The 243,793-nt window shown below is 47.8% G+C and overlaps 1 protein-coding gene across 1 annotated transcript; it reads right to left on the reverse strand.

The window, feature by feature from the left end:
• Positions 1 to 41,407: 41,407 nt before the first annotated feature.
• On the reverse strand, positions 41,408 to 233,875 carry LOC138525695 (uncharacterized). The gene is made up of 6 exons (XM_069635787.1): positions 233,692 to 233,875; positions 180,067 to 180,192; positions 70,533 to 70,691; positions 64,982 to 65,083; positions 55,136 to 55,240; positions 41,408 to 51,357 (listed from the first exon to the last, which is right to left on the reverse strand). The coding sequence occupies exons 1-6, from the start codon at positions 233,750 to 233,752 to the stop codon at positions 51,281 to 51,283; spliced, it is 630 nt and encodes a 209-aa protein (XP_069491888.1). The 5' UTR covers positions 233,753 to 233,875; the 3' UTR covers positions 41,408 to 51,280.
• Positions 233,876 to 243,793: the final 9,918 nt, after the last annotated feature.

Genomic DNA, 243,793 nt, shown 5'->3' on the forward strand with positions numbered 1-243,793 from the left:
TCCTCTCCCTAACTCCTCCTCTCGCTACTCACCCACCCCCCTCCTCCCCCACCGCACACACCACATCTCTACACCCTACCCCCACCCCCTCTCTGTACCCCCTTCCTCGCTACTACCCCTCCATTTGCTACCCCCACCCACCCACCTCTCTTCTCTCTGTAACCCCCACCCACCCCCTCTCCCTACCCACTCCTCTCCCGACCCACTCCTCTCCGTTTCCCACCTCCTCTCCCTACCCCCTCCTCTCCCTATCCCCACCCAAATATCCCCTCTTCTCCCTACCGAAACCTCCTGGTCTCCCTAACCCCCATCCCCTCCTCTCTTACCCCTGGTCTCTCCCTACCCCCTCTCCCTACCCCCTGCCCCTCCCTACCCCCTCCTCTTCCACCCCCTCTCCCTACCTACCCCCCGCCCACCCCCCTCTCCCTACCCCACCAACCTCTGTTGCTTGACCCAGACCCCCTACCCCTCCTCTCCCTACCCCCTCCACTCCCTACCCCCTTTCCATACCCCTATTCTTCCTATTACTCCTTCTCTCCCTACCCCCCTCCTCTCACTTCTGGCTCCTCTCCCTGTCCCCACCCGCCCCTCTCCTTACCCCCACCCACCCTCCTCTCCCTACCCCCACCCACCCTCCTCTCCCTACCCCCAAACCCACCCTTCCCCTCCCTAACCCTCACCCACCCTTTCCTCTCTCTACCCCCTACACTCCCTACCCCACCTACCCCCTCCTCTCCCTACCCCCAGCTCGCCCTACCCACCAACTTCCCTCTCCCTAACCCCACCCCCCAAATCCCATATCCCAACCCCCTCCTCCCCATCTCCCTTTCCCTACCCCAACCCCCCACACACTCCCTCCTCTCCCTACCCCTCTACCCCTACCCCTCCTCTTCCTACGCCCACCCTCTCCCAAACCCCTCCTCTCCCTAGCCCCACCTCACTTTACCCCTCCACTCCCTATCCAACCTCTCACTACATCCTCACTACATCCTCCTCTCCCTACCCACTTCCTCTCCCTATGCACCCACCCCCATCCCCTACCCCTACCCCCACCTCTTCCTCTCCCTAGCCCCACTCACCCACTCCCTTCTCCCAACAAATCCCACCCTACCCCCACCCCCTGACACAATCTCCCTCCCCCCTCCCTCCACCCCCCACTTCCAGACCCCCCTCTCCCTGATCCCCCTCTCCCTACACCTACCCCCACCCCACTCTCCCTACCCCTTCTCTCACTATGTGCCACCTACCCCCACCTCTCCCTACCCCGCTCTACCTACCCCCCACCCACCTTCTTACTCTGCCTCCACCCACTCACCCACCCCCTTCTCCCTACCAATCTCACCATCCTCCCACCCCCTCTCCATACCCCTCAACACCCTCTCCCTCTCAATCCACCCTGACCCCTACCGCCCACTCCCAGACCCCCCTCTCCCTGACCCCTCTCCCTACAGCGACCCCCACCCCACTCTCCCTACTCCCTTCTCTCTCTACCCCCACTCACACACCCTCCTCTCCCTAACCACCACCCACCCCCTCCTCTCCCTAACCCCACCTACCCCTTCTCCCTGCCCCCGCCTCTCCCTACCCCCACCCCCACTAACCCCAACTCCCCCACCCCCTTTCCGAACCCCCAACCCCCACACCCCTTCTCCCTACCCCAAACCCCCCACGCCCCTTCTCCCTACCCCAGAACGCCCTCCCTAACCCCCACCCACCCCCTCCTCTCCCTACATCCTCCTCTCCCCAACCCAGATCCCGCCCCCCTCCCCACCCCCTCCCCACCCCTACCTACCCCACCTCCCCTACCCCTACCTACCCCCCTCCTCACCCTACTCTCTTCCTCTCCCTAATAACCCACCCCCTCCTGACCATACACCCACCGACCCCCCTCTCCCTACCTGCGCCCCCACACTCCTCCCTACACCCACCTCTCTATACCCCCTCCTCTTCCTATTACCCCCTCCCCCGTGCCCCTCTTCTCCCTTCCCCCACTTCTCCCTACCCCCACCCCCATACCCCCTCCCTAACCCCACCCACCTCCTCTCCCCACTCACCAATCCCCCTACTCTCCTTACCAGCCACTCCCTAGCCCCCCTTCTCCCTACATCCAACCTAACTCCCTCTCCGTACCCCCTCCTCTTGCTACTACCCCTCCTTTTGCTACCACCAACCACCCACCCACTCTCCTCTCTCTAACCCCTTTATCTTCCTAACCCCCACTCCCCCTCTCCCTACCACCTCCTCTCCCTACCTTCCCCTCTCCCTATGCCCCACCTATCCCCACCTCTCCCTACCCCACTCTACCTATGCCCCCACCTACCCCCTCCTCCCTACCCCCTCTCCCTACCCACCTACCTGCCCCACCCCCTCTCCCTACCCCCTCCTCACCCTAGCCCCCTCCTCTCCCTATCCCCCTCCTCTACCTACCCCCTCCTACACCCCTCATCACCCTACCCCCTCACCCACCCTCCCCTTCCTTATCTCCCTAACCGCCACCCCAACCCCTCCTCTACCTAACCCCACCTACCCCTTCCTCTCCCTACCCCTTGCTGCTCCCTACTCCCTCTCCCTACCCCCTCATCTCCCTAACCCCTCTCCCTAGTCCTACACCCACCCCCTCTTGCTATCCCCACCAAGCGCCCTCTCGATAGCCCCCACGCCACCACCCCCTTTCCCTTCCCACACCAACACTCCATCGCCTGACCGCCACCCACCACCCCCATCTCCTTACCCCACTCCTCTCCCTACCCCCTCCTCTTCTTACGCCATTCACCCCCTACCCCCTCCTCTCCCTACTCACAGAACCCCTCGCCTACTCACGATCACCCACCACCCCTCCTCACCCGACCCTCCAACCGCCCCCTCCTCTCCCTACACCACCCACCCCCCTACTCTCCCTGCCCCACGCAACTTACTCCTCCCTATCCCACCTACCAACCTCCTCTTCCTACCCATCTTTCCCTACCACCCACCCTCTCCCTACCCCCACAATCCCCCATCTATCCCTACCCCCTAGGCTTACCCCCCACCGACCGCCTCTCCATACTCTGACCCCCCAAACCCCCTCCTCTGCCTACCCCCACCCATCCAGCCCCTCCTCTCCCTTCCCCCACCCATGCACCCTCCTCTCCCTAACCCCCACCCATGCACCCTCCTCTCCTTAATCCCCACCCACTCACCCCCTCTTCTCCCTAACCCCTACCCCCTCCTCTCCCTACTGCACCCCTCTCCCTACCCCCCACCTACCCCCTCCTCTCCCTACCCCTCCTCACCATACTCCCTCTCCCTACCCACACCCACCCACCCCCTCTCCCTACCCCCTATCACCCACCCACACCCCTCCTCTCCCTACCCTCTCCTCTCCCTACTGCACCCCTCTCCCTACCCCCCACCTACCCCCTCCTCTCCCTACCCCTCCTCACCATACCCCCTCTCCCTACCCACACCCACCCACCCCCTCTCCCTACCCCCTATCACCCACCCACACCCCTCCTCTCCCTACCCCCTCCTCTCCCTTCCCCGCTCCTCTCCCTACCCCCGACCTCTCCCTATCCCCACCTACCCCCTTCTCTCCCTACCCCACCTCTCCCTGTCCCCTCCTCTCCCTAATCTCCTCTCCCTACACCCCACACTCCTCTCCAACCCCCATCTTCTCCTCTCCCTACCTGCACCCCCAATCCTCCTCTCCCAGCCCCATTCACACACCCACACTTTCCCACCCCATACCCCCCCTCCCTACCCCTCCTCTCCCTGCACCCCACCATCCCCCCTCCTCTCCCTACCCCCCTTCTCCCTACCCCTATGCCTACCCCCCACCGACCCCCTCTCCTTACTCTGACCTCCCAAACCCTCTCCTCTCCCTACCCCCACCCATCCACCCCCTCCTCTCCCTTCCCCCACCCATGCACCCTCCTCTCCATAACCCCCACCCATGCACCCTCCTCTCCTTAATCCCCACCCACTCACCCCCTCTTCTCCTTAACCCCCAACCGCCTATCCCTACTGCCCTCCTCTCCCTACCCCCACCAAACCCCTCTTCTCCCTACCTCCATGCACCCCCTCCTCTCCATACTGCTCCTTTCCCCCTACCCCCCACCCTCCCCCTCCTCTCCCTACCCCTCCTCACCCTACTCCCTCTCCCTATCCACACCCACGCACCCCCTCTCCCTACCCCCTATCACCCACCCACACCCCTCCTCTCCCTACCACCTCCTCTCCCTTCCCCCTCCTCTCCCTACCCCCGTCCTCTCCCTATCCCCACCTACCCCCTTCTCTCCCTACCCCACCTCTCCCTGCCCCCTCCTCTCCCTAACCTCCTCTCCCTACACCCCACACTCCTCTCTGTACCCCCACCCTCTCCTCTCCCTACCTGCACCCCAAACCTCCTCACCCAGCCGCATTCACCCACCCACACTTTCCCACCCCATCCCCCTCTCCCTACCCCCTCCCCCCATCCCCTCCTCTCCCTACACCCCACCCACCCCCTCCTCTCACTATCCCCCTCCTAAGTCTACAGCCAACCTGCAACCCCACATCCTACCCCCCAACTCCCCCACCTCGCTCTCCCTACCCCCACCCCAACCACTTCTCCCTACCCCTCTCTCCCTATCCCCTCCTCATACTACCAACCTCCTCTACCTACCCCCACCTCTGCCTACCCCCTCCTCTCCCTACCCTCCTCTACCTATTCACCTACCCCCTCTTCCTGCTACCACCACCTCCTCTCCCTACCCCCAAACCCCCTCTCCCCACCTGCTCTCCCTATGCCCCTCTTCTCCCTACCCCCTCCTATCCTTACCCCCTCCTCTCCCTTCCCCGCTCCTCTACCTACCCCCTTCTCTCCCTACCCCACCTCTCTCTGTCCCCTCCTCCCCCTAACCTCCTCTCCCTACACCCCACACTCCTCTCCATACACCCACCCTCTCCCCTCCCTACCTGCACACCCCAACCCCCTCTCCCGGCCCCATTCATCCACCCACGCTTTCCCACCCATACCCCCCTCCCTACCCCCTCCTCTCACTACACCCCACCATCCCCCTCCTCTCCCTACCCTCTCTTCTCCCTACCCCCATGCCTACCCCCCACTAAATCCCTCTCCATACTCTGACCCACCAAACCCTCTCCTCTCCCTACCCCCACCCATCCACCCTCCTCTCCCTAACCCCCACCCATGGACCCTCCTCTCCTTAATCCCCACCCACTCACCCCCTCTTCTCCCTAACTCCCACCCCCTCCTCTCCCTACTGCCCTTCTCTCGCTACCCCCCACCGACCCCCTCTTCTCCCTACCCCCCACGCACCTCCTCCTCTCCCTACTGCTCACCTCTCCCAACCCCCCACCTAACCCCTCCTCACCCTACTCCCTATCCCTACTGTATGGGAGTGAGGGGTTCCCAGGCCCCGTCACATCGTACGCTCCTCAGTACAAGGCTTGGACCACGTGCCTCCGGTAGTGGGATTGCCCCTTGCCCTTATGTAAAGTTAACCACGGTTGACTGCTGCATAGATGGGACTACTGAGTGTCAGGCTGAGAGGTCCTGTATCCGCGGAAGCTGCTGAACCCCCGACAATCCCCCTGAGATGTATTTCCCAGAACTAGTTTTCAATACAGCTCTGTAAACTACACCCCAAAGGGAAAGGGGGAACGGGACAACAAAACAACACCAGGCAGACTGCGTCAAGGCTAATCAGTGCTGAACCTGCAGAGGATAAAGAATAACATATACACTTCCTTAATTCAGTTACTTAACCTTATGAATGGGAAGACATTAATCCGTAACTAATAATTGAGAATCCTACCTGGTTCTTCTCTTGAAATTTCTTAGAGAAGCGGATAAGAAGCTGAAAATCTCTCTTACTTGCGATACTTGAAATTCCCAGCAACTTCTTACATTAGGCAAAACTGGAAGTCTTAGTTCTTTGTTTGTCTTTTTTCCAACATGCACTGGTAGTTCAATTAGATGGACTTTAAAATGTTCTTTCTTGTCATTTCAAAACTTTTCAAACTATTTATAATTATCTTGAGTCTTTGAATCCTTGAAGAAAGAGGAAACACGTGCTAAATGCACACGCAGGTTATTTCCATTTAAATTATCGATGAACTTCACATAGAAATCTTCCTGGTTGAAGAACACGCGCAAACGGATGAAGACGCGCAATCAAAATAATCCACACGCGCAAAAAATCCACACGCGCAATAATCCACACGCGCAATAGTCCACACGCGCAATAATGTTCTCCTGCGAGACACGCGAAATAAAAACACCCGCGCTATTAAGTTCAAACGCGACGAAGTGATTTTCACGCGCAAAATCACTCGCGATGGAAAAAACACACGCGCACTCACATGGCACGCGACAAACAGATTCTCGCGCTTTGTACACCCGCGCTAAAAATCACACGCGCTTTGTATTTCACACGCGCTTTGTATTTCACACGCGCTTTGTATTTCACACGCGCTTTGTATTTCACACGCGCTTTGTAGTTCTCACGCAGCGTATAGTTTCTCGCGCTAAGGATCACCCGCGCTATAAAATCGCACGCGCTCTTTAGTTCACACACAGCGTATAGCTTTTCGCGCAAAGGATCACCCGCGCAATAAAACACACGCGCGTTTAAAATTGCACGAGACCAACATCTACTCGCGCTCGGAATACACACGCTAGAAAGCACGCGCTCACTTGAATTCGCACGCGACAGTCAAAATCTTGCGCTAAGGAACACTGCACTGGAAACACAAGTGCACTCTGGTAGTTCAATAGTTTTAGTAGAAACACTACTTTTAACGAATTTTCAAGGAGAATGTTATTAAGATGAACAGATTTACAGTAAAAATAAAGTCACTTATCTCCTGAGCGAATTCACAAAGATTTCCTGCTTTTCCTATCTTCAAAAACGAATTCCAGCCAGCTGAAAACTTCTCCTGAAACCCCCAAGAAAGTAGCCGCTCAACTGCTGAGATCTGAAGGATAAAATCCACCAGGCCTAATACTAAAGCAGGAGCAGCCACTGAACACGTCCTCTCAGATGGGGTTTTGATGATGAAAGGCACTGAGTGACAGTTTAGAATGTTCATTGTTGTTCAGCATTGTCTTCTAGCCAATCAGAGCTGTCACTGTGAGGCTCCATCTTGCCTTGGGTCAGAACCAGGATTCTGAATCAACAAGTTAAGGCCTAACCAACTATAATGGAAAACTTCCCACCCACACAAAGCTAATCTGAAAAGGATAAATAATAAAAAGGAAACTTGAATAAGAGAAGGAAACCTGACAGTACCCCCCTCCTAATGCCCAGTCTCTGGGCCTATCTTGTGTGGGTTTTTAGCATGAAACTTAGCCACTAAACGGGGGGCATGTACATCAACTGAATCTTCCCAAGATCGTTCCTCCGGTCCATATCCCTCCCAATCAATCAAATACTGCAACCTTCCCCTCACTTTCCTAGAATCCAAAATTTGTTTAACCACAAATTCCTCAGATGAATCCTCCAAAATCACAGGGGAAGGTGGTGTTCTGAATCTAGTTCCTGAACAAACTGGTTTTAAAAGACTAACATGAAAAGTAGGATGTACCTTCAACTGCTTGGGTAATTTCAATCGTACTGCCACAGGGTTGATGATTTTCTCTACCTCAAAAGGGCCCACAAATCTTGGACTGAACTTATTCTTCCCCTTAATTTTCAGGTATCGGGTAGAAAGCCAAACTAAGTCTCCCACCTTATATTCAGGTCCAGTTTTTCTTCTCAAATCGGCATATCTCTTATATTTCAACTTATTTTCTCCCAGAACCTTTTTTGCTCTATCCAAGTTATTTTTCATTATCAACAAACGATCTTCCACTCTAGGATTCCCTGAATCTTCCTCCAACACCTCAAAACTCAGAAAACGAGGATGAAACCCACGACCCAACAAAAAAGGGGACATAGAAGTAGCATCTTTTCCACAATTGTTGTAAGAGAATTCTGCCAACCACACCAAATCCACACCAAATCCACCCATTCCTCTCTAGCTTGTAAATAACACCTTAAAAACTTCTCCAATTCTTGATTTACTCTCTCCACTTGTCCATTACTTTCCGGATGATACCCAGAAGTCAAACTAACTTTTCTCCCTACCCCCACTCCAAGTTTCTTACAGAAGGCCCTCCAGAATTTTGAAATAAATTGAGATCCCCTGTCAGAGATAACTTGACTTGGGAGTCCATGTAGTCTAACTACACCTTGCAAAAAGCTATGAGCCAGTTTTTCCGCGGTAACCTCTCCCTCTATTGGTAAAAAATGTGCTTCTTTAGTAAGAAGATCGACCACAACAAGAATGGTAGTACAACCCTTATCTTGAGGGAGATCAATTATGAAATCCATAGAAATTGTGTGCCAAGGACGAGGAGGAACAGGTAACGGCTCCAATAAACCATGCGGCTTCCCAACTTGACTTTTCGCTTGTGCACAGACTACACAAGTTTTAACAAAATTCAAGGTGTCTTGGCGAATTTTTTTCCACCAAAAATTCCTTCGAACCAGTTCCAGAGTTTTTCTGAACCCAGGATGTCCTGCTAAAATGGATTCATGACAATTTCTCAAAACCCTTTCTCTCAACTCATCAGTAGGTACATAAAGCTTGTTATCAAAAAAAGGAAGATTGTCTTTCAACTTTCTAGCTGGATCCAGTCTCACCCACTCCTCCATCTTCTGCAAGGACATATTTTGACGAACTTCATTCAAAAAATCAATTTCTTTAATGGCTCCAGCTAACAAAAAACGTTCTGGAGCAATTATAGGTTCTGGTTCTATAATCTCTTTGTCTTCACTTCCAGGAAATTGGCGAGATAACGCATCAGCTTTTTTGTTTTGACTTCCGGGTTTAAAAGTCACAATGAAATCATAATCTGCAAAGAACAAAGACCAACGAAGTTGTCGTGGAGACAAAGTTCTTGCAGATTTTAAAAACAATACATTTCGATGATCAGTAAGGACCGTTACTGTATGTCTTGCTCCTTTAAGAAAATGTCTCCATTCTTCAAAAGCGGACTTTATTGCTAACAGTTCCCGATCAGCAATTGTGTAGTTCACTTCAGCAGCAGAAAACTTTCTAGAAAAGAATGCAACTGGATGTATTTGACCAGTAGTTTCATTCCTTTGAGAAAGCACCGCCCCCAACGCTAAATTTGAAGCGTCCGCCTCCACAAAAAAAGGTTTAGAAAGATCTGGATGAATTAGAATTGGACTAGAAGTAAATCTTTGTTTTAACTCTTGAAAAGCCTTTTCTGCTTCAAGGTCCCAGTCAAATTTCACTCCTTTTTTCAAAAGCCTCGTTATAGGAGCAACCAGCCGAGAAAAACCTTCTATAAATCTCCTATAAAAATTGGCAAATCCTAAGAAACGTTGTATTTCCTTAACCTTAGTAGGAGGGGGCCATTCAAGAACGGCTTGCACTTTTTTAGGATTCATTTCTAAACCCTTAGGTGAAATTATAAAACCTAAAAACTCCACAGAATCGGTATGGAATTGACTTTTTTCCAATTTGGCAAACAAATGATTTTCTCGCAACTTTTGTAACACCAAGCGCACATGTTTCTGATGTTGATCTAGGTCAGAAGAGAAAATCAAAATATCATCGATATAAACGACAACAAAAATATCCAAGTATTCTCTAAAAACCTCATCAATGAAAAATTGGAAAGCCGCTGGAGCATTACATAGACCGAATGGCATAACTTGATATTCAAACAGCCCAAATCTGGTCTTAAACGCTGTCTTCCATTCGTCCCCTTCCTGCACACGTACAAGATGGTAAGCTCCTCTCAGATCTAATTTTGAGAAAATATTTGCTCCTTGTATTTGATTAAGCATTTCTGAGATGAGAGGAAGAGGATACCGGTTCTTAATAGTGACTTTGTTAACTGCTCGATAATCTATGCAAGTTCTAAGCGAGCCATCCGGTTTTGGTACAAAAAATAAAGGAGAGGCCGCAGGTGACTTAGAATGACGAATAAATCCTTTGGCCAAATTTTCTGACAAATATTCTTTTAAATAATCATTCTCTTTCTCAGTAAGAGCATATACCCTACTACTAGGCAAAATTGTTCCTGGCTCCAGTTCAATTTTACAATCAAAGGATCTATGGGGTGGTAATTCTCCTGCCACTTTCTCATCAAATACGTCCCAGAAATCTTTGTAACACTGGGGAAGTTGACCCACTACAGCTCCCACATCATGACCTCCAATTCCAGTCTCAGCCAGAAAACTAGACACGGAATTACTTTGTTTTACCTCTTCCTCTAAGAGACTTCCTGAAAAGCAATTCTCTTTACAAAAATCGGATTGCATGTCAATTGTCCTAGCACTCCAATCAATTAGGGGATTATGGAGAGTAAGCCAAGGCATGCCCAAGATAATCTTCAACAAAGGGGCATCAATTAACTCAAACGAAATTATCTCTTTGTGACCTCCTGATAACTCCAAAGTTAAAGAACCAGTTCTATGAGTAATAGGACCAGAAGATAAACATGTACCATCAACAGCCCTAGCCTGCTCTACAACCTCCTTCAGAATAATTGGAATTCCCAACGATTTGGCCAGACCCCAATCCATGAAATTCCCAGTCGCACCCGAGTCAATCATTACAGGACCATTTCCCTTACACTCCAAATCAAAAAATAAGGATACATTTATGGTTATATGAGGAACCGCTGTCTGCACCGTATTAGCGATCTGTTGTACCGTGACTGCTGAGGAAGAAGTCTTCTTGGGAGTGTAAGGACAGTTTCCTAAAAAGTGCCCACCTCTTCCACAGTATAAACACAGATTATTATCTCTCCTCCTAGTCTTTTCCTCCACTGTTAACGGGCCTCTGATTCTTGGAGATGAATTATTCCCTTTGGGTTTACTCTCTATTTTAGGTCTATCTACTCTAAGTATAGACTTTACATCACTCTGACCATGACGTCTCTCTGCCTTCCTTTCACTCAAACGGAAGTCCAATTGAATAACCAAATCAATCAGACCTTCACAAGTAGGAGGGCGTTCAACTACTCCAGACAAAGCATCCTTTAACGCATCTCTAAGGCCCCGATAAAACAACGAGGCCTGTTTAACCTCGGGCCACTTGCTTTCTAACACAAGGGACTTAAATTGTGTTATATAAGCAATCAAGTCTCTATTACCTTGTTTTAATTCTAAAAGTTCACCATCTACTTCCAGAGATAACTGTCTTCTATCAAACATTTTTCGGAATATCTCTAAAAAACTGGTATAATTTTCTAAAACCGCACTCTTTTGACTCACCAACAACCCAGCCCAAGCAGATGCCTCCCCAGAAAGATATGACAACATAAATGTTATCTTAGAAGCATCCGATGGAAATAATTCTGGTCTACTCATAAAATGTAATTCACATTGTGTTAAGAACACCCTAAATCTCTTGGAATCCCCATGATAACGTTCTGGGGGCGCCAAAGGAACTGGCATAATTATACTCCTTACCCCTTCTGCCACTGAAGGCGCCCGTTGTATGTGTGGTAACTGATCTTCTCTTTCTAACTCAGGTGGAGAACCTGCACCCCCTGAAACCTCATCCTCTCTCCTTTCTCCCCTCTGTTGAATTTGTGTAACTTTAACGCTTAAGTCATCTACCTTTTGACAAAAGTAAGGCATTTTCTTCCCGAGAAATTTTCAACTCCTCCCGTAACTCCCTAATCAAAGATCCTAACATCTCCATGGATTCGTCGGGGTTCATGACAGCTCGGGCGGACTAAATTATTGGCCTTTCATTCTGTCAGGCTGAGAGGTCCTGTATCCGCGGAAGCTGCTGAACCCCCGACAATCCCCCTGAGATGTATTTCCCAGAACTAGTTTTCAATACAGCTCTGTAAACTACACCCCAAAGGGAAAGGGGGAATGGGACAACAAAACAACACCAGGCAGACTGCGTCAAGGCTAATCAGTGCTGAACCTGCAGAGGATAAAGAATAACATATACACTTCCTTAATTCACTTACTTAACCTTATGAATGGGAAGACATTAATCCTTAACTAATAATTGAGAATCCTACCTGGTTCTTCTCTTGAAATTTCTTAGAGAAGCGGATAAGAAGCTGAAAATCTCTCTTACTTGCGATACTTGAAATTCCCAGCAACTTCTTACATTAGGCAAAACTGGAAGTCTTAGTTCTTTGTTTGTCTTTTTTCCAACATGCACTGGTAGTTCAATTAGATGGTCTTTAAAATGTCATTTCAAAACTTTTCAAACTATTTATAATTATCTTGAGTCTTTGAATCCTTGAAGAAAGAGGAAACACGTGCTAAATGCACACGCAGGTTATTTCCATTTAAATTATCGATGAACTTCACATAGAAATCTTCCTGGTTGAAGAACACGCGCAAACGGATGAAGACGCGCGATCAAAATAATCCACACGCGCAAAAAATCCACACGCGCAATAATCCACACGCGCAATAGTCCACACGCGCAATAATGTTTTCCTGCGAGACACGCGAAATAAAAACACCCGCGCTATTAAGTTCAAACGCGACGAAGTGATTTTCACGCGCAAAATCACTCGCGATGGAAAAAACACACGCGCACTCACATGGCACGCGACGAACAGATTCTCGCGCTTTGTACACCCGCGCTAAAAATCACACGCGCTTTGTATTTCACACGCGCTTTGTATTTCACAGGCGCTTTGTATTTCACACGCGCTTTGTAGTTCTCACGCAGCGTATAGTTTCTCGCGCTAAGGATCACCCGCGCTATAAAATCGCACGTGCTCTTTAGTTCACACACAGCGTATAGCTTTTCGCGCAAAGGATTACCCGCGCAATAAAACACACGCGCGTTTAAAATTGCACGAGACCAACATCTACTCGCGCTCGGAATACACACGCTAGAAAGCACGCGCTCACTTGAATTCGCACGCGACAGTCAAAATCTCGCGCTAAGGAACACCGCACTGGAAACACAAGCGCACTCCGGTAGTTCAATAGTTTTAGTAGAAACACTACTTTTAACGAATTTTCAAGGAGAATGTTATTAAGATGAACAGATTTACAGTAAAAATAAAGTCACTTATCTCCTGAGCCAATTCACAAAGATTTCCTGCTTTTCCTATCTTCAAAAACGAATTCCTGCCAGCTGAAAACTTCTCCTGAAACCCCCAAGAAAGTAGCCGCTCAACTGCTGAGATCTGAAGGATAAAATCCACCAGGCCTAATACTAAAGCAGGAGCAGCCACTGAACACGTCCTCTCAGATGGGGTTTTGATGATGAAAGGCAATGAGTGACAGTTTAGAATGTTCATTGTTGTTCAGCATTGTCTTCTAGCCAATCAGAGCTGTCACTGTGAGGCTCCATCTTGCCTTGGGTCAGAACCAGGATTCTGAATCAACAAGTTAAGGCCTAACCAACTATAATGGAAAACTTCCCACCCACACAAAGCTAATCTGAAAAGGATAAATAATAAAAAGGAAACTTGAATAAGAGAAGGAAACCTGACACTGAGCAGGACACGGGGCATCCATCTTTTGTGACCCCTTTCGACTCCATCTTGGGTAAACAGGCCGCACTGCGATAGTACAGCAATGCTCAGCTCCCCTTCCACTGCAGCAGCCAAGGACAGAGACACACACACACAAGGCGCGCAGGCAGCTGGCTGGCCCCCACCCTTGCACTCCCCCTGCGAAGGAAAGCTCTGCACTTCCATTCTCACGCAGAAGCCGGAGAAAGTTGCAACAACCAATATGAAACAGTTTTCTTCCTCTGAGATCACTGCTCGCCGGAGAACCAGCATGTGAACCAGAATGAGCTAAGCACTTTCTGCTCGATTCATTCCCATAAACGTGCCAGCCACCCATCCCATTTTAGAACAATTTATTGCCATCTTGACCCTGCGTTCCCTGTAAGGTATTTCTTTCAAGTGCCAGCCTGTGCTGCGAAACCCACCCAACACACTCCTTACTAACCTTAAGCATTTTTACTACTACATATATATATATGTTTTTACTTGTACTAATGGGTTTGAAACCTACGAGAGATGCGAAACACAGCCTGATTCTTTTACATGCACAATAAGGGTCAAGGTCTTCAATTACAAGCCTCGAATGACCCAATTGTACTGACAATAATCATTGTGTGTGACTTATGTAGAAATGTGAAAAGTAGCATAAAATGTTTTAGATCATTTGTTATTTAATGTGTAACATATTAGCTTAGGTAGTGATCACAGTGACCGGACTCTGACCTGCGTGGAGCACAAGATATTTGACGTCCGTCATCTCGTCAGCCACTCAGCCAACCAGAAGGAAGAGATGCCACCCACACCTACAGCACCACACCGCCTGGCCAATCGGGTCCATTTAGCATTTTTTGTTAGAGTTACTTTAATTGATATAAATACAAGTGTGATGTAATGAGAGGGGGGAGGTTTTGGGTTATTTCCTAGCTGGAGAAATAAACCATCCTTTGAACTCTTGCAGCCTCGTCTCGGTGCCTTCTTCCCCGAAAGGGGTTGGTTATTTTATTTTCTCTCACACGTAGTTAGCCCGGGAAAGGCACCTACATTTTTGGTGACCCCCGCAACGTGATTTAGAGAGGTGCCTTGAGGCCTGCACTGCCCGGCAGCGAGATCCAGGGCACCCCCAGCAAAACCATTGCCTCCGCGGTTGACCAGACTGTGCACACCAAGAAGAAAGGGTCAAGGGTTCCCGGTTGACGAATACCCGATCGAAAAAGCTGCTCGCCAAGGCAGGCCACGGCTTGGTTGGGGGACGGACCTGAGCGAGGTCCGGCCGTGAGCGGCGACCCTCGGAGTACCTGACTGAACACGTGGGGTCCCGGTTGCAAAGACCCCAAAGGAAGGTAAGGGGAAATACGGGAAGAAGGGAACGAGCAACAAAGGGAAGGTAGTTAAGAATAGTGTCTGCGTGAGTGACGATGAGGCTTTTCTGATCTATCCTTTATATGGCCATTAGGTGTTGTAAGAAGTGAGAAGAAGACAAGTGGTATCCTCGCCCGTACAGGGTAGAAGGTGGCGCCGCATAGCATTTGTCCCGACCAAGTGCAGAATAGAGATAAAGAGAAAAATAGTAGGGGTCTCAAGTAGACTCGGAGTAGTTTTTAGAATATTCTTTTTCTGTGGAAGTAAGAAATCTTGAGACACAATAAAGGTGAAAGAGGTGGGGAGTGAATGCGAAATAGTAGGTAGAATAGGGAAGAAGAAAAGCCAGGGACAGTAACGGGAATAGGGAAAGAACAAACGCGCGCAGGCAGTGCATGTGTATGTTGCATGATTATATGTTTGTCGGTCTGCTTTTGTGTATATGTCTTGTTGAACACGCTGAAGTATTTCAGTACAAGTAATTTGGGATTGATATAAGATAAAGCAAAGAAATACATTGTGAGAGGTGACCAGGTAACACCTCTCAGAACGCTAATGCGACATATGGTAATTGTGAGCATTGATAAAAAACGTATTATTTCCACATATTGTAACTGACATACCAAGTGAGAGGTGGGAAGAGATTCAAGGGTACCAGAATACACAAGAAAGGAAAAGAAACATTGCCATGGGGGGAGTAACACCACTGGCACATATTTGCCAGCACCTTCCACTTTATAGCGACAGGATACAGAAGTATCACGATCAGTGGATCACTGAGATAAAAGGAGACGGGGTTACACCAATTTGGCCAGAAGGAGGGTCATTTGACAAAAGAGTGTTGGACTTAGTATCAACACATTTGCTAGCACGATACAAAGGGAAACAGTTAGAGAACTGAAGAGAAGTATTAGATTTATGGCGAATGTTCGAAGAAGTTACCCCCACGGCAGAGGTAGGTACAAGCCGAATGATAGAAAAGCAGAAAAACCCTGAAGAAGTAGGCGGGACACCAAAGGGGAATGCTCAACAACTACAACCGAAAACGAAGTAACAAAAATCTATCCCTTAATGACTAGGCCAGCGGTAGGGTTTAGTGAACCCCTGTATATACCACCCACCGCCACTGCTCAGGGCGGGGCAACAGCCCCTGAACCTCCACCATATGACAAAGGAGGCCTGTACGGCCCCACGAGTGCGCCTTCTGTGGACATAGCACATTTAACAGGTGATTTGAACCGCCAGTTAGCACACGCACAAATGGAAATAACACGGTTAAGAGCTTTATGTGACAAAGGGCAAATGGTGCCAGGGGGAGGGGAGGTACCCCCGCTGTCACTGGCAGATCTCACACCCCCGATAGGGGCAGCAAGCAATGCAACCCCAGCAGCCTCGGTATCAGGACAATCTATAGCATCACAAGGGACGTCATCGCAGCAGAGACAAGAACAAGAGTGGCAGTCAGGACAGTTCCTGTTCCAATTGAATAACAAACCAGTGAGAATTATACGCCCAGATACACCAGAGAGTCAACAAAGTGGAGATCAGGGTGAAAGACAAGGAAGTGAACCCAAGGAAAACTGGGAGGATAATAACGAGCTAGAGTCAGAGATAGAAGAAGTATGGGATGATTTAGATGAATACGAAGAGGCAGCTGCCGCAGAAGGTTCCCCACTGCCAAACTGCCGTTACCAAGACACACTATCACCACCATTATGGCAAGGTAGATTAAGACAACGAAAAGGGAGGACAGGAAACATACTGGTAAGTAAAACGAAAAAAGGGAGAACGAGCAAAACAGGAAAGAAACAAAAACTACAAATGCCACTGATACATAAAGGAGCAGGTAGGCCAAATTATATCCCGTGGGCCCAAATGGACAAAAACAACCTGTAAGTGGATACATGTATTTGAGAAGAACACAGCAGGCGTGCTGTTAGCTATAGGTGATGTAAAAGGTTTATTAGTATCAGCAATCGGGGACCAAGCAGACACAATCTGGGAAAGAGCAGGATTCCCGGGAGTAACAATGAGCTGTGATCGACACGATGGATCACTATTCAACAATGTTCGAGCACAAGTGTGGGATGCATTGCGGCGTGCATTTCCCGACGTTCCAGATTTACATGCAGTGATGCAGAGCACGATGGAGGAGAACGAGGATCCTGCGCAATTCATTTTGCAAGTGCAAGACTTATGGAGAAGCAAAACTGGTACGGCATGGAATCAATCAACAGCTTTATTCTATTTTATCATTGAAAAGGGGTTGCCGAAAGAAGTGCAGAAGGCCTTGGACAAAATAGCTGGGATCGAAGCCAAAGGGTGGCCTGAAATACAGAGCATAATTGTACACCACTGGAGGAGGATCAAAGAGAAGGAAAAGGAGGTCACGCAAAAGAGGCTGGCCGACGAAGCAAAATTAGTACAGACGAAATTAGTGAAGGTTGCCGCCATAGCTGCCAGTGTAACCGCAGACAGAGGAAACGAAGGAGAGGAAAACGCGGGAGGAAGGCCCGTTGGGATAGCAGCGCAGTGGGTTGGAGAGGACCAAGGACAGTGGAACGGACAGGAACAGCCATGCCAAGGATCACAGTGGCAGCACAGGCAGGCCCAAGGAAGAGGTGGGTACCGCGGGCAGAGGCGAGGATACGGAGGAATGGGAAACAGAGGGAATGGTGGGCAAGGACCAATAGGAGGACAACAGGGGTCGTGTTGGAATTGTGGAAGATGGGGACATTATTCACGAGATTGTAGAATGCGACAATTAGGGTATTTTCAGCAACAACAGCAGCAGCCCATGAACAATGAACAGGGATGGGGCTGCCCACACCCAGGTAGCCCTTGTGGAGCTCCAATTGGGAGGGGGGGACAACAAGATCAGTACTGCTATGACCCACAAATGCAACAAAGACAGCCAGCCCCACAGCAACAGCAGCAGCCACAACAGCAAAACGCACTACAGCCCATGGCGAGACCAAACCCAGTAGGGAACATAAACAATAACACTTTTGCAGCGGCCGCAAACGGTGCTCCTGCCCCATTCAGTGGCCTAACGATTGTAGGTGACAACGTTTTTTCAGTGCCAGGTCAGCAAAGATACCAAGACTCGGACAGCCCACAGGGAGCACTTGCGTGTCCAGTCCTATCCACCACACAAAGTGCAAATGAGGAACCACTAGTGGTGGCAGAGATAGGAAACAAGCAGTTTATCTTTATGGTAGACTCTGGAGCAGAAAAATCATGTCTTACAGAAGGGCGGTTTCAGCTCTCGGGAAGAAATTTGGAGACGCAGGGGTTCTCTGGGGCTATTTTAAAAGTTCCTTATACAAAAGATCTTGATGTAACAGTAGGGGGAAAAACAGTGCGCGCACCCTTATTGTATTATGAAGACGCGCCAATCAATTTGATGGGACGAGACTTGCTCAGTAAGTTAAACATGACAATAGCCTTTACTGAAAGAGGAATAGTGTGCTCGACGACAGGGGTATGCCCCGTACGAGCACTCTTGATAATAAGCACGATTACAAAGGAAGTTGCAGTAAGAGGGATCCCCATTGATATGGACATGTTCGTCTATGGAATACAGGTATTAGCCCGAGTAGTGCCTGAAATAACACAAAAAGAGTGGAGAATATCATCAGACTTCATATTCTGCCCAATCACACCAACAGATGTAGTGCCAGGCACAATTATATCTATAGACATTGAGGCAGTTCAAGTTTCCAACAAACGCATTGTGTTCATAGGCCTGGACGTGCAGGGACGCGAGTGGAGAAGTGTGCTATGCATAGAGCCAAACATAATGCTAAAAGATGTAACTGATGAAGAATTGTTTACTGATTACGAAGGGGATGGAGAAATAATAATGGAAATAAGCATACCATGTGACATTATGATCCAATACAGAGAAATACACAACCCACTCATGGCTAACATAAAGGCCCCACTGACAATATTTGAGGAAGACATGGCCAGGGTAGCACCTGAAATTTGGACTACAGGGCCACACGATGTGGGATTGTTGCATGAGGTGACTCCCATAAAGATAAAACTGAAACCAGGTGCCCTCCCACCCAGAGTGAAACAATACCCAATATCCAAAGAAGTAGAGGAAGGTATTAGAGAAACAGTGAATGCACTCCTAAGCCAAGGTATCTTAGTGCCATCAACTTCCCCATGCAACACAGCGATTTTTCCGATTAAAAAAGAGAAAGGAGGGGCGTGGAGAATGGTCCAGGACCTCCGTCCACTCGATGACATCATCCAAAAAGAGTTCCCATTAGTGCCTAACCCGGCATCAATATTGTGCAGTAAACCAAAAGAGGCAACTTGCTTCACGGTCATTGATCTGAAAAATGCCTTTTTCTCTGTGCCACTCGCACCAGAGTCACAGTACCTTACAGCTTTTACATTAGGAAACAGCAGATATGAACATCGTAGACTCCCACAGGGGTATTGCGAAAGCCCAAGCATTTTTAACAGAGTACTACGAGAAGACATTGTCAACATAGATGTAGGGAGCACCATTATACAGTACGTAGATGATTTACTCATCTGCAGAAAAACAGAAGAAGAGTGTAGAGAAGACTCTAACACTGCTTTTAACGTATTGGCTGCCAAGGGATACAAGGTGGACAAAGGAAAGTTACAATACTGCCTTGCAGACGTTGTATACCTTGGCCAGCAAATATCTAAAGACGGAAAAAGAATACTACCAGAATAAGCAGTGGCCATTCGACACATTATTTTACCAAAAACAGTGAAGGACATGAAGAAATTTCTTGACATATGTAACTATTGCTGAGCATGGATCCTCGATTATGCAGCATACACACAGCCAATGCTACACGCACTGAAAGAAGCACAAAAGAACAGAGCCCCAATAAAATGGACACAGGAGACAATTGCCCAATTCTCTCGATTAAAAGACCTTATTTCAGACGCCCCAGTCCTTGCAAATCCAGATTATGAAAGGGAATTTTTCCTGTTTTCACACAGCAATGGAACATTGATGACAGCAGTATTGACACAAAAGACATCGATAGGCCACAAACAATTAGCGTACTACAGTGGAATATTAGACCCAGTAATGCAGGGACATTTCGCTTGCGAACAGGCCCTCGCTGCAGCAGCCTTCGCCATTGAGAAAAGTGCCACGATCGTAATGGGATGTTCAGTGACGCTATATGTGGAACACTCATTATTTGCTATCTTGGAAAGATCAAAATCTACTCTCACAACACAAAGAGCCTCTGCTTATGAAATAATAATATCAAGTCCAGATGTATATGTGGTCAGATGCAAGACAGTGAACCCAGCCACATTCCTTACAGAGCCATGCACAACTGAGGATTTACAGGAACACGATTGTAGCACGTATGAGGGAGAGGGCGATGACATTCCCAAAGCAAGACAAAATGCCCTTACAGAAGGAGAAATTTATTTCATAGACGGGTCAGCATCCATAAACTCAGAGACAGGAGAGAAACATGCGGGGATGGCAGTAGCGCGCATGGAAGAAGACACATACGAAGTGATTGTTCAAAAGCGCCTTCCCTCACACTACTCTGCACAAGCAGCCGAACTGACCGCACTAATCAGCGCGTTACACACAGCCAAAGATTGTGCCGTGACAATATATTCAGACTCAGCTTACGTCACCACCACAGTTCACTCAGGGCTATCACGCTGGCGAAGGAGAGGGTTCAGAAGAGCAGACGGGTCCCCCATAGAACATGCCACGTTGCTAAATGAACTAATAGAAGCTTTAGCAGAGCCATCGGTAGTAGCGGTGGTTAAATACCAAGCTCATACCAATAACACAGATGCCGTCTCATTGGGGAACGCGGCAGCCGACGCAGCAGCAAAGGAAGCCTCGTACTTCAATAAGACACCAACATCAGAGTACATTGTAAAAATAACCACAGCAGAACAACCAGCAGAAGCACACAGTAACACGCCCATAGCACAATTGATAGAACTCCAGAGAAGGGCCCCACCGGAAGAGCAGGAGTTGTGGGGCAAACGAGGATGTAAACAATCAGCCACAGATCTCATTTGGAGACAGGAAACGACAGGCAAGGTAGTGATGCCTGTAGAATTATTAGAAGTAGCATTCCAACAACTGCCTTTCCCAGCTCACGTTGCAAAACAAGACATCGCCTCAGATATTCAGGAGGATTGGTTTGTTCCTAATCTGCACGAATACTTGTCTAAATTTGTGATTGAATGTACTACATGCCAAACTTACAATTCAGGGATGACATTACGAACTCTGCGTGACAATTTGCCACGCCCTACAGGTCCATTTAGAGAACTACATATCGACTACGCCGATATGGGAGAAAGATGTAATGGAGCAAGATACTTGATTGTGGTGATATGCCCATTTTCGCGGTGGGTAGAAGTGAGCCCCTGTCCCCATCCTGATGCAAAATGTGCTGCCAAGTTCCTTGTGCGAGAAGTATTCTCGCGGTGGGGAATCTGTGACGTGATCCATTCAGACAACGGCACACACTTTGTGAATGACCTCTTCAAGTAAGTAACCTCCCTTCTGGGGGTGAAACATAAACTATGTTCGATTTATCATCCAATGGCGAATGGGGTTGTGGAAAGGATCAACGGGCTGCTCAAAAGCAATTTATCGAAATTATGCAGCACAGTGAAAAAAAAATTGGTATATTGTCTGCCCCTAGCACTGTTCCAACTCAGAAATCAACCATGCAAGGATCACCATTAAAGCCCGCACGTAATCGTGACGGGGAGAAGAATGCGCACGCCACTCTCCCCTGTTAGGAGGGCGTCTGATGCGCACATGGCTGCCACAGTACTGGGAGAAGAGTTTAAGGAATACCTAGCGCAGCTAACGCGCGCAGTACACAGCATAGCAAAACAAATTGTTCTACCATTTACTGAAGATGTAGCAACAGACACCTCCATGCCGACAGCAGAAAGCCCGGAGGGGCCTTTAATGCCAGCGGAATATATCTATGTTAGAAATTTTGTAAGAAGGTGGAATTCACAAAGATTTCATGGTCCATACACAATGGTGTACAGCACACCAACTGCAGTTAAAGTGAAGGGGTTGAAATACTGGGTGCACCTCTCAGATGTGAGAAGGGCGCACATTGTCGCACTTCCCCAAAATGAAACCGACTGTGTGGATGCCATCGCTAACACGGTCTGACATGATGAAAACTGCAACTTAAAAAGGGAAAGTATAGTGGAAAAGCAAAATGGTTTTACATATTTTGTCTTTCTCTCTCTCTCTCTCTCTCTTTCTTTTCTTCTCATATAAATCGTGTTGTTTCTTTTCTATTTTTCTTCATTATTTTTATGATAAATGAAAAGAAATTGTTAAATGCCTAATTGAGCAAAAAGATGAAAAAGAATGAACAATTGCAAATATGTTTCTTTTCATGATGACTTAACGAATTTGTCTCTCCCACATAGGTTCAACATGAGGCAATGTGACGAAACGGCGGAGCAGGCTGAGATGTTAGATAGAAAAAGGGATGCCACTAGGGCCAGTAGATTAAGCAATGTAGAATGCATTATAAAATATGCTGCCATTCTATTTGCAATAATGATGTTTTATTTTATTTGGTATAATGTTGTTTTATTTGTGGCAAATGAAATGAACAAAGGGGGGAACAGGGCTAATATGATGAAACCAGGGTCTAAACTAATATGGACTGAAGCAACGACTATTTTGAAGGACACTTATAACATTGAATCAAATAGTACAAATACAACGTCACCCTTTGAACAATTGCATGTAAACAAAACAGCCATTCCATTGTTGAGTAATACTATGGCCAAAGAAATAGAGCTTGGATGGAATGTAAATGACGATTACTATTGGTTGACTAACTCTAGAAATACAAGCATACACAAACACACGGCACCAGAAACCACTACTGAACACACACATGTCACCATGAACAACATAGATGATGCATGGTCCAGAATATTCCCACTGCAAAATCAACGAGTTGGTACCCAATTAAAAAACAAAAGGAGGAGAAAAAGGGGGGTGGGAAAAAACAGATACGATATTTATCATAACCTGGGGTTAGATGAAATAGAGGACCCCTGATACCTTGACCAATCAAATAAATGGTATTCAGACATGAGCGCCGCAGCAAAGCAAGCAAGCAATGAAAGTTGCTACGTGTGCTCACTTATTCCTCATGCAAATGGATCCACAAAAATGTTAATCCCACAGGAAGTACCCTTGTCTGAGGCCCAATGTTTGATTCATCTGATGCTGTGTAGAATAAAAAAGACATTTCAAGCACACACAGTCACTATGGAAAAATTGGAAAACGAACAAACTTGCACCAGCAGACGACAAGGAGAAATCTGCCTCCAAGAGCCATTTTTCATCATAAAAGGGACAAGGGTTGCAGACGACAAGTGGCATGATGAAATGATTAAATGCAAAGCTGAGGGGCTTCGAGGGCTTCCAGACGAAACATACGAGTGGGCAAAAGAAACATGCATCCCCATCTGGTCACAGCACATCACCAAGCTGACATGGGTCACACCCCTGGAGAGACCCATAAAGATTCAAAGGGAAATACCGCACAAACTTTGCTTCCATGGAGAAGGGAAGGTGAATATGGGAACCACACAGCAGTACAATAAGACTTTAATAATGCCAGATATGAAAAAAGGCACTGCTGCATTAATGGACACATACTGGATCTGTGGCAAAGGAGCCTACCTGCATCTCCCAGCATCCTGGAGGGGCACTTGTGCCCTAGCCACACTTCACTCAGCATTAATGGTGATACCAGAGAGCCACGTCCAGTTTACAGCAAGACCTTCGGCTGACACATCGACAGCAGGCCAATCGACTGACACATCGGCAGCAGGGCAATCGGCTGAACCATCGACAGCGCCTGATGAGACAATCACGGAGCCCCCAGCATACAAACTATTGTCAGAAGAAATATTGAAAACCAAGTTGTCACGCAGCAAAAGATCCAATTATATTTTGTTTAAATCGTCAGAACTCCTTGCTGAAATCCCGCAGCAGTACAGGCTTTTCTTATCTGCAGAGACATTTTTTGCATCATTTCTAGCACCAGGAGTTCAAGCAAGGACAAATGCGAAATGCCTGCAGATAACACGCTGGGAGCTCATCCAGCTGGCTAACGACACTGAAGAAGGATTCAACATCATAAAAATAGAGCTCCGTGCACTGCGCCTGATGACGATGCAAAACAGATATGTCTTAGATCTTATCACGGCGATGGACGGTGGTGTTTGCAAAAGAATTTGGGGGGCGGGTTGCACGTTCGTACCAACTTCAGATGCTGATAACGGGACACTGTCACATGTGATAACAGCAGTGCATAATTTAGGAGAAAGAATGAGAGCAGAAGGTGGAGCAGATAACGACACGTGGTTCGACAATCTGTTCAGCTGGATACCATCATGGGTGAACATAGCAGCGAAGATACTCATTCCCATTATTGTCTTTCTTCTCCTAATATTCTGTGTGTGCCAACTGGGACTAGGATGCTGTGAAAATAATATGCCTAATTCAGCAATGATGATGGTAACAGTGGGCCGACAGACAACGGTGGCTACCATGATAGATGCCCAAGTACAAACTGGAGAATACACCACACCGCAGTATAGGATGACTGCCATCTATAGGCAGTATGGGGACGTGGTCGATAGTCTACATCACACTACCATTAAAGAACCAAAGAACTTGCTGTGGTATAACGAGGTTTGGATAGATTTAGATGGGGATGGTGGGATATACTTAATGGTCACCCCAGAAGAATACGCAAGAAGAGGTAACAGCTTAAGAAGTGTGTGTAAAGCATGGATGCCAATAAAGGGTACACCTTCTTGGGATGAGTCTGTGGCTGAAGCTGAGCGCTACCGAAGGGAGAACGGAAAGAATGAGATAAGTAGTTTGTTACTTCCCCCAGGCCCCCTCACGTCGTACACTCCTCAGTACAAGGCTTGGACCACGTGCCTCCGGTAGTGGGATTGCCCCTTGCCCTTATGTAAAGTTAACCACGATTGACTGCTGCATAGATGGGACTACTGAGCAGGACACGGGGCATCCATCTTTTGTGCCCCCTTTCGACTCCATCTTGGGTAAACAGGCCTCACTGCGATAGTACAGGAATGCTCTGCTCCCCTTCTGTCGCAGCAGCCAAGGACAGAGACACACACAAGGCGCGCAGGCAGTTGGCTGGTCCCCACCCTTGCACTCCCCCTGCGAAGGAAAGCTCTGCACTTCCATTCTCACGCAGAAGCCGGAGAAAGTTGCAACAACCAATATGAAACTGTTTTCTTCCTCTGAGATCACTGCTCGCCTGAGAACCAGCATGTGAACCAGAATGAGTTAAGCACTTTCTGCTCGATTCATTCTCATAAACGTGCCAGCCACCCATCCCCATTTTAGAAAAATGTATTGCCATCTTGATCCTGCGTTCCCTGTAAGGTATTTCTTTCAAGTGCCAGACCCTCGCCTGTGCTGCGAAACCCACCCAACACACTCCTTACTAACCTTAAGCATTTTTACTACTAATATATATATGTTTTTACTTGTACTAATGGGTTTGAAACCTAGGAGAGATGCGGAGCACAGTCTGATTCTTTTACATGCACAATAAGGGTCAAGATCTTCAATTACAAGCCACGAATGACCCAATTGTACTGACAACAATCATTGTGTGTGACTTATGTAGAAATGTGAAAAGTAGCATAAAATGTTTTAGATAATTTGTTATTTAATGTGTAACATATTAGCTTAGGTAGTGACCACAGTGACCGGACCCTGACCTGCGTGGAGCACCACATATTTGACGTCCATCATCTCGTCAGCCACTCAGCAGGAAGAGATGCCACCCACACCTACAGCACCACACCGCCTGGCCAATCGGGTCCATTTAGCATTTTGTGTTAGAGTTACTTTAATTGATATAAATACAAGCGTGATGTAATGAGAGGGGGGAGTTTTGGGGTTATTTCCTAGCTGGAGAAATAAACCATCCTTTGAACTCTTGCAGCCGGGTCTCGGTGCCTTCTTCCCCGAAAAGGGTTGGTTATTTTATTTCCTCTCACACGTAGTAAGCCGGGGAAAGGCACCTACACTACCCACACCCACCCACCCCCTCTCCCTACCCCCTATCACCCACCCACACCCCTCCTCTCCCTACCCCTCCTCTCCCTTCCCCCCTCCTCTCCCTACCCCGTCCTCTCCCTATCCCCACCTCTCCCTGTCCCCTCCTCTCCCTAACCTCCTCTCCCTACACCCCACACTCGGTTACGCTCTCCTGACTCCCACGGAGGCGCTGGCCTGGTTCGCGCTGCTGTGACCTCTTCTAAGGTGATGTGCAGGGTTCGAAAGACAGACTGGACCGGGCCCCCAAATCTGGCTTGTCTGGCTCACAGAAGTATCCTTCTGTAGGCGAAAGTAGGGGATTAACTGTCTGCGGGGTAATGCAATCGGCCTCCCACTTTCCCCTCTCACCCTCCTTGAAACCCTTCTGTGATTTCTCGTAGCGTCTCACCTTAGGGTCTGGAAGGTCGAGCTCTCCATCCTGCTTCTGATGCAGGCGCGCGTTGGTATCCAGTTACTTCACTGGATTTTCGGATTGGTGAGAACAAAACTTGCTTGACGTCCAGGTAGGTTTTTTGATAAGAGGTTCCCCTTGTGTCCATGCATTAATGTACTAATGCTAGTGTCTTTTTCCCCATAGGGGCCGGGGTACGGAATGCCGGGGAACAGGCACCGACCCGAGATGAGAGGTGAAATCCTTGTAGAAATCAGGTAAGTCTTTAATGAGCGTTTTTTGGTAATGTCTTTTCATTCGCTCATTAACGCTGATGTCTTTTTTTTTTCCCCTTAGGTGCCGGGGTCCGGAAATGCCAGGATGCGGCGCGGACCCGAAATGAAGAGGGAATGAATCAACAGGTAAGTCTTAACATGGAGATTTAGCGCTCCTTATTCCCTTCTCTCTCTCACCTTTTGTTCTGGTCTTTTTCTCCCTAGGCGCTGGGGCGTGACTGCGAATCCGGATGATCGCTGCTGAACATGGAGGCGCCCTGTAAAGGTAAGTGGAATGCGGCGCTGCAGCGATCGACGCGATGAGCTTTTAAAATAAAGTCTTCCTTTTCAGGATTGTCGGATAGATGTCTCCGGGATGTGGATTTAGCAGGTAAGGACTTTTCCTTCTTCTGTTCTCTTCTTCTCTTCCTTTGCAGGTGATCCAGGATGCTGGCAGGCGTGGCAGAAGTCAGGATGCAGGAGCAGACACGGTGAGCGTCCAGCTGCTAGATGCAGAACAACGCGAAGCACGTGTGGCTGTTCGGGTGGGGTTTAAATAGCCTTGGAAGAAGTTCCAGGTATGTATCCTTCCTCCAATCAGGTATGTATCCTTCCCCGACCATGCCCAGATGGTAAATTAGTCCCACAGGTAAAGTAGTTCCTTTCAGGCCTCAAGGAGGCCGGGATCCTGCAGCATGGTCTGCATCAGGTAAGTGCACCCAAGCATTCCCATAATGAGCCTGGCGCCTATGGCGCCAGGACTGATGTCTTTTATGAGCCTGGCACCATAGGCGCCAGGACACTGTCCAAAGGGCCCCTATATGGGGTTGCTGGGTCTTTCCTTGGGGACTGGATGTCCGCTTCCGGGGACGCCGGGCTTGAACCGGCTCCCCGGGAGCGGGCATCATGACAGCACTCCCCCCCAAGGCCCCTCCCAAGGTTGTTCCCTCCGGGGGTTTTGGTTTGTCTGGGAAGAATCGGTGGAATTTCCTGACTAATCGAGGTGCATGCACATGGTCGCTGGGTTCCCACGACCTCTCCTGAGGTCCGTACCCCTTCCAATCAATTAGGTAGAACAGTTTTGACCTAAACATTTGTGAGTCTAAAATGTTATTCACTTCGAATTCGGGCTCCCCATCTATTAGAATAGGTCCTGGAGGTTTGAGTAGTCGGGTTCCGGGTACCACTGGTTTCAGAAGTGACACATGAAAAACAGGGTGAATTTGCATACTAGCTGGTAAATCAAGTTTAACAGCCACTGGGTTAATTATTGCCGTAATAGAATAAAGTCCCAGATATTTTGGGTTAAAAGTTCGAGGCCCTTTGAGTGGTAAATGTCTGGTAGCTAACCACACTTGATCCCCAATCTGATACGGAGGTGCTTCACTCCGATGTAGATAAGCATTCTCCTTGTATTTTCTCTTGGCTTGTTGTAAATGCGTAGTTGCCTCTTTGAAGGCTTGGGTAATTGTAGAATGCAGATGTTCTACTGCAGGCATTCCGAGGTTCTGAGGTGAGTCAAGGTTTGAGGTTCGAAGCTGATGCCCAAACAAAGTATAAAAAGGACTGTGGCCAGTTCCAGAGTGTACCGAATTATTATATGCGTATTCGGCTATCCAAAGAATGTCTTTCCAGTTGCTTGCGGATTGCTGTAACATACACCGTAAGTACTGTTCAAGGGTCTGATTTGTCCTCTCGGTCTGACCATCGGTCTGAGGGTGGTGACTGGTCGATAATCTTACGTCGATCTGCGCCATTTGACAACATCTGCGCCAGAAGTGGGAAATGAATTTGCTTCCCCGGTCAGAGATTAGTATAGATGGGAATCCATGTAGCCGAACAATATTTTTGAGGAATTCTTTGGCTAGGACAGAAGCTGAAGGTAAACCTTTCAAAGGAATAAAGTGGGCCATTTTGGAAAACAAATCCACAATTACCAGAATAGTATTGTACCCCGAACAAGGAGGCAGGTCCGTAATAAAATCCATTGATAGGGTGTGCCAGGGTGCTGGTGGTATGTCTAGAGGTTGAAGGAGACCGGCTGGTCTTTTCTTTTGACTTTTATTTTGGGCGCAAACACCACAGGACATCACAAAAGATTTAACATCTTTTCGCCAAGAGGGCCACCAAAATTGTCGTTTCACCTTTTCCTCTGTCTTGGCAATACCGGGGTGTCCCTCTATTAATGTATCATGATAACCGGAAATAACTAGTTTGTATAATTCCTTATGTGGCAGGAATAAGCGTCCTTGGAAATAAGGTAAACCATTATCTATGGTAAAGTCTGATCCCTTTTGTATCCATTCCTGTAAGGTTGTAGGGTCCAGGAGTTGTTTCAATCTGGCTTGAATGTCTTCAAGCGTCTGTAACAAAGTCATGCCTAGAATCCTCTGTTCGGGAATTATTGGTAATGGTTCTGAGTTTGTATCAGATTCTCCCATTCCAATTCGGGATAAGGCGTCTGCTTTGCCATTCTTGCAGCCAGGTCGATAGGTAATCACGAAATCAAATTCAGCGAAAAACAAAGCCCATCGGAGCTGCCGTGATGACTGAGCCTTAGCGGTTTTCAAATAATGTAAATTCCGGTGATCAGTGATCACTGTGATGGTATGTCGAGCGCCAAGCAGATAATGCCGCCAGGCTTTAAAAGCAGACTTAATGGCTAACAGTTCTTTGTCCGTGATTGCATAATTAACCTCGGGTGCCGAGAATTTTCTGGACCAAAATGCTACAGGATGCAGTTGGTTGGTTTCGGGATCTCTTTGGGACAGGACAGCTCCCATGGCTAGGCTGGATGCGTCAGTCTCGACGACATAAGGGAGATCTGGACGTGGGTGTTTCAATATAGGTGCGGAGGTAAACTTAGCTTTTAAATCCTGAAAGGCCTCCTCGGCTTCTTCAGACCATTCAAAACGTTTATTTTTCCTCAAGAGTGCAGTAATGGGTTGTACCACGCGTGAAAATTCTGGGATAAACCTGCGATAGAAATTGGCAAAGCCGAGCATGCTTTGAACCCCTTTTACAGAGCTAGGTGATGGCCATTTGAGGATGGCATCCATTTTTCTTGAGTCCATTCAGACTCCTTTGGGTGTCAGGATGAAACCTAGAAACTCGACTTCTGTGGTATGGAAAACACATTTCTCCAATTTAGCAAATAGTTTGTGTTGGCGCAGTTCTTCAAGTACTGCCCTGACGTGTTTTCTGTGATCAGATTCCAAAGAGGAGTACACCAGAATGTCATCGATATATACGACAACACAAACATCGATGAGTTCCCGAAGGACATCATTCATGAAGTATTGGAAGGCAGCCGGCGCATTACACAATCCGAAAGGCATCACCTGGTACTCGAATCATCCATATTTAGTATGGAAGGCAGTTTTCCATTCGTTGCCTTCTTTAACTCGTACCAGATGATACTCGTACCAGATGATAAGCCCCCCGGAGATCTAACTTGGTGTATATGCAAGCGTCCTTCACCTGGTCAAGGAGTCAGGGATCAGAGGCAGAGGATAACGGTTTTTAACCGTTATCTGGTTCAATGCGCGGTAATCGATACAAGTTCTAAGGTCACCTTCTTTTTTGGGCACGAAGAACAAAGCCGAGGATGCCGGGGACTTTGACGGGCGAATAGAACCATTAGCTAGGTATTGATCCAAATATTGTCTCAAATGCAGATTCTCAGGTTCGGTAAGGGCATAAATCCTGCTACAAGGGTGTTGTGCACCGGGCACCAGGTCGATTTGGCAATCGTACGATCTGTGAGGAGGTAACGTGTTGGCCTGTTCCTTTTGGAAGACGTCCTGAAAGTCTTGGTATTCCGGAGGTAGTTGCATGGAGGCAGAGGTTACAGATGCTAGATTAATCTTCAGGTTTTCTGGGTAGCAGATTTGTGTACAATCCGGGAAGTTTATTCTCTTAGCTCGCCAATCAATTCGAGGATTATGTGTCTCTAACCAAGGGATTCCAAGAATAACCTGAAACTGTGGAGCCTTGATTACATCAAACACAACACCCTCCCGATGGCCGTCGGGACCAATAAGAGTCACCTCAGTAGTGGAATGTGTTACCGGTCCAGAGGCAATTTCAGTTCCATCGGACTGTGGTGATGACATCTTTGCTGGTTTTAGGACGGAGAGGGAGGTTAATCCTAGAGACCAATTCACGATCCACATAGTTTCCAAATAGCCCCACTATCGATGTATGCCTTTATTGCATGCAACCGCTTAGGCTGTTCTGGATCTACGAGAACCATTGGCACAATGAAATGCAAGGTCTGAGAGTTAGTTTTCAAGCTCGGCAAGCGGACCCCTACACTTGTCGGGCGGAGTCGTTTCCCGAAACAGAGTCTTCATGGTTTTTATCAGCGGCTCCTACCGCCTTTCGGGGCGGTTTTGCCGGGCAATCTCGTAGAAAGTGTCCAGAATTCCCACAATAAAGACATAATTTTAACTGCCGCCTCCTTTCACGTTCCTTTTGAGTTAAGGGTCCTTTAACTCCTCCAATTTGCATAGGCTCAGAGACATCAACTCCCTTTGGATTAGCATGGGTCTTGACCAACACCCGGGTCTCAAACCTGGTTCTTGGGGCGGATTTACAACTTAGGCCAAGACATCTTTAAGTTCTCCGCGAAGGCCTCGATAAAACAACGTGACTCTTTTATCCTCTGGCCATCCCGTTTCCACAATTAGTCTATTAAATGTTGCAATATAGGATAGGAGGTCCTGATTGCCCTGTCGCAGGGATAGAAGTTCGTCATCCAGAGCCTGCCCCTGAGAGTGTCGAGCAAATAATCTTTCCATGCTTGCTTGAAACCTTTGAAAATCACGGAGAATCGGGTCATCTTGAGTAACCAGTGGAACTGACCAATCGGCAGCGCAGCCGCTATGATATGACAATACAAAGGCTACCTTGGTCTGATCATTAGGGAAGGCCCCAGGTCTGCATAGGAAGTGCAAACGACACTGATTCATGAATACGGCGAATCGTTTGGGGTCCCTAGCAAAGCGTTCGTGGGGGGACCAGCGGCATGTTTCCAGGTAGATTAATCTGCACAGGGTTACTGGAAACCACAGGAGCAGGGTTCCCTCCGGAACCGGGTAGAGGAGTTTGCCCAGCTTGACCTTGCAAAAGCTGTCTGGCCAGGTCATCAGTTCTTTCCTTTGATATTATTAATTCCCTCCTGAGGGCATTAGTCTCTTGACGAGCGGCATGTACTTCGGCCCTTAATTCCCCCAGTAATTGGGCCATCTGATCAGTCTCAGAACTTTCCATAGCACCTGAGTGGGAATTTGTAGGAAGGCTTTGCGTTCTGTTATGCTCACCTGACTCCCACAGAGGCGCTGGCCTGGTTCTAGCTGCTGTGACCTCTTCTAAGGTGATGCGCAGGGTTCGGAAGACGGACTGGACCGGGCCCCCAAATCTGGCTTGTCTGGCTCGCAGAAGTATCCTTCTGTAGGCGAAAGTAGGGGATTAACTGTCTGCGGGGTAATGCAATCGGCCTCCCACTTTCCCCTCTCACCCTCCTTGAAACCCTTCTGTGATTTCTCGTAGCGTCTCACCTTAGGGTCTGGAAGGACGAGCTCTCCATCCTGCTTCTGATGCAGGGGTGCGTTGGTATCCAGTTACTTCACTGGATTTTCGGATTGGTGAGAACCAAACTTGCTTGGCGTCCAGGTAAGTTTTTTGATAAGAGGTTCGCCTTGTGTCCATGCATTAATGTACTAATGCTAGTGTCTTTTTCCCCATGGGGCCGGGGAACGGAATGCCGGGGAACAGGCACCGACCCGAGATGAGAGGTGAAATCCTTGTAGAAATCAGGTAAGTCTTTAATGAGCGTTTTTTGGTAATGTCTTTTCATTCGCTCATTAACGCTGATGTCTTTTTTTTTCCCCTTAGGGGCCGGGGTCCGGAAATGCCAGGATGCGGCGCGGACCCGAAATGAAGAGGGAATGAATCAACAGGTAAATCTTAACATGGAGATTTAGCTTTCCTTATTCCCTTCTCTCTCTCATCTTTTGTTCTGGTCTTTTTCTCCCTAGGCGCTGGGGCGTGACTGCGAATCCGGATGATCGCTGCTGAACATGGAGGCGCCCAGTAAAGGTGAGTGGAATGCGGCGCTGCAGCGAATGACGCAATGAGCTTTTAAAATAAAGTCTTCCTTTTCAGGATTGTCGGCGAGATGTCTCCGGGATGCGGATTTAGCAGGTAAGGACTTTTCCTTCTCCAGTTCTCTTCTTCTCTTCCTTTGCAGGTGATCCAGAATGCTGGCAGGCGTGGCAGAAGTCAGGATGCAGGAGCAGCAGGATTGTCGGCGAGATGTCTCCGGGATGCGGATTTAGCAGGTAAGGACTTTTCCTTCTTCAGTTCTCTTCTTCTCTTCCTTTGCAGGTGATCCAGAATGCTGGCAGGCGTGGCAGAAGTCAGGATGCAGGAACAGACACGGTGAGCGTCCAGCTGCTAGATGCAGAACAACGCGAAGCACGTATGGCTGTTCGGGTGGGGTTTAAATAGCCTTGGAAGAAGTTCCAGGTATGTATCCTTCCTCCAATCAGGTATGTATCCTTCCCTGACCACGCCCGGATGGTAAATTAGTCCCACAGGTAAAGTAGTTCCTTTCAGGCCTCAAGGAGGCCGGGATCCTGCAGCATGGTCTGCATCAGGTAAGTGCACCCAAGCATTCCCATAATGAGCCTGGCGCCTATGGCGCCAGGACTGATGTCTTTTATGAGCCTGGCGCCATAGGCACCAGGACACTGTCCAAAGGGCCCCTATATGGGGTTGCTGGGTCCAGGCTTGAACCGGCTCCCCGGGAGCGGGCATCATGACATACTCCCTCTCCGTACCCCCACCCTCTCCTCTCCCTACCTGCATCCCCCAACCCCCTCTCTCAGCCCCATTCACTCACCCACACTTTCCCACCCCATACCCCCTCTCCCTACACCCTCCCTCCCTACCCCCTCCTCTCCCTACACCTCACCCACTCCCTCCTCTCACTATCCCCCTCCTATGTCTACCCCCAACCTGCAACCCCACATCCTACCCCCCAATTTCCCCACCTCTCTCTCCCTACCCCCACCCCAACCACTTCTCCCTACCCCTCCTCTCCCTATCCCCTCCTCATCCTACCAACCTTCTCTACCTACCCCCACCTCTCCCTACCCCCTCCTCTTCCTACCCTCCTCTACCTATTCACCTACCCCCTCTTCCTGCTACCACCCCCTCCTCTCCCTACCCCCACACCCCCTCTCCCCACCAGCTCTCCCTATGCCCCTCTTCGCCCTACCCCTTCCTATCGTCACCCCTCCTCTTCCTACCCCCACCTCTCCTTACCCCCTCCTCTCCCTACACCATCCTCTCTCTACCTCCTCCTCTACCTATGCCCTCCCAACCCCCTACCTCCCCCTACCCCACTCACCCCCCTCTTCTCTCTACCCCCTTTCCCTACCCATCTCCCTATCCCACCCCCTCTCTCTACCCCCATCCTCTCCTTAGTCCCCTCCTCCGCTTTCCCCCCTCTTCTCCCTAACCCTCCTCTCCCTATCCCCACCCGCACACCCACTCCTTTCCCTACCCCCCTCCTCTCCCTGGCCCCACCTACTCCTTCCTCTCCCTACCCCCTCTCCCTACCCCTGCCTCTCCCCCTACTCCCTCTCCCTACCTCCTGTCCCTACCCCCTCTCTCTATCCCCCACACCTCCACCCCTCTTTCCCTACACACTCCCACCCCCCTTCCCTACCCACACACCCCCCTTCACTGGATCCCCATCCTCCTCTCAACACCCCCTCCTCTCCTACCCCCCAACCACCCACCCCCTCTCTGTACACCCACCCACCACCTCTCCCTACCAATCTCTCCCTACCACCTACTCTCTCCCTACCCCACCCACCCTACCCCTCCTCTCCCCAACCCCCCACACACATCCCTCCTCTCCCTACGAACCACTCCCCCTCCTCCCCTACCCCCTACTCCCTGACCCCCTCTCCCTACCCCACCCCTCTGACACTCCTCTCCCTACCCCCTCCTCTACCCACCCCTCCTCCCTATTCACCTACCCCCTCTTCCTCCTACCACCACTTACCCACCTCCTCTCCCTATACCTCTCCTATTTCTACCTCCAACCCGCAAACCCTCATTCTACCCTACAACTCCCCCACCTCCCTCTCCCTAGCCCCACCCAACCTCTTCTCCCTACCTCCTCCTCACCTCGTCATCTCGTCTTCATCCTACCAACCTCCTCTACCTACCCCACCTCTCCCTATCCCCTCCTCTCCCTATTCACCTACCCCCTCTTCCGCCTACCACCGCCTCCTCTCCCTACCCCCCACACTCCCAGACCATCTCTCCCTACCCCAGCCCCCACCCGCTCTCCCTATGCCCCTCTTCTCGCTACCCCCTCCTCCCCCTAACCCCCTCCTCGCCTTATCCCCTCCTCTCCCTATCCCCACCCATACACCCCCTCCTCTCCCTACTCCCACCCACACACCCACTCCTTTCCCTACCCCTCCTCTCCCTAGCCCCACCTACCCCTTCCTCACCCTACCCCTGCCCCTACCCCGCCTCTCCCTACCCCCTCTTCCTAACCCCATCTCTCCCTACTCCCTCTCTCTACCTCCTCTCCCTACCCCCTCTCCCTACCCCCTCTCCCTATCCCCCACACCTCCATCCCCCTTTCCCTACCCACACCCACCCCCTTCACCTGACCCCCACCTCCTCTCCCTACCACCTCTGCTTCCTACCCCACCTCCTCTCCCTACTAACCACCCCCTCCTCTCCTACCCCCAACCACCCACCCCCTCCTCTCCCTACCCTGCTCTCCCTACTGCCCACCTTCTCCCTAACCCCCACCCACCCCTCTCCTCTCACAACCTCCCACCCCCCTCTCCATACACCCTAAGCCTACACCCCTCCCAATACCCACGTCCTCTCCCTACTCACTTAACCCATCCACCACGTACATCCACTCCCCCTCCTCCCCTACTCCCTGACCCCCCTCTCCCTGCTCCACCCCCACACCCTCTCCCTACCCCAACCCCTCCCACATGCCACTCCCTACCCCCTCCTATCCCTACTACCCCTCTTCTCCCTACCCCCACCCACCCTCCCTCTCCCACTACCCATCTCTCCATACCCCCAACCAACCCCCCCTCCTATCCCTATTCACACACACTCCTCCTCCCCCTACCCCCACCCCCACCCATCTTCTCCCTACAAGCCTCACCCCCTCCTCTCCCTACCCTTCACACACCAACACCTCCTCTCCCTAACCCCAACCCTCCTCTCCCTACCCCTCCTCTCCCTACACCATCCTCTTCCCTCCCCGGTCCTCTCCCTACTCACTTACCTCCTCCTCTCCCTACCCCCTGCCCACCCACACCCCCACAACTCCTCTCCCTACCCCCAACATCCCACCCCCACCTCATCTCCATACCCCCTCTTCTCCCTGCCCCTCCTCTCCCTTCCCCCTCCTCTCCATATACCCTCATCTCCCTACCCCCACCCACACAACCCCTCCCCTCCCTACCCCAACCCCCACACCCCCTCCTCTCCCTACCCCCTCCTCTCCCTTCCCCCACCTACCCCTTCCTCTCCCTAACCCCTCCTATCCCTACTACCCCTCTTCTCCCTACCCCCTCCCACCCTCCCTCTCACACTACCCATCTCTCCGTACCCCCACCCAACCCCCCTCCTATCCCTACTCACCCACGCTCCTCCTCCCACTACCCCCACCCCCACCCATCTTCTCCCTACAAGCCTCACCTCCTCCTCTCCCTACCCTCCACACACCAACACCTCCTCTCCCTAACCCCAACCCTCCTCTCCCTACCCCTCCTCTCCCTACACCATCCTCTTCCCACCCCGGTCCTCTCCCTACTCACCTACCTCCTCCTCTCCCTACCCCCTGCCCACCCACACCCCCACAACCCCTCTCCCTACCCCCAACATCCCACCCCCACCTCATCTCCATACCCCTCTTCTCCCTAGCCCTCCTCTCCCTATACCCTCATCTCCCTACCCCCACCCACACAACCCCTCCCCTCCCTAACCCCACCCACACACCCCCTCATCTTCCTACCCCCTCCTCTCCCTTCCCCCACCTACCCCTTCCTCTCCCTACCCCCTCTCCCTACCACCTCTCCCTACCCCTCTCCCTACCCTGGCTCTCTCTACCCCCTCTCCCTACCCCCTCACCCTACCCCCCCAACCCCATCTCTCCCTACCCCCACACCCACCCCCATTTCCCTACCCCCACACCTACTCCCTACTCACTTTCCCTACCCACACCCACCTCCCTTTCCCTACCACACCCACCACCCTCTGCCTGACCCCCACCCCCTCTCCCTACACCCTCCTCTCCCTACCTCCCACTCTCTCCCTAACCCACCCACCCTCCTCTCCCTAACCCCCACCCACCCCTCCTCTCCCTACCGCCCTCCTCACCCTACCCCACTCACCTGACTCCTCTATAAAAAAACACCCACCCAACCCCCTCTCCCTACCCATCTCTCCCTACTGCTCACTCTCTCCCTACCCTCACCTACCCTCCCCCTCCTCTCCCTAAAGCCCAACCCACCCCCTCCTCTGCCTACTTCCCACCCCCTCTCCCTGCACCTTACCCCACACCCCTCTACCTACCCACCTCCTCTCCCTACTCACCTACCCCCTCCACCCTCTACATCCACTCCCCCTCCTCTTCTACCCCTACTCCCTGAGCCCCCTCTACCCACCCCTATGCACACACCCTCTCCCTACCCTCCTCCTCTCCCTACTACCCCTCTTCTCCCTACCCCCACTCACCCTCCCCCTCCAACTACCATCTCTCCTTACCCCCACCCAACCCCCCTCGTCTCCCTACTCACCCACATACGTCCTCCCCTACCCCCACCCCTCCTCACCCTAAAAGCCCCACCCCTCCTCTCCTTACCCTCCACCCACCACCCTCCTCTCTCTGCACCCCCACCCAACCCCTCTCCCTACCTAGCCCTCCCTGCCCCCACCCTCTCCCTACTCTCCATAGGCATCATCTTTTTCTGTGTGTCACACAGCACCTTCAGTGCAGTGGCACAGGGATGTCTTTCAGACTTCCCATGGTTTAAATACCTTCTCTGGGACTGACTACTGTCTCCCAGAGCCTGTAAAGTTAAATTGACTTTACTAGTCTCTTTAAATTTACAGACCCAGCACATACTATCTTCCTATAGAGTGCTGGAGGGGTTGCCCAGCATCCCCTGAATTAAAACACTCATGTAACAGTCAAATGTTACCCTTTTCTGCTTGGTGGCAGTGGTTTAGATCAAACTACCATGATTTTTACCGCTAACAACGGTAGCTAAAAATCAGGTCAGCCATGTTTTTCAATCAAGACCTATCTGTAAAAACAGACACCGGTCATCTTTTTTCGTCATTTCTTTTAGGAAAGGTCCTTCTTGTGTTTGTCTCTGTGGGCCAAACCAGGTTTGGTCTCTTTGTTTGTTGGCCTTTGGCGGGCTTCAGTGCTGAAGCCCTCCTCTGGCACCTGAGTGTCTGGGATGGACAGGATGTGAGGGAGGTGCCTGAAACTCCCTGTGGTTAGTCTCCTAGGAGACCTAAATGCACTCTGGCGTGATTGGCCGGCTGGCTGTCCAGCAAGGACAGCCACCCTGCTGTGTGAGTGACAGCCAGGCTGGAATGAATGGGGGAAAACTGTTAAAAAGCAGGTCTCTGGGACTTGGAGAGCAGAGTCGACCACCGGAACGAAAGAACCGAAGACGAGCTGAAGGAAGAGGACTGCTGCAACTCCTGGATGACCGGTGAATCCCTGCTACAACTCTGAATTGCCTGAAACTCCATCGACAGAGAAGCCCTTCAAGGTTAACTTCTTCCCTTGAGTTTGGCGGGAACAGCCAACTCGTAAGCCACCTGGACACCGTCCCCTCCTGGTCGAATTTTCTGCAGAGTGCTATGGAAAACCGGATAGCCAGTGGGAAGGATACCAGTTTGTGGTCTTTAAGGCACTCACACCTTAAACCAATGTTTGCAAAGCTTGTGGCCTCATCCCTGGGCAGTGAAGGAACCTCCCGACGTCCTCCTTCTTGTCCCCACGACTGAAGCTCAGGAACAGCGAGATCTGCTCGAACTGCTAGGAACAACTGCCTCAGCTACAGCTCTTCTTCACTTTAAAGGTACTGTGCAAATGTCGTCTTGAAATCTTTTCGGCCACGGAAAAAGTTTGTGAAACCTTCCCGACTTCGAAGGCTTGTCCTTCCCTAAACATTCGTCAAACTCTTCGCATAGCCAAATTCTTCTAAAATCTGGGGCAAAGACTACCAAAACTGCGCTATCCTATACAAAGAGTCTGAACCATTGACTTTGGCCCAGGCCTATGAACTGAATTGCTGGTTGTAGTTTACTGAAACTTTTGCCCTGCCTATGAAAGTATTTGGGCTGTCTATTCTTATAACCTTGTTTTTTTTTACCCCTTTTTAAAGTATCTGAAGGGCCATTTTGCTCCCACTTCAGGGGAGCTGAACTTGTTCTGTAACTTAGTGGTTGTGTATTTGTAGTGTATTAGTATACGATATTGAGCTGCTCTTGCTAGAGTAATGTTTAATAACTGAGTAAATGTATATTCTTTTACCAAGAAACCTTGAGTAAGGGTTTGAATCACTGTAATTGTTGGTCCTTTTCTTTGTTTGAATCACTCTAATTGTTGGTCCTTTTGTTTGTTTGAATCACTGTAATTGCTAGTCATTTGTGTAACTTCTTCTACTGCTCACTTTACTCTTGAGATAAGTCTCGCTGCTCAGCCACTGCTCCCACATAACTGTGTAGTACAGGCTTGTACCAAAGGTGGATTTATACTGACACTTGTAGTCTTAATTGCAGGTAGTGGTCCCAAAGGGTACTGCATGTGATTCTGCCTAACACCCACCAACCTCTCTCTAACCCCCTCCTCTCCCTTCCCCCTCTCCCTACCCCCTCATCTCCCTACCACCATCCTCTCCCTACCCCGAGCTCTCCCTACCCATCTTGAGCCTACTGCCCACCCACCCACCCTCTTTTCTCCCCACTACCCCCTACCCACCCAACCCATCTACTAAAGAATGAAAAGTGGACATCATTCAGAATCACCCTCGCATATTAAACTCAGCATCGTCCAGAGGCCCCTATATCATCGGTCGCTTAGTGGCACATAGCACATCTGTCAGGCAGTGCTGGCAGATCATTGGCACATTGAGCAGCACCCAGACATACTAGTATTCCTGTGTGATAAACATGCTTTTGCTCTGCATGCATGACCTCTACTAGGCAGACACATATTCCTGCTAAAGGGAAATGCTACTCATGGGCCCGGTGCTAGAACTGCATGTAGGCCAAATTGAACATCTATTGACAAACACAGAAACACCAACACATTCAAGGTATTCAGAGCACAGCGAATCACCCAACCTGTTAAGATTATTAATGTGGTATTTATCCAGAAGCAACGGAGTGCTGCACAGAGGTATACAGCAGTACAGATGCTTAACGCAGCGCCTTTCAGAGGTAACAACAGAACAGATATACAGCGGGTGGGAGCATACATTGGGGTGCAGAGGAAGGGTACAGCTGTACAGGGTGGTGCGGAGGAGACGGGAGGACGCTGTCTAGTGAGTCTGGTGCGCGGGGTGTGACATGATGGCCTAGGTGTCGAGGAGGAGAGACTCCTTGAAGGGGTGGGTCTTGAGTTCTTTTCTTAATTGTAGGAGCGTGGGGGCGAGTCTGGTGCCGACAGGGAGGCGGTTCCATAGTCTTGGGGCATAGGCAGAGACAGTTGGTTTTCTGATCCTTTCCTTTTTGCAGCAGCAGATTTCAAGTCTGCACGTGTCCTGGCTTCTGGTGGTGGCCTGTCCGCTGGAGATGCTGAGTTTCTATGCGAGGTAGCTGGGTGACTTGGGGGCGACTGCCTTATAGATGATGCAGTAAGACTTGAAGGTGATTTGTGTGTGCAGTGGGAGCCAGTGAAGGACGATGAGGGCCAGGGTGATGTGGTCATATTTGCGTAGACTCTTGATGAGACGTTCAGCCGCGTGCAGGACACTTCTCAGGGGCACAAGGGAGGCCTTCAGGGAGGGCATTGCCCCAATCCAGGTGGGATAGAGCCAGTGTTTGAACAGTGGATCGAAAGCTGTCCCGCGGGAGGAAGGGCTTGACTTTCCACAGGAGAAAGAGCTGATACTAAGCTGTCTGTGTTTTCTTAGTTATGTGTGTTTTGAAGGAGAGGTGTTTGTGGAATCAGAGGGACTTGGCATAGGCGGTGATCTCAGGTGTGAAGCCCTCACGGTTCATGGTTGATAGCTTGGTCTGTATGTCTGAGTGTTGGGTGTTGTTGGTGAGGAGTATGAATTCAGTCTTGATGGGGTTCAGTTTCAAATATGCACTGAACATCCAAGACTGGATCAGCAAGAGGCAGGTTTTGAGTCTGTGGGTGTATTTGATTGGGGCGATATTTAGGTATAGCTGTGTGTCATTGGCGTATTGGTGCATGTGGATTTTGTGTGTGGCTAGGAGGGGAAAAGGTTTGCATTTAAGCGTTGCTTGCAGCCAGGGCTAAGTGCTTGAAGTTGTTATGGCGACTGCCCTTCAATAGCAAGAAAATAAATCCTTCAAAATAATCACTTACTGCAGACCCCTGTGCATTAGTCTATTAGAAGGCTGCCACACCATTCCATTATAACCCATGTAGATGGTGTATGTTTGTTATGTGAGGCAAATGAAAACCTTTAATAAAAAATTTAATAATTTGTATTAAGATTTTGAAGCATAATAATTTGGTAATTATACAGGTTAGTTTCACCACAGAATTAAACAGATATAATGTATTAGATCAAGTATATGAATACATGAATAACAAACTATAACAATGAATTAACGGTACACCGTCGTTTCATCGACAGGCATATTTACGACTGCCTTTTTTGCGTGGACACTATTATGAAAAAGTAATTCAAAGTTTGGGGGACGGGAAAGGGCAGATAAAGGGTTGGGGGGTCGGGAATATTTAAAAATAGGTGGGGGAGGTTTGGGAGTGGTAAGCCTCCAAAAACAAATATTTTGAGGACATTTTTTGTAATCGTGTCCACGAAATGACATGGAAAGGAATTAACATCCACACATGCTTGACCTTTGATCAACTCTCAGAATTGTAATATTTTGGACGTCATTAGTTGCCATTTTACAGAACTTTGATAAATAAATGGCAGACTAATGTATGCCTTGCATGACTGAATTGACCCCAGGCCTACAGAGTGGCAGATCTAGCCTCAAATCTTTCCACTTCGGAAGAGTTGAAAGCCGCCTCCTTTCCACCCAGATACACACACCGTACTCCACCTCCGAACTCCCGCTCATCGCCTCAATATTCACAGCACCGGAAAAGGGTTCAAGTGGATTACAATCTAAAAAACCTTTCAAGAGAATCGCAAACCAACCTGAATTTCACTAGGAAATCCAGAGGTGTCTAAACCACATTTTGAAACATTTTCTGCATTTCATATTTGTTCCCTGATTCGGGCATATAAACCCTATCTAATGTATCCTGTGACCCCTGACCTGATACAATGTAACCTACTCATATAAACCATCATTCTGATCCTCTCCCTACCTAGGCTCTGAAACAGTAGGAACTCATTGTCAGTGCAGAGGTTACTGTAACGTGATATTATAAATACCACTTGTGAATGGGAAGCACTACATGGGATGCATGTATCTACTCGTCTCCCTGCAGTAAATACCCAACTAACAATTGGGGGGCTTTTAAAATATCACATGTTTGACTGGTAGCATCATACTTCATATTTCCAAACTGATTTCAACATTGAACATGAAGAGTGAAAATCCTGTCATCACATTTCTATGTGGCTATTGCTGGGTAGAGTGTGTGGGGGGGGGGGCATTAGCCAATCTAGTGGACGTATGACCTTTTAGCAAGTTTCCCCATCTGATCAACCTCATGGGTACTTGTTGCAGTATCTCTCAGCCCAGTGGTCGCCTGACTATTGAGAGTAATGCTGTGAAAAGGCATTTTAGAATTATGAGGAATCGCCTCCTCATCAGGACCCTGTATCCAAACATCTGGAGAGGCCGAGGACATGTCTGGAGGAGCTGCAGAGACTCAGTACTGTGACTTATAGCCTGTGTCTCCAGTATTTTCCTAGTGAACTCTGGTGTTGTTGGTCTCCTACCACTCCCAGCATGCACCTAGGATGTGTGGAGTTTCTAGCATGTTACGGCCTGTTTAAAGCAGGTGCTACACTAGCCCTTTGGCACTCCCCCACCAATAAATTTACCAGCCCCACTAAGGGGGTTCTGGTTTCTTACTCTCTTCATGTCGGTCAGAATGTCCTTAAGCCTTGGGATTCAATCTATGGTACAGATGGAACAGCCAGCCTTTTGGGGTCCATTTGGTGCAGGTCAGCTACTAAGGTGAGACTCAACTTTGATGTACAAACATCCAAACTGTATTCAGCGTTGGTATTTTAACTGTGCCTACAAATGAAACCCGTGATCGGATAGAGAATACCTTTAGAGAATGTAATGTATCACATGATTGGCTGGAATGCCTCCTACTAAATGATGGTTCAGAAGAAGGATTTTACACTGAAATATGAACAAAAACAAAGAAAGCAAAATCACCAGTCACTGTTCAGAAATAGCTATTGGCTAGAAAGGGAACTTTAATTAAACCCTGATGTATGTTCTTTGAAAATGATAAAACAGGCCAACCTAAGACCAAACAGAACAAATATTGTTATTTTTGCATGGCTTTTTGCACGGCTCTTAACTAGCCAGCAAAAAACCTTAAACATGTTTTGGGGTTGTTACAGTCAGGTTGTGAAGTGTGAATTCTTCTGTACACTCTGAGTACCATTTGCTATCCAGTGACACATCAGGATGTAAAACCCCTCTGAAAACTAGCCAGTAAAACAGATAAGCTTACAAAAATAAAAGAAAATTTAGGCTGTGTATTAAATTTACGGTTTCCCCAGGGCTAAGGATCTCAAATCGGTTTTGCTTTAAGGTGATTTTATTCAAAGGCAATTCCTATTAACACCTCCCAGACGTCATGACGAATATAAGGATCATATTATCTCTTCTTGTGAGGGACAGAAAACCAGATGCTATTTAGCTGCACTTCCTTCCCAGGCCCTGGGAAACTTACAATGTAAATATTCTGAAAGCTAAAAGGGGAGTTTTATTACTAACCAATGAATGCATCTTATCTTCAAACAAACAGCCTTGTGGCTTTTGTTTGGAATAATGCATTGGAATTTGGGGCTTGTGAATGAACGTAAATGAAAGTAAAAGACATATATTAAAACCTGAGTGCTTTAAAGGGGACGAGTTTAAGAGATACAATTCTGTATAACTCCTCAAATATATTTGGTAGAGAAAACCAAAAATAGGATAGTGATCTACAGGAAAGGGTCTTTAAAATATGCTACTTTGATAGTGATACCCCAATATTTAAAAAAATAATCAAATCTATTCTCTTCATACTATATTCTGATCCTTACATAGCCCTGGTCGGACACTGAGATGAGAAATAAGAAATACATATTTTAGTATGGAAATATATTTTTACATAACTTTACTTCTATTTTTCCTTACTGTATTTAAGACACATTTCAGGATGCAGCTTGCTTTAAAAAGTCTAATGATGTTACTTTTAAGGAGGTGAAAGTTTCTTAAAATGCTATTTTAATACTGTTATTTTTTTTTAGCTAAATTGGTCTCATAGAAAATGAATAGAATTTATTTTTTATTACTAATAACTTACAATGCAGGGTATTATTCCCTTTAAAAATCTCACTTCTATGATGAGAAGGCAGAGATTTGAAAACATCAAGAAGCAGAAAGGGGGAGCCCCCAGGAAGAATACTTTGGATCCCATATGGAGACAGGTGGATTTCTAGTAGAGGTTTCAAGAGTCGAATTCCACACTGGGACGGAAGCAGAAGGGAGTCCAGTGCTTAGGAGCAGTACTCGATTTCTTACAGCAGGAGTTGGTCCCTAGGAGAAACTGGCCAGTCGAAGAGGAACTATGATCACAGCAGTCCGCGATGGAAGGTTTGTCACCAGAAACGCATCATGGTTCAAGAAAGTTCCCCCGACAGTGTGGAGCGAGGAGCTGGACCAAACGAGCGACAGAGAGAGAGTAGAGGTAGAAACAACGGCGGCAGAATCAAGCCAAGAAGGAGGACAGCAACAGACACCCCCACCCAGCCGAAGGGGAAGCTGCAGCAGACAGTCCAGCGCGGCAGCCAGAAAGGGCGCAGCCGGCCTGCACCCCCTGACCATGTGGCTCGGCAGCACTGCCGGTACCACCTGAGGATGGTGCCGAAATCAGCAGGAAAACTAAGTGACTATGGCGGCCATCAGGAGTTGGGCGTAGCAGTAAAAATGCAGCAGTAACGGTATTACCGCTGCATTCCCGCGCCGCCCAATCCTGATTTTGGGCAGAAAGTGGGAGGTTTGCTGGAGGTAAAAATCTCCCCTTTCTGCCCATTTGCAGCGCTATTACCGCAGTGCAAATCGTGCGGCAATAGTGCGAGCATGGCCCATAGAGCCCGCTGGACTCAAAAAAATGGAGACTTACAGCCTTACTGCAACTCGGGATCCAGTGCTAATAGCGCTGGACCGAGTTGCGGTAACGCTATTTGCGTTGGAAGTATCCCAGTGGATTTACTACTGGGATACCGCCAAGCTTGTGATAGAGCCCTATGTGCGCTAACTTGCAACTGTTGGTGTGAATAACAGAATTGGAAATAAGTTTGTATTTGTGTTATCAATGGGAAAGAATAGTGATGTTATGTTTCCCGTCACTGCATCACAGCAGTGCGTGCACACTAAACGCTGCGACGTCATCCCGGATGAGGAGGGCAGTCGCGGGCTAATACAGAGCATGTGTGGCTGTGTTTCCCTAGTGCAGCGCAAACCCCAGTCCTGCCAGCTCCTGCCCGCCCCACCCCCGACAGCCAGCATGAGTTGGAACGCCGGAGCCCCCGTGGTTATAGCACACAACACCCACCATCTCCTATTTGCCAGAACCCTGTGGCATACATTCTATGGGAACACTGCAAACAACTGTAAACGAATAAATATACATATTTTTGAACACCTAACATCTATGGAATTTCAATTATTTAATGAAATAGTTGTTATACCAGGCAAAAAACAATCAGATAAACCATATTGAAAATAAAAGCAGTGTAAACTTGAAGTGTGTTACCAAAAGCAGTCAATTTTCAGAGTGCTAGAAATAGCTGACAATGAGCTAATGGAGTAAGTGCATGCATGGCCCCAATTAGAATAAAAGAAAAATCATTTCATATTTCAGTTATTTACATCGTCCGAGACAAATATTAGGTGGATGCATTAGGAATCCTGAGGAAGGAGTTCAGATCCTTCTTGCAGCATCAGGGATGATGGACTGTTCACATGGAGCTATTTGAGCAGTCATCAAGGATGTACTGAAGGGCATCTTCAATAGAGACTCAAGAAGCTAGACATACCGCTTCACTTGCAGATGGCTTGGACATCTTCGATAGACCTATGTCTAGACTCAGAAAGCTAGACATACCGCTTCGCTTGCCGATGGCTCGCGCATCTGCAATAGACCCATGTCCCGACTCAGGAAGCTAGACATACCGCTTCGCTTGCCGATGGCTCGCGCATCTGCAATAGACCCATGTCCCGACTCAGGAAGCTAGACATACGGCTTTGCTTGCCGATGGCTTGCGCATCTTCGATAGACCTATGTCCAGACTCAGGAAGCTAGACATACTGCTTCTCTTGCCGATGGCTCACGCATCTTTGATAGACCTATGTCCAGACTCAGGAAGCTAGACATACCGCTTCTCTTGCCGATGGCTCACGCATCTTCGATAGACCCATGTTCAGACTCAGGAAGCTAGACATACCGCTGTGCTTGCCGATGGCTCGCACATCCACGATAGACCTATGTACAGACTCAGGACGCTAGACACACCGCTTTGCTTGCCGATGGCTCGCGCATCTTCGATAGACTCGACGGCTGGTATAATGCTGATGGGCGCTTTCGCATCTGTCGACCAGAAGAAGGCAGTCTACCAACATCCCACTCCCCAACCTCTGATTGGTTGACAGATTTGTACTTTCTAACTTAAAGCATCCAGTTTCATTCGTGTAGAAACTGTCCAAATTAGATGACCATAGAGCACATTTCATTGGGTTATTTAAGAAGATTAAATGTTTCGAGACTTTAATTTCAAAAGATTCCCTTTTTTTAAAAAAACATGTTATTAAGGTTTTGAAAATTAGACAAAAAATTAATTGAAGGTAATGGGCATCTTCCTAGAAGAACTATGGACATGTTCTAGCACTTGACACCTGATGTCTGCACTTACCCTTGCACTTACCACCAGCTGGCCGCACTTTTATTTATTATTTATTGTATTTATTTATTTTACTGTTATCCTATGTACTGCACTGCCCCCTTCCCTCTCTCCCCGCACTTCTCCTCTTTCCCCCCATCCCTGCACGTGCGCAATCTCAATGTCACCTTGCGTAGTAGGATCGTTGTCTCTGTCTTCCCGCTGTTCCCTTTCCCTTGCTTTGTCGCGCCTTGGAACATTTGTGTATAGGTGCGTTATAAATGCCATATCATATAATGTGCAGACAAATCAAACGCACTAGAAAAGTATGAACGATTATCCTTCAATAGGGACAATTACATAAAGAAGAAATTAAAAACAACAAGACAGATAGGGTCAGACGAAGATAGTACGAGATGAGGCAGGATATCATGGAATGGTTAAGATGTATGCATAACACAGAGTCGACAGTGGTCTAGTTTAAGCATCTCCCTCTATAATGCCATAACTAATGTCATCAAATCAATGCATTATAAAAGTGCAAAGTGAAATAAAATTCCTTCAGATTAACTACATTGAAAAGATCCAGCAATCACACACACCACACTAGATTTATAGATATATTTTAAGGAGCCTCAGTATTTGGAAAATGCTCACGGAGGCATGCATGACTGTAGTTGAGGAGGCTGCAGTTCAATGCATGCATGCATGCAGCAGATGGGTGCAGCCAATGATGGTTATGGTCCTGCTCACTCCCTCCTGGTGTGCAGTCTTTGCACTCTCTTAAGATCTCCACATATTGTGAGACCCGTCCTACAGCACATGAGTGAGGCCTTACTCTAATACAGAAGTTAGTACAGCCCGTTTCTACTTTCCTGCACTAATCAACGTGTCATGTGACTTGGCCGGCTGCATCATTAACCCTTGCTGGGACTTCAAAGACTACCCATGGGAGGTAGAAGGTGCACTAGTGGAGTTTCATGTGAAATTTAATTATCTACTAATTTTCTGAGGATGCATCCATGATCCAAGTGATCTATGGACAGACGCAGCCAATTCCATGAGAAATCCATGATCCTAATGATCTATGGATAGAAGCAGCCGATTCCATGAGAAATCCATGATCCTAATCTATGGACAGACGCAGCCAACTCCATGAGAAATCCATGATCCTAATGATCTATGGACAGAAGCAGCCAATTCCATGAGAAATCCACGATCCTAATGATCTATGGACAGAAGCAGCCAATTCCATGAGAAATCCATGATCCTAATGATCGATGGACAGAAGCAGCCAATTCCATGATAAATCCATGATCCAAGTGATCTATGGACAGAAGCAGCCAATTCCATGACAAATCCATGATCTTAATGATCTATTGACAGAAGCAACCAATTCCATGACAAATCCATGATCTTAATGATCTATTGACAGAAGCAACCAATTCCATGACAAATCCATGATCCTAATGATCGATGGACAGAAGCAGCCAATTCCATGACAAATCCATGATCCTAATGATCTATGGACAGAAGCAGCCAATTCCATGACAAATCCATGATCTTAATGATCTATTGACAGAAGCAACCAATTCCATGACAAATCCATGATCCTAATGATCGATGGACAGAAGCAGCCAATTCCATGACAAATCAATGATGTTAATGATCTATTGACAGAAGCAACCAATTCCATGACAAATCCATGATCCTAATGATCGATGGACAGACGCAGCCAATTCCATGACAAATCAATGATGTTAATGATCTATTGACAGAAGCAACCAATTCCATGAGAAATCCATGATCTTAATGATCTATGGACAGAAGCAGCCAATTCCATGAGAAATCCATGATCTTAATGATCTATGGACAGACGCAGCCAATTCCATGAGAAATCCACGATCTTAATGATCTATGGACAGAAACAGCCAATTCCAAGAGAAATGTGCGATCATTTTTCTGAAATCTGGTGCCCGTGTTCATCTGCTTTCTTGAACTTGTCAAATAATTTGTCACGCTAGCTTTGCATCCTACTTCAAAATATCTTGAAATCTTTGTATGATCTTAAAATCCTTCTGAAAAGTATGCATCTCTTCTGTTTTCAGTAATCCTAATGTGTACTAGCCTTTGGGTTATCTTGTTTTTTAATATGGCTGGGCCCATAGAGCTGCATTGACAGCACTGCTCAGTCATTCATTTACTTGCACACACTCTTTGAATCTTTCAATGTCTGATCTTGCTCATTGTGCTACCTTGAAAATGTCCTATCATGTAGCAAATGGTATTTCCTTTTTATTATTTGAAAACTCTTCTTTGTTTTAAATTTAAATTCATCCTTATGGATCATTATAGTCTCTTAACATTGCGATTTGGTACGGTTGGGTGAATAATGTGCACAATGTAAATGGTAGTGGTTATTGGGCCTCTGCATCTCTTCATGTACAACTTGTGAGCGCTCATTGGGGTTATATAGAAATCTCTCTTTGCATAATCATAACATTCTTATACAAACACAATAAGAGTAAAAAAACTCCCAATGCAAATACAAATGGAAATCCTATTTTCAGCAGAAAGGAATCAGTGGGGAAAGAAATCACTCCAGTAGAACATTTGAATAGTGGAATTTGACAAAATCACCTAGAACCTGGTTCACCAAGATTTCACTGGAGAAAATCAGGAGAGTCTATGATCCCCTCAGATTTACCATCTCTATATTACACCTCATTCACAAAGCCGAAAACTGAAGAAAATCTGGAGCTGCCTGGGGCATCTCTGAGACGACGTTGAGCAAAGATCTGTGACTCCTATTTCCAAATGAGCTTCTCAAAAATCACCCAGGCAGGTGCAGATTGGCTACAGATTTGCTCCAGTTCAAAGTTTCTGAAAGCGGTTTAAGGTAGTTGGTGCAAATATAAGATCTTCAAAGGTTTCTCTTGACTTGCTCTGGTGCAAATCTTTGCCATTGAGGCCCATAGATTCCATCTGCTGTGAATTACACTGAAGTAATTTAAAAACATGCAGATATTTTTACATTTCCTACTTAAAATCAGTGTTACCATGCTCACTGCGTGACCCTGCAAATTAATCAAGGTCTGTTCAGGCAACACTGCACACAGCGCCCAACTCTTGGAAAGGATCTCTGAATGTGGAGAATTGTGTGCCATGTACAAAGGATGCAGACATGTATGTTTGTGCATGCACAACTTGAGCAAATGTTCATGCATGCCATTTGGCCGAGATAATGACTGAATTTAAACCACCACCAAGTAGCACTGCCACCACTTAGAATAAGCCTTCTTGGCACATGGGATCGCCTTTTGCAATTAAGATCTACCAAAGTTGCGTCACGTCATAATTTCTGGATGTAAAAAGAGCTCCTTTTACACTGCCATGCACTCAAATGTGTACAACTGCTGGTTGTATAGTGGTGTTTGATAGTGGTGTTTTAGGGGTGGTTGGGTGTTGTTGGCATGGTATTCGGGTACAGGATATTTGACCAGCTCCAAAATATACGTTGATAGTGTCAGCCATTTCATTGTGATTGATGCTGCAATCATTGGCGGCGGCGGCGGCACTACGACTCTGGTACAGGAATATAGAGTAATACGTGAGATCATAGTGCTGGTTTTGTCTCCAGATTGAGCCCACTTTGGGGGCACTTGCACCACACTCCCATCTATGGTCGTCTCCAAAATGTTCATGTTCCTTCAAGTGTCTCTGCTCACGGATCCAGTTCTTCCCAAGTTATCCTGTCCAATGCGGTGATTTGCAGCTCTGGTTGTGTTGCATGCATTGGCCAGCAAGCAGGTGTGAGGTACAAGAGTCTGGTGGCCGGGGGATCTGAAATCTGCGGCTCCCCAGATGTTTTGAGTTATGACTCCCAAGATCCCTCACCATTGTCTGGGCTGGTGGGAGTTATAGTCCTAAACATCTGGAGAGCCAAAGGTTGTAAACCTACTGTGTAGGGTGAAGGCCTGGGCTGGAAGGAATGAGTTACCATAATGATATCAGAACCTAACCAGAAGCAGGTGAGGGAACTCTGGTACCGAAACATCAGTGGTGTGTGTGAGAAAGAGAAGGACAGCGAGAGCTGGTGTTGCATGACTAATAGGCCATGGGGAACTCTAGTATCAAGTGATGTGTGTGTGTGTGTTGTGTGTGTGAGCCCAGGTGACGAACGTGTGTGATGGGAGAGATATGGCCCCTTTTCCCAGGGTGCAGATGAGGAGCACTTCAGTTCCCTTGGATTCCTTCGCTCTCATTCTCCATCGTCTTGTCGGCTGGGCTCTCACACCTGTTGAGATCTGAACCTGGGGAGAGAAATGTGAAAAGGAAACATGAACAGGGTCGCTTCTCATCCCATTGACTCTTGCCACCATGCCGTAAGGACTCCCACAGGCTTAGATCACAATCACAAAGGGTTCTACCAATCACATACCTCCCTGATGGAGGTCATGTGGAATATGCCTTGTGCCCACATACAATAAACATGTTACATACTGTTGGGCAGTGGCTTTCCCAATGCTCTCACAATGGGAAACATAATAGGGAGCAATTGGATCTAGTTAAATGAAAGACTTGGTAGGATCATATCTCTTTTGGGCAATGTACCTTTTGGGCAATGTACAAAATCCTAGGATCCAAGTGGAACTTGCAAATTGAGAAGAACTGCAGGCCTTCGGTATGCTTTAGTAGTATTGGAAGGTGGATGCAATAGACTTCTGCAAGCTATTGTCAGCGGGAGTGTGGTGGTGTTTCCAAAGTGCTATGCAGGTAATAGTATGCCATAGTCATGCAGTCGGCAGTGCTGGGCCTCTTGTGGCATTGACTCACCACCCGTGTCCTTGTACGGAACGTGCACTACAGACTTCGGATGCCATAGGCCTAAAACCCCCTTAGGAACTATTGTATAAAGCTTTGCAATGCATACCAGGATCGTGAAAGCTATACTATGCTGCAGATAGCGCATTCGTTTGCAGTTCGGTAGAGCATTTTGTGTGCTACCATTACCAGTAAACAGTGCCAATGGGCGTCCAACAGCCAGAAAACTTGCAACAGTGGAGTGGACTGCACCAGAGAATTGCTCAGATACAGAGCTCATTACACGGAGGGCACCACCCAGCTTATGCAGAGGACTAGAGAATCCCGATATGGGAACAGGCGGCCCAACCACGCTCCTTCATCTTTCGATGACCATAGCAGCCCAGCACCCTTCTTCCCCCTTACCCAATCCCCCTAGCATCTATCATGGAGACACTTCAAAACCCCCATAGTGGTGGCCACAAACTGGATGCAGAACCTGGTGACCAAGGGAAGGACTGCTCTTGGATTACTCACAGTGGATTAGAATCTGTCCTACCACAAGAGAAGTGAACCACGTTTGTGCAACACGCAGGCGATCTACTGGTTGGAAGACTCTAAATATGATCCAGACCATTTTATGTCTATTTGTTTACAGACCAGTGGAGGAAAAGAACCCTGTTCAATTGACAAATGGCTTTTATATTGGTCATTGTACATTTGGTTGACGCTATCATCAATCATGGTCGACCTCCCTTTTTTTGTTTTGTTTCTGTTACGGGGGGGGTTCCCCCCCATGCCCGCCATCCCTCCCACACTCACCCTACCTAACTTGAGCAGTCCCCACCCCTTGGCAGCCCTAAACCCCAACATATAAATATATATATTTTCATATGTAGGTATACAAAAAAGGTGTCAACCAAATGTAGAACGACCAACAAGAAGTTGTTGTAACCATGGCGTGCCGACAGAAGAACATCTCTAACCATACCCATCTGTGCTTCTTTCTCAATTCCACTGCGTGGCTAAATCGGAAAGCCGTCGTAAACCAAAGTCTGCTCAGTAAAACAGGGACTTCTGCATCTGAAGCCAAATCCATTGGCTGACGTCAAAGAGGTACTGAGCCACAGGAAGTAAAAGCAGCTTCTATGTTAAGACCACAACTACAAATGGAAAGACCACAGTATCTGGCTGGCGTGAGATCATTGCAAACTCTATCAGTCGTCTTGCCGTGCCCCACTGAAGAGAAGGGCTCCAATTAAGGTTTTACTAAGCCATATACAAGTTGTATGTGAACATCAAAACCCAAAGCTGTTGTGCTAAAATGGCATTTAAATTGTTCTTTAAACTTCACATATAAATGTCCATAAGTCATGAACTTCCATTTTTTATGTTTGTCGTGTACACGACCCTTGCAATGGGTGATAACTCGTGTTTCTGGTTCTTCAGTGTTTATGTTTTGTCAATTACAGTGATGATTTTCCAGTGTTTTCACAACGTTTTAAAATCAGTGTTTACACATTTTTTGTGAAAAATAATGCAGCGCAGCAGTGTTTTTCCAGTGTAAATGAAAAATATACTTTCATTAACATACATACCTTTTGGAGTACAATTATCATGGACTATACAACAATAAACCAGTCTGACAAGCATACATCCTTGTAGAACTATGTTAAGCAAAAAGAGAATAATTGTAGTTGTGTTCCCCCCATCTTGAACAGAAGCCTGAATGTATCAGAATGCAAAGCAACGTGAGGCCAAATAATGACTTTTGAGTTTTATAAATGTACTTTGAAGACTTGGGTGCAACAAAATAGGTTGGCGAGGTCACCTGGTTTAGTCCTATCTTTCCACAGGTATTCAGGAGGCTTGAACCGGCCACCTCTCCTAAAGCTCCTGGCTATACCAGACATGCGCAAGAGATGATTAGTATCCTAACTGAACTCAGAATCACCCGAATCTTCGGGTTTTTGGATTTACCACACATTTTTAATAAGTGTAATTGTTAGATTTGGCCGTGTTTGTCACATTTGAGTATGATGAAACTTTCAGCAAACGGTTGAAAAGCTCAGAGCGTTTTTCTATAGCAGAAGTTGAAATTAATTGGGGCCCTTTTTATATGCAATCAAAAATGAAACTTTTCCAGAGGGTAATATTTTCAGCTTTTTATGTTTTCAACTGGCACAAAAAGTAATGTATCTGTTTACAGTTGCGCAGTCGCGCAGAACCAGATTGTAAATGAAATTGCTATTCCAATTATATAGTCAAATAAACAATGTATAATTGTTCCTGTTTTAAAGAGCGGCTTCTGTTATCACATGCACTCAAGTGTTCTGAACAAATACTGCGAATGAGTGTAATTATAGAGACCTGTAATTCATGCCTTCTTGATGAAAAACATGTTTGTTTATTTATTTTTTTAAGCTATTATAACGCACCACATGCCCAAGGGCCTCAGGGCACACACAGAACAACCAGACGCAACACATAGACGTACAAATAAGACAGAAGGGTCAGCAAAGAGGAACTTATCTTGGAGCAGCAACAACGAAAGAGCTAGACAATAAGTATATCCCAGCTCTGCACGTGTTTCGGCCTCGCTGGTCTTTTTCAAGGCCAAGGGGGAATTTGCAGTGGTGCATTGGTAAGTATTTTGAGTAGAAGTCATGAAGTGCCTTCCTTAGGCGTTCTGCGGTGCGAGCTGAATTCCGCTCGACATTTTCTATTGGTATTGGTTTGCTATGCACGTTTCTATTTGGGTTAGCTGATAGGCATGTTTCGGGTACCACATGATGATCACGGTTATCTCTCGCAGATATTGCTTGATTTATATGTAAACATGTCATGGGATGAATGGATGCGCATGCATTTCTGGCACGTGGCTGACTCGGGCTGACTCTGTCCCAGTCCAAAAGGCCTTGGGAGAGAATTCAGAGGCGTAGCCAGGATTGTCTAACAAGTGGGGCCTGAAGCTAATGTAGTTTTGCACATCACAGTGACATTAACATCTGTAAATGCCCACACAGTGCTGCTGAGTGGGTATTTACAGGTTTTGGGTGGCCCTTGCCCACTCAGGCCCTACCCTGTCTACGCCTCTAGTAGAGATAAAGGCCCATCCCTGCTCTCATTGTTGTAAAATTGACAACCTCAATGCTACCCATGTACTTGCTGCCAGAAAGATCTATTGCTGCAGCATGCAAGCTGGACCCCATGGAACCCCTTAAGGCTAATTGTAAGTGGGGTATACCACAAACGTTGCCTTTAAGATATTCTGAGGGAGTCTGTTACCTGAAGTAGAGTTGTCCCGCCATTCCTTGCTCGTGCCGGTTCCAGCACCTTCCGCCGCCACGCTCTCCATGTCTGGAGGAGTCGTAAACTTGACGCCATCTTGCTCTGGGGAGAGAAGAGAATACACAGGGATGAGGCGCATATGACCAAGCCGTGGCCTGTTTTACTATTCACTGAAGATTAGAGGCATTGCTAGCACATACGTAGCTCAGAGTGTGGTGCCTAGGCTACAGGCCGCGCTCGGTGCGTGGTCTACCAGGGAGAAAACCACCCTTCTCGTGCATTACATGCCACCAGCAGCATAGAAGAAACTCCGGGACACAGGAGGTGGGACTATTGGTTGCACGTTTATGTCCTGTGACCACACACAACGGAAAGCAGCCATCCGCAGTGGCGGTAGCAGAAGTAGTGCGGGCTCCAGGCAGCAGCAGCACGCGCACACAGAAGAGGCCAATGCTGCTTCTGACACAAAGCAGGTTTCACCTCTCTTATTAAATACCTACTTTTAGGTCGATTTTCATTTTTATGCAAAATCCCCATCACATTTCAGTCCCCAGCACTTGTTACTGAACTGTTCGATTTTTGATGTGTTCCCCTAAGTGAGTGGGAACCTTTTCCCGCACTCATTCTTTTAACCTATCTTTAAGATACTTTTACATTTCATTTTATACCTTTTTCTTGGAGTAATACTTTCCACCAGCTTTGTGGCATATGTCTTTGACTTGTGCAGCACACAGCACTCTCTGTGCAGTGTTGCTGGGAGCCCTTTGGGGTCTCTCTTTATTTTCTGTTATGGGGGAGCATGCCCCACCTTATGTAGAGTGCTGAGGGGTTACACTGTAGCCCCCTTCTCACCACTCCTGTAACATCTGGTTACAGTGACAAGCTAATCTGAATAGCTGGAGGCAGTAGTTTTATCCTACCTACTTTTATGCAATGTGTACTGCCAGGCTATACTTGCAGCCTCGGTAGTGCACAGAAGGTCATCATTTACTCTGAATGGCTGGTGGCAGTAGTTTTATCCTACCTACTTTTGTGTAATGTGTACTACCAGGCTATACTCACAGCCTCGGTAGTGCACAGAAGGGTCATCATTTACCCACAAGGGTGACAGTGTTCTTTTTTCGCCAATTCAAGATGGCATGTCCTTTCTTGGTCCTTCTTCTGCCGTGCATGATGGGAGAGGTCTCGTTCTTCACTGGTGCTTTGCAAAGGGCACCACAATCACAGAACCATGAGGAATCCTTTGCCTGGAGCCTCTTCGCTCGACTGCTGCTGCAAGTTCCATTCCAGAGTCCCTTTTTTCGTTTGCCTGCTCAAGAATCCGGTGACCAGGTATGCTGCTGCATCACTGGGGCATTCTGCTGCATCCTTTTCTTCACGTTTACAGTACTGTGAGACTCTTGGTGGAACTTACCGAATCTATGTGATCACTGTGCCGCCTGTAATTCCGCCAACGAAAATGTCGACTACAATTACGGAACAGCGCAGGGCTCAGATAGATCCCTTCTGCCCGCCGACCCCGGCCCGCAATCCCAAAAACCACCCCCCCCACATGGTCCTTTTTTTCTTTTTTAACTTATCCCCCACTTACCAAAATGGTAAGCGGGGGACACCCCCACAACTCTGACCCCTGTTACTGCATCCAAAAAGAGTGGGGAACACCTCTGCCACCCCGCTCTGCTTGGGCACAGTAATGGGGGTCGGGATTTTTGTACCACACTCAGGTGCAGTTTTAGCAAGGTCGCCACAATCGTGGTGACATTTTGGTATGAATCCTAATTTACCTAGAGCTGCTTTGCTGCTCCTGTGTCGCTAGAGTGCTGATTCGTGTGTTTGGGAGTTTGCCAATACACGTTCGCCCAGGCCTAATGCCTGTGTGCCCTCCGAGAGCCTTCTTCAAAGTTCCAGAACCCTTTAGACTACCAAGACTTTGCTTACCAGCTACTGAAGACTTCCTCTAGAACTTTTGGACTTTCTACAGCTTGTGTCTTGCTTCTTTTCCTGTCCAATCTGACTCTGAGACACTCATAACTAGATTGGGATGGACTACTACAGCCTAAGGCCTCTGTGAAATTAATGCAAAGTATTTACCTGCTTTATGTTGGTTTTGTTTCATTCATTCTTACCTGGAACAGTCATTACAAAAGTAATTCACTTACCTTTTGAATTGCACACTGCCATTCTCAATGTACACAAAAGTGTTTTGTTTACTGTGAATATTGCATTGGTTCTTGTATGTGCTTATTGTCTGTTATAGTACTTACCTTCCTGAAGAATCACTTTTACCTAGTGTATATATAAAATAAACCATCATTTTGAGATAACATTTAGTGTTTTAGTGTTTCTTTGGTCTATGTGTATACTGTAAATTCTTTGTACTGCCTACAGCCGTTCCTTCCTATTAAGCCCGGCTGCTCAGCCATTACTACCAACAAAACCTGTGGTTCCGGCCTATACTAAGAGTTAGAGCCCTGTGTCCCAAGTGTGAGTCTTCTAAATGGGGAACTTTTGTAAAACTCCCTAACACCTACTTATTTACTTGCCTTTAATCGGGACTTCTCCCTCGCTTTTCAAAAAGAGACACATTTTAATAAAGCAGTTCTTTTTAAGTGATTTCCCCAAAGTACACTATTTAAATTAAATCACTCTTCTTCTATCATGTATTTCCCCTCCTAGCTTTTTTCATTGTTCCGAACAATACACCTCCGATTTGATTTGCGACTGCAGTGTCCACTCCCTGAACCGCACAGAGTGCCGCCGTGCTGCGGTTCGAAACCCACCCACTCTGAGTAGCAGCTTCTGCCAACGCTCCCTTTGGCCCTGCAAAGGTTGCTCACCAGAAGGTAGAAGACCCTGTTATCTAGTTGCCGCAAATCACACTAACAGACTCGCAGTTTATGAATGGCAGCACCCTGTCATGAGATTTGGTGTCAGTTTTAGTGGGCTTAGCCTGATGTTCATAAACCTTCGATACGGTGTCCTTCTTGTCCTCAGGTAGGCTTCAGGACACAACCGCCTAATAAGGGGTTATGCATTCTAAGGGCTCCTTAGATTTCTTCAGCATGCATCTTCTCGAAACGACCCTCGACTTGTTTCTTCTGGAGTGTCGAATTTACTGTGTGAACGGTGTCATTAAATGGGCCGAAAGCAATTTGCTTATTAACTACACAACTTACCTATGGAGTGCACATTTATTCTATTTCATCAGTAGCAGATTCCTTACTACCATTCCTGGAAAAGATTTGTCTGGGTCAGTCGGTTTCTTCACACACTAGCTCACAGAGGGCAATAGAGAGGCTCAGCTTCACCTCACTGAGGAGGCTCACCAAGGCCGAAACATGTGTCTGGGGTTGCTGATGGTAAAGGCCGAAACATGTGTCTGGGGTTGCTGATGGTAAAGGCCGAAACACGTGCCTGGGTTTGCTGATGGTAAAGGCCAAAACACGTGTCTGGGGTTGCTGATGGTAAAGGCCGAAACACGTGTCTGGGGTTGCTGATGGTAAAGGCCAAAACACGTGTCTGGGGTTGCTGATGGTAAAGGCCGAAACCCGTGCCTGGGGTTGCTGATGGTAAAGGCCAAAACACGTGTCTGGGGTTGCTGATGGTAAAGGCCGAAACACGTGCCTGGGGTTGCTGATGGTAAAGACCAAAACACGTGCCTGGGGTTGCTGATGGTAAAGGCCAAAACACGTGTCTGGGGTTGCTGATGGTAAAGGCCGAAACACGTGCCTGGGGTTGCTGATGGTACTCTTGTTCTGAGGAGAATTTCCTGGCATTTCCGTGCTGGACTGCCCAGATGGGTGGGGCCAGACTGATATGCAAATGGATATGTCTGATCTGTAAAGAGTGCAATGAGATAAAATGTGGTTATAGACCCTCATGAGATGAAGAAATTCCATAGAACAGGGTATTTGACCCATGTTCATTCTCGTGGAGGGGCTCCCACACTCCTTTGTAACTTTGTAAAACTTGTTTTTTCACCCTAATAACCCAGGGTAATCCAGACGTGGGCCCCTTGCTCACTGTGTCTTAGAGAGGCTCAGATTCACCTCACTGATGAGGCCCGACTAAACCGAAGCACGTGTCTGGGGTTGCTGATGGTACTCTTGTTCACAGAGGAGATTTACCTAGCATTTTGTTGCTGGACTGCCCAGTTGGCTGGGAGAATTTCTGATGTGCAAATGTGTATTTCTCCTCTGTGAAGGCTGCAGTGAGATAAAACATGGTTGTAGACCCTCATCAGTGGAGGAAATTCCATAGAACAGCTTATCAGAACCATCTTTGTCCTTAAGAGGGGCTCCCTCACTCCTTTGTAATTTTGTAAAAATGGAGGTTTCACCCTAAGTAACCCAGGGTAATCCAGACGTGGACCCCTTGCTCACTGTGCCTTAGAGAGTCTCGGCCTAACCTCACTGATGAGGCCCAACAAGTCTGAAACACGTGTCTGGGGTTGCTGTTGGTACTCTTGCTCAGAGGAGAATTGCCTAGCATTTCGGTGATGGACTTCCCTTGTACTGCGGGTATTATCCAAAAATAACAAATAAAAAAGGTTCCATGGACTATAATTTCTAAATATGCCCATAAGAAAAACACACAATTCTGAAAATGTGGATCACCCAGCCACTTTTTATATCACCTGAGCCCCGCCAGGCTTTTGGGAGCTATTCAAGCTAGCGCTACCAGGACCTACCCGGCCTGCTCATCCACGCCTTGACAAAGACCCGAGGTCGAAACACGTGTTGGCTTTTCTTGACATGCAAATGTATCCGAGTTTGTCTGCCAAGCCTGGGCAGCCACTATGCCCCCTTGAACAACCATTAAAACCAACCAGCTTTAACATCTAACTGTGTCCCGCAGAGTTGGCGCGCTTACTTGAGTATAACCTTAACACATGGCAACTGCCATATCCAGCGCCACTGGTTCCAACCCCAACGTTTTCAACTTTCGAAAACAAATAAAGTTGCTTTAAAAAAATAAATGGGATGCGCGAACTCTTGCGGGAGTAAAAAGGGAAGTCGGAGAAAAGGAAAACACTTCCTAGACAGACGCAAACTAGGAGGCTACATAGGAAAGGAATACATTTCGAAAAAACATTTCACGTGTTGAATAATGGTACTTATTATGAAAGCGCAGTTTCCGTATTTAAGCTTACTGCGATTCTTTATTTTGGCGAACGCGTAATAATCACGTAGATCCGTACTGGCACCAGACTGATATGCAAATGGATATACCTCTTCTCTGTGAAGGGTGCAGTGAGCTAAGGCGTGGTTGGAGACCCTCCAAAGTGGAAGACAATCCATCGAACAGGGTATTTGACCCATGTCCACTCAGTGGAGGCGCTCCCACACTCGTGTTTAAAACACAGAGGCCAGTACCATCAATCCAGAAATTGGAGATCTTTAAAATTCCCAATCTTCAAAATCCCCTGGGACTCAAAGAAGGTAGATTAGCAAAGCAAGCAAGCATGGCAGTAGGTCATCCGGCTTCCATTCCCCATTACTCTTCAGCAAGCCTACCATCATCTAAAGGACCTTCCTCGCGTCCTGAAACACTTGTGTATGGGCGCGATATAAATAAAATATCATATATCATATCATTCCCCATTCCTCTTCAGCAAGCCTTCCATCATCTAAAGGACCTTCCTCGCGTCCTGAAACACTTGTGTATGGGCGCGATATAAATAAAATATCATATATCATATCATTCCCCATTCCTCTTCAGCAAGCCTTCCATCATCTAAAGGACCTTCCTCGCGTCCTGAAACACTTGTGTATGGGCGCAATATAAATAAAATATCATATATCATATCATTCCCCATTCCTCTTCAGCAAGCCTTCCATCGTCTAAAGGAGCTTCCTCGCGTCTTGAAACACTTGTGTATGGGTGCGATATAAATAAAATATCATATATCATATCATTCCCCATTCCTCTTCAGCAAGCCTTCCATCATCTAAAGGAGCTTCCTCGCGTCTTGAAACACTTGTGTATGGGCGCGATATAAATAAAATATCATATATCATATCATTCCCCATTCCTCTTCAGCAAGCCTTCCATCATCTAAAGGACCTTCCTCGCGTCCTGAAACACTTGTGTATGGGCGCGATATAAATAAAATATCATATATCATATCATTCCCCATTCCTCTTCAGCAAGCCTTCCATCATCTAAAGGACCTTCCTCGCGTCCTGAAACACTTGTGTATGGGCGCAATATAAATAAAATATCATATATCATATCATTCCCCATTCCTCTTCAGCAAGCCTTCCATCGTCTAAAGGAGCTTCCTCGCGTCTTGAAACACTTGTGTATGGGTGCGATATAAATAAAATATCATATATCATATCATTCCCCATTCCTCTTCAGCAAGCCTTCCATCATCTAAAGGAGCTTCCTCGCGTCTTGAAACACTTGTGTATGGGTGCGATATAAATAAAATATCATATATCATATCATTCCCCATTCCTCTTCAGCAAGCCTTCCATCATCTAAAGGACCTTCCTCGCGTCCTGAAACACTTGTGTATGGGTGCGATATAAATAAAATATCATATATCATATCATTCCCCATTCCTCGTCAGCAAGCCTTCCATCATCTAAAGGACTTGCTCACAGCTCTTAAGAAGTCCTTTCGTGGGTGAGGAGTGTTCATGAAGGCATCCTCTTTTTCCATCTACCATCAATTTTCACTCTGAAGACCGTGTGCACATGTGATTTATTTTCGCACCAATTCAGAAGACGCAGATGCAGAAGTGTCTTGTCTCGGAAGGATAGCTCAGGGGCAATGTGCTCACCTTGGAAGCAAGACAACGCGGAGCAGCACAGGTTCCGCGCTTAGAAACCTCTGGGTGTTAAGCGCGTTATAAATAACCAATTACAATGTCAGTGTTTTTTTTATTTCCTTGCATTCTGTTCTGGCACCTGCTTCGGTAACGGACCCATTGTGTATTTCCCTTAAGCATAATGATGGAGACAGGCTACACACATTTTCTGGGGAAAATAGGCCGATACAGTGCATTTAGCATGGAGTTGCCCGGGTGGAAGCGGGGGTACCAGAATGGCCCTGCCAACGTGCAACCTGCATCCATTGCAAGGGGTGCCGGGGGTGATGTAACCCATGCGGTCATTTGCAGAGCATGTAAAAAAATCTAAATTGCATGCCGTCGGCCACCAACGTTAGGGGTCTCCTGCACGCAATGTCAAACATTCATAAGGCGGAGGGGAGAAGGAAAGATAGGCCATCTCGCTTTTACTCCTGCTGTTTTCTCTCCGGAGGGTGAAATGTCAATGCCGCCTGCAAATTACACTTTGCAGGCTGAGTTTACTAATGGATTCCTCTTGAATCCACCTGGGTTTGAGCAGGTGCATAATCGTGGAAGATTCCATGGAAATCCATTTGTTTTACACCTGCATGAACATGTCATGCAGGTGTAAAACTAAGCGCATTGTCAAGAAGGAGAATGAATGCATAATGGAGATGTTAACTCCGCTCGATACCCGCCCCTCCTCAATCTTCTCACTGCTTCAAAATGGGGCAGAGCATTAATTGGAGGTATATAAGCGTTACAGCTCGCTTTCACACCTCCATTTAAAACACTGCCACATTTAAAATGAGGCTCATAGGAACTTATGTTGCTCCAGTTCATAATTTGATGGCGGGGTCCTGGTACGTTTGCACTCAGGCGTGCAAGGCAGCAGGCAGCCGCAGAGGGCAGGGGAGCAGGATTAGGACAGCATACTGGTGAGGGCATGCCTGGGCAGGTGCAAGCCCCCGGCCCACATGGGCAGATCCCAACTCATCACAACAGGGCATCCAGAAATGGAACAGAGGAGCCAGCAGGGATGGTGGCATGGGCAGATAAAGGGGGAAACACACGTGTACACTGCCATGTTGCCCTTCACTTTTACACTCCGCCGTGCAAAGTGAGTAAACGCTGCCTGCCATGCTCACGTGCCAGGCAGCATTTACTTTTAATGGTACATGCTGCCTGCCATGCATAAGGCAGGCGGACCCCATAGGGATCTCCAGCATTTGCGGCAGAAGGATGGTGGCGGAAATGCACGTTGCGTTCCGCCCTCCTCTCCGCCATACAAATGAGTGAAAATGGGACGTGACATAAGAAACATGTGTAAAAACCTTACAAAGGCTTTTTGACGCATGTTTCTTACGTTACTTCCCCAGGAACATTAGCTACATAGAGTTTAGGAAGGGACTCTGCAGCTCACAGAAAGGTAGAGGGTGAAGGAATTTGTTGAAAAATGTATGGCCGATCTCTGTACAAGGATTATTTTATTTTCACACTGTAAATTCATGGAGAATTTGTGATTCCAGGAGTTTTGCCTTCGTTCCTTTGTCGTTTCACTGGACCAGGCTCTGAGACAAGTTTGTCATTTCTGAGTTGTTACATGTGATAGAGGCTTAGTGGTGAGCAGGGTCGGACTGGGACAAGAAATAGGCCTGGTCACCCAAAAAAAAAGTGGCCCACCCCTCGCCTCAAAAAAAGTGGACCACCCCTCACCCCATGACCTTTGACCTCTGATGGCATCACCGGAAGTAATGTCATTTGACCCCACCCCAAAGTGACATCCCGGGAAGCGTTGAAACATGACCTTTCACACTTTGACAAAACAGGAAGTGGCATCAAATAGCAGTGTTCTTAAGTACAATAAATTACTGTGAATCCAAGCAGACATCCAAGGCCAAATATGTTATTGTATAGCACTTACGCTTAGAACAAATATGCATACAATATCACCCAACCTGTATTGGTACTCATTTAGCAACCTAAGAAGGATGAAAGGCTTTTTGAAAAAAAAAAAGTTTTGGGAAAAAATATATATTTTTTCAATTTTATTTCTTCCAAACCAGCCCAGGCATGGCCAGAAATCGGCCCCCACTCCCCAGGGACGATTTCGGCCTGGCCACGGGCCGAAAGGCCGCGGGGCCAATCCGACCCTCGTGGTGAGGCAGCCTTCCTTCCACATACAGACCTATTGAGGTAACAATGGCAAACGCAGTGGCCCATACTGGACACTAATAGCCTGCCAGTCCTTCAGAGAGGGCCATTGATCAAAGTGAGCGGGAGCGGTATTCCACTACTTTTATTTTTTACTGTTAACAGCTCTGCTAGTTTTTGCAACCATTTTCACCATTCCAGAACTGTTCTTTGTGAACTTTAAGCACACTTCTCCATTTTACCACCCGATATCCGTTACAGCTAAACTGAAATCCGTTTCAACTCAATTGGCTGTCAACCAGCATGACTGCAACCCTTGGAAAATGTGTTGCACCTTGCTCGCTTCCATCCTACTCTGTCCAGTCACAGTAGCACTACTTCTTTGGTACACTTATCAACCTTATCATCATTAGCACCCGGCAGGAGCCTAGTGCATGGGCAAGGAGGAGCTATGCGCCGAGATACCTCTGGGTTATGCGTGCTATATAAATGTTAAAATAAATAAATAAAATATGCTGTGAAATCAAAGAAAGGTAGAGAATATGGAACTGTTGGGCAGGAGAAGTGGCCAGTGTGCAAGGCAGCGGGCAGCCGCGGAGCGCAGGGGAGCAGGATTAGGGGTGTATGCTGGCGAGAGTATGCCTGGGCAGATGCAAGCTCCCAACTCATCACCAGAGGGCATCCAGAGATGGACCCGAGGAGCTAGTGGGGATGGTGGTGTGGGCAGAGAAAGGGGGTCAAACAGAGTGCCGTGGAGTAGGGAACACTGGCTTTTAATGCTGGGTTTTCCATGCAGTCTCCATTTCTATATTCACTGACAGCATAGACTTGGGTAGCAATGTACTGTGTATTGATCCCACACTATGAGCTGAATGCAAGGAGCTACTCACCTGGTGCCACATTCATAGCGGCCTTGTTGGCGATCAGTGCAGTCTCCTCCACTGCGCCGACTACTTGGACAGCGGCTTTCTTCTCTCCAAGTTCAATATCTTCTGCATGGCGATAAAGACAGTTAAGAAAAGAGACATCAACGGACAGAAGAAGCAACGCCAAAACTGCCACAAAAAGGACACAGAGTGGAAAAGTGCGGTATGTGGTGTGTAGAAACTAGACAGTGCACTCCAGACATCCAGTGCTTAATTTGTGGGGGTGTTTACCAGGGCTCGGCCCTGGCACTTATTTCTAAGCTCCAGCACTGATTGTCTCAGACGCAGACTGATTATGAAGTAATGAAAGCCAACGCATCCGTTAACCCCAATGAGCAGGTGTGAGCTGTAGTTTAACCCCAAGTGTGTCGCCACTGTGGGGTGCAGCTGTGGGTGGTGGCAGCATGGTGGGGAACTGCCCACCCCAGTGTACAACGTATGCTAGAACATATTTGGGCCCTGGCACTTATTTGTTTACAAATGAAGCACTGCAGACATCAAAGGAAACAGCGGATCTCAGGTGCCCCTAATCTTTACACGCAGATGCAGCATATAGCAGCGACAACCCACACCAGCCTTCCTTCCGCATGACAATACAGAAGGCAGGAAACACCCAACTGCCGAATCCGGAAGCACACCTAAAGGAGCCCGGTTCACAGTGCACCAACCTGAATACAGGCCTGAAGATATCATGCCCCTTCACTGTCTGGCCCACCGATGACTGTACGCGGGCCACGCCCCGGCCTTCCAGAGGTTTCGACTTTCTCCTCCGCCTCATTTCTTTTTTATTGCCTATCTGCCCTTCGCAGCCAACCCAATTCCTTACCTGCCCCGAGGGAACGAAACAGATCCATACTGGCGGCAGTGGGTGTCACCACTAAGGGAGGCGCCTACCAAGGCCACATGGTAATTAGCGCATTTTACAAAATGGCGCCAGGGAACTCTGAACCGCGAACAAGAAATTCCAAGACACAAAAGCAGTGCTTTCAAGTTCTGTAACTGTACAACTCATTTTTAAAAGAGCCTTCTCTATTTTATCACCCCAAAAGTAAAGTACAATAGCCCGAAAAATATTTTTAAATCAAACATTTTCTTTCCTTACCAAATGGATGATCAATATCAGGGTCACCCTGTGCATCAATTCAAGTTCATTATTTCTTGTCTTGAAGGCAAAGACTTAATTGTTATCATTCTCTTTAGAAACAGCTCTCAAGTCGAGGGTACACGCGGGTGGACGGAGTTCCCCACTTTTGTTAGAGGGCACCTTGACATGCTAATTTCTGGTGACACCGCTTTCAATTGGTACGTTAATGAGCCCCCCACTTTTATTTTTAGGACTTGACCCCAGTTTAGAAGTCCTTTGTCAATGCAATGCCTATCAAAATCGGGTAGGATGGTTTTCAGGGCATAGTGTTCTCCTTGGCCCTTGATCTTAAGGGGTGTACTAGGGCTTTAGATTAAGATTCCCCCCTCCCCCACAACGGCTAGCATCCAAAGGATGAGCGGGAACAATGTGCTTTTGGCGCCATGTGATACCCTCGCCTGCACGCAGGCCCCTGATTGACTGTCTTGCAGCACGTGTTACGAGTTCAAACCCAGGGCAGCTGCCACACACTGTCAAGGCCCCTAAGCAGTCGAAATATCGGGGACCCCCCTCACAAATGATCTCCTAATACGATATCCCGGTATTGCAGGGATATGAAGGCCAATATGGAGACATCGGTAAGTTCCCATTCGATGTATCCCATCACAGAAGTACCAGTGCCGGTGATTACGGCATTTACTTGCCGGTAGGTGCCTGAAATCCCAGCAGGTCAGGCCTGGCGGTACATCACGCCCCCACCGGCAAATCTGTGTTTCCCCGGTCCAGAAAAAATGCTGGTGCCGGAATTACCTGCATTTTTCCCGGACTGGGGAATGTATGTGTTTACTGGCGTGGGGCAATTCTGGGAGTAATGAGATGAGGCATGAAGCAGTTCTGGGGACAATGTGGCAATTTCTGGACCACATGAAATGACCTGTGGCAAGGCCGGGGGTATGTGAGGTGTTACCTCACCTGACTATTCTGCAAAGTGATATGGCACTTCTGGGGCACTGGGACGTATCGTATGGCTTTTCTAGTTGCAATGTGATGCCACACAAGGCCAATCTGTATTCATGTGGAAGTGGCGTGGGGCTACTCTGAGGGCAATGTGAAGTCCCATGGGGTCATTTTCTAGGGCAATGTGACATGGGTTATTTTCAGGAGAAATGTAAAATCGACATGGTCCCTTCTAAGGGCAGTGTGGAAATTAGCAAGATGTTGAGTTTAAGTGGGGTAACCTGGCATGGCACTGTTGAAAATGGTAACAATACGATAGTTCATATCTGAGACAATGTAGGAAGTAGCATGATTTTAAACAAGGAAACATGTTCATAGCACCATTACAAATTGCCATGGTAACTTTATGGTGGAACTGTGAAGCTGGCATTAGCATGTCCAAAGGGCAGTGTGAAACTGGCTTAACCGCATCCCAGGACAATGTTGACTTTAAAATACAAACATGTTTACATATAGCCAAATTAGGGGGTCCCTGTTAACACAAGCATGTCACTATTTGATTCAAGAGGGAAGTTTGAAACTGGCTTGGCAATGTTGAAATTGGCATGGAGCCATTTTAACCAACAGGCAGAACCACTTATCTCACCTGTGCCATTCCCGAGAGTACCGTGGTGCATCCGAGCCCCATCCTTAGCAGCTGGGCATCCATCTTTGCATTCATACCAACACCATGGACTATTTCAGCAGTGCCCTGACATTATTGAGCACCCTGTATTCGAGCAAAAGCTGCATACACTTTGGAAGGAACTTGGCATGTGGAGGCAGCAGCCTTGGTTTGGGTCTATTTGACCTAAAACATTTGACCTAATCGCATTTGATCAAATTTATTTGACCTTTTTTTTGGTCTAAAATGCATGGGAAGACCCCCGCAGACGCCCCCACTTCCCCTCAACCTAATCTATACCCTTACCCACCCCATATATATATTTAATTAAATCTGACCAGAAAAAAGGTTAAAAAAATTCGATCAAATGTTTTAAGTCAAATGTTTTTAGGTCAATGATGCTAATACCGCACCCTTTCATATACTAACAACTCTAATTCAGTGACTCTTTCAAATAAATGTGTTGTAAAGGATACCGTAATTACCCATCCTTTTCTTGCTGGATGAACCCTCTGCCGACACTCCCCATCCCAAACCGATCTGGATTTGTTTGGTTCTCCCGTTTGCTCCCATTCAAGCGGCCTATTGCTGCCCCACCCAATTCAAAGGTTGCCAGCCATCACTGGTGTGAATCTAAATTCTGCATGTGGCATTTGCCCACGGAATTGATTTAGGAGAGATGTGCTACGTGTTGAGAAGATTACTCATGAGATGATGTGTCATGTCTACAGATGTGAGAATGTGAAACAGACTACCTACTGAAGAATACTGCGATGTTCAAGCATTTCATTCTAGGCATGGCCGAAACATGTCTGGGGTTGCTTGTGTTTCAGTGCAGAGGGGACCTGGCCTAGCAGTTCGGGCTGGGCTGTTACCATTGGTGGCAGTACCTGACTGATTTGAATATGGCTGGACCCCTTTTGCAATGGCTCAGACGGGCTAAAAAACGGTGGTGTGCAAGGTTGCCCAGAGCAATGCCAGTGGTTCAGATTCATGCAAAACCTTCCACCCATCACTTTTGTGCTTACAGTTTGTCTCACTATGTGAGAGAGGGTATGCCCAGACGTGGGTCCCTTGCTCGCTACACCATAGGGAACCAAGCTGCACCTCACTGAGGAGGCCCAACAAGGCCGAAACATGTCTGGGGTTGCTTGTGTTTCAGTGCAGAGGGGACCTGGCCTAGCAGTTCGGGCTGGGCTGCTACCATTGGTGGCAGTACCTGACTGATTTGAATATGGCTGGACCCCTTTTGCAATGGCTCAGACGGGCTAAAAAACAGTGGTGTGCAAGGTTGCCCAGAGCAATGCCAGTGGTTCAGATTCATGCAAAACCTTCCACCCATCACTTTTGTGCTTACAGTTTGTCTCACTATGTGAGAGAGGGTATGCCCAGACGTGGGTCCCTTGCTCGCTACACCATAGGGAACCAAGCTGCACCTCACTGAGGAGGCCCAACAAGGCCGAAACATGTCTGGGGTTGCTTGTGTTTCAGTGCAGAGGGGACCTGGCCTAGCAGTTCTGGCTGGGCTTCTCCCATTAGTGGCAGTACCTGACTGATTTGCATATGGCTGGACCCCTTTTGCAATGTGCACAGGCTAAAGAACTGGTGTGGAAGGTTGCCTAGAGCAATGCCAGTGGTTCAGATTTATTCAAAACCTTCCACCCATCACTTTGTTGGTAGTATTTTGTCTCTCTATGTGAGAGATGGTATGCCCAGGCATGGGTCCCTTGCTCACTGCGCTATGGGGAATCAATCTGCACCTCACTGAGGAGGCCCAACAAGGCCGAAACATGCTTGGGGTTGCTAGTCTTTCCAGTTCTGTGTCTTTCCGGTTCTGTGCAGAGGGGACCTGGCCGAGCAGTTCAGGCTGAGCTGCTCCTATTGGTGTCAGTACCTGACTGATTTGCATATGGCTGGACCACTTTTGCCATGGTGTAGACGGGCTAAAGAAAGGTGGTGTGGAAGGTTGCCCAGAGCAATGCCAGTGGTTCAGATTTATTCAAAACCTTCCACTCGTCACTTTGTTGGTAGTAGTTTCTCTCTCTATGTGAGAGATGGTATGCCCAGAAGTGGGTCCCTTGCTCGCTGCGCCACAGGGAACCAAGCTGCACCTCACTGAGGAGGCCCAACAAGGCCGAAACATGTCTGGGGTTGCTTGTGTTTCCATGCAGAGGGGACCTGGTCTAGCAGTTCGGGATGGTCTGCCCCCATTGGTTGCAGTACCTGACTGATTTGCATATGACTTGACCCTTTTTGCAATGGAGCAAACGGCAAAAGAACAGTGGTGTGGAAGGTTGCCCAGAGCAGTGGTTCAGATTCATTCAAAACCTTCCACCCATCACTTTTGTGGTAGCAGTTTGTCATTCCAGGCACATGGACACTGCAATGGGTAGAAGGGCATTGTGTAGGTTATGCCAATATCTGAGGGTTTAGGAAGGATTTTGAGTTAATGTAGACAATTAGCTGAATAACACAATTCAACGGGGGAGGGTTGAAGCATTCCTGGGTGGGTAATGGGGTTGCGGTCCTGTAGACATCAACATGAAGGGAAAGAGGTGAACTTGAATTCATTGGACCGCCACAGTTAACATTAAGGCTTGTGATGTTCACATCTGCAAATGGCACAGAAGAGAGAAGAAATAGTCACTCCTCACCACCTATGCACCCCCTTCAGCACCAGGCATACAGTGTACCATGATGCAGAATAAGGCACGCGTGCGGCAGCAGTCATTGTGTGCAATGTATGCTATGGTATTTTTGGCCATGAACATGAGATCGGCTTTTAGCACTGAGCTAAGTATAGTTCTTACCGTGGTCCAGAGAGATGTGCCGCGACCTTCTCCTGCCGCAACAGCATGTTATGGTCAGAATGACGACGGAAAGCAGAAGGGAACCTCCTCCAGTGGCGGCCAGGATGACGCTATAGCGGAACCAGTCATTCTCACAGATATAGTCATTCTCTTCCGCTCCTGCATGGAATCACAGCGCATGGTTATCACCGGCAGGCCCCCTTCCTCCATGCAACGTCTGAAGATCCTTGTAACTGGGTGCAGGTGTGACATGCCATTATCCTTTAGCATCCACTCCTGGACATCCAGAAATGAAGCCTGAGCATCCACTGGAAGTCAGACCTATCACATGAGGCCTTAACAATTCCCAGCCCATCCCACATCAAGAACTTGGCGAATAAGGTAGTCCTACACCTCTGGGGGCGGACCTTATTTTTTATGACAAGTCAGGGATCAGATCTACGAGAAAGAAAGTGTCCAAACTGGCAAAATAATAGAATCCCTACTCATTCACTTGGACATAAATCGCAAAGTATTACTGATACTTCTCAAGGTGTCTGCGACCTCCAAAACATTAGACCATGCCATACTGTTCAGCCAAATGGAAGAATGGATCGATCGGAGGCCCTGGTACAATCCCACAGTAGACCCAAGCCTACCTACAGAACACAGCCAACTTGATTGGATATGTTCCTTCCAATCATAGAGGAAATAGGCTGCAAGAGGCGCACTCCAGGACTCAGCCCCCCACCTCCCCTATAACATTTTACTATTTAAGTGCATCCCCTGCAAACGGGATCGGCCAACATGGCATACAAATCCAGAGGTATGTCGGCCTCAACCACATTTGCCAATATTTGGAGGAAAGTCATCTATATCGTAATGATCATGAAACCAATTATTTAGTCCTGTCTAAAACAGAGGAATAGTAGATAGAGACAAGTTATGGGTCAAATGCTTTAAATTAATCATAACCACTAGATTTGCCATGTGAAGCTTGTGTCCCATCATGTTAGGCATTGAAGAGGGGAACCAGGCAGTCTTGGTGCAGCCACCGATGGGAGCTGCTCATCCCAAACTGCTAGGAGATGTTTCTGATGAAAACATCTAGCCTTTCAGAAGGCTGCACCCAGTGAGGGGGCTCCGGCGTAGACTGCTGTATTCCACCCAGTTTAGCCTCCCTCCCCCAGGTCAATGCAGCAGACAAGGGGGGCAGTTTCAAACGTTCATACTTCCCAGGGTATTTCCCCTTCAGAAAACTAATCAACGTAAGAAGATCAACTCAAGAGGGAGCAGGGCCTCACAGGACTCGACTGGTGGCATATATTGGGCCTGAGCTATTCTAAATACCTCATTAAAATGCTGCAAAGGCGACAAAACCATCCACTTATAACACACCCAACCATGAAGAGGTAGGTACACAGTGAATCCACTCAAAAGCCAGTTTGTTGGGTCCCTGAGAGTTTCACAATAAAACAGAAAATCCCTTGCACCATCCAAAAAGCAAAGGCTCGGGCAGCTCCCTACTCCCCCTTGAAGATCCTTAGAGCAAGCAACACCATGACGTCACATCATCAGGGTTTCAAAGCTTCAACCTTGAGGCAGATCCCAGGAGCGGTAATCTCCTGCCTCTCGGAGACCTGTGACCATGTACTGAGAGATCAATTGAACATTCAACTCCATAGGAAGCTTTGGAAAATCTCCCAGTGTATAGAACCCTTTGCAAGAAATCAAGCAGCAACAGGGTCTACCACAGGGAGACCTCATACACCCCACTTCCCCATAAGACTTCTCCATTGTCACTCATATTGCTTCTCAATGGTATTGCTATTTGCTTTTGGTGTTCATATAGTGCCCAGGTCCAAGGCATCTCTGGACTGTCATTCCCTACAATCAGAATTCGCTAATGAGTGACTACGTAACCGAAGAGTTTTATGTCCCTAAAACTGGAAGACTTTTAGGCTCTCTAAGATCAACAGGGAGTTCATTCGGTGCTTGGTGGCCAAAGCCTGGAAGGATCTCCCTGTTTCTCTTGATGGTGTCTCTCTAACGCTGGATAGGAGCAGAGCATTGGAGCACCTAAGAGCACGCGGAGGCGAATAGAAGTGAATTGCTCTTTGAAGGTACTTACGACCTGTATCCCGAAGCACCTTGAACATTAAGGTCAAAGTTAATGTCTGAGACTGGCAGTCAAGGACGTTTCCTGAGAACGGGTGGGATGTGCCTTCTTAAGGGAACACCTATAACTACTTGTAAAGCTGTATTTTGGGCCATCTGTAGCTGGATAGGACCATTCTTGGGTGCACCAAATAGTAAGGCATCACCATAAGCATCGCGAGAACTAACAGCTGCAGCTGCCACATTATGTTCAGAGATGAACGGCCTCATTTGCCATTGGCCACAATTGGCGCTGATTCATTTATTTATTTGCTGGGGCATGGACAGATGCAAATCAAAATATTAACTTGAGAATACACTCATCATCGCAAGATCTCTCAACACTGGTCAAATACGTACATCAAATTCCTCACCAATATGTATGTGCAACCAGCACTACAGATAAGGGGTACATTGGCCACTTTTACTCCCTAAAAATAAGCAAATACTCCTCAAAAATAAAAATAGGGAGTAAAAATACCCCCAAGAAAATATAGGAAGCACACATGTTGGACCTTGTGCCCCTGCTTTCACCTGCACAGCTCCATGGATATGTTTAGACCAGCAGGGCTTGTAGTACTGCAGGAAGTAACTAGTATTATCACTGCCTGATCCGTAGAGGTGCACGTGTATCTATTACTGAGCAAATTACTAGGTGCAAAGAAATAATTATTACAAAAACTTTTGTTTTCCAGTTTATGTTTATAAAATACTCACATTGGGAATCCGAATTATCGTTTTACTTTCGATTTTACTCCCAACTATAAAAAATAGGGAGTAAAATACTCCCACTTCCAAATCTTATCTGGACTACTGTGTGCAGCGCCTTTATTATTCGCAATAAAGGGTGGTGAAGTGGTTTTGAGGTAACCTGTGGCACTATATGAAGCAAATAAAATAAGTCCCCATAAAATATACTTTAGTTGTGTGCCATTTCCCATGGGTATGTGGACCACAAGCATACTGGTGTCACATCAAGTCATATTTCTGCATGATATCACCCTGTGGCCAACTCCAGAAATTGCACCACCATCAACAGCTCCAGAAATAGCTTCTGTGCCTGTAAAAGTAGTTAGCGTTAGAACAGTTAGGCTGGGTAGTAAAGATTAAACCCTATTGTGCGTACCAGTGGGCAATACGGTCTCTTAAGTGCCTGAAAGCCCAATTTATGGGCCCGAGAAAAGCGAGGGCGCATAAGGAGGGCTGTGAGTCAATTAAACGCTGTACTGCCCAGTGACCACCGGTAATAAGGCCATTAGCACCCAATTCATATCCAAAAGCGATGTGGCTCCTTTTTCTCTGCCTTCCACTGGATCCCCCGCGTACCTGTCTCCAAGCCATGGCATTGAAGAACTGACTTCACTTCCTGGGTCCCCGAGGACATGAAGTTGGTTCTTTGTTTCCATGGCAAGGCGGCAGAGCCGCACAGTATCCCGGGAGAAAGTAGATCCATCAGAGTGGCAAGGGGACACAGGAGTGGGTGGCAACGTGGCCATAAGGTAATTGTTAGGAAGGATAGGCAGGGATTGTAGCACAGCGAGGTGAACACTGGAATCCTGACAGCTGTCAGGATCCATGGCTACACCGGCGAATATTGCCCGAATCGCTGGGTCCGGATTGGCTGCCAGGATTCCAGCGTTCTACCCCGCATGAAAATAAAGCATCATTGCCCATGCTAGAGGCCAATATGCCCTCTTTATGTGCCCGTAAGCTTGATTTATGGGTCTGAGCGAAGAGAGAACACATAAGGAGGGTTGAGGGTCACATGTGTGTCCTTATTACCCGCTGACATGAGCACAGCTCCGGGGGTCCACTTTCTGTCTAGGTCCACCGCAGCTCTGTCTCCAAGCCATAAAAATGAAGAACAGACTTCACTTTCTTGGCCGTCAAAGAAGTGAAGCCCTGTCTTCATTTCGAAAGGCATGGAGGCGGAGCCATGAGGAAGTGAGGCATAAGGTGGCTCCTCCAGGATTGGCCAGCCAGCAACAATGGAACCACTGCCCAAAGGAGTGTTGGGGTCTGGAGGTGGGGGAGCCGGGAGTGTAGAGCACCAGGTCGAACTTTGATATCCCGAGAGGCATCAGGATCCATGGTGTCAGAGCAAATATTGCCGTGACCACTGGATCCTGATTGGCTGTCAGGATTCCAACTTTCAGACCCGGGCACTAATAACTATTATACGGGGTCATTGGTTGACAAATCGAGCACCACGATTCTGGCAAAGAGCCTCAGGTAACAGGTGAGGACGTTGCATCGGGGTCGCTGGTGCGCGTTCTGTCTTAGAATGTTGCAGAGCTTAGAAGGCATCTCATGGATGGGGATTGGAGAGCATTTGATCGGTGGCATGGGGTGATTTGTCTCCAGGAGACCTGGGCAACAGAGACAGTACATTTACAAGGTTATACAACTTTGGCCACCTCGGTCCGACGAGGGAGACCAAGTGGCGGTTGCCATTTGGCTGGACCCGGCATGACACACGTCTGCAACAGTCATTGATAATACATGTGAACATCTATTGGACGTACAGTTAAAAAGTGGCAACGGCACAGAGCGGTTAATAGTTAATCTATATAATCGTCCCTCGCCAGAAGGTGGGGCCTGACTCTTCACCTTGCTTAAGAGAAGGGTTGATTTATGGAGAGAAAAAACATCAGGGGAATGTGGAGGCAGTGGTGGTTGATGCAGCTAGAGCCTCTGGACGGGATGACTGGAGTGAATGAGGAAGAAGGTAGACCATGGGGAGTGGGGAAATCAAATACACCCAAACCCAAGAGGAGAAGCCACCAGCACGCTCCTGACCATGAATCTGAGGGCATGAATTGGTCGACTACCCGGGGATGGGCCGCGCTCAAGTCTAATTTGGAAGCTTGGGGGACAATTGAGGATTTCCTCATATCGCCTAGAATGGAAACTGACCACTGCCTGCACATTTTAACTGTGGGCTGTGTCTTCACAGGAGCTAATCAGGCGATTGCTAACCAGACGCGCGTTCCTCCTAACGTAACAGGCCACGCCAGACGAGTAATCAGATGGTCAAAGCTGGATACTGATTCCATTTTATCCAGCATTTACAACAATATAATACCAGCAGTGGAAGCACGATCCGTTTTTGTCAGAAGACGCAGCCCCTAAAATAATTGAGAATTTTGATAGTACTATGAAGAGTTTGAGCGAGTGAGAGAAGCCAGTACTGTGTATAAAACACGATCAAGGAGAAAAAGGGGGGCTATGAAGAAGATATGTGGGGGAAAATGTTAACAGCTATTAAAAGCAAGAATTCTTGGAATTTCTGGGCTTTGTGGGGTATTTTGCCCCATGCTTGCCTGTCTTTGCTGAAACTAACATGACCAGAATAGAGTACATGTGCACATTTAAACCCGTGTTCCTCTGGATTACGGTCTGGTCGACAGCAAAGTTATCAACATTTAGAGATGCCCTGGAGGGTGTCCTAGCCCAGGATGCTGGGGCGTCCCCTCCCGTGGTTTGTATATGTATAGAAAGAGCTTTATAACACTGGGCAGATTGCTTGCTGAGGAATGCCTGATTGTATGAGCAACGGGAGTAAGGTACTGTTGTTTCTAAGGATGCTGGGGAGCTCGGTGAGTTGACATGAAGTTCCTTCCTTCAGTTACATCAGTAAGATCTCATGTTAGCTTCCATGCAGACACACTGGGGCCCACCACCCAGGCTCTCTTCCTCCAACTGCCTCACTAAGGTAGCCTATTCATGCATAAACATTGTATTGCTCCCTCAACATTCTCTCATGAGGTCACACACACACACCATGCATCCAGCAACCAGGGGACGGAGATATGAAGCACGATATAACACACACACCATGCATCCAGCAACCAGGGGACTGAGATATGGAGCAAGATATAACACACACACCATGCATCAAGCAACCAGGGGACTGAGATATGAAGCAAGATATAACACACACACACCATGCATCCAGCAACCAGGGGACTGAGATATGGAGCAAGATATAACACACACACCATGCATCCAGCAACCAGGGGACTGAGATATGGAGCAAGATATAACACAAACACCATGCATCCAGCAACCAGGGGACTGAGATATGATGCAAGATATAACACGCACACACCATGCATCCAGCAACCAGGGGACTGAGATATGGAGCAAGATATAACACACACACCATGCATCCAGCAACCAGGGGACTGAGATATGGAGCAAGATATAACACAAACACCATGCATCCAGCAACCAGGGGACTGAGATATGATGCAAGATATAACACGCACACACCATGCATCCAGCAACCAGGGGACTGAGATATGAAGCACGATATAACACGCACACACCATGCATCCAGCAACCAGGGGACTGAGATATGAAGCAAGATATAACACACACACCATGCATCCAGCAACCAGGGGACTGAGATATGAAGCAAGATATAACACACACACCATGCATCCAGCAACCAGGGGACTGGGATATGAAGCAAGATATAACACACACACACCATGCATCCAGCAACCAGGGGACTGAGATATGAAGCAAGATATAACACACACACCATGCATCCAGCAACCAGGGGACTGAGATATGGAGCAAGATATAACACACACACACACCATGCACCCAGCAACCAGGGGACTGAGATATGGAGCAAGATATAACACACACACCATGCATACAGCAACCAGGGGACTGAGATATGGAGCAAGATATAACACACACACACACCATGCATCCAGCAACCAGGGGACTGAGATATGAAGCAAGATATAACACACACACACACACACACACACACCATGCATCCAGCAACCAAGGGACTGAGAAATGGAGCAAGATATAACACACACACCATGCATCCAGCAACCAGGGGATTGAGATATGAAGCAAGATATAACACACACACACCATGCATCCAGCAACCAGGGGACTGAGATATGAAGCACGATATAACACACACACCATGCATCCAGCAACCAGGGGACTGAGATATGAATCACGATATAACACACACACCATGCATCCAGCAACCAGGGGACTGAAATATGAAGCAAGATGTAACACACACACACCATGCATCCAGCAACCAGGGGACTGTGATATGAAGCACGATATAACACACACACACCATGCATCCTGCAACCAGGGGACTGAGATATGAAGCACGATATAACACACACACACCATGCATCCAGCAACCAGGGGACTGAGATATGAAGCAAGATATAACACACACACCATGCATCCAGCAACCAGGGGACTGAGATATGAAGCAAGATATAACACACACACCATGCATCCAGCAACCAGGGGACTGAGATATGAAGCAAGATATAACACACACACCATGCATCCAGCAACCAGGGGACTGAGATATGGAGCAAGATATAACACACACACACCATGCATCAAGCAACCAGGGGACTGAGATATGGAGCAAGATATAACACACACACACCATGCATCCAGCAACCAGGGGACTGAGATATGAAGCAAGATATAACACACACACACCATGCATCCAGCAACCAGGGGACTGAGATATGAAGCAAGATATAACACACACACCATGCATCCTGCAACCAGGGGACTGAGATATGGAGCAAGATATAACACACACACACACCTTGCACCCAGCAACCAGGGGACTGAGATATGGAGCAAGATATAACACACACACCATGCATCCAGCAACCAGGGGACTGAGATATGGAGAAAGATATAACACACACACACGCACCATGCATCCAGCAACCAGGGGACTGAGATATGGAGCAAGATATAACACACACACCATGCATCCAGCAACCAGGGGACTAAGATATGAAGCAACATATAACACACACACACGCACCATGCATCCAGCAACCAAGGGACTGAAATATGGAGCAAGATATAACACACACACCATGCATCCAGCACACACACCATGCATCCAGCAACCAGGGGACTGAGATATGAAGCACGATATAACACACACACCATGCATCCAGCAACCAGGGGACTGAGATATGAAGCACGATATAACACACACACCATGCATCCAGCAACCAGGGGACTGAGATATGGAGCAAGATATAACACACACACCATGCATCAAGCAACCAGGGGACTGAGATATGAAGCAAGATATAACACACACACACCATGCATCCAGCAACCAGGGGACTGAGATATGGAGCAAGATATAACACACACACCATGCATCCAGCAACCAGGGGACTGAGATATGGAGCAAGATATAACACAAACACCATGCATCCAGCAACCAGGGGACTGAGATATGATGCAAGATATAACACGCACACACCATGCATCCAGCAACCAGGGGACTGAGATATGAAGCACGATATAACACGCACACACCATGCATCCAGCAACCAGGGGACTGAGATATGAAGCAAGATATAACACACACACCATGCATCCAGCAACCAGGGGACTGAGATATGAAGCAAGATATAACACACACACCATGCATCCAGCAACCAGGGGACTGGGATATGAAGCAAGATATAACACACACACACCATGCATCCAGCAACCAGGGGACTGAGATATGAAGCAAGATATAACACACACACCATGCATCCAGCAACCAGGGGACTGAGATATGGAGCAAGATATAACACACACACACACCATGCACCCAGCAACCAGGGGACTGAGATATGGAGCAAGATATAACACACACACCATGCATACAGCAACCAGGGGACTGAGATATGGAGCAAGATATAACACACACACACACCATGCATCCAGCAACCAGGGGACTGAGATATGAAGCAAGATATAACACACACACACACACACACACACACCATGCATCCAGCAACCAAGGGACTGAGAAATGGAGCAAGATATAACACACACACCATGCATCCAGCAACCAGGGGATTGAGATATGAAGCAAGATATAACACACACACACCATGCATCCAGCAACCAGGGGACTGAGATATGAAGCACGATATAACACACACACCATGCATCCAGCAACCAGGGGACTGAGATATGAATCACGATATAACACACACACCATGCATCCAGCAACCAGGGGACTGAAATATGAAGCAAGATGTAACACACACACACCATGCATCCAGCAACCAGGGGACTGTGATATGAAGCACGATATAACACACACACACCATGCATCCTGCAACCAGGGGACTGAGATATGAAGCACGATATAACACACACACACCATGCATCCAGCAACCAGGGGACTGAGATATGAAGCAAGATATAACACACACACCATGCATCCAGCAACCAGGGGACTGAGATATGAAGCAAGATATAACACACACACCATGCATCCAGCAACCAGGGGACTGAGATATGAAGCAAGATATAACACACACACCATGCATCCAGCAACCAGGGGACTGAGATATGGAGCAAGATATAACACACACACACCATGCATCAAGCAACCAGGGGACTGAGATATGGAGCAAGATATAACACACACACACCATGCATCCAGCAACCAGGGGACTGAGATATGAAGCAAGATATAACACACACACACCATGCATCCAGCAACCAGGGGACTGAGATATGAAGCAAGATATAACACACACACCATGCATCCTGCAACCAGGGGACTGAGATATGGAGCAAGATATAACACACACACACACCTTGCACCCAGCAACCAGGGGACTGAGATATGGAGCAAGATATAACACACACACCATGCATCCAGCAACCAGGGGACTGAGATATGGAGAAAGATATAACACACACACACGCACCATGCATCCAGCAACCAGGGGACTGAGATATGGAGCAAGATATAACACACACACCATGCATCCAGCAACCAGGGGACTAAGATATGAAGCAACATATAACACACACACACGCACCATGCATCCAGCAACCAAGGGACTGAAATATGGAGCAAGATATAACACACACACCATGCATCCAGCACACACACCATGCATCCAGCAACCAGGGGACTGAGATATGAAGCACGATATAACACACACACCATGCATCCAGCAACCAGGGGACTGAGATATGAAGCACGATATAACACACACACCATGCATCCAGCAACCAGGGGACTGAGATATGAAGCAAGATATAACACACACACACCATGCATCCAGCAACCAGGGGACTGAGATATGAAGCACGATATAACACACACACACCATGCATCCTGCAAACAGGGGACTGAGATATGAAGCACGATATAACAACACACACCATGCATCCAGCAACCAGGGGACGGAGATATGAAGCAAGATATAACACACACACCATGCATCCAGCAACCAGGGGACTGAGATATGAAGCAAGATATAACACACAGACCATGCATCCAGCAACCAGGGGACTGAGATATGAAGCAAGATATAACACACAGACCATGCATCCAGCAACCAGGGGACTGAGATATGAAGCAAGATATAACACACACACACCATGCATCCAGCAACCAGGGGACTGAGATATGGAGCAAGATATAACACACACACGCACCATGCATCCAGCAACCAGGGGACTGAGATATAAAGCAAGATATAACACACACACACACCATGCATCCAGCAACCAGGGGACTGAGATATGGAGCAAGATATAACACACACACACCATGCATCCAGCAACCAGGGGACTGAGATATGAAGCAAGATATAACACACACACCATGCATCCAGCAACCAGGGGACTGAGATATGAAGCACAATATAACACACACACACACCATGCATCCAGCAACCAGGGGACTGAGATATGAAGCACGATATAACACACACACCATGCATCCAGCAACCAGGGGACTGAGATATGAAGCACGATATAACACACACACACCATGCATCCAGCAACCAGGGGACTGAGATATGAAGCACGATATAACACACACACACCATGCATCCAGCAACCAGGGGACTTATATATGAAGCACGATATAATACACACACACCATGCATCCAGCAACTAGTGGACTGAGATATGGAGCAAGATATAACACACACACACCATGCATCCAGCAACCAGGATACTGAGATATGAAGCACGATATAACACACACCATGCATCCAGCAACCAGGGGACTGAGATATGAAGCAAGATATAACACACACACCATGCATCCAGCAACCAGGGGACTGAGATATGAAGCACGATATAACACACACACACCATGCATCCAGCAACCAGGGGACTGAGATATGAAGCAAGATATAACACACACACCATGCATCCAGCAACCAGGGGACTGAGATATGAAGCACGATATACCACACACACACCATGCATCCAGCAACCAGGGGACTGAGATATGAAGCACGATATAACACACACACCATGCATCCAGCAACCAGGGGACTGAGATATGGAGCAAGATATAACACACACACCATGCATCCAGCAACCAGGGGACTGAGATATGAAGCAAGATATAACACACACACCATGCATCCAGCAACCAGGGGACTGAGATATGAAGCAAGATATAACACACACACCATGCATCCAGCAACCAGGGGACTGAGATATGGAGCACGATATACCACACACACACCATGCATCCAGCAACCAGGGGACTGAGATATGAAGCACGATAAAACACACACACCATGCATCCAGCAACCAGGGGACTGAGATATGGAGCAAGATATAACACACACACCATGCATCCAGCAACCACGGGACTGAGATATGGAGCAAGATATAAAACACACACCATGCATCCAGCAACCAGGGGACTGAGATATGAAGCACGATATAACACACACACCATGCAACCAGCAACCAGGGGATATGAAGCACCATATAACACACTTCCTCTTCTTTGGCAAACAAAGAATGAAGTACATTCACTCCTACCGCAAACACCCCAAACATATCTCGATGTTTACACACGCAAAACCACACACACTTCCCCCTTTGAAAAATAAATATGTCAAGTTTATTGCTCAACATAAAAGTACGGACATTTGGAAAACACACAATCTACTACCAAAGAGAAATCAAAACAGAGCAAACAATCCTAAAATGATGGGCAGTCCAATTAGGTCAATCAGATATAAAGCAAAGTCCATTTTGTTTCGTTCCTCCCCTCCCTTTCTGCACCACTCTACCTCGCCTTTTGTTTTTCTCCGGCTCTACCAGAAATGTCATCAGGCCTAGTACGGTAGTCGCCTGTCTGTTTCCATTTCCCTTTTTCCCTCCCTTGCCTTGAAGCGCTATGAAACACATTGTGTATAGGCGCTATATATATAAACTATCATATCATATCAGTTGAAAGATGGGTAGAAAAACCATACACAATGGTTGTATCACAACCTAAACTCCAGATGGAAAGACAGCAGGTACTTTCTTTTAGCAGCATCCTCTACACCAGAAGACACTTTGTCCAATCTTGGCCATGAAGACATCAAACAAAGAAAATCTCCTTACTTTCAAAAGTCCCCTTTTTGAATGGGTATGACAAACATTCCGTCCTGCTGAAAGGAGCAAACCACAAAACAACAACACAAAAATGTTCCTTTCTGTTTTGGGCTCATAAGACTGTTATACGTACACAGGTTTTAGGGTCACTCACCACTGCATTGACAGATAGCCCTTAATTTTACTAACACCTCGAAACCAACAAAAATGTTGTAATTACTCCAACTGTTTCACAAGGTGTGTAACACCCAGACAAACATCAACCTGTCAGCCAGGAATCTGTTTGGTACTCGGCAAACACTCTTAGCTATTCCTCAACACCACTAGTGAGAGGTTACTTGTTGACCAGACAAGGCTGAGTCTGATGTGCTGAGCTGTATTAATAACTCAATTTCACTCAGTGCATACCTGGCAGTAAAGCAAGGTTTTGCCTTCGAAATCTACTTAAACAGCATTACTCAGAAGCCTATGAGAGCGCTTTAAACCAAATTGCAACTTGGCATCTTACCACTGGCTAATCTCCGAAACAAATGGAGTAGCAGTTGCCCAGCCATGTGTCATGTCTGTGCCACTCAAAGAGAATGGGGGTCATTACAACCCAGGCGCTAATTGCGCCAACTTTACCACCATGGTGTAAACTATGTTTACACCATGGTGGATGGCGGATTTACCGCCCCATTCCAAGGTGAGTGGGGCGGTAAATCCCCATTTCCCATTTTCCCTTCCCCATTCCCATTTTTGCCCCATAGGGCATAATGGGAGTGGGGAAGGCGCTAATTACGCCACCGTAAATTACGGTGGCATTATTAGCATCATGGCAGGTTAGCGCCATGGATTTTACCGGCTGCTAAAAGCAGCCGTTAAAATCAGAATTGGCGTTAAGGGTTAACGACGGCATTAACCCTTAACGCCTGGGTCGTAATGAGGCCCAATGTGTGATTCATTTTTTATTGGTATGTCCCCTATGCCTGGACATCAAGAAACGCTACCCAACGTCTTTGTTTACAGCTAGAGGCATCAGACCAGCAACCCAAGCTGTGGACTTGATGTTGCAAGTCGGGCGACAGTGTTGCTGTCCACACTGGGGTGAATGACCTCTACAGAGCTTAGAGAAGGAGGAAATGGAGGTTGGCCAAAAAAGTTATTAAGCTAAATTCCACCCCCTAAACTATTACCAAAGACACGACTGTCCTGACTAGTAACGCTGACTTAAGATATGTAGTAAATTCAAGTTATTTAAAAGTGTATTTTGCTTAAATGTACACTACTGAGCGGTTAGAATGTAAGTGTTTGATTGTATTTTAATTCTTTTAATGCAAGGTGCATTTCTGCCAAAAATAAATGCCCAATGTTTGTGGGGTTTGTTTGGCGATGACTGAATAGCATCAAGAGTGTATAGTTCCTATGTACCTATAAGCATAGAATTCTTAGACAGATAAATGAGACAGGGATATGATTGTGACCTTGCACGTTGCACTTTATTCTGTAGCAACCTGCAGTATTGAACAATTATATCCATGATGTAATAGTAGGGGGTGGGAGGGTTACATCGTTCCGTTATCTAAATGGACTTTCAAATCACGATGACGTGGATCCCATGTGATGTATGTGCCATGCTTTTACTCTTGGAACTTTTTACCACTGTCCCTTGCAATTTGTCATGTCCTTAACCTCTGGAAGTATTTGTGATGTATTGTGGCAATTTGTATTTGCATTGTTGTACTTTCATGGTTATGTGGCAAAAAGCTAATGAAATTGAAAACTGACTATTATTAAATGGTGTGAGGAACCCTGTGGAGTCATCACTGGCCCCCAGCCTAAATCCTCCTCGCATGTGGCCTGGGGAAGGCAGCCGCTACCTGATCCCAACCCTAGGGTGGTATCATGAGTGAGGATCACATGGGAGGAGATGGCTGTCAGGGGGGAAGTGATGACTCCCATGTGAAAGACACAGTACTCATCTTCTTGTGAGGATGACGGTTCTGTAATTCCAAAGTATCTGATGGCATGCTGTCATTGTACAGGTCCCTCTAATGAGGAAAACCAAGGAACCGTCTGGTGAAATGTACCTAGGCAGAATAAGTTGCACACCTTGGTAGTTCCTAAATCTGATGTAATATCCTCTAATGGCCAGGGTTAAGTGTTGAGTGGAAATCTTAACCCTAATTTTAAGTCCCCCATCACTCCTATAACATTTCCTAACTCTGATAATATCCAGTCCAACAGTCAAATATAAATAAATGGACAACAAAAGCTCAAATTCATTTTGGACTACAAGATTCATAATGCCTGTGGTACTGGGACGAGGAAGAAGGACCAGGAGTTAATGAGGATCAAGAATGCCATTGAAGGAAACATGTGGTCTAGTTGTTTGGAGGCAAGGCAGCTGACCGGGACCTTTAAAACTGAAGATGGAACTCAGGTGTGGAGAGGCAGAAGAAGAAGGTGCAGGATAGACTTCAATCATCCAAGCTATGGCTTATGGTTGGAGTGTCTGCAGGTGTGCAGGAAGTCGAGGAGGCAGCTGTGCAGGTGTCCAGAAGGACGCCACGAGACCGGGAGAGCCATGGTCACTGAGAGCAGAGCAACAGAGTTTCAGAGAGGAAGAGACCGAGGTGGCGAGAGAACAGGAAATGTCCCCGAGACACAGAGACGCTGAAGGAGAAAGCCGCTATACTGTGCAGCACTGAAGGAGGATGCCGAAACCACCAACAGTAACTGGTGAGCCTCTGAAAAGTCACAGGGCACCGGGGTGCTTCGTAGCATTTGCGGCTCCCTCAATTAAGTCATTGGCCTAACTGTGGTAGGGCCGCTCCTGACTTGGCTGGCAGATGGAGTGTGCCGCAGGCAGCAACATGTGGGTGGCACCGGGACAGGCACTCTCTTTCCCTTCTCCCCAGAGGGCTTCTGCCTTCCCACTGGGAGCTTGTGGGTGCATGCACCCACCTCCTTCTCTGCTTGGTGGGGGCCAGCGCACACACACACCCATCTCTGTCTCTGGCAGGAGATGTGATTATTCTTCTTGGCGGTGGATGCTGCTGGGTCTGTGGGCGTACCCTCTCCCCGGGCACCCTCTTCTCAGAGGGCCGCGGGCAGGGAGGATCTGCCGGCAGGGCGCCGGGCAGGACATCCCTGCCTCCATTTTCATGGCAGTGGATGTCGCTTCCTCCTTTCTCCCTCCACACAGTGTTGGATGCCGTCTCCTTTTCCCCAGCGGGGAACAGCTCACTTCCTCCCATTACTCTCTACGCATGCTGCCTTCTTTCCCCAGCGGAGATTCAGGACGTCGCGGGGGTTCTTCCACCTCCTTTCACACGTGGCGTGGCGATGGCTGCCGCCCACTACACTCTTTCCGCAGCAGGGGACAGCTCCCTCCGTCCTTCCTTCTTTAAAAAAAAGAAAAGAGGAAGAAAAAAGAATGTAGGAACCGTGGGGACAGGAAGCCCGGCGGGTGTTCTTCCTCATCACCATTGTTCTATGGGGGCCTGCTATGGGCATCCAGCAGGCCCCAGGGGTGCTATGGGTCATCAGCACCTTAGAAGATTGTTGGGGGACAACCGGTTTTCATTGGGTTCAGGATGGGCCATACCCATGACCATGCAGACCCTTGCCACCTTGCTGGCTCGAGGGTCCCATGGCATCATGGCCTGCAGGCCCGTGCTCACATGGTGTGGGCCTGCAGGCCTAAATGGGAGATGGACTCAGTCATTCCTCTTTGAAAGTCTGCAGCCGTTGTGGGGCATGTGCCTGCAGGGGCTCCTTTTATTAGCTTGGGCCATGACACAGTCATGACCCATGTTAAAAGGGCAGTATACATGGAAGGGACACATTCCCTTAAAGGGGCAACTCACATGGGAGGGTCACACATCACACTCTCCTAATCTGGGAGATATAGTTATACACTCAGAAGGCCTGTCATATGATAACTGCCCCATCCTCAAAAACCTGTAACCAACTGTCACATATCGCCCGTGGAAACTATGGAGGAGATGGGCGATATGGAAGAAAGACTGAATTATTCCGTTCAATGCACGGTGCGTTCTAGTCTTCCTTCAGTAGCTGCCTTAAAGACCTGCTAATGAGAAGCACCTTTGCGTTGCAACTTCCTTACTTTGTTTCCTCAAGTGAGTTTTGCTTACGCTCCCTCCCGTGTACCTTCCCCGCTTTTTCCACTACCTTGTTTGTTGTTTGAAAGTAGCTTTCCTGTCCACTTCGAGCGACTCCTTCCTTGCCTCCTCCCACTCTGAGCGGGTTTCATCCTTCGCTGTGCAAAGCATCTGTTGCCTCTGCCGTGTGTGCCTCCCTCATGGCCCCTCCTTCTCCTGATGTGCTTACTCTCGCTCCGGGCGGGTTTCCAGCCTTCATTGTTCTTTGTGAGCGGCACCTGTTGCCGCAGTCGTGTGTGCCTCACTCACGGCACCTCCTTATTCTTGCTGCGTGTATCCGCACGCCACCTGGACCACTGCCTGGACAACCTCGGAGATCGATTGGTGACACCAATGCATGCTGGTCATTGTAGTCATTCACCAGAATTGGCAATTGTCTACTACTGCAACATACCAGTGCATTCTAGTAATTGTAGGCTATAATTAGCCAGACCATTTTCATTGCTGGATTACTTCACGAACTGCACCAACTGCAACCCACGTAGGCTTCTCCTATATTGCACCGAAACTCTGGAACTCACTCCCTGCCACCCTTAGAGCTGAAACTTCTATCTCTGTCTTCCGTAACAACCTCAAAGCCACTCTCCTCAACTAGCAAGTGGAGGACTGCCTCCTCCACTTCTGCCATGTATATTGTAATATAACACAAATGTAATATAACTATATTGTAACCTGTACATATACTGCTAATGACTATGTAACTATATTGCAACATGTATATATATTGCTAATGACCTTGTAACTAAGTAACTAAGCTTTGTACTGTAACAAGTGCCACGATGTCCTCGGGCTGTTGTGCGCTATATAAATACGAATAAAACAAAAACAAAACAAGACCTACCAGGGTTTTTCATCCAGCTTCTCCCTGGTTCGGGATGGGCTCCCTGGAGTCCCCGCTGCCGGGCAAATAGCCTTATAGGCAAAGTGGCCACCAGGCGAGACCGTCCTTACCTCTTGAAACCCAAGGGCAAGACAGGCACCAAGTCGACAAGAACAACCTGTAGAGAAAGGAATACGGAGAGTTCTACTAACGAACCTACTGAATCCCCCACAGAATCATCAGGTGAGGAGTGGGCTAGTGGTATAGACACTGTTCCTGACCAACCTGTCAATCCTGAGAGATTGCAACGCCAAGAAAGGATGGCTAGCCTCACGCAATTTCAGGAAATGGCCAATGCCATACAGGCTCTAACTGGAACTGCAAAACCTCCTTTGAGACAGCAAGTCCAACAGAGAGAAGACACTAAGGGAGACTTACCTCCTATTTCCCTACCCTGTGGAAAATTCGATGGCAACCCAAAGAAGTTGAAGGAATTCCTAGATGCTTGTACAATACATTTCACCTTTCACCCTAAAACATATGAGTTGGACAGGGCTAAGGTGGGATTTCTGATTTCAAACATGGTAGGTAACGCCCCGTCTTGGGCCACTCCCTTAGTGACCGCTACAGACCCAGCATTAAACAACTACGGCGCCTTTGTAACAAAGTTTAAGACAAGATTCGAAAGACCTGAAGTCTTCTATTCAACTTTTGAGAATCTGCTAGACATACGTCAAGGATCCTCAGACCTACAAACCTATGTCACCAACTTTCAGAAAGTAGCAACCGAAGCAGGTTGACTGGAGACGGCTCAACAGGCCATTTTTCATCGTGGTCTGCACAAAGACATAAAGGACGAATTGGCTAGAGTAGCCAGACCTGTGTCTTTTCAGGAACTAGTGTCCTTGGTACTGCAGATAGATTATCGCATGGCAGAAAGGAGAGTAGAGAAAAAGAGACCACATTCTTTTACAGCCCTACCTAGCCTACCCTCAACACCTGAAAGGACTTAAACCGAAGAACCCATGCAGATAGGAACAGCAAGAGGACCGCTTACCGCAAGCGAACGAAAGAGACGCAAAGATCTCGGGCTGTGCATGTACTGCGGCTCCAATACTCATTTGTTACGTGACTGTCCCGAGGTGCCTCCCAGAAGGCAGGGAAATTAAAAACCCCGACCTTTAACAGGGATAAGGAAGGGGAATCTTCAATAAATCCCTGTGCAGTGGCTCCACCAGCTGTGAGTGACAGCAACAGTCTTTTGGTGATCAAGGTTCTTATAGATTGGAACCAAGGGAAACCTATTGAATGTTTAGCCATGTTGGATTGTGGGGCAGCCGGCAACTTTGTGGACGATAAATGGGCCATGGATCATCAGATTCTGAGACGCTCCAAGATACGACCGATACCAGTTGAAGGAGTCGATGGCACCCCATTAACCTCAGGATCCATCAGTCAAGAGACCCAGAAGTTAAGGGTCCAGATGTCCAATCATCATGAATACATATCCTTTGATCTTATCTGGGCAGCACTTTTCACTGTCATCTTGGGCATACCATGGCTTCGAAGACACAACCCAAACATAGACTGGTGTCGGAACTCTGTTGAATTTCAATCCCATTACTGCTGTCAACATTGGTTCCAGAATCGGAACTGCCTAAGGTACAGACAATGGTACAAAGAACCGTAAACAGTGTTAATTTGATTCCTGTCCAATACCAGGAGTACACTGATGTCTTTTTGAACACTCAGCCACAGAATCTTCCACCTCATTGACAGGAGGATTGCAAGTTCAAACTGGTTCCAGATGCAGAGGTACCGTTTGGAAGAATGTTTCCCCTGTCATTACCTGAAAAGGAAGCACTCAGGGAATATTTAGCCACAGATTTGAAGAACGGACTCATCTGCGAATCCTCCTCATCGGCAGGGGCGTCCCTTTTCTTTATCTCTAAGAAAGGAACCACCGAACTAAGGCCGTGCATCGATTATCAAGGTTTAAATAGTCTAACCATAAAAGACCGGTATCCAATGCCCTCAATGAACGACATTATCAAGGCTGTCCAAGGAGCACGTGTTTTCACCAAATTAGATCTTAGGGGTGCATACCATCTTTTGAGAATCTGTGAAGGAGACGAATGGAAGACGGCTTTTAGAACTCCCCTTGGACATCATGAGTATAAAGTTATGCCCTTTGGTTTGGTAAATGCACTGTCCCAGTTCCAACGGTTTATGGACAAGATATTTGCAGATTTACTGTATTCTTCAGTTGTAGTTTATTTGGATGACATACTCATTTTTTCTTCCAATCTGGAAGAACACCGCCAATATGTTCGGGAGGTACTGCACAGGTTGAGACTGAACAGTCTGTTGGCAAAACCAGAGAAGTGTATCTTTGAAGCTACAACCGTACCTTACCTAGGTTTTATACTCTCTGCAAACAGCGTGCAAATGGATCCCACCAAGACACAAGCAATAACTCAATGGCCAGTACCCACCTCAGTGAAGGACATACAGAGATTCCTAGGTCTTGCCAACTTCTACTGTAAGTTTATACCCAACTTTTCAGATATCATCCTACCTATTACAAACCTCTTAAAGAAGGGCGTTAAGTTTGTTTAGGATCTAACGACAGAACAAGCATTCCAAAGACTCAAGACAGCATTTGTGACTGCTCCCATATTGAGACAACTGGACCAGTCCTTACATTTTATTGTGGAGACTGATGCTTCAGGCGGTGCAATTGGAGCAGCACTACTACAAAGGAAGGAGGACGGATTGGAACACACCATCACTTACTTCTCCCGTACACTTAGTCCTAGTGAGCGAAACTACTCAGTACTTGAAAGAGAACTCCTGGCTATTAGGCAGGCATGCGAAGGGTGGAGACATCTTTTACAAGGAACAATTTATCCTTTTCAGGTCCGTACAGATCATCAAAATCTGAAGGTACTCCAGAAGATGGAATGCCGGAACTCCAGACAGGCCAGATGGGCTTATTTTATTTCTCAGTTTGACTTTGTTCTGACGTACTTACCAGGAAAAGACAATCCTTTTGCTGATGCTCTTTCTCACACAGTCAAAGAGACTTTGGTGGATATCAGGGAAGCGGTTTGTTAATACCATTAACTCTTTTCTGCAACAAGTACAAACTGCCCAGAGCAAGGAAAAAGACTTTCTGATCAAGGGAATGACTCAAAGAGGAGACGTGTTATTCAAAGAAGGGTCTTTGTTTCTGCCTACGACAGACCTTCAAGAACAAGCAATGGCCTGGTGTCACGATGTACCATTAACGGGACACAAGGGACAAAATACCACTCTAGAGCTGGTTTCTAGGCAATTTTGGTGGCCCAAAATGAAACAAGATGTCAGAAACTATGTAGCATCATGTCCCATATGTGCTCAGAACAAGTATGCATATTGCAAACCTCTAGGACTCCTACAGCAGGAACCTCCACCGGAAGGTCCATGGCAACACATTTCCACCAATTTCATTGTGGACTTCCCAGTCTCCATTGGGTACTCAGCCATCATGGTCACAGTCGATTCATTCAGCAAATTAGCTCATTTCTCGCCATTAAAAGGATTGCCCACAGCATGCATCACTGCAGAGGTGTTTTTGAGAGACGTGGTCAGGTTGCACAGACTACCCCACACCATAGTGTCAGATCGCGGCTCGCAATTTATATCTAAATTTTGGACTGTTCTATGCAATCCTTAGGGATAAAAAGATCCCTTTCATCTGGTTTTCATCCGGAGAGCAATGGACAAACCGAACGTCTCAATGCAACTTTAGAACAATACATCAGGTGTTTCTGCAACCACGAGCAGAGTGATTGGTATCAGCTTCTGCCCATGGCAGAACTTTCTTACAACACCACCAGACATTCCTCTACAGGCATGAGTCCCTTCTCGTGTACCTGCGGATTCCATCCCAGACACATTCCTCTGTTTGGTCACGTCTCTTCTAACGTAGTTGACCTGCTTATGAGTACTCTTCAAAATCTTCACAAAAAGACACGAGCCAACCTTGAGATGGCACTTCGCAGTAGCAAGAGATGGGCAGACCTCAAGCGACAACCCAACCCTCAATGGGATGTTGTTACCAAATTCTGGTTGTCAACCAAATACCTACCGAGGTGGCTACACCAAGGCAAATTAAATCAATCCAGTGGCCTTTCGCTTGGCTCTTCCAGCCAAGATACAGAGAATCCATCCAGTGTTTTACACCTCCTTACTGAAGGAATTCACAGAAGTCTCACACACCAGAAAAGTAAAAAAGAAACTCGGACTCCAGCAGAATGGAATAACAGTGGAATACGAAGTATCCAGACTACTTGACTCCAGGTACAAGAATGGCACCTTGCAGTACCTAGTGCTATGGAAGGGATACCTAATGTCTGCGAGCTCATGGGAACCAGTTACACATATATCTGCACCTCGTCTCGTTCTAAGGTTCCATCAATAGGATGTCCACTGAGAAGGGGTCCTACTGTCGCCCGTGGAAACTATGGAGGAGATGGGCGATTTGGAAGAAAGACTGAATTGTTCCGTTCAACGCAAGGTGCGTTCTAGTCTTCCTTCAGTAGCTACCATAAAGACCTGTTAATGAGAAGCACCTGTGCGTTGCAACTTCCTTACTTTGTTTCCTCAAGTGAGTTTTGTTACGCTCCCTCCCATGTACCTTCCCCGCTTTTTCCACTACCTTGTTTGTTGTTTGTAAGTGGCTTTCCTTTCCACTTCGAGCGGCTCCTCCCTTGCCTCCTCCCGCTCTGAGTGGGTTTCATCATTCGCTGTGTGCGGCGTCTGTTGCCGCAGTCGTGTGTGCCTCACTCACGGCCCTTCCTTATTCTTGCCGCGTGTATCCGCACGCCACCTGGACCACTGCCTGGACAACCTCAGAGATCTATTGGTGACACCAATGCATGCTGGTAATTGTAGTCATTCACAAGAATTGGCAATTGCCTCCTACTGCAACATACCAGTGCATTCTGGTAATTGTAGGCGATAATTACCCACACCATTTCCATTGCTGGATTACTCCACAAACTGCACCAACTACAACCCACCTTAAAAAGACCTACCAGGGTTTTTCATCCAGCTTTTCCCTGGTTTGGGGTGGGCTCCCTGGAGTCCCCACTGACGGGCAAATAGCCTTATAGGCAAAGAGGCCTCCAGGCGAGCCTGTCCTTATCTCTTCAAACCCAAGGGCAAGACTGGCACCAAGTCAACAAGAACAGCCTGGAGAGAAAGGAAGAAGGAGAGCTCTACTGACAAACCTACTGAATCCCCCACAGAATCATCAGGTGAGGAGTGGGCTAGTGGTATAGACTCTGTAATTGACCAACCTGTAAAACCGGAGACCAACTCAAGCATGCACTGCAGAGAAAGCAAACATCACCTTAATAAGGCCATCGATTAGTGGACACCCATAGCCCAGAGGCATAGCGATCAACCCAAGACTTGGCGGTACCGTCCTTGCAGCCCACTATACAGAAATGCAGACACTTACAGAGGTTGCACAGTAGTAGGACAAAGGAACTGAGTAGAACAATGGCTTAAGAAGAACAAGTGCCAAAGGTGAGCAAGGATCCATGGGGAGCAGTTCCAGGCCAGACCCTGAATAGAACGCTGGGGAAGGAGAAGAAGGAGGTACAATGCACAATATGCTCATTTGAAGTGCGCTTGGCACCATATGCCTTTGAAGGTTGATGGATACTATGTGCCTTATCAGTGAGAAGGGTAGTACGTTCCTTATCAAGGGTTGAAGGGTAGTCCTTATCAGTGAGAAAGGTCAAATGTGTCTTATCAGTGTTGCAGGCAGTATGTTCCTTATCAGTGAGAAGGGTAGCATGTTCCTTATCAGTGAGAAGGGTAGTCCTTATCAGTGAGAAAGCTAAAATGTGTCTTATCAGTGTGGCAGGCAGTATGTTCCTTATCAGTGAGAAGGGTAGCATGTTCCTTATCAGTGAGAAGGGTAGTCCTTATCAGTGAGAAAGGTCAAATGTGTCTTATCAGTGTGACAGGCAGTATGTTCCTTATCAGTGGGAAGGGAAGTATGTTCCCTATCAGTGAAAGGGTAGTATGTTCCTTATCAGTGAGAAGGGTAGTATGTTCCTTATCAAGGGTTGAAGGGTAGTCCTTATCAGTGAGAAAGGTCAAATGTGTCTTATCAGTGTGGCAGGCAGTATGTTCCTTATCAGTGAGAAGGGTAGCATGTTCCTTATCAGTGAGAAGGGTAGTCCTTATCAGTGAGAAAGGTAAAATGTGTCTTATCAGTGTGGCAGGCAGTATGTTCCTTATCAGTGAGAAGGGTAGCATGTTCCTTATCAGTGAGAAGGGTAGTCCTTATCAGTGAGAAAGGTCAAATGTGTCTTATCAGTGTGACAGGCAGTATGTTCCTTATCAGTGGGAAGGGAAGTATGTTCCCTATCAGTGAGAAGGGTAGTATGTTCCTTATCAAGGGTTGAAGGGTAGTCCTTATCAGTGAGAAAGGTCAAATGTGTCTTATCAGTGTGGCAGGCAGTATGTTCCTTATCAGTGAGAAGGGTAGCATGTTCCTTATCAGTGAGAAGGGTAGTCCTTATCAGTGAGAAAGGTCAAATGTGTCTTATCAGTGTGACAGGCAGTATGTTCCTTATCAGTGGGAAGGGAAGTATGTTCCCTATCAGTGAAAGGGTAGTATGTTCCTTATCAGTGAGAAGGGTAGTATGTTCCTTATCAAGGGTTGAAGGGTAGTCCTTATCAGTGAGAAAGGTCAAATGTGTCTTATCAGTGTGGCAGGCAGTATGTTCCTTATCAGTGAGAAGGGTAGCATGTTCCTTATCAGTGAGAAGGGTAGTCCTTATCAGTGAGAAAGGTAAAATGTGTCTTATCAGTGTGGCAGGCAGTATGTTCCTTATCAGTGAGAAGGGTAGCATGTTCCTTATCAGTGAGAAGGGTAGTCCTTATCAGTGAGAAAGGTCAAATGTGTCTTATCAGTGTGACAGGCAGTATGTTCCTTATCAGTGGGAAGGGAAGTATGTTCCCTATCAGTGAAAGGGTAGTATGTTCCTTATCAAGGGTTGAAGGGTAGTCCTTTTCAGTGAGAAAGGTCAAATGTGTCTTATCAGTGTGGCAGGCAGTATGTTCCTTATCAGGGGTAAGGGTAGCATGTGCCTTATCAGGGGTAAGGGTAGCATGTGCCTTATCAGGGGCATGTGCCTTATCAGGGGGAAGGGCAGCATGTGCCTTATCAGGGGGAAGGGTAGCATAGGCCTTATCCGGGGGAAGGGCAGCATGTGCCTTATGAGGGGGAAGGGTAGCATGTGCCTTATCAGGGGGAAGGGCAGCATGTGCCTTATCAGGGGGAAGGGTAGCATGTGCCCTATCAGGGGGAAGGGTAGTATGTGCCTTATCAGGGGGAAGGGTAGCATGTGCCTTATCAGGGGGAAGGGTAGCATAGGCCTTATCCGGGGGAAGGGTAGCATGTGCCTTATCAGGGGGAAGGGTAGCATGTGCCTTATCGGGGGGAAGGGTAGCATGTGCCTTATCAGGGGGAAGGGTAGCATGTGCCTTATCAGGGTTAAGGGTAGCATGTGCCTTATCAGGGGGAAGGGTAGCATTTTCCTTATCAGTGAGAAGGGTATTAGGCCACTTAGAAGAGATGTGGACTCTATATTCGTTACAAAGGCGGGGAGCATAATATTCCTTGTAATTGAACTGTGAACTGGAGCACTACAATCCTGTAACAGGAAGAAGTGATGCTCCTGGGAGAGTTACAAATATCAAGCTGGACGTTACATCCATGTGGCTGTGAATTGGGAATAGAAGCGAGGAGCGCACTATATACTCGTGACTATGATTCTGGTAAAGAAGCAAGCTGGACATTATATCCATGGGACTGTGACTTGGGAATAAAAGCGTGGAGGGGACCATATAATGTGATTCTGATAAAGTAGTAAGCTGGGCATTGTATCCATGTGAATATGAATTGGTCAGACAAGTGAGCTGGACATTATATCCCTGTGACTGTGATTTAAGCCAAGAAGCAGCTGGGCACTATATCCGTGATAATATGGGCCTCATTATGAGTCTGGCAGTAGCCGTGTAGGTAAAAACAGAGTCATTTATTTGTCTGGCGCCTGTCAATGGGGAATCACTGGGGCATTACAGCCCCTGTCCCATAGGACTCAATGGGAATGGGGAGGACTGTAGCACCGGCACCATTCATAAAGGTGCCTGTGCTACCGTCAAGGTCTAGGAGCAGCTGTCGTTCCGCCCACCAGGTAAGGCACCCCGCTCTCATAACTCAGAGTATGCCGGTCGGGTAACAACGGTGATGGTAGCTTACCGGCACCGTTGTTACCGGACCAGCATACTCATAATGAGGCCCTATATTTGTGGATCCAGGAGCGGCTTGGCGCTATCCCTTTGAGACTGTGGCATTGAGTAGAAGTGGGCTGGGTGCTCAATCTCTGAGAATGTGTTGAGAGTCGAGAACCTAAAAGAGACTATTTATCCTATCAAAGTGAAGCGCCTGACGTCTTATCGGTTGATTCATCCTGACATCTTTTGTTTGGATAGAGAGAGAGGAACTCCCTTTTAGTTAGAGATAACCCCCTCAATCCCATAGGGGTTTCCCATTTCCAGTCCTGTTCAAGATTTAAAAAAACATTGGCAAAGCCAATAGTTTTGTTGTTTACTGCTGTTCTTTGCATTTTGCATTTATAGGCACCAGGGTGCAAGGAGGAGAGTGCAAAGTTTCAAAGGAGGATGTGATAAGGGGCGCGGGAAGAGAATGAGAAGGGGAATAGAGCAAGGAAGGAAACGATTAAGAGAGGGTGATATCGATGATGAGCAAGTGGAAATATGAGCAAGAAGGGTTGAGAGCGAGATGGTTACAAATAAAGGGAGAGTGTGAGAGAAAGGATGAGAGGGGAAGAGAGAGAGGAGGTAGGGTCATAGAGAGAGTGTAGGTAGGGTGGGTATGGGTACAGAGAGTGGAGGTAGATGTTAGGCAGAATCACATGCAGTACCCTTGGGGAGCACTACATGCAATTAAGACTACAAGTGTCAATACAATTTCACCTTTGGTACAAGCCTGTACTACACAGTTATGTGGTAGCAGTGGCTGAGCAGACAGACTTATCTCAAGAGTTTAGTGAGCAGTAGAACAAGTTACACAAAGGACCAACAAATACAGTGATTCAAATATACACTTACTCAAGGTTTCTTGGTAAAAGAATATTCATTTATTTACTCAGTCAGTTTGAAAACATTACACTAGCAAGAGCAGCTCAATATCACACACTAATAAACCACAAATACACAACTGGTAAGTAAATGAACAAGTTTAGCTCCCCTGAAGTGGGAGCAAAATGGCACTTCAGATACTTAATAAAGGGGTAAAAAGACAAGGTTATAAGAATAGACAGCCCAAATACATTCATAGGCAGGGCAAATGGTATCAGTTAACTACAACCAGTAATTCTTCTCAATAGTCCTGGGCCAAAGTCAATGGTTCAGAGTCTTTGTATAGCATAGCACAGTTCTGGTAGATAACGGTTAAGTCTTTGCCTCAGAGTTTAGAAAAATTTAGCTAGGCAAAAAGTTTGACGAATGTTTAGGGAAGGACAAGCCTTTGAAGTTGAGAAAGCTTCCCCAAACCTTTGCGATGGCTGAAAAGATTTCCAGACCGCGTTTGCACAGTACCTTGTTAGTGAAGAAGAGCTGTAGTTGAGGCAGTTGTTCCTGGCAGTTCGAGCAGATCTCGCTGTTCCTGAGCTTCAGTCGTTGGGACAAGAAGGACGACGTCGGGAGGTTCCTGCACTGCCCAGGAATGAGACCAAAAGTTTTAGCAAGACGTCAGTTCAAGGTGTGAGTGCCTTAAAGTCCACGAGCTGGTTTCCTTCCCTCTGGCTATCCCGTTTTCAACAGCGCTCTGATGAAAATCCGACCAGATGGGGACGGTGTCCAGGTGGCTTGCGAGTTGGTTGTTCCCACCAAACTCAAGAGAAGAAGTTAACCTTGAAGTGCTTTTCTGTAGATGGAGTTTCAGGCAATTCGGACCTGCAGCAGGGCTTCAGCGGTCGTCCAGGAGTTGCAGCAGTCCTCTTCCTTCAGCTCGTCTTTGGTTCTTTCGTTCCAGTGGTCGACTCTGCTTTTCCAAGACCCAGAGACCTTATTTTAAACAGTTTTGCCCCATTCATTCTAGCCTGGCTGTCACTCACACAGCAGGGACAGCCAGCCGGCCAATCATGCAGGAGTGCATTCAGGTCTCCTAGGAGACTAAGCACAGGGAGTTTCGGGCACCTCCCTCACATCCTGTCCACCCAGGCACTCTGGCGCCAGAGGAGGGCTTCAGCACTGAAGCCCGCCAAAGGCCAACGAACAAAGGGACCAAACCTGCTTTGGCGCGCAGAGACAAACACAAGAAGGACCTTTCCTAAAAGAAATGGCAAAAAAAGTCGACCAGCGTCTGTTTTTACAGATAGGTCTTGGGCGCCATATTGAAAAACATGGCTGACCCGATTTTTAGCTACCGTTGTTAGCGGTCGGGAAAAATCATGATAGTTTGATCTAAACCACTGCCACTAGCCATTTAAAGTAGGAAAGGGTAACATTTGACTGTTACATGAGTGTTTCGACTCAGGGGAAGCTAGGCAACCCCTCCGGCACTCTATAGTAAGATAGGGTGTGCTGGGTCAGTAAATTTAAAGGGACTAGTAAAGTCAATTTAACTTTACATGCTCTGGGAGACAGTAGTCAGTCCCAGAGAAGATATTTAAACCTTGGGAAGTCTGAAAGACACCCCTGTGCCACTGCACTGAGGGTGATGTGTGACACACAGAAAAAGATGATGCCTATGGAGTTGCTTTACAACTCCATAACCAAAGAACACAAAGGTAAAACACACATCAAAATACATGGAAGAGTGGGAAATAAGGCGTTCACTCTTCCCAGGTAAAAAAATAAAATCCTAGAAATCCAGCAAAGTTGCTGGGGGTCTCAAAAGGTAAGGGAAATTAGCACATATTGAGAATTCTCCCTAACAGTAGAGTAGGTTGGTGGGGGTAAAGATAGTGGAGTGTAGCATGGGTGGGTAAGTGTATAGAGAGTGGGGTTGGGTGGGTGGTGGTATAGAGAGGGGATAAGGTGGTGGTGGGTAGAAAGAGTCGGGGAGGGTGGCTGGATGGGGAGGAGAGTGGGGATAGAGAGAGTGGAGGTGGGGTGGGTGGGTTTTGGTAGGGAGTCAGATAGGGTGGGTACATAGGGGTAAAGAGAGTGGGGGTAGGGTGGGTCGGGGTAGAGCGAGTGGATGTTGCTAGAGAGAGTGGGGGTACAGTGGGTGGCTGAGGGTACAGAGGTTGGAGATAGGGTGGGGCATACGGGTGGGACGGGTGGTTTGGAGAGAGTAGAGAGAATGAAGGTAAGTTGAGTGGGTGAGTGGAGGTAGGGTGGGTGGGTAGGGGTATGTATAGCAGGGGTAAGGTTTGTAGGGATAGAGAGGGTAGAGTATTGGGGTACAGAGAGTGGGAGTTGGGTGGGTGGGTGTGGGTAGAGAGAGTGGGCATAGGGTGGGTGGGGGTAGAGATAGTGTGGGTATGGTGGGTGGCGGTAGAGCAAGCAGGGGTAGGGTGGGTTGGTGTAGAGAGAGTGGCGGTAGAGTGGATGGCAGTAGAGAGTGTTGGGGTAGGATGGATAGCTGGGGATAGAGAGTGGGGGTAGGGTGGGTGGGATGGAAAGGGTGGATGGGTGGGAGTAATTGAGAGTGGAGGTAGGGTATTTGGGTGGGGTAATGAGGATGTGAGTAGGGTGGGTGGGGGTACAGAGATCCGGGGTAGGGTGGGTGGGATTAGAGAGAGCGGGAGTATGGTGGGTGGGGGTAGAGAGAGTGGGGGCAGTGTGGGTGGATGAGGGTACATAGAGTGGAGATAATGTGGGGCAGAAGGGTGGAAAGGGTGGGTGGGGGTAGAGAGTGACAGTAGGATGAGTGGCGGTAGGGTGGATGGGAAGGGGTAGAGAGAGTGGGGGTAAAGTTAGTGAGGTAGAGGATAGTGGTAATGGGGGTAGAGAGAGTGGGGTATGGTGGGTGGGGTAGAGCAGGCAGGGTTAGGGTGGGTTGGTGTAGAAAGAGTGGCAGTAGAGTGGGTGGGGGTAGAGAGTGGAGGAAGGGTGAGAGGGTGTGGGTAGGGAAAGTGGATGTAGGGTGGGTGGGGGTAGAGTGTGGGGATAGGATGGATAGCTGTGGATAGGGAGAGTGGGGGTTGGGTCGGATGGGAAGGGTTGATGGGTGGGGGCAGAGTGAGTGATTGTAGGGTGAGTGGGTGGGGGTAGAGAGAGGGGAGGTAGGGTGGGTGGGTATGGATAGAGAGATGGGAGGTAGGGTGGGTGGGTGTGTAGGGGTAGAGAGATGGGAGGTAGGGTGGGGGGGTAGGGGTAGAGAGTGGAGGTAGGGTGTGTGGGTGGGGTACAGAGGATGGGGGTAGGGTGGGTGGGGGTCCAGAGATTGGGGGTAGGGTGTGTGGGGTAGAGAGATTGGGGATAGGGTGGTTTGAGGTAGAGAGATCAGGGGTTGGGTGGGTGTATGCTAGGTGGGGGCATGCTGGGTGGGGGCTGATAGAAAGGGTGGGGGTACAGTGGGTGGGTGGTCTGAAGGGTCAGAAATGAGAGGCAGACACAAAGTGGAAGTGTTTTCAACATCAGAGATCTTTAGTAATATAAAAGGGTTGGATAAAAGTGTATCTGTCACTATCCTAAAGAGGGTTTCCCTTCTTGGGAAACTAGACAGAGTGGAGGTAGAGTAGGTGGGTGGGGCAGAGATAGTGGAGTGTAGCATGGGTGGTTAAGTGTATAGAGAGTGGAGTAGGGAGCGTGGTTGGTGGTAGAGAGAGGGGTAGGGTGGGTGGGGTAGAGAGGTGGGGGATGGTGGCTGGGTGGGTTAGAGAGAGTGGGGCAGAGAGAGTGGAGGTATGAAGGGTGGGGGTATGGAGAGTTGAGGTAGGGTGGGTGGGTTTTGGTAGAGAGTCGTGGTAGGGTGGATGCATAGGGGTAAAGAGAGTGGGGGTAGGGTAGGTGGGGTAGAGAGAGTGGAGGTTGGTAGAGAGAGTGCGGGTAGGGTGGGTGGCTGAGTGTACAGAGAGTGGAGATAGAGTGGGCCGTAGGGGTGGGAATTGTGCGTGGTGGGGTAGAGAGTGGAGGTAGGGTGGTGGGTGTGGATAGGGAGAGTGGATGTAGGGCGGGTGGGGGTAGAGAGTGTGGGGGTAGGATGGATAGCTGGGAATACAGAGAATGGGGTTGGGCGCGTGGGATGGGAAGGGTTGAATGGTGGGGGCAGAGTGAGTGATTGTAGAGTGAGTGGGCGGGAGTATAGAGAGGGGAGGTAGGGTGGGTGGGTAGAGAGTGGAGGTAGGGTGTGTGGGTGGGGTAGAGAGGGTGGGGGTAGGATGGGTGGGGGTAGAGAGAGTGGGGTTAGGGTGTGTGGCGCCAGAGAGAGTGTGGACAGGGTGGTTTGGGGTAGAGAGAGCAGGGGTAGGGTGGGTGGGTGTAGGCTAGGGTGGAGGCAGGCTGGGTGGGGACTGGTAGAAAGGGTGGGGGGTACAGTGGGTGGGTGGTCTGAAGGGTCAGAAATGAGAGGCAGACACAAAGTGGAAGTGTTCTCAACATCAGACATCTTTATTAATATAAAAGGGTTGGATAAAAGTGTATCTGTCACTATCCTAAAGAGGGTTTCCCTTCTTGGGAAACTCGAGAGAGTGGAGGTAGCGTAGGTGGGTGGGGGTAGAGATAGTGGAGTGTAACATGGGTGGTTAAGTGTACAGAGAGTGGGTAGGGAGGGTGGTTGATGGTAGTGAGAGGGGTGAGGGGGTGTGGGTAGAGAGGTGGTGGTTGGTGGCTGGGTGGGTTAGAGAGAGTGGGGGTAGAGAGAGTGAAGGTATGGTGGGTGGGGGGTATGGAGAGTTGAGGTAGGGTGGGTGGATTTTGGTAGAGAGTCGGGGTAGGGTGGATGCATAGGGATTAAGAGAGTGGGGGTAGGGCGGGTGGCGATAGAGAGAGTGGAGGTTGGTAGAGAGAGTGTAGAGTAGAGGTACAGTGGGTGGCTGAGGGTACAGAGAGTAGAGGTAGGGTGGACCAGAGGGGTGGGAATTGAGGGTGGGTGGAGGTAGCGAGAGTGAAGGTAGGGTGAGTGGGTGAGTGGAGGTTGGGTAGGGGTAGAGAGGCTGGGGGTATGGTTGATGGGCTAGAGAGGGTAGGGGTTTTGGGGGTACAGAGAATGGGAGTTGGGTGGGTGGTGGTAGAGAGTGGGCATAGTGTGGGTGAGGGTAGAGAGAGTGGGGGTACGGTGGGTGCGGGTAGAGCGAGCAGGGGTAGGGTGGGTTGGCGTAGAGAGAGTGGTGTAGATTGGGTAGGTGGGGTAGAGAGACGATGTAGGGTGGGTTTGTGTGGGTAGGGAGAGTGGATGTAGGGTGGGTGGGGGTAGAGAGTGTGGGGTAGGATGGATAGCTGTGGATAGAGAGAGTGGGAGTAGGGTGGGTGGGATGGGAAGGGAAGGGTTGGATGGGTAGGGTAGAGAGAGAAGGGGTGGAGAGAGTGATGGTAGGGTGAGTGAGTAGGAGTAGAGAGTGGAGGTGGGGTATATGGGTGGGGTAGAAAATATGGGGGGAGTGAGAACAGGGGTACGTTGGATTGGGGTGGGTAGAGTGAGCTGGGGTAGGATGGGTGGGGTTAGGGCAGGGTGCAGGTAGGGTGGGTGGGTGGTGGTAGAAAGGGTGGGGGTACAGTGGGTGGGTGGTTTGAGAGGTCAGAAATGAGATGCGGACATAAAGTGGAATTGTTTTCAACATCAGACATCTTTATTAATATAAAAGAGTTGGATAAAAGTGTATCTATCCCTATCTTAAAGAGAGTTTCCCTACTTAGGAAACTAAAACTGCAGATCAGTCTGTGTCTCGTCGTCAAAATTAGATGTTTTGTGTCCAAAACATTAGTCTGACACTCACACTAAATATGAACAAGTAAGTGTAGGAAAAAGTGTCTCTGGTTTAAGTTTGGGAATAAGTATTAAAAAGCAAATAGATACATTTAACAAAATAATCCTTGGATCCAGAGGGGGCTTCCCGTCCCCTGGGTGTCTCATGAAGGATGGCAAAAGTGTCTCTTTCAAATAACCACTTTTCAAGAATGGCAACAAAAGTGTCACTTGCAAAACAATAACTTTCTATGGAGAACCTCCTCGTATACTCCCCTGCCAGGAGGCCTTTAGTAGGTTTATTTGATCTCCTGGTATATTCTCCTGCCAGGTCTTTCTACAATGTCTGTCCTCTGTGTCTTTCAAATGGATTGCCTGGTATACACTCCTGCCAGGAATCCCTTTCTTGGGTCTGCAGATCCCCTGGTATACTCTCTTGCCAGGCACCCTCTCCCCAAATGCTTACTGACTTGTGTTCTTCTTTCACCAGGGCTTCTTTTTTTAATGCTTCCTCAATCTTTCAGTATAACACATTCCCACTGTCTTTCAGTATAACACAACACATTCCTTCACTGTATATACTTTATTGGCTTGAGGTATGACTTGCTCCAACTTTCCCCACATTGACATCTCATATATGGAGACTTGTTCAAGTTTGACTTTTTAACTTCTTCAATAATATTCATCTGCTTTTGGTAATACTTGCTCCAACTTTTCCCATATTGATATCTCGCATATGGAGATTTGTTCAAGTTCTGTCTTTAACTCCTTCATTAGCATTCATTGGCTTGTGGCAATACTTGCTCCAACCTTCCCCATATTAACATCTCATACATGAGGACTTGGGAAAATTCTGCATTTGTTTCCTACTTTGATGGTATTCAAAATGTGTTCTTAATGGTTCACATGGCTGTCGGAATGATCAGCGTCTCCAACATCTCTGGACAGACTCACCAGTGTCTGACAGTGCCTTCTGACCCGTGACACGTTTCTGTGGTGAAGCTTTCACCTTGGGATGGTGTACTCCGGTCGGCAGACATTCTCTCAGCTCTTCCGCTCACTCTGCGCTCATCCGCCGGTAAGTCTTCTGCTTATGGACTCGACCACGCTGCCGGTAGCTTGGATGTTGCTGGCGGTTCCCCAACAGTCTGCTCACGGTGCGTGCAGTGTCTTCTGTGGCCGTGTGCCACTCTGGTAAGCTCTAACTGCAAGTGGCAGTTTGATAACACCTGCTCTCACCAGCACAGTCCGTTCCCGTGCTTCAGCCTTCTCCCGTGATTCGGCTTCCTACTTCTTCTGTTCGGCTTCTCTCTCTCTTGCAATTGTGGACACCATTTTTAAATGTCCCATGTAGTTGAGTCTCATCGCAACAACTAGCCTGCATATTCATTTTAATGTTTCTTATATTTATTTATACATTTTGATCCATATTTACTCCTTCTTCCTCTTCCTCGTCTCAGTACTTGAGGTTTTCTGGGAATTGGAATCCATAGGATTTATGGAACTTCTAAGGTGATTTTGGTTGGGTTTTTGGTTAGCACAAAAACATCAGAGACTGGAGGTTTTATGTGTGTGTTGTGTAGATATGAGGTGTAAATGGTATTCTGTCTAAAGTGCCTGGCAGGAAGGGGTTTTTGGGTTTTGCAACTAGAGGGATTTGTAAAGTGACTACAGGCCATCAGGAATTTAGGAATGTTAGGGTCTTCTTCAGTTGGAAGGGAAGAATACTGAGTCTCTCCTGATGGGGTCACCACATCTCGACGACAGCCATCTCCTCCCATGTGATCCTCCCTCATAATGCCACCCCCAGAGTCAGGATCAGGTAACAACTGATGTCCCCTGATCACATGGGAGGAGATCTGTGGCTGAGGGTAGGGAGGATGGGGGCAGGGTTGGTGGTTGTGGATAGAGTGGGTAGGTGTAGAGAGAGTGGGACTAGGGTGAGTGGGGCTATGTAGAGAAAATAGGACTTGGGTGAGTGGGATAGAGAGGGTGGGTGGTGGTAGACAGGTTGGGGGCAGGGTTGATGGGTGGGGATAGTCAGAGTCCACGAGCTGGTTTCCTTCCCTCTGGCTATCCCGTTTTCAACAGCACTCTGATGAAAATCCGACCAGATGGGGACGGTGTCTAGGTGGCTTGCGAGTTGGTTGTTCCCACCAAACTCAAGAGAAGAAGTTAACCTTGAAGTGCTTTTCTGTAGATGGAGTTTCAGGCAATTCAGACCTGCAGCAGGGCTTCAGCGGTCGTCCAGGAGTTGCAGCAGTCCTCTTCCTTCAGCTTGTCTTTGGTTATTTCGTTCCAGTGGTCGACTCTGCTTTCCAAGTCCCAGAGACCTTATTTTAAACAGTTTTCCCCCATTCATTCTAGCCTGGCTGTCACTCACACAGCAGGGACAGCCAGCCGGCCAATCATGCCAGAGTGCATTCAGGTCTCCTAGGAGACTAAGCACAGGGAGTTTCGGGCACCTCCCTCACATCCTGTCCACCCAGGCACCCTGGCGCCAGAGGAGGGCTTCAGCACTGAAGCCCACCAAAGGCCAACGAACAAAGGGACCAAACCTGCTTTGGCGCGCAGAGACAAACACAAGAAGGACCTTTCCTAAAAGAAATGGCAAAAAAAGTCGACCAGCGTCTGTTTTTACAGATAGGTCTTGGGCGCCATATTGAAAAACATGGCTGACCCGATTTTTAGCTACCGTTGTTAGCGGTCGGGAAAAATCATGATAGTTTGATCTAAACCACTGCCACTAGCCATTTAAAGTAGGAAAGGGTAACATTTGACTGTTACATGAGTGTTTCGACTCAGGGGAAGCTAGGCAACCCCTCCGGCACTCTATAGTAAGATAGGGTGTGCTGGGTCAGTAAATTTAAAGGGACTAGTAAAGTCAATTTAACTTTACATGCTCTGGGAGACAGTAGTCAGTCCCAGAGAAGATATTTAAACCTTGGGAAGTCTGAAAGACACCCCTGTGCCACTGCACTGAGGGTGATGTGTGACACTCAGAAAAAGATGATGCCTATGGAGTTGCTTTACAACTCCATAACCAAAGAACACAAAGGTAAAACACACATCAAAATACATGGAAGAGTGGGAAATAAGGCTCTCACTCTTCCCAGGTAAAAAAATAAAATCCTAGAAATCCAGCAAAGTTGCTGGGGGTCTCAAAAGGTAAGGGAAATTAGCACATATTGAGAATTCTCCCTAACAGTAGAGTAGGTTGGTGGGGGTAAAGATAGTGGAGTGTAGCATGGGTGGGTAAAGTGTATAGAGAGTGGGGTTGGGTGGGTGGTGGTATAGAGAGGGGATAAGGTGGTGGTGGGTAGAAAGAGTCGGGGAGGGTGGCTGGATGGGGAGGAGAGTGGGGATAGAGAGAGTGGAGGTAGGGTGGGTGGGTTTTGGTAGGGAGTCAGATAGGGTGGGTACATAGGGGTAAAGAGAGTGGGGGTAGGGTGGGGCATAAGGGTGGGATGGGTGGTTTGGAGAGAGTAGAGAGAATGAAGGTAAGTTGAGTGGGTGAGTGGAGGTAGGCTGGGTGGGTAGGGGTATGTATAGCAGGGGTAAGGTTTGTAGGGATAGAGAGGGTAGAGTATTGGGGTACAGAGAATGGGAGTTGGGTGGGTGGGTGTGGGTAGAGAGAGTGGGCATAGGGTGGGTGGGGGTAGAGATTGTGTGGGTATGGTGGGTGGGGGTAGAGCAAGCAGGGGTAGGGTGGGTTGGTGTAGAGAGAGTGGCGGTAGAGTGGATGGCAGTAGAGAGTGTTGGGGTAGGATGGATAGCTGGCGATAGAGAGTGGGGGTAGGGTGGGTGGGATTGAAAGGGTGGATGGGTGGGAGTAATTGAGAGTGGAGGTAGGGTATTTGGGTGGGGTAATGAGGATGTGAGTAGGGTGGGTGGGGGTACAGAGATCCGGGGTAGGGTGGGTGGGGTTAGAGAGAGCGGGAGTATGGTGGGTGGGGGTAGAGAGAGTGGAGGTTGGTAGAGAGAGTGGGGGCAGGGTGGGTGGATGAGGGTACATAGAATGGAGATAGTGTGGGGCAGAGGGGTGGAAAGGGTGGGTGGGGTAGAGAGTGACAGTAGGATGAGTGCCGGTAGGGTGGATGGGAAGGGGTAGAGAGAGTGGGGGTAAAGTTAGTGAGGTAGAGGATAGTGGTAATGGGGGTAGAGAGAGTGGGGTATGGTGGGTGGGGTAGAGCGAGCAGGGTTAGGGTGGGTTGGTGTAGAAAGAGTGGCAGTAGAGTGGGTGGGGGTAGAGAGTGGAGGAAGGGTGAGAGGGTGTGGGTAGGGAATGTGGATGTAGGGTGGGTGGGGGTAGAGTGTGGGGATAGGATGGATAGCTGTGGATAGGGAGAGTGGGGGTTGGGTCGGATGGGAAGGGTTTATGGGTGGGGGCAGAGTGAGTGATTGTAGGGTGAGTGGGTGGGGGTAGAGAGAGGGGAGGTAGGGTGGGTGGGTATGGATAGAGAGATGGGAGGTAGGGTGGGTGGGTGGGTAGGGGTAGAGAGATGGGAGGTAGGGTGGGTGGGTAGGGGTAGAGAGTGGAGGTAGGGTGTGTGGGTGGGGTACAGAGGATGGGGGTAGGGTGGGTGGGGGTCCAGAGATTGGGGGTAGGGTGTGTGGGGTAGAGAGATTGGGGATAGGGTGGTTTGAGGTAGAGAGATCAGGGGTTGGGTGGGTGTATGCTAGGGCGGGGGCATGCTGGGTGGGGGCTGGTAGAAAGGGTGGGGGTACAGTGGGTGGGTGGTCTGAAGGGTCAGAAATGAGAGGCAGACACAAAGTGGAAGTGTTTTCAACATCAGACATCTTTAGTAATATAAAAGGGTTGGATAAAAGTGTATCTGTCACTATCCTAAAGAGGGTTTCCCTTCTTGGGAAACTAGACAGAGTGGAGGTAGAGTAGGTGGGTGGGGGCAGAGATAGTGGAGTGTAGCATGGGTGGTTAAGTGTATAGAGAGTGGAGTAGGGAGCGTGGTTGGTGGTAGAGAGGTGGGGGATGGTGGCTGGGTGGGTTAGAGAGAGTGGGGGCAGAGAGAGTGGAGGTATGAAGGGTGGGGGTATGGAGAGTTGAGGTAGGGTGGGTGGGTTTTGGTAGAGAGTCGTGGTAGGGTGGATGCATAGGGGTAAAGAGAGTGGGGGTAGGGTAGGTGGGGTAGAGAGAGTGGAGGTTGGTAGAGAGAGTGCGGGTAGGGTGGGTGGCTGAGTGTACAGATAGTGGAGATAGAGTGGGCCGTAGGGGTGGGAATTGTGCATGGTGGGGGTAGAGAGTGGAGGTAGGGTGGTGGGTGTGGGTAGGGAGAGTGGATGTAGGGCGGGTGGGGGTATAGAGTGTGGGGGTAGGATGGATAGCTGGGAATACAGAGAATGGGGTTGGGCGCGTGGGATGGGAAGGGTTGAATGGTGGGGGCAGAGTGAGTGATTGTAGAGTGAGTGGGCGGGAGTATAGAGAGGGGAGGTAGGGTGGGTGGGTAGAGAGTGGAGGTAGGGTGTGTGGGTGGGATAGAGAGGGTGGGGGTAGGATGGGTGGGGGTACAGAGAGTGGGGTTAGGGTGTGTGGGGCCAGAGAGAGTGTGGACAGGGTGGTTTGGGGTAGAGAGAGCAGGGGTAGGGTGGGTGGGTGTAGGCTAGGGTGAGGGCAGGCTGGGTGGGGACTGGTAGAAAGGGTGGGGGTACAGTGGGTGGGTGGTCTGAAGGGTCAGAAATGAGAGGCAGACACAAAGTGGAAGTGTTCTCAACATCAGACATCTTTATTAATATAAAAGGGTTGGATAAAAGTGTATCTGTCACTATCCTAAAGAGGGTTTCCCTTCTTGGGAAACTCGAGAGAGTGGAGGTAGCGTAGGTGGGTGGGGGTAGAGATAGTGGAGTGTAACATGGGTGGTTAAATGTACAGAGAGTGGGTAGGGAGGGTGGTTGATGGTAGAGAGAGGGGTGGGGGGTGTGGGTAGAGAGGTGGTGGTTGGTGGCTGGGTGGGTTAGAGAGAGTGGGGGTAGAGAGAGTGAAGGTATGGTGGGTGGGGGGGTATGGAGAGTTGAGGTAGGGTGGGTGGATTTTGGTAGAGAGTCGGGGTAGGGTGGATGCATAGGGATTAAGAGAGTGGGGGCAGGGTGGGTGGCGATGGAGAGAGTGGAGGTTGGTAGAGAGAGTGTAGAGTAGAGGTACAGTGGGTGGCTGAGGGTACAGAGAGTAGAGATAGGGTGGACCAGATGGGTGGGAATTGAGGGTGGGTGGAGGTAGCGAGAGTGAAGCTAGGGTGAGTGGGTGAGTGGAGGTTTTGTAGGGGTAGAGAGGCTAGGGGTTTTGGGGGTACAGAGAATGGGAGCTGGGTGAGTGGTGGTAGAAAGTGGGCATAGTGTGGGTGAGGGTAGAGAAAGTGGGGGTATGGTGGGTGCGGGTAGAGCGAGCAGGGGTAGGGTGGGTTGGTGTAGAGAGAGTGGTGTAGATTGGGTAGGTGGGGGTAGAGAGAGGATGTAGGGTGGGTTTGTGTGGGTAGGGAGAGTGGATGTAGGGTGGGTGGGGGTAGAGAGTGTGGGGTAGGATGGATAGCTGTGGATAGAGAGAGTGGGAGTAGGGTGGGTGGGATGGGAAGGGAAGGGTTGGATGGGTAGGGTAGAGAGAGAGGGGGTGGAGAGAGTGGTGGTAGGGTGAGTGGGTAGGAGTAGAGAGTGGAGGTGGGGTATATGGGTGGGGTAGAAAATATGGGGGGAGTGAGAACAGGGGTACGTTGGATTGGGGTGGGTAGAGTGAGCTGGGGTAGGATGGGTGGGGTTAGGGCAGGGTGCAGGCAGGGTGGATGGGTGGTGGTAGAAAGGGTGGGGGTACAGTGGGTGGGTGGTTTGAGAGGTCAGAAATGAGATGCGGACATAAAGTGGAAGTGTTTTCAACATCAGACATCTTTATTAATGTAAAAGAGTTGGATAAACGTGTATCTATCCCTATCTTAAAGAGAGTTTCCCTACTTAGGAAACTAAAACTGCAGATCAGTCTGTGTCTCGTCGTCAAAATTAGATGTTTTGTGTCCAAAACATTAATCTGACACTCACACTAAATATGAACAAGTAAGTGTAGGAAAAAGTGTCTCTGGTTTAAGTTTGGGAATAAATATTAAAAAGCAAATAGATACATTTAACAAAATAATCCTTGGATTCAGAGGGGGCTTCCCTTCCCCTGGGTGTCTCATGAAGGATGGCAAAAGTGTCTCTTTCAAATAACCACTTTTCAAGAATGGCAACAAAAGTGTCACTTGCAAAACAATAACTTTCTATGGAGAACCTCCTCGTATACTCCCCTGCCAGGAGGCCTTTAGTAGGTTTATTAGATCTCCTGGTATATTCTCCTGCCAGGTCTTTCTACAATGTCTGTCCTCTGTGTCTTTCAAATGGATTGCCTGGTATACACTCCTGCCAGGAATCCCTTTCTTGGGTCTGCAGATCCCCTGGTATACTCTCCTGCCAGGCACCCTCTCCCCAAATGCTTACTGACTTGTGGTCTTCTTTCACCAGGGCTTCTTTTTTTAATGCTTCCTCAATCTTTCAGTATAACACATTCCCACTGTCTTTCAGTATAACACATTCCTTCACTGTATATACTTTATTGGCTTGAGGTATGACTTGCTCCAACTTTCCCCACATTGACATCTCATATATGGAGACTTGTTCAAGTTTGACTTTTTAACTTCTTCAATAATATTCATCTGCTTTTGGTAATACTTGCTCCAACTTTTCCCATATTGATATCTCGCATATGGAGATTTGTTCAAGTTCTGTCTTTTAACTCCTTCATTAGCATTCATTGGCTTGTGGCAATACTTGCTCCAACCTTCCCCATATTAACATCTCATACATGAGTACTTGGGAAAATTATGCATTTGTTTCCTACTTTGCTGGTATTCAAAATGTGTTCTTAATGGTTCACAAGGCTGTCGGAATGATCAGCATCTCCAACATCTCTGGACAGACTCACCAGTGTCTGACAGTGCCTTCTGACCCGTGACACGTTTCTGTGGTGAAGCTTTCACCTTGGGATGGTGTACTCCGGTCGGCAGACATTCTCTCAGCTCTTCCGCTCACTCTGCGCTCATCCGCCGGTAAGTCTTCTGCTTATGGACTCGACCACGCTGCCGGTAGCTTGGATGTTGCTGGCGGTTCCCCAACAGTCTGCTCACGGTGCGTGCAGTGTCTTCTGTGGCCGTGTGCCACTCTGGTAAGCTCTAACTGCAAGTGGCAGTTTGATAACACCTGCTCTCACCAGCACAGTCCGTTCCCGTGCTTCAGCCTTCTCCCGTGATTCGGCTTCCTACTTCTTCTGTTCGGCTTCTCTCTCTCTTGCAATTGTGGACACCATTTTTAAATGTCCCATGTAGTTGAGTCTCATCGCAACAACTAGCCTGCATATTCATTTTAATGTTTCTTATATTTATTTATACATTTTGATCCATATTTACTCCTTCTTCCTCTTCCTCGTCTCAGTACTTGAGGTTTTCTGGGAGTTGGAATCCATAGGATTTATAGGACTTCTAAGGTGATTTTGGTTGGGTTTTTGGTTAGCACAAAAACATCAGAGACTGGAGGTTTTATGTGTGTGTTGTGTACATATGAGGTGTAAATGGTATTCTGTCTAAAGTGCCTGGCAGGAAGGGGTTTTTGGGTTTTGCAACTGGAAGGATTTGTAAAGTGACTACAGGCCATCAGGAATTTAGGAATGTTAGGGTCTTCTTCAATTGGAAGGGAAGAATACTGAGTCTCTCCTGATGGGGTCACCACATCTCGACGACAGCCATCTCCTCCCATGTGATCCTCCCTCATAATGCCAACCCCAGAGTCAGGATCAGGTAACGACTGATGTCCCCTGTTCACATGGGAGGAGATCTGTGGCTGAGGGTAGGGAGGATGGGGGCAGGGTTGGTGGTTGTGGATAGAGTGGGTAGGTGTAGAGAGAGTGGGGCTAGGGTGGGTGGGGCTATGTAGAGAAAATAGGACTTGGGTGAGTGGGATAGAGAGGGTGGGTGGTGGTAGACAGGTTGGGGGCAGGGTTGATGGGTGGGGATAGCCAGAGTCCACGAGCTGGTTTCCTTCCCTCTGGCTATCCCGTTTTCAACAGCACTCTGATGAAAATCCGACCAGATGGGGACGGTGTCCAGGTGGCTTGCGAGTTGGTTGTTCCCACCAAACTCAAGAGAAGAAGTTAACCTTGAAGTGCTTTTCTGTAGATGGAGTTTCAGGCAATTCGGACCTGCAGCAGGGCTTCAGCGGTCGTCCAGGAGTTGCAGCAGTCCTCTTCCTTCAGCTCGTCTTTGGTTCTTTCGTTCCAGTGGTCGACTCTGCTTTCCAAGTCCCAGAGACCTTATTTTAAACAGTTTTCCCCCATTCATTCTAGCCTGGCTGTCACTCATACTTCAGGGACAGCCAGCCAGCCAATCATGCCAGAGTGCATTCAGGTCTCCTAGGAGACTAAGCACAGGGAGTTCCGGGCACCTCCCTCACATCCTGTCCACCCAGGCACCCTGGCGCCAGAGGAGGGCTTCAGCACTGACGCCCGCCAAAGGCCAACGAAAAAAGGGACCAAACCTGCTTTGGCGCGCAGAGACAAACACAAGAAGGACCTTTCCTAAAAGAAATGGCAAAAAAAGTCGACCAGCGTCTGTTTTTACAGATAGGTCTTGGGCGCCATATTGAAAAACATGGCTGACCCGATTTTTAGCTACCGTTGTTAGCGGTCGGGAAAAATCATGATAGTTTGATCTAAACCACTGCCACTAGCCATTTAAAGTAGGAAAGGGTAACATTTGACTGTTACATGAGTGTTTCGACTCAGGGGAAGCTAGGCAACCCCTCCGGCACTCTATAGTAAGATAGGGTGTGCTGGGTCAGTAAATTTAAAGGGACTAGTAAGTCAATTTAACTTTACATGCTCTGGGAGACAGTAGTCAGTCCCAGAGAAGATATTTAAACCTTGGGAAGTCTGAAAGACACCCCTGTGCCACTGCACTGAGGGTGATGTGTGACACTCAGAAAAAGATGATGCCTATGGAGTTGCTTTACAACTCCATAACCAAAGAACACAAAGGTAAAACACACATCAAAATACATGGAAGAGTGGGAAATAAGGCTCTCACTCTTCCCAGGTAAAAAAATAAAATCCTAGAAATCCAGCAAAGTTGCTGGGGGTCTCAAAAGGTAAGGGAAATTAGCACATATTGAGAATTCTCCCTAACAGTAGAGTAGGTTGGTGGGGGTAAAGATAGTGGAGTGTAGCATGGGTGGGTAAGTATAGAGAGTGGGGTTTGGTGGGTGGTGGTATAGAGAGGGGATAAGGTGGTGGTGGGTAGAAAGAGTCGGGGAGGGTGGCTGGATGGGGAGGAGAGTGGGGATAGAGAGAGTGGAGGTAGGGTGGGTGGGTTTTGGTAGGGAGTCAGATAGGGTGGGTACATAGGGGTAAAGAGAGTGGGGGTAGGGTGGGTCGGGGTAGAGCGAGTGGATGTTGCTAGAGAGAGTGGGGGTACAGTGGGTGGCTGAGGGTACAGAGAGTGGAGATAGGGTGGGGCATAAGGGTGGGACGGGTGGTTTGGAGAGAGTAGAGAGAATGAAGGTAAGTTGAGTGGGTGAGTGTAGGTAGGGTGGGTGGGTAGTGGTATGTATAGCAGGGGTAAGGTTTGTAGGGATAGAGAGGGTAGAGTATTGGGGTACAGAGAATGGGAGTTGGGTGGGTGGGTGTGGGTAGAGAGAGTGGGCATAGGGTGGGTGGGGGTAGAGATAGTGTGGGTATGGTGGGTGGGGGTAGAGCAAGCAGGGGTAGGGTGGGTTGGTGTAGAGAGAGTGGCGGTAGAGTGGATGGCAGTAGAGAGTGTTGGGGTAGGATGGATAGCTGGGGATAGAGAGTGGGGGTAGGGTGGGTGGGATGGAAAGGGTGGATGGGTGGGAGTAATTGAGAGTGGAGGTAGGGTATTTGGGTGGGGTAATGAGGATGTGAGTAGGGTGGGTGGGGGTACAGAGATCCGGGGTAGGGTGGGTGGGATTAGAGAGAGCGGGAGTATGGTGGGTGGGGGTAGAGAGAGTGGAGGTTGGTAGAGAGAGTGGGGGCAGGGTGGGTGGATGAGGGTACATAGAGTGGAGATAGTGTGGGGCAGAGGGGTGGAAAGGGTGGGTGGGGGTAGAGAGAGACAGTAGGATGAGTGGTGGTAGGGTGGATGGGAAGGGGTAGAGAGAGTGGGGGTAAAGTTAGTGAGGTAGAGGATAGTGGTAATGGGGGTAGAGAGAGTGGGGTATGGTGGGTGGGGTAGAGCGAGCAGGGTTAGGGTGGGTTGGTGTAGAAAGAGTGGCAGTAGAGTGGGTGGGGGTAGAGAGTGGAGGACGGGTGAGAGGGTGTGGGTAGGAAAAGTGGATGTAGGGTGGGTGGGGGTAGAGTGTGGGGATAGGATGGATAGCTGTGGATAGGGAGAGTGGGGGTTGGGTCGGATGGGAAGGGTTGATGGGTGGGGGCAGAGTGAGTGATTGTAGGGTGAGTGGGTGGGGGTATAGAGAGGGGAGGTAGGGTGGGTGGGTATGGATAGAGAGATGGGAGGTATGGTTGGTTGGTGGGTAGGGGTAGACAGATGGGAGGTAAGGTGGGTGGGTAGGGGTAGAGAGTGGAGGTAGGGTGTGTGGGTGGGGTACAGAGGATGGGGGTAGGGTGGGTGGGGGTCCAGAGATTGGGGGTAGGGTATGTGGGGTAGAGAGATTGGGGATAGGGTGGTTTGAGGTAGAGAGATCAGGGGTTGGGTGGGTGTATGCTAGGGTGGGGGCATGCTGGGTGGGGGCTGGTAGAAAGGGTGGGGGTACAGTGGGTGGGTGGTCTGAAGGGTCAGAAATGAGAGGCAGACACAAAGTGGAAGTGTTTTCAACATCAGACATCTTTAGTAGTATAAAAGGGTTGGATAAAAGTGTATCTGTCACTATCCTAAAGAGGGTTTCCCTTGTTGGGAAACTAGACAGAGTGGAGGTAGAGTAGGTGGGTGGGGGCAGAGATAGTGGAGTGTAGCATGGGTGGTTAAGTGTATAGAGAGTGGAGTAGGGAGCATGGTTGCTGGTAGAGAGAGGGGTAGGGTGGGTGGGGTAGAGAGGTGGGGGATGGTGGCTGGGATGGTTAGAGAGAGTGGGGGCAGAGAGAGTGGAGGTATGAAGGGTGGGGGTATGGAGAGTTGAGGTAGGGTTGGTGGGTTTTGGTAGAGAGTCGTGGTGCGCAGTGTGTTTTGGTGAGCCTGAGCCTGCCCAGGCTCTTTTCTGCTGCTACTGCCTTTGTGACTTTGGGAAGTCTGTTCTCTAGCTCTACTACTACTTCCAGGAGGAAGCAGTACATAATCCCCAGCACACGCGGAGCGCGCGGTGTGCGCAGTGTGTTTTGGTGTTCTGGTTTCGGGCGAGGGCGAGGGCCTGAGGGCCCGTGTGCCTGCCATAATGGATGGTTCTTTGCACAAACGCGGGAAAATTGGTACCTGCGGAGACCGCTTGCCCTCCCCTCCACACACAAGACTGCAACTGCGACGCTGGAAGTCTGCCTCCGTCTCTGCCTCCATATCTAACCTGACTGACGCGAGCACTTGCCCACGTGTAAGTACTAAACTGTCTAGATATAATGAGCACTTGTCACACAATCTGGCCTCTGATGCGAGTAAGCAGACACTGAGTGCGACGTCACAATGCATGGCGAGTGATGGGAGGGCTGAGCTAGAGGAGAGTGAGCGAGCGCCTAGCGGCCATCGGCATAGCGGCCTCATGGACGACCGCGTGAGATTGGGGATCCCCTCCCACCTAAGAAAGGGTGAGTCACCCCTGGGTGGTGTCGGAGTTGCTTCTGCTCCGGGTTATTCTAGGGATAGCCCCTCTCCCCCCAAGTCCCTGACTGCCGCTCTAATCAGCTGGACGGTGCTCGACCACACGGGCAGCTCCGTGAGCTCCTTGAACATTGAGAGCGACGCAAGACACAGACACGGAGTGCCCTCACATGTGGCCGCTCCCTCACTTGCTCCTGTCGTCATGCCTGTTGATTCACCTGAGGCCGACATCCGCAATACTGAGATTGCAGAGACTGAGGTCGCGGCAAGGCTGAGCCCAAGCTCTCTGAATGCTGTAATTCCCACTGATGCCCACTTCCTAAATTCTCCCTCAAACAAACCACCCAAACTGATGGTTTTGGCGTGGCGTGTCCACAATAAGAGAGGATGCCCAAAAAACGGTAGCGGTGTTGACAGCTCGGCCATAACCTGGAAAGAGGCCTTTTCGTCAGAGCTATGCTCTTCAGCACTCCCGTCCACTAAGAAAGCACATGGTCCCTCCTCAGATGGAACGGATGAACTAGACTCTGCGAAGACGAACACCGTGCTGGAAGATGAAGTATTCTGCCCCCTCGACAAGCACTCAGCTGACTCTGACAACGGATGCGGGTCGCCAACATCCTATAAAAATAGAAGAGTCTCGATAGAAGTCGCAAACAAAACTCCGCAAGACTTCTCTCAAACAAACAAAGCCTGCATCTTCACACCGAGAGGAGACCGGAGTCTAACTGATCAGCAGACTCAGCGGACGCCCTTGGCACATAGCCATGAGACGCAGCCAGGAGACGTCTGGTCTACCACTAAGCTCGACGCTCTGCATAACTGGAAAATTGCTCTCCAAAATGAAGAAAATGCTGCCTGCCCGGATTCACCCCGTATAGCATGCTCTCAGGCTTGTGCTTCACAAAGACAGAGAACTGCAATAACACATTCAACTAATTCTAGAAGTGTCAAACAAAACCTGGCATACAACACTCGTGTACGTGACACTCATGTCTCTAACTCATCTTCCTCTGAGTCCTGTTCAACTGCCTCCTCAATCATAGAACGTGACTTTCCAAAAGTTAGGAGATCTAAATCCCACTTACTCAAAAAAGATTGCAACTCAAAGGTCAGGCTCGATGCGGACATCACAAAAGACCTACAGTCGGTCTTAATGTCAGCAACTGGAATTTCGCTTGCTCCATTTCTAAAACTGTACGAGCAATTAAATGACAATGTGAAGGACCTAACAACATTAGTGGCGCTAATGAATTCTAAAATAATCAACATGGAGAAAGATTTGCGCACCGAAAGAAAGGATAATGGAGCAATAAAAACAAACTTGACCTCCGCCTTGCAAACCTTAACAGAACAGAAAGAAAGCAATAAATTGGATAAAAAGCTTCTAGCAGAGGTCGCGAAAGAAGCCCTTAGCGTGCTAAGGCATCGACACTCGATGACACAGGACTCAAATCAACAACCTAGCAGGGACCACTTAGCTGCTCAAAAAATCACTAAGGTTCATTTGCCCACGGAAAATTCCGCTCACACTATAATGAATAATCGCTACATAGACCCTGGCGCGCTGGTGCTCCATCCCAACATGGGCGTCACTGATACAACTAATAACTCTGAAGAAACCACGGAAATACAAGAGAAAAATGACCCAACAACGCAGACCTGTCGGGAGGCCACCATTCTGAGATGCGAAAAAAGTTCGCCGGATCCTTTAGTTCCCTATTCTCGGAGCATCCAAGGCTCACAACTTGAGCTTGAGAAATCTACGAATGAGGGCTTGGGCCCTAGCCTTGGAAGCATAAACACCAAAGCATCTACCCAAATGAGCTTTGCCAGTGTCCTGCAAAGCAGTAAGGCCTCTAACAATTTGGCGACCTTGGATCCGCAAAAACCCTCCTCGTCGGTCCCTCTGACTGACACGTGTGACTCTCGCACACCTGAGGTGATTGTAATTCCGGACACCACGGAGCCCAAAATTCAAATATTCGACATATTCAAGGGGTCTGTACCCCAGAAACCTGACCATAAGGCGCTCCCACTAGGACCGCTGAAAAAAACTAAAAATCAAAGAAGTAAAAATCAAAGAATTGGCAATAACTCAAGAAAATTTCTTCGAAATTTAAAAACTGTCAACGTAACTGTTAACAACACTCGGACACAAGACAGAGTTCCAACAAAGAAAAAAGACCTCCCCATCGCAAATACTTCTGCAAAGCATATAGACTCTGGCCTCCCCCGGGAACCTACGGAGGCCGATTCTATAGACTTAATCAACTTGTCTGTGTATGAAGACGCAGATTCAGCGGATAAGGGTCCTGAAACGGGTGATGAGGATGCGGTACTTGTGGATGCACAACCGGAAGCTCCAAGCGACGGAATCAACGCAGTGCCTATCCGAATTCTAGCGGGTGCGGCAAGAATATGTACACTCATCGAAAAGAAGCCTAAACAAGACGTGCCTCTTAAAACTACTTCAAGCCCCATATTCAAAACTTTGGAAGAAAGGCGAAAAGTCCTTGCCAAATCTCAGACGCTGTCTAATCCACTTCCAGAAAGGAAGAATGACCTGGAAGTGGGTCCGTGGCTTCGTAATAAATCAAAAGTCACACTTTCGGATGATTCTGCCTACAACAAAGACAACGTAAACAGAGCAGGACTGGCCAGAACCGAGACCCTTGACATACGGTCTGGCTGTGAAAGAAACGAATGGCGCAGAGCGAACAGGGATGCCTACAGCGCTGGCGACAATAGTCAAACATCTCACAAGCTGAGGCTTGAACGCATTGAAAATGGAGAGAATCTTATCCTAAATCGCACAAATGTTCTATGTCTCTTTCAACACGTGCCATCTCTCAGAACGATACGCTCTGAGGACATCAAGACGGTGGAATTCAAAAACGAGGACCAAAATGATAAAATCATCCTCCATTTCAGATCCAGAATTGTTTTGAATATTGTTCTGGCTGCAGGACCCGCTCTTATGTCTATGGGTTTCGATATCTTAGAAGTGTTAGAGCAAGCTAAACCCGATCATAGAGCCGACACTCACAAAATCAAACGTGACTCGTTCTGTCAAGAACCGCCGACTGCAATTAAAATCATGGATAATGAGGCTCCCCGAAATATGAAAGCATTGGCAGAATGTGATCTGTATCCCAGCGCTGGAATCCTGAAAAAGACAACGGACAGGAGTCCCCCTGAAACCATAGCAGGGAAATTTCACATAGAGGATTCCATCAAAATTACTATTAAAGGAGCTGAACTGACTGACCCAACTTTTGTTGATGCACAAAGTCCACAAGAACAAAGTGGAACACAAAAGGATTGGTCCTGGCTGGCTGAAGCTTTGGGCAGACCTTCAAAGCGGTAACGCCAAATGGTAGAGGAGCCACGGGACCTTAAGATCGGATCCTGGAACACCAGGGGTTTCTCCCACCTACTAGAAGAACCCTGGCCAGACGCTCTAGATGTGGTCTGCCTTCAAGAGACGTGGATGACGAGTTGCCCAACTGCGGATGCCTACGAAATAGCTTTCAACCCAGCCTTTAAAAAAAGTAGAGGAAGACCAATGGCAGGCTTGTTGACTATTGCAAAAAAGAGTTCAGGCTGCCGTATTACAAGCTCTTTAATTCTATCACCTTTCATACTATTGTCAACCATAGCCCTGGATGGGTGTCAAACTGACAACTCGACTCTTTTCCATATATTCAATATATATTGGAATCACACTCAAGCCGGGTCAAGCTCCTTCATTGATACAGTCTCATCGAAAATCGACGACCTCATTCTCGATAACGAGTCAATAAATATAATAATATGTGGAGACTTAAACATCAACTGCCTGACAACACGAATGAAAAACAACGAAGTCGTGCACGCACCTAATAACGTGGCCTCAAAATGGATGGGGGAAATGGAAGCCAGAAATTTAGCAATGCTCAATGGAAATTCTGTCGGCGACATACCAGCAAAACCTACATGGCGACGAGCAGACCAGAAATCTACCTTAGACTACGTCTTCGCCTCAGAAAAGATCCAACAAACCACCAAGACACTTGAGGTAATACCTATGATGCAAAGCGACCATGACATGGTAATCCTCACCTTGTCAGCCGCTAAGCAAACATCCCAAGAAAGATGGAAACATCGGATACTAGCTGAGCCAAACAGAGGTAGGCTAACACTGCTCCCGGCTGAAGTCTCCACATTTTCAGAATCCTTCATCAAATTAGATTGTGGAGTCGAATACGCACACTTATTACACCTGTTTGTGGAAAAAAAGCAGGGCCTGAGAAAACTTGGCTTTGCTAACAAACATAAGTTTGACGTCGAGATCATGAGAAGAAAGAGAGAACTACGCGCCTCCATCAGACTTCTGAGACTCAGAGATCCTACAGACGCAGAGCGAGGAAAACGTGTTGCAAAACAGAAATATAAAAATTGGATAAAATCTCACAAAGCTCTTATGTTCCAAAACGACGCCGAACTAATGATGCAAAAAATGAACAACAAAAACTCGGCAGAGTTTTGGAGACTTTTAAAAAACGAAGGTGCCCCTCAATCTGCACTGATGTCAAACATGGTACCAGCAGCGAGTTGGATATCACATTTCAAAAATTTGTACAGTAAACAAGGGACCTGTCAGGCCCCTATAACACCAATTCTAACTAAATGGGACCTGACATTCCTCAAAGAAGACATTCTTCAGATAATCAAGAACGCCAGTAACTCAAGGGCCCCTGGCCCTGATGGTTTGACCAATGTAACCTTAAAACAAAATATGGAGCTATGGGCGGACTTTTGTGAGGAACTCTTCATTCGTATTTGCAGAAGACAAGAATCTCCAAAGTCTTGGAAGCAAGCAATAATTGTGCCTATTTTTAAAAAAGGAAACCGGCTTGAACCAAAAAACTATCGACCTATTGCTCTTTTAGACGTACTGGGCAAAGTGTATGCAACAATGCTGCAACAGAAACTTTCACAATGGATTGTCGAAAGTGGCCACCTGGATGAAAGACAAACAGGTTTTGTAAGAGGGGTCGGCTGTGGCCTTAACCTCCTGTTGATAAACTTGCTGAAAATGGAAGCGATTAGAGCTGGGAGAAAGGTCTATCTCGCTTTGATAGACTTTTCCCACGCTTTCGACACCATCGATCGAGAGCTACTTTGGACGAAAATGTCTAACTGGGGGTGTCCCGAGAGTCTGCTAGCTGCCATCAGAGAAATCCACTCTGCTACCACCATTAGAGTGCGCCTTGACCAAGGAGGTTTGCTTACAGAAGAAATTAACACTTCTCGTGGTGTCAAACAAGGCTGCCCCCTGGCGGCAATTATCTTCAACCTTTTTCTCTCAGACATCGGTTTCGCAATAAACGAGCCACGATCGTTTTCTCCCATGATACACGGTTCTGCATTAGGTTGGATGTTGTATGCTGATGATCTGATCTTGTTGGATTCTACCCCAATCGGCCTCCAGCGTAAAATAAATGCAGTCGAACGCTACGTGGAAAACAACGGTTTGATCATTAACAACTCAAAAAGTGAAATACTAACACTACAGAATTTGCAAACTGGATGCCACCAGAAAAACAACAAATTCAGATGGCACCTGGGAAAGGAAACACTAATTACGGTGGAAAGCACCAGATATCTTGGGATGCAAATTAATACAAATATAAACGATAGCCCCTGGATGGAGCTTACAAAGATGAAATGTCGACACTTAGCCTCCCAAGCCTCAATCTTAAACAAAAAATATGGAAAGTTCTCACTCAAGCCTGTGATAGCGTTTTATCAGCAGAAGGCTGTACCAGCCTTGATATACGGTGCAGAGAATGCCTTTGGATGCCCGGCGGACTTTTGGTCAACCCTGGAGCATATTTTTTGGGTAAAAATTTTACACCTACCAAACAGCACCCCCACATCCTGCATACGTTATGAGCTAGGCATGATCTCGCTTGAAGCCCGGATCATGTGGAACACCTTGGCCCTTTTCAGGAAAACTGTGTTGTCTGTAACAGCACCTCAATTCAACATACTACGCAATCCTGGTAATGCTAGCCCAGACAGTATCCTAGCGTTGCGGTACAAAAGATGTCAAGTCCTGCTAACCACTCATGGAACGAATATTAAAACTCTTCAGGACAACCCAGATTTGGTGAAGAAAAAGATCTGGGAAGCTGACTGGATTCAAACTAGTGAAGACAGAAGAATGACCAAATCAATGAAGGACGCTCCAGCTGAGGCACGAGCATTCAACACACTACAAAACTACGTAGTTTTGTTTCCGGATAACGTTAAAAGGGCAACATACATGAGATTTCGCCTAAACCTTTTCAGAACTAAAGATCGGACAAAGAACTGGACAGGAAACGTCGTCGCAAACACTGTTTGTAGATACTGCAAAAACTGTGATGAATCACTTAAGCACCTTGTCTTATTCTGCCCATTCTTTAAACTACAAAGAACTAAACACCTGGGACAACTAGTATCTGAGCACTCAATAAGAAATGCAGAAGAATGGTGGCAGTTGATGTTCTCTGGCTCCAACACACAACTGACAAGGTTGCTAACCGTGTTTCTGCAGGAAATCGAACGAAGCCTAGAGTTGAGGGACATCGAAGAGGAAGGCTGATGGTATAGGCCCGTATGGATCCTTATCAGCTCATCCGACGTTACATATGAAGACCTTTCTGGCCCTAGCTGTGGATGACAGACCTCTCATGATTGTATCCTGAAATATGATTTCATGTATGTTTCCGAAGGTGGAAATGGATGATGTGTCTCCTTATCTCCTTCTTTTTTTTAAAGGTTTGAATAAACCAATAAAAAAAAATTTAAAAAAAAAAAGAGAGTCGTGGTAGGGTGGATGCATAGGGGTAAAGAGAGTGGGGGTAGGGTAGGTGGGGTAGAGAGAGTGGAGGTTGGTAGAGAGAGTGCGGGTAGGGTGGGTGGCTGAGTGTACAGAGAGTGGCGATAGAGTGGGCCGTAGGGGTGGGAATTGTGCATGGTGGGGGTAGAGAGTGGAGGTAGGGTGGTGGGTGTGGGTAGGGAGAGTGGATGTAGGGCGGGTGGGGGTAGAGAGTGTGGGGGTAGGATGGATAGCTGGGAAAACAGAGAATGGGGTTGGGCGCGTGGGATGGGAAGGGTTGAATGGTGGGGGCAGAGTGAGTGATTGTAGAGTGAGTGGGCGGGAGTATAGAGAGGGGAGGTAGGGTGGGTGGGTAGAGAGTGGAGGTAGGGTGTGTGGGTGGGGTAGAGAGGGTGGGGGTAGGACGGGTGGGGGTACAGAGAGTGGGGTTAGGGTGTGTGGGGCCAGAGAGAGTGTGGACAGGGTGGTTTGGGGTAGAGAGAGCAGGGGTAGGGTGGGTGGGTGTAGGCTAGGGTGGGGGCAGGCTGGGTGGGGACTGGTAGAAAGGGTGGGGGGTACAGTGGGTGGGTGGTCTGAAGGGTCAGAAATGGGAGGCAGACACAAAGTGGAAGTGTTCTCAACATCAGACATCTTTATTAATATAAAAGGGTTGGATAAAAGTGTATCTGTCACTATCCTAAAGAGGGTTTCCCTTCTTGGGAAACTCGAGAGAGTGGAGGTAGCGTAGGTGGGTGGGGGTAGAGATAGTGGAGTGTAACATGGGTGGTTAAGTGTACAGAGAGTGGGTAGGGAGGGTGGTTGATGGTAGAGAGAGGGGTGGGGGGGTGTGGGTAGAGAGGTGGTGGTTGGTGGCTGGGTGGGTTAGAGAGAGTGGGGGTAGACAGAGTGAAGGTATGGTGGGTGGGGGGCATGGAGAGTTGAGGCAGGGTGGGTGGATTTTGGTAGAGAGTCGGGGTAGGGTGGATGCATAGGGATTAAGAGAGTGGGGGTAGGGTGGGTGGCGATAGAGAGAGTGGAGGTTGGTAGAGAGAGTGTAGAGTAGAGGTACAGTGGGTGGCTGAGGGTACAGAGAGTAGAGATAGGGTGGACCAGAGGGGTGGGAATTGAGGGTGGGTGGAGGTAGCGAGGGTGAAGGTAGGGTGAGTGGGTGAGTGGAGGTTGGTTAGGGGTAGAGAGGCTGGAGGTATGGTTGATGGGGTAGAGAGGGTAGGGGTTTTGGGGGTACAGAGAATGGGAGTTGGGTGGGTGGTGGTAGAGAGTGGGCATAGTGTGGGTGAGGGTAGAGAGAGTGGGGGTACGGTGGGTGCGGGTAGAGCGAGCAGGGGTAGGGTGGGTTGGTGTAGAGAGAGTGGTGTAGATTGGGTAGGTGGGGGTAGAGAGAGGATGTAGGGTGGGTTTGTGTGGGTAGGGAGAGTGGATGTAGGGTGGGTGGGGGTAGAGAGTGTGGGGTAGGATGGATAGCTGTGGATAGAGAGAGTGGGAGTAGGGTGGGTGGGATGGGAAGGGAAGGGTTGGATGGGTAGGGTAGAGAGAGAGGGGGTGGAGAGATTGATGGTAGGGTGAGTGGGTAGGAGTAGAGAGTGGAGGTGGGGTATATGGGTGGGGTAGAAAATATGGGGGGAGTGAGAACAGGGGTACGTTGGATTGGGGTGGGTAGAGTGAGCTGGGGTAGGATGGGTGGGGTTAGGGCAGAGTGCAGGCAGGGTGGGTGGGTGGTGGTAGAAATGGTGTGGTTACAGTGGGTGGGTGGTTTGAGAGGTCAGAAATGAGATGCGGACATAAAGTGGAAGTGTTTTCAACATCAGACATCTTTATTAATGTAAAAGAGTTGGATAAACGTGTATCTATCCCTATCTTAAAGAGAGTTTCCCTACTTAGGAAACTAAAACTGCAGATCAGTCTGTGTCTCGTCGTCAAAATTAGATGTTTTGTGTCCAAAACATTAATCTGACACTCACACTAAATATGAACAAGTAAGTGTAGGAAAAAGTGTCTCTGGTTTAAGTTTGGGAATAAATATTAAAAAGCAAATAGATACATTTAACAAAATAATCCTTGGATTCAGAGGGGGCTTCCCTTCCCCTGGGTGTCTCATGAAGGATGGCAAAAGTGTCTCTTTCAAATAACCACTTTTCAAGAATGGCAACAAAAGTGTCACTTGCAAAACAATAACTTTCTATGGAGAACCTCCTCGTATACTCCCCTGCCAGGAGGCCTTTAGTAGGTTTATTAGATCTCCTGGTATATTCTCCTGCCAGGTCTTTCTACAATGTCTGTCCTCTTTGTCTTTCAAATGGATTGCCTGGTATACACTCCTGCCAGGAATCCCTTTCTTGGGTCTGCAGATCCCCTGGTATACTCTCCTGCCAGGCACCCTCTCCCCAAATGCTTACTGACTTGTGTTCTTCTTTCACCAGGGCTTCTTTTTTTAATGCTTCCTCAATCTTTCAGTATAACACATTACCACTGTCTTTCAGTATAACACATTCCTTCACTGTATATACTTTATTGGCTTGAGGTATGACTTGCTCCAACTTTCCCCACATTGACATCTCATATATGGAGACTTGTTCAAGTTTGACTTTTTAACTTCTTCAATAATATTCATCTGCTTTTGGTAATACTTGCTCCAACTTTTCCCATATTGATATCTCGCATATGGAGATTTGTTCAAGTTCTGTCTTTTAACTCCTTCATTAGCATTCATTGGCTTGTGGCAATACTTGCTCCAACCTTCCCCATATTAACATCTCATACATGAGGACTTGGGAAAATTCTGCATTTGTTTCCTACTTTGGTGGTATTCAAAATGTGTTCTTAATGGTTCACAAGGCTGTCGGAATGATCAGCGTCTCCAACATCTCTGGACAGACTCACCAGTGTCTGACAGTGCCTTCTGACCCGTGACACGTTTCTGTGGTGAAGCTTTCACCTTGGGATGGTGTACTCCGGTCGGCAGACATTCTCTCAGCTCTTCCGCTCACTCTGCGCTCATCCGCCGGTAAGTCTTCTGCTTATGGGCTCGACCACGCTGCCGGTAGCTTGGATGTTGCTGGCGGTTCCCCAACAGTCTGCTCACGGTGCGTGCAGTGTCTTCTGTGGCCGTGTGCCACTCTGGTAAGCTCTAACTGCAAGTGGCAGTTTGATAACACCTGCTCTCACCAGCACAGTCCGTTCCCGTGCTTCAGCCTTCTCCCGTGATTCGGCTTCCTACTTCTTCTGTTCGGCTTCTCTCTCTCTTTCAATTGTGGACACCATTTTTAAATGTCCCATGTAGTTGAGTCTCATCGCAACAACTAGCCTGCATATTCATTTTAATGTTTCCTATATTTATTTATACATTTTGATCCATATTTACTCCTTCTTCCTCTTCCTCGTCTCAGTACTTGAGGTTTTCTGGGAGTTGGAATCCATAGGATTTATAGGACTTCTAAGGTGATTTTGGTTGGGTTTTTGGTTAGCACAAAAACATCAGAGACTGGAGGTTTTATGTGTGTGTTGTGTACATATGAGGTGTAAATGGTATTCTGTCTAAAGTGCCTGGCAGGAAGGGGTTTTTGGGTTTTGCAACTGGAAGGATTTGTAAAGTGACTACAGGCCATCAGGAATTTAGGAATGTTAGGGTCTTCTTCAATTGGAAGGGAAGAATACTGAGTCTCTCCTGATGGGGTCACCACATCTCGACGACAGCCATCTCCTCCCATGTGATCCTCCCTCATAATGCCACCCCCAGAGTCAGGATCAGGTAACGACTGATGTCCCCTGTTCACATGGGAGGAGATCTGTGGCTGAGGGTAGGGAGGATGGGGGCAGGGTTGGTGGTTGTGGATAGAGTGGGTAGGTGTAGAGAGAGTGGGGCTAGGGTGGGTGGGGCTATGTAGAGAAAATAGGACTTGGGTGAGTGGGATAGAGAGGGTGGGTGGTGGTAGACAGGTTGGGGGCAGGGTTGATGGGTGGGGATAGTCAGAGTATGGGTTGGGTGAGTGAGAAAGGATACAGAGGGTGGGGAATTGGGTAGGGGTAGAGAGGTTGGCAATAGGGTGAATGGGGTAGAGCGAGTGGGAGTAGAGAGGGTGGGTAGAGTAGAGAGAGCAGGGGTAGGGTGGGTGGAGGTAGATGGAGTGGGGGTAGGGTTGGTGGGTGTTGGTAGACAGGGTGGGGTTAGGGTTGTGGGTTGGGGGTAGAGAGAGTGAGGATTGCATGGGTGAGGGTGGAGATTGGATGGGTGGGGTAAAGAGAGTGGAGGTAGGGTGGATAGTGGTGGGTGAGTGGTTGGGGTTAGAGAGGGAGGGGTAGGTGGGTGATGGTAGTTGGGTAGGGGCAAACACATGAGGGTCTGGCAAGGCCCTAATGACCCGGTAATTGCTCATTTCTGGGCGCCGGAAATAAAAAGAACACAGGCACGGCTACCACCAGGGTTGTAATGACCCCCAATGTCAAAGTATTGGGATTCAGATTGTCATGTTGTGGTTACAAAAAGCTCAAAACCACTGTATTTTGCAAGTTTTTTAATAATCATAATACGGTGCCGGCACGTGTTTCGACCACTTGGGGGTCTTTATCAAGGCATGTGGATAGTGTTGAAGAACATGATTCGCGGATAGTCCTGTACTTGGCAATTCGAATGGGCACTGAATAGTGTGCGGGTAGTAATGCGAGCTCCAGTAGCTTCGGATTCTCTGGCCGGGCTACTGGAGCTCGCATTACTACAGACGCACGTGCATGTGTTAAGAGCCATGCTGGCACATATTGTGGACAGAGGCATCATAAACATGGAGTTAACAGGGTCATGCTGGCATACATTTGGACAAATATAATGTGAACAGAAGCACCATGGACAATACTTGCTTTTACAGTGGAAAACTGGCATATATTTGCACACAACCTGGATGAGCAAGTGATTTATATGCTTGCATATATTGAGGACAGAGGCATCAGGAACATTCATTTTGCAGTGGCATGCTTGCATACGTTTGGGAAAAACCAGCATGAGCAAGTGTTCTACAGGCATGCTGGTATATACTGTGTATGGAGGCATCATGAACAAGCACTTTACAGTAGTATGCTGGCTTACATTTGAGCACAGCAAGCAGGATCAATTATTTACTGGGGCTTGCCAGCATATATTGAGCACAGGGGTACCATGATCATATAATCTACAGTGCTATGCTGGCATATATTTGGGCACAGTCTCATGAGCAGGTGTTTTACGGGGCCATGATGACATACATTCTGAAAACAAATACCATGAATGTGTACATTGCAGTGGCATGCTGGAATGTATTTGTTCACATCCAGCATGAGCAAGTGTTTTACAGTGATATCCACAATAGATGCAGGCATCTATTGGGGATGCAGGCTTCATGAACATGTACTTTGCTGTGGGATGTTGGCATATATTTGGGCATGGCCAGCATGACCAAGAGTTTAACAGGGCCATCATGGCATACATTGTGGACACAAGTATCATGAATGTGTACTTTACAGTGGCATGCTTCTGTTAATGTTGACACAACTAGCATGAGCAAGGTTTTTATAGTGCCATGGTGGCATATGTTGTGGTTAGAGGCATCATGAATGCGTACTTCATAGTGGCATGTTGCCATATATGTGGGCAGTAATAGAATGTTGTTTGCAGGGCCATGATGGCATATATTGAGGCATCATGAATGTGTACATGACAGTGACATCCTGGCATCTATTCACATCCAGCATGAGCAAGTGTTCTACAGGGCTATGCAGGTATCTATTGTGGATGTAGGCTTCATGAACATGTACTTTGCTGTGGGAGGTTGGCATATATTTGGGCACAGCCAGCATGAGCAAGTGTACTCAGGCGTGCAGGCATATATTGTGGATAGAGACATCATGAAAATGTACTTTACTGTGGTGTGCTGCCTTGAATTTTGGGAACAGTCAGCATGACCAAGTGTTTTACAGCCATGCTGGCATATATTGTGGAAAGAAGCGCCATGAACATGACATATTTTTGCCCAGTCAGTATGAGAAAGTTATTTAACAGGCAATGTTTGCATATATTGTGAACAGATGTATCATGAACATTAATTTTACAGTGCAGTGGCATGCTTACATGTATTCGGGCACAACCAGCATGAGAAATTGTTTTAGAGGCATAATGGCATATATTGTGCACAGAGAAATGAGGAACATGACATGTCCTTTACAGGGGCAGGCTGGCATGTATTTTGACACAGCCAGCATTAGCAAATGTATATGTATTTGTGGCCTATACTGGTGAATATTGTGAGCAGAGGCATCATGAACATTCATTTTATAGTGCTATTCTGACATATATTCACTCACAATCAGCATAAGCAAGTGTTTTATGGGTCCATTCTGACAAGTATTGTGGACCGATGCTTCATGAACATGTACTTTACAGTGGCATGCTGGTATATATTTATGTACAGGCAGCATAAGCACATGTTTTACAGGACCCTGTTGGCATATACTGTTGTCAGATATATCCTGAACATGTACTTTACAGTGGTATGCTAGCATATGTTTTGGGCACAGTCAGCATTATCAAATATTTTGCATACCATGCAGGCATAGTTTGTGAACAGAGGTATCATGACTGTGTACTTTATGCTGTCATACATTGTAAACTGAGGAACCTTGAGTATGTACTTTATTCTGGTATACATTCAAACACAGCAAATATGAGCATGTGTTTTACAGGTCCATGCTGGCACATATTATTGACACAGGCATCATGAACATGTGCATTAAAGAGGCATGCTGGCATGTATCTGAGTAAAGCCAGCATGGCCAACTGTTTTACAGGGCAATGCTGGCTACATTGTAGACACATGCATCATGAACATGAACTTCACAGTGGCATGTTGGCATAGATTTGGCCATCATGAGAAAGTGTCTTGCAGGGCCATGCTAGTCTACATTGTGGACAGAGGTATCTTTAACATGTACTTTACATTGGCATGCTGGCATATATTTGTTCATTGCATGAGCAATTGTTTTACGTGCCATACTGGAATATGTTGTGGACAGATGCATCATGAACATTTACAGTGTTATGCTGGCATATACACGCAGGCAGCAAGCATGCACAGTTGTTTTACAGGGACATGCTAGCATACATAGAGGAAAGAGGCATCATGAACATTTAATTTGCAGTGCTATGCTGCCGTTTATTTAGCTACAGCCAGCATCAGCAAGTGTTTTCAAGCCAGAATCGCACAGATTGTGAACAAAGGCAACATGAACTTGTACTTTACAGAGGTATGCTGCCATGTATATGGAAACAACTAGCACGAGCACAGCTTTACAAGGCCATGATGGCATATATTGTGGTCAGAGGCATCAAGAATGTGTACTTCACAGCCGATTGCTTGCATATATTTGTTAACAGCCAGCGTGAGCAAGTGTATAGGCCATGCTGCCATAGATTGTGAACAGAGGCAGCATAAACATGTACTTTGCTGTGGTATGCCACCATATATTTGGGAACAGCCACCATAAGGCATCCTGAATGTGTACTTCACAGTGGCATGCTGGCATATATTTGTTTACACCCAGCATGAGAAAGTATACACAGGGCCATGCTGGCATATTATTTAGGCCCAGTCAACATGAGCATGTAAGTTAAAGAGGTTTTTATACTTGGTGTAACCATGAATGTGTAAGTAAGGCTCAACCACCCCATACATGATTTGGAGTTATTTTTCAAATATGCATTGAGGCTGCAATTTCACTTCCTTATACGTTTACTTCACATGAATTAAAGCCACGCTTGCTGTGAATAGTTATATTGCATGAACGTGTTATTTTTCAGTAAATGTAGGACTCAAATGTTGGCTTCAAATGTATTTTGAATGTTATTTATTAGTTGGTGTGTTTTTAGTGTGCACTATAGTCATGCACGTTGAACATGTACTTTACAGAGACATGCTGACATATATTTTTGGCACAGGCCTCAAGACAATGTTGCACGGTGCTTCTGTGCACTATTGATGAACTGGAATCCATATTTTATATTTAATGTATATGTTACCCACAAAAAGTCTGCAAATGCAAACAATATGCATGTGAATAGCCCCGCCCTTCTTTCTCATTCTCTTCCCTTTACCCTTTTCTCGCTCCTCCGCCCAGCAGCGTAAGGTCTGGCTTTCCCCGGGCGGGACCACAATGCGTCACTTCCGGATAAGGAGAGGCACTGTCAAACTATTGTGGTGGCGAGCGGGTGCAATGCACCACACTAACATAACGTTAAATAAAATAACATTGCATAATGTAACACACACTTACAAACTCCATGTGTTCACAACACCTTTGTCACAGACACCACATGTGTGCACATGATTGATACATTTAAAATGTTGTTTGTAAGGACATGCCAACACTACACAACCAATGCCATGGGCCGCTGGATCCCAACCCATTGCTCCATGACACAGACTGCGTTTAATAGCATGTGAGCACAGACAATTAAACCCCACATTCATGTGGGCACAAGTGGGCTCAAGTACCTGGTTGTGCAACCTCTGAAGTGAACACTCTCCTTCTGAAACTTTGAGTGTCCTGTCCCAGGCGAGGGCAAAGATTTGGGAAAACTCGCCCAGCATAGTCACCATTGTCCTTCCTGTAAATAACCTCACTGATGATAACATGATTTGCATGACTCAATGTTCTTTCCTTTTCAAACCAATTGAATTTGCCACTGACACATCCATCGATCCCGGTACAACCATAATCACCCATACAACAATGCGTAACCACTCATCCATTACACTACATAGCCATTGTCAACTCATCCAACCAACCAGCCCACATACACCTATTTACACCCACACATCCATTTACTTACACAACATGCACTCACATAACCATATTCACCAACTCGCCTATTCACTTAACGTTAACACAAAAAGTCAGACCTATTGCCTTTGTCAATGGGTATTGGGTTTCCGTTTACAACTATTTAGGATTGTGTAGTGAGCGCTTCAGCTGTCTATCAGAGCCCTCGAAGATAGCAGGGGACTTGGTGACATTTGGCTGCTTTGTGATGAAGGAGTAGTGCATCCTGTTCAAAGCTCCGTTAAAGCAGCAGCCATTTTGTAGGAGCAAGTGGAGCTGTCTAAGTTGGGGAAAGATTTGTGAAAGAAGCTTTTAAAATCCTAAGCAACCCGGGGTATTCCAGGCGTGGACCCCTTGCTCACTGTGTCTTAGAGAGGCTCAACTTCATCTCACTGAGGAGGCCGAACAAGGCCGAAACACGTGTCTGGGGTTGCTGATGGTAAAGGCCGAAACACGTGTCTGGGGTTGCTGATGGTACTCTTGTTCAGATGAAAATTAGCTAGCATTTCAGTGCTGGACTGCCCTTGTGGGTGGGAGAATTTCTGATATGCAACTGTATATTTCTCCTCTGTAAAGGGTGCAGTGAGATAAAACATGGTTGTAGACCCTCATCAGTGGAGGAAATTCCATAGAACAGCTTATCAGAACCATGTTTGTTCTTAGTAGAGGGGCTCCCTCACTCCTTTGTAATTTTGTATAACTTGGGGTTTCCCCCTAAGTAACCCAGGGTAATCCAGACGTGGACCCCTTGCTCACTAGGGAGGCTCAGCTTCACCTCACTGAGGAGGCCCAACAAGGCTGAAACACGTGCCTGGGGTTGCTGATGGTACTCTTGTGCAGAGGAGAATTGCCTGACATTTCGGTGCCATTGTGGGTGGGACCAGACTGATATGCAAATGGATATGTCCCCTCTTTGAAGGGTGCAGTGAGCTAAAACGTGGTTCTACACCCTCCCAAGTGGAAGAAATTCCATAGAACAGGGTATTTGACCCATGTTCATTGTCAGTAGAGGGGCTCCCACACAGTTGCTTGGCTTTTAAAATGATGTTTTATATTCCTGCTGTTTGGCACTTTTCACTAATTTTCTGCATTAAGTTTGTTTTGTTTTCCAATGCTCTGTGATACAGAATGAATGCATCATGATGAAACCTCTGAGCATTGTAAAAGTACTGGAAACTGAAGCAGGACTACAGAATTGGCAGGCTCGCCAATGCTAGTAGTTAAGCTTGTCTTTTGAAAGGGGTCACCCAAAAAAAACCTTAAGGCCAAGCTCATAAGGGTTCCTGTGAGGGAAACATGTAAAGGAAAAGCAATTCTACCAAAAGCCTGGATTTGCACATGCTGAGGAATGCAAAGGAGCCCACAGCATTGTATTATTAGGTTATCACTAATGAAATCTCCTGCACTTGTTTGCCTCAGTATTGTGAGTGCCAGCACAGCCTGGTCCCCTCTCGCCTGTAAAGGTCCTCGCTCATGTGCATCACAGCTTGCTGTGCTCGCTTCCAGGCGCTACACAACTTCTGGGGCAGCCAAAACTATGCTGGGATAAGAGGTGGGCTATGTGGGGCCCTGGAATAGACTGAGGTGGGCTACCACTCCATGTATTTAAATGTGAAGCCCCAAATGATCAAACAAGGCCTCTCATGGACTGTTACAAACTCCACCCCACCGGGGGGAGGGGGGTAAGGGGGCTTATTCATTTGTTGGTTTTTTGCTCTGCTGTGCAGGAGACTGTATAGATTGGGAGGCACGAGCTGTGACGGTGTTTGGTTTTGCTGTTCTTCTCATCCGAGGGGCAGAAAGCTTGCAATTCAGACAGCAGCAGGGGCATATTTTCTTTCCTGGTGGATGAAGTTCATGGCATCTTATCGCTTGGGTGTTGGTTTTCAATTTAAATGACTTTACTTAGCTATTGCAAACCGAGCCTTTGTTGCCCGTCACTGGGTGTGTGGTCAATTGAAAATGGAAACAACTGTACAGATACCTCTGGTTTTTAATCAAACATCTGTTAAATGATGTGAGAGCATCTGGAGAGCCAGTATGAAAAAGGTGCAGCTTCATGGAACAACATGTTACTTAGTTAATGAACAAACACCAACTGTCTTTCCCTGGCCAACTCCTCCCCTTCCTCCCACGTTCTTCTCTTCCTACCAGCCTCGTGTCCTGCCCTTAAAGGGGCAGAGACCTATAAAAGTGCCCTTGTCACAATAAAGCGCCCCTTGTGGATCTTCACATTAGTGCAAAAGGAAGGCCTCGTCGGTCCCTCTTCACTTATGGACGGCCTACCCTCTGTCTCTTCGGCCATACTCGGTCCTTCCTAGTAGGGTCCCCCAGAGCTGTTATAAGGCTCCATGGTCGCTTGTTAGCCAGAGGTCTTCCCAGCTTTTACTGTTAAGAGTTGAGTGACAGTACAAGTCTTTCACTCTGACTGTATTTGGAAGCTGTGGCCTCCTTCCCCCATGACCAATCACAACACGGAGGAACAGGCGACATGCAGCACAGAGGCAGATGAAGCCCGTGCTGCGCACTGATTAGAGGCGCGTGCCTGGTACCCCGTGTAGACCACTGAACAGTGTCTGATGCTTTGTTTAGAGTGGTGCGCTCTGTCCAATACCCTGCATCAGTTGTTGGATTAGCCTTATGATGCATAAATCAGGGTTCTGCAACCTTTGGCTCTCCAGATGTTTTGGACTGCAACTCCCATGACCTCTCACATTGACTATGCTGGCTAAGGCTGATGGAAAAACATAGTCAACCCTTTGGGTTGTAGACCCCTGATGTATACTGACGGGTAGGATTGGTAGTCTCTGAGAACACTGCATAGGCTGGGGCTTTCCGATGGATAACTCTGTGCACCGGTGGTCTCTGTCTGAGGCACTCTATTGATTAGTCTGATGTGTCTGATCCCCTGCATGGGCTGTTGGTCACTGTCCGCGGCTTTGTTTAGGTTGCTGGACCTTGTCCGCCACTCTTTATCAGCTGTTGGGTACAGTGTGTTATGTTGTATTGGGCGTTGGTCTTAACGTGGTGCTCTGTGCTGACTATGTGGGAGGCCGCACATTGACTGTTAGCCTTACCCTGGTGCACTGTGGTAACTCGTGGTCATAGTCCTCTGCCCAGTAAAGTTTGGCTTTCTTAGCCTGGTAGTCTGAATGCCCAGTGGCTTGCTTTGGTGAGTGACCCTTGCCTAGTGGTGTGAGTCTGCCATCCTCCATCAGTGGACCAGTAGGATCCATGCATTACCCTTCCTTGATCAGCACTGGCCATTCACCCTGAAATGGAATGAAAGTATTATCACTCACCTGCACACATTGGCTTGATGGAGGCCATCTTGATATTCCCAAAGTGTCCTTTGATCGTGCACACCAGCTCTCTGGACAGAGTCCAATGGTAACAACGCCAGTTTCTGGTCCCTCATAATTGCAAGCTGAGTGTTAGTTTTTTTAAACAAAAACTCCTGATTCCAGCCCCTTCCCCAAACACGGTGCTTCTCTCGCCCCTGTTCCATTACCTCTATTCGGGAGAATAGTGAGCAAGGCAGTTAAAGGGCGTGCAGTGAGGGCTCAGCTGGTGCTGGTGCGGTGGAGGAGGCTGAAGCACCCTGCCACTCTCAGTTGATTGCTGCAGAGCAGGCAAAGCAGGACGTGAGTGTGGGCGCTGAACTACTCTCATTCTTCATTCTGATTGCTGATCCCTGCAGTGTAATGTAAGCAGGCCCTGGCTGCTGAGCCATGAAGAACCTTTCATTCTGATTGCTGCTCCTGTAGTGTAATGTAAGCAGGGCCTGGGTGCTGAGCCCTGAAGAACCTTTTATTCTGACTGCTGATCCCTGCAGTGTAATGTAAGCAGGGCCTGGGTGCAGAACCCTGATGTGCCTTTCATTCTGATTGCTGATTCCTGCAGTGTAATGTAAGCAGGGCCTGGGTGCTGAGCCCTGAAGAACCTCTCATTCTGACTGCTGATACCTGCAGTGTAATGTAAGCAGGGCCTGTGTGCAGAACCCTAATGTGCCTTTCATTCTGATTGCTGATTCCTGCAGTGTAATGTAAGCAGGGCTGGGTGCTGAGCCCTGAAGAACCTTTCATTCTGATTGCTGATCCCTGCAGTGTAATGTAAGCAGGGCATGGGTGCTGAGCCCTGAATAACCTTTCATTCTGACTGCTGATCCCTGCAGTGTAATGTAAGCAGGGCCTGGGTGCAGAACCCTGATGTGCCTTTCATTCTGATTGCTGATTCCTGCAGTGTAATGTAAGCAGGGCCTGGGTGCTGAGCCCTGAAGAACCTCTCATTCTGACTGCTGATACCTGCAGTGTAATGTAAGCAGGGCCTGTGTGCAGAACCCTAATGTGCCTTTCATTCTGATTGCTGATTCCTGCAGTGTAATGTAAGCAGGGCTGGGTGCTGAGCCCTGAAGAACCTTTCATTCTGATTGCTGAGCCCTGCAGTGTAATGTAAGCAGGGCATGGGTGCTGAGCCCTGAATAACCTTTCATTCTGATTGCTGATTCCTGCAGTGTAATGTAAGCAGGGCCTGGGTGCTGAGCCCTGAAGAACCTTCATTCTGATTGCTGATCCCTGCAGTGTAAGCAGGGCATGGGTGCTGAGCCCTGAAGAACCTTTCATTCTGATTGCTGATTCCTGCAGGGTAATGTACACAGGGCCTGGGTGCTGAGCCCTCAAGAACCTTCATTCTGATTGCTGATTCCTGCAGTGTAATGTAAGCAGGGTCTGAGTGCTGAGCCCTGAAGAACCTTGCATTCTCACTGCTGATCCCTGGAGTGTAATTTAAGCAGGGCCTGGGTGCAGAACCCTGATGTGCCTTTCATTCTGATTGCTGATTCCTGCAGTGTAATGTAAGCAGGCCCTGGGTGCTGAGCCCTGAAGAACCTTTCATTCTGACTGCTGATCCCTGCAGTGTAATGTAAGTAGGGCCTTGGTGCAGGACCCTGATGTGCCTTTCATTCTGATTGCTGATTCCTGCAGTGTAATGTAAGCAGGGCCTGGGTGCTGAGCCCTGAATAACCTTTCATTCTGATTGCTGATCCCTGCAATGTAATCTAAGCAGGGCATGGGTGGGTGCTGAGCCCTGAAGAACCTTTCATTCTGACTGCTGATCCCTGCAGTGTAATGTAAGCAGGGCCTGTGTGCAGAACCCTGATGTGCCTTTCATTCTGATTGCTGATTCCTGCAGTGTAATGTAAGCAGGGCCTGGGTGCTGAGCCCTCAAGAACATTTCATTCTGATTGCTGATCCCTGCAGTGTAATGTAAGAAGGGCCTGGGTGCTGAGCCCTGAAGAAGCTTTCATTCTGACTGCTGATCCCTGCAGTGTAATGTAAGCAGGGCCTGTGTGCAGAACCCTAATGTGCCTTTCATTCTGATTGCTGATTCCTGCAGTGTAATGTAAGCAGGGCTGGGTGCTGAGCCCTGAAGAACCTTTCATTCTGATTGCTGATCCCTGCAGTGTAATGTAAGCAGGGCATGGGTGCTGAGCCCTGAATAACCTTTCATTCTGACTGCTGATCCCTGCAGTGTAATGTAAGCAGGGCCTGGGTGCAGAACCCTGATGTGCCTTTCATTCTGATTGCTGATTCCTGCAGTGTAATGTAAGCAGGGCCTGGGTGCTGAGCCCTCAAGAACCTTCATTCTGATTGCTGATCCCTGCAGTGTAAGCAGGGCATGGGTGCTGAGCCCTGAAGAACCTTTCATTCTGATTGCTGATTCCTGCAGGGTAATGTACACAGGGCCTGAGTGCTGAGCCCTCAAGAACCTTCATTCTGATTGCTGATTCCTGCAGTGTAATGTAAGCAGGGTCTGGGTGCTGAGCCCTGAAGAACCTTGCATTCTCACTGCTGATCCCTGGAGTGTAATGTAAGCAGGGCCTGGGTGCAGAACCCTGATGTGCCTTTCATTCTGATTGCTGATTCCTGCAGTGTAATGTAAGCAGGCCCTGGGTGCTGAGCCCTGAAGAACCTTTCATTCTGACTGCTGATCCCTGCAGTGTAATGTAAGCAGGGCCTGGGTGCAGAACCCTGATGTGCCTTTCATTCTGATTGCTGATTCCTGCAGTGTAATGTAAGCAGGGCCTGGGTGCTGAGCCCTCAAGAACCTTTCATTCTGATTGCTGATCCCTGCAGTGTAATGTAAGCAGGGCATGGGTGCTGAGCCCTGAAGAACCTTTCATTCTGACTGCTGATCCCTGCAGTGTAATGTAAGCAGGGCATGGGTGCAGAACCCTGATGTGCCTTTCATTCTGATTGCTGATTCCTGCAGTGTAATGTAAGCAGGGCCTGGGTGCTGAGCCCTGAAGAACCTTTCATTCTGACTGCTGATCCCTGCAGTGTAATGTAAGCAGGGCCTGGGTGCAGAACCCTGATGTGCCTTTCATTCTGATTGCTGATTCCTGAAGTGTAATGTAAGCAGGGCCTGGGTGCTGAGCCCTCAAGAACCTTTCATTCTGATTCCTGATCCCTGCAGTGTAATGTAAGCAGGGCCTGGGTGCTGAGCCCTGAAGAACCTTTCATTCTGACTGCTGATCCCTGCAGTGTAATGTAAGCAGGGCCTGGGTGCAGAACCCTGATGTGCCTTTCATTCTGATTGCTGATTCCTGCAGTGTAATGTAAGCAGGGTCTGGGTGCTGAGCCCTGAAGAACCTTGCATTCTCACTGCTGATCTCTGCAGTGTAATGTAAGCAGGGCCTGGGTGCAGAACCCTGAAGAACCTTTCATTCTGATTGCTGACTCCTGCAGTGCAATGTAAGCAGGGCCTGGGTGCAGAACCCTGGTGTGCCTTTCATTCTGATTGCTGATTCCTGCAGTGTAATGTAAGCAGGGCCTGGGTGCTGAGCCCTCAAGAACCTTTCATTCTGATTGCTGATCCCTGCAGTGCAATGTAAGCAGGGCATGGGTGGGTGCTGAGCCCTGAAGAACCTTTCATTCTGACTGCTGATCCCTGCAGTGTAATGTAAGCAGGGCCTGGGTGCAGAACCCTGATGTGCCTTTCATTCTGATTGCTGATCCCAGCAGTGTAATGTAAGCAGGGCCTGGGTGCTGAGCCCTCAAGAACTTTTCATTCTGATTGCTGATCCCTGCAGTGTAATGTAAGCAGGGCATGGGTGCTGAGCCCTGAAGAACCTTTCATTCTGACTGCTGATCCCTGCAGTGTAATGTAAGCAGGGCCTGGGTACAGAACCCTAATGTGCCTTTCATTCTGACTGCTGATTCCTGCAGTGTAATGTAAGCAGGGCCTGGGTGCAGAGCCCTCAAGAACCTTTCATTCCGATTGCTGATCCCTGCAGTGTAATGTAATCAGGACATGGGTGCTGAGCCCTGAAGAACCTTCCATTCTGACTGCTGATCCCTGCAGTGTAATGTAAGCAGGGCCTGGGTGCAGAACCCTGATGTGCCTTTCATTCTGATTGCTGATCCCTGCAGTGTAATGTAAGCAGGGCCTAGGTGCAGAACCCTGATGTGCCTTTCATTCTGATTGCTGATTCCTGCAGTGTAATGTAAGCAGGGCCTGGGTGCTGAGCCCTGAATAACCTTTCATTCTGACTGCTGATCCCTGCAGTGTAATGTAAGCAGGGCCTGGGTGCAGAACCCTGATGTGCCTTTCATTCTGATTGCTAATTCCTGCAGTGTAATGTAAGCAGGCCCTTGGTGCTGAGCCCTGAATAACCGTTCATTCGGATTGCTGATCCCTGCAGTGTAATGTAAGCAGGGCCAGGATGCAGAACCCTGATGTGTCTTTCAATCTGATTGCTGATTCCTGCAGTGTAATGTAAGTAGGCCCTGGGTGCTGAGCCCTGAAGAACCTCTAATTCTGACTGCTGATCCCTGCAGTGTAATGTAAGCAGGGCCTGGGTGCAGAACCCTGATGTGCCTTTCATTCTGATTGCTGATTCCTGCAGTGTAATGTAAGCAGGGCCTGGGTGCTGAGCCCTCAAGAACCTTTCATTCTGATTGCTGATCCCTGCAGTGTAATGTAAGCAGGGCATGGGTGCTGAGCTCTGAAGAACCTTTCATTCTGACTGCTGATCCCTGCAGTGTAATGTAAGCAGGGCCTGGGTGCAGAACCCTGATGTGCCTTTCATTCTGATTGCTGATCCCTGCAGTGTAATGTAAGCAGGGCTTGGGTGCAGAACCCTGATGTGCCTTTCATTCTGATTACTGATTCCTGCAGTGTAATGTAAGCAGGGCCTGGGTGCTGAGCCCTGAATAACCTTTCATTCTGACTGCTGATCCCTGCAGTGTAATGTAAGCAGGGCCTGGGTGCAGAACCCTGATGTGCCTTTCATTCTGATTGCTGATTCCTGCAGTGTAATGTAAGCAGGGCCTGGGTGCTGAGCCCTGAAGAACCTTTCATTCTGACTGCTGATCCCTGCAGTGTAATGTAAGCAGGGCCTGGGTGCAGAACCCTGATGTGCCTTTCATTCTGATTGCTGATTCCTGCAGTGTAATGTAAGCAGGGCATGGGTGCTGAGCCCTCAAGAACCTTTCATTCTGATTGCTGATCCCTGCAGTGTAATGTAAGCAGGGCATGTGTGTTGAGCCCTGAAGAACCTTTCATTCTGACTGCTGATCCCTGCAGTGTAATGTAAGCAGGGCCTGGGTGCAGAACCCTGATGTGCCTTTCATTCTGATTGCTGATCCGTGCAGTGTAATGTAAGCAGGGCCTGGGTGCAGAACCCTGATGTGCCTTTCATTCCGATTGCTGATCCCTGCAGTGTAATCTAAGCAGGGCCTGAGTGCAGAACCCTGATGTGCCTTTCATTGTGATTGCTGATTCCTGCAGTGTAATGTAAGCAGGCCCTGGGTGCTGAGCCCTGAAGAACCTTTCATTCTGACTGCTGATCCCTGCAGTGTAATGTAAGCAGGACCTGGGTGCAGAACCCTTATGTGCCTTTCATTCTGATTGCTGATTCCTGCAGTGTAATGTAAGCAGGGCCTGGGTGCTGAACCTTGAAGAACCTTTCATTCTGACTGCTTATTCCTGCAGTGCAATCTAAGTAGGCCCTGGGTGCTGAGCCCTCAAGAACCTTTCATTCTGACTGCTGATCCCTGCAGTGTAATGTAAGCAGGACCTGGGTGCAGAACCATGATGTGCCTTTCATTCTGATTGCTGATTCCTGCAGTGTAATGTAAGCAGGGCCTGGGTGCTGAACCTTGAAGAACCTTTCATTCTGACTGCTTATTCCTGCAGTGCAATCTAAGTAGGCCCTGGGTGCTGAGCCCTCAAGAACCTTTCATTCTGACTGCTGATCCCTGCAGTGTAATCTAAGCAGGCCCTGGGTGCTGAACCTTGAAGAACCTTTCATTCTGACTGCTTATTCCTGCAGTGCAATCTAAGTAGGCCCTGGGTGCTGAGCCCTGAAGAACCTTTAATTCTGACTGCAGATCCCTGCAGTGTAATGTAAGCAGGGCCTTGGTGCAGAACCCTGATGTGCCTTTCATTCTGACTGCTGATCCCTGCAGTGTAATGTCAGCAGGGTCTTGGTGCAGAACCCTGATGTGACTTTCATTCTGATTGCTGATTCCTGCAGTGTAATGTAAGCAGGGCATGGGTGCAGAACACTGGAGTACCTTTCATTCTGATTGCTGATTCCTGTAGTGTAATGTAAGCAGGCCCTGGGTGCTGAGCCATGAAGAACCTTTCATTCTGACTGCTGATTCCTGCAGTGTAATGTAAGCAGGGCCTGGGTGCTGAGCCCTGAAGAACCTTTCATTCTGATTGCTGACTCCTGCAGTGCAATCTAAGCAGAGCCTTGGTGCAGAACCCTGATGTGCCTTTCATTCTGATTGCTGATTCCTGCAGTGTAATGTAAGCAGGGCTTGGGTGCAGAACCCTGATGTGCCTTTCATTCTGATTACTGATTCCTGCAGTGTAATGTAAGCAGGGCCTGGGTGCTGAGCCCTGAATAACCTTTAATTCTGACTGCTGATCCCTGCAGTGTAATGTAAGCAGGGCCTGGGTGCAGAACCCTGATGTGCCTTTCATTCTGATTGCTGATTCCTGCAGTGTAATGTAAGCAGGGCCTGGGTGCTGAGCCCTGAAGAACCTTTCATTCTGACTGCTGATCCCTGCAGTGTAATGTAAGCAGGGCCTGGGTGCAGAACCCTGATGTGCCTTTCATTCTGATTGCTGATTCCTGCAGTGTAATGTAAGCAGGCCCTGGGTGCTGAGCCCTGAAGAACCTTTCATTCTGACTGCTGATCCCTGCAGTGTAATGTAAGCAGGACCTGGGTGCAGAACCATGATGTGCCTTTCATTCTGATTGCTGATTCCTGCAGTGTAATGTAAGCAGGGCCTGGGTGCTGAACCTTGAAGAACCTTTCATTCTGACTGCTTATTCCTGCAGTGCAATCTAAGTAGGCCCTGGGTGCTGAGCCCTCAAGAACCTTTCATTCTGACTGCTGATCCCTGCAGTGTAATGTAAGCAGGGCATGTGTGTTGAGCCCTGAAGAACCTTTCATTCTGACTGCTGATCCCTGCAGTGTAATGTAAGCAGGGCCTGGGTGCAGAACCCTGATGTGCCTTTCATTCTGATTGCTGATCCGTGCAGTGTAATGTAAGCAGGGCCTGGGTGCAGAACCCTGATGTGCCTTTCATTCCGATTGCTGATCCCTGCAGTGTAATCTAAGCAGGGCCTTGGTGCAGAACCCTGATGTGCCTTTCATTCTGATTGCTGATCCTGCAGTGTAATGTAAGCAGGGTCTGGGTGCTGAGTCCTGAAGAACCTTTCATTCACACGGCTGATCCCTGCAGTGTAATGTAAGCAGGGCCTGAGTGCAGAACCCTTATGTGCCTTTCATTGTGATTGCTGATTCCTGCAGTGTAATGTAAGCAGGCCCTGGGTGCTGAGCCCTGAAGAACCTTTCATTCTGACTGCTGATCCCTGCAGTGTAATGTAAGCAGGACCTGGGTGCAGAACCATGATGTGCCTTTCATTCTGATTGCTGATTCCTGCAGTGTAATGTAAGCAGGGCCTGGGTGCTGAACCTTGAAGAACCTTTCATTCTGACTGCTTATTCCTGCAGTGCAATCTAAGTAGGCCCTGGGTGCTGAGCCCTCAAGAACCTTTCATTCTGACTGCTGATCCCTGCAGTGTAATCTAAGCAGGCCCTGGGTGCTGAACCTTGAAGAACCTTTCATTCTGACTGCTTATTCCTGCAGTGCAATCTAAGTAGGCCCTGGGTGCTGAGCCCTGAAGAACCTTTAATTCTGACTGCAGATCCCTGCAGTGTAATGTAAGCAGGGCCTTGGTGCAGAACCCTGATGTGCCTTTCATTCTGACTGCTGATCCCTGCAGTGTAATGTCAGCAGGGTCTTGGTGCAGAACCCTGATGTGACTTTCATTCTGATTGCTGATTCCTGCAGTGTAATGTAAGCAGGGCATGGGTGCAGAACACTGGAGTACCTTTCATTCTGATTGCTGATTCCTGTAGTGTAATGTAAGCAGGCACTGGGTGCTGAGCCATGAAGAACCTTTCATTCTGACTGCTGATTCCTGCAGTGTAATGTAAGCAGGGCCTGGGTGCTGAGCCCTGAAGAACCTTTCATTCTGACTGCTGATTCCTGCAGTGTAATGTAAGCAGGGCCTGGGTGCTGACCCCTGAAGAACCTTTCATTCTGATTGCTGACTCCTGCAGTGCAATCTAAGCAGAGCCTTGGTGCAGAACCCCGATGTGCCTTTCATTCTGATTGCTGATTCCTGCAGTGTAATGTAAGCAGGGCTTGGGTGCAGAACCCTGATGTGCCTTTCATTCTGATTACTGATTCCTGCAGTGTAATGTAAGCAGGGCCTGGGTGCTGAGCCCTGAATAACCTTTAATTCTGACTGCTGATCCCTGCAGTGTAATGTAAGCAGGGCCTGGGTGCAGAACCCTGATGTGCCTTTCATTCTGATTGCTGATTCCTGCAGTGTAATGTAAGCAGGGCCTGGGTGCTGAGCCCTGAAGAACCTTTCATTCTGACTGCTGATCCCTGCAGTGTAATGTAAGCAGGGCCTGGGTGCAGAACCCTGATGTGCCTTTCATTCTGATTGCTGATTCCTGCAGTGTAATGTAAGCAGGCCCTGGGTGCTGAGCCCTGAAGAACCTTTCATTCTGACTGCTGATCCCTGCAGTGTAATGTAAGCAGGACCTGGGTGCAGAACCATGATGTGCCTTTCATTCTGATTGCTGATTCCTGCAGTGTAATGTAAGCAGGGCCTGGGTGCTGAACCTTGAAGAACCTTTCATTCTGACTGCTTATTCCTGCAGTGCAATCTAAGTAGGCCCTGGGTGCTGAGCCCTCAAGAACCTTTCATTCTGACTGCTGATCCCTGCAGTGTAATGTAAGCAGGACCTGAGTGCAGAACCATGATGTGCCTTTCATTCTGATTGCTGATTCCTGCAGTGTAATGTAAGCAGGGCCTGGGTGCTGAACCTTGAAGAACCTTTCATTCTGACTGCTTATTCCTGCAGTGCAATCTAAGTAGGCCCTGGGTGCTGAGCCCTGAAGAACCTTTAATTCTGACTGCAGATCCCTGCAGTGTAATGTAAGCAGGCGCTTGGTGCAGAACCCTGATGTGCCTTTCATTCTGACTGCTGATCCCTGCAGTGTAATGTAAGCAGGGTCTTTGTGCAGAACCCTGATGTGACTTTCATTCTGATTGCTGATTCCTGCAGTGTAATGTAAGCAGGGCATGGGTGCAGAACACTGGAGTACCTTTCATTCTGATTGCTGATTCCTGTAGTGTAATGTAAGCAGGCCCTGGGTGCTGAGCCATGAAGAACCTTTCATTCTGACTGCTGATTCCTGCAGTGTAATGTAAGCAGGGCCTGGGTGCTGAGCCCTGAAGAACCTTTCATTCTGACTGCTGATTCCTGCAGTGTAATGTAAGCAGGGCCTGGGTGCTGACCCCTGAAGAATCTTTCATTCTGATTGCTGACTCCTGCAGTGCAATCTAAGCAGAGCCTTGGTGCAGAACCCTGATGTGCCTTTCATTCTGACTGCTGATCCCTGCAGTGTAATGTAAGCAGGGCCTTGGTGCAGAACCCTGATGTGCCTTTCATTCTGATTGCTGATTCCGGCAGTGTAATCTAAGCAGAGCCTGAGTGCCAAACACCGGAGTACCTTTAATTCTGATTGCTGGTCCTGTAGTGTAATGCAAGCAGGGCCTGGGTGCTGAGCCCTCAAGAACCTTTCATTCTGATTGCTGATCCCTGCAGTGTAATGTAAGCAGGGCATGGGTGCTGAGCCCTGAAGAACCTTTCATTCTGATTGCTGATCCCTGCAGTGTAATGTAAGCAGGGCATGGGTGCAGAACCCTGATGTGCCTTTCATTCCGATTGCTGATTCCTGCAGTGTAATGTAAGAAGGGTCTGGGTGCTGAGCCCTGAAGAACCTTTCATTCTCACTGCTGATCCCTGAAGTGTAATGTAAGCAGGGCCTGGGTGCAGAACCCTGATGTGCCTTTCATTCTGATTGCTGATTCCTGCAGTGTAATGTAAGCAGGCCCTGGGTGCCAAGCCCTGAAGAACCTTTCATTCTGACTGCTGATCCCTGCAGCGTAATGTAAGCAGGGCCTGGGTGCAGAACCCTGATGTGCCTTTCATTCTGATTGCTGATTCCTGTAGTGTAATGTAAGCAGGGCCTGGGTGCTGAGCCCTCAAGCACCTTTCATTCTGATTGCTGATCCCTGCAGTGTAATGTAAGCAGGGCATGGGTGCTGAGCCCTGAAGAACCTTTCATTCTGACTGCTGATTCCTGCAGTGTAATGTAAGCAGGGCCTGGGTGCAGAACCCTTATGTGCCTTTCATTCTGATTGCTGATTCCTGCAGTGTAATGTAAGCAGGGCCTGGGTGCTGAGCCCTCAAGAACCTTTCATTCTGATTGCTGATTCCTGCAGTGTAATGTAAGCAGGGCATGGGTGCAGAACCCTGATGTGCCTTTCATTCTGATTGCTGATCCCTGCAGTGTAATGTAAGCAGGGCCTGGGTGCAGAACCCTGATGTGCCTTTCATTCTGATTGCTGATTCCTGCAGTGTAATGTAAGCAGGTCCTGGGTGCTGAGCCCTCAAGAACCTTTCATTCTGATTGCTGATCCCTGCAGTGAATTGTAAGCAGGGCATGGGTGCTGAGCCCTGAAGAACCTTTCATTCCGACTGCTGATCCCCGCAGTGTAATGTAAGCAGGGCCTGGGTGCAGAACCCTGATGTGCCTTTCATTCTGATTGCTGATCCCTGCAGTGTAATGTAAGCAGGGCCTGGGTGCAGAACCCTGATGTGCCTTTCATTCTGATTGCCGATTCCTGCAGTGTAATGTAAGCAGGACCTGGCTGCTGAGCCCTGAATAACCTTTCATTCTGACTGCTGATACCTGCAGTGTAATGTAAGCAGGGCCTGGGTGCAGAACCCTGATGTGCCTTTCATTCCGATTGCTGATTCCTGCAGTGTAATGTAAGCAGGGCCTGGGTGCTGAGCCCTCAAGAACCTTTAATTCTGATTGCTGATCCCTGCAGTGTAATGTAAGCAGGGCATGGGTGCTGAGCCCTGAAGAACCTTTCATTCTGACTGCTGATCCCTGCAGTGTAATGTAAGCAGAGCCTGGGTGCAGAACCCTGATGTGCCTTTCATTCTGACTGCTGATCCCTGCAGTGCAATCTAAGCAGTCCCTGGGTGCTGATCCCTGAAGAACCTTTCATTCTGACTGCTGATCCCTGCAGTGTAATCTAAGCAGGCCCTGGGTGCTGAGCCCTGAAGAACCTTTCATTCTGACTGCAGATCCCTCTAGTGTAATGTAAGCAGGGCCTAGGTGCAAAACCCTGATGTGCCTTTCGATTTTGACTGCTGATTCCTGCAGTGTAATGTAAGCAGGGTCTTGGTGCAGAACCCTGATGTGCCTTTCATTCTGATTGCTGATTCCTGCAGTGTAATGTAAGCAGGGCATGGGTACAGAACCCGAAGCACATTTCATTCTGATTGCTGATTCCTGCAGTGTAATCTAAGCAGAGCCTGGGTGCAGAACTATTGGAGTACCTTTCATTCTGATTGCTGATTCCTGTAGTGTAATGTAAGCAGGCCCTGGATGCTGAGCCATGAAGAACCTTTCATTCTGACTGCTGATTCCTGCAGTGTAATGTAAGCAGGGCCTGGGTGCTGAGCCCTGAAGAACCTTTCATTCTGATTGCTGACTCCTGCAGTGCAATCTAAGCAGAGCCTTGGTGCAGAACCCTGATGTGCCTTTCATTCTGACTGCTGATCCCTGCAGTGTAATATAAGCAGGGCCTTGGTGCAGAACCCTAATGTGCCTTTCATTCTGAGTGCTGATTGCTACAGTGTTCTCTCGCACAAGGACCTGGTTCCAGAGCCCTGAAGAACCTTTCATTCTGACTGCTGATTCCTGCAGTCTAATGTAAGCAGGGCCTGCGTGCAGAACCCTGAAGCACCTTTCATTCTGATTGCTGATTCCTGCAGTGTAATCTAAGCAGGGCCTGGGTGCTGAGCCCTGAAGAACCTTTCAGTCTGTTTGCTGATTGCTACAGTGTTCTCTCAGCAGGGCCTGGGTGCAGAACCCTGATGTGCCTTTCATTCTTATTGCTGATTCCTGCAGTGTAATGTAAGCAGGGCATGGGTGCTGAGCCCTGAAGAACCTTTCATTCTGATTGCTGATCCCTGCAGTGTAATGTAAGCAGGGCATGGGTGCAGAACCCTGATGTGCCTTTCATTCCGATTGCTGATTCCTGCAGTGTAATGTAAGAAGGGTCTGGGTGCTGAGCCCTGAAGAACCTTTCATTCTCACTGCTGATCCCTGAAGTGTAATGTAAGCAGGGCCTGGGTGCAGAACCCTGATGTGCCTTTCATTCTGATTGCTGATTCCTGCAGTGTAATGTAAGCAGGCCCTGGGTGCCAAGCCCTGAAGAACCTTTCATTCTGACTGCTGATCCCTGCAGCGTAATGTAAGCAGGGCCTGGGTGCAGAACCCTGATGTGCCTTTCATTCTGATTGCTGATTCCTGTAGTGTAATGTAAGCAGGGCCTGGGTGCTGAGCCCTCAAGCACATTTCATTCTGATTGCTGATCCCTGCAGTGTAATGTAAGCAGGGCATGGGTGCTGAGCCCTGAAGAACCTTTCATTCTGACTGCTGATTCCTGCAGTGTAATGTAAGCAGGGCCTGGGTGCAGAACCCTTATGTGCCTTTCATTCTGATTGCTGATTCCTGCAGTGTAATGTAAGCAGGGCCTGGGTGCTGAGCCCTCAAGAACCTTTCATTCTGATTGCTGATCCCTGCAGTGCAATGTAAGCAGGGCATGGGTGCAGAACCCTGATGTGCCTTTCATTCTGATTGCTGATCCCTGCAGTGTAATGTAAGCAGGGCCTGGGTGCAGAACCCTGATGTGCCTTTCATTCTGATTGCTGATTCCTGCAGTGTAATGTAAGCAGGTCCTGGGTGCTGAGCCCTCAAGAACCTTTCATTCTGATTGCTGATCCCTGCAGTGAATTGTAAGCAGGGCATGGGTGCTGAGCCCTGAAGAACCTTTCATTCCGACTGCTGATCCCCGCAGTGTAATGTAAGCAGGGCCTGGGTGCAGAACCCTGATGTGCCTTTCATTCTGATTGCTGATCCCTGCAGTGTAATGTAAGCAGGGCCTGGGTGCAGAACCCTGATGTGCCTTTCATTCTGATTGCCGATTCCTGCAGTGTAATGTAAGCAGGACCTGGCTGCTGAGCCCTGAATAACCTTTCATTCTGACTGCTGATACCTGCAGTGTAATGTAAGCAGGGCCTGGGTGCAGAACCCTGATGTGCCTTTCATTCCGATTGCTGATTCCTGCAGTGTAATGTAAGCAGGGCCTGGGTGCTGAGCCCTCAAGAACCTTTAATTCTGATTGCTGATCCCTGCAGTGTAATGTAAGCAGGGCATGGGTGCTGAGCCCTGAAGAACCGTTCATTCTGACTGCTGATCCCTGCAGTGTAATGTAAGCAGAGCCTGGGTGCAGAACCCTGATATGCCTTTCATTCTGACTGCTGATCCCTGCAGTGCAATCTAAGCAGTCCCTGGGTGCTGATCCCTGAAGAACCTTTCATTCTGACTGCTGATCCCTGCAGTGTAATCTAAGCAGGCCCTGGGTGCTGAGCCCTGAAGAACCTTTCATTCTGACTGCAGATCCCTCTAGTGTAATGTAAGCAGGGCCTAGGTGCAAAACCCTGATGTGCCTTTCGATTTTGACTGCTGATTCCTGCAGTGTAATGTAAGCAGGGTCTTGGTGCAGAACCCTGATGTGCCTTTCATTCTGATTGCTGATTCCTGCAGTGTAATGTAAGCAGGGCATGGGTACAGAACCCGAAGCACATTTCATTCTCATTGCTGATTCCTGCAGTGTAATCTAAGCAGAGCCTGGGTGCAGAACTATTGGAGTACCTTTCATTCTGATTGCTGATTCCTGTAGTGTAATGTAAGCAGGCCCTGGATGCTGAGCCATGACGAACCTTTCATTCTGACTGCTGATTCCTGCAGTGTAATGTAAGCAGGGCCTGGGTGCTGAGCCCTGAAGAACCTTTCATTCTGATTGCTGACTCCTGCAGTGCAATCTAAGCAGAGCCTTGGTGCAGAACCCTGATGTGCCTTTCATTCTGACTGCTGATCCCTGCAGTGTAATATAAGCAGGGCCTTGGTGCAGAACCCTAATGTGCCTTTCATTCTGAGTGCTGATTGCTACAGTGTTCTCTCGCACAAGGACCTGGTTCCAGAGCCCTGAAGAACCTTTCATTCTGACTGCTGATTCCTGCAGTCTAATGTAAGCAGGGCCTGCGTGCAGAACCCTGAAGCACCTTTCATTCTGATTGCTGATTCCTGCAGTGTAATCTAAGCAGGGCCTGGGTGCTGAGCCCTGAAGAACCTTTCAGTCTGTTTGCTGATTGCTACAGTGTTCTCTCAGCAGGGCCTGGGTGCAGAACCCTGATGTGCCTTTCATTCTTATTGCTGATTCCTGCAGTATAATGTAAGCAGGGCATGGGTGCTGAGCCCTGAAGAACCTTTCATTCTGACTGCTGATCCCTGCAGTGTAATGTAAGCAGGGCCTGGGTGCAGAACCCTGATGTACCTTTCATTCTGATTGCTGATTCCTGCAGTGTAATGTAAGCAGGATCTGGGTGCTGAGCCCTCAAGAACCTTTCATTCTGATTGCTGATCCCTGCAGTGTAATGTAAGCAAGGCATGGGTGCTGAGTCCTGAAGAACCTTTCATTCTGACTGCTGATCCCTGCAGTGTAATGTAAGCAGGGCCTGGGTGCAGAACCCTGATGTGCCTTTCATTCTGATTTCTGATCCCTGCAGTGTAATGTAAGCAGGGCCTGGGTGCAGAACCCTGATGTGCCTTTCATTCTGATTGCTGATTTCTGCAGTGTAATGTAAGCAGGGCCTGGATGCTGAGCCCTGAATAACCTTTCATTCTGACTGCTGATCCTGCAGTGTCATGTAAGCAGGGCCTGGGTGCAGAACCCTGATGTGCCTTTCATTCTGATTGCTGATTCCTGCAGTGTAATGTAAGCAGTGCCTGGGTGCTGAGCCCTGAAGAACCTTTTATTCTGACTGCTGATCCCTGCAGTGTAATGTAAGCAGGGCCTGGGTGCAGAACCCTGATGTGCCTTTCAGTCTGATTGCTGATTCCTGCAGTGTAATGTAAGCAGGGCCTGGGTGCTGTGCCCTGAATAACCTTTCATTCTGATTGCTGATCCCTGAAGTGTAATGTAAGCACAGCATGGGTGCTGAGCCCTGAAGAACCTTTCATTCCGACTGCTGATCCCTGCAGTGTAATGTAAGCAGGGCCTGGGTGCAGAACCCTGATGTGCCTTTCATTCTGATTGCTGATCCCTGCAGTGTAATGTAAGCAGGGCCTGGGTGCAGAACCCTGATGTGCCTTTCATTCCGATTGCTGATTCCTGCAGTGTAATGTAAGCAGGGCCTGGGTGCTGAGCCCTCAAGAACCTTTCTTTCTGATTGCTGATCCCTGCAGTGTAATGTAAGCAGGGCATGGGTGCTGAGCCCTGAAGAACCTTTCATTCTGACTGCTGATCCCTGCAGTGTAATCTAAGCAGGCCCTGGGTGCTGAACCTTGAAGAACCTTTCTTTCTGACTGCTTATTCCTGCAGTGCAATCTAAGTAGTCCCTGGGTGCTGAGCCCTGAAGAACCTTTCATTCTGACTGCAGATCCCTGCAGTGTAATGTAAGCAGGGCCTTGGTGCAGAACCCTGATGTGCCTTTCATTCTGATTGCTGATTCCTGCAGTGTAATGTAAGCAGGGCATGGGTGCAGAACACTGGAGTACCTTTCATTCTGATTGCTGATTCCTGTAGTGTAATGTAAGCAGGCCCTGGCTGCTGAGCCATGAAAAACCTTTCATTCTGACTGCTGATTCCTGCAGTGTAATGTAAGCAGGACCTGGGTGCTGAGCCCTGAAGAACCTTTCATCCTGATTGCTGATCCCTGCAGTGTAATGTAAGCAGGGCCTGGGTGCTGAGCCGTGATGTGCCTTTCATTCTGATTGCTGATTCCTGCAGTGTAATCTAAGCAGAGCCTGAGTGCCAAACACCGGAGTACCTTTAATTCTGATCGCTGCTCCTGTAGTGTAATGTAAGCAGGGCCTGGGTGCTGAGCCCTCAAGAACCTTTCATTCTGATTGCTGATCCCTGCAGTGTAATGTAAGCAGGGCATGGGTGCTGAGCCCTGAAGAACCTTTCATTCTGATTGCTGATCCCTGCAGTGTAATGTAAGTAGGGCCTGGGCGCAGAACCCTGATGTGCCTTTCATTCTGATTGCTGATCCCTGCAGTGTAATGTAAGCAGGGCCTGGGTGCAGAACCCTGATGTGCCTTTATTTCCGATTGCTGATTCCTGCAGTGTAATGTAAGAAGGGTCTGGGAGCTGAGCCCTGAAGAACCTTTCATTCTCACTGCTGATCCCTGAAGTGTAATGTAAGCAGGGCCTGGGTGCAGAACCCTGATGTGCTTTTCATTCTGATTGCTGATTCCTGCAGTGTAATGTAAGCAGGCCCTGGGTGCTAAGCCCTGAAGAACCTTTCATTCTGACTGCTGATCCCTGCAGCGTAATGTAAGCAGGGCCTGGGTGCAGAACCCTGATGTGCCTTTCATTCTGATTGCTGATTCCTGCAGTGTAATGTAAGCAGGGCCTGGGTGCTGAGCCCTCAAGAACCTTTCATTCTGATTGCTGATTCCTGCAGTGTAATGTAAGCAGGGCCTGGGTGCTGAGCCCTGAAGAACCTTTCATTCTGACTGCTGATCCCTGCAGTGTAATGTAAGCAGGGCCTGGGTGCTGAGCCGTGATGTGCCTTTCATTCTGATTGCTGATTCCTGCAGTGTAATCTAAGCAGAGCCTGAGTGCCAAACACTGGAGTACCTTTCATTCTGATTGCTGCTCCTGTAGTGTAATGTAAGCAGGGCCTGGGTGCTGAGCCCTCAAGAACCTTTCATTCTGATTGCTGATCCCTGCAGTGTAATGTAAGCAGGGCATATGTGCTGAGCCCTGAAGAACCTTTCATTCTGATTGCTGATCCCTGCAGTGTAATGTAAGTAGGGCCTGGGTGCAGAACCCTGATGTGCCTTTCATTCTGATTGCTGATCCCTGCAGTGTAATGTAAGCAGGGCCTGGGTGCAGACCCTGATGTGCCTTTCATTCCGATTGCTGATTCCTGCAGTGTAATGTAAGAAGGGTCAGGGTGCTGAGCCCTGAAGAACATTTCATTCTCACTGCTGATCCCTGAAGTGTAATGTAAGCAGGGCCTGGGTGCAGAACCCTGATGTGCCTTTCATTCTGATTGCTGATTCCTGCAGTGTAATGTAAGCAGGCCCTGGGTGCTAAGCCCTGAAGAACCTTTCATTCTGACTGCTGATCCCTGCAGCGTAATGTAAGCAGGGCCTGGGTGCAGAACCCTGATGTGCCTTTCATTCTGATTGCTGATTCCTGCAGTGTAATGTAAGCAGGGCCTGGGTGCTGAGCCCTCAAGAACCTTTCATTCTGATTGCTGATCCCTGCAGTGTAATGTAAGCAGGGCCTGGGTGCAGAACCCTGATGTGCCTTTCATTCTGATTGCTGATTCCTGCAGTGTAATGTAAGCAGGGCCTGGGTGCTGAGCCCTCAAGAACCTTTCATTCTGATTGCTGATCCCTTCCGTGTAATGTAAGCAGGGCATGGGTGCTGAGCCCTGAAGAACCTTTCATTCTGACTGCTGATCCCTGCAGTGTAATCTAAGCAGGCCCTGGGTGCTGAGCCCTGAAGAACCTTTCATTCTGACTGCAGATCCCTCTAGTGTAATGTAAGCAGGGCCTTGGTGCAGAACCCTGATGTGCCTTTCATTCTGACTGCTGATTCCTGCAGTGTAATGTAAGCAGGGTCTTGGTGCAGAACCCTGATGTGCCTTTCATTCTGATTGCTGATTCCTGCAGTGTAATGTAAGCAGGGCATGGGAACAGAACCCGAAGCACATTTCATTCTGATTGCTGATTCCTGCCGTGTAATCTAAGCAGAGCCTGGGTGCAGAACACTGGAGTACCTTTCATTCTGATTGCTGATTCCTGTAGTGTAATGTAAGCAGGCCCTGGATGCTGAGCCATGAAGAACCTTTCATTCTGACTGCTGATTCCTGCAATGTAATGTAAGCAGGGCCTGGGTGCTGAGCCCTGAAGAACCTTTCATTCTGATTGCTGACTCCTGCAGTGCAATCTAAGCAGAGCCTTGGTGCAGAACCCTGATGTGCCTTTCATTCTGACTGCTGATCCCTGCAGTGTAATATAAGCAGGGCCTTGGTGCAGAACCCTAATGTGCCTTTCATTCTGAGTGCTGATTGCTACAGTGTTCTCTCGCACAAGGACCTGGTTCCAGAGCCCTGAAGAACCTTTCATTCTGACTGCTGATTCCTGCAGTGTAATGTAAGCAGGGCCTGCGTGCAGAACCCTGAAGCACCTTTCATTCTGATTGCTGATTCCTGCAGTGTAATCTAAGCAGGGCCTGGGTGCTGAGCCCTGAAGAACCTTTCAGTCTGTTTGCTGATTGCTACAGTGTTCTCTCAGCAGGGCCTGGGTGCAGAACCCTGATGTGCCTTTCATTCTTATTGCTGATTCCTGCAGTATAATGTAAGCAGGGCATGGGTGCTGAGCCCTGAAGAACCTTTCATTCTGACTGCTGAGCCCTGCAGTGTAATGTAAGCAGGGCCTGGGTGCAGAACCCTGATGTACCTTTCATTCTGATTGCTGATTCCTGCAGTGTAATGTAAACAGAGTCTGGGTGCTGAGCCCTCAAGAACCTTTCATTCTGATTGCTGATCCCTGCAGTGTAATGTAAGCAGGGCATGGGTGCTGAGCCCTGAAGAACCTTTCATTCTGACTGCTGATCCCTGCAGTGTAATGTAAGCAGGGCCTGGGTGCAGAACCCTGATGTGCCTTTCATTCTGATTTCTGATCCCTGCAGTGTAATGTAAGCAGGGCCTTGGTGCAGAACCCTGATGTGCCTTTCATTCTGATTGCTGATTTCTGCAGTGTAATGTAAGCAGGGCCTGGGTGCTGAGCCCTGAATAACCTTTCATTCTGACTGCTGATCCTGCAGTGTAATGTAAGCAGGGCCTGGGTGCAGAACCCTGATGTGCCTTTCATTCTGATTGCTGATTCCTGCAGTGTAATGTAAGCAGTGCCTGGGTGCTGAGCCCTGAAGAACCTGTTATTCTGACTGCTGATCCCTGCAGTGTAATGTAAGCAGGGCCTGGGTGCAGAACCCTGATGTGCCTTTCATTCTGATTGCTGATTCCTGCAGTGTAATGTAAGCAGGGCCTGGGTGCTGAGCCCTGAATAACCTTTCATTCTGATTGCTGATCCCTGCAGTGTAATGTAAGCAGGGCATGGGTGCTGAGCCCCGAAGAACCTTTCATTCCGACTGCTGATCCCTGCAGTGTAATGTAAGCAGGGCCTGGGTGCAGAACCCTGATGTGCCTTTCATTCTGATTGCTGATCCCTGCAGTGTAATGTAAGCAGGGCCTGGGTGCAGAACCCTGATGTGCCTTTCATTCCGATTGCTGATTCCTGCAATGTAATGTAAGCAGGGCCTGGGTGCTGAGCCCTCAAGAACCTTTCTTTCTGATTGCTGATCCCTGCAGTGTAATGTAAGCAGGGCATGGGTGCTGAGCCCTGAAGAACCTTTCATTCTGACTGCTGATCCCTGCAGTGTAATGTAAGCAGAGCCTGGGTGCAGAACCCTGATGTGCCTTTCATTCTGACTGCTGATCCCTGCAGTGCAATCTAAGCAGTCCCTGGGTGCTGATCCCTGAAGAACCTTTCATTCTGACTGCTGATCCCTGCAGTGTAATCTAAGCAGGCCCTGGGTGCTGAACCTTGAAGAACCTTTCTTTCTGACTGCTTATTCCTGCAGTGCAATCTAAGTAGTCCCTGGGTGCTGAGCCCTGAAGAACCCTTCATTCTGACTGCAGATCCCTGCAGTGTAATGTAAGCAGGGCCTTGGTGCAGAACCCTGATGTGCCTTTCATTCTGACTGCTGATCCCTGAAGTGTAATGTAAGCAGGGTCTTGGTGCAGAACCCTGATGTACCTTTCATTCTGATTGCTGATTCCTGCAGTGTAATGTAAGCAGGGCATGGGTGCAGAACACTGGAGTACCTTTCATTCTGATTGCTGATTCCTGTAGTGTAATGTAAGCAGGCCCTGGCTGCTGAGCCATGAAGAACCTTTCATTCTGACTGCTGATTCCTGCAGTGTAATGTAAGCAGGGCCTGGGTGCTGAGCCCTGAAGAACCTTTCATTCTGATTGCTGATCCCTGCAGTGTAATGTAAGCAGGCCCTGGCTGCTGAGCCATGAAGAACCTTTCATTCTGATTGCTGCTCCTGTAGTGTAATGTAAGCAGGGCCTGGGTGCTGAGCCCTCAAGAACCTTTCATTCTGATTGCTGATCCCTGCAGTGTAATGTAAGCAGGGCATGGGTGCTGAGCCCTGAATAACCTTTCATTCTGATTGCTGATCCCTGCAGTGTAATGTAAGTAGGGCCTGGGCGCAGAACCCTGATGTGCCTTTCATTCTGATTGCTGATCCCTGCAGTGTAATGTAAGCAGGGCCTGGGTGCAGAACCCTGATGTGCCTTTCATTCCGATTGCTGATTCCTGCAGTGTAATGTAAGAAGGGTCTGGGAGCTGAGCCCTGAAGAACCTTTCATTCTCACTGCTGATCCCTGAAGTGTAATGTAAGCAGGGCCTGGGTGCAGAACCCTGATGTGCCTTTCATTCTGATTGCTGATTCCTGCAGTGTAATGTAAGCAGGCCCTGGGTGCTAAGCCCTGAAGAACCTTTCATTCTGACTGCTGATCCCTGCAGCGTAATGTAAGCAGGGCCTGGGTGCAGAACCCTGATGTGCCTTTCATTCTGATTGCTGATTCCTGCAGTGTAATGTAAGCAGGGCCTGGGTGCTGAGCCCTCAAGAACCTTTCATTCTGATTGCTGATTCCTGCAGTGTAATGTAAGCAGGGCCTGGCTGCTGAGCCCTGAAGAACCTTTCATTCTGACTGCTGATCCCTGCAGTGTAATGTAAGCAGGGCCTGGGTGCTGAGCCGTGATGTGCCTTTCATTCTGATTGCTGATTCCTGCAGTGTAATCTAAGCAGAGCCTGAGTGCCAAACACTGAGTACCTTTCATTCTGATTGCTGCTCCTGTAGTGTAATGTAAGCAGGGCCTGGGTGCTGAGCCCTCAAGAACCTTTCATTCTGATTGCTGATCCCTGCAGTGTAATGTAAGCAGGGCATATGTGCTGAGCCCTGAAGAACCTTTCATTCTTTGTTATTGTTATTGCTATTGTTATTTTGCATTTATATAGCGCCTTATATACCATTGGTATGGTCTGAAGGCGCTGGTAGGTTGAACGCCCTCGGGAACCGAAGTTCAGGTCAGTATAGAGAGTAGAGGGAGTCCAAAAGTGCGTGTGCGCACTAGGTATGTGTGCAGCTGGTGCGGAAATCGAGTGGTAGCTGCTTCTTAGTTGTAGGTGTGGTGGTTGAGAGGTCAGGAGTATGTGTTTGCTCTGGTCGGTTTTACCCAGAACGAGTGTGGCTGCGTTAGGCCTGAGGAGAACGCCTGGCTGGGGGGTGTGAATCCAGCAATGATTACTTAGAGTGATGTGGAGTAAGAGGGAGATGTGGATATGAGAACAGTTATACCGAATGGTGTCATAGTATCTCTGTGTTCTAGATGAGTGGTGGTGTAAGAGGGAGAGTAAGCGTGGGGTGTGGTAATGATGTATGTTTTCAAGTGTTTCCTTCATTCCAAAGCATATTAAGCATCGTCTGTTGTACATATTCGTCCGTTCCTCATATTCGTCCGCTCCACACATTCGTTCAGTCATTATCATCGTCTAGTTCACACCCTCGTACACTTCTAAATGCTGCTGGGAACAGTTCTGAATTCAACTTTCACAGAGAGGCTATTGGGTGCAACTTTCAAGTGTAACTGGGTATACTTCTAAAATGCTATTGGGTACACTTCTAAATGCAGGTGGGAACCGTTTTACAATCAGCTTTCAGATAGGCTATTGGGTGCAGCTTCTAAATGCAATTGGGTGTATTTCTAAAATGCTGTTGGATACACTTCTAATTGCAAGAGGATACAATTCTAATTCAACTTTCTCTGAGGAGGTGCGGGGTACAGTTCTAGTTGCGAGGGGGAACAGTTCTTAATTCAACTTTCACAGAGAGGCTATTGGGTGCAAACTTTCAGGTGCAACTGGGTACACTTCTAAATGCAAGTGGGAACAGTTCTAAATTTTAGCTTTCACAGAGAGGCTATTGGGTGCAGCTTCTGAATGCAATTGGGTACACTTCTAAATGCCGTTGGGTACATTTCTACATGTAAGAGAGAACAGTTCTAAATCAACTTTCTCACAGAGGCTAACCGGCGCAACTTCCAACTCTAATTGGATACACTTCCAGGAGCAGGTGGGAGCGGTTCTAATGCGGGTAACGGGTTTAAATTCAACTTTCGCAGAAAGGCTATTGGGTGCAGATTCTAAATGCAATTGGGTAGACTTCTAAATGCCGTTGGGTACACTTCTACATGCAAGAGGGAACAATTCTAATTCAACTTTCTCAGAGAGGCTATCCGGCGCAACTTCCAACTGCAATTGGGTACACTTCTAAATGGAGGTGGGAGCAGTTCTGATGTGGGTGGTAACAGATCTAAATTCAACTTTCACAGAGGCTATCGGGCGCAGCCTCTAAATGCGACTGAGTACACTTCTAAATGCAGGTGGGAACAATTTTAAATTCAACTTTCACAGAGAGGCTAATTGGGGACAGCTTCTAAATGCAAATTCTAGTGTATCTTTCTCAGAGGGCTATCCGGCGTACTTCTAAATGCTAACATTCACAATTCCATCTAAGAGTGGACATGCTAACATTCACAATTCCATCTAAGAGTGGACATGCTAATATTCACAATTCCATCTAAGAGTGGACATGCTAACGTTCACAATTCCATCTAAGAGTGGACATGCTAACATTCACAATTCCATCTAAGAGTGGACATGCTAACATTCACAATTCCATCAAGGAGTGGACATGCTAACATTCACAATTCTGATTGCTGATCCCTGCAGTGTAATGTAAGTAGGGCCTGGGTGCAGAACCCTGATGTGCCTTTCATTCTGATTGCTGATCCCTGCAGTGTAATGTAAGCAGGGCCTGGGTGCAGAACCCTGATGTGCCTTTCATTCCGATTGCTGATTCCTGCAGTGTAATGTAAGAAGGGCCAGGGTGCTGAGCCCTGAAGAACCTTTCATTCTCACTGCTGATCCCTGAAGTGTAATGTAAGCAGGGCCTGGGTACAGAACCCTGATGTGCCTTTCATTCTGATTGCTGATTCCTGCAGTGTAATGTAAGCAGGCCCTGGGTGCTAAGCCCTGAAGAACCTTTCATTCTGACTGCTGATCCCTGCAGCGTAATGTAAGCAGGGCCTGGGTGCAGAACCCTGATGTGCCTTTCATTGTGATTGCTGATTCCTGCAGTGTAATGTAAGCAGGGCCTGGGTGCTGAGCCCTCAAGAACCTTTCATTCTGATTGCTGATTCCTGCAGTGTAATGTAAGCAGGGCCTGGGTGCTGAGCCCTGAAGAACCTTTCATTCTGACTGCTGATCCCTGCAGTGTAATGTAAGCAGGGCCTGGGTGCAGAACCCTGATGTGCCTTTCATTCTGATTGCTGATTCCTGCAGTGTAATGTAAGCAGGGCCTGGGTGCTGAGCCCTCAAGAACCTTTCATTCTGATTGCTGATCCCTTCAGTGTAATGTAAGCAGGGCATGGGTGCTGAGCCCTGAAGAACCTTTCATTCTGACTGCTGATCCCTGCAGTGTAATGTAAGCAGGGCCTGGGTGCAGAACCCTGATGTGCCTTTCATTCTGATTGCTGGTCCCTGCAGTGTAATGTAAGCAGGGCCTGGGTGCAGAACCCTGATGTGCCTTTCATTCTGATTGCTGATTCCTGCAGTGTAATGTAAGCAGGGCCTGGATGCTGAGCCCTGAATAACCTTTCATTCTGACTGCTGATCCCTGCAGTGTAATGTAAGCAGGGCCTGGGTGCAGAACCCTGATGTGCCTTTCATTCTAATTGCTGATTCCTGCAGTGTAATGTAAACAGGGCCTGGGTGTTAAGCCCTCAAGAACCTTTCATTCTGATTGCTGATCCCTGCAGTGTAATGTAAGCAGGGCATGGGTGCTGAGCCCTGAAGAACCTTTCATTCCGACTGCTGATCCCTGCAGTGTAATATAAGCAGGGCCTGGGTGCAGAACCCTGATGTGCCTTTCATTCTGATTACTGATCCCTGCAGTGTAATGTAAGCAGGGCCTGGGTGCAGAACCCTGATGTGCCTTTCATTCTGATTGCCGATTCCTGCAGTGTAATGTAAGCAGGGCCTGGGTGCTTAGCCCTGAATAACCTTTCATTCTGACTGCTGATCCCTGCAGTGTAATGTAAGCAGGGCCTGGGTGCAGAACCCTGATGTGCCTTTCATTCCGATTGCTGATTCCTGCAGTGTAATGTAAGCAGGGCCTGGGTGCTGAGCCCTCAAGAACCTTTAATTTTGATTGCTGATCCCTGCAGTGTAATGTAAGCAGGGCATGGGTGCTGAGCCCTGAAGAACCTTTCATTCTGACTGCTGATCCCTGCAGTGTAATGTAAGCAGAGCCTGGGTGCAGAACCCTGATGTGCCTTTCATTCTGACTGCTGATCCCTGCAGTGCAATCTAAGCAGTCCCTGGGTGCTGATCCCTGAAGATCCTTTCATTCTGACTGCTGATCCCTGCAGTGTAATCTAAGCAGGCCCTGGGTGCTGAGCCCTGAAGAACCTTTCATTCTGACTGCAGATCCCTGCAGTGTAATGTAAGCAGGGCCTTGGTGCAGAACCCTGATGTGCCTTTCATTCTGACTGCCGATCCCTGCAGTGTAATGTAAGCAGGGTCTTGGTGCAGAACCCTGATGTGCCTTTCATTCTGATTGCTGATTCCTGCAGTGTAATGTAAGCAGGGCATGGGTGCAGAACCCGAAGCACCTTTCATTCTAAATTGCTGATTCCTGCAGTGTAATGTAAGCAGGCCCTGGGTGCTGAGCCATGAAGAACCTTTCATTCTGACTGCTGATTCCTGCAGTGTGATGTAAGCAGGGCCTGGGTGCTGAGCCCTGAAGAACCTTTCATTCTGATTGCTGACTCCTGCAGTGCAATCTAAGCAGAGCCTTGGTGCAGAACTCTGATTTGCCTTTCATTCTGATTGCTGATTCCTGCAGTGTAATGTAAGCAGGGCCTGGGTGCTGAGCCCTCAAGAACCTTTCATTCTGATTGCCGATCCCTGCAGTGTAATGTAAGCAGGGCATGGTTGCTGAGCCCTGAAGAACCTTTCATTCCGACTGCTGATGCCTGCAGTGTAATGTAAGCAGGGCCTGGGTGCAGAATCCTGATGTGCCTTTCATTCTGATTGCTGATCCCTGCAGTGTAATGTAAGCAGGGCCTGGGTGCAGAACCCTGATGTGCCTTTCATTCTGATTGCCGATTCCTGCAGTGTAATGTAAGCAGGGCCTGGGTGCTGAGCCCTGAATAACCTTTCATTCTGACTGCTGATCCCTGCAGTGTAATGTAAGCAGGGCCTGGGTGCAGAGCCCTGATGTGCCTTTCATTCTGATTGCTGATTCCTGCAGTGTAATGTAAGCAGGGCCTGGGTGCTGAGCCCTGAAGAACCTTTCATTCTGACTGATGATCCCTTCAGTGTAATGTAAGCAGGGCCTGGATGCTGAGCCCTCAAGAACCTTTCATTCTGATTGCTGATCCCTGCAGTGTAATGTAAGCAGGGCATGGGTGCTGAGCCCTGAAGAACCTTTCATTCTGACTGCTGATCCCTGCAGTGTAATGTAAGCAGGGCCTGGGTGCAGAACCCTGATGTGCCTTTCATTCTGATTGCCGATTCCTGCAGTGTAATGTAAGCAGGGCCTGGGTGCTGAGCCCTGAAGAACCTCTCATTCTGACTGCTGATCCTTGCAGTGTAATGTAAGCAGGGCCTGGGTGCAGAACCCTGATGTGCCTTTCATTCTGATTGCCGATTCCTGCAGTGTAATGTAAGCAGGGCCTGGGTGCTGAGCCCTGAATAACCTTTCATTCTGACTGCTGATCCCTGCAGTGTAATGTAAGCAGGGCCTGGGTGCAGAACCCTGATGTGCCTTTCATTCTGATTGCCGATTCCTGCAGTGTAATGTAAGCAGGGCCTGGGTGCTAAGCCCTGAAGAACCTTTCATTCTGACTGCTGATCCCTGCAGTGTAATGTAAGCAGGGCCTGGGTGCAGAACCCTGATGTGCCTTTCATTTTGATTGCTGATTCCTGCAGTGTAATGTAAGCAGGGCCTGGGTGCTGAGCCCTCAAGAACCTTTCATTCTGACTGCTGATCCCTGCAGTGTAATCTAAGCAGGCCCTGGGTGCTGAGCCTTGAAGAACCTTTCATTCTGACTGCTTATTCCTGCAGTGCAATCTAAGCAGGCCCTGGGGGCTGAGCAGTGAATAACCTTTCATTCTGACTGCAGATCCCTGCAGTGTAATGTAAGCAGGGCCTTGGTGCAGAACCCTGATGTGCCTTTCATTCTGACTGCTGATCCCTGCAGTGTAATCTAAGCAGGACCTGGGTGCTAAGCCCTGAAGAACCTTTCAGTCTGATTGCTGATTGCTACAGTGTTCTCTCAGCAGGGCCTGGGTGCTGAACCCTGAAGAACCTTTCATTCTGACCGCTGATTCCTTCAGGGTAGTCTAAGCAGGGTTAAAGCAAGGATGGGTAGAGCTGCTGGTGGGTGCGCTCTGGCCCCCAAATATAGGTTCTAGTCTGCTGCGTCGCCAGCACAAGGAGGCTCTGCCCCAGGCCTCCAGAATGAATATGCAGGTTATCAGATCAGGTTGGCGGATCTCGCTTGGCCAGCAAAGTATCTTCTGCTCATCAGCAAATATTCAGAAATCATCAATATTTTCACAATTTGTCATATACATAGTTTATTCTAATCCAGCTAATAATGATTGCTTGCAGCTGACAGTGTTTCGACCCACGGTCGTCTTCAAGGCAAAGTCAACGAGCTTGTGTTTCCCTGTAAGTGCTAGTAGGTTCTTGAGTAAGAATGAAAAGTATTGTTGCATGTGTCTGCGTAGTTCACTGGTCGCTATTATCCTTCCTTTCATCTGGCTTTGTGGCGTGTATGTATTCGATCTCTTACATTGTTTTGTTGGGAGTTTGCACTGGAAAGGGAAGGTTCCCCAGCACCTTGCGCGTGTATAGCACTTCTCTAAGCAGGGCCCGGGTGCAGAACCCTGAAGAACCTTTCATTATGATTGCTGATTCCTGCAGTTTTCTCTAAGCAGGGACTGGGTGCAGAACCCCGAAGTACCTTTCATTCTGACTGCTGATTCCTGCAGTTTTCTCTAAGCAGGGCCTGGGTTCAGAACCCCGAAGTACCTTTCATTCTGACTGCTGATTCCTGCAGTTTTCTCTAAGCAGGGACTGGGTGCAGAACCCTGAAGAACCTTTCATCCCGACTGCTGATTCCTGCAGTGTAATCTAAGCATAGCGTGGGTGCAGAACACTGGATTATCTTTCATTCTCATTGCTAATTCCTGCAGTGTAGTCTAAGCAGGGCCTGGGCACATAACCTGACAAACCTTTCATTGTAACTGCTGATTCCTTCAGTGTTGTCTAAGCAGGGCCTAGGTGCAGAACCCTGAAGTATCTTTCATTCGGACTGCTGATTCATGCAGTGCAATGTAAGCGGGCCCTTGTGCAGAGCTCTGGAGTACCTTTCATTCTGATTGCTAATTTCTGCAGTGCAATCTAAGCAGGGCTTGGGTGAAGAACCTTGAAGTACCTTTCATTCTCTTTGCTGATTCCAGCAGTGTAATGTAAGCAGGGCTGGGGTGCAGAACCCTGAAGTGGCTTTCAATCTGACTGCTGATTCCTTCAGTTTTCTCTAAGCAGGGCCAGTGTGCAGATCTCTGAGGTACCTTTCATGCTGATTGCTGATTCCTGCAGTGTTTTCTACGCAGGGCCTGGGTGCAGAACCCTGATGTAACTTTCACCCAGACTGCTGATTCCTGCAGTTTTCTCTAAGCAGGGCCTGCGTGCAAACCTCTGAAGTAACTTTCATTCTGATTGCTGATTCCTGCAATGTAATCTGAGCTGGTTGGGGTGCACAACGATGAAGTGCTTTTCATTCCGACTGCTGATTCCTGCAGTGTAATCGAAGCAGGGCTGCGGTGCAGAACCCTGAAGTATCTTTAATTCTGATTGCTGATTCCTGCAGTGTAGTCTAAGCAGGGTTGGGGTGTAGAACCCTCAAGTGCCTTTTATTCTGAGATGATTTCGGCAGCAGAGACTAAGCAAGGCTGGCTGTAACTGTCAGTTTAAATTCCCCAGTGCATGACCAATAGACCATGCAAAGGTCGAGGTGTTTTGATTCCTCAGCTCTGCATGGCCCATTGGGGATGCAGGCTGGGGAACTGCAGACCGAAATGGCCTAGCTGGTACTTTGGTGCCTGTACGCACATTAAGTTCTCCCTGGGCGACATCTACAAGGTGGATTGGCTTCACAGTGTATGCCCTCAGGAACAAGCAAGTTCTCTCTCTTTCCTAGTTCCTGAATATTGCATGCTGCACGAGAGCCTGAGAGATTGTGGCAGTCAGAGTCAGGATGGGGCTGCATGTAAGTAAGTCAATGTATTTATGTATGCATGTGTGTATCTATATAGGTGCGTAAGTGTGCATCCAAGTGTATCTGTAAGTGTGCACAAGTGAATGAGTGAGCGTTATATGTGTGCACAAGTGAACGAGATAAATTAATGTATGTATAAATATGTGTGAACAAGAGAAATTAATTAATTTATCAATGCGTGTGAGCTGGTGAGGAGCATGCCTCTGATTGTCGGGGAGGGGAGTATTTGTATTGTATTGCTGCAGAGGCAGCCAGGGCATGTTCCTCTTACTTTGGCATTACATTCTTTTTCTATGAATAAAAGGCAAAGCAACCATAATAAGTGCTATCCTACAATTGTGGTGCTTGTATGGATGTATTTTCTTGCTGTGGCATGGCATTTTTTTTACTGGGAATCAAGGGTAAAGCAAACATGATAAGTGTTGTTACATGGCTATACTGACCTACACTGGTGCAGCCATTCTGGCCATACATTCATATTGTAGCATGGCATTTTTTACTGGAAATCAAGGTTAAAGCGAACATGAAAGTGGTATGGCAAGACTGGGCTATGTTTGTGGTGCAAGTATGGATATATGTTCTTACTGTGGCATGGCATTTTTTAATGGCCATCAAGAGTAAAGCAAACATAATAAGCATTATTACTAGGCTGGTATACTTTGCTGCAGCCAGTCTAGCCATTTATTTATGGGAATCAAGGGTAAAGCACACATGCTAAGTGTTATTACGTGGCTCAATCAGTCTGGATATATTTTTTTGTTTGGCATGGCATTTTGTAATGGGCATCAAGAGTAAAGCAGAGATAATAAGCATTATTATGTGGTTAGGCTGGCCTACCTTTCTACAGCTAGTCTAGCCATATGGTCTTACTGTTGCATGGTTTTTTATTACTGGTAATCAGGGGTAAAGCAAACATGCAAAGTGTTATTACATGGCTAGACTGGCCTACACTGGTGTAAGAAGTCTGGAAACATGTTATGACTATGGCATTGCATTTGAGACTGGCATGCATGGAAAATCCAGCATGAGAAATCTTCCTATCTAGGTGTAGCCAGTCCGGACATGCTTTCTTACTGTGACATGCCATTTTTTACTGGCCATCAAGAGTAAAGGCAACATTATGAGTTTTACATAGACATACTGTCTACATTGGTGCAGACACTCTGGACATTTTTTCTTATAGTGGCATGGCATTTGTACCGGCACAGCCAGCTGGACTATGTTCTTAGATGGAGTTTCTGGCATACATTGGCAGAGCAGCATGGACATGTTTTCTTATAGTATCATTACTGGCATTATGCTCAAAGTAAACTGTAGTATCTTCTGAAATAGGAAAGCTGGCATATATTGGTGCAGACAGGATGGACATGTATGGACACAACCAGCATGACCATGTTTTTATACTGACATATGTTGTGAGAAAATACATAATTAAAATGTGTTGAAAAATGCTCACTGTTGGTGACTTGCATTTATTGCATGTTTTTATGTGTTATCTTGCAAACAAATTGCACACTCTGTGGCTTTCTACCCACTTTTTCAGAGAAAGTGCTGTAAAATGCCCCATTTAAACTCATTACTTTTAAAAAATACTCATGTGGGAGAAACCCACCTGACCCCGGAACCCCTTTTATTGGTTTGGGCTAGCTCGCTACTCTAAGTCACTCCCGCATATTTGGGGGAAACAGTTACACCCCTTCAATTAAAAAGATTCACCAGCCACCACAGGATCTGAAGGCTGAACTACTCTTTCCCACATGGGCACTCCAGCCATACAACGAGGAGGGCCAGAGGGAGAAGGCAGAAAGCCCAGAAAGAACGTCCAGAAGCCTAAAACAAAAAATAGAGATAAGAATAAAGACTCAGGGCTTAGTCAAACCTGGTCCTTAAATTACAACAGCTCAGGGCCATGTTAAAATCATTCAGTGTGCAGTTGAACAACACACAAAATTCACAGCAAGATGTGGACGAGTCAAGGTCATCCCCCATTCACTCACAGGCTGGCCAGCCCTCCAATCAGACACAAGAGCACTCGCACCAAGGTTTTGGCTGCCAGCCAATCAGACTGACCCTATAAACCGCCAAATCCCCTGGTCCACCCACATAGTATGTGTATTGACCTGTCTAGGATGAGGTGCCAATCTAAACCCAGCCAAACCACAATAAGGAGTGCAGGGCTGGACTCAAACTGAGGCCATGTTTGGGCAACGACCCTTTTACGCCTACCTCATGGTTTCTCCAAACAAAGGAATGTCCCAAAAAGAAAACGGCAGAGAGCAGGACTTAAAAAAACAAATTACACTTAATGCCCCAATGGATGCCAAAAAGGTACATTAGGCTATTAAGGCAGTGAAATCGGCTACATCTCTGGTGAAACCAAAACTAAAATACCGCTGTCATCAGCCTTCACCACAAAATCAATTTAGGGTGATAAAATCCCTGTAGAGCAAAAATGGGGCGCTCAAAAGCACCCCTTTCCTAGGAGCCAAATTGACGACCAAACGGCCATATACTTAAAAAAAAGGTTGGCGTAGAAAGGGAGTTTAGTACAAAATAAGCAAGAAATCCTAGAAACCAATGAGGCTTGGGGGAAATGTTCAGGGGTCCCATAAATCTGGACAAAAGAACCTAAAAAAAAAGGAATTCTGTCCTGACACTGCATCGCGGTTCACTGACAGTGCTGTTCACTGCATGCGCCAGCATGTCCTATTCTCTGTATCACATCCTCCATCGTATTAACATAGAATTTCAACTTGCAACAGTTCCCCCTGGAAATGTTTCTTGCTTGCCTCTCCAAGTGGTATTAACCCTCCTTATGAATATGACATTCAACTTGCAACAGTTCCCCCTTGGAAATGTTTCTTTCTTGCCTCTCCAAGTGGTATTAACCCTCCTTATGAATATGACCTTCAACTTGTAAAAGTTTTTCAACTGTGTAATTGTTCCTTTTCATGTCTCCAGGTGGCATCATCAGACTCTCATAGAAGGGTTGGGCTCACGCGCTGTGCTTGGTCCTTCGGCGAAATATAGGGCCACTTTGAAAAATGTCCAGGGCCACTTTTGGTTCCCAGTCCAGCCCTGGCTTCTCCTCCATTGTTCCTTCAAGCGGTATCCCTCGATGTCTGTTGGGGAGTCTCCACTTAGCCTCCCACTGATTCGTCCAGGGTTCTCTATCTTTGCTCCTTTCTGGTCGCTTGGAATTAGTGAACAGCTAGCCTTTCTCCTCCAATCCTCCTCTGCTTTGGTAGGTTCTCACAGGTAACATTCCTGGTCAGGGCCACACTGGGGTCGTCACTCGTACTCAAGGCTCCCCAAGGGGCACTGTATAAGACATGTGCATTTCAACCCTCCAGGTTTCCCCTCTTGAATGAGTTTGCAGATCACCCAAGTCTCCTCCCGCTTTGTCTTTTTATACTACCATGGTGCGTGGGGTGAACTGTGATGTTTGAGGGGGGAAACGGTCTTAGTTGAATAATGTGCAACTAGGAATTTAGGAGCCTAAACTACCCATTGGTTGTGGAGGCTGAACTACCATTTCACTCTGAATTGATTTCTCTAGACCAGAATAAGCATGGAGTTGGTGTGAAGGCTGAACTACCATTTCACTCTGAGTTTATTTCTCTACAGCAGGCTAAGCATGGAGTTGGTTGTGGAGGCTGAACTATCATTTCACTCTGAGTTGATTTCTCTATAGCCAGCTAAGGACGGAGTTGGTTGTGGAGGCTGAACTATCATTTCACTCTGAGTTGATTTCTCTACAGCAGGCTAAGGACGGAGTTGGTGGGAAGACTGAACTACCATTTCACTCTGAGTTGATTTCTCTACAGCAGGCTAAGGATGGAGTTGGTTGTGGAGGCTGAACTATCATTTCACTCTGAGTTGATTTCTCTATAGCCATCTAAGGACGGAGTTGGTTGTGGAGGCTGAACTATCATTTCACTCTGAGTTTATTTCTCTATAGCTGGCTAAGGACAGAGTTGGTGGGAAGACTGAACTACCATTTCACTCTGAGATGATTTCTCTACAGCAGGCTAAGGACGGAGTTGGTTGTGGAGGCTGAACTATCATTTCACTCTAAGTTTATTTCTCTATAGCTGGCTAAGCATTGAGTTGGTTGTGGAGGCTGAACTATCATTTCACTCTGAGTTGATTTCTCTACAGCAGGCTAAGGACGGAGTTGGTTGTGGAGGCTGAACTATCATTTCACTCTGAGTTGATTTCTCTACAGCAGGCTAAGGACGGAGTTGGTTGTGGAGGCTGAACTATCATTTCACTCTGAGTTTATTTCTCTATAGCTGGCTAAGGACGGAGTTGGTGTGAAGGCTGAACTACCATTTCACTCTGAGTTGATTTCTCTACAGCAGGCTAAGGACGGAGTTGGTGTGAAGGCTGAACTACCATTTCACTCTGAGTTGATTTCTCTACAGCAGGCTAAGGACGGAGTTGGTTGTGGAGGCTGAACTATCATTTCACTCTGAGTTGATTTCTCTACAGCAGGCTAAGGACGGAGTTGGTTGTGGAGGCTGAACTATCATTTCACTCTGAGTTGATTTCTCTACAGCAGGCTAAGGACGGAGTTGGTTGTGGAGGCTGAACTATCATTTCACTCTGAGTTTATTTCTCTATAGCTGGCTAAGGACGGAGTTGGTGTGAAGGCTGAACTACCATTTCACTCTGAGTTGATTTCTCTACAGCCAGCTAAGCATGGAGTTGGTTGTGGAGGCTGACCTACCATTTCACTCTGAATTGATTTCTCTACAGCCAGCTAAGGACGGAGTTGGTTGTGGAGGCTGAACTATCATTTCACTCTGAGTTGATTTCTCTATAGCCAGCTAAGGACGGAGTTGGTTGTGGAGGCTGAACTATCATTTCACTCTAAGTTTATTTCTCTATAGCTGGCTAAGCATGGAGTTGGTTGTGGAGGCTGAACTATCATTTCACTCTGAGTTGATTTCTCTACAGCCAGCTAAGGACGGAGTTGGTTGTGGAAGCTGAACTACCATTTCACTCTGAGTTGATTTCTCTACAGCAGGCTAAGGACGGAGTTGGTTGTGGAGGCTGAACTATCATTTCACTCTGAGTTGATTTCTCTACAGCAGGCTAAGGACGGAGTTGGTTGTGGAGGCTGAACTATCATTTCACTCTGAGTTGATTTCTCTACAGCAGGCTAAGGACGGAGTTGGTTGTGGAGGCTGAACTATCATTTCACTCTGAGTTGATTTCTCTACAGCAGGCTAAGGACGGAGTTGGTTGTGGAAGCTGAACTACCATTTCACTCTGAGTTGATTTCTCTACAGCAGGCTAAGGACGGAGTTGGTTGTGGAAGCTGAACTACCATTTCACTCTGAGTTGATTTCTCTACAGCAGGCTAGGCATGGAGTTGGTGTGAAGGCTGAACTATCATTTCACTCCGAGTTGATTTCTCTACAGCAGGCTAAGCATGGAGTTGGTTGTGGAGGCTGAACTACCATTTCACTCTGAATTGATTTCTCTAGACCAGAATAAGCATGGAGTTGGTGTGAAGGCTGAAGTACCCTTCCACTTTCATGTTGATTCATGAAGAACAGACAAAGCAGGAGATAGACGCGGAGGAGGACCCACCCCCTTTCACTCTGACTGTTGATTCCAGCAGAGGATACTATGCAGGAAGCTCTGTGTTGATTTCTGCAGAGCAAGTAAGGCCGGGACTTGGAACCGAGGCTCAACTACTCTTTCATTCTGAGTTGATTTCTCTAGACCAGGGTGTGATGAATTAACTTCTGGGGAACAAGTGGTCCAGGGATGAATATCGGTTTCTAAACCATCAATCAAGCCACATCTCTAGTACACCAGAAGGGATACAAACAGATTGGAATACAAGTAAATTATAAGACCTCCTTGTCCAATTTTTGTAACGGGGACTTAACGACAGGCTCATCTCCGCAAGGTTGTGGTTAGTTGGTTAGTTGCAACACAGCAAAAATACAATTGTTACCCAATGATAAAAAGGACTGTCCAGTCAAGGTTGTATAAAATATCTACTTTATTATTACAACAGGCAGTTCTAGCACACTACAATCACATCCCACACTGTAAGGGAACACAGAGGATAGACAGTTTCACAAAGGAAAGGAATGCACTCTGGATACTGACAGGAGGGTAGTTGGTAAAGTAATCAGTCTTATAGTTCAAGGTTATTTGGTTTCAACACTAAAGATGCAAAGGGTCATAACTGTCTCCAGGGGCCTTCGGAGAAGGACCCGGGGGCAGAACCACAATGTACCTGGTGCTGAAGAAGTTCTTGGTGCTCGATAGCGTCAAGGTGGTTCCAGGGTGCTTTGCCGCCCGTGAGACAGAGTTAGTGGTGGGAGACAGCTGCGGGTACCAGGCGGCAGGCAGTTCGGCAAGCGAGGCTGGAAGGACTTCTGCAGGCTGTCCCGCATGGCGGCTCAGGCCAAGAATCATTGTCTCTGTGCTGGTTGGTAGATCTGGAATGCTGGTCAAGGCGTCTCGGACGGCTCTGGACAACTGCGACGTGGCAACAGTCAGCAGTGCAGCCGGATGTGGTTCGAGGACTTGACTGTCTCAAAATTGTCCTTAAAAAGATGGACGCTGGATGATGCTTGTGTGGCACTCCTCTTAGCTTCTTCGCAGGGCTCGTTTCCTTTCAAGGTGGACGGCCCAAAGTTCAGGAAGGTGTTAGCAAGCAACAGCCTTGTCCTTTGTCCAGAGACTCTCCGGCACTTCCCACCTAGGAAGCTTGCTGTCAGAACTTAGCAGGGCACGCTGTGTGCTGGCTGGGTACCGGTTCTAGAGCTGCTGGATTGGTCTTCTGAGTCCGGTATCTGCCTATGTTCCATGGGAGATGTTTAGGGGAGGGATCTTGCTTCCCTTTTGGAACTCCTTGCCTTCCTTGAGTGCTGGAAGATGTAAGGTAGTCTGTACCTTCAGCTCTGGTCCAAATGAGTCCTTCTTCTTACTCCTTGTATGAGCGCTATAGAAATAAAATATCAATTCAATTCAATTCAAATACATGGATACTACAATGCATGAGGGTAGATTGTAGGGCAGTCATCTGAGTTTAGGCATTAGGTCCTGGATAGGTCCATAATCTCTATCAGACCATAAAACTCCCCAGTCCATCTGCATGTGTCTCTTGATCCCCTTTTCATCGTGCTCTGAAACACTTGTATGACCACGATACAAATAAAATATCACTATCAATATCAATGTAGCTCTCTTTTGGGGGAGAGAGTATGTGTGTTTCCACATGCTGCGCACCTTTCTTTTATGCCATGTGGTAATCAACATGCATCCCTCAAGCCTGTTTCCACCACCACTTCAGAGGATTTCTGGAGATGTCATCAAACGGTGCAATGTTCTATCACAATGCTGACTGTGTAATGGAATGTCTCTGGCAGAGCTCCTTTGCAGGGTGGGGTCATAGCCCCAGCTGCATGGACAATAACAATCACATTTGCTAAGCAACCTCTTCTAACACCCATCATCCCTGTAATTATTTAAGCAACGTAGAATACATGGAAGCCCATGGAGTCGACTGGAGCACCTGTTGTACTAACTTGATGAATGAAGGAGATGGGGCATTAGGAGATTTTATAGATGATTTATTCAAGGAAGTCCACAGCGGGCAAAATCCACCAACCGGCCATCATAACAGTGACGTTTCGCTCCTCTTGCCAGAGACAGGTTCCAGAACAAGGGAAACGAAACGTGCTTATTGGAATCATTTAACATTCCACATTATAACATCTCCCTTCCCAAACATACAAAGAAGAGTAATAACCATAACTATGTACAAAACAAACACAGAAAATTAACATAGGTTGCAACAACCTTGACCCATATAACTGTGTATAAGGTTCATCACTATGGGGATCCATGAAACAGCCTAAACCTAGGGTAACTATATACAAGGTTCACATATTGCAAATAGCATATCCCCATCCCCAATAAGGCCTCCTAAACGATATTAAGGAAGGGGGGACACTGAGGAAAAAGGATACACTCCAAGAGTCAGCAACATGTTCAGCACCATATGATCATAGGCTAAATTGATGTCAGGTCTCCGTGGTAGTTAATAATAAATAAAATCTTCCTTGTAGTTTGGTACAACTCTTCTAGGCCTTGATGAGTACTCAACATTTCTGCATGGAGCTTTATAACTCTTCCCTTCGACCAGCTTCCTCACTGTTTCTTCCTCATTCATAGCTTGACTGGATGCTTCAAAAGTGGTGTTACCACTCTTTACTCCACTCTTTTCCACCAAAATGATGTCATCACAAGACCACTTGTTTCCATCTTCCAAAGTTGCTGATTTTTTAGAACACTTGATTACTTTCTGGGGAGCACGGAACTTGGATTCCCCTTTCAAAATCCTTTTGGGTTCTCTTACTCTGACCCAATCTCCACCTTCCACTTTACTCTCCTTCACGTGTTTTTGTCGATCATAGTACTTTTTGTATTGTTCTTGTCTTATCTTAACTCTCTTCATAATTTCATTCATGTCAATATTTGCTCTCTTCCTTGTGGTCATCCAAGCAGGTTTGAGCCTGTTGTTGGCAATCCTTCCCCTCATCAAGGTGAAAGGTTCCACTTCCGTCACAGAATGTGGGGTGACTTTGTAGGTGTTTAACGCTTCCTTAAGTGTATCTTTCCATGGCAAATTATTCGCTACAGCCAACTGAATTGTTCCTTTTATGAAGCGGTTTATTCTCTCCACTAGCCCGTTACCCATGGGATGGTACAAGGCCGTGGTGCTGTGTTTGATAGCTCGATCTCTCAGGAAACACTGTACTTCTTGCGACATGAACTGAGCTCCATTGTCCGAAATCAGTTCCTGTGGATCACCCTCTCTACTAAAAATCTCCTCTAAAAATGTTGTAACCTTGCTGGCGGAAACTAACTCCTCGATGACTCCACACTCCACCCACTTTGACGTGTAATCAACCAATACAATAAGGTATATTTTCAATGGTTTTAAAACTTCATAGGGACCAGCTATGTCAATGGCCAGCTTTGACCAAACAGCATTTGGTACAGTTATCGGTTGAAGTGGTGTGGTTCTTGTTAGTTTGCCTTTGTCGCTCACTGCACAGCGGAGCACCCCTTGACTAGTGATTCTAGTTCACCCCACATGTTGGGCCACCAATATGTCCCTCTGACTCTTATTTTTGTCAAACTCCTACCTATGTGCCCTTCATGGGCAATATCCATGATTCTCCTCCTCAGTGTTGTAGGAGGAACAATGCGATCCCCTCGATAGACACACACCTCATCACATGACATTTCATCTTTAATCTTTTCCCAAGACTTGATTTCTGTCTGGACATTCTTCCAACCACTCACCACTGCTTTCCTCAATTGATCTTGTTCTGGATCCAATTTTGTGGCTGTAACCCACTCATCTCTTCCAAAACTGGGATGTATTTGTGCAATAATAGAATCCAAATCTTGATCTTCTGTCGCATTCTCACCACTTAATTGCTCATCACCCTCACCAGTACACGGCAAGCGGGAAAAGCAATCAGCAACCTTATTTGTTCTGCCGGGGGTATACTTTATGACCACATTGTATTGCATAATTATTAATGTCCATCTTCTAATACGGGGAGACGTTAAATGAGAATTCTTTGGGTTCAATACATGAATAAGTGGTTTGTGATCCATTTTGAGTTCAATCAGAATTCCCCATATCAGTCCTTTGAAGTGTTCTAAAATCCATTTAACGGCTAGTGCCTCCTTCTCAATAGTCGAGTAGTTTTTCTCTGCTCCCTTTAGGGTCCTAGAGGCAAAAGCGATTGGAACAACAAAACCATCATGAATCTGCTCCAAGACACCTCCTAATCCGACATTACTTGCATCCACCGATACAAGAGTCTTGGCACCACAATTGAACCTCTTGAGAGCAGGTGCTTTGTTAATTAGATTTTTGATTGTGTCCAATTCCTCTTTACACTCTGACGACCATTCAAACTTCGTGCCTTTGGTCATCAAATTTCTCATCTGACAAGTTCTATCTGCATAATGGTCCACAAATTTAGAGTAGTATTCTGTGAGACTCAATAAGCTCTAGAGTTGGTCTTTATTTACAGGATCAGGAAGTTTAAGAATGGTATTTATCAGAGTCTCTTTCAGCCTTATACCATCTTCATTGATGCAGTGACCCAAATATGTCACTTCCCTTTTTTTTATCTTGCATTTCTCGATCTTAAGAGTCAAACCTTTCTGTTGTATTATTTGCAACACTCCTAGAAGTTTGGCGTCATGGTCTTCTTCTGTCATGGCAGACACCAATATGTCATCCTGAAAATAATGTACCCCTTTTAGACCACTGAAAAGATGTTGCATAAGTCTCTGAAAGACGGCAGCTGCCGATGCCAAACCAAACGGCATCCTCTTGTATCGGAAGGCCCCAAAAGGTGTTATAAAAGATGTAAGCTGCCTGGACTCCTCTTCTAAGACAACTTGATGATAGGCAGACGATAAATCGAGCGTGGAGAAAAACTTTGCCGGTTCCATTGTAGTAAGCATTTCTCCAATGTTGGGTAACGGATGGCGATCAATCCAAATATTGTTGTTAAGATCTCTTAAGTCTACACACATTCTAATTGCTCCTTCAGGTTTCCTCACAATAACAATTGGAGACAGCCACTCAGTGCTCTCAATTGGTTCAATGATGTCTTGTGAGCAAAGTTTTCCAACTCCTTCTGTAGAGCTTCTCTTGTACCAATCGGAATGTTCCTTACCCTGTGAACCACCGGTCTTGCACCTCTCCTAAGTATTATGCGATGCTTGAAACCCTTCAGAACACCTATATTGTCATTGAACACCTTGGGAAAGCTCTTCGCCAAATTCTCAGCAGAATCGCAGCTGTTGTTCATTATACTCATAATCGGTACATTTTCGCCAGGGTGTATTCTGATCCTCAGTGATGCCTGCTCCCACCATCCAACTATCGAAAAGCCATCCTTCGCTACATATAATTTACAGTACGTCTTCCTCCCCTCAAAGTCCAATTGCACCCACGTATACCCCACAATATCAATGGGTGTTTTGCCATACCCCGTTGCCTTGACTTTAGACACTTGGAGATCATTCATGTCCTTTTTTAATACATTCAGATATGTATTTACATCCACCATGGTATATGGCGAACCTGTGTCGACCCTTACCTGTAGTGTAACGCCGTTTATTGCCATGGGCACCCAGAGACCAACAGTGCCTCCAGCTGGTGTGAGAGCCAATACATGTACCTCATCTTCGAGGCAACTAGTGATCACCACCAAATCATTTGACCCAGCCAACTCCTCCAGTGCTCTCACACTTGTCGTAGCTCCCCTTCCAAAATGATTATTATTTCTTGTGGTGTTGTAACGTAGATTGAATCTACCTCTACCTCTAATATTTTGACAAACTTTCCCAAAATGGCCCACTTGTCCACATCTGTAACATTCTGCCGAGTGGGCCGGACAATCTTTCTCCATATTTGCGTGCCTGGACCAACCACATTTGGAACACCTGCCTTGCGGTTTTTGGAACACCTATTTGCTTTGTCTTGAGTTTGAGCCAAAATCTGACTTTACCATGCTTTTCACCATGGCAATCAGCGCCTCTTCGTCTCTATCACCGTTTCCATCACTTGTGTCTTGTACAGATTTTATGTCGACACATTCAGCTTTACCATGAAGTTCTTTCATGCACTTCTCTCCCAGTTCAAATGTTCTCACTATTTCAATAGCCTGCTCCAAGGACGGGTTTTTTGCTTGCCATAGACGCTGCTGGATTCGACTATCCGCCACATGCAAAACTAACTGGTCTCTCAAGTACTCATCTGCCACACCTGTGAATTCACATGTTGATATGAGACCTCTAAGAGCTGCAATGGAGTCATCTACTGATTCATTATTGTTCTGCTTTCTAGAAAGAAATCTGTATCTCTCAAGTACAATGTTTGTTTTATTGCCAAAATGTCTGTTCAATTTCAGTAGTGCAGTCCCATATTTCCTTGTACTGGTGGCTGAATCCCCAGATCCTATTTCTGTGAAACTGGGTTCTGGTAGAGTTCTAAAGATTCTCAAAGCTTCTGCCCCTATGCAATTGAGCAAAGTCGCTTCCTTAACATCATCATTATAATTGGCTCCACCAACTGCCCTCGGGTAAACCTGAAAGCTGTCTAGCCACTGCTCCCAGGGACATACCGGATTACCAGGCAGGGCCAGAAACTTCATTGGGGCTATAATACTCTGCATGATGGATGATCTTTATGTAGAACCTTTTCTTTTTTAAAGTGCTCCTTTCTTTTACTTTACAATTACCCAGTGTGGCACCCCAAACTTGAGAATAAAGTGTTCAATACAGTCAGTGAAACACCTTTACTTAGGGCCTCATTCCGAGTATGGCGGTAAGGGATAGCGGCCACCGGTAACGAGACCGGTGGCGGTAATCCCTTACCGCCATACTCCGAGTTCCCTTTGCGCCCTCGCCCTTAACGCCTGCTTTGAGCAGGTGTTAAAGTCGAGAGCGCAAAGGGGCCTCCAAGCCAATAATGGTGACCGTAATGAACGGTCACCGTTATTTGCATCTTCCCCATTCCCATTGAGCCCTATGGGGGCTCATTTGGGAATGGGGAAGAGCCTTGGTGAATGGGGAATTACCGCCCCGCCAACCTTGGAATGGGGCAGTAATTCCGCCATCCACCAAGGCGCTGCCGGTCCGAGTACGGCGTCAACCAAGGCGTTAATAGCGCCATTGGTTAGCGCCGTACTCGGAATGAGGCCCTTAGTCTGACTTATCCACTTTTCACTTTCTCTTTTTCTCGCCTTGGCTTATTTAAATCATTCCCATGTACGTCCCATATCATTCAAATCTTGTAATATAATGTATTGAACGCAGGTGTATGACGTGCCTGCAAGCGCACTGTTTATTTTCTCTTCAACGCTGTTTTCTCAAACGTATTGTCCGTAGCGTTCATCGTTACCATGGTACCATTGTTTCCTTCTACAAAATGGAGGCACGCAAGGCACGTACCAGGGTCCCTTTCTTTTAACCTTCACGTTCGGCTTCACGTAGGTTAAGCGTATTGTCATCGGCACATCCTGTGCTGTTCAATCAGTTGACACCTCGCGCACACATTTAAATGATGCACATCGACTTTTCATGCCAACGCAGTAAGTATTATAAATATTTTCTTGTCCATATCATATTCCTGACCTTGTTTAAGTCTGTAATGCGCCGCTCGCGTGAGTTCAGAATTCCGTTCGGTGACAAGCTTGATTCGATACAGGTCGCCGCATATGCGCGTCGAGTCGGGGACTTCCTGCTGTTCATTAACAGCTCCTCGTCGCCATTTGTTGTACTACCTTGTTGAATGAAGGAGATGGGGCATTAGGAGATTTTATAGATGATTTATTCAAGGAAGTCCCCGGTGGGCAACATCCACCAACCGGCCATCATAACAGTGACGTTTCGCTCCTCTTGCCGGAGACAGGTTCCAGAACAAGGGAAACAAAACGTTCTTATTGGAATCATTTAACATTCCACATTATAACAGCACCCATTAGCACAATCATCGCTTCACGTTCCCATTGATTTTAGTGAAATGTAATGTGTAAAAAAGAAAGCAATGACACATTCCTTAATTCTAGGTGTGAGCCAGCACCACTATAGGCTGTTTCAGTATTCTCAATAGTTTATTGGTAATGCTGGTTAATGTCAAAGTGGTGGGTGCATACCCATTGGAAAATGCCTCTGCACGGGGGCATTCAAGATAATGGCAAAACTGTGGGCCTCGACTAGTGGAAGCCAGCACTGTGGGTTGCTAAAAATGCAGAGAAATATACGTTATTGGTGTTGTTGATTAAGTTGCATCCATAGATTGAAATATAGTAAATGACTACACATTTTTGTTGAGACAAAACAATGCTGTGTTAAATGTGTTGACCAGTGATAGTTTCCTCCCCTGGCACTTTTCCCATTCCCTCTCTCCTGCACTTGCGTGATCTCAATGTGATTTGGCCTAGTAAGATCGTTGTCTTGTCCTCCCTTTGTTCCCCTTCCTTGCCTCATTGCACATTGAAACACTTGTGTTTAGGCGCTATAAATGTCATATCATATTATATCATTATCATATCATTATACTGCGGCCAACGGTAAAAAGCAACAAAACACCAACACCATTAACGTCTCACACCGCTGGCTCTCACAAGTCAAGGTCCACAGTGTTGCCATTCCTTAATAAACCCTGCTCCCAGGATTCCCGCTTTCCTTCTCTTACAAGCTTGAGTTCAGCAGAAGTCGATATCACTCTGTGTAGGATCATCTTCAGCACTCCCTAGAGTTGGAAAACTCTGGTACCCACATAGGTCAGGGATGTCACTCTGAGGGTGGACTGCACTTTCACCCCGAGCAAGCTAAGCAGAGGGTAGGGAAGGAGGCAGAACTATCCATTTGCTCTGAGAGGTGCTTCTGCAAGGTGTATCTAAGAGGGCCTTGTGTCTGGTGGTGGCACCTTAGGACCAGCACAGAGTGGGCATGAAATATTAACTGCAATGCCACCCAGGGAGTAGGGTATTTTATTTTGTGGGTACGCTAGTGCCTCAACGGTACTTCCAACCATCTAGTCAATTTCCCATGTGAAATATCAGCAGTAAGCAGGCAGAGGCGGGATCATCTTCCTCGCCTCCTATGAAATACAAATGGGATGTTTCTCCAAGGGGTGTTCCAGGATCTGGTAAAACGACAGTCCACTATCTGGTGCACCCAACGTTGCATGCAGAAAGATTGACCAAATGAATGGCTTTGAGTAGACTATAGTGACACGGATATGGGTTGTTTGATCTAAAGAACCTGCCTAGTGCCCATTTTACCTAATTATTATGACCTAGATGTGGTCAAATGGGAGTAGGTCAAATTGGACAATACCTAGTGACACCAGCTACTGTGGCAGCCAACGCTATAAACAAAACAAGGCACTATTATTCAGAAGGTCTATGGGTGAAACTCTGCTGGTGGCGTCTTTTGATTTGCTTTCATGGTGCGAGTGTCAGGTCTATTGGTTGGTTGTTAGTGAGCAGGTTCTTCTCCATCCACTACCTGATTCAGTGCCAGTGGTGCCCCGCGAGAGGCGGACATAATCAAAACACATAAAGAATTCCTCATTGCGTGCACCCCTGTGTCTGGTGATATAGTTACGGCTCGGCTAGACACTTATTGTCATCCTCGGATCGCACATGCTCTTTGTATATATCTCATGCCAATTCTACTTGAAAGTATGCTATAAAATACTACATATTTTTATAATATTTTTAAAAATGTAATTGCCAGAATATCAGAATAAGTGGCTGTAAAAATGGCAGTACACTTTTACCGTCACTTTTTACGGTCAGTCGGATTTTCCATGATTTGGCAGGCAGAGCCTGCATTACCACCTGCATGTGATTTTGATAGTGGAGGTAATGCAATGGATTCCTATGGAATCCGACTACTACTAGAAAAGCAGGCGGATTCCCTAGGAATCCATTGTAAATGCTTTCTGCAGTCTTTAATTTCGGGAAGGTTTTATACTTTTCCGAACACTTCGGAGCTCATTTGCATTGAGCCGTAATGTTAACAGAATGCGTAAAAGACTTTTACGTATTCTGTTTGCATCACTGCTTATTTTCATTAGTTTTTACGGCGGAGAGGAGGGGTGGAACGTAACTTGCGTTTCCACCGCTCCATTCCTCTCTGCCATAAAAATGCTACAGCATTTGCACCAGCATGGATTTTCATGCCTGCATAAATTCTGTGGAAAAAGATGGTGAACCCCATAGGAATCCATTGTAAACGATACCCGACATGTGTACATGGCAGACTGTTTACTTAATCTGCACGGCGGAGTGTAAAACGGGGGCGTACACGCTTTTACCATCCCCTTTTACAATCCGCCGTGCAAATGAGGAAAATAAGGCGACGGGGACCCGTATACGTGAAAGTGTACACGTAACAGGTCCTCTCCGCCTTTTTACGGGGACGTCAAAACTGAGCCCCATAGTGGCAAAGTAAGGAGGAGAAGCGAGTTTGCCTATACTTTACTTTACCACTACGTATTTCAAAGTGGGGACCTTTTGCATGCAAGTGTAAATTAAAGTGGTTGCCCTCTGTGCAATTTAACATGCAAACAACAATGGCCCCCAGGGGTCGATATATTCCCCCCTATAGTTAGTCCTGTTTTTGCGTAGACAATATACGCTATCCCAGCGGTTATACGTATTGCAAGCAGTAGCTGAACAGGCCTAGTAGCCATGCCTTACCTCTTGATTTGGTGGTGTTCACCTCCGAAGGATCGCTGGATGTTGCCGTTATCCCTGGCATGAATGCATGGCTCACTGCTTCTGAATCCGGGGTCGGGGAAGGGATGGTGTCATTAAGCATCCCGGCTGCAACAAAATGGTAGCAGTGAATGAAGACCAGCTTTGGAACCCATCAATAAGGCAAAAAGGGAAGAATAACTTGCAATGCTCCAATGATTTACCGGTCATCGTTATTACACTGGGTGGTCATTACATGTTTGGCAGTGAATTAAAAAATGGCGGCAATTCAGTCACTCCCTATTTATTTACCCTTGAAGTAAAGGATTGACCCCCAGCAAACGGCTAAAGGTCAATCCCCCGCACTCACAGCCAAAACTGAAGGAATTACCATAGATGGAATTACCAAACGAGGTAATTCCTCAAAAGTCCCAGTGGAGTCTTGAGGACTCTAAGAATGGGGACTAACCCCATCATGCAGCCACCCTCAATGTGAGAGTAATTAGTTCCGAACAGGTGGTGTCAATGTTAACCGAGTTTGGCAGTTATTCTTCTGCAACTACCACCAAAATCAGAATGAGGGCCCCTCTTCCTCATCAGATACCTAACAGTATGAGGGTGAGCCATGTCCAAGAAGCAGGCAATGGAACTGGCCCTTTAAATTTTACAAGCATTCTAGCTGCTCCGCCTTTCATAAGGGTATAAGGTACTTGATCAAACTTTTGTAATCCTGCTACTGTCACCAAACTGAATCACAATGGTCAAAGACACCAACACAGAAGGAAGGCAGTGACATTAATGCTGCACTCTGAAAAGGAAGATTGGGGATCATTGCAAGAATGATTTCTGGTAAGTAGTCCATATATTACCACTGCATCCCTCTTCCTCATCACAGTCCTCACAGTAGAAGGACTTAGGAAGCAGTGCAATGTCTCTGACACACACTAACCGTTAGCTGAGCAGGAGTCAGATACCAACCATGACCCATTAGGAAACACTGGTTCCTGGACACAAGCCCGAGAGGTAAGTGACTGCGCAAACGAGGATTGATTGGTAACCACAGAGGAACTGCTACCGCACACCCAAATGGTGGAGCCAAAAACCACGCCTGCACTGGGATGGGTTCTGAAATAAGACCCACAGGTCTAGGCATCATAAACCTCACGCTAACAACCAAGAGAACAGGGAGTACTCAGCATCAATACCCTGAAAAACTGTGGCCCAACAAACAAGAGCACATTGACTGACCAGGGCAGATCCAAAACAAACTCGGAGAGGCTTATTTGTGAGTCCTTGGAGCAGTAAAGCAAGTGCTAAAACAGGCGTACGGCGGTCATTATTAGTCTAACTGTATCCCGCCGGTAATTCCGGTGGGATACCAGCAGACTGACCCTACCATTTGCACCGGTATTACCGGGATATTCCAGGTGGTGTAAATGCGGGTAAATTGCTTGCCGGAGGCTCTCTTGTTTGTTCCACGTGTTATCTATCACTAGCTGTGACGACTGTGCTCTGTCTCTTTGGGTGGCCTTAGCACAATATAGCTTTTCTCAAACCTACGTCTGATTTAAATGACATGATCCAAGCCTATAGCTCCCTTTCTAAGCTTTGTCAACACTCTGCATGATTTTAAATACTTCTTTATTGCAAGGATCATTCCCTGATCTTTTTTAAAAAATCAGACTGATTTACCCACTTTTTGAAAGAGCCCAGATTTGCTTTCTCAGTACCCCAAAACTATTGCCCTATCGCTAGTTTGCCCTTCTAGGTATAAACATTTTGGAAAGGTAGTCTCTCTGTTGCTCCAAGCACATATTGATTGGCATAAAACCCTTGCGCTCATACCAGTCTACCCCTCCAGCTCATCACAGTACAGAAACAGCCGCCCCCAGGTGATAGACAGCACTACCCAGGCACCAGACGGTAGTGGTGCACACTTCCTCGTGTTACTGGATCTCTCAGAGGCTTGGGATCCAGCGGATCATGAGACACCCTGAAGTATTATATCTGTGCATGCGCTTGGATTAGATCTTTCCTCTCTGTCAGATTTCAACTTGTTCGGATGCGCTCCTCGATGTCCCCCGCCCCCACAACCTATGCTTGGTATGATCCCTCCAGGATCTATTTTGTCCCCATAGTGGTTCAACCTGTATATTAGGCCACCGGGGGTTCTGGTGGCCTGGTGGGGAGTAGCTAATCATCAGTATGCCAATGACACACAGTTATATCTCAAAGTGTCCTCTATGGAGGTCGTCTGATGCCTGGGAGAGTGGCTGGCTGTGATCATTGCTGGATTACACATTAGGCCAAGTAGGCACCAGCCTATAGGCTCCGCCCCTTTTAAGGGGCCCAGCGACAACGGGTCAAAATAAAGCAGTCAGAAAATTAAGGAGGTAATTTGCAGGGGCGGGGGGGCGACATTTCGACTGCCTAGAGCCCTCCACAGGATTTAATCTGGCACTGGCTTTGACTGAGCCGTGGATGTTTAAAATGTAATCCATCTAAAAAGGAGTCCCTCCTTTTCCCAAGCAATAGATGAAATTGTGTTATTAACATAATGTCTGCGTTTCCCTTTCAACGAAAGACAGCATTAACTTCACTCCGGTGCTAGTGACCTGCACTTCAGATTTTCTTCTGGACTGTAATTTGCCCCAAAAAGAACATGTGTCAAAAAACACTTGACATGACCAGACACCTAGGCTTCGTGAAATCCTGGGCATTACTGACCGGGCACTGGCTTGGTTGACCTCCTTCCTCTCGAATATGCCCTCTCAAGTTCAATTGGGTCTTTTCCTCTCCTCAATCTCACTCTGTGCCTGCAGCATCCCTCAGGGTGCAATCCTCTCGCGTTGGCTCTTCAGAATGTACCTTGCCCCTCTTGCCCACCTGATCTCCACCTTCCCTCCTCATTTTCAATGCTATGCGGATGAAACTCAGCTCTCCTTTAAGCTTCCTTCCTCTTCCTCCTCTCCTTCCTCTCTCATTCCCTACTGTCTGACTGCTATTCAAGCATGGCGTGCTTCTAACAATCTCTCCCTTAATGCCACTAAGACTGAGATCCTTCTCGTTGCAACTCCCGCCCCCTCCTTCCCCTCTATTCTCTGGCTGCCCTCCTTGGGCCCCCTCCCCTCACCCTCTTGTGATGCAAAAAACCTGGGTGTCATCTTTGACTCCTCCCTCTTCTTCTCACCTCACATAGCTGACTTTATCAGGAAATCTCACTTTCAGCTTCTCCTCCTCAGAGGCATTCTCCCTTTCCTCGCCTTCCCCCAGAAACTCAATGTCTCCAGAGCTCTGGTCCTCTCCCGGCTTGACTACTGGAACAGCCTCTTCCTTTATCTGCCCCTTTCCTCCCTCTGCTCTCTTCTACTAATCCAGAATAGGACTTCAAGACTTATCCTTGGTCTCAAGCCCAGGGACTGCACCTCTCGAGCACTAAAGTATCTCCACTGGCTCCCAGTGGCTGCAAGGATCAAATTCAAGACCCTCTGCTTCATCCATAAGACTTTCCAGGGCCTGGGACCCTGCTACATCCAACTCTCTCTGGAATGGCCTTCCTGCCCCTCTCTGTCTTGAGCTGGATCTCCTTAAATTCCAGAAGCTGCTCAAAACCTTCCTTTTCTCTACCTCCTTTCCCCTCCCCCTCTATGTCTGGTGGCCTGTTCCCCCATGAGCCAGTCTCCCATTACCCCTTTCAGCACTTGGCATCAGGCACCCTTCCCCGACCAGCCTACTGAGTGTGATCCACCTCCCCTCCCTCGTACTATCTTACCCCTATCTCCCTGCTTGAGCACTTGCCCTCATGGACCTCCCTCAGCACTTGACCAGCCCCTTGGCCCCCTCCCCCTTGCACTTCTCCCTCCTCCCCTCGCCCTGCACTTCCTGTTTATTGCACTTGCACATTCTAAATGTCACATGGCCTAGTGGGACTGTTACTGTTATTTTTTTTCCCCCTTAACACCCTCCCCCTTGTCTTGTGGCGCCTGAAAATACTTTTTGATGTATAGGCGCCTTACAAATGCTCAATAGAATAAAAAATTAAATAGTGAAAGCCAGGAAATGCATCTGCAAAGTCAAAAGAAATGTGCAAATTAGGCATAGAAAAGGAAATAAAAACCAAGAAAGACACAACAAAGAAGGACCAAGAAGTACAGAAAATACATAAGAACAAAGAAGAGTAAAACAAGAACAAAAGATCTCAATAAAGAAGCAGGAAAAAAGGGAAAGACATAAATAAATAAACATAAAAGGACAGGAAATATCAACAAAGTAGGTAGTATTGGTTTCGGTCTGGTGTCAAGCAGGTTACGTTTATAGGCTGTTAAGGCTGTTTATGAAAATGGCATGTGTGAGTTTCTGGGGATTAAAATAGGTACGTGAGAATGGTGGTGGTAGATTTGTATGTGGGAGGCTGGAAATGTGTCACTCATACTAGAACATTGTGCACATATTGCAATAATGCTCAGTATTACCCATATGTCCATCTTCCACATCCTAGTCCTCAAACATGAGGTGAACTGTCTCAGGAGACAAAAACATAGCCAGGAAGGCCCAAACAGCCTGGCTCCAAATCTCCACCCTTTGCAAAATCAAACCCTTTATTATGCCGCAGGACCGCCGGACCGTAGTGCAGGCTCTTCTGGTCTCGCTCGTTGATGGAAGAAATGCCCACCTGACAGGGCTACCAGCCTCTCACTTGGTTCCCCTAAAAGCAGTGCCCCACGCTGTAGCACATCCTATTATGGGTGTGTAGAAATTTGACCCAATCACCCCAGTCCTACACAAACTACAATTGGATACTGTTCAAGACTGCAGATATCATCTACAAAGCAGTCGCAAGTAGCACACCAGCGTGCACTCCATATATCTGTTGCCACACACTGGGGCAAATAGACCAACCAGCTTAAATCACAACTTGTCCACAAAAATAGGACCTGCAAACAATCCTTCCCCTATCAGGCACCCACCCTCTGGAACTTTATCTTGGTATCGGCTCGGAATGCCCCCACAATTCTCAGATTTTGCTAATCTCTCAAAACATGGCATTTTCAAAAACGAGGCTGATCTCGGTCACGTGAGTATTCCCATCTCCTCCACTAAGCCAGTGACATTAGAATTAGAGGAGGAAATGTGAAAAGCAATGCATGGTATTGGAGAGTGAATGGAATGTGAAACAGGATGAGGGCTCATTGAATGTTTAGGAACAGAAAAGATGGAGTATAGAAAGAAGAGGCTATGGGTACAACATTGATCTAAGAGTGGAGAAGAAAGTGAAAGAAGGCTGCCTTATGGATCCCGGCGAGCGCACTGTATGAGACGCGCGCCGGGAGGCAAGACCGCTGGGTGAACAGAACGGAGCCCGCTACATTTATATCCAGCCTGGATACTCTGTAGAAGAAACAAAGCCTCATAGCCTCGAATCTTGCTGAGAGGCAGCCGGGAGCAATCACCTACTGTAGCTGACCGAGGCACGGTCGGCTGCACATAACAAGGAGTACTCCGGGGGGAGAGCAGTTTTGGAACACCTGGGTGCACGGGAGGCGCTCAAAGAAACTAACTGGACAGTGCACACCTATTGATGGCAACACGCAGATGTGACTGAGACAGTGAAGTGGGAGACAACCCCTAGCCTGGACAGTAGTCATACAGGGGGAGCAGAGAAAGGTGCCTGGTGCCGAGCTCTACCACTGCAGCTTATGTGCTGAGGGCATTGGTGACTTTGTGGAGCCTAGGGCCAACAAACTCCAGGGCAGGCTCGCACCCGACTAAACTTGTTTGCACCGGATGGTGGGCCCTTGGTGCTGGACCCGCAGTTACTTGGACGGGCAGCCAGGGCGGACTGATTCGCCCTAGAACAACTATGTGGGAGGACACAGCCCACTCCTGGTACTGAGCTGGCCGCATAGAAGACCCCTGGGTGCCGCTGGTCAGGGTTCGAGCACCAGTAATAGCCTAGCTTGGCGAGGGCCAAGGCCTAGGGTGGCTGGGCACCCATAAGCGGCCCCGAAATGCCGAGATGGCCACCAAACTGCCCAGAGCGAAGGGCAAGCAACCCACGCTCTAAGAGTATGCCAGATCATCACCAGGTGCAGAAGGGACTAAGAGCAGAGACAAAAGCCCCTCTGGGAGTGCGGATGCTGCGGGCAGAGACCAGGAGATCCTCTCTGCGATAGCCGACTTAAAAGTTGCCTGGGAAACCAAACTGGGACTGGCTATGACTGAGCTGAAAGCCGCATTAGAGCTCATAATTGGGGCAGTGCAAAAAGAAGAGAACCTCCTCCGGCAAGACGTAAGAGCGCTATCGGAACGCACAGGAGATCTGGAAAAAGAGGTGGCCCCGAACACAACGGCATGCACAGCTCACAAATCTGACTTACATGCCTTAGTGCAACGAGTGGGCAACTTGGAAAACAGGGCGGAGGAAGCGGAGGGTCGCGCCCGAAGAAATAATATACGCATTGTCGGACTGCCTGAAGGAGCTGAAGGTCCTAACCCCACGGAATATATTGAATCAATGTTGCTGCAGGAGATAACCGGGGGAGTTCTGTCCCAGGGGTTTGCCGTGGAAAGGGCGCATAGGGCCCTGATGAGAAGGCCACCACCGGGAACTCCCCCCAGACAGATGATAGCTAAGATCCTGAATTACCGTGACCGGGAGCGGATCCTTGAACACTTCCGGAAGGGTGGAACGATACAAAGGGCATCAGCACACAGAACGGCATACCCAGATTACACCCTGCAGGTGCAACACCGACGCATGAACTTCGGGACTGTGAAAAGGAGGTTGTGTGAAACATGCCACAAGTACATGCTGCTATACCCGGCGAAACTGAAGGTGTTCCACAAGAGCAGAACTTTGTTTTTTGAAACCCCGGAAGATGCCATGGAAGATGCCATGGAAGGGCTTGACGAGCAGAGCTGCCCCCAAGAGTCGGGCATCCAGAAGGAAGACGGCGAAGATAAGTAACATGCCGCGGCGGCACATAGCGTTGCAGCGTAAGACAGTGGGACTGGAATATAGTAAGGGATACAGCCTGCTATAGATGTGTGAACAGGGCAGAATTTACATGTATGATCCGTGAGCATGCGGAACTTAGCCAATGGCATAGAAGCCTAACGGAACCAGCCCTCCTACCCCCTCAGAAAATAGACTAGTTAGGTCACCGGCAGACCGGTGACACCCTGCTGGGTTTGCATTCAGTATTCCGAAGTCAGAGCAAAAGCGGGGGAGCCTGAGATCCAGGGATGAAGCTGGGCACTTGTTGGGGTTGGGTAGGGGGGGAGGGGTGGTGTGCAGTGTTGCAAGTTGGGAAAGGGTAAGGGGGAGGGTAGTTGGGTTTGGGGGTTCATTGTTGGGAATGGGAGGGAAACGAGCCCAATCATGTGTCGAATCAGGTGGGAAGGAAGTACCGGGAGGGGAGGTGGGACAACCCTTAGATGGCGTTGGGTAGCCTGAGGGTAGTGACCTGGAACGTGAGGGGCCTTAACAGTTACTTGAAATGCAATAAAGTAATGATGTACCTGAGAAGGTTGAAGATTGACATAGCGCTATTGCAGGAAACCCACCTCACTAGGGAGAAGCTGGAGGTGGTCCAGAGGAAGTGGAGAGGGTGTACCACGGGAGCCACATACTCAGCCTATGCAAGGGGGGTCATCACGTGGGTGGCACCACATATGCCATTTCAACTGCTTCAGACCTCGATAGACCCAGAAGGCAGAATGACAGTGATGAGGGGGATACTGGAAAATAGGGAAATGAGCATTATTAATCTATATGCCCCTAACCAGGATACGGCAGCCTATTTTAGGACTTTACATGGCAAAATTGGCCCTCTATTGGGCGGAGCGATCTTATGGGGGGGGATTTTAACTGTACATTAAATCCTAAAATGGACAGATCTGACAGTAAACTCGACAGACCCACCCCAGCTGCAAAGGCACTGCAGGCCTTGCTGGGGAACATGGGTCTGGAAGATGCCTAGAGACAGTTACACCCAACAGTTAGGCAGTATTCACACTACGCAGTGCCACATAACTTGCACACGAGGCTGGACTACATCTTTGTTGCCTCGGAGCTGGTGGGAGAGATGACGGGTGCGGAATATAAAGCTAGAGTGCTATCGGACCACTCCCCCTTGGTCCTGGAGTGGCAACACCAGCCCCCTAGAGCAAGAATCCCAACGTGGAAGCTTAGAGTTGAGGCCCTGCAGGATTTGGTTTTCCGGGAGGACTTGAGGGAGGCGATCACTGAGTATTTTGATATTAACACGGGTAGTGTCCAATCGGAGGGAACCTTGTGGGAGGCGTTTAAAGTAGTAATACGAGGAGCGGCCATTTAAAAAACTAGAGGGCTCCAGGGAGGCGTGGAGCAAGAGTTGCGGGAAACAGAGAAGCTGGAAGACATAATGCATAAGGGGGCACCTCACAGGAAGACGCTGACAGGATAAAACTGTTGCACCAGGCTAGCAGCGAGCACTGGGATAGATTGTGCAAACTGAGCTACAAAAAGTACGTTGAGAGGCAAGACGCGAGTGGAGACAAGCCGGGCAGGCTGCTGGCATGGTTATATAAAAACGAAACGCCTAGGGCAGCGATCAGGGTGATCATGGGAGACGAGGGCCAGTGCTGGCACACCCAAGAGGGAGTCAATGAGGGGTTCCTTAGATATTATAAACGTCTTTACGGAGATGCAGGGGAAGCGACGGCTCATTATATCCAAGAAACATTAGAGGACATAGGCCTGCCCAAATTGGATGACCAGGAAAGAGAGGAACTGGACGCCCCAATTACACTATAAGAACCGGAGATAGTGGTTCAGCACCTGCCCACGTGCAAGGCCCCAGGGCAGGACAGGCTACCATGTGAATTTTATAAAACGTATCAACAGGAGGTGCTCACCCCGCTGCTGGCCATGCTAATTGAGACGTGAGTCCCTACGAGAGGCAGTGATCATCCCACTTTTAAAACCGGGTAAGCCGGATACGGACTGCGGGTCATACAGACCCTTGTCGATGCTTAATCAGGATAGCAAAATCCTCACAGCAGCGCTAGCGAACAGGCTTAAGCGAGTCATTGGCAAACTGATACATCCTGACCAAACAGGTTATGTTCCTGGCAGGAACAGAACCGACAACCACAGGAGGCTCCACCACATTATTGACCAAATGGAGAAGGACCCCGACGAACTGGCAATAGTCTCGCTGGATGCCATTAAGGCCTTCGATTCGGTGAGATGGCCTTGGCTGCTGGCGACTCTGAGGGAATATGGGATGGGGCCAGAATATCTAAGATGGGTTAAAATGTTGTACAGTACCCCAATCGCCAGGGTCAAAATGGGCGCCACTGTCTCGGACAAATGGCAGCTCAGCCGGGGCACTAGACAAGGCTGCCCCTGGTCGCCCATGCTGTATATGCTGGCACTGGAGCCGCTGGCAATTTGCCTCAGACAACAATACAGGGAGATAGGGATCTGCACTGTGGGGGGTTTGAACCTCATATCATTGTATGCCGATGATATACTCTTATATCTCCGCTTCCCAGAATTTACAATTTGTCCTGGAGGTGATGGCACATTATGCCACCCTCTCGGGCATAGCAGTTAACCCTAAGAAATCGAGCATATTCCCCCTGTGGAGGTAGAGACACACCCGACCTGCGGGCTTAGCGGTCTTGCCGATACCCTGGCAGACCGAGACGTTCCGGTATTTAGGAATCAACATATATCACTCAACGGAACAGGAACACAAACATAACACAGTAAAGGCAGTTGATGGTATTAAGAAAAGCATGGTGTTTTGGTCCACACTGCCTTTGGCTATGATGGGCAGAGCGGCCCTGATTATGATGGTAGTCCTGCTCAGACTGCTGCACTTTTTCTCGAACATCCCGTTCGCGATTCCTAAACGCTTTTTTGTTACACTTCACAGTCTGTGCAGGGGTTTTTTGTGGCATAACTCTAGGAACAGGGTGGCCTTGTGGAAACTACAAAACTTATATGACAGAGGGGGCATAAACCTGACGAATTTTTATATTATTTGGCGGGACAGCTGCAATATGTGTCCTGGTGGTTATCCGAAGAAGAAACGGCTGAAGCCAGGCTATTGTATAAAGACCCTTCCCCCTTCTTCCTCAGAGAGATAGTGTGGCTTCCTAATGGCTTCCTAAACCAAAGGTGCTGGGATTGGCAAGATTACTGGTGCTAGGCTGGGAAGTGTGGCACAGGGCATGGCAAATAGCGGGAATTCCATCCACGTTCTCCCCGCAGATACCACTTGTGGCACTATGCAGGGAGGATTCCCAAATGATGAAAGGGATCTGTAAATATTGGGAACCGATGGGCCTGGCAACCCTTGGAGATATATGGCAAGAAGGGGTGGCACTGGACTTCCGGGGACTAGTGGATGACACCGGGGTGCATAAAGGCCAACATATTACTTACACTAGAATCACCAAACGGGTGCGAGAAAGCTGGCCGGAGGCTGTGCTTACAAAACAACCTGATGCAATCATCGAGACAATGGGCCTCATTACGACCCAGGCGGTAAGGGGTTAACGGCAGCGTTAACAGCGCCGACCCTTACCGCCTGAGTACGAGGTCCCTTAGCGCCATGGCGCTTTTAACACCTGCTTTTAGCAGGTGTTAAAATCCATGACGCTAAGGGACCATGGAGTTAATTACGCCACCATAATTTACGGTGGCGTAATTAACGCCTTCCCCACTCCCATTATGCCCTATGGGGCAAAAATGGGAATGGGGAAGGGTAAATGGGGATTGGGGTCTTACCGCCCCGCCAAGGTCGGAATGGGGCGGTAAGTCCGCCAACCACCATGGCGTAAACGTAGTTTACGCCATGGTGGTAAAGTCACGGCCCAGGCGGTAACTTACCGCCTGGGTCGTAATGAGGCCCAATGTATGATATTTCGGAGGGGGGGGCATGAGATAGCTCATCTATATGAGCTACTGGGGACCAGGGTGGGGAAAGAGCTGCTCCAACTGAGGCGAAACTGGGAGGAAGAGGTGGGAGAACCCATGGTGGATGGCCAATGGGACAGAGCCCAAAGGTATCACAAGAAGGTGTCCCGAAACGCAAGGCTGCAGCAAATTCAATTGTATGTCACTCACAGGGCATACATGACCCCCAGTAAGATATCCAAGTTTGGGGGATCGACAGCACAGAAATGCCCACGGTGCGGGAGGAGGGAGCGGGGATGCAGGGATGCTACACATGTTTTGGGCTTGCCCGGAGGTGGGGAGGTTTTGGACGGAACTGAAGGCTCGCCTCACTGAAAAAGGAATTACTTTTGAGGTAGAGTCAGCTTGGGCATGCATGCTGGGGAGTTTTACTAGACCACGTAACCCGAAGCACATTAGCAAAATGAAAGACCTGGCCTACATTCTGGCCAAACGGAGAATTGCTATCGGTTGGAAGGTTTGGAAGGCAGCCCAACGGCCCAGAATCGAGACGTGCTGGGCGGATCTGATGAAAAGGGCTGAAGCAGAAACGGCTGCTTGGTATGAAGCAGTCAGCGGGGTGGGGGGAGAGGTGGGACCCCTGATAGCATGGAGACAATTGGTGGCCTCTATGATGGGAACCTCCCAGGCCGACCATAGTGAAGATGATACTGAAGACATAGCTGCAGTAGATATTCCTGAAGACAAGTAGGATTATGACACAAAATAGGGGCTCGAGTTAAGGGGTGGGGTGGGAAATGGACCGAAATGTTAATTTGTAATACTATGTAAGTATAATTGCGAATGTCCTTAAAGTTTGTAATGTTGGGAGTTTGTGTTTGGAAAACAATAAAAATGTTCAAAAAATAATAAATTATATATATATATATATATATATAAAATAATATATGTGTGTGAAGATCGCTGCTCGGAATTGCAGTGTTTTGAGCGAGCCCCAAAGATGCCCCAGAGGATAGCGAAGCTTTTAAATAGATAGTAAGTTGGCTGTAAGTGTAAGGCTAATGTGTTGCACGACCAGGCGTAAGTTCTTTGTGCAGTTTCTAACCTTGTGTGTTCTTTTCTCTTGCAGGGAAGGCCTGGAGGCGTCAAGCGAGAAGCAGCTGTTCGAAGGCCTGTCCGCAGTTGCAGGATGGATGACCCATGAAGATGATGGATGGAAGATAAGCTCCCGCGTAGCTGGATGTCCGGAACAGGTGAGGATGCGCTCCAACTCCGATGACTATGGAGATCAGGTAAGATGCAATGCGCTGGAGGCAATGGAGTGCAGGAGACAGGTAAGGTGTGCTTACAGTGATGGTGTAGCTGGAGCCAGGTAAGATGAGCTCTCCAGGATGGTGTAGCTGGAGCCAGGTAAGATGCACTCTCTGCGATGGTGTAGCTGGAGCCGGGTTAGATGTGCTCTCAGCGATGGTGTAGCTGGAGCCAGGTAAGATGAGCTCTCCAGGATGGTGTAGCTGGAGCCAGGTAAGATGCGCTCTCTGCGATGGTGTAGCTGGAGCCGGGTTAGATGCGCTCTCAGCGATGGTGTAGCTGGAGCCAGGTAAAATGCGCTCTCCACGATGGTGTAGCTGGAGCCAGGTAAGATGCGCTCTCCGCGATGGACTGTAACCCAGAGGGTGCGCGTCAAGGTGATGAGCTGGAAAACAGGTAAGAACTCTGCAGGCGGCAGAAAGCAGACTAACGCAAACCGCCAATAGTCGGGCGGGTTGGCCTTAGGTAGGCTGGCCCCGGCCCCTCCCTTTGGCCCTGCCTTGTGGCTCCACCTTGCCACTCCCAGAGGTTCTTGCACGTGCTCCCCAATGTTCTACTATGGCCATGCCCGGCCTGGATGCATGTGCCTTAGGCACAAAGTGTGCAAAGCACACTTTTGCATGAACCTGGTGCCAGAGGGGCCAGGACTGGGTCCATTTGGACGCTGTAGGTGGCAAAAACATGTGCCCTTGTCCAGGGGCCATGACAGCACTCCCCCTAAAGGCCCCTCTCATGGGCGTTCATCTCCCTGGTCCTGGTTTGGTGGGGTTATCACATTGGAACCGTCTGATTAGTCGAGACGCATGGACAAATTCAACAGGTTCCCATGTGCGATGTTGAGGTCCGTAACCCTCCCAGTCGATCAAGTAGTACAGTTTTGATCGTACTAACTTAGACTCCAGAATGTCTTTAACCTCCTACTCAGGTTCTCCCTCCATGTCGCTGGTTTCACAGGTTTTAGGAGGGAAACGTGAAATACTGGATGGATCCGCATATTGGCTGGTAGATCTAATTTTATGGCCGCAGGATTAATGATGGCTTTGATGGGGTAAGGTCCGAGGTATCTTGGATGAAAGACCTGCGGTCCCTTCAATGGAATATTCTTGGATGCCAAACATACTTTATCACCGACTTGGTAATGTGGGGCTTCCCTTCTATGCCTATCTGCAAACCTTTTTTGTTTTTCCTTGGCCTTGATTAGGTTCTTGGTTGCTTCCTTAAGAGTATGAGTAATGGTCTTATGTAAGGAGGTGATTGCTGGCCTCTCTAGTTCATCAAGCGGATCAAAGGAGGACATCCGAGGGTGCTGACCATTCATGGTATAGAATGGGGTTTGTCCAGTACTATTGTGAATGGAGTTATAGTAGGCAAATTCAGTCAACCAGAGAATGCTTTTCCAAGACCCTTCTGTCTGCTGGAACATACATCTCAGGTATTGCTCTAGTGTCTGATTGGTCCTTTCAGTTTGAACATCATTTTGGGGATGATGACTTGTGGATAGGCGAAGATCAATTTGCGCTACTTTACATCATCTCCTCCAGAAGGCTGAAACAAATTGAGTTCCACGATCTGAAACCAGTACCGAGGGAAAGCCATGTAGTTTGATTATTTGCTCCAAGAATACAGTGGCCAGGGTTGCAGCAGAGGGAAGCCCCTTTAGTAGAATAAAATGTGCCATTTTGGAGAATAAGTCTACTACAACCAGAATTGTGTTGAAGCCGTCGCAGGGTGGCAGATCGGTAATGAAGTCCATAGACAGCTTATGCCATGGTGCTGGCGGTACAGCTAATGGATGCAATAACCCTGCGGGACTTAACTTTTGAGATTTCTGTTGCGCGCAAACACTGCAGGTTGCAATAAACTGGACAACGTCCTTTCTCTAGGTTGGCCACCAGTAGTTCTTCTGAATTTTGGCCCGAGTCTTAGTAATTCCAGGATCTCCCTCTACTAATGGCTCGTGGTAATTTGCTATAATTTTGTTTTGTATTTCCTTGTTTTGAATATACAGTCTTCCCTGAAAATAAGATAAGTTATCCTTGATGGAGTACTGGTCCCCTTTAGCCAACCACTCTTGTTGGGCTGTTTGGTCCATTTGAGATTGGAGCTCGCCCTTCAAGTCTTCCCAGCAGGCAGTCACTGCGATCTGGTTTTGAATCCATTCCTCGGGAATGATGGGTACTGATTCAGATGGAATAAACGCATCTTTGTCCTCTCCCATGCATGACAGAGCGTCAGCTTTTCCGTTACGCACTCCTGGTCTGTAAGTGATAACAAAATCGTACTCTGTGAAGAAAAGAGCCCAGCGAAGCTGATGCAAAGATTGCGCCTTGGCAGTTTTCAAATATTGCAGATTACGATGGTCTGTGATAACTGTGACTGTATGTCTTGCGCCTAGAAGGTAGTGTTTCCAGGTTTCAAGAGCTCCTTTAATTGCCAGTAACTCCTTGTCAGTAATGGCATAGTTCATTTCTGGTGCAGTAAACTTACGGGACCAAAAGGCTATAGGATGTAATTGTCCCGTGTCCGGGTCCTTTTGTGATATTACCGCCCCCATGGCCACGCTGGAGGCGTCTGTTTCAACTATGTAGGGCAGGTCAGGTCAGGGGTGCCGGAGAACTGGTGCTGAGGTGAGGGCCAGTTTGAATTCCTGGAAGGCTTTTTCAGCTTCGGGGGACCAGGAAAACTTTTTATTCTTTCTCAGTAGAGAAGTGATTGGATGAACGATCTGAGAAAACCCCGGGATAAATCGCCTGTAAAAATGGCAAATCCGAGCACGCTCTGCACTCCCTTGGTTGATGTTGGGGATGGCCACTGAAGACTAGCATCCACTTTGCGAGTGTCCATGTGCACCCCTCGTGAGGTAAGCATGAAGCCCAAAAATTCGACTTCCGTGACATGGAAAAAAATTTTTTCCAATTTGGCAAACAGCCGATGCTTACAAAGCTTTTCCAGACCTGCCCATTCATGGACAACATGATCTTCCTTGGACGCTGAATAAATAAGAATGTCGTTGATGTGAACAAGAACGCAGACGTCCAACAATTCGTGAAGTACATTGTTCATGAAGTACTGGAATGCTGCTGGTGCGTTGCATAACCCAAAGGGCATAGCCTGATACTCGAAGAGCCCGTATTTGGTTCGGAATGCTGTCTTCCATTCATCGCCCTTTTTCACTCTTACCAAATGGTAAGCTCCTCGTAGGTCCAATTTTGTATAGATTTGAGCATTTTTCACCTGTTCAAGTAACTCGGGGATGAGCGGCAGAGGGTATCTATTCTTAACGGTGATCTGGTTAATTGCCCTATAATCTATACAAGTTCTGAGGTCCCCTTCCTTCTTTGGTATGAAGAAGAGAGCTGAGGAGGCTTGGATGGGTGGATGAATCCGTTGGCTAGGTACTGATCTAGGTACATCCTCAGATGCTGATTTTCTTGCTCAGTCAGATCGTAAATTCGACTGCAAGGGATTTGTGCTCCAGGAACCAGGTCGATTTGGCAGTCGTAAGGTCTGTGTGGAGGCAGGGTGTTTACTTGTTCCTTTTGGAGCACATCCAAATAGTCCAGATATTCGGGTGGTAGTGAACCAGAGATTCCTAGGATTGATTTCACCTTGAGTTGTAGATTCCTCATGTCTCTGTGGTAGCAACTCTTTGCACATTCTTGAGGAAAGAGCTCCCTTGTGCACCAGTCAATCCTAGGGTTATGGGTTTCTAGCCACGGCATTCCTAGGATCATTTGGAACTGGGGGGCCCCAATAAGTTCGAAAGAAATGTCTTTCTGATGACCATCCTGACACATTAGCATCACCTTGTCGGTATGTTGTGTTACTGGGCCAGAAGACAACTGAGAGCCATCCACTGCAGTGACGTTTTCCGATTGTAGTTTTTGCTGAAGAGGAAGGCCTATCCTTGCGGCCGGATTCTGATCGATGTAGTTTCCCACTGCTCCACTATCAATGTAGGCTTCTAGAGCGTGTACCTTTGATGGTTGTTGGTGGTGGATCAGACGTACCGGGTTGACCAGGTGTGAGGTCTGTAGAAATGTCTTTATTCCGCTCGACAAGTGGACCCCTACACTTGCCGGGCGTCAGAGTTTTCCGGAATCTGTTCCTTCTCTTCGTTGCCATTGTCTGTGGCACCTACCGTTTTCTTAGGGGGTTTTATGGGGCAATCTCGGAGGAAATGCCCAGCTTTTTCACAATATAAACAGAGTTGTTGTTGCCTCCTTTTTTCCCTTTCAGCCTTTGAAATAGGGGCTCGTAATCCCCCAATCTGCATGGGCTCAGTGGGTTCATGAGCCTTGGTTTGATTGTCTCGAGATCGCATGTAAACTGACCACCCTTCAATACTTGTGCGGTCCATTTTTCACGTTGACCACTTGAGCTAGCACATCTTTTAGCTCACCATTTAGCCCAAGGTAAAACAGTGTGGTCCTTTTTGTCCTCTGGCCAATTAGTCTGTGCTACAAGACGATTGAAGGTGGCAATATAAGTCAACAAATCGTGGCTTCCTTGACTGAGAGACAACAGTTCGTTATCTAAGGCTTGTCCTTGGGTGTGTCTGGCAAAAAGAATTTCCTGTTGGAATTCCCCAGAATCTCGGAATATTGGATCATCCTGATTTTCTAATGGTTTGGACCAGTCAGCTGCGCTGCCTCCCAAATATGAAAGTACAAAGGCAACTCTTGTGCTATCATAGGGAAAGCCCACACAAAAAGTGTAGGCGGCACTGGTTCATGAATATGGCATATTTATTGAGGTCGCCGGTGAAACGCCCTGGCGGGGCCAGTGGGACTGCCCCTGGAAGCACCACTTGCACTGGTGGTGATGGCTGCGGCAAAGGAGTTGGTGCAATTCCGGGTAACGGAACCTGCCCTCTGTGTGTCTGAAGCATTTGTCTTGCCAAATCATCCATCTGTTCAAGGGCTACAATAAGATCTCTCCTCAAGGCATTGGTCTCTTGTCTAGAGGCATGCACTTCAGCTCGCAGCTCCCCTAGTAATTGGGCCAACTGGGCAGTTTCCGAGGTCTCCATAACACCCAGGCAGAGATTCGGAGAGGCTTCGCGTTCTGTTACGCTCACCTTGTCTCGGCGGGGACGTTGGGGCATGGTTGGAGCCCTCCCTGGACTTGGCTCCTGTGGATCGGTTTTCTCCCCCAGCTGCTGCAATGTCGACTGCTCTGGTTGCTGGTACTGCCTCTGAGGGAATACGAGAGGCAATGAGAATGGTGTGATGGTATCGTGATTTCCCCCGAACCCTTCCTTCCAGAATGAGATGAGCAAGCGTTTGCCCATGTAAGCTCACCTGATTTCTCGTAAGGATGAGCTCTCCGTCCTGCTTCTCATTAGCAGGGGTGCCTTGGATGGACCTTGTTGCTCCACTGGTCCGTGGATGTGGCGGCCCAGGCCGGCTGCGACCAACCACTTGGAAGGTAAGTGTTCTTAACAATGATTATTGTCCGTATTCTTATGCAATGTCTTTTTGTCGTGATTATAGTTTGTAATTCTTGCAACGTCTTTTTTGCCATGATTATAGTTTGTGATGTCTTTTCTCTTCCCTGTAGGTGTGAAGATGGCTGCTCGGAATAGCAGTGTTTTGAGCGAGCCCCAAAGATGCCCCAAAGGATAGCAAAGCTTTCAAATAGATGGTAGGTTGGCTTTAAGGGTAGAACGCAAAGCTAAGGTGTTGCGCGACCAAGCATGAGTTATTTGGGCAGTTTCTAACCTTGTATGTTCTTTTCTCTTGCCGGGAAGGCCTGGCAGCGTCAAGCGAGAAGCGGATGTTCGAAAGTGGCTGAAATTATTTGAAAATGCCTGTCAGAAAATACTTTCCTGATAATACATTACTGAGCATGCGCAGACACACTACACATGCGCAGTAAGCAGGGAAAGCATTTTCTGACGATAAGCATTTTTTCCGACGTTACACCGGCTCCTAGAAGACAGTGCAGACCTCGAGGAGGCCCTTTTAGAGTCTAGGGATGCAAGGATCACTGTGGAGCTCACCCGCCAGCAACAAGGAGAGGGAAAGTGTGTGGCATGGACCCGGGGAGCAACAAACATAGCGGGCTGCTGCAATGAATCTGGGATATAAAACCCAGGCGAGCCGGTGACCCCAGTGAGTTTGGGAAAGCTCACACACCCAGAGAAAAGCTGGCGCCTGGTGGTGAAAGGGGGAGCTGCCTATGACAAGGCTCTGGAAGGAGGGAGCCCGCTGAGAGCATGAGGCAAGCAGGGGATGCAGCAGGGAGAGAGAGTAGCCACCAATGGCCAGCTGATGGAGAGGGGCCCCAGCCAAAAGGGCCAAATTGAAAGAGGGGCCGAATCTACTGGGCTGAGGATATTCAGTAGGGTCTCAGCACACCTGACTGGAGCAGTGCTGCAACGCCAGTGGGAGTCAGCTTGCCAGGGTGGCAGTAGAGGCCCTGAGGGTGCATTAGTGCAGCGGGATGGTGAAAGAGGACAAAAGTCAGCACCAAAGACCCCAGAATCGCGCCCGGTTACAGGGGCATCGCCTCGTCCTATAATAGCAAAACATCTACAGAGACCGGGACGGGAACCTCTGGCTGTCTAGGGAGATGGGAGACCTCTCCTTTGATGGGAACCACATAGAGATCTTCTGGGATTCTCATCATCTGTACAAGCGGAGAGGAGAACCTTCGTGGACGTGAAGTGCTGGCTCCTAGATCTTGACATCCGATATGCAATGATGTTCCCTGCCAAGCTCAGGATCCAATATGCTGGGAGAGCACACTTTGCTGTTGCCCCGGAGGAGGCCAGCAGGTCCATGGATGGAATTCCAAAAAAGGGGACAGGGAGGGGCCGCTCACCTCGAAGTCCTGATCATGAATTGGCTGGGCCTTTCCGAAACCAGGCTGCTGAAGGTGCTGGCTCGAGACCGCACGGGAGGATGATATTAAGGGGGGTTCTGGGTGGGGTTTGATGATGGTGTTTGGTGGGGGGGCACTGCAGATGATGTCAGAAATGAGACTGACATTTTTGCCCCCCACGGGGGCGTATGCGGCTCAGAATGACCAGGAATGGTGGGACGGCTGGGTTAGTGATCATAGGCCGGGCAGATGGAGACTCCTGTTAGACACCTGGTGTGAAGGGGCTGATTGCAGAGGGGTGCCTCATGGAGATCCACCCAGGGGGGTGGAGTAGTGCCCGGAGTAACTGTTGTGAATGAAGATCGGGGCTGGGTGGAGGCAAAAGGCCCCTGTGTGTGTGTGCCACTAAGTTGCATTGAGAATGGGGAGGGGCGGGAGGAAGATGTTCCGAACGAGTTTGGGTGGTTGTTGGGTGGGGTGGAGGCTGGACAAGTTGGGGTGTTGCCCGGTGGATTGGTGTGGTAGAGAGGGAGTTGGGGGTTTGTTTATGAGTGTTGGAATGTCCGCTTACATATACCACCAGTAAGGTATGGCAAAGAATGCCAGACCATCTCCGCCGGGTCAGTAACTCCAGGATGAATGACGTGAAAGGTGCAGCACCTTGTAGGGCACCAAATGGGAAGGGGGGTGGTGAAAGTGAAGAGCTTTAAGCTTCTCACTTCGAATATACGGGGTGTAACCACCCAGACAAGGTTAGAAAGGTCCTTTTATACATGAAGCGGCATGGCATACAGGTTGCATTCATTGACTGATTGATTGATGAGTTATTTATTACGCGCCTATACACAAGTGTTTGAAGCTGCAACAAGGCAAGGGAGGGAGAACAAAGGGAGGACAAGACAGTAATCTTACTAGGCCTTATGTCATTGAGATTGAAGTGCGCAACAAGAAGTTCGGGGGGTGGTACAGGGAAAAGTGCAATGAAGGCTGGGACTCTAGGGGGCAAGCCCAGCATGGTAGTGCAAGGTTAGCCAGGCGGCAGTGCAAGTTGGGCCAGGCAGCAAGTACAGGGGGACCGGTCAGGAGGGGGTCTTGTGTCCTTGAAGACTCAGAGGACACCGAGCAGCAGACGATTAGCAGGGGAGAGGGAGTGAGAAAGAAGAGGAGAAAAGGGAGGTCTTGAAGAGCTTCCAGAACTTAAGGAGAGCCGGTTTAAGGCAGAGCGAGGCAGGGAGGCCATTCCAGAGGGAAGCACCTGCAGTGGAGAGAGATCTACCGCCCATTCTCGGCTTGGAGAAGAGACTCGCCCGCCGAGAGTTAGGAGTAGATGAGCAAAGGGCTCTAGGTCGAAGGTACCCTCTTCAGGAGACTTCAGGAGACCCACTTGGTGACCCACTTGGTGAGTCAGTGGGGAGAGCAAATAGGCAAGGCAATGGAGTTGCCATAGATATTTTTCATCATACTCCTCTCATGTGAAGGGGGCCATATTAATCCCCAGCTCCCTTAGATTTTGCCTGGCAGAGATGGTCAAGGAAGAGAAAGGTAGGGCGCTGTTAATTGGATACATTGAAGGTCACTCTCCTTAACACGTATGCCCCGAATGAGGACAAGCCAAGATACTATGACTGGGTGGCGGCCCAGTTGTCCCAATGTCCCAAAGGGCTGACTCCTTCATTCTGTGGGGGGGGGCTTAAACACATTATATGAAAGTGTGTATAGGTACACGAGTGCGGCTCGTCACCAATCCACAGCCAGCCAGAAGATGATAGACCTATGTAAAATATATGGTCTGACAGATGTATAGCGGGCACAAGGACGCCACTCTGCGTGAGTATACATTTCAGTCAGGGGTACACGACTCAGCTTCCCGGATAGACCTCATACTAGCAACCGGGCATGCAGGGGTGCACCTGGGGTCTTGTGAGATCTTACCAAGAACACTCTCAGATCACTCACCGTTGACATTGGAATGTCTGGTCTCTGGGATGTTGGTGAAAGGGGTATGCTGGTGGTTTAAGTCCGAGGTACTAAAGGATGGAGTTTTGCATGACGAGTTGTGGACATAGATACAAGCCTATTTTGCCATTAACAGTGGAACGGTGGAGTCCCCCGGAGTTTTATGGGAAGCCTTGAAGTGTTGCATTGAGGATATATGTCTGCGGAAGGAGACAGGAATATTGAGAGGGATAAGGGCTGAACTAGAAGCTAATTAAAACAAGTTGAAGGTTTGGAGGTGGTATATCAGGAGATGGTAGATGGCGTGGTTCTGGCAGATATGGGCGGTGTGATATATGCGTAGATCGTCCCAGGTCTGACAGTACAGGGAGGGCCAGAAGACAGGGGCACATCTGGCACAGCTTTTGGTGGCGGAGAGGAGGCCGACACAGGCTGATTACATGAAGAATGCCAGAGGGGACGATCTATTCCAAACCGCAGACATTGGGGAGATTATCCAACAATATTACAGCACCCTATACTCATAAGGGTGCACACACTCTGCGGACAGTATCAATCAATACCTGATGGGATAGTGTTGTTGTGGCCGTCACCCGAACATTGGGAACACTTGGATAAGGATCTGACAACGGAAATCATGGGGGGGGGCGATCAGGGACTCGCAGGGGTCTAAATCTCCTGGGCCTGATGGCCTTACAGGTGAATTTTTCAAGGCCTATAGTCACATAGTGGCCATGCATCTGCTCTGGGTATATCAGGAAGCAGTGCAGTGAGGAGCCCTTCCTCCTACCATTAGAGAAGCCCCAATCGCGATCCTGCACATGGAGGGGAAACCAGCGGAATTCGGCTCCTTATACAGGCCTACAACTCTTATCAATCTGGACAATAAGATCTTCACCAAAGTGTTGGCAAACAGCCTTCTCCCCGTTTCACGAGCAGCTCAGTGCTGGTAAATCAGTCTGGATTTATAACCGGGAGGAACACCACCTACGGGTTGCAAAGACATTTGGCATTCTTGACGGGGCAGATTAGGAGGTTCCGGCAGTTGTGGCCCTTCTCAACGCTGAGAAGGTGGTTGACCCGGTTCAGTGGGAGTTCATGTTTTGCACCCGCCGGCAGATAGGCCTGCGGTGTAGGTTCTTGGATTATGTGGCCCCACTCTAGAATCAACTACCACATGAATATTCATTAATGGAGAAAGGTTGACGCCGTTTCAGATGATGAGTGGGACACGCCAGGGCTGCCCCCTCTCACCACTTCTGTTCGCACTGGCGATAGAGCCACTGCCCACAGTGCTAAAGGAAATGACACCTTGAGAGGTGCATCCATTTTTATAAAACAGGGTTCTCCATTCTCGGTATGCAGATGATATGGCCTTATTTTTGAAGAACCCAGTAGAGAATCTTGATCCCATAATGAGGCAGATAGTCCAGTTTGGGGTACGGAAGGGACTAAAAATGAATTATGGCAAACCAGTGATCTTCCCATTAATGGCTGGTTTATTGCCCTTTGGGCATGACTATGGGTTTCTGCTGGGAACAGCTTGACACAAGGTACCTTGGGGTGGAGATATCACAAAATCAAGAGATCTTGTTCAGGGAGAACTATGGGAAGGTTGTATACAAGCTGCAGCAACAAATAGACAGGTGGGTGGGCTTCTGCTTTCTCTGATGGGCAGTGTCACGGTTGTTATGATGGTGGTACTACCTAAATTCTTATATCTATTCCAGAACCTTCCAATCACTCTCTCCAAACACTTTTTGGAGAAGCTGCAGGGCATTATGCTAGGATTTTTGTGGACAGGGAAGGTCCCGAGGGTGAGTTGGGAGGTGCTTACGCAATCATACGAGGCGGGGATCTAGCGCTATTGGACTTTGAGCACTATTTTTGGGTGACACAGGCCCACCTTCGCTCCTTTTGGTATGAGGAGCGGCCCAGACGGCTCGGTTTACAAGTTGCGAGATCACTGGCAGCACCTATTACGTACAGAGGGTGGCGGGGCGTGGTACCGGGGTGGTCGCTGGCACATGTAAACCTGGAGTAAGAATGTTGTACTTCCCGACCCTCCTGAGTGAAGTACATCTGACGGCTAGGAATCCCCAACTAATGGGTAATTGCAGTCCTGGTGGCTAAATTGGGGATCGGGAAGATGGGGGGGCGAGTGGAAGAATTCAAGGGACGGGGGGGGGGTAACTTCTCTTGACATGTTTCTATACTTTAGGATCCGGAATGAGTTTCAGTCCTTTTTCCCCACGTTTCCGCGGCAGCCGCCTACTTATTACTGCACTTACAGGTTTGCTATAGGGGCCGAAAAAAGACACAGACTACCGATCACTACTCTGTCTCTCCCCTACGAGGAGGGAGGGGTCCAACTCCAAGGCTGGAGTACTACTACCTGGATGCCCAGCTCAGCTTGATCAAGAAATGGCTGTCGGATGAACCAACACAAGCTACTCAGCACGCTGCTGAGCTCGGTTCTACTCAGAGAAGCTTTATGGTTCCCGGAAAGACATGATCAAACTCAACCACTAGCATTCCGTGTGGGCAGACAGGCCTAGTCAAGAACCCTAAAAATGCTTCGACTCCAGCACCCTTACTCTCCCAATGCTCCCTTTTCGGCGGACACGTGCAATAGCTTAGATGAACTGAAAGTCACCCGGGGCTGGAAGCGAGCTGCAATAGCCACTTAGGGGGACATGTATGAGAACAGTACCTTTGGAGCGCTGACGGATTTCATGCAAACTGAGGGTCTACAGAGTGGGCAGTTCCTGAGGTACATGAGGACAGCTAGGATAGCCAAACGACACTGGCCTGACTGGTCCGCTGAGCCACAGCCAAACCCCCTTTTGACACTAATGTACGAATTAGATGATAGCTGGAGACCGGTGTCCAGATTAAACAAGTGTCTCGTGAGTAGCACCAGCGTTAAGCTCACCAAACTGAAAATGAGTTGGGAGACAGATCTGGGGCTAGAAATTGAAGATAGTCGGTGGATACTGGCACTGGGTTACGTGAAAAATGTGTCAGGTAATGCCAGATTCAGACGCATACAAGAGAATGTGCTCCATCGCTCGTACATGGCCCCGTTAAGGGTGGCCAAATTCAAAAAGACACACCCTCCAACTGCCCTCGGTGTGGACAGGACAATGCACACTTAACTCTGGGAGTGTGTGGCGATACAACGTTTCTGGACCCGAATCAAACCGACTTATGAAGAGGCTGGGATTAAAAAATGTCAATGGAACCAGCTTAAATGTTTACTAGGCGCATATCCCAGGCTGAGTAAGCATAAACACATCCACAAATCCATGGACCGGGCCTCTATACTAGCCAAGAGATGCATAGCAATGATCTGGAAATCACACAAGGGCCCACAGTTTGAGGTATGACCGAACGAATGCTGGCGCGACGCTGATGCTACTCTATGGGGAGAGTCAATAGAGAGGCATGGGGGAGATGGCACATTTAACTTTGAAGCATGGAAAGCACTTGTTAACCCTGTCTTTTACCCCTCGGATGATAGACCGTCATGAACACTCCCCACTGACACTGTTGGACACACATATGTTACACCATTTGCACACTGGTTGTTCATACTGAGTCGGACCCTCCTTACCAAAAGACTAACAACATGCTGTTAACCTGACCCAAATAAGACAAGTTTTTATGTCGAGCAGAGAACGGATGCACACAACCCTTAAAGGGACAAGCACTGGGTATTTTGTTTGTTCGCACTTTTTGTTTTCGGTGTACTAGGGCTAGACATAAGAGGGGGACAGTAGGGGAGAGGCGGAAGCAGCAGAAATGCCAGAGAGAGGAAGAAAAGATGGCAGACGGGCGCGTGTGAACAGTTGTGAGCATGCTCAGAACGTGAGCTTTGATGATGAGATGCAGTCTGCGATCCAGCAGCCTGAGTGACTGCTGTATCTCCCCCGGTTACTAGTGTGCATTTGTGACTGTGTGCCACAGCACCCGACACATTAGTCTAACGGTACCACTGAAAACACCACATGGGCACTTCCAAGATGTTCTGGTATTTTGTTGGTTCCCTAATACTGGTAATTTATTAGTGTGGTGATTCATAAATACCACGAAGTTTTTGTATAACAGCCTTTAATTGTACCTTGTGTATCGGTTTTTGAACTTGTGAAACTGCACCCGTGAGCACCAATGGTAGAGTTCTATGCTTCTTCTCAGCCCGAATTAGTATTGGGGCGCCGAGGGTTTTTCAAAGAGTCTTTTGACCAGCCTCTGTATGTAGACTACTGCATTGGGTGCTTTAAGAGTTCCACTAAAGCACCTTAAAACTCTAAACATTCTCACTCCCCTGCCCTACTGGATGCTAAGCTATGAAATGTCTTTGGCGCAACAAAGGGAAGCAGCATTAAAGGTAGAGGAGTCGTGCTTGAACTCCCACTGTGTGCCTTCCCATTGGCTTCCTCACTCTGTGCACCCGGGGCCAGCTGCTGCTGCGCTCTCCTGTGCACTCTCACTGAACCGTCAATGTCAAGTGAAACTGACCCGGGCCAGCGTCTGCTGAGCTCCCCTGTGCACTGGCACTGAACCGTCAATGTAAAGTGAAACTGACCCGGGCCAGCTGCTGCTGAGCTCCCCTGTGCACTCTCATTGAACCTTCAATGTCAAGTGAAACTGACCCGTGGCCAGCTACTGCTGCACTCTCCTGTGCACTCTCACTGAACCTTCAATGTAAAGTGAAACTGATCCGGGCCAGCTGCTGCTGGGCTCCTCTGTGCACTCTCACTGAATCTTCAATGTAAAGTGAAACTGACCCGTGCCAGCTGCTGCTGAGCTCCCCTGTGCACTCTCACTGAACCTTCAATGTCAAGTGAAACTGACCCCCTGTGCACTGTCACTGAACCGTCAATGTAAAGTGAAACTGACCCATGGCCAGCTGCTGCTGAGCTCCCCTGTGCACTGTCACTGAACCTTCAATGTAAAGTGAAACTGACCCGGGCCAGCTGCTGCTGAGCTCCCCTGTGCACTGTCACTGAACCTCCAATGTAAAGTGAAACTGACCCGGGCCAGCTGCTGCTGAGCTCCCCTGTGCACTCTCATTGAACCTTCAATGTAAAGTGAAACTGACCCGTGGCCAGCTGCTGCTGAGCTCCCCTGTGCACTCTCACTGAACCTTCAATGTCAAGTTAAACTGACCTGGGCCAGCTGCTGCTGAGGTCCCCTGTGCATTCTCACTGAACCTTCAATGTCAAGTGAAACTGACCCGGGCCAGCTGCAGCTGAGCTCCCCTGTGCACTGTCACTGAACCGTCAATGTAAAGTGAAACTGACCCATGGCCAGCTGCTGCTGGGCTTCCCTGTGCACTCTCACTGAACCTTCAATGTAAAGTGAAACTGACCCGGGCCAGCTGCTGCTGAGCTCCATTGTGCACTCTCACTGAACCTTCAATGTCAAGTGAAACTGACCCGGGCCAGCTGCTACTGAGCTCCCCTGTGCACTCTCACTGAACCTTCAATGTCAAGTGAAACTGCACTGAGCTCCCTTCAGCTTCCCCTGATTTAAAGGGAAATCAGCAAATTGCAAATTGATTAGAAATAGATTCACACAAATCCAAGTGTTGACTAACTGAAAATAATATGCTGACATGGCACAATGCATTAGTTCATCAGGCAGTGGTATCAGAAACCTACAGACAGCCTCTGGTCTTCTGGAACTCAAGGTGAACATCTGAATCTGTTGGTGGGTCCTCTCTTTGGCCAACTTTCCTTCTGCTCTTTTAAATGCCTCTACACCTTGTGTACCCACGTTGAGCACATCAGATAAATTAAATGAATGCATATTGTACAAAGCATTTAATACCGGGTGCCAGTCTCTAGGCACGGGTTCCGGATTAGAACCTGTGGGGCTCTGCGTTGTCTTGCTCCCTAGACTAACGCGTTGCCCTTGAGCTATCCCCCCAGCCTGATATAAGGTGGAAACTCAGAGACCATCTCCCTTCCACCTGTACAGCATCATCGTGAGGTTTGCACTGTGTAAAACCCAGCACACATGATCCGTAGCATTTCTGTTCCCTAAATGAGTCGCTGTGACCACCAGCGAGACAACTCTTCTGCTTTTTAGGTAACTTCTCATTTTTTCACTCGGATTTGGGCATGAACCATGCAGCAAAGCTGCGTTTTTTCTGCAAACTGTAATGCATCGCCTGCAGCTCATCTGCAAGGGCATGTGGCAATTTGTTGAAGTAGCAGTAAGCAACCTGTGGCTCTATAGGGATCTCGTGCTGTTCCGGCCAGTGTGGAAAATGGAGGCGTAAAATCCTGGCAGAGAAGAATTAAAGATCAGGGAGGGCAACTTGCGCTCTGATGAAAAAGCTAAACAATCATCAACATATATTGTCACACATCTGTAGTATTGAAAATGTGGTTTATTCCATATGTGAGTACAACAGTACAGCCGACACGTGTTTCGACCTGCTGGTCGTTTTCAAGGCTGTTAATATTCAAGTTCCATTGAAATTGGTCCAAAAAATTCATTACAAAACAATAGACCACAGTAATTGCCATTGTCACACATTGTCAATGTCCATGGTTCAAGTATGTACACATGTCCAAGAATTAAGTTGTGCAAGAAATAAAATACATGTACCACATTTCGGGATAAAGGCGGGTGGTGTATTAATATATTCCAATTCGAAAGAAAATGGAGAATACCCTAATGAATAACAGGTGATTGTACATGCCATAAGGATGTGGAAGCCCACTACTTTCCTCTTAAATTTAATCACCCTATGGTGTGACCATCGTCTTAATGATTAGGACTGCAACATGCTTTCATCTGTAAGTAGATATGCGCCTATTTGTGATTGATAATAGTGTGAAGTTATCGGTGTAAGAGAGTCTATTTCGATAGTACAGTACACAAGATGTTAGGATGTGTGCCTACCCTATCTTTGTCGTATCAGTGTCAGTAACCTGAAAATGTATAAAATTGAATATAACAAACCACACCAGAATATGGTGAGCAAATATCATAAGACTTGTATAGTGTGCTGGTGAGAGCTTTAATCATATACCTTATAAGATCGCTCTGTCTTTGAACAGTGAATAAAAGATGTGTGGCGAACACTTGCGGTCCAGGTTCAAATACCCGTTTCTCCTATAAGATGACCATTCATTATAATCAAAATTCTGAAATAGCATGGTTCGCCGAGTGAGGTGTTCGAGAGCTATAGTCAAATCATACCTGAGAATGTTTTCATATGATGTAACTCGTCGAAATCGACTCATAAAGATAGTTTGCTGCCACGAAAGCTATTAATACTTAGCCCATTCTATATAAACCTTCAGTTCAAAACAAGACGTGTGTTCAAATAGAAATCTAAAAAAGTGTTTCGTAAATTATATTTATCCATCCCCATCACATTTAGATGAGTGTCAATAGAGGTAAGTATGGACTCCTAAGTGCACTTCGACATCTAAAGTTATGGGAATCTGAGAAATTTCACCATCCCAACATGTCCCTAAATACGAATTAGACGTTCGAAGCTCTCTCCTATAAACCATCATAGTGTTACTGTGCCAATAATCCTATTCCGTGCCTGAACACCAATGTTTCTTTGCCTGTAATAGGTTGGGAGTAACAAGAGTTGAATCCCAATACGAAATCAGCAGCTCGCAGGGTTGCAGAGGCAACATGAGATAAAGCCTAAACACTCCAGCTACGGATCCTTTCCAACACGTAGGCGTCATGACATCACGCGTTGTGCTACGCGTGACGTCAAATGTAAACAAAAGACGCCATATCCTTAGTGGAGAACCCTTCACGTCCATGAATGATGTATTGCCATAGGAATGTGGCAATGCATTATACAATATTATTGTTCGGTAAGTGCAAAGAGATAAGTCTGCTAATAGCTCGAAGAGAAATGGTTATAGAGATGGTTCAGATCATCCGGACCATCTGTGAGCTGAACACGTTATATCCGGATTGCAAAACCCGCAATGTTCGTGATTAGGACATTGGCCCTCATTAGGATACTGGCGCTAAACCATGGCGCTATTAGCACCATGGTTGGCGCTGGTATTGTAACGAGTCCGCCAATGTTCAATGGGGAATTACCACCCCGTTCCAAGGTTGGCGGGGCGGTAATTCCCCATTGAACATTGGCCCTTCCCCATTCCCATTTTTGTCCCATAGGGCTCAATGGGATTGGGGAAGGCGCTAAGTACGGTACCGCAAATTGCGGTACCGTACTTAGCACCAAGGTTCCTTTGAGGGTCCCTACTTTAACGGCTGGTCTAGACAAGCCGTTCAGGTCGGGTTCCGCAAAGGGACCTCGTAGTAAGGCGCTAAGTGTTTAACAGCGCTGCAGCATTTTACGGCGCCGTTAAACACTGAGCGCAGGGTCCTAATGAGGGCAGTTGCCACAGGAGTGGAACAATGTGGTGTCCAACTCCAACAAGCTAGATGTCCTGCTAGTCGACTTCAAATATGGGTGGGATATATAGGTTGGTCAACAGATAGGATGGTGAACTGAGTATAAATACAGGTGCGCGTGTTTGCCAAGATCACAATCATCAACTGGCCAAATCCGGATTAAATGTGGCGTTTGATCGAGTGCATGATTATGAATCCCTAATGCCAAGGCGTTTACTCATCTGCCCATGGCGAAAAGAGAACGTTCTGAGAAAGACTCCAAGACTACTTTGAATTGCTTTAAATTACTATATAGAGACATGAACCATAGTTGTAACTAAGTTCTAATTGAGCTATCACTGGATACATTGCTACAATCCAGACATATTGCATATACGCCAGCATTCTCCGTTCTGCACCATTTCTGTGCTGACCGGGTAAAAGGAAAGAGTTAAGACGATTTAGCCTGGTTTTGCTCTTTGCTTTTGCACTCCTGCTTGTAAAAGTTGAAAATGTCATGCATGGGACTCAACAGCACAGAAGTACTGAGGTTGGTGGCCCGCTGTGTGAATTTCTGTTTTTAAATAACCGCCTAGATTTTTTGGTCCACAAGTCGCATAATACCTCTTCATTGCTATGCTGGCCAGGGCTGATGGGAGTTGTAGTCTAAAACATCTGGGGAACGAAAGGTTGCAGACGCCTGCCTTAAAGTGAGCTGCATTATGCACTGATTACTGAAGCAACTAGGAATGATAGATGTACTATTCCAACTCCAATCCTAGAAATGCAGTGAGCAAATCTCCTGCTTTCTCACCCCAGGGTACAGCACAATGGCGTGTAACTTCTACCACTTCTACTACTGCGGCTGATAATGCTACTGGTACCTCTGCTGGTACTATTACTTCTACTACTGTAACTTCTACCACTTCTACTACTGCGGCTGATAATGCTACTGGTACCTCTGCTGGCACTATTACTTCTACTACTGTTACTTCTACCACTTCTACTACTGCGGCTGATAATGCTACTGTACCTCTGCTGGTACTATTACTTCTACTACTGTTACTTCTACCACTTCTACTACTGCGGCTGATAATGCTACTGGTACCTCTGCTGGTACTATTACTTCTACTACTGTAACTTCTACCACTTCTACTACTGCGGCTGATAATGCTACTGTACCTCTGCTGGTACTATTACTTCTACTACTGTAACTTCTACCACTTCTACTACTGCGGCTGATAATGCTGCTGTACCTCTGCTGGTACTATTACTTATACTACTGTAACTTCTACCACTTCTACTACTGCGGCTGATAATGCTACTGGTACCTCTGCTGGCACTATTACTTCTACTACTGTAACTTCTACCACTTCTACTACTGAGGCTGATAATGCTACTGTACCTCTGCTGGCACTATTACTTCTACTACTTTAACTTCTACCACTTCTACTACTGCGGCTGATAATGCTACTGGTACCTCTGCTGGTACTATTACTTCTACTACTGTAACTTCTACCACTTCTACTACTGCGGCTGATAATGCTACTGTACCTCTGCTGGTACTATTACTTCTACTACTGTAACTTCTACCACTTCTACTACTGTGGCTGATAATGCTACTGTACCTCTGCTGGTACTATTACTTCTACTACTGTAACTTCTACCACTTCTACTACTGCGGCTGATAATGCTACTGTCCCTCTGCTGGTACTATTACTTATACTACTGTAACATCTACCACTTCTACTACTGCGGCTGATAATGCTACTGGTACCTCTGCTGGCACTATTACTTCTACTACTGTAACTTCTACCACTTCTACTACTGTGGCTGATAATGCTACTGGTACCTCTGCTGGTACTATTACTTCTACTACTGTAACTTCTACCACTTCTACTACTGCGGCTGATAATGCTACTGTACCTCTGCTGGTACTATTACTTCTACTACTGTAACTTCTACCACTTCTACTACTGCGGCTGATAATGCTACTGGTACCTCTGCTGGCACTATTACTTCTACTACTGTAACTTCTACCACTTCTACTACTGAGGCTGATAATGCTACTGTACCTCTGCTGGTACTATTACTTCTACTACTGCGGCTGATAATGCTACTGGTACCTCTGCTGGCACTATTACTTCAACTACTGTAACTTCTACCACTTCTACTACTGCGGCTGATAATGCTACTGGTACCTCTGCTGGTACTATTACTTCTACTACTGTAACTTCTACCACTTCTACTACTGCGACTGATAATGCTACTGGTACCTCTGCTGGCACTATTACTTCTACTACTGTTACTTCTACCACTTCTACTACTGCGGCTGATAATGCTACTGTACCTCTGCTGGTACTATTACTTCTACTACTGTTACTTCTACCACTTCTACTACTGCGGCTGATAATGCTACTGGTACCTCTGCTGGTACTATTACTTCTACTACTGTAACTTCTACCACTTCTACTACTGCGGCTGATAATGCTACTGTACCTCTGCTGGTACTATTACTTATACTACTGTAACTTCTACCACTTCTACTACTGCGGCTGATAATGCTGCTGTACCTCTGCTGGTACTATTACTTATACTACTGTAACTTCTACCACTTCTACTACTGCGGCTGATAATGCTACTGGTACCTCTGCTGGCACTATTACTTCTACTACTGTAACTTCTACCACTTCTACTACTGTGGCTGATAATGCTACTGGTACCTCTGCTGGTACTATTACTTCTACTACTGTAACTTCTACCACTTCTACTACTGTGGCTGATAATGCTACTGGTACCTCTGCTGGTACTATTACTTCTACTACTGTAACTTCTACCACTTCTACTACTGCGGCTGATAATGCTACTGTACCTCTGCTGGTACTATTACTTCTACTACTGCGGCTGATAATGCTACTGGTACCTCTGCTGGCACTATTACTTCAACTACTGTAACTTCTACCACTTCTACTACTGTGGCTGATAATGCTACTGGTACCTCTGCTGGTACTATTACTTCTACTACTGTAACTTCTACCACTTCTACTACTGCGGCTGATAATGCTACTGTACCTCTGCTGGTACTATTACTTCTACTACTGTTACTTCTACCACTTCTACTACTGCGGCTGATAATGCTACTGTACCTCTGCTGGTACTATTACTTCTACTGCTGTTACTTCTACCACTTCTACTACTGCGGCTGATAATGCTACTGGTACCTCTGCTGGTACTATTACTTCTACTACTGTAACTTCTACCACTTCTACTACTGCGGCTGATAATGCTACTGTACCTCTGCTGGTACTATTACTTCTACTACTGTTACTTCTACCACTTCTACTACTGCGGCTGATAATGCTACTGTACCTCTGCTGGTACTATTACTTCTACTACTGTAACTTCTACCACTTCTACTACTGCGGCTGATAATGCTACTGTACCTCTGCTGGTACTATTACTTCTACTACTGTAACTTCTACCACTTCTACTACTGCGGCTGATAATGCTACTGTACCTCTGCTGGTACTATTACTTCTACTACTGTAACTTCTACCACTTCTACTACTGCGGCTGATAATGCTGCTGTACCTCTGCTGGTACTATTACTTATACTACTGTAACTTCTACCACTTCTACTACTGCGGCTGATAATGCTACTGGTACCTCTGCTGGCACTATTACTTCTACTACTGTAACTTCTACCACTTCTACTACTGAGGCTGATAATGCTACTGTACCTCTGCTGGCACTATTACTTCTACTACTTTAACTTCTACCACTTCTACTACTGCGGCTGATAATGCTACTGGTACCTCTGCTGGTACTATTACTTCTACTACTGTAACTTCTACCACTTCTACTACTGCGGCTGATAATGCTACTGGTACCTCTGCTGGTACTATTACTTCTACTACTGTAACTTCTACCACTTCTACTACTGCGGCTGATAATGCTACTGTACCTCTGCTGGTACTATTACTTCTACTACTGTAACTTCTACCACTTCTACTACTGTGGCTGATAATGCTACTGTACCTCTGCTGGTACTATTACTTCTACTACTGTAACTTCTACCACTTCTACTACTGCGGCTGATAATGCTACTGTACCTCTGCTGGTACTATTACTTATACTACTGTAACATCTACCACTTCTACTACTGCGGCTGATAATGCTACTGGTACCTCTGCTGGCACTATTACTTCTACTACTTTAACTTCTACCACTTCTACTACTGCGGCTGATAAGGCTACTGGTACCTCTGCTGGTACTATTACTTCTACTACTGTAACTTCTACCACTTCTACTACTGCGGCTGATAAGGCTACTGTACCTCTGCTGGTACTATTACTTCTACTACTGTAACTTCTACCACTTCTACTACTGCGGCTGATAATGCTACTGTACCTCTGCTGGTACTATTACTTCTACTACTGTAACTTCTACCACTTCTACTACTGCGGCTGATAATGCTACTGTACCTCTGCTGGTACTATTACTTATACTACTGTAACATCTACCACTTCTACTACTGCGGCTGATAATGCTACTGGTACCTCTGCTGGCACTATTACTTCTACTACTTTAACTTCTACCACTTCTACTTCTGCGGCTGATAATGCTACTGGTACCTCTGCTGGTACTATTACTTCTACTACTGTAACTTCTACCACTTCTACTACTGCGGCTGATAAGGCTACTGTACCTCTGCTGGTACTATTACTTCTACTACTGTAACTTCTACCACTTCTACTACTGCGGCTGATAATGCTACTGTACCTCTGCTGGTACTATTACTTCTACTACTGTAACTTCTACCACTTGTACTACTGCGGCTGATAATGCTACTGTACCTCTGCTGGTACTATTACTTATACTACTGTAACTTCTACCACTTCTACTACTGCGGCTGATAATGCTACTGGTACCTCTGCTGGCACTATTACTTCTACTACTGTAACTTCTACCACTTCTACTACTGCGGCTGATAATGCTACTGGTACCTCTGCTGGCACTATTACTTCTACTACTGTAACTTCTACCACTTCTACTACTGCGGCTGATAATGCTACTGGTACCTCTGCTGGTACTATTACTTCTACTACTGTAACTTCTACCACTTCTACTACTGCGGCTGCTAATACTACTGTACCTCTGCTGTTACTATTACTTCTACTACTGTAGCTTCTACCACTTCTACTACTATTACTTCTACTACTGTAGCTTCTACCACTTCTACTACTGCGGCTGATAATACTACTGGTACCTCTGCTGTTACTATTACTTCTACTACTATACCTTATACAACTTCTACTACTGTGGCTGTCAATACTACTGGTACCTCTGCTGTTACTATTACTTCTACTACTGTAACTTCTACCACTTCTACTACTGCGGCTGATAATACTACTGGTACCTCTGCTGTTACTACTACTTCTACTACTGTAACTTCTACCACTTCTACTACTGCGGCTGATAATACTACTGGTGCCTCTGCTATTACTATTACTTCTACTACTGTAACTTCTACCACTTCTACTACTGCGGCTGATAATACTACTGGTACCTCTGCTGTTACTATTACTTCTACTACTGTAACTTCTACCACTTCTACTACTGCGGCTGATAATACTACTGGTACCTCTGCTGTTACTATTACTTCTACTACTGTAACTTCTACCACTTCTACTGCTGCGGCTGATACTACTACTGGTACCTCTGCTGTTACTATTACTTCTACTACTGTAACTTCTACCACTTCTACTGCTGCGGCTGATAATACTACTGGTACCTCTGCTGTTACTATTACTTCTACTACTGTAACTTCTACCACTTCTACTACTGCGGCTAATAATACTACTGGTACCTCTGCTGTTACTATTACTTCTACTACTATACCCTATACCACTTCTACTACTGTGGCTGTCAATACTACTGGTACCTCTGCTGTTACTATTACTTCTACTACTGTAACTTCTACCACTTCTACTACTGCGGCTGATAATACTACTGGTACCTCTGCTGTTACTATTACTTCTACTACTGTAACTTCTACCACTTCTACTACTGCGGCTGATAATACTACTGGTACCTCTGCTGTTACTATTACTTCTACTACTGTAACTTCTACCACTTCTACTACTGCGGCTGACAATACTACTGGTACCTCTGCTGTTACTGTTACTTCTTCTACTATACCTTATACCACTTCTACTACTGTGGCTTTCAATACTACTGGTACCTCTGCTGTTACTATTACTTATACTACTGTAACTTCTACCACTTCTACTACTGTGGCTGTCAATACTACTGTACCTCTGCTGTTACTATTACATCTTCTACTATAACTTCTACCACTTCTACTACTACTGCTGCTAATACTACTGGTACCTCTGCTGTTACTATTACTTCTACTACTATACCTTCTACCACTTCTACTACTGAGGCTGCTAATACTACTATACCTCTGCTGTTACTATTACTTCTACTACTGTAACTTCTACCACTTCTACTACTACTGTGGTTGATAATACTACTGGTACCTCTGCTGTTACTATTACTTCTACTACTGTAACTTCTACCACTTCTACTACTGCGGCTGATAATACTACTGGTACCTCTGCTGTTACTATTACTTCTACTACTTTAACTTCTACCACTTCTACTACTGCAGCTGATAATACTACTGGTACCTCTGCTGTTACTATCATTGATACTGCTATAACCTCTGCCACCTCTACTACTGCTGCTGCTAATAGTACTGCTACCACTGCTGTTACTATTACTTATACTACTATAACTTCCACCACTTCTACTAATACTGCTGCTAATACTACTGGTATCATTGCTGTTACTATTACTTCTACTATTATAACTTCTACCATGTCTACTACTACTGATAATACTACTGGTACCACTGCTGCTACTATTATTTCTACTGCTATAACTTCTACCACTTCTACTACTACTGCTGCTAATACTACTGGTACATCTGCTGTTACTATTACTTCTACTGCTATAACTTCTACCACTGCTAATACTACTGGTACCACTGCTGTTACTATTACTTCTACTACTATACCTTCTACCACTTCTACTACTGCGGTTGCTAATACTACTGTACCTCTGCTGTTACTATTACTTCTACTACTATAACTTCTACCACTTCAACTACTGCTGCTACTAATAGTACTGGTACCACTGCTGTTATTATTACTTCGACTACTATAACTTCCACCACTTCTACTAATACTGCTGCTAATACTACTGGTACCACTGCTGTTACTATTATTTCTACTGCTATAACTTCTACCACTTCTACTACTACTGCTAATACTACTGGTACCACTGTTGTTACTATTATTTCTACTGCTATAACTTCTACCACTTCTACTATGGTGGCTGCTAATAATACTGTACCTCTGCTGTTACTATTACTTCTACTACTATAACTTCTACCACTTCTGCTGCTGCTAATAGTACTGGAACCACTGCTGTTACCATTACTTCTGCTACTATAACTTCCACCACTTCTACTAATACTGCTGCTAATACTACTGGTACCACTGCTGTTACTATTATTTCTACTGCTATAACTTCTACCACTTCTACTACTACTGCTGCTAATACTACTGGTACCTCTGATGTTACTATTACTTCTACTTATTCTACTATTATTATTACTACTGCTACTATTTCTACAACTACTACTGTTACTACTAGTACTACTAATATTTCCACTACTACTACTTCTAATAATAATACAACGTATAACAACGTTTTCAATTACCATCATCAACATTATTATTACAAACATTATTAGCACCCTTGGCTGGTGCTCCAGCCAATCAATTTCCTCCTAAACCTGACTGAATCACATGATTCAAAATAACCTGAGTGCTTGGCGTATCTGCCGGCCATCTTCTCTCCCATCGCATGCTGCCCATCCTGACCCTTGCTTGCCCCCACTTGCCTCACTATCCTACAGCACCTCCGTGGCTCTCCTCACCTTACAGGCTACCCATGGCAACCAGGGGGGGCTCTGCACGACCCCCTGCCCCCCACCAGGGCAGTTTCAAGTCCATTTGGTGCCCAGGGCGAAACACTAGAAATGTGCCTCCTCAAACCCCATCCCACACGCCACTCCCATTGCACCGTTAAGGGACTCCTACCCAAAGTCAAACAGTCCGTCACAGAAGGAATGAATTGCCATTTGCAATGGTGGCCCACTTTTTCATTGGTGCCCAAGACAATTGTATGCCCCAGTCCCACTTAGGCTGCAGATAACGAGGACTGGGAACACCAAGAGACCATGAATATGGCACAGGATGCAGTATATACAACCAACAAAGAACAGAAGATGCTGAAGGGGGTTGGAGGCAACCTAAGCCAAAAGGGCAATGACAAGGAGACAACTGAACCCAATAAACAATCACTTTAAAATCCTTTGAATAGGAATCAAGTGTATGCTTTGATACAGTAAAGTCTGACTGTTGACTTGTTATAAGGATACATGGACCCGGATTATTTATTTATTCATGCAATGTTTGTTGGGTACCTGTATATTTATTTATGCAATGTTTGTCGGATACAGGTATCTGACAAACATTGCATATATAAATAAATTATCCGTGTCCATGTACCGGACAAACATTGCATAAATAATTAAATAAACCGGGTCGTGGCTTAAAGAATATTACTGAGCAACACTGGTCAAAACTATTATCTGCATAGTGAAGTAACTCATCAACAGTGCCATGGAAGTGGTTTAAAATGGAATTTATATATAGTTTGGAAAAGAAGCCGAATGAAAGAAATAGCGCTGTTTTAAACAACTATTTTGGGCATTTCCTGGGCTTGCAGGGACCCACCCCACTGCACCTTCCCTCCCATCACAATGCCAGCACAAAACCATTCAGTGACTAATGGGCCACCATTAGCAGTTCCTGCCGGCATTGTGATGGGAGGGGATGGTCTTAGATGCAGGGGGACCTGAAATGTTTTAATTGTTGGCCTTAGGCCCCCACCCCAAGTGGCGGGAAAGTGGTCAGAGGGAGCCTCTGACTTCTGTAATGCCACATAGTACTTGCTTACTAAGTGACATTACAGTTGGAAGGCGCAGCGCCAGCACCTGACTTGCAGAACTTTCCCCACGGCAATGCGCCACTCCACAAACTGGGAAATGTCATCCCCTCCAGAGGCTCTAGAGACCGGGGCAATTGCGCCCCTGGGGCTATTGCTCCCCGGGCAGCTGCCCGCCTCGCCCGGGCCAAGAAACGGGCCTGCCCCCCACCCCGCCATTTCTGTGGCAGCCATGTTAGGTGAGGAAGTACATGTGAGAAAAAATGGGTCACTCACTGCCGCCATTTCACATATTTTGACGTGAACGCTTACGAAGCTTATTAAGAGGTTAGACTCAGTTGTCTTCTTGTGCCAGTAGTCTTGTGTTGCCAAAAGTCTCACCTGTGATCATGGTACCAGACTGTGTTATACATATTTACACTTGGCGCACAGATCACAACAATAGTTGTGCAAATGGTGGCAGGGCAGAGCAGTTCATGTTTCTTCGTCTTCCAGGCAGCATTAAGTCTTTTCGGATGGTCACAGGCAGCTCAGTTGTCACTCCACCAAGTGTTTTTGGGGTACATTTTGTTCCGAGTAATAGAGCTTGAGGCGACTGTGCGTTTTTTTCCTCAAAAAATCACAGTGACCCGGCCTCAGTTTAATTACTATGCACACTTTGCCCCTCTGGACGTTGGAGCTTCAGATGAAGAAAACAGGCGTAATAAAAATGGACAGCTATCCAGGGAAGTGTATACACCGCACACACAGCATGGTGGATAACCGCGCCTGCTGTAATGTGCCTGGAGCTGGCTATTTCAGAGCTGGTCAGTTCTAGGGGGATCTGGGTAAGGGACATTTTATTAGTAATATTATTGATATCATTATTGTCTAGAAATGTAATGAGTGCAAACCTAGCTTCAGAGTAACAGGGGGAACTACAGGAAGGGGGGAGTTAGCAACGAGGGGTCTAGCATAGGAACAGGACAGAGCGATGAAGGGCGAGAGGTGACAATCCAGAGCCTAGCGCCAGATAAAAGTAGGAGCAACTGGGGGGTTAATATAGAAGAGGGTACAGCAGCAGTGAGTTGAAGGAGTGAGGAATAGAGACGGGGAATGCAGGAGAGTGTGAATGCTTCCACCGGCTGCAGCCTACCTGCCCACATTTGAAAATCAAAAACCCGGAGACGTAAGCCCCGCCCATAGCCACACAAGACTCCGCCCAATTGTGCAAGGCTCCACCCACATGTCAAAAAGGTAAACCCAGTGGCTGTAGCTGCCATGGAAACATGTTTGCAGTATTAGAAACCCTATTTCTATTATAATCTATGCACCACACAGCTGCCTCCCCAAAAGAAAGTTATTTGCCTATAATGCAGTAAATTCATGCTTTCACTTCCTTAAACTATATTGATTGTGTGATGGGCGATGTGCGCACAACTGCACTCCAGGAACCAGTGCCCTCAGTAAATGCATTTATTTGTGGAGTGTGCTTTTGCATTTGATAACCTCACACTACTCCACACACGCAAAAGCAGAACACACGGCAAGCACACACCCTGCAAGCAGGTGCAGCACATCAACAGCTCAGGCTTCTTTGAAACAGGCAGTCATGAGTGGGAACCTCCCAGGGTGGGGGCCAGGCATTTGCTCTCCAAGGCATATCTAGCTATTGTCAAGGTCCAGCCGTAGTTTGCCTCAGCAGTCATAGTGGTTCCAAAAATGACCCGGAGAAGAGTGTGAAAACCCTGAGTCTCCGGGATAAACCCAGAGGTTAGGCAGCTATGGGCTGCAGGGAATGGGTAGAAGGGCACAGAACAGCCACAAGGCTCCAGTCTACGAGGAGAGCAGAGGTAAAGGCCTAAACACTGAAGAGAAAGGTTTTGAGCTGCTTCCGGAATAATAGAAGTGTAGGGCGAGTCTGATGTTGACGGGGGAGACTCCAGAGCATGGGAGTATAGACAGAGAAAGCCTGTCCTCTACTCCTTTCCTTCCTACAGTTGCATTGTTCTACTTTACTCAAATCTTGGCTTCTGGTGGAGCGCTGCCTGCTCTGCTCAGATCTTGGCTTCTGGTGGAGCACTGCCTGCTCTGCTCAGATCTTGGCTTCTGGTGGAGCGCTGCCTGCTCTGCTCAGATCTTAGCTTGGCTGGTGGAGTGCTGCCTGCTCTGCTCAGATCTTAGCTTCTGGTGGAGCGCTGCCTTCTCTGCTCAGATCTTGGCTTCTGGTGGAGCGCTGCCTGCTCTGCTCAGATCTTAGCTTGGCTGGTGGAGTGCTGTGTGCTCTGCTCAGATCTTAGCTTCTGGTGGAGCGCTGCCTGCTCTGCTCAGATCTTGGCTTCTGGTGGAGCGCTGCCTGCTCTGCTCAGATCTTAGTTTGGCTGGTGGAGCGCTGCCTGCTCTGCTCAGATCTTAGCTTCTGGTGGAGCGCTGCCTGCTCTGCTCACATCTTGGCTTCTGGTGGAGCGCTGCCTGCTCTGCTCAGATCTTGGCACCTGGTGGAGTGCTGCCTGCTCTGCTCAGATCTTGGCTTCTGGTGGAGCGCTGCCTGCTCTGCTCACATCTTGGCTTCTGGTGGAGTGCTGCCTGCTCTGCTCAGATCTTAGCTTCTGGTGGAGCGCTGCCTGCTCTGCTCAGATCTTAGCTTGGCTGATGGAGTGCTCCCTGTTCTGCTCAGATCTTAGCTTCTGGTGGAGCGCTGCCTGCTCTGCTCAGATCTTGGCTTGGCTGGTGGAGCACTTCCTGTTCTGCTCAGATCTTGGCACCTGGTGGAGTGCTGCCTGCTCTGCTCAGATCTTGGCTTCTGGTGGAGCGCTGCCTGCTCTGCTCACATCTTGGCTTCTGGTGGAGCGCTGCCTGCTCTGCTCAGATCTTAGCTTCTGGTGGAGCGCTGCCTGCTCTGCTCAGATCTTAGCTTGGCTGATGGAGTGCTCCCTGTTCTGCTCAGATCTTAGCTTCTGGTGGAGCGCTGCCTGCTCTGCTCAGATCTTGGCTTCTGGTGGAGCGCTGCCTGCTCTGCTCAGATCTTGGCTTGGCTGGTGGAGCACTTCCTGTTCTGCTCAGATCTTGGCTTCTGGTGGAGCGCTATCTGCTCTGCTCAGATCTTGGCACCTGGTGGAGTGCTGCCTGCTCTGCTCAGATCTTGGCTTCTGGTGGAGCACTGCCTGCTCTGCTCAGATCTTGGCTTGGTTGGTGGAGCGCTGCCTGCTCTGCTCACATCTTGGCTTCTGGTGGTGCGCTGCCTGCTCTGCTCAGATCTTGGCACCTGGTGGAGTGCTGCCTGCTCTGCTCAGATCTTGGCTTCTGGTGGAGCACTGCCTGCTCTGCTCAGATCTTGGCTTCTGGTGGAACGCTGCCTGCTCTGCTCAGATCTTGGCTTGGCTGGTGGAGCACTGCCTGCTCTGCTCAGATCTTGGCTTGGTTGGTGGAGCGCTTCCTGCTCGGCTCAGATCTTGGCTTCTGGTGGAGTGCTGCCTGCTCTGCTCAGATCTTAGCTTCTGGTGGAGCGCTGCCTGCTCACATCTTGGCTTCTGGTGGAGCGCTGCCTGCTCTGCTCAGATCTTGGCACCTGGTGGAGTGCTGCCTGCTCTGCTCAGATCTTGGCTCCTGGTGGAGCGCTGCCTGCTCTGCTCAGATCTTGGCTTCTGGTGGAGCGCTGCCTGCTCTGCTCAGATCTTAGCTTCTGGTGGAGCGCTGCCTGCTCTGCTCAGATCTTGGCTTCTGGTGGAGCGCTGCCTGCTCTGCTCAGATCTTGGCTTGGCTGGTGGAGCACTTCCTGTTCTGCTCAGATCTTGGCTTCTGGTGGAGCGCTATCTGCTCTGCTCAGATCTTGGCACCTGGTGGAGTGCTGCCTGCTCTGCTCAGATCTTGGCTTCTGGTGGAGCGCTGCCTGCTCTGCTCAGATCTTGGCTTCTGGTGGAGCGCTGCCTGCTCTGCTCAGATCTTGGCTTGGCTGGTGGAGCACTTCCTGTTCTGCTCAGATCTTGGCTTCTGGTGGAGCGCTATCTGCTCTGCTCAGATCTTGGCACCTGGTGGAGTGCTGCCTGCTCTGCTCAGATCTTGGCTTCTGGTGGAGCACTGCCTGCTCTGCTCAGATCTTGGCTTGGTTGGTGGAGCGCTGCCTGCTCTGCTCACATCTTGGCTTCTGGTGGTGCGCTGCCTGCTCTGCTCAGATCTTGGCACCTGGTGGAGTGCTGCCTGCTCTGCTCAGATCTTGGCTTCTGGTGGAGCACTGCCTGCTCTGCTCAGATCTTGGCTTCTGGTGGAACGCTGCCTGCTCTGCTCAGATCTTGGCTTGGCTGGTGGAGCACTGCCTGCTCTGCTCAGATCTTGGCTTGGTTGGTGGAGCGCTTCCTGCTCGGCTCAGATCTTGGCTTCTGGTGGAGTGCTGCCTGCTCTGCTCAGATCTTAGCTTCTGGTGGAGCGCTGCCTGCTCACATCTTGGCTTCTGGTGGAGCGCTGCCTGCTCTGCTCAGATCTTGGCACCTGGTGGAGTGCTGCCTGCTCTGCTCAGATCTTGGCTTCTGGTGGAGCGCTGCCTGCTCTGCTCAGATCTTGGCTTCTGGTGGAGCGCTGCCTGCTCTGCTCAGATCTTAGCTTCTGGTGGAGCGCTGCCTGCTCTGCTCAGATCTTGGCTTCTGGTGGAGCGCTGCCTGCTCTGCTCAGATCTTGGCTTGGCTGGTGGAGCACTTCCTGTTCTGCTCAGATCTTGGCTTCTGGTGGAGCGCTATCTGCTCTGCTCAGATCTTGGCACCTGGTGGAGTGCTGCCTGCTCTGCTCAGATCTTGGCTTCTGGTGGAGCGCTGCCTGCTCTGCTCACATCTTGGCTTCTGGTGGTGCGCTGCCTGCTCTGCTCAGATCTTGGCACCTCGTGGAGTGCTGCCTGCTCTGCTCAGATCTTGGCTTCTGGTGGAGCACTGCCTGCTCTGCTCAGATCTTGGCTTCTGGTGGAACGCTGCCTGCTCTGCTCAGATCTTGGCTTGGCTGGTGGAGCACTGCCTGCTCTGCTCAGATCTTGGCTTGGTTGGTGGAACGCTTCCTGCTCGGCTCAGATATTGGCTTCTTGTGGAGCGCTGCCTGCTCTGCTCAGATCTTGGCTTGGCTGGTGGAGCACTGCCTGCTCTGCTCAGATCTTGGCTTGGTTGGTGGAGCGCTTCCTGCTCGGCTCAGATCTTGGCTTCTGGTGGAGCGCTGCCTGCTCTGCTCAGATCTTGGCTTCTGGTGGAGCGCTGCCTGCTCTGCTCAGATCTTGGCACCTGGTGGAGTGCTGCCTGCTCTGCTCAGATCTTGGCTTCTGGTGGAGTGCTGCCTGCTCTGCTCAGATCTTGGCTTGGTTGGTGGAGCGCTGCCTGCTCTGCTCACATCTTGGCTTCTGGTGGTGCGCTGCCTGCTCTGCTCAGATCTTGGCACCTCGTGGAGTGCTGCCTGCTCTGCTCAGATCTTGGCTTCTGGTGGAGCACTGCCTGCTCTGCTCAGATCTTGGCTTCTGGTGGAACGCTGCCTGCTCTGCTCAGATCTTGGCTTGGCTGGTGGAGCACTGCCTGCTCTGCTCAGATCTTGGCTTGGTTGGTGGAGCGCTTCCTGCTCGGCTCAGATCTTGGCTTCTGGTGGAGCGCTGCCTGCTCTGCTCAGATCTTGGCTTCTGGTGGAGCACTCCCTGCTCGGCTCAGATCTTGGCTTCTTGTGGAGCGCTGCCTGCTCTGCTCAGATCTTGGCTTCTGGTGGAACGCTGCCTGCTCTGCTCAGATCTTTGGCTTGGCTGGTGGAGCACTCCCTGCTCTGCTCAGATCTTGGCTTGGTTGGTGGAGCGCTTCCTGCTCGGCTCAGATCTTGGCTTCTGGTGGAGCGCTGCCTGCTCTGCTCAGATCTTGGCTTCTGGTGGAGCGCTGCCTGCTCTGCTCAGATCTTGGCTTGGCTGGTGGAGCGCTTCCTGCTCGGCTCAGATCTTGGCTTCTGGTGGAGCGCTGCCTGCTCTGCTCAGATCTTGGCTGGTGGAGCGCTGCCTGCTCTGCTCAGATCTTGGCTTGGCTGGTGGAGCGCTTCCTGCTCGGCTCAGATCTTGGCTTCTGGTGGAGCGCTGCCTGCTCTGCTCAGATCTTGGCTTGGCTGGTGGAGCGCTGCCTGCTCTGCTCAGATCTTGGCTTGGCTGGTGGAGCACTCCCTGCTCTGCTCAGATCTTGGCTTCTGGTGGAGCGCTGCCTGCTCTGCTCAGATCTTGGCTTGGCTGGTGGAGCGCTGCCTGCTCTGCTCAGATCTTGGCTTGGCTGGTGGAGCACTGCCTGCTCTGCTCAGATCTTGGCTTCTGGTGGAGCACTGCCTGCTCTGCTCAGATCTTGGCTTGGTTGGTGGAGCGCTGCCTGCTCTGCTCACATCTTGGCTTCTGGTGGAGCGCTGCCTGCTCTGCTCAGATCTTGGCACCTGGTGGAGTGCTGCCTGCTCTGCTCAGATCTTGGCTTCTGGTGGAGCGCTGCCTGCTCTGCTCAGATCTTGGCTTGGTTGGTGGAGCACTGCCTGCTCTGCTCAGATCTTGGCTTGGCTGGTGGAGCGCTGCCTGCTCTGCTCAGATCTTGGCTTGGCTGGTGGAGCGCTGCCTGCTCTGCTCAGATCTTGGCTTGGCTGGTGGAGCGCTGCCTGCTCTGCTCAGATCTTGGCTTGGCTGGTGGAGCACTCCCTGCTCTGCTCAGATCTTGGCTTCTGGTGGAGCGCTGCCTGCTCTGCTCAGATCTTGGCTTGGCTGGTGGAGCGCTGCCTGCTCTGCTCAGATCTTGGCTTGGCTGGTGGAGCGCTGGCTGCTCGAGCTCCTGAGCTTCACAGTGAGGAAGCAAGGAGACTAGGATGTCCACCTCGTAGATGATGCAACAGGAATTCAGGGTGATGTGTTTGTTCAGCGCAAGCCAGTGCAGTTTGACGAGGGCCAGTGTGATGTGGTCGAATTTGTAGAGTTTTATGATGGGACATGCTGCCACATGTGGGACACTCCTCAGGGGAGCTACAGTGGTCTTCGGGAGGCCTTGCAGAAGAGCACCTCCACCATCCAGAAGAAGAGGGCTTGAATGATGCATTTGCATTTTCTTGCTGGAAAATAAGGGCCCGCTTTCTTCAGGAGAGAGACTTGGTACCATGCCGTTTGCATCTTGTAGAACCCAAGGGACTTAGAAGGGACCAGCTAGGGTGTGAAGCCCTTGAGGTTCCTGGCAGGGAGCCAGATCTGGGTATTTGGTGTTGTGTTGAGCTTTTAGGTCCATTGCCTATTGGGCCAGAGCAGGGACTGGGGAGTAGAGTTTTTTCCAGTCGAGTACGGTGTCCCACCACAGCTCCTCACACCAGGAAAGCATCAGCTATAAAGCAGCTACAAACAAAACACCACTCTGCGCGGAGAAGAAAATCGCCATCACCGGAGCCCAGTGCACCCCCAATAGCCACAACAGTGTGCGGATGGAAACAAAGAACTGCAAGGGGAGACATCATGGAATAGGCCCTTTCCTGGTGTGCACCCTGTCTCTGGAATAAGGTACCAACACAGATAAGACTAGCCTCCTTCACCCCACACTACAGGAAGGACCTGACGGCCAGACTCTTCAAAGAACATCTCACCAGTTGCTGATCGCTCAACCTGACTATACCTGTCCCCCTTCTGGAGTTCCCACTTGCCTCTGCCCCCTCTTACCCATCCCAGCTCCTCTGCTACCCCTGCACCTTTACTCGTATCCTCCTGGGCGCGCACCCTCTGTACAGCGCTCCATGGCTTTCCAGGTAGGTTTCTGCTTTATAAATCCCATACATAAGAAGATACAAAGTGGCGGTGCTGTCTACAGACCAGTGATTATTTGCCCATTTTGGCTGACCGACAGAGATCGGTCACAGGGTCAGGTCAGGGAGAAGAAGCGCTCAAGCACCTCTGCAGCTGCGCGCCCTCCACCTCCTAACTCCCCAATGCACGTGGGTCAAATGTGTGGGAGGGGAACCATGATTGTCAATGGGAGGGAACCATTCTCAAAGTGGGGTGTAGGCTTACTTTGAGGGTGATTATAATGAAGGCTATGCTGGTGTCTCACTTTTTTAGAAGGTGATTCGTAGGAATCAACAGACCCAGACACAAAACTGAGAATCAACAGCCTCACAGTACCTTTTATTTATTTATTTATTGGATATTTGTAAGGCGCCTATGCAACAAATGGTGTTTCAAGGCACCACAAGACAAAAAAAGGGGTAGGGGACAAGGGAGGAAAGATAACAATAATGGTCCTACTAGGCCCTGTGACATTCAGATCGTGCAAGTGCAGTAACAAGATGTACGAGGGAGAGGGGGGTGGGGGAAGTGCCAGTCTAAGCAAATGCAAAATGCTAGGGTGGGAAGGGAAGTGCAGGTGGAGGGGGGCAACGGGCTAGTCGAGTGCAAAGGGGACACCAGGAGGGCAAGTGCTGGGCAATTACATGGGGTGCAGGTGGTGAGGTTCTAAGTGCGAGGAGGGGGGTAGTAGGAAGGAGGCAGCCTGGTTCCCTGTAGAACTCAGAGGGAACCAAGCAGCCAGTCACTGCGGCAGAGGAGGGGGAGAGGGAAGGAAGAAGAGAAAAGGAGGGTCTTGAGGAACTTCCGGAACTTAAGGAGGTCCGGCTCAAGCTGAGAGGGGCAGGGAGACCCTCCCAGAGGGAGGCTCCTGTGGAGGAGAGACATCTACCCCCCCACTCTCTGCTTAGCGAAGCGTCTGATCTGCAGAGAGTTGGAGCTAGTCAAGGATTCTCGCTTTCTTTGCTTCTTCTTGTATAGTGTCTATCAAATGTTCACAATCAATCGAACCATGTCCCTTTCCCCGCTGCATGGGCGGCACCTTTCAGCTATCCTAAGTGCGGGAGATTTCTCATGCCACCTATCTGAGAATGATACCCGTCCTTAACCGAAGGGTTGAATCCAACAGTTGCTCTCACAGTTGCAATGGGTGCATGGGATGGATCGGGGCATTGGGCTGTACCTCGTTCTCTTGCACCATAGTTATGGGGGAGACCCACCGTCTGCTCTCTGGAATGAAAATGTGCTGCTCTCTGCTGTGTCCTGTTTAGCGGAGCCCGCCCTGGCCCCTTCTACCATCATGCGATTGGGTGGCATCCAGCAAATTACTGGCCACGCTAAGCCCGAAGGCCATCCGCACCCTACGCTCTTCCAACAAACTGCTCCGATTGTGGGGGGCAGTCAAGGAAGCCCTACAGCGAGGATGTACCTCCACCCTCCGCACTCATCCAAACACGATAGCACCTGCGCGCGCAGAAATTTGGACAGAGGAATAATGGGAGTGGTAGGCAAAGAAAGGCACTACAACTTGGCTTGGGTTTAAAATAAACGGAAATAAGTCCATTATTAATGTTAGAGGGTTACGTAATAGTGATCCACGTGAAACACTTGTGTACAGGCGCGTTATAAATGTCATATCATATCATATCATAGTGAGGGGGAACCTGGAGGCAACTGGTGCTAGAAGGGACCTAGGGGGGCTTATAACATTTCTGGGGCAAATGCCCATTCGTTCATGTGGCCGCATTGATATGATATGATATGATAGGCTATTTATAACGCGCGTGCAGCGTAATACCAAGAGGTTTCTAAGCACGGAGCAGAACACAGGCCTACCTCAGGTGTAGCTTTCATTGCAATCTCCTTGTGCCACCACCAAAACACCTTGGCAGTGCTTGGCGCACTACAAATACCATGACCCGTTGCCAGGTGTTGACCCAATAAAGCAGGGCCACCTACACTGATAAGTTGGCACCTTCCGGGATAGGCGCCTGGCGTTTGGTGCCCCTAGCTCACAAGCACACCCTGGCTTAGATGCAGAGGCGTGGGAAGGGAAATCCACAACATGCCCCCGACTCACCGACCCCAACGTCTTCCAACATTTGGTCCTAAGTGCCTCCCAACTGACCTATTGGTTCACACAAGCGCCAAAGTCACCCGCTGCCCTGTCTCATCCTCGTCTTGGAAGGATAGCTCAGGGGCAACGTGCTCGCCTGGGAAACAAGACGACATGGAGCACTACAGGTCCGATCCCGGGTCTGCGCTTAAATAACCATTCATATCATATCCTTTCTGCTGTATTTTTATTCACACTTCTTCATCTTCCAAAAAAACCTTATTGTTGGTCGTTTTCCTCCCAGGAGACCGGGGACATGTGTTTGAGTAATCGTTCCGGAAGCGCCTAGAACTGTGCAACTTTATATCACGTGCTTTCCGAGCAGCATGCGAAAATATAAAGAAATATCATTTTGAAACAATTGGATCGATTGATTGTGAACATTTCGTAGAAACTATAGAAGAGAAAAAGAAAGAGAATCCTCGACTGGTGAAAGAAAGGAACTTATTTGGGAACAAAGATACTGTCTAGGGGAGTATCTGACACTGTCTTGAACATGGGATGACTTCACCTTATATAATGACATTTCAGATAAAAAAGAAAAGACGCAAGTATTTGCTTTTTTTTGTTATTGTGTTACATGGTTTAACATATAAACCTTAACACACCAGAAGGAATTTTATAACAAAATTGAATACACAATAATATTACAAACTTGTATTAAATGCACATATAATCCAAATTTTAAAGATACACATATAATCCGAATTTAAAAGATACAAACTTCATTTTCTCTTAACCAATCTAAAATATAGTATACAATCAGTTAAAAATATAATAGATTAATTTTCAGAAGGATTCTATAAAGTGCAATCAGCTTAGACATGGGACAGTGCTAAAAGGCTCCCGAAGGAACTCCTATGGTGATGTTCTTAACTCTTGGATGAGCCTCCCAAACGAAAGTAGCCGTAAATCCTGGGATGGAGTATAATCCAGGGATTCGTATGAGCTGCCCAAACGAAAGTAGCCGTAAATCCTGGGATGGAGTATAATCCAGGGATACGTATGAGCTGCCCAAACGAAAGTAGCCGTAAATCCTGGGATGGAGTATAATCCAGGGATTCGTATGAGCTGCCCAAACGAAAGTAGCCGTAAATCCTGGGATGGAGTATAATCCAGGGATTCGTTGTTTATCTGGCAATGTCCACAACTCGGACCACTGAGGCCCTTTTTCTTCCATATAACGATTCCGTAGAGTGGGTAGGACACTTAGACGGAAACGTAGAATATGTATAAGTATTGTAATTGTTTATTTGTAAAGCGCTTATGCACAAGTGAAGTGCTTCAAAGTGCTTCAAGGCGGGAAGGGAACAAGGGGATATGTTGTCATTCTTAGGCCTTGAAGATTTCGAATGATCTAACAGCAATAATTAGCCTACTAGGCCAGAGGCATTTCTACTAGTGTAAGTGCATGACAAAGAGTGGGGGAGAACGGGGAGGGAGAGAAAAGTATATGCTAATGCGAAGTAACAGGTTAGATACAGAAGCACTGGGAGCAAGAGCTGATATCCGCGTATCTGCAGGGCCTGGTGGCAGTCAAAATTAAACAAATGTGATCGAGACTGAAATATTTCATCATCTGTTTTGATTATTTGGGCAAAGAAGACATTAATTTGTGCAGCAAATGTATATGTAAAATAGAGTTTAACTAAGAGACTTCTTTTGACAGCGACTCATAGTAGGATGCCAGGTTGCCATCATTTTATCATTGCTAAGGTTATGGCAGATTTTTCAGGACAAATTATATGAATGCACTCTTCCTTTCACCCCTTCCCAGCACTTGCGCGATCTGAATGACACCTGGCCTATTAAGATCGTTGTCTGTCCTCCCTTTGTTTCCCCCCCCCTTGCCTCGTCGCGCCTTGAATCACTTGTGCATAGGCGCGTTATAAATGCCATATCATATCTGTTTAGTTTTATGTGTTATTTTAAAAAGAAACTGTTCTGTAAGAACTTAGTTTCAAAATAAAAGTGTTGGAAGCATTTGAAACGTGCACTTCAGTGCACTTCACTGAGCGCTACCTGAGACAGCAGGTGTGTTTGTTTGGGGGTTTGGATTGTGCGCGGGAGGGGGTCGTTGTGATGGGGTTTGGGGGGAACGGGCGCAGGCCAGCAGGTAATCTAGGTCCACTGCTTCTTTTCGTGCACTTCTACCACTGCGTAGGCCATGATCTAATATTTCACCAGAATGAAGGCGAGCGGTTGTTTTTAATGGTTAACAAAACAGGAATATGTATATTAATCCTGTTGCAAAATCAATTAAAGAAACAGACTGTGAGTAGCAATCCCTGCTTTTAATCTACCAAATTTAGAAGTGTTTGCTTGATTTGTATATGTAGTCTTCCAGGGTGTGCCGCCGGCCCTCTGTGGGTTCGCCCCTGCCTTCTCTACGATGCGACATGTCTCTATGCGTTTTGGCACCCGCGCCGGGCGGCTTTCCTCACTGTTATACGCTCATGCTACCTTTTGTCATTTGGAGGGTAAGATTAATTCTAAACCTTTCAGCCATCGCCTCATTTGTAGGGTAAATACCTTTTTGGATCAATAGTGGAATTATCTGTTTGAATCATTACCCTATTGCATATATATATATACACAAAAACAGGAAAGGAACTCTGGGTAAGTTGCGTCGGTCACACCAACAGCACCTTATGTTGCTAACTCACGTGCCAGCATTTTGGCAAAATCCTTGGTTTAATAAAATACAATCCGCGGAGAGCCACAAAATGACAGCCCTTTATCATTGCAGACGCTACAGCTTTGGGGTTGTTAAAATACCATCCAAGCCAACCTGCAATAAGTAAAAGCAACTCCCGGCCCATGTTGCAGTCTCCTTAGAGCTCATCAGAGGAGTGTTCCTGGCCCAGGCATATTATTTTTCTGTGTCTGATCCAAGTACACCTTCATTTTCCATTGGAAGTGCACGCCCTGCGCGACATTTTTAGTGGTATTGGTTTACATATATATGTACTGTGTATGCAGGGCCTGCCTTAGGGCAGGGCCAGCTGGACGACTGCCCAGGGCGCCATCAGCCCCCATGCTAGCCAGCTCGGGGGAGTCTTTCACGGTCTTCCCACGGGCTGGTGTGGTGGGAGATGGCGCGGGAGGTGTCCTATTGAAACTGAATGCGCCCCGCTCTCGGGAGCTGAGTGCATTTAATAACAATAGGGCGGTGACGCTTTTGGTGTGTGTGTGTGTGTGTGTGTGTGTGTGTGTGTGTGTGTGTGTGTGTGTGTGTGTGTGTGTGTGTGTGTGTGTGTGTGTGTGTGTGTGTGTGTGTGTGTGTGTGTGTGTGTGTGTGTGTGTGTGTGTGTGTGTGTGTGTGTGTGTGTGTGTGTGTGTGTGTGTGTGTGTGTGTGTGTGTGTGTGTGTGTGTGTGTGTGTGTGTGTGTGTGTGTGTGTGTGTGTGTGTGTGTGTGTGTGTGTGTGTGTGTGTGTGTGTGTGTGTGTGTGTGTGTGTGTGTGTGTGTGTGTGTGTGTGTGTGTGTGTGTGTGTGTGTATATAAATCTCAGAGTTTCTGATTTTCGAATGTAGGCCGGTCTCCTTCTCCTGTGACACTTTCTCTCCCCATTTCTCTCATCCTCCCCCAGTTTCTCTGTGGCATTGCCTTTTAGAGACTTCCTTCACCCCACTTTCTCTAATCTGCATTTACCCCACTTTCTCTTCATTGCCATCCTTCCTTTCTCCTTTATTTCCTCTCTCTTTATTGCCACTTCCTCTCCTCTCATCCTACTCGTATTTCTACATCCTTCGTTCACTCCTTTTCTTGCTTGCTTTTCACTCCACCACTCTCTCTTTCCTTTCCACCCCTCCTGACTTGCACCTTTGCACTGATCTCTCGTTCTCTCCGCTCTCCTCGGCCACCAATAGGCACTCTTCTTTTTATCCCACTTTCTTCCATCCCTTTCCGCCTCCATTTTCCCCTTTAACACTCTTCCTCTTTTTCCCTCCATTTTACACTTTACCTGTTATCCTTCATTCTCCCCTCCCAATCCTTCTTCCTACCTCTCTTTATCACCAATAGGCCATCCCTGCCACTGCCCTTTCAGTCCTTCGCTCCTTAGCCTGCCTGCCATCCCTCTTTCTCTCCCACTCACTTCTCCTTATCACTTCGCCACCATGAGTTACTCTTCTTTTTGACCCACCTTCTCCCCTTTCTTTCTGTGGGCTTTCACTGTGGTTTCCCTTTCTGTCTTTTGCTCCTCCCCCCCTTTTCCCCACAACCCCTCTCTTGCCTTCACTCCAGTCTCCAATCTAGTCTTCACTTATCCTATCACTTTCTGTCCTTTACTCACACTCCCTTCGCCCCCAATTCCTCCCGTTCATTCTCTATGTGCCCGGGCAATCTACTTGTTCCTAAATACGCTCCTCTTCTTATCTCTGATCCCCCCTCGTGCATACTCCCTTCTCTCCTCGCATTTCCTATTCACCTTCCTCTTCACCTTCCTCTTTATCACTTGTGCACCCATCCCCTTCTTTCCCCACTCTTTCTTTAGCTCTTTTTTCTTCACCCTCCCCATAGTCTTCTATTTCTGCCTTTCGCTCCTTCATTCCTTTCTTAGTTCTCGTTTTCATACCCCTTTCTCTCCTCTCCTTGCCGTAATCCCCAACTGACCCCTCCTTCCTACCATCTTTTTTAGTTTCGGCTATTAGGAGGCGATAAGGGGCCATCTATAATCGACAACGATTGCATTGCAGTACAGTTAGGGAGAAATGGCATATGAGGAGGGACACAAAGCGTGTAAACAGTGTTTCGTTACCCTCCAATATAATGCCCATGGCCTTGCTTATCCCTATGGCCCTTCCCATCCCCTTCCGGTCCTCCCCGTCCAAAACACATCCTCCTGGGATCTCTTCCAACTAGCTTTATCAAGCCTCACCATCACACTTTCTGGGTTTTTCCAAAGCAGAGTTCATGATTTAATTGGGGGCTGCAAACACACTACAGGTGCAATAAAGATGTCTTAACCAGCTCTGCCTACAGCCACTCAATGTATAAGCACTATGCATGTCCTTCCCTGAAGTCCTGTTAAAAGCAAGCATTGGCAAAGCCAACCGTTTTGGCGTGTGAATAAGTATTAGTCTTTTGATGGGCACTGCTATTAGATGCCCAGGTACTGGCACCATTTTGCAGCTGCTACCATCAATGGCCAGTTAATACCACTACGGCAATGCCTGGCAAATGCTGCCTTTCCCATGCATACACAAAAGCCAAACCCGGCATTACCAATGCCTGTTTTCTATTCCCAATCATCCAGTCTTACCTGCAGCTCGAGCCTGCAGCAGGGCCAGCAGACAGGCCACAGGGAAGTGCAGGCACGGCATCCTTTGATGGCTTCTCGCGAGGAGTGAGGTTTGAGGAGGCTGCTTGGTCTATGAGTAGAGCTAGAAGTTGCAGAGGAAGTGAAGACACAGCCTACAGGACCCAGGCCGACCAGGTGCGACCACATGTTAAAAATAACGCCTGCCTTCCGTACTTCTCCGTCTGGCTGCACCGCGTGGCACGCTACAACAATCTTATCTGCCACAGCCCCGGCTAAATTAACTCACGGGGAATTTTGAGAGTGATTTCTGTCTTTCTCTTCCCCCTTTGCAGTAAGCCATTAGAGCTTCCTTGGGGTTGGCAAGTCCCCCAGAGTCTAGATTGGTGGCCGTGTGCAGGGTCGCCTGGGGCAAAAAATTGTCCCGGTCACCAAGGAAAAAGTGGCCCACAGTTGCAAATGGCAATTCATTCTTTTTCTGTCAGACTGATTGAAAATCTGATGCAATGTCAACAATATTTATTCAGCAAAAATGGTCAAAACTACTAGCCACATAGTGAAGTAACTCATCAAACTGGCCCACATTGGCCAGAAAAGTGGCCCACTTTGACCCACACTAGCATTTGGGATTTTTGGTTCGGCATTGCCCTATAGGCCAGTCCGAGTCTGCACATGACACAAGACTCAAATGCGACAGGACTGGCGCGCTGCAGTGCTTCTCCCCTCCACCTCTTTACCACTTCACAAGGCACCCCTCAGTGAGAGCCTTGCGAGGGGGACAACGAACAAACCAACTTTTACCGCTCTGACGACCAGGATCGTCACGAGGGGGGGCAGGAGGGGCAAACTGCCCATGGGCTCGCACTTGCCAGGGGCCTCGCGGTACCTTCTCCTCGGTAGTAATAAGGCCGCACAGTCCTCCCGTGTCCTTTATTCACACGGGGGACTGTGCTGTCTTCTCTTTGCCCCTGCAATGATGTTGCTGTTTTTTGCAAAGCCGTTTGGCTGCGCGACAAACCGCAAAATAATGGGAGACAACAGGGCTCAGAAGCAGTGGCGTCGCTAGGGGGGGCCTGGGGAGGGCCAGTGCCCCCCTTATGAGATCGTATGCCCCCTCTTGAGTCCCCCCTGCCTAAGGTGAGCCATGATTTTGTTCTCTGTGCGTGGTGTTACTTGTGACACTCACTGACGCAAATGTCTGCATATCACACAGCAATACTCCTTTTGTCTCAAAGCTAGTAGTGATTGAGCAGCTTGCAGCTCCTCCCATCAGAATGCAGTCCTCCATAGTGTGAAGAGCAGCTTGCAGCCCCTGCCATCAGAATACAGCCATCCATAGTGTGCAGAGCAGCTTGCAGCCCCTGCCATCAGAATGTAGCCCAGCAAACTGCTAATGATGGGCCATTAGCCACTGAATAGTTTCCTGCCTGCATTCTGATGGTAGGGGAGGTGCAATGGGGTGTGGGTAGTTGGCGTGCGCAAAAGCCTCTCTCCAGGAGTGCCTGTGATGTCACACATTACCTTTCATAGGCAGCCGCCCCACTTTTGTCTGTGACCCCCCTACTTTTGTCTTTGGCCCCTTCTGTGCCCCTCCTAAATTTGATTCCTGGCGACGCCACTGCTCAGAAGTGAGCTCTACTGCCTCCCGTTATTCAGCTGACAACGCAGACATGCTGATTGACAAGGGAGGAGACAGGCAGCGTGTCTACGTGTCGGAGTGAAGGAAGGGCCATCCGCTTCTGAAGGGTGCATGGAGGTAAATTTAGTGTTTTATTTATTTTAAATTAAATGTATATATACATATGTGTAATGAGTATGTATATGTGTATGAATGCATGCGTGCATGTTGGTGTTTATGTTAGCGTCAACTATGTGTTTTTTATGTATGCATGCATGTAAGGAGTTGTGTGACTGGAGGATGAGTGCATCTATGAAAGTGTGGTATGTGAGTGGGTGTGCCAGCCCCCACCCCTAAATTTAGCAGCCCTGCAGGCCACTTAATTAAGGGGTGGGGTGGGATTCAATTACCTAAATATGTATGCACATGAATGCAGGTGCTAACAGCGAAATGTTTTATGTTACTAATTGCAGGGCCTTTCTTAACAGCGAAGCCCAGGCACCGTTTAACGTCTGTGTCCTGTTGCGTCTGGCCACAGCTCCGTTGGTCAGCCCAGCAGGGACTGGATGACAGTTCTGAAAGCGGATAGTGAGTGGGGTCAATAAATCCATTGCGCCATCGGTCTCCCCACTAAGGGAGGGCATCTGGGCCTTTCAGCTTTTACAGTTGAAATGGGCCCCCAAGCAACTGCCACCATGTTGGCAGTTTTATGACACAAAAACCTATTGATAATCTGCAGCTTTTAACCCCCGCACTGCATTATTTTGACTTCATTATTGATTTAAGCACTCCACAGGTGCCTTGGCCTATTTTTCAAATCTGTAATCCAAGGGGTGCCCCACAAACATCAAAAAGAAATGGGCCCCGACCAGCCCTGATGTATCTTCAGCCAGCCCTTCTCCCACGTCCCTCCCAATTCCCTGAGCCCAGCTAGGAAGCTGAATAGCTATTGCACCTTCCCTTTGGCCATTGTCGCACCTTTTACCCCAACTCAGAGGTTGTTTACTTTCATAATGCTATGCTAGTCTCGGGAGAGGTGGGCCATCTAAAAGCTGAGAACAGAAGTTAAGACTTTGGCTTTATCAAAGTGAGTCTGTTGATATCGCGTTGCTCGGCCTTTGTGCTCCCGATGTTTGATGCTGATGCCGCTCCTTAATGAGTGCTACGGGCTGGCCACACATCGAAAGAGGCCATCGGCCTCAAAGTGGGAGGGCTTCAGCCCTGCCCATCCAAGGGCTGGCACAGCCCATGCAGCCAGGTCGAGTCAACAAAGCCCAATATTTCAGGAGGGGGCTAGAGCCCGATCTGCTCAAATGTGTTGCTCCACTGCATGGCATTCCTTGTGTTTGGGTTATTATGTGTGCCACCAATAAGCCAAAACTAATGCTTTAGCGAACAAACAATGGTGGAAATAGACTTTTTTTACTGTGGCATCCCTCCTACCGCAGTGAAAGGGGCCGGGTACATCGATGGAAGGATTAGGAGGGCGTAAGGCAGGTATTGTAGTCATCCCCAAGAACATAATGCCAGTAAGACTGAGAACCATCTCATTGGGACCCTTGCGCCGGTTTTCCCCCTCTCATTCTGGCCACCCTCTTTGGGCCATCATCCTTTACCTTCCTGTGAGGCAAAAAACCTTGGTGTCATCTTCGACTCCACTCCCCATTCCCCTCCCGCTCCCTGGCACTTCTCCCTCTCGGTCCCCACTGCACTGTAGCACCGTCGCACTTGCATGATCTGAATGTCACAAGGCCTAGTAAGATAGCTTATCTTGTCCTCGCTCTGTCTTCCCTCCCTTGTCTTGTCATGCCTTGAAACACTTGTGCACAGGTGCGTTATAAATGACTTACGCCATATCATAACATTTACCTCTTCCCCTCAGAGGATTTACCATCAGCAAAGTTCAAAATCTGCATCCCTTTTAAACCTAAAGAATGCACTTCAATATTTCCAGTACAGTGCAACATTGACAAGGGATTTCACAAGGGCTACCGCTCAGACCTTCTAGTGGTCTTGTGGGGAAGTGCCTCACTTTCAAACCTAGCGACCACGGTTCAAAGCCCTGCCCAACATAGTTTAAAGCATCACAGCATTCTAAAATAAACGTATAGTGCACATAGATTTCCCAGATTGTGGAGCTTTATCTGAGGTCTGGTGAGTAATTCTTTTCCAAATTCCAGTCCCAATGAAAGCATTGAGAACAGATAGGGAGAAATGGCAGATGAGGAGGGACACAAAGCTTGTAGATGTTGTTTAGTTATTTGCGCATCCAATGACTTCTCATGGCCATGCTAATCTCTATGGCAATTCGCACCCAGTTCCAGCCCTGCCCACCCAAAACACTTCCTTATAGGAACTCTTTGAGCTAGCTTTAATCAAGCCTTGCCATCAAACTTTGCCCTCACAGTGTCTGTGAGTGTTTTCTCAAAGGAGTCTTCTGAGAGGTAATGACTTAGTTGGAGTAGCAAGCTCTATGCATTTTTGAAGCAGAACACATAAATATCTGCCCGTTTACAAAACAGACAGCTGCTGTTCCTCGCAAAGGACTGCTCCCCTGTCAGTGAACGCAGACGCGGCAAGACGGGCCGTGTTGAGCAGTAACTCTATGCAGCATTGCAGTATTAAGTTTGAACCAGTCAGGCAGAATACTGGGCAGATGGCTCCTATTCGACTGCAATAAAGTGGTTTTCCATATCCCCGGGTGGGCCAGACCCAGGTGCTACATTAACGGATATCGACAACATTACAAGGGAGCCGAGGAATCCCCCTTTTTTTGAATCACGATCAGTCCCTGTTTCTAAGAACACCTGGAGCATTTGTCAAACAATGTTACTCCCTTTCTCTGGGAGGCGATGGATGTAATTCAATGAATGTTGACAGGAAAGGCACACAGTTTTGGAATCTGGAATACAAAGACAAGACAGACTTACCACTGGCCAAACAGACTCAACACCTACCACTGTGTCAGAAATATTTACCCTTGTATATGTCCTGATGAGGGCATGGTTAGTGAAAGTACATCTGGCACCATGCTCGCAACTCGAGTAGACATGTTAATATCTCAAGTTCTATGTTTTTTGGATCTCAGTTGTTCTCTTTGGTCGACAAAAATAATTTGTGGCAATTGGAAATATTAGAAGAAAACTGTTAATATATGGCAAATAGATTGGAAGACTGATGCATTGATAGAAAACACAAAATGATGTTGGTCGAACTGACGTCCCTTGTTTTTTAGACATTGCGTGGCTTTAGGATTGCGTGGATTCTGCACAGGTCCGAGTGGTTATAGAATGGGTATGTATAGAATGGGTAGCAATGAATGAGGATGTATGATCACAGTATGGTGTAAGGTTAAACATGATGAAATTGTTTGAAATACAGACTTCGTGGTATGTTCTGTAATGGAGTTTTAACGATTGCTGTTTTTTGTATATTGTCTCAAATATATATTGATATATGATGAATGAAAAAAGAAAACAATAAGAATAAAATAATTAAATAAATTGCAAAACTTGATTTTGGAAATTCTCTTTGTAAGAAGGTATTATATTGAACACATTTTTGAATAATTTGAACGCGGCGAGAGTCTGTACATGTTCCTTGGTAACTGTACTTTTTTGTGATGTTAGCTGCAGTTGTAAGCACAGTACCGGTGTAATGCAAATGTCTTGACTAGGTCTGCCTTTAGCCACTCGATTTAAAAGCACCCTGCGTGTCTTTTACTGAAGTCCTGTTAAAAACAAACACTGACAAAGGCAACGGTCTCAGTTACTCAAACCATTTTGCACCTTCTAACCTCAATGGTGAGTTAATACCAATACAGCAGTGCCTTTCCTGTGCCTACACAAAATCCCAAACAGTTAGCATTGCAAATGCTTGTTTTTCTTTGCTCTTGATGCACACGACTATACACCAGGGTTAAAGTAAACATACTATTTGGCTAAACTGGCCCACCTTGAATTTAGGCCAATCTAGCCAGTAATAACACTTACGGTGCACAGTCAGCTTCGACATACTTTCTGCGGCATGGCATTCTTAGAGGCTGGGAGTCCGTACATGGTAATAATGACATATATTGGTGCAGCCTGCATGGACATACATGGGAACAACAAGCAGGAATATAATTTTTGTACTAAGATATGTTGTGTGCAAAGGCGGCATGAAATGATTTGGAAAATGTTCCTGTGCACGGTTGATGACTTGCAACTATTGGCTTTTTTCCATGTGCTTCCATACAAAACCAATTACAAACTGTATGTATTTCTACCCAATTTTGCAAAGAAAGTGCTGTAAAATGCATAATTGTAACCCAATGTTTCAAACATTTTCTTGGGAGTGAGAAACCGCCTCAAGCAGCCCTTGTTTGGTTTGGGCTCCTTCACTGTGCTCTGTCGATCCTGCATAATTGGCTTAAACATTTATGCCTCCACCAGCCTCCACTGTGCATCACCTTACCTGTCTGCCACTGTGTATGATGTGTGTTTTAATGCGCACACAGGGGCAGGGTGCTCCTTAATGCTGCATCACGCACCGCATGCCGTCATGCCATCCTGTATATGTTTATGCATAAGATACAAAAGCTAGTCTGACATAAACCTTTCTTCAGGAGAGAATTCTAACTTTGCTGTAGTTGATGATTTGCAGTTGTAGAAATAAACCATGTTTGGGTTCCTCCACACAAACTCAAGGGGAGATTTCTCGAGTCTCCAATTTGCAGGGGTGCCGCAGCTGGCCCAGTCCAAAAAACATAAGTGGGCCTCACCAAATGTTTTGCCCCGGGCCTCACCACATCTTGTGACAGCCCTGCTGACGACCACAGTTGTGTCAGGTGCCCATTTCGGCCAATCAGGCAAAGCCGGCTGTGAAAGCTCCTCTTGCGATTGTGTCTGCATTGGTGCTGCACTGGTGCTGCACGTGCTTGGAGGTGCATGGCTCACTCGTTTGAACTGTGTCAGAGTGCTCTACTGTTCTCTGCTTTTTGTTCGCCATTCTCAACATCCAAAGTGTGTGTGATATGCGTTCACATTCTGTTCACATTAAGTTCCGTTTTTTTTATTTCTGAGTTACATTATGTTTTCTTTGTAGTTTGATAGCGGCCAGACTTTTACATTGCATGACATGTGTTGCTTCTGAATGTTTTTCTTCTATGTGTATTCACATTATCCCATTTGCAGAACAGGCTTTGCATGGTTTGTGCAACAAGTTCTTGCGTTTTTGCAGCAGGTCGTCTCGCTATTGCAATTCACTCTCTATCACCTGGTGCAGCAGGCTGTGTGCATTTTTGCAGCCGGTCCTAAATCTATTGCAGTTGATCTACCCTGAGCAGCGGACTCTGTGTATTTTTACAGCAGGTCCTCTGCCTATTGCAGTTGACCTAACTGGTGCAGTAAGCTCTATGCATTTTTGCAGCAGACCATATGCCTATTGCAGTTGACCTACTTGGCAAAGCAGGCTCTATGCATTTTTGCAGCAGACCCTATGCCTATTGCAGTTGACCTACTTGGCAAAGCAGGCTCTATGCATTTTTGCAGCAGGCCTTATGCCTATTACCGTTGGCCTACCTGGTGTATCAGGCTCTATGCATTTTTGCAGCAGACCCTATGCCTATTGCAGTTGACCTACTTGGCAAAGCAGGCTCTATGCATTTTTGCAGCAGACCCTATGCCTATTGCCATTGGCCTACCTGATGTATCAGGCTCTATGCATTTTTGCAGCAGACCCTATGCCTATTGCCATTGGCCTACCTGATGTATCAGGCTCTATGCATTTTTGCAGCAGCCTATGCCTATTTCCATTGGCCTACTTGGCAAAGCAGGCTCTATGAATTTTTTCAGCAGGCCCTATGCCTATTGCTGTTGGCCTACCTGGTGTATCAGGCTCTATGCATTTTTGCAGCAGACGCTATGCCTATTGCAGTTGACCGACTTGGATAAGCAGGCTCTATGCATTTTATGTTGCAGGCCCTATGCCTATTGATGTTGGCCTACCTGGTGCAGCAGGCTCTATTGCATTTATTTATTTATGTATTGTTATAGTTGTCTTTAGTTCAAATAACTTTTACAACTTGTTACAAATTATCATTCACATAAAATACCATACAAAAAAATCAATAAAATATTTCAATCAACCATCAACAACAATCATAATTCATAAAACCCCACTACATGCATAATCACGAACTATTCATATTCAACCGTTTATCTTACTTCTAAAATGTGGCTACAAAAATGTATTTCCTGTCACTTTTCAATACTTCTAAATAGACATAATTTTGTTCACACATAGGTTCAGTTACACTATATGTTACTGACCATGATTATAATTCATACTTTTACACACTTATGCACATATTCATATAACTAGCAATTTAGCATGATCAGCGGACAGGTGTGCAATGTGCTAAATATCAATGCAAGTTTAATCACTTTTCTTGGATTCAAGAATAATTTCAGCTGCAGTCCACACTTTGTACAGAGAGATGATCATTGATTCAGTAGAAGTATTTAGACAATAATTCCCAAAATGCATTGTAGGAATACTATCATAATGGTGTACACACCGCTTGCATGTGCACATATGTACTGATGCTAAAACAGGACACTCAGAATGTGTCTAACAGTCTCTAGATTTTCTACTACATTGCAGATCCTGTAGTATCATTGGTTTTTTGATCATTTCCATTGAGAGCCATGCGTTGCCCTGACCGGTAATTGATTGGTTCTCATTAATAACCGGAATCTGCGAACTTCAGGATTACGACATCGTATTAAATACATTTGAGGACAGTGATATGTATGAACAATACCAGCTAATTGATGATCATTATGGAGTTTTCTCATGTGCATGAAGTTGTTCTCCCAGTGCTTTTTCTCCACTTTTTCTTTAAATGCAGCTTTGATGGTTCTATACCGGCCTCAGTGAGAACGGTCAATGAACCAATTTAGTTCAGTATAATGATCATTACACATGCCATCATATCTATTGGTAGCTTTGATCTTCTTAAGTTGAGTTACATCTTTCCGAAGGATACGTAGCACAGGGTGGCAGATAGCCTTAAAAGGGAGTAGTCCTCTTTGCTGGAGAATAAAGGCTTTTAAGGATACCAGTCCAAATTCCACTCTAATATACTGTATTGGACAGGATGGCGGACGGCCAAGATCATTTCGCCAGAAATAACCCTCTATTTTATCTAGCCATTATATATTTTTGATGGAGAGCGCCTCGAATCCATAAGCAATCACAGGGACAAGCCACTGCATATATCACACCATTATGCCCTTTAAAGAATAACCTGCATAATTCGATACAAAACTTCGCACAAGCGTTGCTAATTGTTTTGCTCGTTGAGTCTTGCTATTAAAGCCTGATATCCAATTCGGCTATCTAAAATCACTCCCAAGTACTTATATGACTCCGTATACTCAATGGTTACCCAACTTAATACCATTTTGGGTCTGTTCACCTTCCTAGACGCAAAGAGCTTTATTTGAGATTTTTTTAGATTGATGCTCAAACTGGGTTCAATGGTAAAGCATCCTACCTCGTCTAAGATTGTTTTCATACCTTTGACTGTATGATCGACGATGTCTAGATCATCAGCATACAATAATGCAGTGGCTGTAGTCATTCCGAATTAAATGGGCAATTAGCATGTTTTTCCAATCGTCTTATAAGAAATGCTAAATAAAGGTTAAATAACTGGGCAGCAAGCAAACATCCTTGTTTGACTCCTTTATTAATTCTGAAGGGTCTAGACAATCGACCTTCATTATCCATCAGTACCTGCGCAGTATTATTAGAATGGAGCTTTACTAATATCTCCAATAACCATTTCGGGCACTTAATTTCCGAAAGTATCTCCCATAACTTTGTACGGCAGACACTATCGAAAGCAGAGCTAAAATCGATGAATGTAACATAGACTGATGGATGAGGTCTCGATTTAGCTCGTGATGTTATTGCATCAAGAAGGCGGACATTATACATAGTGCTGGAACCAGATCTAAATCCAGACTGAAAGGGATGTAATAACTGGTTTTCATTGGCCGAGCACCGCAAATGGTCCAACACTATGGCAGCAAATACTTTGCTGGTCCTATCTAATAAGGATAGTAGTCGATCATTTTCTGCTGCAGTTCTCATGCCAGCCTTAAAAACAGGTATTAGTATGGATGTTGTTCATGATGTAGGTATGTTTTTCTCTTTACGTACTTTTTTACATAATATGTAAATCATCTGAGACCAACCGAGCGGGTCCTATTTAATGACCATCGAGGCAAGCCCATTCGGGCCCGGGGCTCTTGAGTTTTTCATTTTGCCGATAATCACAAGGATATGTTTCCTAGAAAATGTCAGCGGCCACTCTTTCGCTGTTTCACCTACATTAGCAGCTGGTAGGTCAACATACATGATATTTGTCAAATATTCTACCCATGTATCCTCCCCTATTTCATTTAGTGGGTGAGAAATAGAATTACCCCCAACTTT

Source organism: Ambystoma mexicanum, chromosome 7p, assembly GCF_040938575.1.
Source record: "Ambystoma mexicanum isolate Mex_15411 chromosome 7p, UKY_AmexF1_1, whole genome shotgun sequence".
Taxonomy (NCBI): domain Eukaryota; kingdom Metazoa; phylum Chordata; class Amphibia; order Caudata; family Ambystomatidae; genus Ambystoma; species Ambystoma mexicanum.

Bases quoted from the DNA above. Each gene is read 5' to 3' on its own strand.
- LOC138525695 (XM_069635787.1), bottom strand. From the start codon at position 233,752: ATGCCGTGCCTGCACTTCCCTGTGGCCTGTCTGCTGGCCCTGCTGCAG. The intron at 65,084-70,532 runs GTAAGAACTATA...ATCGCCATGCAG, and splicing joins GCACATCTCTCTGGACCACG to AAGATATTGAACTTGGAGAG. The intron at 51,358-55,135 runs GTAACAGACTCC...TTCTCTCCCCAG, and splicing joins GCGGGACAACTCTACTTCAG to GTTCAGATCTCAACAGGTGT.